The sequence below is a fragment of the Ambystoma mexicanum genome, chromosome 9 (assembly GCF_040938575.1).
Source record: "Ambystoma mexicanum isolate Mex_15411 chromosome 9, UKY_AmexF1_1, whole genome shotgun sequence".
Classification (NCBI taxonomy): Eukaryota; Metazoa; Chordata; class Amphibia; order Caudata; family Ambystomatidae; genus Ambystoma; species Ambystoma mexicanum.
Window position 1 is genome coordinate 1,529,890,832 of NC_090931.1, and position 288,358 is coordinate 1,530,179,189.

The 288,358-nt window shown below is 47.2% G+C and overlaps 1 protein-coding gene across 1 annotated transcript; it reads left to right on the forward strand.

Moving 5' to 3' along the window:
• Positions 1-312: 312 nt before the first annotated feature.
• Positions 313-170,925, forward strand: LOC138487563 (zinc finger protein 62 homolog). The gene is made up of 9 exons (XM_069614041.1): positions 313-476; positions 71,243-72,643; positions 78,830-78,966; positions 114,200-114,266; positions 114,360-114,426; positions 114,643-114,678; positions 118,023-118,598; positions 143,900-144,609; positions 166,217-170,925. Exons 2-9 carry the CDS (start codon positions 71,246-71,248, stop codon positions 167,021-167,023), a joined length of 3,798 nt encoding a protein of 1,265 aa, XP_069470142.1. The 5' UTR covers positions 313-476; positions 71,243-71,245; the 3' UTR covers positions 167,024-170,925.
• Positions 170,926-288,358: the final 117,433 nt, after the last annotated feature.

The window sequence follows — 288,358 nt, forward strand, 5'->3', positions numbered from 1 at the left end:
GTCTCCGCTTCTGGAGATTAGTGTCCTCGGTCCTGTAATGGCGGCTGTCCCGGCGAGTAGCGTCTCCTCTTCTGGAGATTAGTGTCCTCGGTCCTGTAATGGCGGCTGTCCCGGCGAGTAGCGTCTCCGCTTCTGGAGATTAGTGTCCCAGGCAAAGAAAGTCCGTTCAGGGGACAACTTCTGCCGGGGAAATGTGGTCACGTGCTTAGGAAGAGAATCGAATCACGGAGGAGAGAACTGGTGCTACGTTTGGGCGGGAGGGGCACGTTGCTAGGTCCGTTCCTCGAATGGGAATTAGTCGCATCTGTTGCAGGGGAGAGGAGACAATCAGAGGGAATTCTTGCCTGGGTTCGCTGGATGGGTTCGCCTGGATCCGGAAATGTAATGAAAGCTGCAGCTGCAGAGGCCGGTGTTTCCCGCCTCTGGACCATCCCCTATAAAGGGTATTCTCTCCTAACAGCAGTGCTTTAAGTGGGGTAAGAAATTGAGGGGCTTGATGTTCAAGATGGAGTGACAGGTTGACATGTCTCGTAGAGGAATGGGGACTAGACGCTGAAGTGCGGCTGGCATGTTTCGGGAATGTGGTTGGGCTGTTGAGAGGTGTTGCGCGGATGGCGGATACGTTTGGAAGTGACGGGTAGTTGGCGGAGCTGGGGACGGGGTGTGAGTTGGTGGGGGCATTTGTTTGCGGTTGGGTGGCAGGTGGTGTTGAATTGGGGGTAGTGGTTGTTTGTGGTTTGGTGGCTGGAGGTTCGTGTGGAAGTGTGGGTGTCGCTCGGGTTGGTCGCAGTGGATGGGCGGCAGCGCGCGGTGCCTCGCCTGAAGCGCATGTGTAGGCGAACGGGCTGGGGTGTCGTGGGTCTGCGTGCCGGTCTCCGGGCTTGCTGGGTGGTGTGAGTTTGGGGTGTTGTGACTGTTGGTGTGGATTGGTGGGGTGTGGTTGTTTGCGGTAGGGTGGCTGCTCGTGTTGAATTGGGGGTAGTGGTTGCTTGTGGTTTGGTGGCTGGGGGTTCGTGTGGAAGTGTGGGTGTCGCTCGGGTTGGTCGCGGTGGGTGGGTGGCGGCGCGTGGTGCCTCGTCTGAAGCGCATGTGTAGGCGTACGGGCCGGGGTCTCGTGGGTCTGCGCGCCTGTCTCTGGGGCTCACTGGGTGGTGTTTTGAGTGGTGGGGGGTGTGTTTGCAGTGGGGTGGCTGGTGGTGTTGGATTGGGGGGTGTGGTTGTTTGTGGTTGGGTAGCTGGTGGTTTGTGTGGAAGTGTGGCCTGTGTGTTGATTGGTTGGGTTGGTGCACATCATCCTTTAGGATGGGGAAGTGCCTGCGTGGGTCCGCTCATGCGTGGGTCCGCCCATGCGTTCGATAATTAAGAAGAAGAAGAAGACAATCAGAGAAGGCGGACCCAGGCAGGGCGGAGCAGTGACTGGGTGGAGGGTGCTGGGCTCGAGGAGGAGGAGCGGTCTCTGGAGATGGATGCAAGGAGTGAGAGTGCTCAGAGGAGGTGGTAAGAATGGGTAAGGGGAAAGGGAAGGTTGGAAAAAAAGGGGGGTGGAGGAGGAGGAGGCAAAGAGGGGGAGGACGCTGACTGTTAAATCTATTCCTGTGGAGGGGGGGAGGGGGGGAAGGAGGGAAGTAAGGAACAGTATCGCAGCAGGTCTCCACAGAGGGATGATGGAGGGGGGGTGGACCGGGGCAACTCTGGGTCGGGGATCCAGGGAAAGTGCACTTTGGAGGGGCTGGAAGTCAAAGGGAGCGGTGTGTCTGGGGAAGAGAAGTGTGTGGAAGGTGGTGATGAAGCCTGAGAGTCGAGAGAAGACGTTTCTGGGGGTGAATCCGTTGGAAATTGCTAGATGGGTGGAGGCGGCTGTGGGGGAAGTGACTCGGGTGCTAGTGGTGGCTGGGGGCCGGTTGTTGGTGGAGGGGACGGATGCTGGTAGCAAAGCTAAGATTTTGGAGGTGCGTTGTCTGGGTAGGCATGCGGTGCGAGTGATTGATCAAAGTGGTGTGTCGTGTAAGGGGGTGCTGTATGGAGTGCTGGTGTCTGTGAATATGTTGGATGTGGAAAAGGAATTGGCCGATGTGGGGGTGGTGGAAGCATGGAGGTTGGGGAGGAGAGAGATGCACATGGGGATGTGGAGTCTACGACTGTGGCAGTGAGGTTTGCGAGGACGGAGTGTCCGGAAGAGGTGAAGTTGGGATATCAGAGGTTCCGTGTGAAAGTTTATGTAGCGTTGCCTTTGAGATGTTATAAATGTCAACAGTTTGGACATGTGGCGAGAGTGTGCAGGAATGAGAGACACTGTGGGAGGTGTGGTGGAGATCATGATATTAAGGAATGCAAGATGGAGACCCCAGAGAAGTGTGTGAATTGTGGAGGGGGACATTCTACCGCGTATAGGGGGTGTGAGAGTCACAGGGTGGCGAGAGAGGTTGTGCAGGTGAGGGCAGCGGAAGGTTTGTCTTATGCGGAGGCTGTAGCAAAGGTGAAACCGACACAGATAGGGAGTGAGGTGAATGCAAAAGAGCCGGTGGTGGATGAGGCTGTGGGAAGGAAGAAAGTGGTGGGTAAGGTGAAAGGCGTAGAAATGGTGATTGTACCGAAAAACGAGTTTATGTGCTTCATAGTGAGTGTGCTGGAGATGGTCCAGGGGAATGTATCTATTAGTGTGTCGGATCTTACGAAAGGAGTGGTGGAAGCGGGGAGGAGGTTTTTGAGTGTTGTGGATGTGATGGAAGAGGATGTGTTTAAGATGGTTGCTAAAGTGCGGAAGCAGAGTGGGGTGCCGGCATGAGGATTTTGCAGTGGAACGCGAGGAGTTTGTTGAGGAATGGACAGGAGTTGAAAGCGGTGTTGTGTGAGGAATTGAATGTTGACGTGGTTTGTATCCAGGAGACATGGTTGAGGGGTGATTTGAGATTTGTGATTCCGGGGTTTTGAGTTGTTTCGTAAGGATAGGTTGGAGGGGAGGGCGGGGGTGGCACTAGCAGTTCGAAAGGGGTTGATTGCAAGGGAGATTGTGGTGGACGGAGCAGTAGAGGCGATTGGGGCGGGGATTCGGGTAGGAGGATCGGAAATATTGGTGCTGAATTATTATAATCCGTGTGAGGTGGTGGAAGTGGGTGTGCTGTCTGGAGTGATAAGGGGACATGTGGGACCTTGTGTTTTGTGTGGCGATTTTAACAGTGCCAACACGTTGTGGGGTAGTGATCGGACAGATACGAATGGGGAACTGTTGGAAGACATGGCGGATGAATTGAGTCTGGTATTGCTGATTGATGGTTCGGGTACGTGGTTGGATGTGAGGACTGGGAAGCTGTCGTGCTTGGATTTGACCTGGGTGACTGCTGCAATTGCGGGTGAATGCGATTGGGAGGTGCGTGAGGATGGGGACATGGGGAGCGATCATTCTGCTATTTTGGTGACTGCGAGGGGTGAGGTAGGGATCAGGCGACGTATGTCTGGGAGTCGGTTGAATTTTAGGAAGGCTGATTGGGAGGTGTATAAGGGAGTGTGTCGGGATTTGATTGTTCCATGGGGAGGAGATGGGGGGGGGGGTGGATGAATGGAATGAGCATCTGGTGCAGGGAATGAGAGCAGCGTCTGGCAGCAATTCCAGAGATTGAGAAGGGGAAGGGTGGGAAGATCGAGGTCCCTTGGTGGTCGGTGGAATGTTCAAGAGCAGTGGCGGCACGGAAGAAGGCTAGAACAAGGGCGGTGAGAACGGGAATGTTGGTGGATCTGGTGGCATATAAGAAGGCTAAGGCGGTGGTGCAGAGGGTGATTAGGGAAAGAAAGCGAGGATATTGGAGGGGCTATTGTGGGTCCCTGGGGAGTGATTCTGGTGTGTGTGAGGTTTGGAAACAGTTCAAGCGGATGTCCGGATTAATGAGGTCGCGGGGTGGTATGTCTGTGTTATTGAAAGGAGAAGAGGTGATTAGTGAGGATGGGGATAAGGCGAATATGTTGGGGGAATATTTTGCGGGGGTACATAGTTCGGGGAACGTCCCAGAAGCGGTGAGGCTACGAATGGGTGTGGTAGAGGAGGAAACGCGAGAGGTGTTGGCGAATGTTGGGTCTTGGGAGGAGCAATATGAGGTTCCATTTTCGATGGTGGAGTTGGATGGAGCGATTCGGAAGGGGAAGTAGTCTAGCCCAGGGGTGGATGGAGTTATGTATGTATTTTTGGAGAAGTTGATTGTGGAATGTAAGTTAGAGGTATTAGCGCTGTTCAATAAGATCTGGAAGAGTGGAGTTTTGCCGAAGTTGTGGAAAAGAGAGATTGTGGTGGCGATTTTGAAGGGAGGCAAGGATCCTACAGAGTGTAAGTCGTTTAGGCCGATTGTGTTGACTGTTGTGTTGTGTAAGGTTATGGAACGGATGGTGGTTGAGCGATTGTGGTTTTATTTGGAGTCGAATGGGGGTTTGAGTGACTTTCAGAGTGGGTTCAGGAGGAATCGGTCGGTGGCTGATCCATTAGTGCGATTAGTGACTGGGGTAGAGGAGGCATTATGTGATGAAGAGTTGGTGGGAGCGTTCTTTTTGGATTTGGAGAAGGCGTATGATATGGTGTGGAAGAGTGGGTTGTTGGTGAGACTGTTGGAGATGGGTGTGAAGGGGAGGATGTTTCGGTGGATTAGGGCATTTCTGGTGGATAGAACCTTTCAGGTGAGAGTGAGGGGGGTGCTATCTGAAGTTTGGAAGATGGAGAATGGGACGCCGCAGGGAAGTGTGATTAGTGCAATGTTGTTTAATGCGATGGTGGATGGGTTGATTCGGGCTTTGGAGGGAACCGGGTGTCAGGTGGATTTCTTCACGGATGATGGTGTGTTATGGGTAAGAGGACGGAGTTTGTTGTTGGTACAGAGTCGGTTGCAAGCTGCGATAGTACCCATGGAGGAGTGGTGTGGGAAATGGGGCTTTTCGGTGTCTCTGGATAAAAGCATGAGTATGGTGTTCTCGAGGAGAAGAGTGCAGCAGGCGTTGAATTTGGTTTTGAAAGGTGTGAGGGTGAAGAGCGTGGAGGAGTTTCGGTACTTGGGGGTGATTCTGGATAGAAAGTTGAATTGGAATGTGCATGTGGATGGTGTGGTGGATAAGTGTAAACGCAGGCTGAATTTGTTGCGGGCGGTGACTGGGAAAGAGTGGGGTGTGCAAGAGAAGTGTTTACGAATGTTATATAAGGGGTTGATTTTGAGTGTGTTAGATTTTGGATGTCAAGTGGCAGTGGGTTTCACAGTGAGTCAGAAGTTGCGGTTGGATAGGGTGTAGGCGAGGGCATTGAGGGTGTGTTCGGGTGTGATGAGGTCCTCTCCAGTGAATGTGGTTCAGATACTTGTTGGGAGATGCCATTGGGGTTGAGGAGGGATGTGTTGAATAGGAGGTGGTGGGTGAAGTGCAGTGCGAAGAGTGTGGCTCATCCGGTGCGTGAATGTTTGATGTATAATTGGAGGTTTGACTATTATGGGGACCGGTGGAGGAGGAAAGGGGGCATTTTGAGGTTTCACATGTGGGAGAAGGGGTTACAATGGGGAGTGGGCGAGTTGATGGCTGTGATGGATATGGATTTGGTGAGGTGTCCGATGTGGATGATGGGGTCTCCTAAGGTGTGTTTGGAGTTGGCGAGTGTGGTGTCAAAGAAGCAGGGATTGCGGGGTGAGATCAAAGCTTTGGGTCAGGCGTATGTGGCAGGAAAGGAAGGATGCAGGGTGTTCACGGATGGTTCAAAGGACCCATTGTCTGGGAGAGTGGGTATGGCGTATTATTTGGAAAGCACTGGGGAGTATAAAGTGGGGCGTCTGACGAACGATGTGTCAATTTGTACGGCTGAGTTGGTGGCGATTGCATTGGCGATTGATAAGGTGTGCGAGTTGAGGTTTGACAAGGTAGTGGTGTTTTCAGATTCATTGAGTGAATTGCAGGCGATTGTGGCAGGGGATGGTGATAGGAAGTTTGTGATTTTGGATATAAGGAGAAAGATTGATCGGTGTGTGCGTGGGGGGATGAATCTGGAGTTGGCGTGGGTCCCCAGTCACAGCTGCATTTTGGGTAATGAGTTGGTGGATCAGGCGGCGGGTGAGGGTATGAGAAGGGAAGCGGTTGATGTGAGGTTGTCTTTGAGTGTGGACGAGGTGAAGGCTGTGATGGTGAGACGGGTCATGGATGAGTGGCAGGAGAGGTGGGTGAGTGGGGTGAAGGGCAGATGGATGTTTGGTGTTTGTGGGAAAGTGTCGAAGAAGGTGGGTGCGGGAAGTCTGGAATGGAGGAGGGGGAGGAGGTGATGTTGAACCGATTGAGGGTAAGGCATGTGGGGCTGAATGACTGTCTGTTTCGAGTGGGGAAGCGAGAGTCGAGGGATTGTGTGGGGTGCCTGAGACTGTGGGACATTTCCTACTTAGATGTGAGAGACATATTGCAGAGAGAATTGATGAGGGTTCGGTTGTCTGCGCTGGGTGTGGCTGAGTTGAGTGGGAAGGCTTTGTTGGGAGGTGACTGGGTGAGTGGCAGGAAGAGCAGTGTGTTGTTGGATTATGTGAGACAGACGGGAAGGTGGGAGGAACTGTGAGTTTATGTGAGCTAAATAATGATTGGTGGTTTAGGTGCGCATCATCCTTTAGGATGGGGAAGCGCCTGCGTGGGTCCGCCCACGCTTTCGATAATTTAGAAGAAGAAGAAGATTAGTGTCCCAGGTCCTGTGATGGCGCCTGTCCCGGCGAGTAGCGTCTCCTTTCCCGGGAGTTGTGTCCCCTGTTCTGCACAGTCGCAGTGCGGCGCTGGGACCCGCAGGCCTCTCACAGAGCAGAGTGCGCTAGTTGTCTCTGTGGATCTTCAGCTTGTTCCTCACTAAGAGATTCTGGGGAGCAGAATCCTCCAGCAAAGCCCTCGGAGGAGCGGGGAATCCTCCCGAGGTCCCCGGGGGACGCCTGGGCGAGTTTGGGACGAGGTGAGTTTCCTGCATTGCTGGTTTCTTGATGCTACAGCATTTACCATTAGCGCGTTGGATTCTGGGAGTTTTGGTTCGGCTTGTCCCGGTAACTGTAGTAAGGGCTGTAATTCCCAGCATGCAACTTCCCGAGGTTTGATCATCTGGATTGGCTGAAGGGGGCTCAATGACACGGGGCTAGCTAGCAGCTGTGCAGCAGTTTGTTTTGGAAAAGCTGGATGTTTCTATCAGAGGCATTATGTAGAAAGCTCTTTAGAGTGGAACCAGGCACTATCTCATGTGCCTCACAGTGGGCAGGAAGTGCTGGAGGGGATTCACGTGGAGGCCTGGACCAGAGACACCACTGATGGACAGGGCAGCATTTACACTTAAGGGTGGGGGCTGGAGGGGGCGGCTGATGGGAACGAAGACCACCCATATCACCAAGGAGCTGTGCCATCAACTTTACGATCATTTTAAGCAGAAATTTAAGCATCCATAGAAAATGTAAAAACATTTCCAGGGTCTCCTGTTTTCCTCCAACATTAATTTATTCAATATATTCATCCTTTAAGTCTTATTTATTATTTTAAAGCTTGTACTTCCAACTTTGGCTTAGGAAGCTTACATTTGATTGGGGACATTGCACTCACACTTGCAATTTGCACTCAGGGCCCTCTGGTGTCGAAAGGCAGGTTCAATGTGAGCAAATATTGAAATGCATTGGAGATGGTTTGACAAGGTCAGTAATCTAACCTTGTCAAGAGGGAATGGGAACTCTTCCTGGCCTGTTATGGGATGCCTACCAAGGTGGAAACCAGATGCTGTCCTACACCAGAGGTGTTGAGGTGGCAGCTGAGAGTGCCCCAGTTCCACTCCCCTTCCCGAGTGCCTGCACATATATGAACAGTACCACTTTAAATCACCCATACCACTTCAACCAAATACTTCCAAGTTTATTTTGATTCTAGGCAGCAACAGGCAGCCAAAGCTTGAGTGAACCACTCACACGATTGCAGCTAACCAGTGCCTCTAGATCGACATTCCACGCATCAGATTCCTCTGACCAGCAGTAAAAGATAAGGCTGCTTAGCGGAGCAGCAGAGAGTCTGCATGGTCGTGAGGAACACTGCGCACCACCAGATTTTATTTGCACATACAAAACTCCCACAGCCTCAACAGAACTCCACGATAAAGATATTTACAAGTGTGCCGCGGAGTGGCTCATAGAAAACCTCAAGGCCTTAGCTGAGCCTTGGCCCTTTGACATGAACTGGAACTCTTCTCAACACAGGCCTCCATCTGTCCAGCACAGCAGACCCGTATGGCAAAAAGGGGAAGGAATGAGCACCCTTTCGATGAACTCTGGCATTTGTAACTCCTCCAAGTAGAGGAAGTCTGTGCAAGACTATCTAGGGGAAGAAGTCCAATGGGAGGAGTTGGAAGGGGAGTATAAAAAAGGGCACAAGAAACAGGAAGGTGTGACTGGTTTGAGTGAGGTAAGAGAAGCAGCAGGTGGCGGCTGAAGAGACCAGAAGGAGCAAGTACAGTGGACTGGAATGTGGAAGCATTTTGGAGAGGAGTCGGGTGAGGAGCATCAGAAGATGGAAGTACCAGGAGAAAAGGTGGGTGGAGCTGGAAGAAGGAGGGTAGCGGCAGGAGGATAGAACGGTCAGAGTTGGGGAGAGGAACATCAGGAGGGGAAGGAGACAGAGTGGGGCTTTCATGTCTGCAAGGCAGAACCCTACAACCTCTTAAAACTAACCTTGACGGTAGTGTAGGTCCAATCTATAATGTTCCGGAGAGAGACAATACATATAAAGTGATTACTTCTACGCCCTCACTGACAGCAAGGAAAAACATAGACACTATGGGGTCAATAAGCTCTAGAAACTAACTTGGGGAGTAGGAATGCCTGGCCTAGGGAGGAAATGGCTTCATTTAGACAAGGGAGCGAGGGGCGGCCCTTAGCAACCTACCAAGAAAGTTTCATTAAAAAAAAAGGTTGAACCATCTCTGGGAGTTGGTGTTTTTAAGGCCATCTGTGACATGTGGTGTCAATGTGGGATCCATCAGACCCTGATACAGAGGTCGCCCACAGCCACACAGAATGTTAAGGGTAGTAAGGCTAACTAAAATCACTCGAGCTCCCACCAGGGTTACCTGGGATGCCCACAGCCCCACAGAGTGCGATCAATAATTCCCCCAAGGGACGAGGCCTTGGTCCGGACTGGTTTACAAGTAGAGATACTGAAGGAGACCTATGAAAGAATGACCTCCAAAGTCTGGATTGGCCCATAAGCATTCCCTAGAGGCTCTATATAGTTGATAGAGATTACTGCAGAGAAGTGAAGGTAATCCTTTTCAACTTGGGAACCCGTCTCGCATTGGTCCAACCCATGCCACAACTGATATGCAAAAAGATCCTCATTGCAGAGATCGTGGCGGTGGAAACCTTGCAGATGACCGAACAAGCAGAAGCCAAGTTCGGAGAGAAGACTCACAAGAAGAGATAGCTCAGCTCAAAGGAATCCCAGGTCCTCTATCCGTGGAGTTTGCAGAAGCACAAAGGATGGATCTGCTTTTAGAACAGGTTCAGAAGAACAGAGTGTTCGAAGCTGAGAGCTGAACTTTAAAGACACCACATTTCAATGACAGGCAGGGGCTTTTATATCGAGTCAGTGTAAATCCATGAGGTGAAGAGGCCAACTATCACCAACTGTTGGTACCAAAGCAATTCCAGAAGGCATGTTGGGAGTTGTCTCTTCACTAACCTGACAGTGGGGCACCTGAGGTTCTAAAACACAGAAAACACTCCTTAGTACATTCTGCTGGCCCAAGGTGTACGCTGAGGTCAAGCATTTGTGAGACAGCTGTTGAATCTACCAGAAGACATCCTGAATGATGCAGCTGCCATCAACAACAATAGAAGTGCCCTTCTTCAGCATTGGCATGGACATGGACGGACCCCTGGACTACTCATAATCTGGCAACTGGGACCTCTCAGTAACTATGTGACCTGATATCCCCAAGCCTTGCCCTTGAGAAGTAACACCAGTAAAGCAACCCTCAAGATCCTCTTACCTTAATTCACCTGAGTGGGCTTCCCAGCTGAAATCCGTACCAATCAGGGAAGCAGATTAATGATGAAACTAGTTGGGCACATGGAGACACTGATGAACCTACAAAAACCCTTGCAACCTCGATATGCCACCCCCATGACCTTATGGTACAGTTTAATGAAACCTTGAAATGTATTTTAGGAAACCTGTTAGCCGAAGATGAATGAAACTGGGGCAACCTTATCCCTTGGGCTCTGTTCACCATCCAGAAGACACCACAATCTTGTACGGGTTTCCCTCCCTTCGAGATGGCGTACTACCAAAATCACTGCAATGTGCTGGACATCATGTGGGAGGAATGGGAAGGGCCGGGTAGCCAACAGACCTATATGAGGGGGTCAGAAATGTGAGCGGACAACTTTGTAAAGGTGGTTCATAAGATGCCGTTTTATTAACTTAAACGGATTTGACAAATGCCTCACTATCCCAACCCTGCCGATGATTTCCCTGCCTACCAAAGTTACTAAAGGAAACACTGCAACAAAAGGAATCTGCCCTTCACACTTTTTCATACAATCAACTTAACAAGGTAGTACATCTGCTAACTGTTTTTCCTTGTAATATGGATGAAATCCCCTTCCCAGATTCAACAAGATTTTCTTCACAGTCCCAAAAGAGGATAATTCCTTCTTGCAACAAAAGTTCAAATGATAAAGTTCCTCTTGTTCTGCCAAAGTCTCTCACTCAGACTTGAATCAGCAGTTCTAAACGCGGATAATTCCTTTCAACAAATGTTCAAATTATCAATCAATCATGAAGCTTTATTTCGGTCATAAAAGCGGTAAAGAATACAAATGTATTAAACATTTACAATAATCACTTGTAATAAAATAAAAGCGATAAAACACCACAATATTATACGATTGTTAATAACGCATTATAAGGAGATCACAGCTTGCAACCTTAATAGAAGGGGGATAGAATCAGTCATGCCTTGCTTTAACAGATGGAAGTTGCAACATCTCAAACTATTTTCACCCCTTACATGTTTTGAGGGCTTTCGCTCTCAGTAACCAAGCTCGGTGTAAACATCAGATGTTGTGAATACAACGCAGACATTTCTGGATTACTTAAAAATAACAGTGCCACCCTTGCACTGCAAATCCCCACATTAATTAGAATTGGTCTCAAATATCTCAGTCTTAACCTCAAGGTCTTGGGGCAAATCAACAAAAAATGCATTATATCTTCATTTTTTAACACGCATAGTGGACATAAAGCAGACTCCTGCGGTTCCCACAGAGATGTGAAGCGCGCCACAGCCAGCGTACCTAATCTGAAGCGATTTCTCGTAGGCCTTACTAATTAAATCGAAATATGCTATTCCAGACTTGAGAAGTCCATTGTCAGTATAGTCAGGGCCAGTAGCCAAATTCAGTGCATCATGGGTTAACTAATTTATCACCTGATTATTAATTACTACGGTTTCTGTCTCTCTTCCGACCGTATGACAGGAGGTTGGATCTGTCCAAAGATTGATCAAATTCAACTTGGATACGCACTTGTTCACATGACTTGGCCATTTTCGATCCTCTGCCACTCTCTATGTTTAGAGGATGTAATAGTGCATCCCGATAGGATATTAAACCTTTCTTGTACCAGAGTCTAATCCAATATCTGACTGGGTCATAACTCACTTTTGTCATCACAGGTAAGACACCTAATTCCAAATATAATATGGAGGATGGCTTGATCGGAGACAAGAGTAGCAATTTTTTTTAGAAACTTGCTTTCACATGATTGTGAGTTATGTAAGTGCATGTAGCCCCATAATTCGCCCCCATTTTTGGCTGCTCGACAAGATTGTTTCTGAAACAGGTTAAGGGCAGGGGAGACTGCCTCCCTGCTATTCCTCACCAAAAAAGAATGTATGGCCCCATTGTAATTGTCCATACTTGTTATTGATTTAACTATTTGCGGCTCCCAACTTCCTACTTCATGGAATCTAATCCTCAAGTAATTAAAAAAGTCTGCCCGCCCAAGAAAAACCTTCACAATTCTAAAAGAGACTAGTGCTTTTTTTGATGAGCTAGGCCGGAAAACCTTAATCTTTGATTTTTAGACATGTAGTCCCAGTTTTAGCTCTGTACATTTACACACAAAGATTGATGAATCTTTTTTTAGACTCACTGGTGTTGTGGAAATTATTGCCGCATCATCAGCATAAAAGCACCAGATAATTAACTAAACCCATTTTTTAGTAATCCTGATGCTCTTTTAGCAAAATATTGATTATTTCTTGTATGTATATATTAAAAAGCTGGGGTGCAAGGGCACATCCTTGCCTCACTCCCCTGCTCACCTTGAGCTCCTCTGTGCACCCCCGCACCGATACTAAAGCAAGCCTTCACCAGGTTTTGAGAATACAATGAAGAAAATGTATAGATTAACTTCTGGGGAGCTTTACGTGCTTCAAGTATACGCCACAAAATAGCCCTTGACAGAGTCAAAAGCAGTTTTAAGATCTAAAAATGGGATATATAAATTCATCTTAAATAAAATTACATATTTTTGAATTAAATGAAACAAGAAATTATCATCAGACCACAGCTGCAAGTGGCCGAGTATTGACTTTGCAACGATTTCCCCAGACACATTTAACGGAGAAATAAGCTGATAGTTCAGAGGTGAGTCCCTACAACTCTTTTTAAATAGGAGAATGATTACCGCCTGGTGCCAAGAAGGCGGAATATTGCTTGTAGCGAGAATAATATTAAAAACTCGACATAAAACCAGAACCCACACAGTCATCTCTTCATGGAGCCTAGGGCTGCTCTGAATTCAAACATGCACAATTGTACATCACATTCTAACTCCTCATCAGTTAAAGCTTCTTACACGCACACAGTTTTTTTCCCCAGATGCAACTTGGACAAATGAGCATAATGGGACTCCCACTCATTAGATCGAATTCCACATTACAGCTCCTGGGAACCTTTCCTCTTCTTACCTTCCACATCCTCTAAAAAAGGTATCATCCCCCTGATCGAAGGCCCTATACATATCTGACCATTTTTCACACAAGACAGCTCTTTTATTTTTTATTTTTTAGGCTGTTAGTTCCCTATAGCCTACTCTCAAGTCTCGCAATTCACCTTTTGCGATGCTTGTTATGAATTTAGCCCTCGTTGTAATTCTTCGCTGTGTGACACTCACTGTAATACCATGATGACACTGCAGTACACCTTCTTCTGTTCGTAGCTGGTAATACCGGTACAAAGGATAGACTTAATATTATCGAAATTGGTCATCACAGAGGAAATGGGGAGCTCTCAATGGCACAGATCGATTTTTAAATCCTTCATTATACCCTCTTATATAACAGAGTGTTGACCTCGGTCAATTACCGTTGTCCATCTTAGTTGCTTTAGTATGTTTACAGAGGTCATGGTCATCTGTAAGGTTTCCCTCCATGACACCAGACTGTTCACCGGGCAGTCTAAAGAGGAGCAGAAAGGCAGCAATGAGTCGACCCGCCGAGAGAGAGCCAAGCACAGCCCAAGCACAGCCCGCAAAGAGGGAACCCCGAGGCAGCCCACACTACACCACAGGCGGACCAAGCAGATGCTTCCTGCAGGAGACATTGGAACAGACAAGTGCGTTTCCGTTCACTTCCCAAAGACCTTCTTGTTGACGTGTGTCATGATCCTGCTATGTTCACAGCGGGATTTGTGTAAATCCAGGCAGATTTCCGGCCACTACGGGATGAAGGAAATAACTCTAGTTAACAGCAGCTGCAGCACAGACTGCAGAGACTGCCCTTGTCCGCCCTGGTGAAAGCTACCATAATCAACAAGGGAATGTTAAATGTGAGTCTTTAAATATTAACAGCTCAGATTCTGAAAACCCTAATTCCCCTGTAAAAACCACTCAGTAAAACATTATTATACTCCTTTAGAAAAGGTAATAAAGTATAGAAATGAATTTGATAATAGTATTTCCATTAAAAGAAGTACATTGAACAATGTGTACTTCAAGTCCCACAATGCCCAAAGTACTGGGATGCAGAAGAGGGACGCAGAGGCACTCAGAGGCACTGGACTGCAAGTTGCAGCCTAATAGAGTTAATGACCCACACATGAGGGTGACTGGGAAGCTTAAAAGGCACCCTCGAGTGCAGGCCATGGAGAGTACCTGTCTCAGTAGAATCATTGTGCATTTCACTTTGTGGACTAATTGTGGACCCCTGACTCCACTCATCTCTTCTGAGACTTACCCTGGACCACTCTTCCACACTTACCTTGATTGGTTTGGTTAAACTCCCAGAGTTCTCCTGTTCACTATAACTAGGTCAGCCTCCTAAAATGGGTCCACCAGGCCAGATTTGAGAAATTCATCATAACAAATGAGTGTTACAGCGGTGAGAATATGGTCTTGGGTACTATGAGGATATCAGGAAACAAGACACAGACAACAGATTCATTTTTCTTAAAATCGAGAGTTTATTTCTTATTTCTCAGGATGGTGGAAGGCCTAACTTGCCCTACGCTAAGGTGGGATCTCCCTACCTAAAGAAGCTAAGGAAAGTCTGTGTCCTTGAGTTCAACTTAAAGGTCTGTCTATGTCCAGACCCTATCCTTGCCCTCCAAACTAATATATACAACGTGTAGGGATGCCAGCAGCCAAAGAAACTGTGTTAAAAAATAACCTTCTAGCCTTCTCCCCGCTCCCAGCTCCTTTTCTCAAATGTAAACCAGTTCCAGATGTCTCAAGGTTACCTTTCTTAAATTCAGGGTTACACAGTTTAAACAGTCCTTGGGCTCCCTTACCCAAGTTTCAAGCAACACAGTTCAAACACAACAGGGTCGTGAGGCTCGTCCTCAAGACAACAAATGTAGCTCCTCAAGTGTCAGGGTCCCTATCTCCAAGTCTTTCATCTCATTATCACAAGCATGTGGGCCTCTTGGCTACTTTCTCTATTTCCTTGGCCCATAAACATTATTTCCTTTCTTCGTGGAATAGGATTAACCTCAGCATTTTCTTTAATTCAGCTTGTCAATGTATAATCATGCGTTTGAAGCTTTCAGTTAATTTGATATTCACAGTGCCTTTCTTTTTTGCTCCTTTCTAAATTCAGTCAATTCAATTTTCCTTAAGTTTGAAGTTCCATTGAATTCAGGATTCAGTAGGTAATGGTTTTGGTTAATTTTTAAAGTTCTATTCACTTCAAAATTCAGCATGCAGTAATTTTGTTTAATTCTAAAGTTCCCCTCACTTTGGAATTGAACATGCTTTAGTTTTGCTTAATTGTTACGTTTATATTCAGTTCGGTATTTAATAGGTATTGGTTTGGCTTAAGATTCAGTTTCAATCGGGCCCCTATTTAATATTTGTTTGTTTCACTTTAATTGACATGCCCTGCACCCAGAAACTTTCAAAAACGTTCTTTTTAAGACACATGACCGCTCTGATACAATGTATTCCTTGCGCTTCAACTTTCAACAGTGTAATTTACTTTAAAGCGGAGACCTTAAAAAATGCTCTCTTCTGAGACACGCAACCACTCCGATGCAAAGCATTCTGTAACAATGGCAATGTCCAATCATTCGCACACTGGTTTGTCATCAGATACCAAGATAGTCAAAAGTATCGACCTGCTCGATAGGTGACACCCCGATCGTCACGCTCAGCTTTGGGCACTTTTTGCTGTTAGCCAGCCTGAATACCATGGCTTTGGTCTTTGAGATGTTGATTATAAGTAAAGCTTTCGGTTTTATGGTATTTATTTTTCTGCCCTTTCCATCGGTATTTATCCATATTCCTTTTTGGGCATTTTTTCTGTATTAATCCACATTCGTTTTTTGCTATATGAAAAGATAATTTGCAACCAGTATTTCCCTGCATTTATTCTAATGAAAAAATGCATTTATTAAAGCACACATGCAGCCATATAGGAAAGACATTCTAGGTAAATCTTTTCCATAACAACAAACGGTTGCTCCTGTGACTGCTGCTGCTTTAAGCTATATGCTGTCAGCAATTCTAGGGACTTTAATGCTATTTTTATATAACATTTACACTCTCCATGCTGCCAATCTGAAATGCGAATGACCTGTGATGTGTGAGCGACATCATAGAGAACCAGAAAGAATGACCTGTTTTTGCGTTTTCTTCCTTTTCTATAAATCAATATAGACAGAAAACAGATTGATTTCCATCTATTTATGTTTAAAAATCAGTAAATCGGAAAACTGGAAGCCTTACTTATAAGAAACTATGAATGCAGCCTTTGTGCAAGGTTTCAATGCAGCCTTTTTAGACCTACCGGGATTTGGAAATCAGAATGGCATCGTCAGCGAAGAGCAAGAGGGGTATAAGGTCAGAACTATTCTTGGTGTATCCGTTTCTGCATGGGATAGGCCCAAAAGCATATGGAGAATAATGTGGGCGCAAGTACTCAGCCTTGGTGTATGCCAAGATTAATATCAATGGGTCGAGTCATGTTGCCTGCCAAATTCCACCTTCCCTTTCCCGTGTTACCCGTGTAGAGGCCCGTGATGGGACAAAGAGGCCTGCTGGTATGCCGTCATCTGCTAGGTCCCTCCAAAGGTTGTGGCGTGGAATGCAGCTGTGAGGTCAATAAAGATGGTATAAAGATGACATTTACTCAGGGCAGGCCTGGTCCACTGTGCTCAGGCTGGGGTGGCTAATTGCAGATGACACCTTTGCCCGTGCTGCCAAGTGTGACAAAAGTGTGCATGCAAATATCTTTCCAGCGGCATTAAGCAGTGGTATTAGCCTATCATTTGCAGGGTTATCTCTCCCCCCCCTTTCTTATACACCAGGATTATACTTTGCTTGTGTCCATGATTTGGGTGCTTTGCCAGATTCAATCACCGCATTGTAGATAGCACATAATGCGGGGACGCAGATGTCAAATTCCTTCTTAAAAAGATTGACAGGTATTAGGTCCCTGTGCTTTGCTCGCCTTCTGGGCTAAGATAGCCTCTTTTACTATACAAAGGGTAAGGCATAGATCAACTAAGGGGGCACCAGGGGAAATCATCAGAAATGGTCGATAGCAAGGTACATGGATGAGCAACATCAGATGCATAGAGATCTGTGACATGGTTTACCCGCACCTCTTCAGGGACACTCCTGTATTAGATTGCTCTGTGTTTTCTCCCGCAACCTTTTGCCAGAATATTGTGCTGCCTCTGCTATTAACATCGACCAAGAGCTCCTACTCCTTCTGCATGAAATCAGCCTTTTTCTTGTTCACCAGCTTCTCATAGGATGATCTTATTTCTCTCAGCCTGTTATTATCTGGGACAGTGACATTTTTCACTCTTCTAATATGTTCGGCTTTGGTGTGGCGACATTCACCATTCGCCATTGTGGGCCGCTTTGCTGGGTTTGGTGACAGAGGGTACTATTTTAGTCATCATAAGTTCATGGGTGCTTATCAACTCACTGCTGTTCAGCGTATTGTTGAGCACCTGCTCTAGCTGTGGCAGCAGAGGGTTGTATATCTGCTCCTCCGTCCCCTTAATTAGGACATCGACCCATTTAATTTGCTTTCTGGAGTTACCAGTAATGACCACGTGGTTAGTATTACAGTCATCAATAGCCCTCGGTGCAATTTTACCTCTGGCTGCCAGTGGTCATTCTCTGTGTAATCCATTACAAGCATATCCCCTATGCAATACCAGTCGTTGGCAGAGATAAGGATGTAATCGATGTGGGATTGGTGTGACCCAGAAAAGAAGGTCGATCGAGCTGGTTGGTCGACCTACATCTGCCCATTAGCTGCCCTGTGCTCTAAGTTCGCTAGGACACATGCCATCCTTGTGGCAGACTTGTGAGGTTTGCTGGGGTAACTCGCAACCAAATCTGGAATGTCCCAGGCCATGTCCTCTTCCACAAACAGCCCTCTTCTGTCATTCAGGGGTCTGAACTGTGCGTTAAAGTCCCCTGGCAGTATGACCACTGCCTCGTCCCTCACAGTCTTTGGTGAAGAGTCTACTCTGTCATACACCATATGGAGCAGATTTACGCTGTCTGGACTATTCACTCTGTTATAGATGTTAAAGAGAATCATATGTTTAGGTTGACTGTACACATGTACTTCCTAGACATCTGGGGTATTTAAGAAGATTGGTCTGCTTCACTGTAATAGTGAGAGTCTATCCAGGTGGTTAAGCCACCGGATGGGCGGTCTTTGGTGCCTTTGTGTTCCTGGGCTGTGTATGTGGCAAACCCAGATGCTGGCTAGGGGCATATCCCCATGTTTCCTGCAGGCAGATACATTAGCGCGCTCTGATGAAACCACGCCATTCCCTGTCATGTAGGTTCTTTTCTAGACCCACAATGTTCCATGAGAGCAGGTTAGGAGACTCAACGGGAGAGCCAAAAGGAGTGACCCCCACCTGCGGTCATCAGTCAAGCACCAGAAGTTAGAACAGGCAAAACGGCAGGCACCAGTGGAGCCGATGGCTGTAATTAGCTACTGAGTGACCTCATTCCCTGCAGGGAAATATTTCAAATTGTCGCCTAGTTATCTATATAGCGAGAGATTTCAGAGCAAATTGGGTCAATCCGAGGTGTCCTGGCTCTGAGTTCTATATTGGAGGACACAGGGTGAAAGAATCTTTACTCCACAGGTAGCAATCTGCAGGCTGAGGAGGAGTGTACTAACTGTAGTGTAATATAATCTGTACTTACCATGGTCCCAGTCTGACTTATTGTAGGCTACCAGGCCATCCCTGATCACTGATTTACACCCTCTCACAAAGCAAATCTAGTGTGTGCACTTGTTAGTAAGGCCATGCGCTCTCATATACTGGCCACGACCAAGCTTAGGGTCTTTGTGCAGGTGTGTGGTCCTATAATCACTGGGGCACAAGTCATGCTTCCCTATCCGGGGTGGCCATGTGCTAAAAACATCCTGACCCGCACTTGGTCAGGACACATCAATTTGGGGCTTGTTTTTGGGGGTGCTCGGCCAGTTACTCTATGTATTCTCGATGGATCAATGTCATCAGCTTGGGTAACAGAGTATTGCCAGTATGGTTAAAACTGGTCCTCTGGCTGCTGCCCCTACCAAGTGGACTCTCATGTGTCATATGCTGACCACCCTCCAATGGACTCTCATGTGTCATATGCTGGCCACCCTTGCATGGACTCTCATGTGTCATATGCTGGCCGGCCTCGCATGGACCCTCATGTGTCATATGCTGGCCACCCTCGCATGGACTCTCATGTGTGATATGCTGGCCACCCTCGCAAGCCCCCTTTGGGTTCCCTGCAGCTTGCACAGCCCCTGGGTCATGCACTACCCCAGCACTTGCAGTAAAGTCCTGGCGCTTGCCGAGAGTAACACATTTAGCTTTTAGGGCTCCCAGCTCATCCATCTTAGACCCCATCTGCTCTCTCAACCCATCTAATTGCTGCAGAAGATCTAGCATCTCCACTGCCTGGCCCTGAACCTGTTGTACAATCCTCCCCACCTCCTCCACTGGGGGCGGACCAGTAGCCGTGGGAGGTTCTGGGTTTGGGCTGGCTGTAAGGCCATTATAATTGTGGGAAATAGGGGAAATAGGAGACTTTGTGAGGGTGTTTCTAAAGATCGCAGTTCCACCAATGGTTCCCTCCCGAATAGCACCCAAAACGGCACAGCTGTTAGAAGGAACAACTCCATATTCCAGGTGAAACTGTGGGTCCCTGACTCGCCCTCGACCGGGGAAACATCGGCCAAGGGGGCCCACTGCACGGAGATCATTGGTTGGAATTGGCCCTAGGGTTATCTCGGCTGTTATGATATCGTCGTTCCCCTCCAATTGTTCTGCATGTCTGATTGTTTCATATCTAGCAAGTGGATGTTCATGCCAGGCCTTCCTTTTGGTCAGAGTACCCTTATCCTGAAAAATTGCATAGGATTGGGCTGGTTTGGAAGTGCTTGATGTGCTTGTTGTATAGCCCGCTACTAGTGCGTCTAGTGAATGCAGGCTTATCCCTGGTAACCGGCACACCAATGCAGCTATTTCTTGGTGGACATCTAATAACATTACCATCAACATTTCCAACAGTGCTATCTGTGACAAATGGGAGTGGGTGTTTCTCCAGTTCTACCAGGAGGTCTTCAATTTCTCCTATAAGCTTATTAGCCTCCATTACCGGTTTTAGCATATCCACAGTTTTCTTCTTTGCCATGCCATGCCATGTGCTGAAAGGCCAGTTGTGGCTTTACGCTTAACCATTTTGGGGGCCTACATGCCTAAAGCCCTTGAGAGATGGTGTAGGCATGTGCAATATATAAGAACAAACAGCAATAACCAGACCTTAGTGGGTTTTGACATCATATGCCTCCAGGCAACCTGGCTGACCGAGAAACCTTTCCTGGACAGTTACGAGATTGAACTTTTATCCGCGAAACAAGGCCTATTTGGGCGTCCATCATCCGGCCTCCTGCTCACAGTGAGAATTGGATCAGGCATCAAGATCCAGAAAAAGTTATCAGAGAGCTACGGAACATTGGCAGTCCTCACGGCATGGTCATCCGAGGATCCAAAGTCCAAAAAAAACAATATCACTAATCTGGCTATACTAAACTTGTATTGGAATCCGCAACAAACTTCGATCACATCTTTTTGTAACAAAGTGACAGAAGCGATAGACAACATCAGAATCGACTCAAACACAGATCACGTAATTATTTGTGGAGATCTCAATGCACTATGTGTACAAGAAACTGTCAATCGGCAAAAAAACAAACCCAAACTGTCGTCAGAAGAGAGAGGAAAAGCTTGGATGATCTCTATGAATTCAAGACACTTTCACAATTTGGCCTGACTAAAAACCTCGGAAAACATCTTACCTACGTGGGGACGGGAAAATTCTAAGGCCACACTGGACTATATCTTTGTATCTGAAAATCTACTGCCTCTGATTAATTCATTCAAAGTCATACGGACAAAAGAAAGTGATCACAATTTGCTCGCAATAACCTGGTCATCATTACATCACAAAAACAAGCTTCCTCTTCCTACATTAGAAGCCAACACTCAGCGAACCAGACTTCGCTTAACAGCTACAAACATCAAAACCATTACTGATAACTATGGCAAAACTATCGCAGAAAATTCAAACAAGTGTGAAAGACCAGACTACCTCTCCTTCCTACTGCAGTTTAGAACTGATCCCAAGAACAACAAAGGCCCTAGCCGAAAGCACTTGCATGTGTTTGATCAGGATCTAGTGGACAGAAGAAAACGAATGAGGAAAGCCAAAAGACGAGCAGCAACTGAACAAACTGATTTGGCCAAGAAGGATTGCTTAGCAGAAGTCAATAGCTACAAATCTTGGCTATTGAATCGGAAGAGGTTAATGTACCAAAACAATGCAGAAGAAATGCTCAGGATACTGAGCACCAAGAAATCGAGTGACTTCTGGGCCCTTATTAAATCGGCAACGACCAGACAGGAAAGCAAACTGGTAAACTCGATTACCGAGGAAAATTGGACAATCTTCTTCAAAAATTTGTTCGCACCTCCAAAGGGCCAGCTCGAAAGCCAGCTAGAAAAGCCCAGCGAAAGATGGTCCATCCTCTCAGACGAAGAAGACATTATCAACGTCATCAAACACCTGAAATCCTCGAGAGCCCCGGGTCCCGACGGCCTGAGCAACATTGATCTCAAGCAACACCCGGAAGCCTGGGCCAGATTCATAAGCATAATTATTATTAAGCATAAGCATAATTATTATTATTATCATATTCCAGCACTGTGAACTGCTCAGAACCATTCCAACATCTTGGACCCACTCGATCATTGTCCCGCTATTCAAACGCGGTAACAGGGAAGATCCACAGAATTACAGGCCAATAGCCCTGCTAGGCATTATTGGCAAAATTTTCGCAACTCTTCTGTTAAAAAAGTTCCAAACTTGGGCAAAGGCATCCTCAGCTCATGACCCTTTTCAGATGGGCTTTCTCAAAAACGGCGGAACCTTGGCAAACATCTTGATGCTAGACCTAATTAAAGCCAAGGTAAAGCAGGGCTCTCCCCCGGTGTTCCTGGCCTTCATAGACCTTTCTCAGGCCTTTGATAGAGTGGATAGGAGTCTGCTTTGATCGAAACTGCATAAATGTAAATGCCCTACTGAAATATTAGATCCAATCAAAGCACTTCACACAGCTATCAAACTTTTGAGTAAGACTCAACAACCAAGGAACGTTATCTGAAGAGATTCCAGCAGAGAGGGGGGTGAAACAAGGATGCCCCTTAGCCCCGGCACTTTTCCTCAGCTTCCTCTGTGACTTCAAGGACACTGAAATTTCAGTTCGAGCCTTCCCACCGAAAATAGGCAACACATACATATCTCGCCTCCTATACGCAGATGATCTAATTTTGTTAGACCAAACAGAAATTGGACTACAGCGCCAACTGACCAACTTGTCAAAATACATAAAAGCAAAACAACTTGGAAATTAACAAATCTAAAACAAAAATCATGATCCTGACGAAAAACCATTCCGTGAAGAGCCGCAACAAAGGATGGTTTTTGGAGAACACCAAGATTGAAATTGTCGAACACTACAAATACCTGGGGGTAATGATGGACAGCTCAGCACAAGAAACATGCATGCAATCTACTCTCTGGTGCAAAACCAGGAACTTAGCAGCCCAGATGAGATCCATCGACAAGAGATATGGCAAATTTTCGTTGGAGCCTGTAATTCAATTCTATAGAGTTGTCCCGGCGCTAACTTATGGAATGGGCGCGACCCTGTCAATGCCAACCTCAATCTGGGCCAAACTCGAAGGCTTGCTATGGCGCTCAGTTTTGGGCTTACCAAACCCGCCGGCCATTGCAAATATCAGGCGGGATTTGGGCCTTCAATCTTTACTGGCATCTGTCAAACAGAATTCTATGCAAATTTACAGAAAAATCATCCTTCCGGACACTCTTCCAATATACAAACTGATAGCCGCAGAAATTTCAACCAGCCGCACCAGTATTTTAAAAAAATGGTCGCTAAAGCAAAAAACTAAATTGGAAGAAATAGCCTCCCCCGAAGGTGAATTGGTCGGTAATCTGCAAAGAATCAAAAGAAAAATTCACCTAATGGACTGGATTGGCACACTCGAAAAGGCCCAAGCTAACAAATTGACCACACACCTGCCTCCAACATTTAATCAGCTAAAAGTTCCTCTGCCATATTGTTCAAAATTTCCGGATAAAAAACTAATGAGGACATTTCTGAGAGCCCGTTTGAACTTAATGCCCACACGCGAAATTCTATGCATTAGACTCCAGTCGGTATCTAAAGAATGCAGATTGTGTCGATCAGCAGAGGAACCTGAAAATCTGAAGCACCTGTTGCTGCACTGCAAGGGGCTCAGTCACGAAAGAAGTGCCTATCTCTGACCTCTTGGGATGCCAGTTTCAGGTTTAGACGAAGAGGTGTGGTGGAACAGATTAATGTCGGGAGAAAAGACAAATTGGACTATTGCGACAACAAAACTTCTGACAATCACTTTTGACAAAATGAAAGCACATGATTCTTGAATCATAGAGACGTAAAAAGCTGGATGGAACTGAAATTACTACGGCAATTTATTTATTATTTCTCCGCGAAGACAGTCTTCAGTCTCCAGAAATCTTCAGAAATTTCTCAAATTCATAGAAATCAAAGCAGCTTTGTAAAAATCAAAATTTGATTATATACAATAAAAATTAATAAATAAATATATAAGAATGTGCAAAGGAGCAAAAATGCAAAAGTGCAACTAATGTGCTACGTGCTATGTGTGAAGAATCCTGCAGATCCCTCACTGAAACCCTGCCTAAAGTCTCCTACCAGGTGGCCAGGGCAAGGCAGGCGCTTCCTGATCCTAACCCTGGGGTGGTATACTGCGGGAGGATCTCCAGGCTGGAGATCGGGCCAAAGGTGGTGAGGAGATTCCGTGGGATGAGACACAGTATTTTTCCTCTAATAGAGAGACTCTTGACACTGTGCCAAAAGAGATTATGGCTTATTGTCATTTCAATGGTTCAAAGGTTGTAACAACAAAGTATACTTTACCAAAAGAAAGACTCTTTGGTTTCTAAAATGAAATGCCCTTCTCAATTCCAAGGATTGCAAGGGTACATTACAAAGGATTGTGAAAATGTTGTCTTCTCTAAACCATCTTGCTCTATACAAGTTAAAACCTACAACTCATTTTTCAAAATTACTAAGGGAATTAAATCTACCCTTAAAAGTACTCGAAGTAGAAAAACATAACTTTAAAGAAACAAACTACATGTCCCAGAATCCTAGAGGGACTGAGACAAGGAGGAGGACTGAAGGAGTATCCAGATGTAGTAGTCGGGCAATTAGTCCTAATAGTAATTGTAGGAGTCAGGCAATTGAGATGAATTGCTCATCACCTGAAGCAAAATGCCAAACCTGTGAAGCATAAAAGGCAGGAGCAGGAAAGGAGAGGAGGAAGGAGCTGGAGCAGGAGTTGGAAGGCTGGTAGTATTAGTAGCAGAGGAGAAACACAAGGCTGGCAGTTCATGAGGAAGTGGGGGCACAGAAGAGACACTAGAACATGGAGACAGCAGATTTCACCTGCAAGTTCTGAGATGGTCCTGTGTTCTCAAAACCTGTGTGGCCGTGGCTTCACTGAGGAAGACATGCTGAGAGTAAAGTTTTCCCCATGTGCGCCGAGTTGCTGTGATTGCAGAGCCGTGACTGTGCTAGAGCCAAGGCCAGAGGCAGAAGGAAAGCCGAGGGACTGGGGAGTAATGGAGACCCCCAATCAACGTGGCCGGACCGGAGATAACTGTGCTGGAGAAGGGTGTGGGTCCCAAGTGAGCCTAAAGTGGTAGTAGATGTCAGGAAAGCAAAGCAGCTGCAACCGCAGTGTTCCTTCAGCATTCAGGTTCACTCAGCAAGGTAACTGTAACCAGCTCTTAAATAGTAGCTGTAAAAGTTGTTTCTTGCTTTAAAACCAATTCTTATCAATGGAAATGTAGCATGCGCACGAATTGTGAAACGTTGCAGTGTTCGCGTGAGAAGGAAGGAACATTTCATCAATTATTGAACCCTCTTTCTATTACCAGAGTGGTGGCATATCCATAATTGTAAAAGAAACGCTTGCTAAAACCATTCCCGAGCACTAACATTGACTTGTTATAAGTGAATACAGCCTCAAACGAAGGTCGCGTGTGTCCATTTGTGTTTCCCAAGACAAGTACAAAATCATCTCTGTGATAATATATGGGAATAATATATGGGAATACAATTTTCTTTTGTTTTTGTTTTATTGGTCAAACACATACAAAAAAAAAGTCAACCGTTAACAAACATACAAAAGTTCTGATTGCCAATTTCCAGTTTCTTTAGGCCACTTAGACCTCTTAAAAGTCCTCCTAATTGGCCAAGTCTTTACAGGACTGATCATTGTTCTCCAATAGAGATGAGCAAATCCGCTCCACCAGTTTTAAGGCCTCAGTGTCTGCCCAAGTTTCTCAACCCTCATTAGACGTTCCCACCATTCCTCCTCTACTCCCACGTCCAGTGGCTCGGAGGCATTCTTCAAATAGAGAGTCTAATGCCTCAGAGTTTCCAGAATTTTGGGAGTTCTACAGAAGCGGCAGCATGCCTCTTGGATTGTAATCGGCTTTCTAAGGTACTCTACTTCTCTTGACAGCAGAAGGTTTAATCTGCAATGCATCAATAAGTTCCTGTAGTGGGAAGATGGAAATCTTGTAAGACACGGGGGTGGGGGGCATTTAATTTTTTTCTTTTCCCAAATGATAGTGTGACAGTAGATATCTGCCCATGACAAAATTAGGCAGGTCTCTGCTCCATGGGTCAGTATAGGCACAACCTTTTGCTTATAGAAGGAGATAATCGGTATCATAGAGTAGGTGCTGTATCTCCGATGAAGCACTCTCCCTTGGTTTGTTCATTTTTCTAGTCGTTCCCTGATGATATTGATTTGAGCCTGTTTTTCAATTCTCCACGTAAAGGCACTACTATTCTTCCTTGCCCCTACGGCAGACTGCATTACCAAGTTCATTGACTTATCAACATTAGTTTTCATTTGATTTACATCAAGATACGCCTTGAATTCTACTAGTTGGCGCTGGAGTCCTAGTGCCGTCTGGTCAATGAAGACGTTATCGTCTGCGTAGGTGATCCAGGGGAGTTCAGTCCCTTTGAACTTTGGGGGAAAGGCTCAGATTTTATCCTGGGATGCTATTAAATCCGCCAGGTACAAGACAAATAAGAAGGGCGCTAGCGCACAACCCTGTTTGATGCCCTTAAACATCCAGATTTTCTCTGTTGTATCCCCTCCTTTGAGACAATTATTTTGATCGCTGTATCTGTGTAGAGCGTTTTTATTGCTTCCAAAAGGTCCTCGGTGCATTGCCATTATTCAAGTTTGGCCCATAGATGTTCTCTGCTCACTGCATATAGGGCCTGTTCGAGGTCCATAAAACCCAAGTAGATGGTTCCTTTTGTTTCAAGCGCTCATAGTTCTAACAAATTCAATAGAAATAGGTTCAGCGAAGAGCCCACTCCGGTCATAAAAGCCGTTTGGCGTTTGTTCAGGATTTCTGCCTTAATTGCCCAATTTTTCAGGTCTCTTAGAAGGATCGAGGAACATATCTTTCCTATTGAGTCTAAAAGGGAATAGGCCTGTAATTCCTCGGGTTGGTACGGTCTCCTTTCTTGAAAATCGGGCCGATCAGGGCTTCGTTCCAGGATTCCGGGATAGTTCTAGTTTTCGTTATCTGTTGAAACAGTGTCAGAATGAAATCTGCCCATGCCTCCCCCTTTTCTTTTAGCATATAGTTTGAAATGCCACCGGGGCCGGCCGCTCTAGAAGAGTGTAGTGCTTCACCCACTCTTCCTTTGGTACTTGGTTCATAGTAAGGGCCGGCTGGAAGTCTTTGCCCTTATTTATAATATCCCATAGGATATATTGCCAGTAGTGATCGCTGCTAGCATCTGTTCTGCGTCTCCCTGGGCTCTCCAGATCTTTGTGGATTTTAGCCAGTTTGTGTACCGTTGTTTACATTGCTTTAGTCTTATCTCAATGTTAGGCGAGTTTGTTTGACGGATTCTTCTGAGATCTGCAGAGAGTTCCCTTCGCCTTTTGACCAGTTCCATGTTATAGGCATGTTTTCTTACGATTGTTGTAATATTATTCTTGTCTCTCTTGATTTCGAATTCCTCCAGCAGCCATCTGTATTCCACTGCATTTTTGGACCTTTTGATGTTGTCATCTAGTTGCATCGCAAGTTTTGGGATGGCAGATGCTTTGATTCTAAGTCTATTCGTGCCCCATGATAGTTCGATTGGGCCTATATTTAGAAGGTATGCCTCTTTGGATTTCCAACAAAGTTCCACTTCCAAAAGTGCATGGTCACTAGTCAGCTGTTTTTTTACAGAGAATGATTCAATCCACTCGAGTGTATTTCTTGCCACAAAGCAGTAGTCCAGGCAAACACTACTTTGGTTACAAAACCAGGTATCTGCGCCTGGGATATCGCCCTTTGTCCGTTTAGCATTAGCATTTCTCTGATGTTCATATCGTGATCCATCTGTTTGCCCACAGTTCCAGAAGTGCTCTTTGCTTCAGTTGGCCTCTTTTATCAAGGAGCTTTAGATTCAAATCCCCGCAAATTAGGATTAGCTGGTTTGGATCTTCGAGCATGGTCTCGTCAATAATTTCCATTATATCTGAGAGGTACTTTTCAGTTTCACAGTCTAAGCTGCTACGATATGTATTGATTAAGAGGAGTCTGATCTCATCGCTCCCTCTGTTTTTTTACCAATTTCAACATCTGACTGAATGGATTAGGTGTTTGATGGGCTCGGACCTGTAGGTTGCAATCCTCTTTTATTAGAGTCAAAAGCCCTGCACAGGGTCTTCCCAAAGATCCTTTCAGTGCAGGGTTGATGAAAATGTGGTAGCTCTCACATAACAGTGTAGACCTTAGCCATGACTCATGCAGGCATGTTATTTCAAAATCACTCAAGAAGTCACATTCCCCAGAATAGAGATGACCAAAGCCCCTAGTGTTCTATGAGGCCAGGAGAGGTCTTGTTTCCATCCCAACAACGGGTTCTATTGCTTCTTTTTTTCCCATCGGGTGTCAGGCTTTACTGATGTCTTCTCTACTTGAGCTTGTTTAGTGTCACTTGTTCCCGGATGAGTCCCCTTTGGTCTCGAATTATCGACAGTAAACCTTAACTTAGTCAAGGTGCTGTCAGTAGGTTTCTGATGATCAGTTCTCTCAGAGTTTGTACCAGACCTAACACTGCAGGGATGTTCCATATGGTGAGTTTTATTAAAGGGCAGGTTTGATGATTGCCTTGATCGATACTTCAGTGAATTATTCGTCGGGGATCGGATTTCAGAGGCGGTCTGGAATCGCCTAGGGTGAGAGTTATCCCTGTTCCGGTGTTTTCCCTCTCCAACCTCCAAGATATTAAGCCTAAATCCCAGGTCCCACAGCTTCCCCTTTGTATTCAGCACCATGTCCATGATTTTCTGTGATCTAAAATGAATGGGGATGAGATCCGTTCTGCATTCTTCTGGAAATTCAATGATAGCTATGTCATCAGGTTCTAGGTTCCCTGCAGCCATCACTTGGTTGAGCAGAAATAGTGTATGTTTCCGTTCAGGAGGGTCTTCTTATGATCTTTTGTGAGCCTTTCCAGTTTTACTTGAAAGGTTTTTACGATTTTTTTCCTCAGGGGGTCTGGTCGATTCAACCGATCTCTGACCCTTTTCACAGACTTCTCTGGCTCTTTCTCCTTCACCTTCTCCGTCCTGTTGGTCAACCTGGTGGTAGTATTCCCCTCCAATCGTCTTTGTTGTCTTCGGTCTTCCAAACATCTTAGGAGATCCTGGGTTTTTAGGGACTAATAATCCTTGATTTTTAAATGAGTCTCAGTTTCCTTCTGATTTGGTGGTCTAAATGTATGAGGTTGGTGCTAGGTTCGCAGTGTTCTTTTATCCTCCAGTTCTCGCAGTAAGTCGTTCGGTTTACCCTTCTTTAATGGGTATCTTTTGCCCGAGACTTGCTTCTTACTCTCAGACCTTTTTTTCTCATTTTTGTCCGGTCGGTCGGTCCTTCTTGTCTGCCTGGGTTGAACATTTGTCTATTACTTGCCAGTCCGTCATGCTGATGTTCTTCCAGGATTCTTCCTCCTGATGAGTTTTGATTATCTCTATCAGGTCACTCAAGCAATCCGAAGAGTCCAGGTCCACGACTGATCCTTGACAACCTTTTGATGTCCGCCCTTGGGCCTGGTCCAGATGCCGGTGATCATGCATTTTTTGGTTAAATTTTATTTCTCTTCTCGTCTTTTTTGTTAGTGGAATCATTTCGTCTCGGGACGGAGTATGTATATTCCTTAAAAATACTCGAGAGCCACTTGCTTTTCGTTTTATGGCTTATTTGTTAGTTTTCTTTTGAGAAGGCGTCGGGAGGACTAACGGTGGAGTGCAGTCAGCAGTCACCATCACAGGATGAATCATTAGGTTTGAGTCTTGGAACAGCGAGTAGCTTGGTTTAGTCTCGTTTGCACTCACTTTCACATTGCATGCTTTCTTTTCCATCCCTGAACCAACTTGTCCTTTAGTTAAAATCATAGGACTCTTGCTTTGTTTCGGGTCGGTATTGATTGCCGGAGATTTAAGCAGAGGGTTCCTGTGTTGGTCATTTAATGGAGTAGTGCGCAGGGAGCTCTTTGACTCTGTGGTTTTACTAATCCACTTATGGTTCTCCAAAATAGCCTCCATGAGTAGTTGTTTATCGTTTGAGTCCTGGCCCCCAGGGCACATAGGCGATTTTGCCACTTGCAAGTGTTTTCAGATTCCTTTTCTGTTCTTACATCCCGTTTGTTCACAAAGCTGATCAGGTCATGTACCTACTCCTTCACGTGCAGGTTTGATGCATGGACCGAGTTCAATGAATCATTGATGTTCCCGTATAGTTTTAGGAATGGAGCAATTGCAATGTTGAGTGCCACCATCACTACGTTTTGGGTATGAATGAAGTCGTTCATCCGTCCTTTACTACAAAGTTTGCTGATTTTCGTCAGAGAGATTTCATCAATCATCAAACAAGGAGGGTCTTTGGCCCCACTAGATACAGGTTGACTTTCTAGATCCCCCCATTCGCTCACTTCAACATCTGGTTGTTTTTCCTCTAGGGTAGTTGCTGTCGAGGAGTGGAGGTTCTATGGTGTTTCTTCATCGAAGGCCGCGATTTTCTCCATGATGAAGGATAGGCTTCTCCTTTTTTCAGACATAATTCTCCCCGTGAGATTCGAGATGTCTTGAATCAATTTATTGGCCAGACATGCATTTGACGGTAGAGGTATTCCTAGCCCCGGTGGCCCCTTCGGGGAGCCAGGGAATAAAGAGACCACCTCTATCGGGACTAGGGTCTCCGTGTGAGTTGTTATTTGGAGATCCTTCTGGCAGGCAGCCTTAGATGTACCATGTTGAGCATTAGGGAGCTCCAATGGTGTCTTAAATTGTTCCTTGGTCAAATCGATACACGGATGGAATCTAGGAAGGTCAAACGAGTTTTCCCAAATTTCATCCTCCCAATCAAGTGCCTTGTTGGGTTCAGAGTAGTCCTTACATTCTTCCACAGTAATGCTTTCAGTATAAATGCCACCTTGATCCAATTGGGCGTTCAGATGGAGTTGGCAGGCTCCTGATTGTTCTGCACCCAAGGTGGAAGGGATCTGCAGGGGCGTGTAACCCAATACTGCTAGTTTAGGGCAGTTTGCCTGGTCATCTATGATTTGGCAGCTCAGGGTTGCCTCTTGTGGGGTTATAATTTGAGATGATCCAAAGGGAGGGGAGTCAGTAGTAGCAGTTAAATCTGTCATCCCCTCGAGACTGATTTTCCTCAAAGATGTTTCTGCCAAATGAGTCATTCCGTCTCTCTCTAACCTGATCCCAGGGCTTTTGGATGGGGTTATCAATCTCGGTCGATGGAGTCCCCATGTCCTCCGGTTGATCTGCGGGGGGAGGCAACTGACTCGCTGCCCCATCGATGTCCTGCGCGGCTTAGAGACTGCTGCTTGTCTGTGAGTTTGGGCACCTCACCTTGGTTAGGCATCCGTGTTGGATCAAGTGGAGGGGGATCTCCCCGGGACCGGACCTCCTCCCTAGCCTTTGGAGTATCCGGTGAGTTTAATTTGTCCAGTTCCCCCACAGAGATGGAAGGCCTGTCCATCCCGTCCTTCTCTAGGATTTTGCTAGCGAAAGGTAAATGGGACTGACTTAAATACAAGGGAGGTTTCAAATTAGGCCTAGAAGCAGGTGATAACATAGTCTGAGGAGCAGGGCATGAGGCTAGGCGCTGCCTTACCTGTTGTCTGGTCTTGATCCTGACAATCACCTCTGGAACCATAGAGTTGCTCATCTCGCTTGGACCTGACTGCGTAGTGCAGCTCCTCAGGATGATGGAACTAGCGCAAAATGGAGAAAGGCGTCACTGTCAACACTATGTGCCCCAAGCATGCAGCATGCAGCACAAACAGCAAAAACAGTGTCAGTGATGCAGCGCCCTTGACTCCACTATCGGGCTTCACGCCACAAGGCTGGACGTTGCGCAGTTTGAATCCTATGCTTCCTGGTAGGCGTGTCCACACAGCAGGGCAATCCTTAAAGGAACCTTACACAGTGTGCCTCGGGAGAAAAGCAAAAGGAAAGCAGCTGCCTTAGACTATTACCACGCTCCTCCTCCTTCAGCAGCAAAAACAGTGTCAGTGATGCAGCGCCCTTGACTCCACTATTGGGCTTCACAATTACCTAAAGAGTGGTCGTGTGTGCCTAATTATGTTTGTCCTTTGAAGACCTAGTAGTATCCTGAATTGTCTTTCTTTATTAATACTGACGAGGAGAACAAGCATTACCCAAGTCAAGAGGCAAACCCTTCCTATAGTGAAAGAAGTCCTGTTTAAACCCATCCATCTAATCTGGGAAGTGGCTAATGGCCCAATGGTCTCTGATACAAGTGTGGCATTGTTACCTGAAGTTGAAAGAGGGGCCCTGCAGCTACTGGGTAGTGACTTGAACAGAGAAGGTGTGGGTAAAGCTGGGGAAGGGAGCTGGGTGCTTGTAAAGAATATTATGGAAGTAGCCTGTAATGCTGAAGACTGTTGAATTACAATTATAACAATTAAAAGTTGTGATATTAACTTCCTGAACCTCCAATGTACCAATCCTAGGCTGGATAGCAAAGTTCTCATATTCTATGCTTTCGGTAGTTCTAGGAGAGGGTACCGTACATTGACAGCATGACATTAGCTATTTAGGGTTAAGGGGAATTTCATCCTCAAAGGAGGATGAATACCACGTCCCTCCTTGCGGAGCCACCACTTTGAATGGATTGTGCCCTCCCACGTATTCTTCATCTTTGATATTCAAGTATGCTTGCAGCTTGCTTCAGAATTTATTTTCATAGGGTCGTGCGGCGTCGAATCTTGGTCCTCAATGGCCTCTGTAGCGTCCCTCATGATGTTGAACGCTGGTATATGAAGCATGCACGCTGACCGTTACCTCATTTCTGTTTTTTCTGCATTGCTATGTGCTTTCGAGCTACTTGTATCAGCAATTTCGATTACGTTTGTTTCATAATCTTTGAATTTGTCCTCGACACCAAAGACAGGCTTCGAGCGATGTTCAGGCTGTGGAGCCAAGATGTCTATCACAGACCCTCACCGCATCTGTCTGTGGTGCTTGGGGTCGGGTCACAAAGTCGACGACTGTGGCTCATGTCAATCCATGACTGTCAAGGCGTTGCAGGAAAGGAAGGGGAAACTCGATGCAGGTAAGCCCTCCCCGAAATCCCCGGCTGTTACCACATCTAAAAGAAAATCATCCTCCGAATAGGGAGATTCTCCTCCCGTTAGAAAGCGTCTTAAACATTGAAGACGTTCAAGTTCCAGTTCGCGATACTCGACGTCCTCTTCTCATAAGAAGAGTCAAAACAGCATCACAGATCCTGGTTGTTGTCGTCTTCCTCTCCCGAAAAAGCTTCATTTCCAAAAAAGAACTGGGGGAATTAGAAAACTTTAGTTTGGAAATGATTGATGTTTTCCAGAGGTAAGCTCCTCCGAGTCACCCTCTAAAGGAGTCTGAGAAAAGAAGCCCCCCCATTGGTGTCTGATAAGACCAGTAGGGAGGCTTGTGTGTCTCCTTCTCGCGTGCCTCAAGGCCCGGAAAGAGATACTCCTCGACACAAGTCGAAGGAGTTTTCCTTGACACATGACAAAGAGCCTGTGTTTGTCCCCCTCGAAGCTGACATCTTTGGTATCGAAGCCGGTATGTTCATCGCATGATGCTTCGAGGCATGTAATCCATCTACAGCCATCGAAGCATACTAAGTTGTTGGCTCATTCACTGACTGCTGCAAGGAAGTAGTCAAAGCCTTCAACGCCTTCAACTGCGTCCAAGCATTCAGTGCTCTCAAAGACTGTTAAACCTATGGCTGAAATGTCTAAGTGTTTTAAACTCATTCCTCGACCTGATTTCTTAAGGCAACTTGGATCAATCTTTGAAGAAAATGAAGAGGAAGATCAGCCCCCTTTTGAGTACGAGTGTGGGACACCAAATGTTCCAGAAGAGTTGATCTCTGAAGAATCCGAGATGCAAAATCTTTTGGTAACCCAGAAATGGCTGGTCAGGCTGATCACTCATACAAAGGTGTGATATGTAAAGTGGCTAAATACCTGGGGGGGCGTCCACACCCACGGCTACTATGGAGACTGATGACCTCACTGATATTTTAGACAGTGGTCCGGTTAGGGAGGCTGTGTTACCATTTCACTTAAGAGTAAGGGTTATGGAAAACTGGCTAAAACCAGATTCTGTTCCATCGGTTAACAAACTGTTAACAATAAAATACAGAACTGTTTCTGTGGATCCTCTTTTTTTGAACAGGCACCCTACACCTGAGAGCCTGGTGGTTCAAGCAGCAATAGTTTCTTCAAAAGCTGCAGCTTACCCGTCTGCTCTGGCAGATAAGGAGGATAGGAGTATTGACTCTTTGGGAAAGAGAGTATTTAGTGCAGGAAGCATGGCATTAAAATCAGCTAATGCTACCAGTGCCTTAGCAAAGTACACTCGCACCCTTTGGAGTGTGGCTGCTCTTGCAGCAGAACACATTTCAGACAAGGAGGAAAGAGAAGGTTTCTTAAGCCTAATGCAGGATTGAAAAGATGCCATGAGGCAATCTTTACAGTCCAGCCTGGATACAGTGTATTCAGTTAGCAGGTCCTAGGCTGCCAGTATGGTATTACCCAATTTGCTCCCAGAGATTGCCTGTGGCCAATTTCTTTTAGGCCGTTTTGACCGCAATAATATGTGGAGGGTGGGTTTGGGTTAATAAATCATATAGGGGGTTTTGGAGGGTCTCCCCCGCATATATTTGTGGTAAAAACAGCTATAAAAAAAACAGTAAAATCGCCCGCAGGCAAAACAATTTGACCAGATGACACAGATCCACCAGTACAGTTCTTAGGCGCATATCTTGGCTAAGAAAATCAGGATTTTCTGCAGACATCCAGGCACGCTTACTTAACATGCCATTTGAGGGGACTTCCATGTTTGGTGAGAAGTCTGATAGTAGCCTGGAAAAACTGCAAGCATCTCGAGCTGCAGCAAAGTCATTAGAGGCGGCAATCGGAAAACCTCAATCTTCAAGTCAAGGATGGAGAGGACATTATTTTCGTTTTTTTTTCTCCGTCTCTAGAGGAAGAGGTCAATTCTCACAAAGGTACCAAAGAAGAGCCCCTCGTAGAGGTAATGGAGGAAGAGCTCCCCGTTCAACACCCGTAGAGTTACCCTCAGCGGCAGCTGTACAGCAAAAGGACTCCCTCACCCACAAGTCTGTGGTAGGAGGCAGACTGTCATATCATCTCTGCAGTTGGCGAAGCATAACTTCAGATGCATGGGTGCTACAAACCAAAGCAGATGGTTACTGTCTTCCATTTCTAAAGAGACCTCCCGATTGCCCCCAAAATCCAGATCAACCTTCATTCCATAGTCTCATCCTGTTGGAGAAAGGTGCAATATAATTGCTACCTGCAGCTGAGAGTAACCAGGGTTGGTACTCTCCCTACCTCCTGATACCCAAGAATGACAGAGGAGTGCGACCCATCTTGGACTTGAGATGCTTGAATAAGTTCCTCAGGAAGGACAAGTTAATCTTTCGCAGCTCCTTCAGGCCTTTTATCTCCAGGATTGGTTGGTATCATTGTATCTTCAGGATGCTTATTTTCATGTGCTAATAGATCGGAAGCTCAGAAAGTACCTGAGGTTCGCATTTGGCAGCTCTCATTATCAGTTTAGGGTTCTGCCATTCAAGCTCACCTCAGCCCCGAGGGTCTTCACCAAGCTCATGGCAGTGGTGGCAGCAAGTCTAAGGAGGGAAGGGATTCACATCTACCCCCTACCTAGACGACTGGTTGATCAGGGCTGTTTCTCTGGAACAGTCTCAGAATCGTCTCACTCACAACTGCCACTTCCTCCACGAGCTGGGCTTCACCCTGAACTTCAAGAAGTCCCACTTGACACCTTCACAGAAGCTTCAATTCATTGGGGCAGTCCTGGATTCAGCTTTGGGAAAAGCTTCGCCACCCGCATTAAGGACTCAACATCTCTTCTTGTAGATGGTCCAAAGAGTGCTCAACGTCTTCTGGCCTACGTCTTCCTATAGTTGCTTGGCCTCATGGCATCCTGAATTTTTCTGGTGCCAGAAGCCTGTCTGAGAATGAGATCCTCCAGTGGGCTCTCAGATCCCAGTGGTCTAAATTCTCTGGCAGGGTGACAGACCTTCTCCAGGTCCTGAAAAAGGTCACCCAGGATCTCCTGTGGTGGGCCAACCGGGAGAATGTCATGAGAGAAAGAACACTTTTGGGAACCATGGCCGCAGATGACAGTTGTGACAGATGCCTCCCTTACAGGATGAGGAGCACACATGAGAGATCTTTCAATAAGTGGGCACTGGTCTCAAATGGAGTCCAGACTCCATATCAACCTTTTGGAGCTGCATGCAATCAGGCTAGCGCTGATGTCCTTCCTGCCCTCAATATGGAGGTAGAGTGTCCTGATAATGATGGACAACACAGTGGCCATGCACTATCTCAACAAGAGAGGGGGCTTAATGTCACCCCCCCTGTGCAGATAGGCAATGCAGCTCTGGTTCTGGGCACTAAGAAAAGGAATCACTCTTCTGGCAGTTCATCTAGCCGGAGAGGAGAAGACAGCGGCGGACGCTCTGAGCAGGCAGAGCATGATCTCCCACAAATGGGAACTAGCTCAAGAAGTCTTTCTGTAGATCTTCGCCCTTTGGAGGACCCCTCAATTGGATCTGTTCATGACCAGTGTCAACCGGAAGTGCAAGCTGTTCAGCTGCAGGGAATTCTCCCAAAGACAAGCTTTAGGCGATGTGTTCGTGGTGGACCGGGAGTTTCAACATTTGTACGCGTTTCCGCCAGTCTCTATCATTCCTCATGTCATCAGGAGGTTGAAGAAGTTTGGGAAAACCATGTTCCTGATTGCTCCGCATTGGACCAGTAGAACGTGGTACCCGGACCTTCTAGGAATGTCCATCTGCCCTCCAATACGTCTTCCCCAAAGAAAGGATCTACTCTTGCAGGACTCTCAATTTTCATGCCTAGTGTCTGAAAGGGTAATACATAAGGATTGGGACCTTCCGGAAGATGTAATGGAAGTATTGCTTTCAGCAAAGAGACTAGCAACTAAATCCCTGTACCTCTGCCGTTGGAATAGATTTCGCAATCGGTGCAGGGAAAAGAAACTAGATCCTTTCACAGGCACAGGTAAACTTCCCCATGTTCTGTCTTTCTTGCTCCACCTACTTTGTGGCACTTTCAGTGTTCGAAAGATCTCCAGATGAGGGGTCATACTTCAAAGTGCTGATTGTGGTAGAATTTCTGAAGGGCTAAACAAATCTTTTTCCGCCCACTCCCTTCATCGTGCCATCCTGGGATTTAAATTGTGTATTAAGTATTCTTATGGGAGCTCCATTTGAGCTCTTACATTCGTGCCCTTTGAGGATGCTCACTATGAAAACAGCCTTTCTAGTAGCGATCACGTCTGCTCGTAGGGTAAGAGAGCTACAGGCCTTATCTTCCAAACCACCTTTTACATCCTTTTCAAAGGATGAAGTAATCTTAAGAGTTAGGTCATCTTTCCTTCGAAAGTTGTGTCAGAGTTTTATTTAGCACAATGTATTGTATTGTCATCTTTTTACCCTCCTCATCCATCAAAACAGGAGGAGAGACCCCATCGTCTAGACCCGAAAAGGGCACTAACCTACTACATTACAAGGACTGCAAGTATTCACCAAGATAATGAGCTTTTCCTCGGTTATACTGGTCAAAGATTGGGCATGGCAGTCACAAAACAAACAATCTCTAGATGGATTGTAAAGCACATAACAGACTGTTACTCATTAACAGTCGAATATTTGCCCGTAAGTTTGAGGGTGCATACCACTAGAGGGGTGGCTGCTTTCTCAGCTCTAGAAAGAGGAGTGCCAGTGCAGGACATCTGCAGAGTGGCAACATGGTCGTCCGTTCATACTGTCAGTAAATTACACTGCGTAGATTATTTTTCAGGAGAGAAAGCCACATTTGGCAAGGCTGTCCCCCATAATGTTAACAAATAAGAACATTCTTGGCACCCACCACCTAACTCCAACTGCTTTGGAAGTCTCTCAAAGATGAGGAATACGTGGGAGGACACAATCCATGCGAAGAACAAATTACTTAACCGTAGTAATGTTCTTTCGAATGGATGTTCCTAGCATGTATTCCTCATCGCCCTCCAATCCATCCCCTCTGGCCTGCTGAGAATTTCCATATCTTATACCTTCCTTTCTCGCAACGTCAGATTGTCTCCTCCTATGACACAGCATGCAAGTTAAAGGAGGGAAGAAACGAAAAACAGAGGTAACAGTCAGCGTGCGTGCTTCATATACCAGCATCGACATCACAAGGGACGCTACGGAGGCCAAGACTCGAGGCCGCCCGACACTCAAACCTATGAAAACATTTCCTGAAGCAAACTGCAAGCGGACTTGAAAATCAAAGATGAGGAATGCGTGGGAGGAACATCCAGTCGAAAGAACCTTACCACTGGTAAGTAACTTGTTCTTCCCTCTGACAGCCGTCTCCTCCCATGCGATCTTCCCTCATGTTACTACCCCCAGGGCTAGGATCAGGTAGCAGCTGCCTTCCACCAGCCACACAGGAGGAGACTTTAGGCTGGGGTTCAGTGATGACACGACAGGATTCATCACAAATGTCATCTACATAGACGACAACATAAACATCCAATATGTCCCGAAAGATTTAATTTAGGAAAAACTGAAAAACTGCAGGGGCTTTGCACAGCCCGAAGGGCATGACCAAGTGCTTGAAGTGACCGTATCCGTTTCTAGAGGCGGTCTTCTACTCATCACCTTCAGCCATTTGGATCAAGTTGTATGCTCCCTTGAGGTTAAGCTTGGTGTATGTTTTGCTGTCCCTGGCTTCATCGTTCAATACTTGAATTAAGGTAAGCGGAGAGCGTTTTTTAATGGTGATTTTGTTCAATTGGCGATAGTCCACACAGGGGCTTAATTCCAGGTGCTTATTGGGAATGAAGAAAATCTGAGCTCTTGCAGGAGAATGTTCTTTTTTGGATAAGGCATAGGTCCGCCCATAGGGAATCTTAGCTCTGGGTATCAGATCAATCCTACAGTCGTAATCTTGATGGGCGATGGGGGGGGGTAATGTAACTGCTTCTTTGGGATTCAATACATCCTCGTAGTCTTGATATTCACTGGGCAACTCTTCTTGTCGTAACAGGATTTGTCTTAGACATGAGGGAGCCGGCATAATGTCTTTTAGTTCTCTTCCATCAATCCGTTCAAGAGGGCGCAGACAGGTGGGAGGACAATGTTCTTGTAGGAAGGTGAGTTTTCAATGCTTCCAATCGATGGTGGGCTTATGGTAGTTCAGCCAGTGGATAACAAGGATAACTTGGAAATGCGGAGCTGCAACTGCATCAAAAGAGATTATCTTGTGGTGAAACTGGGTGCAAATCATGACCCAGAGGGAAGTCTGCAAGGAAAGGGGTCCTGAAGTAAGGGATGAGCCATCCGCAGAGTAAATGAGTTCTGGATGTTATTTTGTTTGTAAGGTGTTAGCATTCCAGTTAACAAAGTCTATTTATATATGTATGAAGTTCCCGGTGGCACCACTGTCAACCCCATTCTATATTAGATCCAGAAAAAAGAATTTGACCAAGATAAACAAGTGTGTGGAATGGTTGGGACAGTTGGACATAGACTTGATTTGGAGTAAGGAATATTCACACTTGCCCTCAAACTCCCTATTAGGGATGAGACAGTCATTTTCCATGGAAGAAGGCTTACAAGGAGACATACAGACAGAGTCACCCTTGTCTCCACAATAGAACCAGCGATTGTTTCTTCTCTGTCCTGTTTCTTTGGGTAGGACGGGTCCTCAGATGTTTCCGGAAGCTCAGTATCAGAAGGAATACTGGGAAAATCCTGTTCGGGCCAAGGCCAAGTTCTCCAGAATTCCAATCTTCTTCTCTGACCAATCTCACTGTGTTACTTTGATCCAACCTAACCACCAAGGCTATATATTCATTTAATGTCTAAGGGGGGGTTGAATATTTGGCTAATTCGGTCTTTTAAGTTTTCTTCTAAACCTCTGTAGAAAATAGTCAATTGTACGTCTTCCAGCCATGTGTTTTAGTCTACCAGTACTTGAAAGTGAGCGATATAGGAAAACAGATCTTTGGAACCTTGACGGATCTCTACCAATTCATTTTTAACTAACTGGTCAGCATATTGATGGTCAAATATAGCTCTGAATGCCGTGTAGAACCAGAATCAGACAAGACCGGACTACTGTTTTCAATGTACAGAGTGTCCCATGGTAGAGAAGTTTTATCCAGATTAAATCGGATAAATGGCATACTAGTCTGGGCAGAAACATACAGTTGGTCTTATTCATAAAATGTATTCTACAATGAGTGATACATGCTTTAAATTCTTTGGAATCCGCCCCCTCCCCACCCTGTATTTGGATGGCCTAGGTGGGGTGGGTGTGCTGTGTGCGGCTCCAGGGGTGGAAAGGGTTCCTGGGGTAATTATAGACCTCAAATCATAGTGAGGAGTTGTTCCTGTAGCACTAGTAGTGGGTGTGGTCCCTGTCAGTGCTTCCCAGGGTGTACTAGAAACAGAGAGTTACTTGCCCATTGCTCCACTGCCCCTTGAGGGGTCGACATGGACTGGAACAAGACCGCATTTTCTTGATGTGATGTGTCCAATTCTACTTCCAGTTTATAGACTGCTGATGCCAAAACTTTTAATGCGTTCACCATGGTTCAGGAGGGATCTTGTAGTCTGTCAGAACAAGGAAAGCCTGAGCCTCCAGGGAACCAGGAAGAAAGGCACACTCCAACCCAAATGGAGCACCATCACAATCAAGATAAAAACGACTGCGGTACAGTTCCCCCGAGGCAGGAGCACTACAGGACACACCCCCTCGGGGTGGTTGGTGATTTCCCCGGGGCTACTTGTGAAAGAACAGGAAAATAAATAGTAACAGTAACTGAGAAGCATAGATGACAATCCTCCCCTATCCCACCTAACGAAAGGCTTACCTGTTTAGATGGGGAATTCAGCTTGGGATAGAACATCCCCTGCCCCAGAACTAGGGAGGCATGAAGATGCAATCAGGAATCTGAAGGATCTTCCAGATTAAAGGGAAAACCCCAATTAGGGTCTAAGACTGGGTGTAAAACAGGGTTTGGATAACCATATCCGGTAAACGAGCCAAAAATAAACAAATACTCATAACTAGAAGAAATACGGCAGGCTCTCTGGGATGAAAACGTTACAGGAAATAACTTTGTTTCAAGAATGCATTGCAATGCATCTCGTATCTGCTTATGGGCTCCCTTTGCTCGGATCCGTCATCCCCATGCAGTGTGCTGGATGCTGCCGTCAGATCCGGAGAAAGGACTTATCATGCCTCGCAGCAACCAGCTGCTGCGTTCCCTTGGCCGACCCTCTGGAGGAGCCACCTGGGAGTTTCACCCAACTGCCAAGGTAAGAGGTGTGGGTGGGATTGTCTCCCAGGCTAGGGCCTAACAAGGGGCATGCAGCTGTTCTCTGTTTCCTTCTGGCCTCCCAATATCCAGGGAAGCAGGAAAACCCGTGGGCACATCGTTTTGCAGCTTCACGGACAGTGCAGGATCTGTGATTCTGACAGTTTGTGCTGTGGCTCCTGCACTGTCAAATGCAACTCTGGTTGTCCCTAGACCCGCGTTGACTTGACATCTTTGCGGGATGCCTTCTGGCATATTGCTCAGCTCAGCCTCACCCACAATCATAATTAAGCACATGAAACCACTTCTTCATGTGTTTTACAAAGTTTAAAGTTTAACAATTGTTTAATCCCCACACGAGTGAAAGAGAGAAGTTGTGCGGAGAAAGAAACTCAGAAGCCAGTGAGTTAACGGCAACAGTAATAATCACTTGTGTAAGAGTAGAATTGATGCAAAGTTGTTTGTGAGTCTTTAACAATGGGGCACTTGAAATGTAGCCCTCGTGTGTGATCGGGTATTCTCTCTTTCACTCGTGTGGAGATTAAACATTACGGAAAGTAATTGTTAAACTTTAAACTTTGTAAAACACATGAAGAAGTGGTTGCATGTGCCTAATCATGATTCTGAGGAAGAGTGACCTCTGAATCTTTATGAAAGCAGTCAACAATTGCTAGCAAAGAGAAGGCAAGTGTTTAAACATTGTTATTATCAGTTGGAGGGAGCAAGCATTGCCCAAGCCAAGTGTGAGCAAGGTATTTCCCCAATTGAGACTGAAACCAGCATTTCCCAAAGCCAGAGAATAGTCTAAACAATACTGTGAGCCAAATAGAACTTCAGCATCGCCTAACATACAAGGTGTGAAAGCATGCAACCCTCCCTTAAGCTCCTTGTCTGGCAACTGCTATTCGAAAATCTGGGCACCTAAACTCTTCCACTGCAGCAGCGCCATGCTGCCACCGGATCAGGCCGCCCTCCACCCTGCCATCGAAGAGCGCATCACAGCTCCATATTCCCAACCAAGCGCTTTGACGACACACCTTATTCACTAAGATTGGCTCCCCCAGCTGATATCGGTAAGCCTGCAAACGTATTAAATAAATTGCCATTTGGAACAACATCTTGCGACCAGGCTCACTTGACTTAAATAGCTGCTCAGCTACTATCTCTACATGCGTGTTTTGTGAAGGACGGCCCTTGGTTTCACCTTCCATCGTGACATTGATTGCATTACTCTGACTGTGGATCTGATACGAACGCGATTTGTTATAGTATGCACATATTGTTTGATTAATCATGCTTAGCCTTCTTGCTTCTTACTTGCTTCTTACTCTTGTCCTGCACTGCTTGACTGAAGTCTCTCCTATCACATCTCTTTAACCCTACTCAGCTACACATATGCTAGCAGGTGCTCCATCAGTCTCCCCTGTGCCCGTGGTTAACTGGAACGTATATCATCTACTTCCTGGGCAATGCCCCAGTGAAGTCCCGGACAGTCCACTATTCTTTCAATGGCTCTTTTGACTAGAAACACCTGTGTACAGGCAAGTTATAAATTACTTATTTCACATCATATATAGTGATTAAACAGCAGCCATGTCTCAAAGTTTCATTTGTTATTCTTTGGGCCTTCGCGCACCTTACCGCTTTGCCCAAGCCCAGTAACGTCCCTCAGTCACCCAACAAGGGATGGTTTACACCACTGCGGGGCCTTCCATACTGTGATGAATCCTGCAGGTCCCTCACTGAAGCCCTGCCAAAACAGGTAATGGCTTATTGTCATTATGATGCATCCACCTATAAGATCAGTGGCTCTGGGCACAAATGCCATAAAACCTAAACAGACCTTAACAACAGAAAGACCATTCAAGGTACTTCAGGATACAAATCCTCCTTACTCCCAAAGGTATAATGGAAAGGGCTCTAGAAATATTGCCTTAAATAAACTGTCTTCCTCTGTAACAGCGAATCCTAATGGTTTATCCTTAAATTATTCTAAGGGAAATAAATATACCCTTAAAACCAAGAGGTTATTGAAAAGAATTTAGTTGTTGAGGACTACAAGTCCCATAATCCCATAAGCGCTGGGACGAGGAAGAGAGCTGAAAAGTCACGCTGTAGTAGTCGGGCAATTAAGCCTGATAGCCCACACCTGAGGGAAGTTGAGAGGGTTTAAAGGCCCCCTCAGTGCAGGAAATTGGAAGGAGCTGGAACTGTGACTGGAGTGTGTACAGTAGTAGCAGAAGCAGAAGGAAGAAGGCTCTGTGTTGGCAATCCAGGTAGAGGTCAGAGAACCGAAGGGACGCTGAGACTCTGATTCAGCAGATTTCACCTGCTTGTCCTGAGAGTTTCTTGTTCCCCCAAACTCTGAGGTCCATAGGCTATGCAACGGAAGGTGGGCAGGAAGGCTGCCTTTCCCCATGTGAGCCTAATTGCAGAGATTGCGCAGCAGGAAGAGTGTCGGAGACCGTGGTGAGCAGCTGTCATGAAGCCGTGAGTATCTGGAGTGAGAGGGGTTCCTTAAATGAGTGGCCGGACTGGAGACACCTTCAGCGAGGAAGGGTGTGGGTCCCAAGTAAAGCCAGAAGCTGTAGAAGTTGTGCGGAGAAAGAAACTCAGAAGCCAGTGAGTTAAACCTTGACGGCAACAGTAACCAGCTTAATAATCACTTGCGTAAGAGTAGAATTGATGCAAAGTTGTTTGTTGAGTCTAACAATGGGCCACTTGAAATGTAGCACTCGTGTGTGATCGGGTATTCTCTCTTTCACTCATGTGGAGATTAAACATTACGGAAAGTAATTGTTAAACTTTAAACTTTGTAAAACACATGAAGAAGTGGTTGCATGTTCCTAATCATGATTCTGAGGACGAGTGACCTCTGAATCTTTATGAAAGCAGTCAACAATTGCTAGCAAAGAGAAGTCAAGTGTTTAAACATTGTTATCATCAGTTGGAGGGATCAAGCATTGCCCAAACCAAGCGTGAGCAAGGTATTTCCCCAATTAAGACAGAAACCAGCATTTCCCAAAGCCAGAGAATAGTCTAAACAATACTGTGAGCCAAATAGAACTTCAGCATCGCCTAACATACAAGGTGTGAAAGCATGCAACCCTCCCTTAAGCTCCTTATCTGGCACCTACTATTTGTAAATCTGGGCACCTAAACTCTTCCACTGCAGTGCCACCATGCTGCCACCGGATCAGGCCGCCCTCCACCCCGCCATCGAAGAGCCCATCACAGCTCCATATTCCCAACCAAGCACTTTGACAACACACCTGATTCACTAACATTGGCTCCCACAGCTGATATTGGTAAGCCTGCAAATGTATTAAATAAATTGCCATTTGGAACAACATCTTGCGACCAGACTCACTTGACTTAAATAGCTGCTAAGCTACTATCTCTACATGCATGTTTTGTAAAGCATGGCCCTTGGTTTCACCTTCCATCGTGACATTGATTGCATTACTCTCACTGTGGACCTGCTACGAACGTGATTTGTTATACTATACACATACTGTTTGATTAATCATGCTTAGCCTTCTTGCTTCTTACTCTTGTCCTGCACTGCTTGACTGAAATCTCTCCTATCACATCTCTTTAACCCTACTCAGCTACACATATGCTAGCCATACATTGTTTTCCAGTGGCATCTTGGAATACTGACAATGCTTCAACAAACTTATAAACGAGCACCTGCAGCCAACTTATACAGACCCCCGTGCTCAATTACTTACTTGGAGCCCATGCCGGTTGGTATGTCCAAACTTAAGCCTAGATCCTCCCTTCACCTTGCTCACCATTCCTGCACTAACACACTTACCATGTCACCTAACCTTCCCGACTCCTCTACCATTCCCCCTACTCACTTCCTACCCTCTGCCAACATATACGATCTGAGTCCATCACAACAGCAAGGGGACCTTGTGGCTCGCCTCAATGAGCTGACTGACGTGACTCAGTAGTCCACCACCTGGCCTAAACTGAGCCAAGTCACTCCATGCCTACCAGCTACCAAAAACAGCAGACTGGCAACTAGGACAGATAAGAACCTAGGGGTCCATGTCTAAACCACCACCACCCCTCAACCCTCTGGAGAATCACACACGTGAACTCCAGATTCCCCCCATACACCTTTGCGACCACCAAAAAACCCATGTGTAGCTCCAAAGCCACTTACCCATGGATCACAGCACACCTTACCCTCGATTGACATCCGTCTAAGACGAACAACAGCGGACCTCAAACCTTACCCCAACAGCTAAACACAGATACTACTTGCACTTCTAACCATAAAGCTAAGGCAAAAGCTACCTCAATCCAGGGTGCCCTCATCAATGCCAGGTCCCTTCCAGCACACACATTAGATATTGCTGACCTGATCAGTGCCAATGAACTCGCCTTCCTGGACATTACTGAAACATGGCTTCATGCTGCGGCAGGTCCAGCTCTCCTGCTCGATGTTCCAGAGAACTACTCCATATATAGGACTGACAGACTTACAACGAAAGTGGGGGGGGGGGGAGTAGCGATTATAGCTAAAAAGAACTTGAATATCTGGGAAACTCACTATCCTTCCTTCCAAGTTGATGAACTACTTTCCATTTAAATGACCACCCCCCCATCTGCCACGCTGAATATTCACCTCAACTTCAGACCCCTGGGTCCTATCTCCTCTTAAAAGGATGATGTAGCACAACCCCTCTTTACCAATACCAAGCCGAGCTCCCATACCTTACTACTAGGTGACTTTAACCTGTGTTTCAATGACCACACCACACCCTTGCCCTGGCCAATACCATATCAGCATTAGGTTACAGTAACCAGATCTAGGACCTGACACATACCAAAGGCCGTACTCTTGACTGGCTACTGGACATCAACTGCAATACAAGCATAAACTCCAACTCACATTGCCCATGGTCCAACCATCACACCATCATGTTCAACATAGCCAAGAACTCAGGAGCTGAATCCATCCCTCTCATGGCTTCTGCTGCATTATCTAGAAACTCACGCAGTATGCCAGTAAACATCCTACCCCTGCTCCACCCATCTCTACACACTATAACCCTCAAACAAATGATCCATCAGACATGGTGGACCTTCATAACCAAACTCTCCAAGCAGCTATTGACAAAATAGCACATCTATTCCTGCGCAAAGCTAAACCATTAGCCTGAACACGTGGTACACTCCCAACTTGAAAACTGCGCAACACTAAAAGAGTTGCGGAATCCTACTGGAAACAATTACCCTCTGACCTGAACAAAGCAGCCTTCTCGGTAGCTTCAAAAAACTACCAACAGGCAATCATTCAAACTAAAAGTGGCTTGTTCAATGAAAGAATCTCTAAAGCCAAATCCAAGGAACTCTTTGCCATCTTGAGAGAACTCTAGTCCCCTGTGACATCCCCTAAAATATGCATCAAAGACTAGAGCTGGTGCTCTGGTATTCAAAAAGCTTTACTTGACAAAATAGCCCTTCTCTAAACCAAAATAGAACCTAAAAAAATCACCCTGAAACCTATCCATTCTCAACTGACCCCTAGGCCTGCCATCAATAATACAGATGCACCCTTTAAATTCTCACCTGTTTCCAACATGGAAACCACCAAAATCATCTCTAGCCTCAAACCTTCAAGATGTCAGGGAGATATCTGTCCGGCCTCACTTATTAAAGACTGTGCGACCGAACTGACACATCACTAAATTAATCAATGCTTCCTTCGAAAGCGGCACTGTCCCATCCAATCTCAAAGATGCTTGGGTCCTGCAACTCCTCAGAAAATCCACACCAGACCTCAACATACCGACTAACTACCGTCCAGTAACCACAGTGCCATTCCTACTCAAAATTCTGGACATAGCAGCTTATCTCCAGATTCAAAACCATCTGGAAACCAACAATTTACTCGGTATTCAGCAATCTGGCTTCCGTCCTAGACACAGGACGGAAACAGCACTACTTGATCTTAAAATACAAATGGACGAGCTGAAAGACAACAGCAATATAGTACTCCTCCTACTGTTAGACCTCTCATAAGCATTCCTAGTCAATCATAACTTACTATGCAAACACCTAGCCTCAGCAGCCCACTTCTCACCTAAAGCTATCCAATGGATACAGTCCTTCCTCTTGGATAGAATTATGAGACTCTTCCCACCACTTTCCGCAGCTGCACCAGACCCGGTCACATGTGTTGTACCCCAAGGCTCATGTGTCTCACCCACACTATACAACATATTTATAAATCCTCTATTTGACCGGCTTGACGACTTGGGTGTCACCTTCAGGAATTATGCAGACGACACCCATATCCTCATACCCATATCTGGCTCCTACGACACTGACACCGATTCACTCAACATTATCTATCAAACCATCCAGACATGGATAGCACAACACGAGTTGTGCCTGAATGATGATAAAACTGATCTCCTCCTCATGGGATCTCAAAACCGTCTCAACAAACGCTCCAAATCCTTCAAATCATTCAACATAGACAGCAACATTGTCAAGGTTTCGAAAGAAGTAAAAACCCTAGGTATTTATTTGGACTCTATCCTAACCCTAACTCGACAAGTTAATGCCACGGCCTCGGCCGAAGCTTATCCATCCAAGCTCATCAGTGCATGTGGGCCCTTCCGTTCATCCGACAGATGCATCACCCTGGCGAGAGCACTCATCCTCTCTAGACGCAATGCCCTTTATGCAGCCACCAGATCCATAATATCAAAAAACTGCAGGAAATCCAAAATAATGCCCTGAGAGCAGCTCTCGACATACCAAAAAAGACCCACATCTCATCGATCAGACAAAACACTCACTTGCTACCTATACAGGAGCGAATCCGCTTTAAAACACTCTCACTGAACTATAAATGCCTACATAAGCTAGCACCCAAATACCTCACAGATAAACTCATGGCCAAGCATTCTAACAGACCCACCCGATCAGTTTACGAGCACTGCCTCATCACCCCATGATCAAGTTGCAGAATGCCAGCGGCAGTAGCTTCCCAGTGGTAGCGACCAAACAATGGAATAAGCTACCAGCACCTCTAAGGTTGGAAACCTCCTACTGGACCTTCCGAAAACACCTAAAAACATGGCTATTCACACAGGAACTACAGAAATAACCCACAGCATCTGCACAAACATACTCCTCTCCTGAATTCACAATCTCCTGGGCACCACCTGATGTATATAAGTAACCTGAAACTACTGTATTTAACGTCTTTCACCTCTGCAACTCTGTAACCTTGCAAATTGTGTAACTTTGCAACCATGTAACAATATCAATAACCTGAACTAATGTATTAATAGCGATAACAATTCTGCTATTTTGCAAACTTGTAACCTTACCTTTAGTTTAATGCCAAGAACAGCGTCTATATGCCCTTGGGCTTGGTGCGCTATATACATTGCAAAATAAATAAATTAATTAATAAAATAAATAGATTAATCCTTGATAGAAGAAACAAAATCAATTAATTATCATATGCGGAGACTTGAATCTAAAGCTGCTTGATAAAAGTGGAAAACTAAAACCAAACCAGCTGGAAGGAAACGAAAAACGATGGTCAGAAGAAATGGAAATACGAGAGATGAAAATCTTAAATGGGCGGACAAAAGGAGACCTCGAAGGAACAATCACATGGTCAAACAACACAAGTAGCATGGTCCTAGTTTACTGTTTCGTAGCTGGAAACACGCCAAGGTGGATTAACACATTCAGCGTGAAGAAACAGAAGGCTAGCGACCACGCTCTGTTAGAGATCGAATTCAATTGGGAGTTATGTTATGTTATGTTATTTTGCATTTATATAGCGCCTTATATACCATTGATATGGTCTGAAGGCGCTGGTAGGTTGAACGCCCTTGGGAACCGAAGTTCAGGTCAGTCGAGAGAGTAGGGAGAGTCAACAGGGCGTGTGTGCACCGGGTATGTGTGCTGCTGGTGCGGTATTCGTGAAATAGCTGCTTCTTAGCGGTAGGTGTGATGGTTGAGATCAGGGGTATGTGTTCGTTCTAGCAGGATTTATCCAGACTGACTGTGGCTGCGTTAGGCCTGAGGAGAACGCCTGGCTGGGGGGGAGGGGGGGTGAAACCAGCAATGATTACTTAGAATGATGGGGAGTGAGCGGGAGATGTTAGTATGAGAACAGTTATACCTAATGGTGTCATAGTATCTCTGTGTTCTAGTTGAGTGGTGGTGTAAAGAAGAGAGTAAGCGTGGGGTGTGATCTGATGGATTACATGCTCTTCCAAACGTTCCCTGCAGTCCAGAACATACTATGTACGTTGCGCAGTTCTATGCACTCCAGTCCGTTCTATGTACTTTTGTTCATTCCATGCGTCCCCATGTGTGCTAGACACTCCGGTCTGCTCGACGCACTCATGCACTGCAGACTGCCCCGCGCCCTCAGGTCTGCCCCGCGTGCTCAGGTCCGCCATGCACGCTCCATTCTGTCCCATGCATGCACTCCTGTCTGCCCCACGCATGCAGTGCTGTCTGCTCCTGTATTTCGTATTCACCCACCCTGCGCAGTCGCCCGATCCCCGCATTCATCCGCTCTCGCACTCACGCGTTCCAGGCACTCATCTGCTCTCCGCACCTATCCGTTCCCCACACTCACCAGCTCTCCTCACTCACCAGCTCCCCGCACTCATCCGCTCCCCGCACTCATCCGCTCCCCGCACTCATCCGCTCCCCGCACTCATCCGCTCCCCGCACTCATCCACTCCCCTGCACTCATCTGTTACCTCACTCCTCAGCTCTCCTCACTTCTCCGCTCTATGCATTCATCCGCTCTATGTACTCATCTGCTCAATGCACTCGTGCTTTCCATGCATTCAACTCATCCGCTCCACGCACTCATTCGCTCACTTCATTCATCCGCTCCTGGCGCTCATCAGTTCCCATATTCATCCGCTCCCCGTACTCATCTGCTCCCCATACTCAACCGCTCCCGTACTCCTCCACTCCCCGTACTCGTCCATTCCCTGTACTCATCCACTCCCTGTACTGATCTACCCTCCGTACTCATCCGCTCAATACATCCGTGTTTTCCATGCATTCAGCTCATCTGCTCGCCGTACATCCGCTCTGCACACTCATCCGCTCTATGCACTCATCCGCTCTATGCACTCGTGCTTTCCCCGCGTTCAACAATAATATGCACTCATCACCCCCTTAGGGTCATTCGGTAATCCGCAATAATCCTGGTCTGTAACCTCGTCCGCCCTGTGACCTCGTCCGCCCTGTGACCTCGTCCGCCCTGTGACCTCGTCCGCCCTGTGACCTCGTCCGCCCTGTGACCTCGTCCGCCCTGCGACCTCGTACGCTCTGCGACCTCGTACGCTCTGCGACCTCATCCTCCCTGCGACCTCATCCTCTATACCCTCATCCGTTCTATGTACTATCGGCTTTATACACTCGTCATCCGCTCTTATACGATCATCATCCGCTCTTATACGATCATCCGCTCTTATACGATCATCCGCTCTTATACGATCGTCCGCTCATATACGATCATCTGCTCTTATACGATCATCCGCTCTATACGCTCACTCGCATTTCCATACTCTTCCGCTCTACACGCTTCCCCACTCTACACGCTCCCCCACTCTACACGCTCCCCCACTCTACACGCTCCCCCACTCTACACGTTCCCCCGCTCTAGACGCTCCCCCACTCTACACGCTCCATCACTCTACATGCTCATACGTTCTATACATTCATCAGTTCTACATTTGCTTTTCTGTATTTATGCACTTATCCGCCATACACGCTCGTCCGCTCCACACAAACAACCACTCCAGATTCTCATCCGCTTAACATGTTCATCCATTCTATACCTTCATCCGATCTACATACTCATTCAGTTACACACTCATTTGATCTATGTAGTCATCTGTTCTTCCATTCATGCATTCTTCTACACCGTGCATTCAACTGTTTATAATCAGCCACTCTACACACTCAAACGCTTAACAAGTTCATCCATTCTATACACTTATCTGATGTACATACTCATTCAAATTACACACTTATTCAATCTATATAGTCATCAGTTCTTCCACTCATGCATTCTTTCACTCAGTGCCTTCATCTGTTCAACACGCTTCATCTATTCTAACTGTTTCATCAACGCCATTCATTTCGTTCCTTCTTCATGCATATGCGCGTTTCAGCAGTTTACATCTCATTACAGTTTCCCTATGATTTATTCTTAATATCCGCTTCACTTTTTTGATCTGCTTTACTTGTTTAATTCTGTTTGTCTTTCTAGTTTATATTCGGGGTTATTAGCTGTCAATTTTTGCCTCAGGTAGTTTGTTGGGCTGGTGTCATTGAGATGCTGATTTTTTGTTTGGGTTAGTTTGGTTACCAGTTGGTTTTAGGGGAAGAGCCAGGTTTTCAGCAGTTTGCGGAAAGATGTTAATTCCTCAGTTTTGGCGGATGTGGGGTGGGAGTGAGTTCCACAGGGTGGGGGACAAGGCTGAGAATGCTGATCCGCCTAATCTGACTGAGTTTGTTTTAGGAATGACTAGGAGGCCGGCTGAGCTTGATCTTAGGGTGCGAGGGGGGGGATAGGGTTTTAGTTTGTCTTGAAGATATTGAGGTCCGGTTTTATGCAGTGCTCGATGGGAGATGCAAAAGGTTTTGAAAGTCACCCTTCGGGCTACTGGAAGCCAGTGCAGAGTCTTAAGGGCTGGGGAGATGTGGTCTCTTGGGCCGAGCAAGTAGCAATTTGGCTGCTGCGTTTTGTGCCCTTTGGAGATTATTCAGTTGGTACTCGTGGATTCCGAGGTATAGGGGGTTTGCATAGTCCAGTCTTGACATAACGATTGATTGGACCGTGGAGAGTCTGTTAGGAAAGGAGAGATATGGAAAGATGCGCCTAAGGGTTTTAAGGTGGTAGTGGCATGATTTTGAGACGTTGTTGACTTGGCGCGAGAGTGTTAGGTCAGAGTCAAGGATGCACCCAAGATTTTTCACTCAGTTGCAGGGGTTCGGTGAGCTGCCGATGGCGGATGGCCAGGGTAGTGGTTGGGGAAGAAGCTCGGAGTTGCCGCATACTATGATTTTCATTTTGGAAGGGTTTAACAAGAGGTGACTTTGGGTCATCCAGAGCTCTATGTCGAGGAGGCAGGAGGCCAGGTCAGGTCGGGAGTTAGGATTTGAGTTCATTAGTTTTAGAATTAGTGGAGTGTCATCGGCGTAGTTGTAACACAGGATGTTGTGTGTACAAACTATTTGAGGGAGGGTGGTCAAGTAGAGATTGAACAGGAGGGCAGATAGGCATGCTCCTTGTGGGACTCCCATGTCGATTGGTCGGGCTTGGGAGGTATAGTTGGAGAGTATCGTTATTTGGTACCTATCTTTGAGGAATGAAGCTATGCATCTAAGAGCGGTTCCACAAATTCCTAGGGAGTGGAGGCGGTCTAGGAGGATTGAGTGATTAATTGTGTCAAGGGCAGCAGATAGGTCAAGAAGGATTAGTGCAGCGCATCCCGCGGGGCCTCCCGTCATTTTAAGATCATCCCAGATTGAGGTTAAGGTGGTTTTGGTTCTGTGACGGGCTCTGAAACCGGATTGTGCGGGGTCTAGGAGATTGTTGGCTTCGACAAAGGCATTTAGTTGGGAGTAGGCGGTTCGGTCAATGAGTTTGGCAAGGAATCTGGTGTTCGAGATGGGGCAGTAGTTTTTGGGCTATAGAGGGTCAAGGGTCGGTTTTTTAATTAGCGGTTTGACATGAACCGTTTTGAATGCTTCGGGAAAGATACCAGAGGAAAGGGAGGCATTTATGATGGATCTTGCGTGTTCTCCTGTGCAGGTGGAAGCGAAAAATTTCTTTGAGGGTTGTGGCTGGGCAAGGTCCAGCGGGGAGCCAGATGGTTTGCGGCCAGATAGAAGTTTGAGAAATTGCTCTGGTGATATTGGACTAAAGGTTTCGAACGTTGGTTGCAGCTGGTGGGCTGGCCGCTATGGGGGGAGTATTCCCTGGTGGATGTAAGAGAGCCAGTTTGGTGGCTAGAGTGTTTGTTCTTTTGAGGGCCGTGGTGTAAAAGTGGAGGGAGAATGAGTCGCACAGTGATTGTGAGGGGGTTGGGACGGTTGTGGTGCAAACCGGTTTAGCGAATTCACAGATCATTTTGTGGGGTTCCTTGCTTGGGTTTTTGCAGTTTAGTATTCAGGAGTTGTAGTGGGCTTTTTTTGCTTTCCGGATTTCGGCCTTGTACTGATAGAGGTGTTGGGCCAAGGTGGCCCTGTTCTCTTTGGTTTTGTCTTTCTGCCATTTGCGTTCTAGGTAACTATATAGTTGTTTAGTGGTCTTCAACTCGGGAGTGAACCATCTGGGGAAAAGGCCACGGCGTGTTGATGGTTTGCAAGGGGGTGTGAGCCGCATCAGAGATTCGTTGAGCCATGAGTCAAAGGCATCAGGGGTTAGTTGTTTCATGAGATGGCTGGTAGGTGGTGGAGATTGGAGGAGTGCGTCGGCTAGGTCTGCGATTATTAGTTTTTTCCAGCATTTGCGTAGATTAGGTGGTTCAGATTCGAGTACGGGGGTGGGGTCGGGTGAGGCAATGACGAAAGAGAGAATGAAGTGATCGGACTAGATGATGGTGGTGGGGGGTTTTAAGTGAATCAGGGTGTTTGAGCTAAAGATAGAATCAAGAGTGTGTCCTTTATAGTGAGTCGGACCATTTATGTGGGGTTGGAAGTTAATTGCGTCTAAACCGTCAACCAGAGAGTGTGTCATAGGGTTGGTGGGGATGTCGAGCCATATGTTGAAATCTCAAAGAAGGGTGAGGTTGAGATGGTTTAGTTGAAGGGTGGCAATTGAGTCGCAGAGGTTGTTTGCGAATTGTCTATCGTAGCTTGGGGGACTGTCGATTATTAAGAAGCTGTGCAAGAGCGACGGGGAGAGGGATAGTTTAACGAGGAGTGATTCGCAGGAAGGAATGGAGGGTTGGTTGTCGATGATTGAGGCGTGGAAGAGAGACTTGAAGACGAATGCTACTCCCCCTCCACTAGAGGGACGGTTCAGTGGTTTGAGGGAGTAGTCAGGGGGAAAGGCTTCACTGGCGATTGGAGCGAAGTCGTCAGAGAACCAAGTTTCGGTGATGAAGACCAGGTCTGGTTTTTCAGAGGCGAGGAGGTCAAAGATGGAGAATCTGGTTTTTGCTATGGATCGGGCATTAAATAGGATGCAGTTCACATCGACAGGCGAAGTTGGTCTCGGGGCTGGAGCGGGAGGGGGAAGTGGCGGAGAGAGAGGAAGCTGGAGAGGGAGAGGGTGGGTGGGGATCGATGGGAATAGTGGGCGAGGAGAGGAAATGGCAGGCTTCGGGCGGGATTGGGTGGCTGCGTGTGTTCGGATGATTGGGTTTGGCTCGGGGGATTTGAGGGTGGGGTGTGGGCGGTTAGGAGTTTCAATTTCAGTTGATGAGAAGTCAAGGGAGATGGGTTTCAGAAAAGGTGAAGCTACGGGGGACTGGGGAGAGTGGAGGTGGGTCGAGACAAGGGAGGCAAGGAGTGCTGAGAGATTGAGGGGGACCAGGTGCGATTCCTTTTTAGTTTCTTTTCTTTTGCGATTGGAGTGTGAGAGAGGGAGGGTGGGTCAGAGGGGGAGAGGGATGCAGTTTCGGTTCTTGCTAGGGTTAGACATGCAGTTTTTAGGGACGGGAAAGGGTGTGTTCCGGGAGAAGGTGGTGGAGGTTTGTGGGCAAGGCAGGGGGTGGATGCTTGCAAGACAAGGTGTGCTCGCTGTTATAGGGAGGGGAGCGTGCATGGTTAGCGTGGGCAGGCCGGTGGTGGGGTTCGGGGGAGGAGTGGTCTTAGGGTGTTTGGCTCGCCATCATGCCCCTCTGGCTTGGTGTTTGGAGAGGGGAATGGTAGGGAGTGCAAAGGAGGGTGGAGTGATTTGGGAAGGGGGGTACGGGACGGATGGCACACCGGGAAATGAGGGTGGTGCACAGTGGTCATTTTCGACAGACTCTGTTGGAGTGGGTTCACTCATGCTTAGTAAGAGCTGTTAGGTGTGTTCTGAGTTGAAACTTAAGTTTATTGGACTTTATATGTTAGACTATATCACTAGCTGTGAGTAGTCTTGGTTTCAGGGTTGTAGTAGTTTGCAGATATTAGGCCGTTTTGAGGTGTAGCTAGACCCTAGGATATGCTAGTTAGGCAGTCTATTTAGTTGTAGCTACAGCACTGCTATGTTGTTGGTAGACTTTCTTCTAGTAAGCTGGAAGATAGGTAAGCTATTTAAGGAGAAGTTGAATGTAGCAACTAATTGTAGTTCTAAATTTAGTAGAAGCCCGCAATTAGGCACACTTCCAAGTTCAATTTGCACAGAGATGATATTAGACTATTAGGTGCACTTCTAGCTTCAGCTGTATACAGAGATAATATTAAGGTATTAATACACTTCTAGGGTATTTGGTACTATTAGGCACACTTCTAGATTTGACTGTACACGGGAGGTGGTATTCGAGGTGGTATTAGGTCTACATCTAGATTCAGTTTTGTATAGAAGGGATTTTAGACTATTAGGCACAGTTCTAGATTCTACATTATACAGATGATATTACACTATTAGGATTTTGGGTTACAATTTTAAATTCAACTTTTCTCAGAGAGGCTATTGGGCACACTTCTAAATGCAGCTTTTCTCAGAGAGACTATTGGGCACAACTTCTAAATGCAACTTTTCACAGAGAGGCTATTGGGCACACTTCTAAATGCAGCTTTTCTCAGAGAGACTATTGGGCACAACTTCTAAATTCAACTTTTCTCAGAGAGGCTATTGGGCACACTTCTAAATGCAGCTTTTCTCAGAGAGACTATTGGGCACAACTTCTAAATGCAACTTTTCACAGAGAGGCTATCGGGACACTTCTGAATGCACTTCTAAATGCAACTTTTCTCTGAGAGGCTATTGGGCTACAGATGATATTAGACTATTAGGATATTGGGTACAATTCTAGATTCAACTTTTCTCAGAGAGGCTATTGGGCACACTTCTAAATGCAGCTTTTCTAGGAGAGGCTACTGGGCACAACATCTAAAAGCAACTTTTCTCAGAAAGGCTATCGGGACACTTCAAAATGCAACTTTATTCTGAGAAGCTATTGGGCACAACTTCTAAATACACACATAGGCTATTGGGTACACTTCTAAGTGCAACTTTTCTAAGAGAGGCAATTGGGCGTAACTTCTAAATCAAACTTTTAGAGAGGCTATTGGGAACAACTTCTAAATGCAGCTTTTCTCAGAGAGGCTATTGGGCACAACTTCTAAATGCAACTATTCTCAGAGAGGCTATCGGGCCACTTCTAAATGCACCTCCAAATGCAACTTTTCTCAGATAGGCTATTGGGCACACTTCTAAATGCAGCTTTTCTCAGAGAGGTTATTGGGCACAACTTCTAAATACACGCATAGGCTATTGGGCACAACTTCTAAATGCAGATTTTCGCAGAGAGGCTATTGGGCACAACCTCTAAATACACATATAGGCTATTGGGCACAACTTCTAAATACACATAAAGGCTATTGGGCACAACTTCTAAATGCAGCTTTTCTCAGAGAGGCAATTGGGCACAACTTCTAAATACACATATAGGTTATTGGGCACACTTCTAAATGCAGCTTTTCTCAGAGAGGTTATTGGGCACAACTTCTAAATACACACATAGGTTATTGGGTATACTTTTAAATGCAACTTTTCTCAGAGAGGCTATTGGGCATAACTTCTAAATACATGCATAGGCTATTGGGCACAACTTCTAAATGCAGCTTTTCGCAGAGAGGCTATTGGGCATAACTTCTAAATACACACATAGGCTATTGGCCACAACTTCTAAATGCAGCTTTTCTCAGAGAGGCTATTGGGCACAACTTCTAAATACACAGATATGCTATTGGGTACACTTTTAGATGCAACTTTTCTCAGAGAGGCTATTGGGCACAACTTCTAAATACACATAAAGGCTATTGGGCACAACTTCTTAATGCAGCTTTTCCCAGAGAGGCTATTGGGCACAACTTCTAAATACACATATGGGCTATTGGGCACAACTTCTAAATGCAGCTTTTCTCAGAGAGGCTATTGGGCACAACTTCTAAATACACATATAGGCTATTGGGCACAACTTCTAAATGCAGCTTTTCTCAGAGATGCTATTGGGCACAACTTCTAAATACACAGATAGGCTATTGGGTACACTTGTAGATGCAGCTTTTCTCAGAGAGACTATTGGGCACACAATCTAAATACGCATATAGGCTATTGGGTACACTTTTATATGCAACTTTTCTCAGAGAGGCTATTAGGCACAACTTCTAAATACACATAAAGGCTATTGGGCACAACTTCTAAATGCAGCTTTTCCCAGAGAGGCTATTGGGCACAACTTCTAAATACACATATAGGCTATTGGGCACAACTTCTAAATGCAGCTTTTCTCAGAGAGGCTATTGGGCACAACTTCTAAATACACATATAGGCTATTGGGCACAACTTCTAAATGCAGCTTTTCTCAGAGATGCTATTGGGCACAACTTCTAAATACACAGATAGGCTATTGGGTACACTTTTAGATGCAACCTTTTCTCAGAGAGGCTATTGAGCACAACTTCTAAATACACAGATAGGCTATTGGGTACACTTTTATATGCAACTTTTCTCAGAGAGGCTATTGGGCACAACTTCTAAATGCAACTTTTTCTCAGAGAGGCTATTGGGCACAACTTCTAAATGCAACTTTTCTCAGAGAGGCTATGGGGCACAACTTCTAAATACACACATAGGCTATTGGGTACACTTTTAGATGCAACTTTTCTCAGAGAGGCTATTGGGCACAACTTCTAATACACAGATAGGCTATTGGGTACACTTTTAAATGCAACATTTCTCAGAGAGGCTATTGGGCACAACTTCTAAATACACACATAGGCTATTGGGTACACTTTTAAGTGCAACCTTTACATGTATAGAACAGAGCTTCCTAATGCAAATATACTGCAGATATAATGAATTCACATGTTTTGTTAGATGAGTGGTCGGGTAGTATGGCCTGAAGTAGTTGCTTCTGGCCCCGCCCTTGCCACACTTACTTGTTGTTGGCTTCTTGCTTCTCCTGTGGATACCTGGTCACCAGAGTCTGGTGGTGCAATAAATCATGCCCTCCCCGTACTAGACGTCTTGTGGGGAAGAAACCGGCTCAGAATAAAAACTCAGGCAATCGCTAAATTAGTGGATGGGTTCAATAGCCAGGTAAAAAGAAGTCCAAAAGAAGTAGAATGCAAATGGCTACTAAAGGAGTTCGTAGTGCAATGTGATGGAAACAAAAATCGATCTATCACAAGGAAACACGCATACAATGTTGACCTGGTGACCAGACGAAAGACCTACCGCGCAGAATTAAGAAACATAAGAAAAAACTCAATGCCTAATAAAGAACAACTAATGCAGAAGTACAAACAATCTTACAAAAATTGGCTAATTTCATCGAAGGCCTGGAGAGCTCAATGCGATGCTGAGAAGATGCTAGCCGCAATTCAAACGGCAAATGCGTGTAGCCTTTGGGAGATCATTAATAAAGGCGACGACTTCCAACCGCCCCTAACCATCTCCCAAGTCTCAAAAGACCTATGGGTTAAGCACTATACTACCCTGTTCCAGCAAACATCAACTGTAGAAATGATCACACACCCAAGGAGAAAAACACCATGGCACATAGAATGTGATTATGATGACATTCTGGGGAGAATAAAGAAATTAAGCTCTTCAAGAGCGGCCGGGCCAGATGGCATATCAAATCAAATGCTCAAATAAAATGGAGAAGCCTGGGCCAACTTCATTCTGCTGCTCTTCAATCAAATAAAGAAGACACAAACCATCCCATTGTCATGGAAAGAGGCACTGATTTGTCCCAATAAACAAAAAAAGGGGATTCTAGAGACCCCAAGAACTATAGACCTATAGCTCTTCTGGACTCCATTGGAAACATTTTCTCCTCCATCCTTTTAAGGGACTTAAAAAAATGGGCCATAAAGGAGGGCTTCTTGGATAAACGGCAAACAGCTTTTGTATAAGGAGTCGGCACTTCCTTGAATTTATTCATTTTGAATTTATTAAAGCTCCGGGCAATAGAAACAAAAACAACCGTGTACCTGGGCTTTATCGACCTAGAGCAAGTCTTCGACGGAGTCAGCAGAGAACTTCTCTGGGAAAAATTGAAGAAACGGAACTGCCTAGTAGACCTCATGGAAGCCATTCAAGAACTGTATACCGATACCTCGATTCAAATTATAACTACGAAAGGAGGGGCCACCACCGAAAAGATACTGACATTCAAAGGAATTAAACAAGGTTGTGCTTTGGCGCCTTTCATGTTCATTCTATACCTGGTGGATATGGTTGAGTCACAGAGAAAGATCTTAGCCTTTCCACCTACAATTGAAGGGGAGGAGCTGTCCTGGATCTTATACGCGGACGACGTGGTCTTCATTGACCAGACGGCTATAGGGCTTCAGCGACGTATCAGGGAGTTCAAGAGTTACCTGGATAGAAATCAAATGAAGATTAACATAAAGAAATCAGTTATCTTAATAATGAAGTCAGCTCGAGGACACCAATTAAAAAAAAAAAGAACTTCGTATGGTCAATTGAAAACCAAAAACTGGACGTCGTAGATGAACAAGGTCAATACACTTGTCACAAGTCTCTCCCCTTCTCACCTGTTTTTGTTGTGTGCTTGCGACCTTCTGGGATTTCTTCTTTCTCACGGTCCTGGATTTGTATAGACCCGAACGCTGGTCATCGGCGTCCAGCATGAGGCTAGCAGTACTGTTCCCGGGAGCGTTCAGAAGTCCAGGGTAAATACCAGGATGTAATAAAAGGTACGCTCGGAGGCACGGAAGTCTGTGACTCAAGCGTGGAAGGATTCCAGTAAGGTAGGAGAGGAATTGGGGGGCAGGACGGGGATTCAAGGAACTGGAAACAAGGATTCATGCTACACACGTCCGACTACAGGTAGCGGTAGCGTTGAGACGCGCAGAGCCACGGGGGCGTGTCTCTTTTGTAAGGCGTGCAGCGTGGAACGCAGAGACTGACCAGGAGCGTTCCGTTCCGAGCGGCCATGTTGGAAGGATCACTGCATTCAATCCCCTATGAGTCAGGGAACAGGAGGTCCAGAAGGGACGCAGATGATGTTTCATGACAGTATGCCTCCTCTGAAACCCAGCTCCTCCGGGTTTGCCCGGATGGATGAGATGAAATCGTCGAACCAGCCTGGGGGCATTCATGTTTGACACGGGTTCCCAGGTACGCTCACTGGAAGGGTAACCTTTCCACTCAACCAAATATTGTAGTTGACCACGTCGGTATCTTGAGTCACAAATCCTGGAAACCTTGTATGCTAGTTGATCATTTACAATCACAGGGGTAGATCTAGGAGCTGTTCGAGATGACTGAATGTATGGTTTTAACAGAGAAGTGTGAAATACTGAATGGATTCTTTTCCAGGATTCTGGTAACCGAAGCTGAAAGGCCACTGGGTTGACGATTTCTTGCATAGAAAAGGGACCTTAATACCTGGGAGCCAGTTCATTAGGGCGTAGATGCTGAGGAAGGAGCTCCGCGGATAACCAAACTTTATCACCTACTGAGTAGGAAGGTCCAGGTCTTCTTTTGGAGTCAGCATAACGTTTGACATCTTTTCGGACCCTTTCTAGATATTCCTTAATCTCCTTGTGTACTGTGATGAGGTTTCCGATCCAGGAATCTACCGCAAGCACTGGGGTAGGGTGTGGGAGTACGGAGGGTAGACAGATGGATGGAATCCTTGACTACAGAAGAAGGGACTGGTCTTGATAGCTGAATGATCTGAATTGTTATAAGTGAACTCGGCCATAGGTATTAGGAGTGACCAATCATCCTGAACTTTGGTGGCGAAACAACAAAGGTATTGTTCGAGAGTTTGGTTTACACGTTTGGTAGCCCCATTGGTTTGTGGGTGGTAGCCTGAAGATAAGGCACGTTGGATTCCCAGAATACGACATAATTGCTTCCAGAACTGAGATATGTACTGGGGTCCTCAGTCTGAAATGATCTTGGAAGGTAGCCCATGAAGTCGGAATGTGTGTTCCAGGAAGATTCCGGCAAGGCCAGATGAGGACGGCAGTTTGGATAAAGGTGTAAAATGAGCCATATGAGTAAACAAGTCAATAGTGACCATGATTGTCGTGTAGCCTCTGGAGGGGGGTAATTCCACAATAAAATCTGTGGCAATGATTTCCCAGGGTCTTATTGGTATTGCTTGTTGGAGTAGGAGTCCTGCCGGCTTTTTATTGTCATGTTTGTTCTGATTGCAAACTGCGCATGTTTGGATATGGATCCTAATGTCATCCTTCATCTTCGGCCACCAAAACTGTCTTTGTACTAGATGGAGAGTGTTGGTAATCCCACGATGTCCCGAATGTAAGGTATCATGACATAGGCTTGTGATCCTTTGTCTCAGTCCAGGAGTGGGAATGACTAAGCGATTGTCCTTGAATAGATACCCGTCCCTTGCTGTGAGATTCCATTTATTATTTCTCTTATGCTCCTTCCAGCTATCCGAAGATCGAGTTTGACTATGGATATTCTCCAGGAGAGTGAGTGCTTGGGCAACAAAGATTGTGTGGGGAAACATCTTTGGGAAGGTCCGATCCTCAGGGTTTTTGTAGTCTGGACGTCTGGATAAGGCATCGGCAATTATGTTATGTGTTCCGGGAATGTGATGGATTTGGAACTGGTATTGAGCAAAAAAGAAAGCCCAACAGGTTTGACGACTGTTTCTGTATTCCAGGGATTGTAGAACTTAAAGATTTCGATGATCTGTGCGGATTTGCACTGGGTGTTTGGCTCCCAGGAGGAGATGGCGCCAGTCAGTAAAGGCTTGAAGAATGGCTAGCAATTCCTTTTCCAAAACGGAGTAATGGGTTTCACTGGGAGTTAGAGTGTGAGAAAGATAGGCGATGGGGTGTTCTAACTTGTCGTCCAATTCTTGTTTTAGGACAGCCCCAATGGCGTAGTTGGAAGCATCAGTCTCAACAAGAAAGGGTCGATCTATGTCAGGTTGTGCTAGGATGGGGGCTTGTGTGAACTCCGACTTCAGGCGGTAAAAGGCCGCGTCTTGGGTTGAGGTCCACAAGAAGGGGGTATCTTTCTTTAACAGTGAGAAGATAGGGTGCACAATCTCCAAAAAGGTTGGTATAAATTTCCGATAAATATGTGCAAGTCCTGGGAAGGATTGTATCTGTTTCACAGTAGTTGGAGTAGGCCAGGACAAAATGGAGTCTACCTTTTGAGGAATCCATACCAATTCCATTAGGACTAAGGAGAAATCCGAGATAGTGAACAGTTGAAACGTGAAAAAGGCACTTCTCGGGCTTGGCCAGGAGCTTATGTTCTCATAGACGTTGCAAGACTGCCTTCACATGCTCTTTATGTCTTTGATGGTCCTTTGAATATATCAGTATATCGTCTAGATATACGATGACGAAGATGAACAACATATCAGAGAACACTCGATCCATGAAACGTTGGAAGACTGCTGGGGCATTAGCAAGTCCGAAGGGCATGACCAGGTATTCAAAATGGCCAAAGGGGGTTCTAAAAGCTGTTTTCCATTCGTCACCCTCCTTTATGCGAATGAGATGGTAGGCACCCCTTAGGTCTTATTTTGTAAAGATGACTGCACCTCTGACTGCTTCCCGGATATCCGAGATGAGGGGCAAGGGATAGCGGTCCTTGAGAGTGCACTGATTTAGACCACGGTAGTCCAAACATGGTCTGAACTCCTTGGTATCTTTCTTGGGAACAAAGAACAATGAAGCACCCGCTGGGGATTTACATGGTCGTATGGTGCCATTTTCCAGGTTAGTATCCAGGTATTCCCGGAGAGCCCTCTTTTCAGGTTCTGATAATATAACCATCCTGCCGAAAGGAATCACTGCTGAGGGTTCGGTATCAATGGCACAATCCTCTGGCCTGTGAGGAGGGAGAGCTTGAACTATAGCGGTCGAAAACACATCAGAAAAGGCTTGGTAGGCCCTGGGAATCTGGATGATGTTAGAAACAGTGACTGGATTTTGTTGGCTCTCTAGGGAGTCTTCAGAAGGCTTCGGTAAGGTATCCAGGGATAAGCAGTGAGACATACAATGTTCAGATGCAAGGAACAGGGGGCCTGCTGCCCAATTGATGTAGTGATTATGCCTTTGTAGCCAGGGCATCCCAAGAACCATCGGATAATGGGCTGATTTAATGATGTCGAATTTGATCCTTTCTCGATGGTGATTTATAGAGCGTAGAAGCTCTTTAGTCTGAAGGGTTATGGGTCCTGAAGAAAGGGGTCTCCCATCAATAGCCTCTGATGGTTGTATTGTTACTCGGCTTTCATGTGGGATGTTGTGAGCAGTGAACCAATCTTGATCTAGAAACACGCCTATAGCTCTGCAGTCTACTAATGCCAGTATGGGGTAGGATTCTGTCTTGGAAGGCAATAGAAAGGCCTGAAGAACCACAAGATTATTTTGTCCAGGAGAGTTCAAGGATGGAATTGATTTGGAGAAAACATCTCTCTCCCGACACTATGCCCCATCTAGGATCGGGAGCTGGTGTTTTCCGAACGCCGTGGAGGAGCAATAGGACATTCTCTCACAAGGTGTTTATCGGAGGCACAATACATGCACAGACCAGTGTGGATCCATCGCATCCTTTCTTGAGGGGTAATGGGTCCACTTAAGGCTCCTAGTTGCATGGGTTCTGGGCCCGGGGTAGAAGAAACAGTAGGCTCTGATCTAGGCGCATGTTCTGTGGTGGTCTTTTGGAAACCCGATTTAGACTTTTTTTTCTCTGCTCTTCTTTCTTGGATTCGGAAATCTATTTGTAAGGAAAGGTCCATAAGAACCTGGAAGGGTGGGCTTGGGCGGGCAACCCTTGCTAACTCATCTTTTATTTCTTCGTTCAGTCCCCTTCGGAAGAGAGTAAAGCTAGCTTCTGGAGACCAATCTGCTTCCTTCACGAGTTGTTTGAAACGAGTAACATAGGTGAGCATATCCTGGGACCCTTATTGAAACTCGAGCAGTCTCTCTTGAGAACTGTACACCTGTTTGGGGCGATCAAACATTTCCTTAAGAGCACTCACGAAGCCATCATAGTCATCCAGGAGGGCGTCGCCTGAATTAACTACGGGGGTTGCCCAAGTCAATGCATTTCCAGTGAGGTGTGAGATCATAAAGCCCACCTTTGCTATAGGAGTGGAGAAATAGTAGGGCTTGAAGGTGAGGTGTACTAAACATGAATCAAGGAAGGCAGGGGGCGTCTTGGAGGAACCGTCATACTTGTCCACTATTCCTCCCAGTATCACACTTTCTTTGGTTGCGGAGTCACCTGACAAAACTAGCTGTTTTAATGCAGTGTTCTCTGCCTTGAGGTTCTGTACCTCTGTAGTTAATTCCTGCATGCCTCGCATGAGGTCTTGAACAGCGGCTTCCATCTCTGTGTCTGTATCGTTTTTAAGGCGTCTCAATCTGTCACAAGTCTCTCCCCTTCTCACCTGTTTTTGTTGTGTGCTTGCGACCTTCTGGGATTTCTTCTTTCTCACGGTCCGGGATTTGTATAGACCCGAACGCTGGTCCTCAGCGTCCAGCGTGAGGCTAGCAGTACTGTTCCCGGGAGCGTTCAGAAGTCCAGGGTTAATACCAGGATGTAATAAAAGGTACGATCGGAGGCACGGACGTCCGTGACTTGAGCGCGGAAGGATTCCAGGAAGGTAGGAGATGAATTGTGGGGCAGGACAGGGATTCACGGAACTGGAAACAAGGATTCAAGCGAGAGCCCCGAACGAACTCCGGCTACACACGTCCGACTACAGGTAGCGGCAGCGTTGAGACTCGCAGAGCCACGGGGGCGTGTCTCTTTTGTAAGGCGTGCAGCGTGGAACACATAGACTGGTCCGGAGCATTCCGTGCTGAGCGGCCATGTTGGAAGGATCACTGCATGCAATACCCTGCGAGTCAGGGACCAGGAGGTCCAGAAGGGACGCAGACGACGGTTCATGACAACACTCTAATCAGACAAAAACTAAAAAAGCTAACAAATCAAGGTCGAGCTCTCCATCGAAGATATGGGGCATACTCAATGATGCCAGTATTAACCTTTGTCAAGCAAAAAGTAGTGGCGGTGCTGACTTACGGAGCAGAGTGTCTGCTAAACTTGCGATGGGAAACTTGGGACATAGTCGAAGCCTTCTTCTGGCAGAAAATCCTAAGACTCCCTGTCCATTTCAACAATAAGGCATGAACTCAGACTCTAGTCAATGAGATCTATAGTCCTGTGGAAAACAATTTCTTTCTATAGGAAATATACACTTGACTCGCCCCGACCCCAATTTGAGATTCTAGCAAAAACAATGGTGGGGAAGCTAGACCTAACTCTCCAATTGTGGAAAACGAAATGTCAGGAGATTCTACTGCACTATAACATCAAGGGAGAGATATTAAGAACAAACCCTAACACGGCAAAGAGAACCATGCGAAAAAATGACTGGGATGAAATGAGTATGTTAAAACAAGCGAACAACCTATGCTACAATATTATCTGGGAGCGGAAGGCAGTAATGACCCACCTCCATATTTGAGGACATTTCCTTCTTCCCGGCTCAGGGACCTGTTGATGCGATGTAGGTTAAACATTCTTCCTACCAAAGAAGTACAACTTCAAAGAAAACAGATCACATATATTGAATGAAGCTGGATGCAGACATTGCGGAAATGCCGACAAAATAGAAACAACTAGGCATTTGTTATTGTCTTGCCCAAAACTTTCAGCTCAAAGGAGCAAATACTTAGGAAACTATGTCTGTTTAATTAATCAAAACACGGAGGAGGAATACTGGGAAAGGTTGTTAACAGTGGAAAAAATTAGAAAAACACTTGATGCTCTCAACTTCATAGATCAAGTCCTACGGCTGAACATTGAGTAAAAACTAGACCATGGCCACTAACCTGATGCCGGGGACTTAATTGTTGATGTGCTTACTGGCTGTGATGTTCAGAGGCTGGAAACTATGTTAAAGGTTTAAATTTCTTTGTAACCAATACATCTAAAACAAAAAAAACAACAAAAAAATAATAAATTACCTGTGGCTAATAGAGTGGCAACAAAGCTTCTGGGTAGTTATTCTGGCTAACAGTTAGCAGAGCGATGAAGGTAAGGTTTGGGGAAAGACTGATAAAGATTCTTTGAAGTTGACGCAACCTACATTGCAAAATACTGTAGGAGGAAGAGTGAAGTATGTCCCAAAGACAATGCTGGGCTTTCTTTGGTTGCAGACAGACAAGTAAGGCAAAGAGGATGTCCCTCTGAAAAGGAAAGGTTCACAGGAAGAGTACCTTGTCTACTTAAAGGTGTTGAAGTACCAGAAAGTGAATCTTGTTCTATGTGATGACTGTTTCAAGTTACAAAATACTGAAGTTGTGGTGACGCATTGTTGTAGACAGACAAGAGAGGCAAAGAGGCTGCCCCTCTGTTCAGAGGAAGAGTGCCTTGCCTACTGGAAGGTATTAAAGTATCCGAAGGTAAATCTTGTCATAATCCAAACCTGTGCAAAGTCACAAGGTACTGAAGTAGCAGTGGTGTATTTGGTTGTCAGTAGATTTGAAACTTCAGTAGCACAAATGAAGGTGGACTACTATGAGGCAAAGGAGTAGGTCCTCACGGTGAACTCTGGTAGAAGTTGTTGAAGTGGATGTGGAAGTAGAAGTTCTGTGAAGTCATCCTGACCAAGATACCTACTGTAACACTTAATCTTTTGACGAGAGACCTAATAACTGTTAACCAAGAACTGTGTTTCACTAATATTTACAGAAGTTGTGCGCCCTGATGCCCCGGGGCATGTGGCATGTTAAAAAAAATTAAAATCAATAAATAAGTTGTATTTCCTTTCAACTGCAATAATTCTTCTTGGCCAACTGGAAGTTGTGGCAAAGCATCTTGGCTGGGAATGACGTTGATGCTATTTTGGGGAAGTGGAAAGTCTTATAACAAAGAGGAGAAGCTTTTCTGTTATTGGAACTTTGGTTAACAAAACTTCACTTTGACATTGAAGACAACAAAGAACCAAATTGAGACTGTATTACCTGCATGGATTTCCTTGTTTCTTTTTGTTGAACATTGGAACTGAGTTTACCGTGAATCCTGGGGGAGGGGATCTTACCCAGGTTACTGAGAGGGTATCAAAAGAGACAGTGAATATCATTTTGATATTATATGAATTAATATTTTTTTTAATTTGTTGTATATTTGATGTTTAAGTGTGAGGGCCGGACATCCTGGGTTAGTGTTTCCCTTTTTTGATAGGCAGGGAAATCCTCACTGGAGTAGGAATAGTGAACGTTTAATAACATTTATAATTTAATAAAATGGCATATATTGAACAATCATCCAACTGTTGTTCGCCTCGCATTGCTGACCCCTCACAATACCTATTACAATACTCCTTCATTCAGGTATTCCTTATCTTCTGTGTTGTCCCTATTCTTTTTGTGACAATACTTTTATTTAAAAAGTCTGGATCTATTCCCACGCACTCTTCTATTCAGTTTCCTTCCCCTTCTACCCATGCTCATAAGATTCGCCCTCTAATACCATCTCTGCCGATGCTCTGTCTACATCCGTCTCAAAGTTCACTCATTTGCATGCATCCCCCATGTCCCACTGGTCGTGGTGGAGGTACTATGATTCTTTCTCATTTCTCTTGGTCTCTTTCTTCTCCCTGCTCTGATCTACCATCCTTTGCTAGTTGAATACAATTTAAATTCCTTTGTTATTTATCGCCCTCATGGACCCCCTTATATCCTTTTGCGAGGATATTGATGTTCTTGTTACCTACTCCTGTGCCCGTCTATTTCTCCAACTCTTTTACTTGATGATTTGAATCTCCATCTCGCTTTCAACTATTGATTCCTATCATCTGTTTCAATTGTCTACTCCTGCTGCTCATGGCTCATGTTCCTCTTTGGATCTCATTTTCTCTTCTGTTCCCTCTTTCTGTTATTCCTCTGACCTTTTGTGATAATTTCTTACTTTTCTTTTCACTTTTCTTGCCTGAATCATTCCCCCTCCTCCTTTGACCTTCTTCCGACATGATCTGACAGCTTGTAACGCAACATTACTATTCTGACCTTCTGCATCCTTGAAGATTGTTTCAATAACTTAATAGTCTCTGTGCACCACCTTCAACCTGATCTTCTTTAACTTATTCACTATCTTCTGATGAATTTGCCTCTTACTTCACCTCTAAAGTAGCCCCTCTTCATGCATCTTGTTTGCAAAATCCTCTAGAGCCTCCAGCACCTGCTCATTCTCGCTCTGTCGCTTATTCAGTATCTTCTTTCTCTTTGCTTACTAATATGGACACGAACTGACCAATCCGAGAGCAACTCCCTTCCACTCCTGCACGCCTATCCTATACCTTCCTCTTATATTCCTCAGGTTTTCCCCATTTTAATTATCTACTTAAATCTTTCATTTAACAATTATCTTTCTTCTGCTGTCTTCCCTTTTTCTTTCAAACACACTACCATTATTCCTATTTTGAAACAGCCCTCCCTCGACCCTTGTATCACATTCTAATTTTGGCCCCATCTCCCGTTTGCCTTGACTTTCTAAAATGCTTGAAAGAATAATTAATCCCCAGGTGTCTTCATAGTTAAATGTTCACTCTTTCCTTCCACCCCTGCAATCTGGCTTCCATCTCTTCCACTCTTTGGAAACTGCCTGACTCTTTGTAACTGATTCTCTGTTTCCTGCACACTATGACAAGCACTTGTCTGTTCTTATCTCCTCATGTTGACACTGTTGGCCACGCTAGTGCCTGTTCAAGGCTTCTGTCAATGAGTATTTCTGGTACTGTTCACAAATAGTTCCTTTTCTATTTGGCTAATCGCACCTATTCTGTTTCTTGGTATGGTTGCTGATCTTATCACTTCAATGTGGGGTTCCTCAAGGTTCTGTTCTTAGCCCTCTTCTGTTCTTACTATACACTATTGAATCCTCTCTGCTATTATTTCTTCTTTGAACTTTTCCTACAATCTCTATACAGACAAACCACACATTTTCTTGTCTTTCTCATCTTTCTGTGAATCCCTGCATTTAATCTCTCTTCTTGTCTCTGCTCAATTCAGTCTTGGATCTCATCAAATATTCTCCTTCTCAACTCTTCCAAGACTTACATTTAGTTTTTCCTTCATTTGAAATCCCATTCCACCTTCTTCTATTCTTTTCCCTCTGACTCCTCTATCCCTCTCAACTACTGTTTGTAATCTCAGTGTTATACTTGAGTCTTTGCTCTCCTATTCTTCTCGGTTCTTATGTACTGCGGGTGTCTGTTGCTTTCAGTTATTTAATGTTCGTGAGGGCTGCTCATCTCTAACTTTTGGCACAATTAAACTCTTGGTTTCCGAGCATTATTCTCTCACGGATTTATTATTGCTCCTCTATAATTCTTCTATTTGCCTTCTCTGTCATTTGTCTCCTCAGGATTCTATTTCTCAGGCACTCTGTTCACTCCACTGGCCAGTCTTGGAACTCTGTCTTCAATATCACTTCCTCTGTATTGTATTAAAATGTGTGTATGGGATCACACCTCTCTGTCTTTCTTCTATTTATTTTATCCTGGTACCAACTATCATATCCTCACTGTTCCAAATCACTACTTCTCTTATCAGTCCCCTGTCCTCATTCACGCTTTTGTTCATTTTCTCTCTTAGCTCCTAAACGTTGGAATTCTCTCAATACGGTCCCTTACTTCATTTTCTTCCTTTTGCTCGCATCTGAAAATGCATTTTCTATCTTCTTCAAAAATGGATTATAGGTTTTATGTAGCGTTATATGGGCAATACTCTGCCTTTGACAGCACAGAAGCCACAGCTCTTACAAACGGCCTTGTGGCTTTTGCACTGTCAAAGTCGTGCCAGGAGGGAGGTGGTGTCTACAGTGAGGGATTCTGAGATGGGTTTCAGGACGCCATTTCACTGCATGCGGGAGGTCGTCAACTTTTTGTATGCTGTATATATGTGCCTCTTGGCTTTTCAGACCACCAGAGGCAATGTTCTTTCTTTATTTATTAAGCACACATGTATATCACCAGCCAGGGCGCCAAGGCATTAACTGAGCAGCAGGACAGCTCACTCAGGGTTGCTTCAAATCTGAATAGAGATCTTTTCAAGGACCTGCCAGCCCACCTTTCCTAAAATGTCCGTGGGGACAGCACAACGGTTGGAGAAGGTACACTGGGGGGGTGTAGAAAAGACACAGGCATGTATGGGTCAGTATCAATTACAGGTTCTTTTGCACCCCAGGATTCAGAGTGACCTCCTCATTGTCTATCAGATGTCACTCTGAACCCCTAGATGGAATATGTCCTTGTATTTTATAGGTGGCCATCAATAGTTCTTAATTTCTCAAATAAATGTTCTGCATTAGAAACACAACTTCAAACGGTGGAAGATGGTGTATATAGAAGATGTGTAAATCATAGTTAACACGTTTATTGTATGTATTATATGCATGAGTATTATGATGATGAATTAGGTTATGTAATAATGTTACGTATATGTAAATAAAGTGCAAAAAGTTAAATTAGCCGCAACACAATAAATACGTTAAAGTGTTATTTCTGCAAGGGGAAGAGACCCCTTCTACTAGATTTATGCGCAAGCAAATCAGGGTAGCACTGTCCCAGAAAGTTTATTTTGTGAATGTCTATCTACTGATTGCTGATGGCCAAAAAAGATTTATTTCGTTATATTTATTGAGAATTGGAGAGTGCTGAGGCTTCAAGCTCCTGTTTCATCATGCCTAAAATTGACCTGAGGCAAGACACAAATGGCTTTATTTAGGATCACCCAGTGATTTAGTGAATGGGAAGTAAAACGATAATGAATAGCTCTGCAGTAAGTGTATTACAATAACGTGAAATAATGCGTGGGACCTCTGCTTCTTTCAACAGAAAATGAGTCCCCATCAGAAGATCCATGCTCGAAAGAAGGCGCACAAGTGCACGGAATGTGACAAACACTTTACTTGCGCCTCACACCTGTGTGTGCATCAGAGATCCCACACAGGGGAGAGACCGTTCAAGTGCTCGGAATGTGATAAAAGCTTCACTTGTAGCGCAAACCTGTCCCTGCATCTGAAGACCCATACTGGGGAGCGACCGCACCAGTGCACAGAATGTGAGAAAAGCTTCAGTCACTCCTCCGCTCTGAAAATCCATCAAAGGACCCATACAGGGGAGAGGCCCTGTAGATGCATTGAGTGTGGTAAGCACTTTAATCAGGTATCAACCCTGAGGTTTCATCAGAGATCCCACACCGGAGAGAAACCACACCAGTGTACGGAGTGTGAGAAAAGCTTCAGTAAGAGCTGGAATCTGAATGAGCACCAGAAGATCCACACTGGAGAGAAAACATACCAGTGTACAGAGTGTGAAAAAAGCTTCACTTGTAGCTCAAGTCTGTCCAAGCATCAGAGGATCCATACGGGGATGAAGCCCTATGAATGCACAGAGTGCAAGAAAAGATTCACTCAGTCCTCGGCTCTGATAGAGCATCAAAGGATTCATACAGGGGAGAAACCATATAAATGCACAAGGTGCAAGAAAAGCTTCATTCAGAGTTCCTCCCTGATCTTGCATCAAAGGATTCATACAGGAGAGAAACCGTATGGATGTACAGAGTGCAAGAAAAGCTTCAGTAACAGCTCATCCCTCAGGAGGCATCAGAGGATCCATACAGGAGAGAAGCCCTATCAATGCACAGAATGCAAGAAAAGCTTCATTGAATTCTCAGCTCTGATCTTGCATCAAAGGATTCATACAGGAGAGAAGCCCCATCAATGCACACAGTGCACAAGAAGCTTCAGTCGATCCTGGGCTCTGATCCTCCATCAAAGAAGCACCCATAAAGGGGAGAAACCGCATATATGCACAGAGTGTAAGAAAAGATTCATTCAGAGTTCCTCTCTGATCTTGCATCTAAGGATTCATACAGGTGAGAAGCCGTATGGATGTACAGAATGCAGCAAAAGCTTCATTAACAGCACATCCCTCAGGAGGCATCGAAGTATCCATACAGGTGTAAAGCCCTATGCATGTACAGAGTGCAAGAAAAGCTTCAATCAGTCCTCAGACCTGACGGTGCATCAAAGAATTCATACTGGGGAGAAACCCCATCAATGCACAGAGTGCAAGAAAAGCTTCAATCAGCTCTCAGCTCTGAGAACTCATCAAAGAATTCATACAGGGGAGAAACCGCATGAATGCACAGAGTGCAGAATAAGCTTCCGTTGGGCCTCTGCTCTGGACCACCATCGAAAGCGGGTGCATGCTTTGGAGAGAGGCCCTGTGAATTAACACTTCGGAACCCTCTTCTGTGATCACCCGTCACACAAACCATGAAGGGGAGGAGCCTCATTAATGCACCGAGTGCAAGAAAAGCTTAATTAATTTCTCAGCTCTGAGGACAAATCCGAGAATTCATACTGGGGAGAAACTGTATGAACGCAGAGAGTGCAAGATAAGCTTCAGTGGGGCCTCTGCTCTGTGCTCTGGACCACCACTGAAGAAGGATCCATGCTGGGGAGAAACTGTATGAATGCACAGAGTGCAAGATAAGCTTCAGTGGGGCCTCTGCGCTGGACCACCACTGAAGAAGGAGCCATGCTGGGGAGACGACCCATGAACTAACAGAGAAACACTTGAGTAACTCTGTATTGTTTTATATTTTTATTTTATTGTTCATTTATAATGCTCTTAATATCAGTGAGTGTTTCTTAGCATGGGATCGGAATTTGAACCTGTGTTGCCCCTAAGCTATCTTTCCTCCCCTCACACAATCTATGCTGGGGAGAAGCTGTGCGGGTGAAAAGTGTGGTGTGGTAAGCACTTCAGTCTTTTGTAATTCCTAAAATGACGCATCAAAATCACAAACAAGATGTTTGGACCAAGTGCTGAACCTTTACAAATCAACATTGTACATGCTTTGTTGCTAGTTCTCTACGAACAGTGGTTAGTGACCGACAATAACAGCTAGAAACGAAGGATTGGATCAGCACAGGGAGCTTAAAAGAAGATTTTCTCACCCACAGACCTGCATGCAAAGCTCAGGATACTTACAGTCTGCTCGCATAAACACAACATCTTGCATTGTAGCCCTCTCTCCCCACTATATGATATATTTTATTTGTATCGCGCTAGTACACAAGTGTTTCAGAGCGCGACTAGGCAAGGGAGGGGAACTGGGGCAAACACAGAAACAACAACGATCTTACTAGGCCCAGTGACATTGAGAACGTGCAAGTGCATGGGAAAGGGAAAAAGGGAAAAAGTGCATGGAAGGGGGAGAGTGGAAGTGCAGATAAGATAAATAAATAAATAATAAATAAAAATAAATAGAAAATGGAGGCAATATCCTAGCTATGACCCCCCACCCACCTTGAGATCTGCCAGAGTGCCCAGGTTAATATGTCAGTGGTTTGTATATAACCCAATTGCATACCATTAAAGCCTGATTTTTGGTTCCTTCCCCTCATTGAATATATGAAAACATGCTCTGAACTTGGCAATGCCAACCCCATCAGAAAAATACAAAAAATGGGAAGCCAAAATAAAATAAAGCAAAAAACAGCAGAGGCGGCAAAACTATACGGCCTGTAATCTCTTTGGTTACTTAGCGGTACTGACCCTAGTCACTAATAGGTGCCTTTTTGTGTTTCCACAATTTGGAATTCTAATATGTATTAGACATTCTACATGTTGCACATTTCTTACTTCTACAAGGCATCACGTGTGTCGGTCTGATATTACTCTAAACGTGCTCTTTTGCAATGTTCTACACATTACTGATACTGGATGTACAAACAGTTATCTAAAACTAAAATAGACTAGGTTTACCATGCTGTTATCCTCACACTTTATCTGTATTACTCATCAGAATCCTGTGACTGCTATTCTAATGCCTCAGGCATGAACGTGACAAGAATATCATCTCTATCCCGTTGTACAGCATCTGTGTCGCTTTCTGGGATTCCCTATCCCCTTGACTACGAAAAGGATACAACTAGGGTCCTTGACATTACACTCAAATCAACAACATTGACAGTGTGGACAGTGTTGGATGTACAAGCTAGACTGGCATATGTATTTTGGGTTCCACGTGATAATATCCCTGCAAAAATGTCTCCATACAAGAATATCGCAGTTTTTTTTGTGGCGATATTACCTATGGAACCTGCGGGGGACACCCCTGCAAACCCCATTTTTCTTTTTTAAATGGTGGTGGACACACCCACATCTCTTGCTTCCATTTACCCCAAATATTATCCCCCTAAATAATGTCACCAATGCTGTTTCCCGGCGACTATATGTATGGTGATATTATTTATGGGGCTAATGTTACCTGATACCGTGTTTTGTTGCTCAAGCTCGATGTATTCTTCCTTGTTTTCAATCTGGCTTTCTTTCCCTTCATTCTACTGAGACTGCTTCTCTTTCAGTTTTTGATTCGTTACTTCCACCTTGTTATTCTACATGCTCGTCCCTATTTATTTTACTTGGCTTATCTGAAGCGTTTGATAATGTTGGAAGTACTGCTGGAAGGTGCGATTGGATGAGTACGAATGAAACCAAGAGAGAACAGAACCGGAAAGCCCAACGGAGGAAAGAGAAGAGAGAAGCAAAGCATGATCAATAGGAAGAATAGAGTTAGCAGAAATAAAAGCCGAGACTTGAGTAAACCAGATTGTCATGATCACAGGCAAGGGATCCAGCATAAACTCTCAGAAGAATTGGACTTCAGCCTATCACAATCGAGTTTTTCATAAGAAAAGGCTGGGTGTTAAGTAATTTCAATGAACAGTATGGAATTGTTGAATACCTAAGATGGCCGCCAGGGGAAAAGTTCAGAAAGCTTTTGTGTTGTTCTATTCATCCTGTTCTGTTATGTATATAAGCCCCGCCTACCTTGAAATCTACGCTTTGCATTGACTCTGCCTAACAGCAGTGCAACGTTTACCGCGGTTCCATTGGAAATCCAGAAGTCTTCACAGAAAACCTTGCTCTGCCCAGTTTCCACAGTTTTCTCTTACTCTTTCCTTTCCTCTTCGTTTTCCTCTGTTGCCCGTCCAAAAATCCTAATTCCCTGTCCCCTTTTTCTCTGAAGCAGTTTTCAGTCACTCGCTCGTACCTTGATACGCTCTTTCATTCCATAGCGTATTGATTGTACTTGAAGCTGAGTTTTCCTGCTACAAAAACGCAAGTATTGCCGAATGCAAAAATATTGTATAAAGTTTGTAACAACCTTTAATTGTATCCATTCGGATACCACCGCTCAGTTGTGTGAACTAGTTTTCTCTCAAGACTCCGCCGTTCTGGCTAATGCAAGTTAAGTTACAATTAAACGCGCATGTACGCAAATTGGTACGGCGCGGTTGCTGGAATTACATTCTACCTTTGAAAATTCTGCTAAGTCAATTGTTTGTTAACGCCTAATAGTGGAAAACATTTTTCTAAATGGTTCATTATAATTTCACAAGCATTTATGATATGATATGATATGATATGGTATTTGTAACGCGCCTATACACAGGTGTTTCAAGGCGCGACGAGGCAGAGAGGGGAGGAACAAGGGGAGACAAAACAAACGATCCTACTAGGCCAGGTGTCATTCAGATCGCGCAAGTGCAGGGGTGGGGGAGGGGGGAAAAGTGCAAGGGGAAGGGGAGGGGGGAAGTGCAGTAAAGGTAAGTGGCGTAAGTAATAAATAAAAAAGGGCCAGCTAGTGGCAAGTGCAAGGTAAGTGCAGAACAAGTGCTGGGGAAGGGGGGGGGCTGTAGGGATACAGAGACAGTCCCGTAGTGCAGAGGGGTTCCAGGGGATCAGTGACTGGGACCAGGACCGAAGGCAGTTTAGAGTGGTCCAGTTGCAGGATCAGTGCAGTTTAGTGAAGAATTAATTAGCTGTTCAGCAGGGGAGAGGGAGAGAGAAAGCAGAAGCAAAGAGGAAGGTTTTGAGGTGCTTCCGGAACCGGAGGTGGTTCTCCTCAAGTTTCAGGGAGGCAGGAAGGCTGTTCCAGAGGGAGGCCCCTGCTGCGGAGAGAGATCTACCCCCAGCTCGTTGCTTCGAGAAGCGGCTGACCATGAGGGAGTTGGAGGCGGATGAGCGAAGGGCTCGGGAGGAAGATATTTGGGAAGAGAGAGTTGAAGGTATTTAGGACCCAGGCCCCAGAAGGCCTTGTGGACAATGCAGAGGGTTTTGAACTTTATCCTCGCAGCCACTGGGAGCCAGTGTAGAGATTTCAGTCCTGGAGAGATACGGTCCCTGGGCTTGAAGCCAAGGACAAGTCTCGCAGTTCTGTTCTGGATGAGTTGCAGAGGGCGGAGAGTGGAGGCAGGCAGATTAAGATAGAGGCTGTTACAGTAATCCAGCTTCGAGAGAACCAGGGCTCGGGAGACAGTGAGCTTCTGGGGGAAGGAGAGGAAGGGAAGAATACCTCTGAGGAGGTGCAGCTGGTAGTGTGACCTCTTGGTTCAGTCAGGAGAATTTCCGTTGCTTTTTCTCTTCAGAACTATTCCTATGCAGCATAAAACAACTTATGTTTTCCATTTCTTCATTCAACCCTACAAGAACACCAGTGAGGAAAAGTAATCCATAGGTCTTTTTCCAATTTCTTCTTCCGCTTGCTATCACTTCACCTAGTGCCAGCTTTAGTCATTCATCAGTAAAAGACATCATCAGTACAGATAATCATCCAGTATTCATCTCTTCAGGCATGCACCCCTGCACTCCGCAGGATGGAAAGCTCATTAAAAATTCAGCAGTGGTAAGGATCAAGAGAAGGATTCTTCAAGATAGGAAGAATGGTAGCATGCTTGAATGAAGATGGAAAAGTCAAAGAGGAAAGGGAAATGTCAAAAAGAGAAGTATGATAAGACTCCAAAGAAGGACAGACCGTAGGAATACGTGAAGAATTAATAGGATCAGAAGGAGCAGTGGTAGGATGTGCTCGGGCCAACAGAAGTGTCAAATCAGGAGTGGAAATAGGGGGGAAAGTTGATAAAACAGCATAGTAGGAAACAGAAGAGATAGAAGAAGGAGCGATAGAAGAGCGCAGAGGGACATTTTTGAAGGAAAATAAGAGGCATAATCAGCTGCCGAAAAAGAAGAGACATGAGTGCAACCAGGAGAAGGAGGAGAAAGTAAACGAGACAAGGTTTGAAAAAGACGACAGGATGAGAGGACTGAGAGTTTAGAAGAACAGAATAATAAGAGCATTTAACCAAGAGAAGTGCTTCATCATGAAGAGAGTCAAACGATGAACGAAAAGAAGAATCAGCATCCAGTTGCAATTTACACCAGAAACGCTCCAAGTGGCGAAGAGTTTGTCGCATGTAATGAAGCTGTGACGTAAGCCAGGGTTATGATGGCTTTTGAATAGGAGAAAAGGAAGAAGCAGGATAAAGATAATTGAGAGAAGAGGAGTGAGAGGAAAAGAATAGGGAAGAAGTGACGTCCGCAGAAAGAGCAGCAAACAATGAGTGGGATGGAAGACCAGAAATCCAAGAAGAAACAAAAAAAGGAGTATTAAAGGCACAAAGACTGTGCCGGGTCTAAGTGCGATGTTGAGAAGATGTGGCTAAGGCGGTGGACAGGCAAGTAGGAGAAGGAATAGAAAAAGAAGAAAGTAATCAGAAGAATAACTAAATAAAAAAAATAAACAGGAACAGCAGAAACTGACAAAGTAGATAGATATGTGGCTGCAGAAATGTCAATGTCCACTTTTTAATCTGGCACTGAACCTCCTGTATACATTGGCTCATTCTGGTCTTCAAGTCCTTCATCTCTACTCTGGTCAATTAGTTAATTAACAGGCTGGCGTATGTCTTGGGCACCAGCCATTTCTTCTGGCATCTCCCTTTGAGCTTCCAGGGTGTCTGGTCTCATTCGATGGGCATATAGTCGCTCCCCATGGTGGAATTGAGTGTGGAGGTCCAGCTGATCGTTCCACTTGTTTCTCCTTTGTGCCCGATCCTTTCATGTTACAGTGGAACAGTTCGGAAGTCCGGCCAACAGGATTACTTTGGGGGGGGGGCACATATCACAAATCCTCACACCCACAAGTTCCCTTGAATATCTGCCACGTTGCAAGCCCAGGGTGTATTCAGTGCCTATCCTATGGCAAATATCACAGTCTAACTCTGCATTGAATCTTCTCCCGCTTATTGACTTCAGGCCTGAAATAAAAGGATAACGTGGAGCGGCTTTGTGCATTTCAAACTTGGATTGTGCAGGACTGATAAAACGCTCCTTTGTCAGAGCAAATTAAAAAGAGGGGGCCTTTTTATTTGTTTTGAAATGTAGGCCTCAATCGAAATTGTCCACATGTCAATTTCTTGCTGTCGAAACAATCTTACTTTAGCTTTGCCGAAAAGAAGGGCTGACGCTTATGGGTGATGTCACTTTCAGAAGCGATACAGGCTTGAGGTCAGGAAGCTGCTCTCTGCAATCAACAGGAATGATGTTCCTGTTTCCCATGCACAGGAGGCAGGCGGAAACTGCACAAGTCACCTCACAGTTGTGGCAACGAGGGGCAGCTTCTTCACGAAGGAGGCAGATGCGATGCGCTGCGCTGCAATGGATGGCGATGCTTGCTTTGCCACAGTGACTTTGGCTTCTAGGTACTGTCCTTAGCCTGAGGCTATAGGCAATAAATATCACTAATCTGGTCTGGGGATGCTCATGCATGGCTGGCAGGTGAAGTCGCCCTGGAGCAAGGCAGATTTCTTGCTTCTTCTAGAGATCAGAGTGGTGCAAAATACCAAATGTAAGTTTTCTACGTTTGACATTTTGCTGGTACATCATTACACAGTACTCGTTTGTATTCTTTCTCGGATTACTACACTCTATAATGCTATTTTAAAGCATTGTCTCCTGTATCGGTTGGAGTTGTTTCCCCAGGACCATTGCTTGCAGGTTGTTCTAAGCTACTACCTTGGCGGTTAGAGATGTTTCGCTCTTATCTGCTGCTGCATTAGTAAACATTGGGCCTCATTACAAGGACGGCGGTTACCCGCTGGTGTTACAGGCAGGTTGCAGCCATCCCCGTAACACTGAATCCGCTGCCTGACTTCCCGGAGCCACCGGGACATTACAAGTCCCGACAGAGTGGGAAGTCAGGCGGCGGATTTGGTAAATCCCCATTCCCGCACGAGAACGGGAACTCAGAAGCACTGACACCGTGGCTAACAGTGCCGGTGCTTCTGTGTCAATGCTGCTTTCCGGGGCCGTTACACCCGGCGGGTTAGACCTGCCGGGCGCAACGGCCCTGGCAGGCAGAGTTGTAGTTTGTCGGTCCGGAAAGGGAGCCGGTAATTTGCTACCGGCACCCTTATTTCCGGTCCGGAAAACTCAGAATGAGGCCCATTGACTCTGAGTTAAAACATACTAGCATTCTTCTAGCTTGTTTTGGCTTGTGGATAGGCTTGTCCTTTTTAACACTTCTGTACATTGCTGTTTTTGACAACATAACTATTCAATAATCTATCATATAGGGATGGTTTCATTCACGGCTAGTTGCATTCATACTTGCATTCTGTGACTATGAACTGTACAGATGGAAAAAGGGCCAAACAAGGCCCGCTTACCTCCTCTTGGCTGTTTACATTCCAATGCTTACTTCACCTTTATTTTGGATGGCTGTAGGAATGGCTAGGCTCTGTGTTGGTTGCAGGTGATGTAATTTACTGTCTCCCTTTGACATGGGCTCAGAGATGGAGCAAATTCATAAAGATACGATCATTACCATATGCACGTTTTAAATACATCTTATTTATTTATTGTGCATTTGTAAACCGTTTATACATCAAGTAAATTGTGTTTCAAAATGCCCACTGGGCAACAGGGAAGGAACATGGGAGCAAAAGGCAAATATACTAACCATGAAGAGAAAGAAAGAAAGAGGCGTACCTACTAGGCCTTGTGAGCATTCAGAACGTGCAAGTGCAGAGAGGGAGAAGCGGGCGAGGCAAGGGAGTAAGTGTTAGGTGTTGCACTGGGTAAGGGCTAGGAGGTAAGTTGCAAGCAGTTAAGTGCCTGGCAGAGATCTCTTGGTGAGAGTGGTCAACTGCCAATAATAAGTGCATGCTTGTGAGACAGCACAGGCCGGTGGGTGCCCAAGGTAAGTGCTGGGAGCGGGCAGAGGCTGGAGGCCATTGGGGGGGGTAGGACCCAGAAGGATACACAAGGGCCCTGGTCACCAATCTCAGCGACTCTGGTATTTAGCAAGGGAGGGAGAGGGGGAAGGAGGAGGTAAAAGGAAAGTCTTGAGGAGCCGCTGGAATTTGAGGAGACCCGGCTCAAGAAGGAGAGGAAAGGGGAGGCTGTTCCAGAGGAGGGAGCCAGACGAGGAAAATGATTGACTACCAGCTTGCTGTTTTGAGAAGCACTTGACATGCAGAGTTGGCGCCAGAGGAGTGTAAAGATCTGGAGGGAGAGTATTTGGTGAGAGCCAGTTGTAGATATCGTGGCCCCAGACCGCCTTGTGGATGATACAGATGAATTTGATCCTTGCAGCAACCGGGAGCCAGTAGAGAGATTTTGGGGGTAGGAAGATGCAGGGTGTCCAGTCATTTGGTCGACTACAAACTGGTCGACTGCAATTTGGTCGACGTCATTTGGTCGAAAACCAAATGGTCTAATTTTTTTTTTTTTATTTATATATGTGTTTTGTGGGTTTTCGTGTTAAAAAAAAAAAAAGAAAGAAAAAAAAGGGGGTTGGGGGGGGACCCCCCCAAAAAAAAAAAAAAAGGGGTAAAAAAAAAAAAAAAAATTCGACCATTTGGTTTTCGACCAAATTGATTCGACCAGTTGTCCAGTCGACCAATTGATTTCGACCAAATGACTGGCAACCAAGATGCAGTCCCTGGGCTTGAGGCTAACGAGAGGTCTTGCAGCCCTATTCTGGATACGGAGGGGGTGTAGAGAGGAGGAGGGTAGGTTAGGGTGTCGATCTGGAAAAATTAATTCTTTTCATTTAGGACGGCAGACGTATTTTGGTGGCCGAAGGCCAACCGTCTTATGCACAGAATAATAGATATACTGATTGCTATACTTAACCAACGAGCGGCCATTTTTAAACGTAGCAAGAATCGCCATTTTGCTTGTTAACCATTGCTCATTGCTTTTCTGTCTAAACTGCTTTGCAGCTTGCAATTCTTGCGAATTCTGCCTATGCTACTCGACTGTTAACATTGTTGTCTGAATATGAAAGGGCAAGGCCACGAGACTGAGGAGTTCGTTGAAACTCCTCGCAAGTAGCCCAGAAAGGAATGCCGGCGCTCCCACTCTGTAGCCTTGAAGACAAGCCACAGGACATTTAATCATTTCACAAGCTGCCAGCCAGTCTCGTATTATGGTAGAATATGTTAGAATAAAGCAGCTAAAGGCTTGAATTATGCTCTTCTTACGGCCCCCCTTCACTGAGCCCTTTAGAGCATGTCGGCTCCCAGCACACGAATAGTACCTCATAGATAGCGAGGGCCAGAATGTGACTCTTCCCCCGTATGCAGCTTGCTTCTAAGAACAGAAACGCTGTGTTCTATTCAACAACTAGAAGATGCCTCCGCACACTTGCGAAATTGCATATTGTTATTAGAAACGATATTGAAGGTGTCATAATTGCCGCGAATGTCCATCATCACTCCAAGTTCAGAGAAACTATACAGGCGACTTGATTTATCAGGTGAGTCATTCCCCAGTAAAAGGGGGTTTTAAACGTGTCACAGCTGATTATATGATATGTATTTTGTATATATGTAACTGATGTACGTAATTCGCTCTCTTGCGTCCCTCGAGGTGTAGAGATACACGTCGCGGGGCGTGAGACCCAAGTTGGCCAACTGAGACTATTTGCTTGCAATAAACCCTAGCGTTGGGAATTCAACCTTGTGTCTGGCGGGTTATTGCCTTGTTTCCATAACGCGAGGGACCCCTAAGGGCCCCCTTCAAGATGGCGCCCGAATAGGGACCCTCCCCCACTTGCCCCATCGTAGACGTTGTAACGAAGTAAAGGCGGAGAATGGCGAGGACGGGACAATCGAGCCGGGATCAAGAGGTGTAAGGGGCGCCCTGTAGAAGTGAGGAGAGATTCCTTCGCAGATCTGCACACATCTGATCCCTGATCGACGTACCGGGCCAGAGGGCAAGGAGGCGAGGGTCCCGAAACGAGGCAGAAGCCAAAGGACGCAGACACGACGTTATAGGGTGCGTCAGTATACAGGCGACTTGATTTATCAGGTGAGTCATTCCCCGATTCAAAAGTAATCCTGATTTTTGGTTGAGTGTTGATTTTGCAAATTCAAACATCCAGAGTAAGGTTGGTTAGCCAAGGGGAAGGTTAAAAACATGCCTGGAGTACTTTTCACTTTAGCGGGGCTTTTCCGCTGAGGTAGACAGTCCTTGGAATATGGCCAAAGTGCACCGCCTGGGGGAACGCCGGCTTATGACATGTATGCGAAATATGGTGTGGGTGCGATAATATTTTGTGAAATTTGGCATAGGCAAACTAGAAAGCAACAGGATCATCAGTGGCCGATTAATGGTAGTTTTGAGATTGCGAGGATAGATAACCTGGAAAGGGTATTGATAAGAAAACAAGCGCGACCCGCAGCTTTTGAAACTATTAAAGATTGGAGGAGGGAAGCAATGCTTTGACTTAAAAGTAGAGAGAAGCATGCGCGTAGGCACAAATCGAAGCTTGAGGTAGCGGAAGAAAAGGAGGAGGAAGAGTGGACGGCAAGTCTAAGAAGGGAAGGGAGACGTGAACAAATGAACACAGAGGGAATATACCCGCAGCGGGAACTACACATAGCAGATGAATTCATGGAACATGTGTTAACCAATACGGGCCAAGGCCCAAAACCAGGATCAAAGCCAAACACGCCAGTAGTGGTCGTACAGGCCCCATCAGTAGCTCTCATGCCCCCTCCCGCAGCCCAAGCACCTCCTTCCACCCAAGCATTGACTCAGGCCCCACCCGTAGCTCGATCCCTCCCACAGACACAGACCGCGCACGCAGAAATTCCCAGTACTCAGCAAGGCCCATCACAGATGTCACCTGCCCCGCTTACCCCATCTGCACCTCCTGCTCTGGAGATAGATTCAGCACCGTCCGCCCATCCCGGAGTTGAAATTGAGACCCGAGAGGCGGGGCTGAAGAAACAGGATCCGCACGGGTAACTCGCAGCGCGATCAGCAAAGAAAGGAAGGTTGAATTGCAGCAAGAGGCAGAAATGTACATAGAAGGAAATGGCGGGACGGCAGCATTGGCCTCATTGTATAGTTATCGAAGAAGAAACGAGAGACAGGTAGTGTTGGAATGCATGGGGGAAATTTTAGTGAGAAAATGGAAACAGTTACTTGGGAATTTACCACCGCAACAATTGTTAGATTTGAATAAGTTAGCACGCAGGTGAGCAAGAAGATGAAGATGTAAGGGAACATGTGTATAAACTTATTGAGCTTAAAAATGAAATGGATGATAATTATGCTGAAATGTTTGCTACACCTGAATACAGTCGTGAGTGCATCAAGAAAGGTAGGGAGGAGGCGTCGAGGTTGTATATGCAGAAATCGTGGCCAACAGTTTTGACGGGTGGCGCAAAGTGTTTGCCGCCCCCTGGACAGATAGGTGATAAACGAAGATTGCAGGCATGGGTGGGGGAAACAATGCGATGGATGTCAAACAAAAAAACGTCAGTGGAGGAAGTAAGTGAGATATGTAATGGGTACCCCTTGCAAATGAGAAAAGAAGCTATAAGAACGATAGTAGGGGTACTACTGCAGCAGGTAGCCGGACACAAAAGAGGGAAAGGAAACGCACAAGGCGGGGAAAATTCGAATAATAACATGCATGGGGTATCAGTGGGGTTAAATCAATGTGCGTACTGTAAAGAGGAAGGACACTGGCGAGCGCAATGCCCGCATCTACAGAATAGAGGTGGGTTCGGACAGAGGAGGCATAAAAGAGGGCATCAAGGGTCGAATGGCCCAAATAGAAATAGCATGCAGCAGTATTATAGCAATGGAGGTAATAGAGACCAATCCTATGTTCAAAACCAATCCCAACAAAATGAGGCCCAACACCAAAGTGCTCCGAATCAAAATCAGGGCGGGCAGGGCCAACAGAGAAATGATCAGAGTGGAGGACACCGAGGGGGAAATGGGAATATTTTTGATATGCAGCCAAACATGTATAATAGCAGCAGCGGTGACTACACATCGGATGATGTGTTGTTTCCGCAATAGGACAGCCCACGACAGGGGTCGGAACCAGTGACTATTCCCGTGAATCAGAGAGGACCCTACGTAGAAATGAGAATCGGGAATAAAGAGCACCGCTTCCTTGTAGATACAGGGGCGCAAAAGTGTTCGATAGACCACCACTTGGTTCCGGAGATACCCCTGTCGGGGCAGAATAATGTCTCAGTAGGGTTTGCAGGCACACCAGTCATTAACCCAGTATCAAAATCTGTCCCAGTTACAATAGGACCATTCACGGAGCAGTGTCCATTCCTTCTGACAGAAAATTGTTGTGAGAACTTGTTAGGATTAAATTTGTTGAGAAAGTTGGGGGCAGTTATACATTGTACGGCAGACGGGGTGTTTCTCACGATTTGGCCACATGATGCACCGGTGACGGAATTCATGTCCGAAGCATTACCAGAAGAGCTAAGTGGGGTACCAACCTGTCTGTGGGCAATGCATGATAACGATGTAAGATGCTTAAAGATAGAACCAGCAAAAATAATTTTGAAAGAAGGTATTACATTGCCACGAATTCCCCAGTATAATATTTCTGCTGAAGGTGAGAAAGGATTGAAAAGTATTGTTACCGATCTGGTGAGATTGGGGGTGGTTGAAGAAATTACCGGCAGCACGTGCAACAGCCCGATTCTTCCAGTTTATAAGAAGGGAGGCAATGAAGTACCCTACTGTTTCATAATTGATTTGCGCGCATTAAACAAAGGGGTAGACCCACAATTTCCTTTAGTCCCAGATGTCACAACAATATTGACAATGATACCTGCTACAGCAAAATACTTTAGTGTAGTTGATTTAAAGAATGCGTTCTTTAGCATTCCAGTGGACAAGAGCAGTAGATATTTGTTTGCGTTCACTCTAGGTGGACGATCATTCACTTTCACGCGCCTTCCACAGGGATACACAGAAAGCCCGAGTATTTACAGTAGGGCACTAAAAGAGCAGCTAGATATGCTAGAATTACCTACAGGTTGCGCACTCTTGCAGTATATAGACGATCTATTGTTAGCTGCTGACACAAAGGAGATATGTAAGGAGAGTACTGTATTACTATTGACACACCTAGCAGCACATGCTCACAAGGCTAGTTTGAAGAAATTCCAGTATAATCGAAAGGAGGTGACTTATTTGGGTTACCTACTTTCGAAAGAAGGGAGAAGGCTAATGCCAGAGCGAATAGAAAGTATTTCTAGTATGCCTATTCCAAAAACCCAAAAAGGAGTGAGAGCTGTAATAGGCATGGCCTCTTATTGTCGGCAGTGGATCAGTAATTTTGCGTTGATTGAGAAGCCGATGATAAGACTAACAAAAAAGGATGCAGTGATGCCTTTACAGTGGGATGAGGAATGTCAGAAAGTGTTTGACCAATTGAAAGTTGCATTGTGTTCCGCGCCAATTTTAGGCACCCCGAACTATAAGAAAGTTTTTAGACTGTTTATAAGCGAAAGTGAAGGATGTGCATTGGCAGTTTTGACACAGGAACAAGGTGGAAGAAATAGGCCATGCGGCTATTATTCTTCTGCGCTGGACCCTGTAGCGCGCGCACTACCCCGATGTTTGCGATCTGTTGCAGTGGCTGCTGCGTCAGTGAAACAAATTGAAGGAATGGTATTGGGGCACACTTTAATTCTGATGGTGCCACATGCCATAGACGTTCTATTAAATAGAACCCAGACGCAACACCTCACTTCTGCGAGACTAATAAGATATGAACTCATCTTGTTTGCACCCCACATCCAAATTATGAGTTGTAGCGCATTGAATCCTGCAGAATTAATGCCACTGCCCATAGCAGAAATTGGTGACAATGAATCACCACCCCATGATTGTCTAATGGCCACTGAAGAAGAGACCACGGGAAGAGTTGATTTGAGCGACACCCCACAGAAAGAGCCAGATGGGGAGTTGTTTTGTGATGGCTCCTGTTTTAAATTACCTGATGGCAGAACAACTGCCGCGTATGCTATCACCACTCTAGAAAGGGTTGTAGAAAGTAACAGAATCCCCTATAATTCAGCACAAGCCGCGGAAATTATAGCGCTGACTAGAGCCTGTGAACTTTCTGAAAATTTGAACGTAAACATATATACTGACAGTCAGTATGCCTTTGGGGTGGTTCATAACGTTGGTCGACTCTGGGCTGAAAGGGGTTTCTTGACATCACATGGGGAAGGATTCAGCATGGCCCCCTGATTGTGCGATTGTTGTCTGCACTCACGTTTCCCAAGCGCCTGGCAAAGTGAAATGCGAGGCGCATAAAAAAGTAACATGTAAAGTAGGAGAGGGAAACGCATTTGCAGACAGGATTGTGAAGCAAACTGCCACTGATTTACATAGTAAAATGATGACAGTACAAACAGAGGAAGTACAGTGTATGATAGAAGATGGAGTTGAAACTGTCAAAGAAATGCAGGCCGAAGAGATTCAAGGGTAGGCTCGGGGCTCTGCTGAGTTAGATTTGGAGGGTTGTTGGGTGGACAAAGAAACAAAGAACTGGATGTTGGCAAATTGTTACGTGACTGCAATGGTCACAATGGCGCATAGCCCTACTCACATCTGTGCGAAGAAAATAGCACAACATTTATCCACAGTATGGAAGAATGAGCACATAAAAAGGAATGCTGAGAGATTGATGCAGAACTGTATTATGTGCCTACAACACAATGTAGGGAAGGGAACTGTGACTCTAACAGGCAGCTTTGGCCTGCCCTCTATGCCATTCGAGGTGATCCATTTTGATTTCATAGAAATGGAAAGGTGCCAGAACTACAAATATGTGTTAGTGGTAATTTGTGCATTCAGCAAGTGGGTGGAGGCATATCCACTAAAAGATTGCACTGCCATAAGCACGGCAAAAGTAATGCTTAAGGAATACTTCTCCAGGTTTGGGCTGCCCCGTGTCCTGTGGTCAGACAATGGCCCACATTTTGTGGGCGCAGTAGTATTACAGATCTGTGCAGGTCTACAAATAGACAAACGATTCCACAGTTCCAGGCATCCCAGTTCCGCCGGGCTTGTTGAGAGACATAACGGTATTCTAAAATCAAAAATAGCAAAAATATGTGCTGGGAGCAAGTTGAGTTGGGTAGATGCATTGCCTCTAGCGCTATTATGCATGCGTACGTCTGTACAGGCGAACACTGGGCTCTCCCCTTATGAAATTATCATGGGAAGACCAGCAAATGTATGGTGTGCACCTCAGCCCAAAAGACTATGCGAGGTAGAGCATCCTGTGTTAAGTACATACTGTGGCCTTTTAATGCAGAAGTTGCGTTTGATTCATCAGCAGGTGCAGGAGGCGTTACCAGCTCGATACACCGGACCGGGGCATGCGCTGGAGCCAGGAGACTGGGTGCTAATCAAAAATTTTGAGCGGAAAGACATCATTAGCACCTAGGTGGCGCGGCCCCTACCAAGTACTTTTAGCGACACAGACGGCTATTCGTGTGGACGGCCGAAAGACATGGATCCATGCCACACATGCCAAAAAGATCCCAGCATCGCTGAAAACTGACCCAGACGACCGGAAAGAGACTACTGGTCTGGAAACGAAAGAAACTGTTGCCAGTAGACTGCCATAAAAATTACCCAAACAAGAAGTGAAAATCGAAGCAAAGCCTGGGGAAACTGCCGAAAAGGGGAAAGGGCAAAAAGTGCCCCAACGTTGCCCAGCAGAAAGGACATCACTGTTGAGCGACACAAAAACTGCATTGCAACCACCAGCAGAGACGGAGCGTGTACCCCTTTGGCGCTCCCAGATCTTGTAATTGCACCAGAGCCAAAGACAGAATCTGCATCACTGCTGCGGCATCGCTCGCCATCTGCCATTGCTCCACAGGCTGAAATTAGGCCTGACATTGGAAGTGCATCGGCACTGTTTGCAGATCACACAATACCAGGAGTGAAACGGTATAATCTCCGACCTCGGAAGGCAAAGTGATCCGCTGAATCTTTGGTGTTTTTGCCTCTGGTTCCGCTCACAGATGGAGAAGGAACCAGGGGTGTAGAGGAGAGAGGTGTGAGAGTTGTGCAATCGGACAATTCAAGACTCACGGCTCCTCGGTGCGTTATGACAGAGTACATGTGTCCTAAGCCAGAGTGGGACAAGCTGGATGCACATTGTACTCTGTGACTAAAGAACTGTTCAAAAAGAATCTTCTGAGCAGTGGGAAGGAAAAGGATACTACTAATTTCGCTCAAACAAATGGTAAAGGCTGCAAAGGTTGGCAGACTGAACTATGACCATTTTTTTAATTGAACTTCTGGCATCAGAACAAGTGTAACAACGAGAAATATCCGCGACAAACTTTTCCAGTAAGAAGAAGGACGATGAAGAGCAAATCGAAACTAGTTTCAGCCCTCTCCTGCACCGCTGCTGAGAAAACGATAGTTATAGAGACTGTAAATTCAGGGAAAAGGCATGGTAAAAAAATTGGTGTGTTGACTTGGCCACTGATCCTGTGTTTCGTGAGTATGGTAGTACCAATGACAATAGCCATTGTATTATGGTACATGGAGTCGAAACACCCATTAGTAACACGCTTACCAGAAATAAATGTGTCCACTACTGAGAGCCCGGTTCATGTGATCACTAGTACATTGTCCCCAATGGAAGAGAGACATAGAGAAGGGTATGGCAACAATACGTTGTTGCTAACAATGAATATGACCCATGCAGTTTTAAAGAAAAGAAACTGTTGGGTGTGTGCACATTTACCGCAGCATGGTGGGAAAGGGATAGGATGGTATGTACAACCGTTGCCATTAAGTTCTGCATTCAGAGCATCTGTAGGTGCAATGTTTTTTGGGAAATGGAACAGAAGCAGTACTGGTCAATTAGATAAAACAAATATAAATGAATTCGAGGAAATTGTCATGAGACCTGTGGGCTGCTCCATATTCCATAAAACACGTGTAATAATCCCAAACCCTACACCAAAGGGTACACGAAAAATAACAAGACAATATAGGCAGGATAGATTGTCCCTGCCAGAAAAACATCAGTAATGACGTTCCGCATGAGAGATGAATGGAACAAAGACGCTGTGCCCCCTTCCTATACAGTGAATTACAGCCCAAGAACTGTCCCGTTATGTCTGAAGAAAAAAGGTACCTACTTAGTAGGTACGTCCTCTGGGTGCATGAATACAGTGGTCCTAAAACATGAAGTAGAGCCAGTATACGTAGGAGAACCTGTTTATTTCATATGTGGGGAAAGTGCATATCCGTGGTTACCTAGAAACTGGGGAGGTACATGTTACCTGGGTCTGATGTTTCCGGGAGTATTTCTCTTGGAAACAGCAGGAGTAGCCAGGCGATCAAGAGACAGGACCCGAAGGGATAGTGAGGATGGTATGATAGCATTAGACACAGCTAAAGCTTTCGTACCATTCCTGGCCGAGGTAGTAAATTCCTACAACATAAGGAAACTGTCCAGAATACTAAAAAATACTATAGGTTCAACAACGGATATTTTATACGATATGACGTTAGAAGAAAAAGGAATCAGGCTAATGGCACTACAAAACAGAATGGCTCTTGACATAATATTAGTTGATCGTGGGGGAGTTTGCGAACTTGTGAAAACTGCATGCTGTGTGTTTATAGATGATTACTCCCCTACAATATTTAGTGCAATCAGGAAATTGCATATCCTAAGTTCCACACTCTCTACGGAAGAAGGGGGGTGAGGGATAGGATCCTGGTTTTGGGGGCTGTTGCGGTCCTGGGGATGGAAGCTGATTTCAATACTAGTGGTGATGCTGGGAATATTCATAACATGTTGTTGTTGCATACAATGCCTACCAATAGTTTGCACTGAGATAACTCAGGAATGTACTAAGGGATGTATGCACAAGTTGTCAAGAGGAAAACAAACGCATGACCGAAATGACAAAGACACTAATGAGGTACAAACAGTAAAACAATTCATGGCTATAGACATTAATAATAAAGCGATGCTAGTAATAGCATGGAAGAATCAGACATAGATACTCCAGACTTATCCTCAACAGAAGATGACACAATGAATGAATAAGACGCTTGGCATACGGCCAAAAGGAGGGTTTGTCGATCTGGAAAAATGAATTCTTTTCATTTAGGACGGCAGACGTATTTTGGTGGCCGAAGGCCAACCGTCTTATGCACAGAATAATAGAAATACTGATTGCTATACTTAACCAACGAGTGGCCATTTTTAAACATAGCAAGAATCGCCATTTTGCTTGTTAACCATTGCTCATTGCTTTTCTGTCTAAACTGCTTTGCAGCTTGCAATTCTTGCGAATTCTGCCTACGCTGCTCGACTGTTAACATTGTTGTCTGAATATGAAAGGGCAAGGCCGCGAGACTGAGGAGTTCGTTGAAACTCCTCGCAAGTAGCCCAGAAAGGAATGCCCACGCTCTCACTCTGTAGCCTTGAAGACAAGCCACAGGACATTTAATCATTTCACAAGCTGCCAGCCAGTCTCGTATTATGGTAGAATATGTTAGAATAAAGCAGCTAAAGGCTTGAATTATGCTCTTCTTACGGCCCCCCTTCACTGAGCCCTTTAGAGCGTGTCGGCTCCCAGGACGCGAATAGTACCTCCTAGATAGCGAGGGCCGGAATGTGACTCTTCCCCGTATGCAGCTTGCTTCTAAGAACAGAAACGCTGTGTTCTATTCAACAACTAGAAGATGCCTCCGCACTTGCGAAATTGCATATTGTTATTAGAAACGATATTGAAGGTGTCATAATTGCCGCGAATGTCCATCATCACTCCAAGTTCAGAGAAATACAGTAAAAGGGGGTGTTAAACGTGTCACAGCTGATTATATTATATGTATTTTGTATATATGTAACTGATGTACGTAATTCGCTCTCTTGCGTCCCTCGAGGTCTAGAGATACACGTCACGGGCGTGAGACCCGAGTTGGCCAACTGAGACTATTTGCTTGCAATAAACCCTAGCATTGGGAATTCAACCTCGTGTCTGGTGTATCCTTTCGTGTGTGGTTATTGCCTTGTTTCCATAACGCGAGGGACCCCTAAGGGCCCCCTTCAAGAGGCTGTTGCAATAGTCGAGCCTAGAGATTACCAGAGCTCTAGAGATGTTGATCTTCTGTGGGAAAGTGAGGAAAGGAAGGATTCCTTTGAGGAGGTGGAGTTGAAGTGGGCCTTCTTGGCAAGGTCCTGGATGTGAGTGAGGAAGGAAAGAGGAGTTAAAGATGACTCCAAGGTTTCTGGCTTTGGATGAAGGAGAAGGGGAGAGCCCATAGAGGGAGGCCAGAGTGTAGGGAAGAAAGAGGGAGCAGGAGTCCTAATGGGAAGGATCTCAGTCTTTCTAGCATTGAGGCAGAGATCATTGAAGGCACACCAGGACTGGATGGCAGAAAGGCAGTTGGGAATGATGGAGGAAGTAAGGAGAGGATCAGAGGGAAGTTTGAAAAAGAGTTGTGTGTCATCTGCATAACACTGGAACTTAGGGGAGAAAGTGGAAATGAGGTGTGCAAGTGGAGCAAGATAGATGTTAAAGATCCAGGCAGGTTGGAGCCCTGGGGAATGCCACGGGTGGTGGAAGCTGTGGAAGAGGAGAAAGAGGAAGGAGGTCAGCCAGTCCAGTTCCCGCTGCGAGATAGCTAGGTATTTATGAGGATGGAGTGGTTGACCAAATCAAATGCAGAGGAGAGATCAAGTAGAATGAGAACAGCTGGGGAGTTAGAATCAAGAGATGCAAGCAGTTCTTCAAAGGTGTTCAGAAGAGCAGTTTCTGTGCCTCTGGATGCTTGGAATCCAGATTGATGGTCGTGTAGGCAACCACCAAGCTCAGTATGCTGGGCCAGTTGGGGGTAGACCAGCTTCTCCAACAGTTTCCCAAGGAAGGGGGTGATGGAGATCGGACGGTAGTAAGCTGGACACGAGGGGTCGACAAACGTTTTTTTCAGGAGGGGGCGCACAAGAGACTACTCGGCGGAAGAGGGGAAAGACCCAGTAGCAAGAGAGTGCTTGCAGAAAACAGCAAGTGCAGGGGCAAGGGAGCAGATATTGGGCCTCATTCCGAGTTTGGAGGCAACCATGGAGCTATTAGCTCCATGGTTGCCTCCAAACTAGTCCCAAATCCAGCCTGGTGAATGGAGTAATTACCGGTCCATTCCAAGGTTGGAGGGACTGGTAATTCCCCATTCACCAGGGCCCTTCCCCATTCCCATTTTTGCCCCCATAGGGCTCAATGGGAATGGGGAAGGCGGTAATTACGGTACCGTAAATTACGGTACTGTAATTACCTCCAAAGTCCCTTTGCAGGTTTGTTTTTTAACGCCTGCTAAAAGCAGGCGTTAAATTACCAACCCGCAAAGGGAACTCGGAATATGGCGGTAAGGGTTTAACGGTACCGGTCTCGTTACCGGTGACCGTTAACCCTTACCGCCATACTCAGAATGACTCCCATTGTCCTGAATAGTTCTGCAAGAACAGGGGAAGATCTGTTTGGAGGAGACCTTCATAGAGCGGACAACTCTAGTGACCTTGTCGAATGGGATAGGAGAGAAAGAGGGAGAGAAAGCCAGAGGGAAGATGGGAGGCCATAGCTGGCAGGGGTTGGGAGGGTGGGAGGGGGAGAAGGAAGCAAGAGTGATCAGGATGTCCTGGGTTTTTGCAGTGAAGTGAGTGGCCAATGCATTGCAGAGGGTCTGAGAGGGAAGAGGCGAGGTGGAGACTGCAGAAGGGTTGGCTAGTTCATTGCAGATTTTAAATAGTTCAGCTGTGTTGTTGGAGGCACCAGAGATGCAATCCTGGATGTGGGCCCTTTTCTTGGAACAGATGGAAAGTCGATATTGTCTTTGGAGAAGTTGACAGGCCAGTTTGTCAGATGGTGAGTCTGAGCTTTGACACTTCCGTTCTGCAGCTCTGCACTTGCGTATCAGGGCGTATCAGGGCAGAGTCATACCAGGTGTTATGCTTGTGGCATGTTTAAGGCGGATCCTCATGACTGGGTCAAGAACATCAAGAGTGTTAGTGATGGCAAGATGGAGGTTTCTGAGAGCGGGGTCAGAGGTAGAGTCTGCAGTGGGGGAGAGGGGAGATGAAGGTCGATGCGAAGGCAGAAGCTGACACTTGCTTCATTGGATGGATGAACAAGGTTGGCAGAGCTGGGGGAGGTGCATTTGGGTGGCAGAGAGTATTCAGGTGAGAGGAGAGGAGGGAGAGGTCTGACCAAGAGAGTGGGGTGGTGAGTGGGACAGAGAGCAAAAGGCATTGAGAGTGTGTCTAGACGAGTGGGTAGGACCAGAGGGGAGAATGTAGTGGGAGATGGGGTTGCAGAGGTCACGGAAGAGAGTGGATGCCGTGAATGATGAGTCAAGATGGATGTTGAAGTCACTCAGGACAAGGACTATAGAGGTGGATGTGAGGAGAGAGGAGGAGAAATCAGCCCATTCTAAAAGTAACATGGTGATAGAGCCAGGTGGCGTGTTGATAGTGGCAATGGTCAGGGAGGAAGTGGGAGAGATGACCAGCTTGCAGACCAAGCTCTCAAAGAAGGTGTATGGCTGGGTGGAAATGTGGGAAGAAGGGACCCACTCAGGGAAGATCAGGGCAACCCCACTGCCAGCACGGTATGGGCGAGGCTTGAAGATGATTTTGTAGCCGTCAGGGAGCAGGGAGTCAAAAGCAGTGACTGAGCTGGCCTTGAACCACATCTTGGTGAGAGCAAGGATATTGCCTTGGGTCTTTAAGAAAGAGGCAGATGTCAGCAGTTTGTTTGATAGCAAAGCAAGCATTAGGCGTAGCTAGATGCAGCCGGTTACTGCCTTTGAAGGTTTTCCGATGAGGGGTTCAGGGGAGTGGTACACCAGATGCATGAGGGGGGGCAGAGAGAGAGAGAGAGAGGAAGAAGGAGAGTAGCAGGTGCAGGAAGGAGGTTGAGGGACGGTAAGCACCAGTTGAAGAGGAGGAGGTTGGGTAGAGGACCCTGAGCCATGATAGTGCCATTTCGATAGACATCAATGATACACCTGGATGATGAGAAGCCTGCCAAGAGTACTTCCCATCTAGTGCCACCATTAATGGGTGAAGATGTGTGAGGCAAGAGAGTAGAGATAAGATCCGGAGTCCAAAGATATGGAGAGGGGACAGAAAAGATGATATCAGTGACATTCTGTCTGGAAGTTGAGCAGACATAGGTTCCTGCAATGGGTAGACCAGGGTTGGTGGTCATGATGTATATTTTTTAAACTTTTTTCTTCCAGACTTTGTGAGGGAGGGAGGACAGGTGATAGTGGAGATGGTGAGTGCCATATGGGTGGTAGATTGAAGCTAGAGGGACTGCACAGCACAAACTCACCAGGCGGCCTAGTAGTCAAAAGCGAGAAAAAAGATGCAATAGAAACACTAGAGCACCAAGAATGAGGGTGTAAGGTTGTTCAACACTGTCACAACTGATCGCTGGTCGGTATGGCATCACTGGAAACATGGGTGACACTAGTTCCATCACGCACATCCCTTTGCCTAGAGTTACGGTCTAGTTTATTTTCAAGATGGTGGCTCCCCGACCCGTGAGCTGTTCATTACTCAAACACTGGTGGAGCAAGCAGCGTTGCAACCCTTATAATGCCTGTGGCTCTCTTTGGGTAAGACGCTAGTCTTCCTATCCTCCTTTGATGTACCCTACCCTTCTGTCTGGACTTGGTTCTTACCTGCTTTCTTCCCCTTATTCTTTACTGGCTCTTTTCCTCTGCCACTGTGTCCATTCCCTCTCACCTGTTTGTGCCCCATACCTGTACTTGCTTCATAGAGGTTCGCCTTGTACTACTACTGCTTTCCTGACACCCGTAAGCCAATTTTGAAGACGCCACCTGGAACATCTTTCTCCTGTCACTACTCCTTTAAACAACAGAGGGTTTTTGATGCCTTCCGACATTTCACCTCCCCAGAGACTGGTAGGGAAGGAATTGTGGCAGTAGGTCAGGAGGGTCCTTTTCTCTACAAGGACAACCTTCGAGAGATGTCGCATGGAAAGGAAAAGTGCAAGAAGGACACCTCTTGAGCAGCGGATGACAGTTCATCAGATGAGAGCCTCGAACATCTTGAGAGCTTGCAACGCCCGCAAAACATAGTGGAAATGGAACAGCTACAGGAACTCTTGAACGCTGTACAGGGGTTGTCAGCGGAGGTCCAGTCTCTAAAGACAAAATACCACTCTTAGACATATGGTGGCCACTCGAGACGTACTTACTGCAGAGGCCCCTGTGGGGATTTTGCCATCTGGAAATTTTGACAGAACCCTGAGCCGTTGGAAGGAGTTCCTGAATGCCTGTACTGTCTACTTCACTTTTAGGGATACCACTTTTGCGTAGGCTTTATGGTTGCCAACTTGACTGGAAATGCCCTGCCTTGGGCAACACCATTGGTCATCACAGCCAGTCCTTTGGTGGCCTCCCATGCAGCATTCATACAAGCACTAAAGGATATGTTTGAACATCAGAAAACTACTTTTTCCGATTACAAAACTTTGCTTGACCGCAAACAAGATAATTTGGACGTTCTAGCATATGTCACTCGATTTAAGAAACTTAGAGCAGAAGCTGCATGGCCCGAGATGGCACAATTTACCGTATTCAGGAGGGGCTCATCCAAGGACGTAAACGATGAGTTGGTCTGTAGCCCTTGGCCAGCTTCCTTAGCAGAACTTATATTGTTCCTTCTCACAATGAAAGAAGGGAAGAAAGGAAGAAGACAAAAGAAAGTTCCTGGATACCACAACCAAATCTTACTGGCCCTCCTAAGGAACGTATATCTTCTGAAGAACCTATGCAAATAGGGACTGGCCAAAGTCCCCTTACACCTACAGAGCAACAACAGAGACGTGATCAAGGGCTCTGTTTATATTGTGGAACCAAAGGACATTACTTCATGACTGCCCAGAGGTACCTCCCAGAAGAAGGCTTCCTAAGTACTCTCCTTCTAGAGTCCACTGCTCGTCCTCCAACTCCTTGCGGGAGAACTGTTTTTCCAAGCAGAGATTTGGGGGAGATCCTTATCCTCTGCAGGTGCTTCCCTCTTGGGCAGCCTCTCTGCCTCTTTTCGCCTTGAGCCGGAGCTCCTCAAGTTCCCAAAAACTCCTCAAAACCTTCCTCTTCTCTTCCTCTTTCTCTCTCCTGCTAACCTACTCTTTTTTTTCTCTCCTGCCTCACTTCGACTTCTCTTCCTTAACTCTTCAGTTTTTGCTGACTGGTCGCCTGACTCACCTCCAGAGCCTCACAGGTCCCAGGCTCCACCGCCAGGGACTCTGCACTATGTTCAGCACTACTGCACTTTCTGCATATATTCCATGAGAGGGGTAATCTCTGCACTTAACCCAGGGCCCTGCTGGATTGGGCGCACTTGTCCCCCTCACCCTTGCACATCTGTCTGTACACTGGCATGACCTTAATTTACGAGGCTAGTAAGCTCTACCTGTCCCCCTTTTGTCTCCCCTACCTAGTTTGTGTTGCGCCTGAATCACTTCATGCACTTGAACTAGGAGAAATGCTGTCAGACCTAGTACGCTAGTTGCTTTTTTGTTAGATCATTCGGAAAATTCAAGGCCCAAGAATGACTACTGTATCCCCTTGCTCCCTTCCTGCCTTGAAACACTTTGCTTGTGTATAAGCGCTGTACCAATAAAGAATTACAATTACAAGACAGGGAAACTTCAAACCCCGATCTTAGATGGGGCTGGAGACCGGGGTACTCTTGTCAGTCCCTGCATATATCTTACTTCGACTATTGATACCACGGATGAATGTTTAATGGTACTGCGTGCCACCTTGCAATGGTCTATTTGACGGCCTTTGGAGAACCTGGCTATGATTGATTGTGGAGCAGCCGGCCTTTTCATGGACATAGAATGGTCCGAGAAGCAAGAGATGTCCATACTGAAGAAATCTAAAAATCAAATGGTCGAAGGAGTGGATGGCCGACCGCTTTGTTCAAGACCTATTACTCAGAACACCATTCTGTTGCAGATGGTGATCAGTCAGCATACTGAAATGGTTGAATTTGACCTAATCTGTGCAGCCCTTTTTCCGCTTATACTGGGAATTCCAATGTTACGGATACATAACTCTGCTATAGATTGGGCCGAAAAGCCAGTGAGGTTCTCATCTACCCATTGTAGAGAAAGATGTTATGCTTCCACTGATCATGAGGCTTCTAAGACAGCCTCTGTATTGGGTCCTGTTCTTTCTCAACCAAGCATATGTGAAATAAGTGTGATCCCTCAGGATTACAAGGAATCCACAGATGCGTTTGAGGACTGGGTTGCATGTGAACTTCCACTGCATCGTCCAGAAGATTGTTCGATTGATTTGTTACCCGGCTCGGTGGTATCATTCTGGCGCATGTACCCCTTGTCCCTAAATGAAAAAGGAGCCTTGAGGAAGTATCTGGATGAAAACCTAGCCAACAGATTAATCTGACAGTCCCGATCCCCGGCCGGGGCTTCCCTCTTTTTTATCCCAAAAAAGGATACATTAGAGCTCAGACATTGCATCGACTATATGGGTGTTAAATCAGATAACTGTGATGGACAGTTACCCGATGGCCCTCATCAATGATGTATTGGAGGCTGTTCAAGAGGCTGTGATATTCACTAAGCTAGATCTGCGAGGAGCATACCATTGACTGTGAATAACAGATGGAGACCAATGGAAGACCAGATTTAGGACTCCTTTTGGCCTTTCTCCTGACTCCTGGTCTTTCAGAGAGTCATAGAATATGTGTTTGCCGATATACTATTTCATTATGTGATAGTGTATTTGGACAATATCCTGGTGTTCTCCCCTTCCGTGTCCAATCACAAACAACATCTTTCATAGGTCCTATTCTGTCTTGAGACAGAAGCTTCCCAAGCAGCGATTGGAGCAGTCATAAAACAAGACGGGTAGGATGGAACACAACATCCAGAGGCATCCTATTTGTGTACCTTAACTGGAAGTGAATATCAGTATTCTGTCATAGAAAAGCAGCTGTTAGCCATCTGGGCAGCTTGTAAGAAGTGGATACATCTTCTCCTAGGTGCCAAATACGAGTTTGAAGTACGTACAGACCAAAAGAACTTACGAGTATTACAACAGACCGAATGCCGTGATAGCCGACAGGCGCGATGGGCTGTTTTTTCTCACACTACGACTTCAGGATTACTCGCATCCCATGCAGTCAAAACCTTATAGCTGACGCTTATCCACAAGGAATGCTTCAGACAATCTGGCTACGCCCAAGGAGGAAATGATCCTAGGAAACAAGACATTTATTTACACTGTAACCTCTTTTCTGCAACAATTAAGGGAAGCATATGCTGACGCTAACTTTTCAGTCTCTTGTCCGGGACCACCCCACATCCAACGCAAGAATGGCCTGTACTTCTATAAAGATCATTTAGCGATACCTACAACTGTGTAACAAAGCAAAGCTCTTTCCTGGTGTCATGATGGTCCCCCTGCTGGTCACAGAGGAGTAGCCTCAACTACTGAACTGGGCTGTGAATAGAGTGCTGCTTATGAGTGTGTATGCATCGTATATGTCAGAACATATTTGATATAAAAAGTGTGTAAAGGTGGTCAGAAATACGTAATTGTGGTACGGTTACGGTAAGTGTGACCAGGAGAAATATCAGAAAGAAGAGTGTAATGTGGTAAAGTGAGTGTTCATTTCTTTTGATCTGCTGGGTTCAATTGTCACAGTTATTGATGGTTTGCTCTTGTACGTTCCCCCTAAAGAGTATAGAATAGAGGCTGTGCGCAGCCATTCTCATACTGTACAGGTGGCGGGAAAACACGCCCATGCGCAATAAGGCATAAGTACGAGATTTCATATGGTGACACGTCCATAGTAAGAGACAGACATACATAGAGAGGTACACTAGCATCCAGCAAGTACGAAGTATGGGGGCAGAAACACCCTTATCACATATTTGTAAGAGCCTTCCTGGGTACGCAGAACGGGTTAAGAAATATCATGACCAGTGGATCACAGAGTTGAAGGGAGAAGGGTTACCTCAGATATGGCCAGAAGGGGGGTCATTTGACAAAAGCGTCTTAGATATGGTAGCCACATGCATTTGTTTGAAATATAAGGGGAAGCAACTACACAATAGGAGGGAAATATTAGACATATGGAGACTGTTTGAAGAAATACCCCCTCCTAGGAAAAGGGAATCCGATACTGACCTACCATCTACTACTGACAACCCATTGCTGATACCAAAAGATGACACAAGGTACTTTCAGAAGAGAAGCCCCCGATTGAGGTAACTACGTTGTACCCAATGCTAAATAAGCCAGTGCCCGCAGAAGGATATAGCGACCCAATTTACGTACCCCCAACGACAACCACTACCACTCAAGGGCCAACTGCACCACCACCATATGAGAGTCATAGAGAACGAGAGCAGGTGAGTACACCAAGGGTGGATATAGAGAAATTGACAGGGGACCTAGAATCCAGACTCTCTATAGCCAAAGATGAGCTCTCGAGAATTAAAAGTATATGTGAGTGGACTGCAATCAGCACCGCTAGATCAGAGCCTGCATCAGGAGCGCAGAGTGAGAATAGGACATTTGGAGAAGGATGGAAAAAAGGAGAGATACTGTTTAGGATAGAAGAAGAACCAACACGGATAATTGAACTAGAGGGAAGAGAGGGGTGTACTGGTGATGAGGTAAGGACCACAGGAGGCAGAGAGGAGCTATTGTGTGATATAGGGGATGACTTAGAAGAAGGTGAAAGGCTAAGTGTGGCAATGGGAGGGGGAAGCGAGGAGTTGGATGGCGCATGCTCAATGAGAACGATGGACGAGGAGTGACAGGGCGACTAAGGAACAGATTGGGAAAAATGGCGCCATTAGGAAAATCAGGAGTAAAGATGAGTGCAGATACAACGACAAAGGGGAAGCTACAACTCCCATTGATACATAGAGGAGGAGGGAGGCCGAATTACATACCCTGGGCTCAGATGGATAAGGCCAATTTGTTAAAATTATTGCCCCCGCTATCAGGAGGGGCAAGCAAGTGGATATATGCCTTTGAGAAACACACAGCCGGGGTACCCCTAGCAATAGGTGACGTGAAGAGTTTGCTAGTATCAGCAGTTGGGGATCAAGCTGACAGAGTGTGGGTAAAAGCTGGCTTCCCGGGAGTAACGTTAGATTGCGATCGTCATGATGGTGCCTCTTTCAATACAGTACGTGTGGGATGCCTTGCGGGAAACGTTCCCAGATACCCCAGATGTACAGTCGGTAATGCAATGTACAATGAATGATGGGGAAGATGCTATGGATTACATTTTTCGAGTCCAAGAGATGTGGAGAACCAAAACGGGCACGCCCTGGTATCAGTCAACATCATTATTCTATTTTATAATAAAGAGGGGGCTCCCAAAAGAGGTGCAAAAAGCACTTGACAAAATAGCAGGTATTGAAGCAAAAGGTTGGCCCGAAATTCAGAGCATAATAGTTCACCACTGTAAACGAATAAAAGAAAGGGAAAAGGAGGTGGCGCAGAGAAGATTGGCAGACGAAGCGAAACTAGCACAGACAAAGCTGGTGAAGTTTGCCGCGCCAGTAGCCGTGCTCCCACACAGCAGGGAGGGAGATGAAGAGGAGGAGGGGCTGGTAGCAATACAGGGGAGGATGGCAACAAATTGGGCAGGAGTAGGATCACGGCATTGGAACGAGCAGGAGCAGAGTGGAGGTCCGCAGTGGCAAGAGTGGGCCCCTCGAGGGGGACGAGGTGGGTACAGGGGTCGAAGAAGGGGTGGACAAGGGTATGGGGGAATGGGAGGAAACGGATGGCAGGGTCCCAGGGGTGCACAAGGAAGTTGTTGGAACTGCGGGAGGTGGGGGCACTTTTCAAGAGAGTGCAGGAGTAGACCAAACAACGGGTTCCTGGAGGTAGACACTATGGCCATCCTCATCCGGGGAGCCCATATGGTCTCCCAATGGGACAACAACAAAGGGACCCGGGGCAGGGGTACCCTGAGCAACGGCAGGGACACCAATACAGAACACAGAATCACCCACAGAACAATGACACCATGCACTACACTCCAGGCAACCCTTTCGCGACAACAGCAAATGGAGCCCCAGCACCAGCCCCCTATAGTGGGGTATCAGTAGTTTCAGGGAGCGTGTTCAACCAGGGGGGGGGGGAAATGAGACACCCTGCATAGGACAGCCCACAGAGAACACTTGCGGGTCCTGTCTTATCTACCACCTACGATGCAGCAGAGGAACCATTGGTAGGGGCGCAGATAGGACACAAGCAGTTCATATTCATGGTGGATTCGGGAGCGGAGAAATCATGTATTAGGTAGGGCCGGTTTCTGTTATCTAATCGGAAGTTAGAGACGCAGGGGTTCTCTGGGACTGTAATTGAAGTTCCTTATACAGAAGCTTTGGATGTGACAGTGGGGGGTAAAACTGTAAAAACACCCTTACTGTATTACGAACAATCGCCAATAAACCTGCTAGGGAGGGACCTTCTTAGCAAGCTTAACATGATAATACCCTTCAAAGAAAGAGGAATAGTGTGTTCAACACCAGGAATCTGCCCATTACATGTAATACTGGTAGTACAGGCTCAAACAATTGCTCCGGAAATACGTGGCCTGCCAGTGGATATAGGAATGTTTATTGAAGGTTTGAAAACACTGGCCCAAGTAGTTCCTGAGCTAAAAAAGCTGGATTGGAGAATACCCGCGGAATTCATCTTCCGCCCCATTGTGCCCCCAGACATAACACCAGGGTCAGTGGTATCATTAGACTTGCATGCTGTACAGGTGTCAGCGAAAAGGATTGCAGTAATTGGGATGGACATAGATGGATGTGAATGGCGCACTGTACTGTGCGTCAACGCCAATATTGCCCTACGAGACTTATCTGATGAGGATCTTTTCTCGGATTCAGACAATGATGGTGAAATAATAATGGAAATAGCAATGCCCTGTGACATTTTGATTGAAGCTAGGCAAATTCCCGTTCAGTTGATGGCAGTAGTGGGAACACCACCGCCATTTTTTGATGATGACATGCGACTGGTGCCAAAAAATTTGTGGACCACGGGCCCCCATGATGTGGGGTTGTTGCATGGAATGACGCCAGTGGTCATAAAACTTAAACAAGGGGCAATCCTGCCCCGAGTAAAGCAATATCCATTGTCCCGTGAGGCGGAGGAAGGAATAACAGAGACAATAAATGCATTATTAGCTCAGGGAATAATAGTGCCCTCAAACTCACCATGCAACACCTGCATCTACCTGATTAAAAAAGCAAAGGGAGGGGCTTGGAGGATGATCCAGGATTTACGCCCCTTAAATGACGTCATACAGAAAGAGTTCCCTTTGGTCCCGAACCCTGCTTCAATATTATGCAGTATCCCAAAAACGGCATCACATTTCACAGTGGTCGATTTGAAAAACGCATTCTTTTCCATCCCCTTGGCAGAAGAAAGCAGATACCTGACAGCATTCACATTTGGGGGAAAGAGATTCGAACATTGCAGACTACCACAGGGGTACTGTGAGAGCCCAAGCATATTCAACCGCATTCTACACGAAGACCTCTGTAATTTATCGGTTGAAAGCACCATCATTCAGTATGTAGACGATCGGCTCATCTGTGCACAGAATGCAGAAACATGTAGGGAAGACTCAGTAACACTCCTGTCACTGCTGGCAAACAAGGGATACAAAGTGGACAAGGAAAAGCTACAATACTGTCAGGAAGAGGTCTTATACTCAGGGCAGCTGATATCGAAAGACGGAAAGAGAATAATCCCTGACAGGGTAGAAGCAATAAGATCAGTAAGAGAACCCACAACAGTGAAGGAGATGCAGAAATTCTTGGGAATGTGCAATTATTGCAGAGCATGGATATTAGATTATGCAGCCTACACGAGACCATTACTGCAAGCACTCAAGGAGGCACAACACGAGAACAGGAAAATAGAATGGTCAGAAGAGATGAGAGACTCATTCAAGTCACTAAAAGAATTGATTTCGAGTGCTCCGGTGCTCGCCAACCCTGATTATGAACGCAAGTTTTTCCTATTTTCACATTGTAAGGGAACACTCATGACGGCTGTACTGACACAAAAGACTTCTCTAGGACACTAACCATTGGCTTACTATAGTGGCACCTTGGATGCGGTGATGCAAGGACACTACGCGTGCGAGCAATCTCTCGCCGCCGCCGCGTTCGCCATTGAAAAAAGTGCCACAATAGTAATGGGATGCCCTGTCACATTGTTTGTGGAACACTCATTATTTGCAATACTTGAGAGGTCAAAAAGTACACTGACCACACAGCGAGCAACTGCCTATGAGATAACATTGTCGAGCGCCAATATCAATGTGGTACGATGCAGAACAGTGAATCCGGCAACATTCATTACAGAAGCATGCACACTGGAGGACATGCAGGAACACAACTGTGCAACTTACACAGGGCAAACAGGGGAGGACACGGTGGTGTGCGAGAATGCCCTGAGCGAGGGGGAGGTGTACTTTGTGGATGGGTCAGCATCAATTGACATGGACACGGGAGAGAAACATGTGGGGATGGCGGTGGTGAGATTAGAAGATGGTGAGTATGAGACACTAGTGCAGTACCACCTTCCATCCCATTTCTCAGCACAGGCAGCGGAACTCATTGCATTAATAGAAGCACTACATGCAGCTAAAGGGTGTGCAGTAACAATATACACAGATTCAGCTTACATGACGACAACAGTACATGGGGGTCTGGCAAGATGGGGGCGGAGGGGGTTTCGAAGAGCAGATGGGACTCCAGTGCAGCATGCAGAATTGCTGAAGGAGTTAATTGAGGCCCTAAAAGACCCAACAGTGGTAGCAATAGTGAAGTGCCAAGCACACACGTCCCACACAGACGTTGTGTCTTTGGGGAACGCGGCAGCGGACGCTGCTGCCAAGGAAGCTTCATACTTTGAAAAACATGAAACAGGTGAGTACATGCTGCAGCACAAGACAAACGAAGAGCTCCCAGAAGGATACAATGCGATGCCTATATCACATATACTAGAGTTACAGGAAGGAGCAAGTGGCGAGGAAAAGATTATGTGGGTAAAACGAGGGTGCAGCCAATCAGCAACAGACTTACTCTGGCGACAAAATAACTCAGGAAAAGTGGTAATGCCAGTAAAACTATTAGAAATAGCATTTCAACAATTACACTTCCCAGCACACAACACGAAACAACACATTGCAGCAGAGATACAAGAGGAGTGGTTTGTGCCCTGTCTTCAGGAGCACATATCTAGATTGACAATGGAGTGCACAACATGCCAGATATACAACTCTGGAATGACATTACGTACACTCGGGGGAACAATTCCAAAACCAATTGGGCCATTCAGAGAGCTACACATTGACTACGCAGACATGGGAGAAAGGTGTAATGGGGCACGCTACATGATTGTGGTGGTATGCCCATTTTCGAGGTGGGTGGAAGCAGGCCCATGTGCACAACCTGATGCTAAAAGCGCTGCAAAGTTCCTAGTAAGGGAAGTATTCCCACGCTGGGGAATTTGTGACGTAGTTCGCTCAGACAACGGCACTCACTTTGTGAACGAGCTCTTCAAAGAAGTAACAACACTATTGGGAATAAAACATAAGTTGTGCTCGATTTATCATCCTCAAAGTAATGGCGTGGTAGAAAAGATGAACGGCCTGTTAAAAGGAAGATTATCAAAATTATGCTTCTCATTAAAGAAGAACTGGATTTACTGTTTGCCCCTTGCGCTGTTTGAGCTAAGAAATCAGCCAAGCAAGGACCACCATTTGTCCCCGCACGAAATAGTGACCGGGAGACGAATGCACACAGCACACTCCCCACTGCGCCAACACTCAGACGCGCACAGAAGCGCTGCGATATTGGGAGATGAGTTCACAGACTACCTGAAAAAGCTAACTAGGGCAGCGCGCGCAATATCAAAGCAGCTCTCCCCACCATTCACAAGGGAAGAAGGGAACACAACAGAGTCCCTTACAGAACCTGAAACACCGGTACAACTGATGCCGGGAGAGTTAATTTATGTACGGAGCTTTGTGCGCCGGTGGAATGCACCACGGTTCCACGGACCATACGAAGTGGTATTTTGTACTCCTACGGCTGTAAAAGTGAAGGGCCTTAAGTACTGGATACATTTGACGGATGTACGAAGGGCATATAATAGTGCGCGGGAGGAGATGGATGAGGGGGCACAGACAACAGCAAACAATACAAATGAAAATAATGAGTGAATGTGAACATGTGTGTGACGGAAATGCACCTGATTGAGAAAGTTGATGACGAGAACAATTACATTTAAGGGTATCTATAAAAATGAAAAAAAAAAAAATGTGTGGACTTATGTGTAAATAATAATGTGATAAAAATGTATAGTGTCTGCTCCCTTGTCTGTACATCCCCAACCCCACTCCCCAACACCTCTCCCCTACCCACTTCCATTCCCCTTCCATGATATCTTGGCACTGGTAGTGCCAACAAAATGTTTACATGCATGCACTTAATGCACTTTTATATCTCAAACAGGAAATACCATGGGAACTAACGGGCAGCCTGCAAAGGATAGATTTATTAGGTATAGAGAATTGTTAGCTGAGAGATGTAGATATTCGTATGAGTGTGGATTGTCGATATGCATTACATTATTTTTTACAATGTTTGGCCTGGTTACGTATTGGTTCATAGCGTTCATCTCTATCGAGATGAACGAGGGGGGAGGGATTAACGGGACTAATGTGACAAATGAAACAGCAATTGTAAATACTAAAGAAGGTGATTTTTTGGTATGGGATGGAACTAAACTGGTATGGGGATATTACACGACACCATCCAATGTTGCTATCTTGCATAATGAAGGTCTGCAGGGAAAAATGCAAAACAGCACAATTTCCCCGCCAAATTACAATGCCCGCAGTCTAAATGATCGTAACCCCTCTGCTATATCCTGGTTATATAACACCCCCATCAGCAGGCCCACTCCCGTAACAAAAAACACACTGCCAGATAGCATAAAGAAGGAGAATGAAGAAATGACAGCGAATTATGAAATACTATATGATAATTGGGCAAAGGGGGGGAGAGGGAGAAAGGGGGGCCCACACTGTCCATCGCCCATGAGGCCGGGAGATACCTCAGAAAAAGGAATAACAGACAGAGAAGGGAGGCGGGGAGGAGGAAATATGATGAATATTATGGGTTAGGATTGCGTGCAAACAACAAATGAGAGCTGTTATGTCTGCTCCCTCATTCCCCATGCTTCAGGTACACCCAAAGTATTGTTACCGAAGGAGTTGCCTATTGTCGATGCCCAGTGTCTCCTTCATCTCACGTTGTGCAGAATTAAGAACACCTTCCAGGCACATGAGGTAACTTTCAGGATGCTGCAGAACGAAAAGACCTGTTACCCAAAGGCAGTAGGAGTGGTCTGTTTGGAGGAGCCATTTTTTATAATACAAGGGACACTTTTTTCGGACAACAAGTGGAAGGACGAAGAAATAATGTGCAAGGCTGAAGCACTGAGGGGTGTGGCACCAGAGAAACTGCAATGGATAGAAGAGACATGCACACCCATATGGAAGGAGCACATCTCAAAATTGACTTGGGTAACGGCCATCGAGAAACCCTTCAAGCTGCAGAAAGAAATAAACTATGAACTGTGTTTCAAGGGGGACGGGAGAACCTCCATGGGGGCAAACAAGAACTGTAACAAGACCCTCACCATCCCAGATATGAGAAAAGGGACAGCGGCCCTGATGGATACCTATTGGGTATGTGGCAACCAAGCATACCTGCACCTCCCACAATCCTGGGGAGGCAGCTGTTCATTGGCCACCCTGCACTCCGCGCTAATGGTAGTACCGGAAAGCCACATTGATGGGGGCAAGGAGATGCGAGGAAAATCTCAGCAGAGTGGGGCCCCACCAACTGCAGAATCACAAGTATATGTCCTGTCCTCCGGAAACAAGGAAGGGGTGCTGTCCCGAAACAGACGATCATCGAACTACATATCAAAAGCATCATCAGAACTGCTGGCACAGATCCCGGATAGATATCGATTATTCAGCTCTGCAGAAACGTTCTTCGCCTCACTCATCCCAAGCATCCAGGCGCGAGCAAACGCAAAGTGGCTCCAAATCACACATTGGGAACTGATCCAATTGGCAAATGATACTGAAGAAGGGTTTAACGTAATAAAAGTAGAACTACGAGCACTGCGGCTAATGACCATGCAGAACAGGTATGTCTTGGACCTGTTGACAGCAATAGATGGAGGTGTTTGCCGAAAAATTGGAAGTGCCTGCTGCACTTTCGTACCTTCTGAAGACGCAGATAATGGCTCCCTGTCCCATGTGATCGAAGTAGTACATAGCCTAGTAGAAAGAATGAGAATGGAAGGTGGAGCAGAAAGTACATGGTTCGACAATATCTTCTCCTGGGTCCCATCATGGCTGGGAATGACTGTCAAGTTTTTGATGCCGGCTGTAGTGTTCCTCCTTTTCATTTTCTGCCTATGCCAGGTGGGTCTTCGATGTTGTGCCAACGCAGTACCGAATGGTGCAATGATGATGGTGACAATGGGCAACGCCCGCGGTACAATACAAACTATGCAGGAAGCACAAGTACAAACGGGCACAGATTACACGTCAAGATGCCAGATGGTGCCCATGTACCACGACAAGGACATAGTAGATAAGCTATGGCACACTACAATCAAAGAGCCCCGGGTACTGGAATGGTATGAGGAAGTGTGGGTGGACCTAGAAGGGGATAGCGGTTGTATATACCTGACCTGTACCCCAGATGAATATGCTAGGAGAGGTGAAAGCCTGCGAGGGGTGTGCAGGGCATGGGTGCCCATAAAAGGCACCCCTGCATGGGATGACGCTATATCTGACGAGGAAGAGTGCAGGAGGTTGGAGGATTTAAAGTATTCGTTACCTAAGTAACGAAAGGGGGGAAATGTATGGGAGGACTGGTCCAGGAGACCCCCCTCCCATGCCTCTTCTCCCCCGGTGAGGTTCATGGCTCACCGGGTGTCCTTCCTGCCACCAGGGCCCAGGTGGTGGGTGGGGCACTGGCTGAAGACATTGGGCCTCATTACACGGAAGGCGGTAATCCAGGGTGCTATTAGCACCCTGGACCATGCCGGTAAATTACCGGCACCGCCTTGGCGGAAAGGGGATTTACCGCCCCATTCCAAGGTTGGAGGGGCGGTAAATCCCCTTTCCGCCATTGCCCTTCCCCATTCCCATTTCTGCCCCATAGGGCTCTATGGGAATGGGGAAGGCGCTAATTACGGCACCGCAATTTTGCGGTGCCGTAATTAGCTCCGAGGTCCCTTAGCGGGTTGGTCTTTAACGCCTGCAAGAAGCAGGCGTTAATTCCTCCAACCCGCAAAGGGACCTCGTAGTACGGCGGTAAGGGTTAACGGTCACCGTTGCCATTAACGGTGACCGTTAACCCTTACCGACGTCCGTGTAATGAGGCCCATTGACCAAACCTGTTCAATTTAGCTAGGCCCTGGAAACCATTTTGTATAATAAAAATGGCTTGAGCCCTGCGCACCGCCGCACGGCCCCCACCCTTGGAGAGTATCACTCATCCCTGTGGCCACAGCTCCCTGGCAGATCCGCTAAGAGCCCGTTCCCACGAACAGATGGACATGAGCTAGTGTTAGATACCAACACTGTAACATTTCACCTTCCGCAGTGTATCGCTGTTTCCAGCATGACCCGGCCAGCAGGGCCTGGTTGGAAAAGAACTGTACAATGGTCCCCTGACAAAAGCAAAGCCCCCAAATACTAATGAGCAAACCACCTGCGATGAAAGCGTTCTCTCCACAACCGCTCTGACTAAAAAACCTGTAAAATATATGAAAATGGCAGGATGGGTGCTCATATGACATTAGGGATAAAGCACCCACATCCCTGTAGCTATGCGCAAATGGTAAAAGCGTCCCGGTGGTTTTTCATGTTATGTGTGTTATCGAGAAAACTGCACCCCACGGCCCCGCGCCAAAACTGAACTAATGCTGCTAGAGTGCAAAGGAAGACAAATGCAACCATACTGAGGGCTCATGTAAGGGGTGCACGAAAATGCACCATATGTGTGTCCGAGCCCACTATGTGCCACTGCCGCCAGTCTTAGTGGCGGGTTGTTCCTGCGTGCTCCACCAACCTTACTACTACCTCACTTACCGCGCATGTATAAACATATAACAAAATGTTGTAGTTGTTAAAAATGTAGTGTACAAGTAATGTGCTCAAATTGGCCATATGGATGGCACTAGCAATGTCAAAAACGTGAGCTTTGGAAAGACTTAATGAGTACTGTATATTATATGAATGTTTGTCTCTTCCACCTAAAGTCTGCAACACACGAGGAAAATACCTTTGTGAGCACATGCAAGGCCATTCCCCCTTCCTCCCAGTGAAGCCTGCTAGACGAAAAAGCAGAGGCCTGTGCCGCGCTGCTCCACCTCCCCCAATTTGGCTGGAGCCGCTTCAAGCATTCGCATTCCCCCGCAGCACCCAAGGCCACGGCCTGCCACCTGACTTATTTACAACCCAGCAGTAAGCCCCGGCCTTAAAACACAGATCCAAAGGCGCCCTTTCTTAGACTCCACGACCCGCCGGCTCACCTTAGGGTAATTGCCCCTGTAAAATTAGGACACCCAATATTATGGCAACATTACAGGAACACATCCATAATGACTTCTAACAAGACATGATGACACAGATCGCCTGTCCCATGCCCCGAGACCTAACCCCACGACCTCTGCTACCCGGTCAATAGGATGGCGGTAACCATGTATTGACGAATCGCCAACAGACCCCACTCCAGGTGCATTCCTCCTGTGTTGCATTAACCTGTAGAGTAACCTATTGGAAGATTTACCAGGGAAGATAATATTGCAATGCTGAATGACTGCGGTGTGCGTGGCCCTAGGGCAGGAAGTCATGAAAGACATTAATCTCTGACACTGATCACGGTTGGCACAACAACACCGTCCGGATGAGCCCAGCTGACCTGCCAGGCCCAGCCCAACCCACGAGGGTAACCAGTGACATCCTCCAGCCGCGGCAAACCACATCGCAGCAGCACCTATAGCTAGTCGTCGCCACCCAATCCCCACAAACTTGTGCCCCCTATAGCATGTAGGTTCTTATGACGTTTTTTGTAAATATATACGCCTGTCTTTGCTATTGTCAGACAGAGCGCTCTCGTAGTTTGCAGAGTTCTTTGCATGCCCTATTTTGATTGATAAACTCCCATTTAAGCTCACCCGCACTTTGTCCTGGCCTTATTCCCATCCAGGGGAGAGTCCATTATTGTCTCTCATTGCGGGGAGCATCGTGCTATCTGGGGACGCTCGCCTTCACTACACAGTATCATCATGGCCAGGTATATCTGTTTGTGCATAGAGTTCATTTCTATGGTGTTTATTCTGCCTGTTACAGATAGTGTCTCCCATTTTAGTAGGTCAGCGCGAATATGTTCCACCGTATGGGGGTAGTTAAGGTCCTGGAGGTTCCCTATATGTGCACTAATTTTGACCCCAAGGTATGTGATGTGGTGTAGTTGTAACCAAAAGGGAGCCACCCCTCCCGAATCCCAGGGCATGTCCTGTCTCAATGGGAGTATTTCGGATTTAGTCCAGCCTACTTGGTATCCTGCCATCAGGCCGTATTTCTGTAGGAGATACTGTATCCGTGGGAGAGAGGTGTGCATCTTGCAAATATACAGCAAGAGATCACCAGCATAGAGGGAGACCCGATGTTCCTCCTCCCCCTGCCAAAGACCTTCCCACTGCGGGTCCGTACGCAATTTTACTGCCACTGGTTCTATGGAAAGAGCGTAAAGTAGGCGTAGTAACGAGCAACCTTGGCGTGTGCCGAGTGGAGGTCAAAGGGTGCTGATGTCATACCATTAGTGGTCACCGTAGCCATCAGGTCAGTATAGAGTAAGCAGATCAAGTCGATAAGAGTAGGAGGGAGGCCATGCTCGGCAAGGGCGAGAAACATAAAGTCCCATTGGACCTTGTCGAAAGCCTTCTCGGCGTCGATTGTAAGGATTGCGTCCCCCTGTTTCGAGTCCCCGCCGATGACATGTAGTAGTCTGAGCATGTTATCTCCCGAATGCCTCTTACAGATGAAGCCGGTTTGATCTTTGTGTACGAGATGTGGCAGGACTGAATGTATTTTCTGGGCAAGGCATTTTTCTAGAATTTTTGCATGTTCCTTTCTTGTGAAATACCACTATGTTTGCGACCAGCATTGATTGTGGCAACTGACCTCTACGCACTGCTTCGGCGAAAATTTCTTCTAGTTTGGGGACAATATCATCGGTCATACTTTTATAGAAATCGATCAGGATTTCATCAGGCCCGGAGGCCTTGCCCGGTGATAGGGCATGAATAGCGCGGTCTACATCTGCCGATGTAATGGGGGTGTCAAGAGCTTCAGGTTGGGCCAGGGTGACTTTGGGAAGAACAATGGAGCCCAGGAATTCCTGCACCTTGTGAGATGGTATTGTCTCCGGGGCTGCGTATAGATTTGCATAGTACTCCACAAACTGGGCATTAATGTCTTTATCCCCCACTAATGAGTCCCCCCCCCATCCCGAATGGTGGTGATCGTCTGGGCCACCACCTGTTGTCTCAGCGCGAGCACCATCAGGTGCAGTGGTCTGTCATTTTCAAGGTAATATTTTTGGGACTAGCCTGAAATGATTTTTGGACTCTAGTGGTCATTATATCTTTAATGTTTGACCTAATTGTGCATATGCGTGCAAGCCAGAGGTGTAGCCAGGATTGTCTAACAAATGGGATCTGAAGCTAATGTAGTTGGGCCCACCGGAGTGACATTAAAACCTGTTAATGCCCACACATAACTGCTGAGTGGGCATTTACAGATTTTGGGTGGGCCTTGCCCGCTCAGGCCGCATCCTGTCTACGCCTCTGGTGCAAGCGCTTGTTGGTCGGGTGAGTGTTTGTGCAGTTTCTCGAGAGCTTTTATGTCCAAAATAAGTTTACTTTCTTTGTCTTTCCATTGTTTGAGTTTGTATGCCCGTCTGGATATGCACTGGCCCCTCAGTAAGGCCTTGAATGTGTCCCAGCACGTGCAAGTGTCATATGAAGAGTTTAGGTTCGTGCTCCAGAACCCTGCCATGTCTTCTTTGGTGTGGTCTATAATGTCTGGGTACGTCAGTGCCCTCATTTTAAGACGCCAGAGCGGGGCCTTCCGGGGAGTATCTGGGAGAACCACCCAGAGCTTCACAGGGGCATGATCCGAAATAGTGATGGGCAGTATTGAGCAGTCGTCCACCATATGTAGCGCAACGGCTGGGGCCAGCCAGTAGTCTATCCTGGAGTAACTATGATGACTATGTGAATAAAATGTATAGTCCCTGCGCGCCCCATGCATGTGTCTCCAAGCATCCCCCAATCCCAGGTCTTCCAGAAGTCTGCAGAGTGTGGTTTGTTTTTTCCATTTCACCGGGCTCACGGTGCTCGTGCTCTAGCGATCGAATGTGGGATCAATCGTGACGATGAAGTCCCCACCCATGAATGTTAATCTCCCCCTGTAGGGTGCGCAGGTAGCAAAGGTATGGGTGAAAAAGGCCGGGGTGTCTGTCGTGGGGGTGTATATGTGAAGGAGTGTGATAGGATGGTGGTTCAACTGCCCTTTCATAAGTACGTTTCTGCCCTCTCTATTGGAGATGGTGCTCTGTAGCACAAATGGGATCCATCTGTGGATCAGTATGGATACCCCTCGTTTGCCCTGGTACGGGGCATGAGCCGCTGCACCGACCCATCCCTGTTCCAACTTTTTCAATTCTACCTCATTCAGGTGGGTTTCTTGAAGAAACACTATGTTATATCTGTGATAATACATATACCATTTGTAACCGAATAAAAACCAAAAAGTGACTAACCTAAATCACCCTTGTATAACCGAAGTACTGTAAGAACCCCCCTGCGAGAACTGGGTCCTCTCCACTGATTAACAGTGTAGGAATGCTCAGGTCCCACAGGTAAACCCTCTGGGGGAAAAAAGCCTGATCTGTCGTGGTCTTCGGTAATTCTTGCTGCAGGCTGTTCAATGACTCAGCTGTATTTCTTATTCTTGACGGCTATCTGGAGATGTAACGCTCACCTGGTCTCCACAAGGGCGCCGAACGAAGCTGGACTGCAGCGGTCTCCACCAGCGTGACTCGTAGCGAAGTGATGAGTGACTGCACTTGCCCACTTAGTTTCGTCTTTCTGGCACGAAGGAAGATTTTCCTAAAATGTTGAAATGATATGTTAACTAGCTGTAAGGTGGAGGACCGACTTCCACCTCCCGCAACCTCCTTCTGCCCCCTTCCACTATGTCTCACCCAGGGGTGCGTCGAGATTCAGGGATCCAGTTAACTTCACTGATCCTGTAGCTTTATGGCAGAGTTCCAGACAACAATGACTCTGAGGTAACTTTTATGCCAATCCTAAATAGCATGAATTGCTTTAGAGTTCAGGTTGCCCAAAATTCACTCCTGTGCCTTTTCTTTGCAGGTTCCCCTTTGAGATACACCCGATGAAAGGCGACTCCCCTACGGAAAAAGGTGAGGTAAATGCCAAGGTAAGTTTCTATACTTGCACAATGCGAAAATGTCTAAACATGCAATATTGTTCTTCTATGCAACTAATCTGCTGTCCCTTTTCTATTCTGCAGGTGCGGTGCCTCCGAAGCGAAGATCGTGTGATGGTGACTCATGGAACCGCAGCGAATACAGCTTCCAGTGAGTATTTATGCTGCGCGAGATTGAATGTCTTTAGAGAGCCGCAGCTCACCTGATGTGTTCTTTTCCTTTCAGCAGGTGCAGCTGCTCCGGGACGGCGATCGCGTGCGTGTGCCTCATTGGATCGCAAGGAAGAACAGCGTACAGGTGAGAATCTCGCAGCGCAATGCTAATTGTCTTTAAAGTAGTTCTTAACCAGTGTTCCTTTTTTTGCAGATGTGGAGACTCCGGACGATCGAGATGGAGAATCAGGTATGGGTCTTGTCCTAATCTTTACTGTCTCCTTCCTTTGCAGGAACGGATCGCGATGACCAGGACGGGCGTGACTGAAGACAGGATTGGAGCTTGCAGACACAGTCAGCGTTACGCTGCAGGAGTGCAGAATAATGTAAAGCGTGTTCTGTTCTGCGGGCGTGGTTTAAATAGCTTCCCAGAAGTAGTTCCCAGGTAAAGTAGTCCCTTCACCACACCCTATCAAATAGTCCCCAGATTAAGTAGTCCCTTCAACCAGCCTCAGACTGGGCTGCACGTGGTTCTGTCACTCGGTAACTTGTCTTGCCTGAGAAGGCAGTATGAGCCTGGCGCCAAAGGCACCAGGACTGAGTCCAGGAAGCGCTTAGGCAATCCTTTGGGCTCTTAAAGGTCCCCAAGTGTGCCAGTACCCTGGGCAGGCTGGTTTGCTCCTGATGTCTGGGGGCAAGCACCGTGACAGAAGAGTAGAAATATAAGCTTAATGTGTGGGTTTGTAAGAGGAGGAGTTCAGGAATTGAAAGTACCCAGGTAGTCTTCAGATAAGTTTGCTGTGCAATCCATTTAAACAAGTGAGAGGAATCTGATCTATTCAAAAGGAAACTGAATTTAAGAAACAGAGCTCTAATCAGTATTATGTGATGAAGCAAGAAGCTTCCTACCTTTGTATTTTGAGTACACGTGTCAAAGGCTGATTTTCTCTGCTGCGGTGTGTTGGTTCGGAAGGGATTGATTTGTGGTCTGTGAGGCTAGATAGAGAGATCTATGTTAGTACCGGCAAGCGCCTCTGAATGTTGGCGGGTTTAGTGTATGCAACTTCAGACCGTTTCCAAGTGGAAGTCTGAGAATCGAAACAGCTAATGTTTCCTTCTTTATTCCGGAATCATACATGGGAGAGTCACGGCTCCAATCTGTAATGAGAGGTATACATAAATATATATCTTTTTGCCTAAAGCGTAGCAATGACTGTTTATGCGAGAAAAGTGCTGCACTGTTGCCGGGTAACGGCGTGGCATTCCCGGAAGACTAAGCCTTACAAGCCACCTTGCTAAGAGAGGATCGAGAAGCGGTGCAGGCTTTCTGCATGTAAGAAAAGGGTAATGTAAGTACATAGATTTGGATATGAATAGCAGGACAGAAGAAGAAAGCCTAGTTATCGTACTCACGAAGCGTCTGTGTTGAGAAGTGACGCTGGGACAACGGGTCTCCCAAGGCTGATAACAGGATTCCTCCTTAGCTGTGGGCGGAGTCACACACGGAAGGTAGTCTGAGACTAGTACGTTGATGACAATAAAGGGTGCCATCTTGGAGGAATGACAATAAGACACACCAATCCGGCTCCAGCGCCTCCAGCGCTGCCAAAGGGAACAAGACATCTTTGGATTCCTAGCAATGTCCCCTTGAAGATCCCTCATATGATTCAATACCCGCCTTCTTTTGATGGGCTGCCTCAAACCTTGCACATTAAGGGTTAGCAGCGTGATCATAGCCATCTACGTATGGGGGGGTTCAGCCTCCCGATGTCTGGGGTTTAGCTGCATAGCCTCCCTCTGCCTTAGGATTTGGCTTAGAAGCACATTTTGTTTATTCAGTCTCCATTTCCCCCAACCCGGTCCCAGAACTACCCCAACAACAATAACAGAAACAATTGTGAGCAACATTCCCCTTATAACATTGAGAGCGATCCAATCTCTCCCAATACAAGGCAATATAGCCCATGCATTGATCTTTTGGGTGCAAGCCCATATGTCCGCACCTGTTCCCATGCTTACCAAGAACCCTCTGTCAGAGGGTATGGGAACACAGTGATCATCTAGAATGCTTGACCCATACAACAGCGCTCATGGAGTCTGCCCAGAGGCTAGGTGTCGGGCTACTTATCGCATTCTGAACCATGATTGCGGCAATCTTGAAGTCAATGGGCCTCATTACGAGGTTGGAGGTAAAAAACAGTTTTTAGGTAATACCGTGTCCGTGTAGGAAAGAGGCTGCTAACAGTGGCGTATTAGGATTTTGCGTGCACGAGTGTAGCAGCACGCCGGTAACGACAGTATCAGCATGTTGTTAAAGTCCCAAAAAAGCCCCTTAGCGGCATCATTGGAAGCGCAGATAGCACTACCGTCGCCGTCTACCTCTAAACAACGGGCCTAGCATCAATGGATATGGCATTAGCGGGCGCCGCTATTAAGCGGAACCGGAAGTAACGTCATCGTGCCAGAACGGGAAAGGGCACGGTGGCCAGGGGAGTTGCTAGGTCTGGAAAAGACCCGGGGCTAAGTTGATGTCGGAACGGTTGGGGTTGGGGGCTAGCTAGTCTTTTGGCTGTAGCTCCTGAGATTCTATCCGGGGCTACAACCAAAAGATCAGAGGCTATAGCCCCCTTACCCCCCCCCTAGCAACGCCCATGACGGTGGCCATATTTAAAAACACAATCCATTGCCATCCTCACTACACAGCACCTGGAGATTCATTCCAATAGCAGAAAAACATCATCACCACCAGCATCATGCCAAAGGCATTGAAAAAAGGGGCATCCCGTCAGCGTAACGAGCGCTTCACGGAGAACGAGCTCACAATGCTAGCAGACACGCTGGCAGAAAATGCTGAGGTTGTCTTTGCGAATAACCTCAAGAGAGAAGCTCAGATCAAGAAAAAAGAGATCTGGTAACTAGTTGCCCAGAAAGCTCGTTCTGTTGGGAACACACCCCGCACAGTGAAGGATGTGCTCAAAAGATGAGACGACCTGCGCCTGGCGGTGGGCCTAGCTCCCCAATCGAACTAAGCTGCTGGGAGGAAACCTGCGCCAGCACTATTGGCATTGAGGCGATTGAAGGTGTGGGCGACATGGAACGTGGCGCAACCTTATTGGCAGATGGAGGCGAGTGTCCTAAGAAAACACTGTAATGCAAAGTATGATGATAGTCCAGCAATTTGACCGTGCCATGAGGCAATGCATGGCCCATTACAGACAGGACACATCCCTGCCTAGATGCCATCCTCAGCACTGACACATCCACATACATGCAGCATGCCAATGCCATACCTGAGACACACCCCACAAACATGGAAATGGCATTAGTCACACTGCACGCAGTCCAGAACAGAAATGCATGTCACACAGCATACACCACCTCAAACAAGTGTGACCCTGATGTATGCCTGCATGCTCCCCCATATAGCAAGCAACTTGATTGTCAAAACTCCAATACCTAATCCCCTCTAATGTGTAGAACAGCAATAATACCAATGTATGCATGATGCTTGTAGAACCATCACTGATGCCGTCCCTCTCTCGGTCCCCCACAGGCTCAGATCCTGACAGCGAGGCCCGGGACTCACTGCCACAGGCAACAACTCCCCGGAAGATGGTCAGGGGCAGGGAAGAAGGCAACAGGCCTTCAACATCAAATGGGCCAGGAAAGCCACGACTGCCACTGAAGGGGAAAGCACCACAGGATGCCACGTCACTGGTGCGGCCAGGGCCACAGCTACAGCAACAGTCCCCACAACATCTGTGTCCCCTGCGCAGGAGCCAGTGGCCGATGGAGCCCTTTCAGCTGCCAACAGCTCTGTTGGGGAGGCAGCAGCCACGGCACCCCAGATCAACGAGGATGTGCAGACCCAAGGCCAGGTGTGTGTCCCTGTGGAGGATGACTCATCTGACTTACCTGCCACACCCAGTCCACCACCATCACCCCAGATCACACCATTGTACTCCAATGACAGCACACAGGAGCAGTCTGGAGGGGAGCCAGGGCAAGGGAGCATGAGCCCCGCAGAGGAGCCACAAGATTTTGGTAATTTACCACATGCAGCATCCACCTCCTCTGGTGTCATGGATTTGGTGCAGCAAATGGCACATACGGTGCAGCGCCAGGAGGAGCTGACAAGCCTAGTCAGACGTGGCCCAGGCAAGGCAGGAGGTGCGGGACAACACTGCGTCCCTGAGACAGGCCATTGAGGCCAGCACTACTCGTATCTGCGAGGAGGTGTCTGCTCTGAGGCAGGTCCTTTCCCGCATAGCGGATATCTTGGAGGCAGAGCGTCCTGCCCCGAGACACGAGCAAGCGGGCACGGCATCATCATCGAGCTCCACTCAGACCAGCCCCCTTCACAGGTCTGCATGCACCTTGCGGCATTCAGACATGCCGCCACCAGATGCGGGAAGTGGACAAAAGTAGATGGGGCAGCCTAATAATGGCAATTGACGCAGAAACCTACAGCATTTGCTTGGACGCCATGTGTGGGGGAGTTGTGGGGCGAGGGGGAGGGGGAAGAGGGTGTGTGGGGGAGTTGTGGGGGGAGGAGGGAGATGTTGTGTGGGGGAGTTGTGGTGGGAGGGGGAGCGGTGAGAGGGTGTGTTTGTGGTGGAGGGCATGAGGCCTGTTCACTATTTTACTGTTTAATACACCCATTGTGTACCAGAAAAAATACTTGAGTGGACATTCATTATTGTATATGTGTCATTTATTGGTCTATGCCATTGTGAAGCTGCTTGTTACTTTGTTATTGACTTTGGTATTGACTACGTGTTGAAACCAAAAGTGAAATTGAAATTAGACACTCAGTCACCTAGGGATATTAGCACCTATAAACAGCAGAGTGTATTTTGAATTGTTAAACTGGGTAACTGAAACCACGAAGACCTGAATGAACGTTAGCATTCTATTTAAGTATAGACTGAATTGAGTTGCAATTGAATTGAATTTGTTTAAAGTTTATCTTGTTTCAGCTGCCACTGAAGTCACTGTATGTGATCTGACTTTTGCATCAAGTGGACACTTAATTCTTGAATCTTGTTGTGCATTCCGGGATCTTCTGCCGACTCGGGCACACAGGCACGCAGACAGGAACTACAGTTCCCATTGTACTTGCCCGTCGCTTTAAGGAAACGTCAGGCCCTTCAGCGCCGGCGCTTCCGCGACGAAGCCGGTCTACGCCGGTCCACGGCGTCCGACGGCACACAGCACGAAACTCTGCTAGATTTAGCTTGCATAATCTCAGCGCCTAATTTACAGGTATGGGGTATCTTAAACTCTGTGAATTGTTGACCCATGCAACCATATTACAGAACCAAGGGTTAGTCCAGGACTACATTAGCTCCAGACTAGATCCCCTTATACCCAACACATTATCGAATGAATGTACCTTACCAACACCAGTCCATCATGCAAAACAGGTACCGGAGACCCATAAGCTAAATGAACCAGAATCTCCCAAACTTAAAATTGCATTACTTATCACCAGGTCACTGACCAAACACGCCCAGGAGATCCATGATTTTATTGTAGATGACAAGATGGACATTTTATGTCTAACTGAGACATGGTTACAAGAACCAATGGGCCCCACCATAGATATTGCAGTGCCAACCAACTACAATATTTATTTCAAAAACATAGAAACCGGAAAAGGTGGAGGAGTGGCGATAATCGCCAGACAAAACCTCAAATTCTTTGCCGCCCCCATACAGTGTACCGGCTGTGAGATCATCCATCTCAAACTGACACCTACCCATAATGACTGCATGAACATACTAGTCATCTATAGGCCCCCGTCCCTAATCTCTGAATTCAATGATGAATTAATCACTATCCTCAACAACCTTAAAACACCCAACACTGAGACTATTCTCCTCGGTGATATTAACAGATGGAGGGGTAACCACAATAACCCTGAGGCTATTAATCTAGAGGAGGAACTAGAGAACTGTGCTTTCACAGTAATCAATAAAGGCCCCACTGCTGTCATGGGGAACCAGCTCGACTGGATAATCAGCTCGATCAGAAAAACAGCACTACCATAGCCAGAGCCACAATACTCTCTAGACTCGACTATGGCAACTGCTTGCTCCTTGGAGCAAATAGCAAATGCCTGAAGCAATGCCAGGTGATTCAGAATAATGCTATTAGGACTATCACGGGCAAGTCAAGAAGGGAACACATTACAAGCGACAGAAGAGACCTTCACTGGCTGGCCATTGAGGAGAGAATTATATTCAAGTCCCTCACTATGGTCCATCGATGCCTATATGGCAAAGCCCCAGCATACCTAAAAAAGCAGTTCAAATGGCACGAACCAATCAGAAATGTAAGATCTTCTAACAAAGGTCTTCTCCAAACTATTCCAGCTAAAAAGCTGAATGGTCTTGGCAAGGCCTTCTCGGGCAGAAGTATCCTTAAATGGAACAAACTACCCGTGACCCTGAAGTTGGAAACAAACTATACACACTTCAGAAAGAAACTAAAGACTTCACTATTCAAATAAACTCCTGACTAGACAACAAACCCTAGTATACAGCGGAACTGAATTATATATGTGGTTATTCCATTGTCCCGTTTCTGTCTCTACATGTCATGTCTTATTGGAATGCGCTCTGATGCCTGCGGGCTTTAGCGCTATACAGATAAATAAATAAATAAATAAATAAATAAATAAATAAAATAGTGTACATGTGCTCCCACAACCAGTGCCCTCAATCTCACTTTCATGGCACCCTCTGCGCCCATGTGTCTTAGAAATATTGGTAAATCACAGACTGGCGCACAGCACGTCCCTCCGCGATGATGTGCGCCCACATCTTCTTCCTCTTCATCATCACCTGGTGGTTGCAGTGCAATGTTAGGGGGCAGGGGCTCATTCCGTCGGATACACATGTTGTGCAGCATGACACATGCCATGATGATGTTGGCCACCTTCTTGTGCCTGTAGAGGAGTGCCCCACCCAACCGGCTGAGGCAGCGAAAACGTGCCTTCATCAGGCCAAAGGTCTGCTCGATGACCACACGGGTACGGGTATGGGAACGATTGTAGTCCTCTTCGTGCCTGTTCTGCGGGTTCTGGAAGGGGTGAGGAGCCACGTCTTCAAGGGCTAGCCACTATCACCTTCATGGGTGCAAAATAAGGTATGTGTTAGTCAATTCATGATGGACTGCTGTAGTTATCACACATGCCTGCAGATATTTGTTGGTCACATGCACATGTCCCTGGTTGTATGCACACATTTTACCTTGCCTCAATGTGTGCGGTGCCATGGTCTTATGGTGTGGATTGCGTCTTCAAGATGATACACGATGTACACTAACTTGATGTTGCTCATGCATTGTGGATGCATACCACAGTGTTTGTGTTATATATGTGATGTGTAGTGTTCTGTGTGATTTTCTTACTGGCAGCATTGGCAGTAGTCTCTGCATTATTTAGCATTCAGCGCTGATTATTCCCATGGTGACATGCTGCACTACTGTGGTGGTAGCCCTGTGACCAGCAGTGGATTCCCTTGGTGATTTTGATTTGTGCACTCTCATGGATGCTTGTCCTGTGTAGTGATTTGATGCTGACATTTACACTGTGTATACTCACAGCATGTTGCTGGATTGTGTTACGGAGGGTGAGGTCTGATGATGGGTGGTGCACGTGTTGTTGGATGTGGGGTGGTTGAAAGTTTGCCATGTTGTGATTGATGTGCAGCTTCCTTCATTGCTATTAGAATTGGTTGTCAGGTTCAGTTTGGGATGGTGTTCTGACTTGAGTGTCGTGTAGACCGATGAGACCTCCGTCCCCAAGTGACGCACAGAGGAACAAATAGAAACCCGCTGTGCGACCCTTGAGGCCACAGGTGAGAGATGTCTTCCCAGATCCACGGAGCCTCTGGAACACCGATGCTGCTGTCAAGAAGGAATGCGGTTAAGCACCAGGCAATCACAATACTGGCAGGTAAACAAAAGAATCTAAAGTGTCTTACCTATCTGGTGTATTGGAGACCCAGGTAACCTAGTAGGGAGGTTCGAGGCTCAGAAAGATACAGCGGTCCCTGGAGTGGTAGAACCGCAGGTGAGCGTGGATACGGGTAGGCCACCTGTAAGATAGGGCTTGACTCGGGCGTAGAAGTACAGCAGGATACACAGGGAAGATCCAAAGACAAGTCGATGTGCAGTCCAAGAATCCGGCAACAGGTAAACAGTTCCAAGCAGAGGTACAAAGGGGTGTCCAAGAGAGTCCGAGGTAGAGTTCCGTGATCGAGGTAGCAAGGAGCAAGTGGTAACGCCAAACAGGGTCCGAAGCCAGCTGAGAAGCAATGATCGTTCTGCCTCCCAGGTCTTTATACTGTGTATCCCTGGGTCATGTGACGTCTCTGGGTCATGTGACGTCCACCAAGGTCACGTGAGGAACGTCGCACTGTATCACGTGATCGACGTGATGACGTGACGCCGCCCCTTCTGCGATATATCCTCCAAGGCAGTTGCCAATGTAGAAAAGGTTGTAATCGAGTCCGTACACCACAGAAGGTACGGTGTTTTCGGTTCTGTGGGTTCACCGAATCCCTTGAGCCTCGAAGCTGGGGTGGAGATGTTGGGGGAATGTGAGCAGTGTTCTGATGTGGGGAGGCCTGATGTGCTGGGGGTCGCCTAACATAGCCCCTCCGCAACGGCCCACGACCCCGTGGGCAGGACGGATGGTCTAAATGGAAACGGGCTACCAGGCGAGGGGCGTTCAGGTCAGAGGCGGAAACCCATGAACGTTCCTCCGGGCCATAACCCTTCCAATCCACCAGATACTGGATCCTACCCCTAAACCATCTGGAGCCCAAAATGGCCGACACCTCGAAAACGTCAGGAGAGGTCAAGGACACTGGGGCAACAGGGGCACGAAGACGGACAGAGTCGGGACAAGGTTTGAGGAGGGAGACATGAAACACATGGTGGATGCGCCAAGAGCTGGGAAGCACTAGACGGAAGGCCACCGGATTCACAACCTTAGATATCACATAAGGACCGACAAAGCGAGGTAGCAACTTCCGACAACCCTCTAGGCGAAGATGACGTGAAGACAACCAGACCTTGGAACCCACCACCAGAGGGGGAGCAGCCCGACGTTTGCCATCCACACGGGCCTTCATAGCAGCTTTTGCTTCAGTGAGATGAACCACTGTACTAGCGTGTAAGGCAGAAAGATCCCTAAGACATGTCGTGGCCGCAGGGTTCGCAGAACCAGAAGCATCAGGGACCGGCAAGACCTTGGGATGCTGGCCATAGAGGGCGTAAAAAGGAGAATAACCAGTGGCCGAATGAGCCGCATTATTATATGCGAACTCCGCAAGCCGTAAAGCGGCCAACCAAGAGGTTTGGTGTTGATGTATAAGGCAACGAAGGTATTGTTCCATAGATTGATTCGTCCTTTCGGTCTGTCCATCGGTCTCAGGATGATAGGCCGAAGAATACCTGGTATCAATGCCCAATAGCCTAGTCAGGGATCTCCAAAACCGAGAGGTGAACTGTGACCCTCTATCAGATATAATGACCGAAGGAAGGCCGAATAGCATGAACACATGTTCAAAAAACAAATCCGCTAACACAGGAGCCGAAGGGATACCTTTGCAAGGAACAAAACGGGCCATTTTAGTGAACGTGTCCACCACCACCCAGATGGAGTCAAAGCCCTTCGACTTGGGGAGATCAGTAACGAAATCCATCGTCAAGGTATGCCAGGGCCTAGGAGGTACCGGAAGCGGAAGCAACAACCCAATCGGTCGACCCCTTTGATGTTTAGCCTGAGCACAAACTGCGCATGATCTAACATAACATTCAACATCGCGCTTCATAGAAGGCCACCAACACCAACGTTTGAGAAGATCCAAAGTGCGGTCTTGTCCGGGGTGAGCATTAAAGGGAGCGTCATGAGACCACTCAAGGGCCAGATTGCGTGTGTCAGGTGTGGGAAGGAACAGGCGCTCATGTACGAAGGGTAGTCCATCAGAATACACTGGGTCCCATTCTCGCAACTGATCGGAATGGTTGCTAGTCCAGGATCGAACCGAGTCTATCAGTGATAATGAGGGAGTACAGAGACAAATCACATGACTCTTTCCGAGTACAGTGTCGGGGAACGTAGGCAATTGGACCCCCCCCGGAGAACGTGACAAGGCATCCGCCTTCCCATGCGCCGTACCAGGACGGTGCATAATACGGAAGTCAAAAGAGGAAAAGAAAAGATGCCACCGGACTTGTCTGCTATTAATGCATTTCAGAGAGGCCAAATCTTGTAGATTCCGATGATCGGAGTATACTGTGACGGGATGTTTAGCCCCTAGAAGATGATGGCGCCAAACACGGAAAGCGTCCATGACAGCCAAGAGTTCTTTCTCCGTGACGGTATAATGAGACTCAGTACTGGAAAACTTACGGGAGTGGTATGCCACTGGATGTAATTTGCCTGTATTAGGACATGTTTGTGACAGTACAGCCCCGAGGGCAAAGGAAGAGGCATCTGCCTCGACTATGAACGGAAGATCAGGATTGGGATGTTGGAGTACCGGTGCGGTAACAAAGGCGGTTTTCAATGACTCAAAAGCCTCCTGTTGTTCTCTCTGCCACTGATATGGTACCCGGGGACTAGTCAGGGCCGTGAGTGGGGCTACAATCGTAGAAAAGGAAGAAATGAAACGCCTATAAAAGTTGGCGAATCCTAAAAAGGCCTGTAAGGACTTGAGTGTTTGAGGTACTGGCCAATCTAAGACTGCTTTGACCTTGGAATCGTTCATGGATAATGCCCCAGGGGTGATATGGAAACCCAAAAACTCAACAGAGGTCTTATGGAACTGGCATTTCTCAGGTTTGGCAAATAAGGAATGTTTTCTTAAACGGGTTAATACTTCTCGGACGTGTTTTACATGGTCATCAAGATCACGAGAGAAGACTAGGATGTCATCCAAATACACAACCATGTACACATCCAGAATATCCCTGAAAATGTCATTCATGAATCGTTGGAACGTGGCCGGGGCGTTACATAAGCCAAAGGGCATGACAAGATACTCGTACAAGCCGTAACGAGTACAGAAAGCCGTTTTCCACTCGTCTCCCTCGCGAACGCGTACTAAATTGTATGCGCCGCGTAGATCGAGTTTGGTAAAAATGGAAGCATGTGTTAAATGATCTAAGAGTGGAGTAATTAACGGGATGGGATATCTATCCTTCTTGGTAATCGCGTTAAGACGCCTATAATCCACACAAGGACGTAAATCCCCCTCCTTCTTGGGTACAAAGAAGATAGGACTTGCCGCCGGCGAAGTGGAGGGGCGGATGTGTCCTAGACGCAGGGCATTCTGTACATATTCTTTTAGCACCTGTTCCTCCGAAGGAGACAAAGAGTAGATCCTGCCCGAAGGAACAGTGGAATCAGGAAGCAATTCGATTGGGCAGTCATAAGTTCTATGTGGAGGAAGTACCTCAGATGAGCCTCGATCGAAAACTGATTCAAAAGCCCGATATTCTGGCGGAATCCCAGACACCAACCCCCCAACAGTATGGGACTGTATGACTTCTGGATCGTCAACGGTCAGTGTGAGTTGTGCTAAGGCTCCCAAGACCCGAGAGGGTGTGTCAGGGGCTTGACGGACCGGGAGACAATAATCCTGACAAATATCGGACTCAAAGAGTACAGTGCCTGTTTGCCAATTGATCAGCGGATTATGTTCACGTAACCAGGGAATGCCTAGTATGATACCGAATTGAGGTGCGGTGATCAAATCAAAACTTAAGGTTTCTGTGTGTATGTCTTGTATGTTCAACAAGAGGGGTGCAGTTTGATGTCTAACAGGACCAGAAACCAATGCGGAGCCGTCTACGGCTTGGACATGTTCTGGTCGTGTTTTTACCACTAAGGGTAGATTCAGGGAATGGGCCAAATCAATATCTATGTAATTACCAGTGGCACCGGAATCAATAATGATGTTGACTGCATGAAGAAGGCCCGTAGAGGGACATAGAGTAGCCTTTACGGAGATGGGCTGAACACGAGCAAAGGCAAGAGGGGTACCCGGAGAAGATGATGGGACACTCGACCTGTTCTCCGGTTCTAAGGTCGAGCCATCCGAAAAACCTGATTCTTCTTGGGACGTCGAGGACACTCTTTCACGAAATGTCCAATGGTGCCACAATAAAAGCATGCATTATCTACCCTTCTACGTTCCCTCTCAGATGTTGTAATAGGACTGCGTAACCCTCCCACTTGCATAGGTTCTTCGGTACTGGAAGCGGGAGTACTAACAAGAGTAGGAGAGGAAGAGGCCCCCAATTCAGCTCTACGCTCCGATCGTCGTGCGTCTACCTGCAGGACAAGATCAACCAATTCCTGATACTGAGTAGGCATAGAAGGGATCACTGCTAAGGCGTCTTTCATGGTGTTACTCAACCCCCTATAAAAGACCACCGCCCGCTTGTTTTCTGGCCATGATGTTTCCGCAACTAGCTGGTTAAACCGGGTGATGTAATCTATCAGAGTCCTTTTGCCCTGAGTTAATTCCAGCAATTCCAAATCCCTAGACTGTGCCTTGTGTCGGGTATCGAATACTCGGGACATTTCCAGGACCAACAAATCAAAGTCATAAAGAACTGGGCTGTTGTTCTCTAACAGGGGATTAGCCCAAGCAGCAGCTGTTCCAGCTAAGTGGGAAAGGGCGAAGGCGGCCTTAGCAGTGGACGTGGAAAAAGCCAAAGGCCTGCATAAGAAATGTAACTTGCACTGGTTAACAAAGGTTCTGAATTTCTTGGGATCGCCTTGGTAGCGTTCAGGAGCAGCCAGAGGGGTAGGAGTCGGGAGGATTATTGGAGTCGGGACTGTAGCCACAGGAGGGGGTGTAGTGGAGGAGCTGCCATCTCCGAACTCAGGGTCTGCAGGAAGGGAATGCTGGACGCTCTGTATGGTATCCAACCTTTGATGGATCACCGTGTTCGCGGCGGCCATACCTGCCCTTAATATTGTAATTGCCTGAACTAAAGCAGTTATGGGTTCGTCCGTGGATCCCTGCATCGTCTAACACGACTATACGGCTTCTCAGTCTGTTCTGGCTTGAGTGTCGTGTAGACCGATGAGACCTCCGTCCCCAAGTGACGCACAGAGGAACAAATAGAAACCCGCTGTGCGACCCTTGAGGCCACAGGTGAGAGATGTCTTCCCAGATCCACGGAGCCTCTGGAACACCGATGCTGCTGTCAAGAAGGAATGCGGTTAAGCACCAGGCAATCACAATACTGGCAGGTAAACAAAAGAATCTAAAGTGTCTTACCTATCTGGTGTATTGGAGACCCAGGTAACCTAGTAGGGAGGTTCGAGGCTCAGAAAGATACAGCGGTCCCTGGAGTGGTAGAACCGCAGGTGAGCGTGGATACGGGTAGGCCACCTGTAAGATAGGGCTTGACTCGGGCGTAGAAGTACAGCAGGATACACAGGGAAGATCCAAAGACAAGTCGATGTGCAGTCCAAGAATCCGGCAACAGGTAAACAGTTCCAAGCAGAGGTACAAAGGGGTGTCCAAGAGAGTCCGAGGTAGAGTTCCGTGATCGAGGTAGCAAGGAGCAAGTGGTAACGCCAAACAGGGTCCGAAGCCAGCTGAGAAGCAATGATCGTTCTGCCTCCCAGGTCTTTATACTGTGTATCCCTGGGTCATGTGACGTCTCTGGGTCATGTGACGTCCACCAAGGTCACGTGAGGAACGTCGCACTGTATCACGTGATCGACGTGATGACGTGACGCCGCCCCTTCTGCGATATATCCTCCAAGGCAGTTGCCAATGTAGAAAAGGTTGTAATCGAGTCCGTACACCACAGAAGGTACGGTGTTTTCGGTTCTGTGGGTTCACCGAATCCCTTGAGCCTCGAAGCTGGGGTGGAGATGTTGGGGGAATGTGAGCAGTGTTCTGATGTGGGGAGGCCTGATGTGCTGGGGGTCGCCTAACAGATGGTTTGGGGCACAGTGTTGTGGGATGTGGACATAGTGCAGTCACCACAACAATGACACCATGATGGTGTGTGCATCTCTCCCCCCATTTCACTTCCATGTACCTGTCATGCAACGTACCAAGCAGCTAGGCACGTCGTCATGCATGTCGCTCCATGTAACATGGTAGCGTGGAGTTCCGCAGGGCCATTGAGTCATGAGTTGATCTGGGGAATCGGGCACAACAATGTGTGATGATCTTGCTGGAGTCACATACCATCTGTACATAGATGGAGTGATATAGCTTACGGTTGCGGTATACCACCTCTGTTGCATGCGGGACCACCAATTCCACATGGGTGCAGTCAAGTGCACCAATACAATTTGGCATGTCTGCCAGTGCATGGAAGCCAACTTTCGTGTCAAATATCTCCAGGGCAGTCTGTGGTAGGGATATGTAGTTCCTTGAGTGCTTTGGGACCACATCCAGCACTTGGTTCATCATTCGAGAAAATAAGGGTTGTGATCTGCCATGCATCTGCCCCACTGTGTGCTGGTAGGTGCCTGTGGCCAGGAGGCGGAGCACAGACACTACCTTCAGTAGAGGGGGGATGGCGGTGCGTATTTCAATAAGGCTGACAATGTTGTTGTGTATCATGTCCGCAATGGTGGTGATGGTGTCCTGGTCCTGACGGTACAGGGTGTGGATCTGCTCTGGGGTTAGGTTGAATGGACTGGCTCTGATGTGAGGAATTGGGGGCTGCCTGCGTGGTACCACTGGCTGCACTGGGGCTTGCTGGGCCTATCTCACCCTCCTTCTCCTCCTGTTTCTCCTCTGTGGTGCCTGCTGTTGTTGGTGTTGTTGCTGGTGTAGTGATGCAAGCATGTCCTCCAGCCCCAGTATTGCTACTACAAGTGGAATCATTTTGGTGTGGAAAGGGGTGTGGGTGTGCTCCTTTTGTGCTGGGTCAGGCTCCATTGCCTCCACCTGTGCGGATTGTGTGCACCTGTGGCAGTTGGGAACACTGCACATAGCTGTTTGCGGGTGGTTCGCTATGCTGGTATTGCCGGCATCCCGGTATCCCTTATTAACGCCTTCATGATGCCGGTTTTGCATGTCCGCCTGACTTGTGATGTCCTCCTGTTAGCAGCATCCCGGTATTGCCGGCTCGAAGGGCTGCGTGCCCGCGGGTATGCTGGTATGGGGGAGCACGGTATCAGTGGTGCCGCTTATGCCGGGTTCTTGAGTCGGAATAGCCCGGAGCGGTATGCAGTGCTGGTAATTCCTTACCGGCATCGTTTTTCCATTACCTCCAACCTCGTAATGAGGCCCAATAACTTTGTCTGTGTCAGTGTTAACGGAAGTATCAAAGCAAGGAAGGCCATTGGGCCGCACGTGCCTGAAGCTGCCGACATATCTGTATATTCAAGTCTCCCCCAATGAGTCTGTGGCATGCAGTATCTGCTCAGGTCCTGTAGCAGCACCACAGGCCATATCCGACCTGATATCATGGTGCCGAGGAGCGGTCTCTGGTCCCGGGGGCACTCTTTACCTTTTCCCTCTGTTCGACATGCAGATCGGAAGGTACAGCTGTGGATAGGGAGTTCATTTTGTTGCCCCCTTCCTCATGTGATTTGGGCCCCTGAGGCCCCTCCTGGGTTTTGGTCGTCTACCCTTGTTCCGGGGAAACCGATGATCAGACGATGTCGTAGACAATGTCGTAGATGGAAGCAATTGTGAGCTGCATTGTGCAGGAACTCTATTGTGATTATGTTTTGCCGTTGCAAAAATCACCATGCATCTTCTGGGTCTTCAAATGAGTGCCATTGGCGATCTACCTGTATGCACCACACCACCAGGAACTTTAGGTAGTCTTGCCTATAGTCTTGCCCTTTGAGTGCTTTGAAGAGGGGATTAAATCCTTTCCGGAGTCGGGAGACCTCTGCTGAATAGTCATTAAACAGTCTTATGGGAACTTCCCCGATTTTCACCTGGCCGACAGTTCTGTATGCCTTCAAAATAGCCATCTTATGCTGAAAATTCAGAGGTCAGAGTGTGATCGCTCTTGGGCATTCCCCTGACGCCGGCTTAGGGACCGGTGCCCGATGGATTCTCTCGATGTTAAAGCCGCAGGGGTTTTCTATGTGGAGCACATCCTGCAGGAAGTTATACATGAATGTTTCGAGGTCCGGGCCTTCTGCATTCTCTGGGAGGCTGACCATCCTGAGGTTGTTGCATCTGGACCTGTTTTCCTGGTCTTCCAGCTTGGCTCCGGGGCGCTGTACCTCCCTAATGACCCCATCAAGTTCTGTTGTCATGGTCTCGTGGTTGTCCTCGAGCGAGTTGATGCGCTGATCATTGTCGGTCGTCCTCTCAGCCTGAGCATTCAGTCTAGTTTGGACGTCTTGCAGGTCGCGTTTCATGTGCTGAACCGTGGTGTTAGTTTCTTGGGTCCGCTGGCCGATGATTTTAATTTCCGCTAGAATGGCTTGTAGTTGTGCTGGGACGCCCATCATCGCCTTATGCCTTGTGGAGCGACGCATGGTCGGGTCAGCTTCGTCGAGGTCTTCCATTGGTTTAGTGGGCTTGTAAAACTTTACCTGTGAAATAGCCCTCTGGCTTCCCCCTTTATCAGTCCTATAAGTCGGCTGCGTTTATGTCCCAGGTCAATTGAGCTCAGGGGCAGGAGGCCGCCGGGTGTCCCCGTGAATTTGCCCAATGTTATCGAGGCCACGGAGGTGTAGGCCGGTCTGGGTTTGATTCTGTAGTGCCCAGTTATCTAGCGATGAGAGCTTTAGTGAAGGTGCTGGTTGAGACCTCCGTGGAGCAACCAAGGTGTATACTGGTAGTTCAGCCACGGTCTGGTGGCCCAGGAGTGGCGCCGGTTTCACTGACCCAATGCAAATTGTCTGCTCCCAAAAGCTTTGCGTGATGTAGAGCGGGTGTGTGGTTCTTCGGCCTAAGGGATTGAGTGCTCTTGATGGCCCTGCAGGCACTCTAGGTCTATGAGGGCCGTCCCGTCGGGGTTATGTAGGTAGCCCAGGGCCAGTTTGGTGATTGCTCAGCTCTTTGTCCTTCTGTGCCTGGTGACGACACCCCTCGCAATTGATCCTTACCTCGGGGCCGGTCTGGCAATGCTCCGTCTAGGGGCCCAGGGTGGATTTACCTCTCATCAGCTTCATAGTTGCAGTGTGGCTGGGATGCAAGGGCCACTGTGGATCAGTGGGACAACCCGTTCACAATGGCGTCACACGGTCTCAGGTAGGCATATCCGCAGTTAAATCACGATGCAGGGGTGGCGATTGTCTTGCCTGGGGCTGCAATGTAGGTGTCTTTGGAGCTCCTCCACATGGACGGCAATCTCTGACCATGTGGGAGGGGGGATCTGGCCGAGGGGACCGTAACTCGATTGGGGTAGGTGTGGGCGAGGTATGGCATTGGAAGCTGCACCTTGGTGGCGTCCCTCAATGCAGGGGCCTCGCTGCACTCCCTGGGGGTAGGGGTGGCGGGTATCCCATCTCACCTCGATGTGGATGTGTGTTGCTGGTCAAGCGGGTGGGGAGAGCCAGGCAGATGGGTCGCTCCAGCATGAGTCGCCCTCTCTCAGTGGCGTTCCTCGGACTCTGAGTAAGCAAGTCTGCTTTTATCCCGCACTGCTTATCCCTCACTGCAGGGGCAGCATTAATCCTGCCTGGGATTGTGACATAGGTATATGTAGGGTGCCACCACATGGGTGGATGCCTCCGACCATGTGGAAGGGGGGTCTGGCCGGCGGGACTGCACTCTGTTGGTGTGAGCGTATGCAGGATATGGCGCCGGGTCCTGTGCGCCTATGTTGTCCCTCAGTCCGATGGCATGGGTGTGTGTTTCTGGCAAAGCGGGTGGCGATATCCAGGGATGGAGACCGCTAAAACGGCACCGACACTAAGCGTTAGCAAGCGGGAGGCTGCCTTTCACAGCCAAAACTGCAGTCTAGTGGTCGAGGACCCTTAACGCTGCTAAGGTATAATTTTCAGCTGCATTCCGGGGCTCAAAGCGGGAGAAAGTTGCCGATTCACGGCAAGCTCCGCCAAAGCCTCAGCAACCCACAGCCATCTTTACTCGGGTGCCCCCGTGATGTGAGGTTTCTAAATGGAAATTACACAACCTACATAAACGTTCATCTCTAGGCATTCCCCTGCAAGCACCAGTATTTATCAAGAGTGGAAAGATCTCCAACCTTAAATAGAGAATGAAGCGTGTGAGTACAGGGTAACAAGTCACTCTGCTGAGAATAACTTAAGAATTTCCGTGTGCCAGCCAAGTGTGCTATAGATTGTATTCTGTCACATAGCCTAGTATTCTCGACATACCCACACAGAAGAAAGACTTGCTCTGACGTTGGGAGTACACTCAGGCCAATCTCAGCAAAGTGTTGGGGGGCAACAGACTCCATATCTCTGAACCATACACTACGCATACATCTCTGCGCATGGGGAATCAACTGTCCAATCAAAGAGGGGCTCCGATTTGTTCCAAATCTTATACTGGCCGACAGACCGACACCTTCCGAAGCGAGATTAAGGATTGGAGACCCAACTCCATTCTAATTGTTTTGACAGGGACCACCCCCGGAAGGCCCAGTAAGGACCGCAGGATTCTTGCTTCCAACTTTCTTAACCAAGACACAGCACTTTCTGGATATATTTCCAGGGCATACAATGTAACCAGGATTACAGAAAGCTTATAGGCCCGCACTTTAGCCTCATCAATCCACTCCCCCCATGGTTGTCAATATTCTGACAGGTAAGTTAAAACCAAGGGGCCTCATTACAAGTAGGGCGCAAAGGGATACCGAGCACCGGTAATGACACCGGTGCCGGTAATCCCTTTGCGCCCTACTACGAGTTCCATTTGCGGGTCCTTCCTTAACGCCTGCTTTTAGCAGGCGTTAAGGACGGGACCCGCAAAGGGACACCGGGGTCAATAACGGTACTGCAATTTGCGGTACCGTTATTGCCGCCTTCCCATTGAACCCTTTGGGGGCTCACATGGGAATGGGGAATGGCCCTGGTGAATGGGGAATTACCGGTCCCTCCGACCTCGGAATGGACCGGTAATTACTCCATTCACCAGGCCGGAGTTTGGACGAGTTTGGAGGCAGCCATGCCGAAAATAGCGGCGTGGTTACCTCCAAACTCGGAATGAGGCCCAAGGTGTTCCTAATATAAATACCCAAGCATTTATATTCATTAACCTGCTCAGTGTGAAGGTCCCGAGCCTACATGAGAAGGAGGGCTGTCCATGAGCTTTTTTTCCATTGGACATGATTTTAGTTTTTTGGGCATTTATCCGGAGCCATTTCACCCTAGCATACTGGCCCAACGCATCCAGAGATCATTGCAGGCCAATTGGTGTGCAATCCAAGATCACTGTATCGTCTGCGTATACTAGGGAATGAATAGGGCATTACCAAACCAAGGCAGGATATTCTTTACCATTGTCAAAGTAGGGGCAAAATCTGAGACATATAGGTTATAAAGTATGGGAGCAAGAGCACATCCTTGTTTTAAGCTTCGATTAGTAGGTAGAGTATCGGTTAAATCTCCCTTTTGGGATAAGCCGACCCTGACATGAGTGTCACTGTACAAAAGCTTAAGGAAATAAAGGGCCCTTACAAAAATCTCTAGATCCCATTCGCATTCAGTCAGTGGGTCCCTCCCTGATTTTTCCAAAGTGGCAAAAGCATTGTTGAACGTAGATGTATTGGCCACTGACCATCTCAAACGGTTACCCGGGATGTTAACAGTCAGGTTAAAGGTTAGTTTTTCCTTAGCCAGAGGTTTAGTAAACAGGCATTCCAATTCAAGATTAGCATAATCACTCAAGTTAATCGGAACTATTGCGAGTTCCGGCAGGAATTTCTTAATTGCAGGATTCACCAAACTGAAATCAATAAAGCTATTAGAAATCCCATTTGACCAAGTGAACATCGTGTCAGGGACGTCATTTGGGGGTCACCAGGAGGTCGCAAGTGCGACCTCTGAGGTCTCCCTTGCGACCTCGGTGGTCTCCCTTGCGACCTCTAAAAAAAAAAATATATATATTTATTTATTTTATTTTATTGTTTTTGCAATGCAAGCTCCTGGGCTGTGGCCAGCACCATGTGGCTCTTTAATTCTGGAGTGGCTAGCTTTCTTATTCAGGCCCCTTAAAAAAAGAAGAAAAATAAGAACATGAGGGCCACAAGTCCAATGGCCTCATTACACGGAGGGCGGTAAGGATTTACCGGTACCGGTAAAATACCGGTACCGGTAAATCCTTACCGCCTTACTACGAGGTCCCTTTGAGGGTTGGGGGATTTAACGCCTGCTTTTTGCAGGCGTTAAAAACCAACCCGCGAAGGGACCCAGGGAGCTAATTACGGTACCACAATTTGCGGTACCGTAATTAGCGCCTTCCCCATTCCCATTGAGCCCTATGGGGCAAAAATGGGAATGGGGAAGGGCAATGGTGGAAGGGGGAATTACCGCCCCGCCAACCTTGGAATGGGGCGGTAATTCCCCTTTCCGCCAAGGCGGTGCCGGTATTTTACCGGTATGAACCATGGCGCTAATAGCGCCATGGTTCTCCGCCATCCGTGTAATGAGGCCCTAACACTTTCAGCACTGAACCTAAATAAGAAAGAATAGGAATGCCAAAAAATGTGTCTTTCTGGAATTCTAAACAATAATTGCTAGACTCATTAAATTTTATTTCAGGCACAATTCAGGCGGTGAGTCACTGAATTAGTCTGTTCTCAAAAGCCTCAACTCAGCCTTTCATCCTTCTGAGGTCGATAAATGGGTACCAACACAGGTTGGATGATATTGGGTGTACATTTCTTCTATGTAAAGTGCTTAAGCTTAAGTTCTATATAATAACACATCATTATCATTTGGTCATGGACGTCTGCTTGCAATCACAGTAATTTGGTAATATGGGCCAATACACACTGATCTTAACAATACATATACATATGGCGATCCATTCAGGTATGAAATGTACATCACATTATAGTGATATCGTAACCATATTTTTCGTAGTGTACAATGCTATGTGATGCCACTTCCTGTTTTGTCAACGGATGAAAGGTCGTGTTCCATCGCTTCCCGTGATATCACTTTGGGGTGGGGTTAAATGACATCACTTCCTGTGATGTCATCAGGGGTCAAGGGTCGTGTGATGTCACTTCCGCTACCCCTGGCATTTTGGTGAAATGACGCCCCTGCATCGCGTCCTCTTTATTTCACAGAACCGAGGACAACTCAAATTCAGCCAGTGCCTCACACCATCTTTCACCTCTGGGAACCCCCCGTGCCCTAGGCCCCAATTTAAGAGCACCCGAATAGTCACCACAATCTGCATTAAAATCGCCAGTTACAATAATCCCTTCCTTTGGGTATTGCAAGTGCCAAGGTCTGATAGTATCACACAAAATAGCAGTCAAGCAAGAAGAACCCGGAGGGTCATAGAGAGCAAGAACCAGGATTGAGCCGCTGCCAAACGCAGGGTTAATCAGTTCAGTACACAACACATTGTTATTCGTTTTGGTGTCTATCATTTTCTTCAAGTTTAAAGTATTCCTTGACCCGATAAAAAGGCCCCCCTTGGGGCGGCCTACCTTTGGTATCAGCGAGAGGAATAATGTAAAGACATTGAGCGAAAAAGGAGCAGTCAACCGAGTTTCTTGGAGTAAATAAAACATGGGCATTCTTCTGTTTTTCCAATGCCTTTACCTTTTAGACAAAGGACCAGTGCCCACGAGTATTCTAAGAGATGATCCGAAAAGGACTTTCCGTATTTGGACATATGTGTCATTGTGGGGTTCTGTGTAGCTTTAACCAAGACTCTGGAACTCTCTGACCCTCCGACCAATAGACTGTCTCCCCACTTTTAATTGCCTTGTGTAGGCCTGGCAAGGGTCTCTTCCCTACATTTGCTTCCCTCTCTGCATAATCCGCAGGATGAAAAGCAGCAAATTTGAAGCCCAAGGCAGAGAAGGGAGGAGCATGTTTGCAAATGCACTCCACCAAAATAGGGGAGACAAATGAAGCTACCACCCAGTTCGTAGAGCTATAAAACCTGGGCAATTCCAAGGTCTGGATATCATTAGTAGTAATATCAGACACATCAGGGATGAAATGAAGCAAGTCTAACAACCAGGTTTGGTTGAGAAAGGGGCTAAAGGCTGACGGATTCTTCTCAACAATCTTGTTATATTTGGTATCGGCATACAATGTAGGGTCAATGGGTAGCTGTTCCCTTTTTGAGTTTTGTATAGAGTCTACATGGGTTAACCAATGTTCATACAACAGAGATGGCAACTCAACAGGAATCCTTCTCCCCAACTAGGACTGTGTGGCCCATTTGGCGTCCTTGAAATACATTTTGATTGATGCTCCGATCAGGGATTACCCTGTCGCCTGCATGGTTAACCTCCTCCCCTCTTTCACTCGCAGCACCAACATTAATCCCCAAATTCGCTTGGTAGAGATTCTGGAGCCTCGATATCTTTCTTTGGGACTTCTTAGACTTTAATGAAGGTAGGCGATTAAGACTCAATCTGAACCCCCATGTCAGAATTTCTATCGCAATCAGGACCAATGTCAGTCATATCAGAGGGTTACCAGGCTCCAACCATCCATCAAGCAGGCCATGTAGAAGGACTTGCCTGGTAGTACCATCAGCCAACTTGATGAAGGGGCTTTAAGGGATTCGCCATTAGGTATGGGTTTCCGAACGGGAGCTTTCCTGCCTCTCCTACCCCGAGTGAGATGCTTCGCTATTCTAGGGTGCTCTTGCCTTTTCTCCCTTAGATTGGAGGGAAAGATGACTATTAAGCATGTACTCTTCATCATAAAGAGCTTCTATGGCATGTGCCTCCGTAGATCCCTCAATATTGGTTTCATCCAAGGCTTCCTCTACCGCCTCATTAGCTGTGGAGGAGAGTTCATAACTACCTGACTCCTTTGGAGGAGCAGCCTGGACCATAACAGAACCTTCATGTTGATATAGATGTTGTGAATCTTGAAGAGTAATTTGGCCTACTTTCGGCAGAGGAACTTCACACACTGCCGACTCCTTCCTAGGAGAATTAGCCAATACAACATGATATGATATGGCATGTATAACGCGTCTATAAACAAGTGCAAAAATGCTCTTAAAATCCAATTGTTCAGAGGCCAAATTTGTACATAAAAGAAGTAAGGCCTTCAGCTTGGATTCAATCAAGTTCATTTTTGCCAACATTATGTCCGCTGATTTGACAACATTCATGGAAACGGGCTTGCTATAGTCTCTGCCTCTTCCTCTGAGTCCCTTTCGCTTGACGAGTTATCCTGCAAAAAAACGCCCTTAGCAAGGTCTGGAGATGCAGACAGATTTATGTCAACAGATTGTCCCTCAACAAAGTTCATGGGTCGCAAAGATAGCCGCTTCAAATTCAAATCAGTGGTTCAGAAGTGAACCGTTGTTAGCAATCTCAAACAAGTTGCCTGGTGAAACAACGTTAGCAGCGGGGCTCGTGGCTGCACAATGAATGACATCCTCTGCCACAGGGGCATGGCTCTCAACCATTTGTATCGCAAAGGCGGGTGAAAACACCCGATTTTATTTTTGGCGGGTGAGACGCCCATTTAAATGAATGGGCGGCTGGAGGCTTGGCGGGTGAATCGGCTGTTTACAAGGCGGGTGACACCCGCCAAAAGCGTGTGAGTTGAGAGCTATGCAGGGGTCACCAGGTCACCGTGTTCAGTATCAGGGAGACTACACCCAGCCACCCCAGCTGTATTCCGAGTGCCAAGATAGGCTCAAATGGAGGGCTGAGCACTTTTAGTCCCAGTCGTATGATCGTATTTGCCTTTCTTTTGAGCACCAAGTACTCTCTTAGCACATGCACTTAATAACGGGCTCCTGCCACGTTTCCCACATAAAGACGGGCATGGAAAGGCAGGAGCACAGAAAGACAGGGGCACAGAAAGACGGGCACAGAAAGGCAGGGGCACAGAAAGGCAGGAACACCTAATGACAGGGGCACAGAAAGGCAGGAGCAACTAAAGACAGGTGCACAGAAAGACAGTGGCATATCTACAGAAATATATAGAGAGAGGGACAGAGTGGGAAATGTTGACACCCATCCAGTTACATATTTTATAACCGGCACATGAGTACTTGAGTTTTTGCAACATAAAATGTCCAGTTCTCGTCCAGTTATACATATTGACTAACTTTTCATTTAATATGAATGAATCATTCAGAGGAATATTTACTTTATTGCATATGATTAGATGTATTTCCTGTACATTTGACCATTTGTCCATAATGTGTGTGTGTAAAGTGGATGGTCTGTCTAGAATGGATATAGTGGCTGTTCAGAATTTGGCTCAGTGACAGTTGGGCACCCACCCTGACTTGGTCCCTGGGCAGAAATCAAGCAGTAAAGCTCCTGCCTTGGGGTTTATTGTGTAAATAAAGTAACCTGACAAATATTTCTGTATCAAAATATGCTAACAAAAAGATTAAACCCAAGGAGTACAAGTGTCCCTTTATTTTGCCAAATTTGGATGGGACACAAGTGACACAATGCAATGTGAGCCTACACATGCTGTCTGGGATATGTATTTTCAAGACTTAGGGCCTCATTACACGGTAGGCGGTAAACCATGGCGCTATTAGCGCCATGGTTCATGCCAGTAATTTACTGGTACCGCCTTGGAGGAAAGGGGAATTACCGCCCTATTCCAAGGTTGGCGGGGCGGTAATTCCCCCATTGCCCTTCCCCATTCCCATTTTTGCCCCATAGGGGATATTGGGAATGGGGAAGGCGCTAATTACGGTACCGCAAGTTGCGGTACCGTAATTAGCACCCTGGTCCCTTTGCGGGTTGGATTTTTAACGCCTGCAAAAAGCACGCGTTAAAATCCCCAACCCGCAAAGGGACCTCGTAGTAAGGCGGTAAGGATTTACCGGTACCGGTAAAATACCAGTACCGGTAAACCGTTACCGCCTACCGTGTAATGAGGCCCTTAGACACACAGCAAAAGCTAATGGGCCTCATTACACGGATGGCGGTAAGGATTTACTGGTACATTCAGGTATCTGAATTTATGTTAGAAAATGAAACTAAATTTCAAGAATACTTGGGAAGGTATTGCTAGATCTGCTTTCATCAAGAGTTGGAACCTGAATTAGTTCTATATGTATGTGAAAATTACAGATGTAACTATCTTTTCTATGTGTAACACAAAAATTTTGTTTACTGTTTTATTTGTAAAGGTTTTTGTTAAACCATATACAATTAAAAAAAGTGTGATAATTGTTTCTTATTGTTTAAAAAACAACATTGGGCCTCATTACAATGTTGCCGGTCCGGTAACAACGGTACCGGGAAGCTTGCCGGTATCGTTGTTACCGGACCAGCAAGCTACGAAGTCTGCTTGCGGGTGCTGTTCTGCCCGCCAGGTCAGACCTGCCGCCCTGACTGGCCGGCACCCGCGAACAGACCTACACAGTAGCGCCGGCACCATTATTAACGATGCTGGCGCTACCGGCCTACCCATTCCCATTGAGTTCTATGGGACTCAAATTGGAATGGGGAGTAATTTTTACCGGCACCTGGCAAAGGGGAATTACTGGGTCCGGCGGGGCCAGAATGCCCTAATACATCCCCAGTGCCGGGTGCTGGTAAAAAACGGACTCCGGCGGCACAGCTACTGCCACCCTTATAATGAGGCCCAGCCATTGAATCTGGTTGCCTGTCATTCATTTGGGCTATATTTTGGCCTATTGAGATATAAGCATGTCTGACAGCTTTGTTGATTGAACGCAAGAGAGGGACACACATTCCAGGAATGATGGTGCACTAGGATAGTAAACATATTATTGAAGGAGAAGCATAGCTCTCAACACACACACACACACGCTTTTGGCGGGTGTCACCCGCCTTGTAAAGGGCTGACACTCCCGCCAAGCCTCCTGCACGCCCATTCATTCCAATGGGCGTCTCACCCGCCAAAAACAAAATCGGGTGATTTCACCCGCCTTTGCGACACAAATGGTTGAGAGCTATGGGAGAGGAGGTAGACACTGGTACCCAGGGTGAGCTGCCCAATGACTGGACTGTGAAAGCGGTTGAAATCGCTCTCAGACTAATGGGGTTCCCCCCCCCCCCCGGTTTTCCACGAGCGCCTCTCGCTGTAGATTCTCAGAGTTTAAGCGCATCGAGCTGACAGCACTAAAAATGTGTTCTAAGACCATCCCCACGCATGCTCACGTGGTGCGTTCTCTCATTCTGCACAGCCGCAGTTGAGAATTGCACCTTCCGTTCATCGTGTCCCATGCTCTGCGCAGCCGCAGTTAAGATCTGCCCTCGTGATCAGGGATCTGTTGTGCGCATGTTCTCGTAACCCGTTTCTCGTGTTGTACCGCCGGCGCAGTGTTGCCAGGTCGGAAGGAAAAAATAAGCTGAATGCCCTTCAAAAACAAGCCCAAAACAAGCTGACTCCCATCCAAATGAGCAGAAAAAACAAGCGTGCACCTAAAAAGTTGTGGAAAGGTCTCAAAAGTAAGAAACATAACACAACAAGAAAAACATAAATAGACAGAACACTGACATAGTGTGTTAGAACAACAATATTGTATTGCATGGTGACTAGAAGTCCCAGATTGCAAAATAATACGGCCCTGAAATATTTGTATTTATTGTTTTATATAGCGCCTTAATCCAAGGCGCTATATAATATTGTAACATGGCCAATTGGAAGCTGAAAAGAAACATGGCCTTCCTGAATACATCTTTCTGAGAAAATGTTATGTATAGATTCCAATAATCATCTAACCTAGTCTTGCAAAAAAAGTTTTAAAAAAATAAATAAATAAAGGATGTTAGTGGATAATGCGTTAGCACTGGGGATATCACCAGGATAATATTGCTATAGAGTGACGCCTGCTAAACTAAACCAATCCCCTTCTTTACATCTTTACATGCCAGTGTGTCTGCCTGCATGACAAAACTTTTAAAGTGCGCTTTTTTTGCATATGTTTAGGCATTTGGCATTGATGGGCCACCTGGTGGGCAAGTAACGATCCCATCAGTGCCAAATGCGGAAGCACATGCAAAACACAGGGCGCACCCGAGAGCAAGACAAAGCAGCAATTGCCGTCAAGTGCTGCCAGCAGCCCAGTGCAGGACCCTCTGTGCGACGTGTAATGGGCTTAACAGCAATATAAACAGGCCCAATTACACGCGCACAGACGGTCCCACAAGCGGACAAAAACCGCGACAAGCGACCTCCAAATATTATAAGCGACTTTGGGCAAAAACAAGCCCAAAGTCGCTTATAATAAGCGGACCTGGCATGATCCTTTTCCCGTCTTCTGCGCAGCCGCAGTCCAGTGCTGAACTCTCTGACCAGAGATCATCTATGCGCATGCTCCGATCTGGAGAGTGTCTCCATGTTCTGCGCAGCCGCACTTCAGCGCTGGGTCTCTGATCGCTCACCTGTGAGAGGAGGGGACTGCTCTGAAGGCTTCTTATTTCTTGCCTAGTGGGTGTTGCACCGAATGCTGTAGAGGTCCTTAATGATTACCACCCATCCCCCAATCACTGGAGAGAAATCCACGAGAAGTGACCGGGAAACGTCCAAATGCGGTGAGTTGCCCGCAGGTCACTGCTGCAGACTAGACCCACGCCCTGAGGCTCACCCTCAGCCAGCCCTGACCTTCTAGAGAACACTGCTTTTGAGTGTGGGGGTTGCAGTTTTAGGTGTTCCATTAAATATAACCCTGTAAGGTCTATAATTCCCAGAATGCAGTGTGCTGTTGTCTAAAGAAACACACATGGATAAAAGTGTACTTTTTGACTTTAGGTTAGTGGCCAGCTATGCAGCAACTGTATTTATATGTTTTGAAGCCACAGGTGCTGCCACCGCGCAAAACTCTCAGGCTCTGGCGTGTTCCACCCGCCGCAGTCACTGCCATCCCTCAGCACACTCCCAGGGCCTTAGCTCTGCATTCAGTCTCCATCCAGATGTTGGGCATGGGCTTCAAGTCACCTGCAGTACCCACGGATACCCCAGGCTCTTACAGCATGCACATGTTATTGCGCTTCCTGAGCGCATGCACATGCACGCCCAGTTCAGTGCTTTAAATGGATAAAAAGAAGTGCAGGTACTCACCACCCTAGGCTTAAAGTGGGCCGGGTCTCAGCCTGGAATAGTTTGAAAGTCAGATTTACGCATGAGCCCTGCCGAGTCTCATTGACCCATTTCACTTAATTGTACACTCTATTTTTGCAGTTCTCCACTTGTCTCATTGTCAAAGTGCGTCTCACTCTTCGTATCTCCTTCTCTCGTGTCCATTACTCTGTGTCTCTCTCCCCATACTCCCACTTCCATCATATTGTCACACTCTCTTTAACTCTTTGTGTAAGTCTGTATTTCTTTGGCCTTTAGAGCATGCTCTACTGAAACATCTCAGTGATTCCAAACAACATCTCAGTGTGATGGACTAGTAACTTGAGCAGGGCTGCTCACATTGGTGGCAGCTAGACCCCCACTTTTCGTTGTCGGAAGCGGCCTCCTCCTTGTGTGCCTCTGCGTATCACTGCGTTGTTGCGTGTGCTACTGTGGGTGGAGGTGTGGCTTGACACGCCCACAATCACTGTTCGTTGCTGGTAATCGGCGTATCAGCGAGTTGCCGCTGCCTGTCGCCTGCTGCCTGCAGCCCGCAGTTTGCGGCTCTAAACGCAGAGCTTCTCCCGTCGTTTCCCTCGAATCTTGGAGCGTTGGAACGTCGGAGCGGAAGAATCCCGCTGCCCGACTCTCTGATTCCCGACACAGCCTTGGACTGGAGTGTCGAGGCGAGTATGCCACCGGCGGAGCAGTATTGGTGAGAGAGGGGCTGAGTTGGGAAGCATGCGTCTTGTGCAGCTGGCGGTGAGCGGTGCCGTGCTTTGCTGAGCGGCTAATGCTGAGTGGGACTGCAGGGCTGCTGACATTATTATCAATTGAACAGCAGCCTGCAGGGCCCTGGGGGCGTGCTGAGGGGGCGCCACTCTGATTGCCTGTCGCTGGCCATTATTGTGTAGTGTTTAACACTGCATAACACTGCCTTTGATGGGGGCTCCAGGGCCAAACTGTTGCTAATCAGTTCCTAATAACGCCCATCCTCATCTCCCCTACTGGTGTTTGCTCCTCTTTTTGAATCTGGTTGGGAGTGAATGTTTGAGCTTGTTTAGGCACTCTTTAAGTGCCATTTTAGGAAGCGAGTTGGCTGTAAAACTGCAGGGCGCTACTTGGAGTTGTGGCCAGCCACACCGCCTCCCTTCATAAAGAACAGACATACTGTGAATAGTTGTGGTTATGAGACTGTTGGGACTTGATCCCTTTGATCCTGACCACTGATACTGCGAGGAAACTGCAGGGATTTATTCCCACTGTTATTACACTGTGATATAATCTAACTGCGGAGGCTTATATTTGGTGAAAGCCCGTATGCCTCCAATGAAGAGATCTACACAGCTTAAGTATAACCTTAGAAGAACTAAGGGAATGGAGACAGTCAAGAGTCCTCTGAGTAATGTTACAGCACGGGCAAAGCCTAGGAAGAAAGCTAAGAATGCCATACCTGCGGACCAGGGCATGATTACTGAGTTCTTCCCACAAAACCCACTCTCTGAAACTAACTCCACTACTATTGAGGAAGCCACTGCTCCAGCGCCTTATAATGCTGGTTCATTATGTGCCTCAAACTACGACGACATTGACAGCAATTTGCTACTGGAACTATGTCTTAATATCCAAAGAAATATGACCCCCGCCCCAGGTTCAATGCCCATCAACACTGACTGCACCCAAGCAAATAAGCAGGGAAATACTCCATATGCCTCTCCTACTCCAGTGGAATCTACGGGCAGATTATCAGTGTCACCGAACCTGGCGATGGCTTCTATGGAAGACAGCCCTGAAGCTGAAAACGAATGCCTGGCTAACACCTACCTGGGGGTGACGGAGATTACAGAGATTCAGTCTTCAGTGGCATCCCTGCAATTCGCTCTTAAAATCTTATTGAAAATGGCGGGGAAAATACTGGACAACTCAAATGCCCTAACCCTAGGCATGATCCAGAGGGAGAAAGCGGATGGAATCGCTGATGTTGACCCTTCAGCAGAATCCAACCTCTCGGAAGCCATACAATTGGTCGATGAAATTTAAGAACATCAATTTGAGGATCCACAAAGCCCGGGGTTGGAGGCTGACAAGGAAAACAATGAACCATTCTTCTCGCGCAAACAACGTAGAATGGCGAGGAGGGCGGCTGAAATCAAAAGAGCCAAAGCTATGGCTCTGTCCAAGCCCGACAAGCAATCCTCTGGGCATCCCTCAAAGAAAGCTTAAAAAAAAGGGCGGCCAGAGCCAAGAAAAGGAAGAACAGTGGAGAGGGCCGTTTGACTACCTGGTTAATACCTGAAAGAGAAAAGATGACTGAGCCTGATGAGGTGGAGGACTTACTCGAGGGGGACAATCAGAGTGAAGAGCTAGTGAATGTGGACGAGGAGAGCCCTGGGAGTATACCAGAGCCACTAGCATTAATGTCTAATACAACTCTTCCGACTGAAGCTAAAACTGCCACGGAGGGTAATCGCAAATGTCTGATAAAGAACTTATACTTAAGCGAAGAACCAAAATGTCTCTCTCGCTCAGAACTGTTAACTAGACTGAGCTATGTACATCAATTGAGGGTCCTTAAGTCAGACGACTTCCAATTTGTGGAACCACTAAAAGGCCCAAATCTTCAGGTTTCAGCACTGCATTGTAAGATCCTATCAACCGCACAACTGCTAAGGAACTATAATATCGAATTGAAAGCGGTTGAAGTGGAGGTCGATGTCGATTTGGATGAAGTCGACTTAAGACAATTGCCCAGAAAGATAGACTTGCCAGCTGAGGCCAGTCCCTGTCCCTATCTCCCTCAAGGGAAGAATGTGGACGTCTCGGACATTCAACAAGTATTAAAATGGCTGGCGGATTCGCTACCTGGTGTGTTGTTAAAACAATGAGATATGACTATTTTGTCATGGAACTGCAGGGGTTTTGCTCATTTGTTGTCAACAGAGGGTTCTACCAAGATCTTGGATAACCATAGTTGTTTCTGTCTCCAAGAAACCTGGGCAATGGATCCATTGATTCTGGATGGCTTTGTCACTTATCAAATGGCAGCAAAAAAAGGCGCAAAGGGTAGACCCTATGGTGGCCTTATTACGGGGGTAGCCAACACTCTTGGTTCTAAACAAGTGAAAACCGAATGTGCTAGCAACATGATTGCAGTTGAAGTCTATTATGACAACCAGGCAGGAAAGGATCATTTCCTATTAGTCTGCCTATATAACCCCCCTGGTGCATTAAGACAACTCCAGGAGGCCCTACATGACTTAATGGCTACCTGGCTGCTAAAACTTGGAAACACGGGGGTAATGGTGGTTAGCGACTTCAACTGCCACATGATTGGTAATAGAGGGAAGTCTCATAACCCTAAGTTAAAAGCTAAAAATTATATGCAACATACCAAAAAAAGTGATCCTGAAGGCCGAGGGTGGGAACACTTGTTTGATTTATGGGACTTCGAAATGGTTAACGGCAAAACCGTTAGTGATTATCCTGGTTGCCACACTTGGTCTAATGGTATTTCTTGTAGTACCTTAGATTACATCTTTGTCTGCCCTAGACTGTATGAGATGGTGGATGATATGCAAGTGATCCCTAATGAGTGGAGTGACCATGCTACACTCGCATGCAAATAGAAAATCAGGGTAAATGACTCCCCTGCTATTAACATGGGTAACATTAAGCTAAATAAAGCAGGCACAAGGATCAGTTAGTCTGACAAAAATGTGGCCCACGCCGTGGCAACTTTGGCTAGTGACAACTTACACCTTCTATCGAATTTTGGGGAGATGACGAGCAATTCCATCGAAAACTGGATCTGCTCCTTTGTTGAGAATCACGCCGTTTGTCGCATATGGACCATGACCAGCTGGGGCAAAAAAAAGCCACTCTTTGACAAAATAATTAGAGATGTGAAGAGAGAGTGTAGAGCAGAACTTCGGCTTGCCAAGAGGCAAACCTATCCCCCAGACCAATATTTTATCAAGGTTAGGAGTGTCAAAAATAAATATAGAGCTATTATTAAGGCCAAAAGGAAATCCGACAAAATCTTAGCCTGGCAAAGGCTAGTAAATACGATTTGTACAGGTAAAACCCGTAACATCTGGTCTTTGCTGGGCGAAGCGCGAGGCACTGTACAAGGCATGTTAGTTAACCCTATTAAGGCTGAAACATGGATAGCTTTCCTTGAACATCGGAATGATAAGGTAGATACGGAGGAATCCTATACATTGGTCAATAGGCCATTAACTCCTCCTATTAATGCATCCTATGAAATGGTGATGAACATAATTATGGAATTAAAATCATCTCGTGCCCCTGGCCCGAATGGACTAGCAAACATTATGATGAAGTCTCATCCTGAATTCTGGGCATCTCTACTAGTTATCATGTTTAAAAAAATCTTAAATGAGCGGAAAATACCCCGATCCTGGCAAACGGCGGTGCTTATACCGGTATTTAAAAAGGGTAATCGAGCGGACCCCAGTAATTACAGACTCCTCTCAATGTTGGATGCCACAGGGAAGATATTTGCCTCACTCTTATTAAAGGAGTTACAACTTTGGGTAGAGCAATCTGACATACTCTGTAAATTCCAGAGTGGCTTTAGGCAGGGCTATTCCACGGCACACAACATCATGGTTTTGGACCTCTTGAGGACACCAGCTAGATTAGGGGGGCAGCCCCCACTATATGCCCTCTATATAGACTTCTCGGCGGCATTTGATTCTATTCCCCAAGACTGCCTTTGGCAGAAGTTAAAATCAATGGGTTGCCCTGAGGGCCTGACTTACTATCTCAGATTGCTCCACCAGAATACATCTGTAAAAGTAAAACTGGATCAGGAAGGTCATACTACTAGAAGTGTGCTCCAAAATAGGGGGGTTAAACAAGGTTGTGTTATGGCCCCTCTAATATATAATCTATATGTACATTACATCCCCGTGGCCATTGGGGCGGCGATCAATTGTCCACCGAAAATAGGAGACTCCATCTGTCCTGTTCTTGCCTATGCGGACGACCTTGTAATACTTGACCACACTATTAGTGGGCTACGTAGGTCGGCCTTTGCCTTGTGGGAATATGCTGAGAGGAATGGCCTTAAAATTAATCTGGAAAAAAATAAGGCCATGAGATTCACCAACAAGAACACCACTCGTGTGCAGCTTAGAGTAGGCCTTGACATCATCGCCTATACGCCTCACTATCGCTACTTAGGGATTGAATTTGAGAACGTTGGCGACTATGGAATATGCAAACAGTCACGCATTGCAAGAGCGGCACAATTGACCGCACTGTTCCATAGATTCACAGTAAATCAGGGCGGTTTTACTATCTGGGGCACACGTCAACTCTATGTACAAGTATTGTCCCCTATGATCACATATGGCCTGGAAGCTCTCCTTAACACTGACCTGAAATGGTTACAGGTGATTGAAGGTAAATTTTGGCTCTCTATCTTGGGCCTACCACCAGGAATTCCTATGGCAATAATAAGATTAGAACTGGGGCTGACTTCATTGAAAGCTCTAGTACTAAAAAAGCGAGCCATACACTATGTGAAAATAAGTGGTGAGACTAAGAACGGGCTACTAAAAGCTGTCCATCAAGATATTTCTAAGGTTCACTCCCCGTGCCCCTGTAAGGAGCAAATGTCCAAACTTCTAACGGCCATTGGGTGGCAAATCCGGGTGGGTAGAGTCACAGAAGAAGTACAAAGGGCCTTGGGTAAATGTATAGATCTCTGGGATTGGCTAGAGAATTACGCTCATCTCCGGAAGCTGAAAAGCTATCAGTTTGTCCAATATAGACTGTACAACTTCAAAAAACCTCAGAGTTACCTTAATCTGTGCCCGGATGTGAGAATTAGACGCTTCATTTTACTTTTAAGGCTCGAACAATTACCTACGCTAATGATCACTGGCAGAAGTGTCATGATCGCTCCAGAGCTACGTCTTTGCCGGCTATGCAACGAAGTGAATCAGCCAGAGACGGCCAGACATTTGCTGACTGAATGCCACAAAATGATAAGTGCCATAAACCTCGGTCTGGGTTGTTTTGTGCACAATCACGGCCACATCAAAGAGGAGATATTTTGGCATCACTGCATTAATTCTAATAGCATGAGAATCCTGATGGCTTTGTACAATATTTGGCTGAAGGTGGAAACAACCCTTAACATAACTTTATAGGAAGACACAAAGATGAGTTACTGAATAGTAACTGCTGTAGCCTAAGTGATTTTGCTACTTACCTCAAGTTTGCATTTATACAGGAACTGCTGTAACATCGAGCCCTTTTCATTATGTTATCAAATGCTGAAAGTCTCCCCCCCCAAAATTAGCTAGCATTATGAGGCAATGTATGGTTCTGAACTATTACTTAAACTGAGACTATTGTTATCCTAAATCTTAATGATGATGATTTGATGGTTTGTTTGCCTAGGGAATATGTTTTCCCTTTCCTTGTAATTTTGTATCTAATTGTCTTGTGTTCTTTTTTTTTATGATCATTTTTATTCTTTTTATGTTTTCTTATATAAAAGCTATTATATGTGTAAAGTTTCAATGTAAACTAAATCACAATAAATTATTATTATTATTAGTGTGATGGTTTACTGTTAAGTCATCAACTTTAAATTTGATTCTTTCGGCCTGAGGCAACCATCTCCCAAAGACGCCCACCAGTCAAATGCTGATTCTTGCCCTGTTTTGTGATGTACAAATGATGGCATGATTTGAGAACTCCCAATTTTAGTTGGCAATGCACAGTTAAATTGTTTGCTGAGGAGCACATACTTTGGTTAAGCAGTGAATCTGAGATTCTTTCATGCAAACCTCCAGTTTGTTCTTATGCATTTTGTTAGGAAAATTTGAATAGCCATATAAAAAGGGACTTTCTTTTCTGTATCAAACTAGCAGACGACATGGGTGTAAATTAAGATTTAAAATGAGAGTTGTATTATTGCTTGCTTTCATTGTTGAATTATAATGAATTTGGTAGGAAATAGTGATGTGTGTAGGTTTTTTTGTCTGAAACGTTTTTCACAATTACAAATTCGTAAACGTTTACATAATATAAAAGTCACTGCTAATAACAAAGTAAAGTGTTTATGAAGTAATTGCTCAGGCTTTCCAAACGAGTCCGTGCTCCATATGAAAACTCTCAAATTCTACGGTTAATAGGTATAGCCAAATGGTGTTCCGTGCCTGATTTGCTGGAAGCTCTCGTGCTGAATGTTTCTGTCAGATCTCTGCCATTCCAATCTGGTAGCGGGGAAAGAAAGCATGGTGTCGCCAGCTGAACACTGACGCATCCGCGATCAAAACGGGCTTCAGCAAAAAACAGGTGTACCGAATCAGACAAATACTTTGCTTACCCAGGATGCAGCGTGGTGCCTGGAAGGTAGCCTGGCAACGCTGGCGTCCTCTACTCTGCAGGAGCACTCGCCCTGCTCTGACAGCATCACGCAAACCAAGTCACATGATACCGTCTTCATAAGCTCCTCCCTGTGGTTCCACCGGCGCTTCTGAACTTTCTTCGGTGGCGTTACGGATTCTGTTATCCTGTTCCTGATACTTTGATTCCCGTATTCCTGAACCCCGTTTCCTTATCATTGTCCTCCCTGTTATGACCTCGGACTGCTTCTGTTTTGCTTTTTGGAAATCGCCTTGGATCTGGTTGCCTTCTCCCTCCTGACCACGGACCGCTCCCGTTTTTGCCTTGGATACTGATTTTGTCTGCACTGCCCGCTCCCTGCTCGACCTCGGACCGAATTTGGATTTTGCCTTGGAATACCTTGAACTCTGTTGCCCATAACCTTAAAGACATTGGACCACTTCGGATCACTTTGGGATTTTGTTTCATCTTCGTTCCTCACAGAACTTTGAACTGCCTTGCTTTCGTTATTCACAAGTACACGGACTAGAGACTTTCAGGTGTACGTTGTGGGTTTCTTTGCTTTTCTTCTGGAATCCAACGAGGGATCTTACCACAAACTGTCTAGTGCCCATCCGAACTCCATGATACCATTGGACAGGAGTCCAACACGGTAAGACTGCTAATATTATTAGGGCTACACTGTTAGTGATAGTGATTCATTGCCGTATTTTCTTTGCCTAGACATCAGATGCCTGCATTACCAGCTGTTTCAACCTGTCTTACTTGAATTAGCAGGTTAGTGGTATTCTGTGCATGGTATGTTGTATTGGTTTACTTGTCTACGCATATTCTGATACTTGCCTTGTTTTCTGGTGGTGTGTCCTCTTGTATATCATATTTACTCTTCAACGGCGCCTGGGTCATCGGTCTCCTGTCTTTCCAGTAATGGACCATTCTGGTTGTTTATTCTAATAGCCAGACAGGTACATTATTTGGAAGACTTCGTCATCTACACGACGATGCAAGTCGCTCCATTCCAAGTGATTCCTTGATCTGATAGATTCAGAAGCCTTATTCTCATGGACGCAAATGAGACCTTGGCCACTATCTTAAAATTAGTGGCAGACCTTCGTAATGATATGACTGCTGCCCATTCCGTCACCCAACGTCGGATTGATGAGCTACAAGTGGGTATGCAACCCCCTGGCGCACAACCACCACCATCTGACATGTCAGGTTTAGGACCGCCGGCACCGGGGGCTGGGCCAGTGTACTTGACGGCTCAGTACCCATTGGCCCCCCCAGAACGATTCAATGGGGATCCTAAATCTTACAGGACCTTTCTGAATCAATGCAGGTTGCATTTTCTTTGTAGACCTGCTTCCTTCCCTGACTCAATGACTAAGGCCGCCTTTTTGCTGTTCCATTTGGGTGGTACAGCGGCCGCCTGGGCTAATCCATTGCTAGAGGATGGCAGTCATTTACTGTACAATTGTGACGCCTTGATCGATGCAATGAGTCGTGTGTTTGATACACGTTATGCTACTCAAGCAACAGACCTAGAGTTACTCGGCCTCAAACAAGGGGATATGTCCCTTCTTGCATATTTGGCCAAGTTCAATCAGCTTGTGGCAGAGACTGGATGGCCCGAAGATAAAAAGGCATCATTGTTTTACAAAGGCCTCTCTGAACCCCTGAAAGATACCCTGGCCACTGTCCCGGTTGTACCAAATACCTTCCCTGAACTTCTCGATTTAGTGTTACAAATCGATTCAAGACGAGCGGAAAGGAAAGGGGAAAAGCGAACTGTTCCTCCCACGCCCTTTTCACCTCCCGCCTCCTACGTCTGGTCCTTCGGAACCTATGCAAATAGGGTTATTACGGGGCCCTCTCTCCGCTGAGACGAGAGAACACAGGCGGAAGAATGGATTGTGTTTCTATTGCGGGGCCTCAGATCATCTTCTGCGTGTATGTCCCAAGAAACCAGCTAAGAAGCAGGGAAACGCCAAAGCTCGGCAGTAGAAGGGGTCCAGCTGCCGGGCATTTCCTCCATGGATTCTAAATCGTCCACCCCGTATTACCTTTCGGTTACCCTTTCTTCTGACACAGGTGGTTTAAAAGAGGTCTTGGCTGTCCTAGACTCGGGAGCCACCGGCTGTTATGTGGACGAGACTTATGCTCGAGAGTTGGGATTGCCTATCGTAACTAAGCCTTTTCCAGAAACCGTGAGTGCGGTTGATGGATCCTCTCTGGTTTCAGGCCCTGTAACAGAGTGTACTGCCACGTTGGTAATGACCACTAGCTGTGGGCATAAAGAAAGCATAACGTTTGATCTCATTGCTGCTCCACAGTTTAGGTGCATATTGGGACTGTCTTGGTTACGGCTACATAATCCCGTAATAGAATGGCAATCTGGGGAGGTGTTGTTCCTCTCTGATCACTGTGAAAATAAATGCTTGGAAAGCAGCCCAGACACATCGAAACCAAGTCATGCCTTGCTTGATACTGCTCCCATTGTGGGGGCTGTTATCAGCACAATATTGCCAAAGGAATATCAAGGGTACAAGGACGTTTTTGATGCAGGTGGAGCAGACAATTTGCCACCCCATAGGACTTATGATTGTCCGATAGAATTGGTACCTCTGGCAAAGATACCATCAGGGCATATATACTCTCTGACACCCAAAGAAGACTTAGGGCCTCATTACACGGAAGGCGGTGAACCATGGCGCTATTAGCGCCATGGTTCATGCCGGTAAAATACCGGCACCGCCTTGGTGGAAAGGGGAATTACTGCCCCATTCCAAGGTTGGCGGGGCGGTAATTCCCCCTTCCACCATTGCCCTTCCCCATTCCCATTTTTGCCCCATAGGGCTCCATGGGAATGGGGAAGGCGCTAATTACGGTACCGCAAATTGCGGTACCGTAATTAGCTCCACTGGTCCCTTTGCGGGTTGGTTTTTAACGCCTGCAAAAAGCAGGCGTTAAATTCCCCAACCCGCAAAGGGACCTCGTAGTAAGGCGGTAAGGATTTACCGGTACCGGTAAAATACTGGTACCGGTAAACCCTTACCGCCTACCGTGTAATGAGGCCCTCAATCTTGAAGCAGTATATTGAGAAGTCAATAAAAAACGGCTTCATTCGCCCTTCAAAGTCCCCTTCAGCCTCTCCCTTATTTTTGTCCCGAAAAGGGAGGGGGACCTACGCCCATGTATTGATTATCGGGCTCTGAATGCGGTTACCATAAGAAATCAATATCCGCTCCTGCTGATCTCCGTTTTGTTGGATCAACTCGGATGTTCAGTGGTGTTCACTAAACTGGACTTGCGAGGAGCATACAACCTGGTAAGAATACGAAAGGGAGATGAATGGAAGACCGCGTTCAAAACCAAATATGGGCTCTTTGAGTATTGTGTGATGCCTTTCGGGCTGTGCAACGCCCCGGCTACCTTTCAGTACTTCATCAATGAAGTGTTCCACGATATGCTTGACAGTTATCTAGTGGTTTATCTGGATGACATCCTGATCTACTCACCCTCTCTGGAAACACACATTACACATGTATCCAGTGTATTGCAGCGATTGAGAGAAAACCAATTATTCGCCAAATTGGAGAAGTGTACATTTCATGTACAGGTGGTGGAGTTCCTCGGTTACAATATCACCAACCATGGGGTGCAAATGAGTTCCTCCAAGGTATCCGCAGTATTACAATGGCCAACCCCTGTGACCTTGAAAGAGCTACAGTCCTTTTTGTGGTTCTCTAATTTCTACCGACGCTTCATAAAGGATTTCTCAGCCATTGCTGCCCCCCTCACGGTTTTGACCAGTTCCAAGAGACCTTTTCGCTGGAATGGGAAAGCTCAAAAGGCATTTGAAAGTCTTAAGACCGCATTTACCTCTGTGCCTACTCCAGCACCCCAACCCGGCAAGGCCTTACATTGTGGAAGCAGATGCGTCCGATATTGCCCTTGGGGCGATATTGTCGCAACTATGCCCTGAAACCAACAGTCTTCACCCGGTTGCATATAATTCCAGGAAACTCACCTCATATGAAAGGAATTACACTATCACGGAACGGGATTTGTTAGCAGTAAGAGATGGCTTCATGGTATGGAGGCACCATTTGCTGGGTACCCCAGAACCTGTCCAGGTTTTTACCGACCACAGAAACCTGCTTGCGCTCCAGTCCGTTAAGTGTACCACAGCTCGACATGCCCGCTGGCACGAGTTTTTCTCAATGTTTAATTTTGTTATCTCGTATCGCCCAGAACCCCTCCTTTATAAAGCTGATTCACTTTCTCGTAATCACGGTAACCCTGAGCCCATTAACATGGATGGGGTTCTGCTTTTACCTAACCAAGTGGTATGTGGCTATACCCTCCAACCGTTTCTCAAAGACAAGCTACGAGACTGGGTGGAAACGTCTCCCACGGAAATAGTCAATCTGGGGTTGGAGGTAGTGCAGTCTCTCCCTTAGACCTTCCCATGTTTATATCTACACGATATTTCTACGAGACAACAGGCGATGCAATGGTGCCACGACTCCTCCATTGCCGCTCATCCAGGTATCCGGAAGACTCTGGACTTATTGAAACGTTGGTGTTGGTGGCCCTGTATGGCGAAAGATGTTGCGGACCATTTGTCAACCTGTGCAGTTTGCACTCAGTGTAAAACCCTTCATGGCAAACCAGTGGGGTTGTTACGACCTATGCCCATACCCGAACTACCCTGGACTATGATTTCCATGGTCTTTGTTGTTGATCTACCACTGGTGGAAGGATATGACACGATATGGGTTGTCATTGACTATCTCACAAAGATGGCCTTATTCATTCCTTGCAAAGGAATTCCTACAGCTCCTATTCGTTTCTGAAGTACGTATTCAGGCGTTTTGGTCTTCCGTCAATCATCGTTACTTACCGGGGTTCGCAATTCACCTCACTTTTTTGGCAAGCACTAACCTCTACCCTGGATATTGATGGTAGATACTCCAGTGCTTATCACCCACAGACCGATGGGCAGACTGAACGCGTAAACGCGACTATGGAACAATACCTACGCTGCCTTATCAGTCAGCATCAAGGTTCTTGGGTCTCGCTTCTGTCTTTTGCCGAATATGCATATAACGATTCTCTGCATACTGCGACAGGTGTTTCTCCGTTCTTTGCTATGTATGGGATGAATCCAAGAGCTCTTCCTATACAGTTTGAACTTCTACTGAATAATCCCGCAGCCCTGGCTTGTGTGAGGGATTTATCTGAAACACGCAGAATGGTTCGACAACATCTACTTCAAGCTCATGCGAAAATGAAAGAAACTGCGGACACTCATAGGTCTCCGGCTCCGAAATACAAACCAGGTGCCAAGGTGTGGCTGTCTACACGTAACCTGCGAAAACCTGGTCGCAAGGCTTGAATACCTAAATTCATAGGGCCATACGTCATTTCGGAGGTCATTAATCCGGTGGCTGTCCGGTTGAAACTCTGTCTACCTGGAAAATCCATCCGTCCGGTGTTTCATGTTTCTCTTGTTAAACCTTGACATCCTTTTACTAGGCTCCCGTCTCGCCCGCTTCCCATTAGAGTTCACGGTTCTGACGAATATGAAGTGAACTCTATTTTGGGCACACGGATACGCAAAGGTAGACGGTTTTACCTAGTAGATTGGAAGGGGTACGGTCCGGAGGATCGTACTTGGGAGCCTGCATGTAACATTCATGCTCCTGCTCTGGTGTCCCAGTTGTGGTCTGCCCGAAGGGTGAGGACATCTTTGGGGGAGGATACTGTCAGATCTCTCTGCCATTCCAATCTGGTAGCGGGGAAAGAAAGCACAGTGTCGCCAGCTGAACACCGACGCATCCGCAATCAAAACAGGCTTCAGCACAAAACAGGTGTACCGAAGCAGACAAATACTTTGCTCACCCAGGAAGCAGCGTGGTGCCTGGAAGGTAGCCTGGCAATGCTGGCGTCCTCTACACTGCAGGAGCACTCGCCCTGCTCTGACGGCATCACGCAAACCAAGTCACATGATACTGTCTTCATAAGCTTCTCCCTGTGGTTCCACCGGCGCTTCTGAACTTTCTTCGGTGGCGTTACGGATTCTGTTATCCTGTTCCTGATACTTTGATTCCCATATTCCTGAACCCTATTCCCCTATCATTGTCCTCCCTGTTATGACCTCGGACTGCTTCTGTTTTGCTTTTGGGAAATCTGCCTTGGATCTGGTTGCCGTCTCCCTCCTGACCGTGGACTGCTCCTGTTTTTGCCTTGGATACTGATTTTGTCTGCACTGCCCGCTCCCTGTTCGACCTCGGACCGAATTTGGATTTTGCCTTGGAATACCTTGAACTCTGTTGCCCATAACCTTAAAGACATTGGACCACTTTGGATCACTTTGGGATTTTGTTTCATCTTCGTTCCTCACAGAACTTTGAACTGCCTTGCTTTCGTTATTCACAAGTACATGGACTAAAGACTTTCAGGGGTATGTTGTGGGTTTCTTTGCTTTTCTTCTGGAATCCAACGAAGGATCTTACCACGAACTGTCTAGTGCCCATCCGAACTCCATGTTACCATTGGACAGGAGTCCAACACGGTAAGACTGCTAATATTATTAGGGACTCCTAGCTACACTGTTAGTGATCGTTTATAAGTGATTCATTGCCGTATTTTCTTTGCCTAGACATCAGATGCCTGCATTACCAGCCGTTTCAACCTGTCTTACTTGAATTAGCAGGTTAGTGGTATTCTGTGCATGGTATGTTGTATTGGTTTACTTGTCTACGCGTATTCTGATACTTGCCTTGTTTTCAGCTGGTGGTGTGTCCTCTCGTATATCGTATCTACTCTTCAACGGCGCCTGGATCATCGGTCTCCTGTCTTTCCAGTAATGGACCATTCTGGTTGTTTATTCTAATAGCCAGACAGGTACATTATTTGGAAGACTTTGTCATCTACACGACGAGGCAAGTCGCTCCTTTTCAAGTGCTTCCTTGATCTGATAGTTTCTCTATCAGTGTTTTACAGGGTGGGCCCTGAAGGACAGATTATGGACAGTGCAGGTGGGGAGAGAGAGGAGGAGGGAGCAAACACATCCTGTAACAGCAAAGGCTGTAGGAGCTTAGTATTTTATTGCAATCCAGTTGAATGAAATGTATAGGTGAGTACCAGTACTCTTAAAGCATGTACATTACACCTCATTATTACCAATTCAATGTTAACAGGTAAAGCTTTGCTGAGCAAGATAAGTCATTCTGAAGATATATAAAGGATAATGTTACCAACTAAACCAAACCTTTGGGCATATCAAGGGGGCTCTGCATCGGGCTTTAGCGCATCAAACTCAACGGGAAAAGAATGAACGATTTGTGAATTTGTGATTGTAGAGTGCACATATTGGGGCCGATTCATGGAACAAACGTGCGCTGAAAAAAGGTGCTCAGGCTGGCGCAAGCAGGCGCAAGCGTGAAAAAGGAAGTGCACGTGCACGCGTGTGATTCATGGAAGTCCCTGCGCGTGTTTCCCTCAGAATGTGCGCCAAACCCGTACGTGGCGCACACGGGTGCACATGTCACAGCAACATCCCGAATGGCATGCGCGACGCGCACAGGGAAAGCGCACAACCTCGGCGCACACACCAAAAATGGGGTGGAACACGGGGCGTAACACACGGAATGGGGAACAACACGTGAAAATAAGGGCGTAACTGGGATGTACTGCTGGGAAGGACACGGAATGCCCACACGCATGCGAACCACACGTATTCATGGAATCGAATAGGGCAAACCCGCGCACGGCCAAAGACACGCACAGGCCTAAACATGTCTGCCACACGAAGGCAGGTGGTAGCGTCCCTGCGCATTACAAAAGTGTGCGCAAACAAAAAGCACGTATATACAGCAATGATGATTGTCCCATACTGTGGCCCCCTAGGAGAAATGATGTGCACGCAACACACAGGCACTCCATAAAAGGAAGAAAAAGAGACAAGTGCCCCCAGTAGCCCACGTGCATGCAAAAATGACACACGCACTGGCAGCCAGGAGGCCAAAAATAATGTACGCGAACAACACGCAGGCCAGTATGACCGTAAAAAAAAAAAAGGGGAACGTGACAAACACAGACACCCGCTGTGTGAAAAATAGTGTGTCTGTGTATTTTGGGGGTGCGCAGGAAGTTTCACATGCGATTGGCCCTGTGCGAGTGGGGTACATGTATTTCGGGGGTACGCTGGAAGATTCACACGCGATTGGCCCTGTGCGAGCGGGGTACGTGTATTTCGGGTGTACGCGGGAAAATTCACACGCGATTGGCCCTGTGCAAGTAGGGTATGTGTATTTCTGGGGTACGCGGGAAGATTCACACGCGATTGGCCCTGTGCGAGCAGGGTACATGTATTTTGGGGGTGCGCGGGAAGATTCACACGCGATTGGCCCTGTACCACTCACTGTCTGCCTTGCGTGTAGAAGAAGAACGTGTAGCCAACACCCACCCGCTATGAAGTAATAATGTGTGAACCCCAACGCCTGGAAAACACACGCACCGCACCCCACGAAAAGCACGTACAGAGCAATGGAAACCCACATGGGATCTCAACCCGTGCCAGGGCAAAGCCCATGCGCGATACGTCACAGATGCGCTTACGCGCTAAGGGCCTTTCCTCGAATTCCACGCTGACGTGCACTTTTTTCATGTGCCAAATCACTCCGTATCAAGCTGGCCACGCGAAAACACACGGAAGACCACGCTCCTGCCCCCAAGAGCCCAGAGCATGCTCCCACCAGCCTTCTGCTGCTGCCTGCCTGCTGCCCACGTGCCCTGCTATTTGGTGCCTGCACGTCAGCCATCTCCAGGGATCCAGTTGCTGTGTCCACCCCTGCTGGAACAGAAGACTCCCGACTGGGATACCATCGCTGCCCAGCCCCAGGACCCAGTTGCCCACCCATGCCGGCCTCGGGGGTCGCCATGTCGGGGTAAACACCATATGAGACCACTGGCGACCCCCAGCCAGAGGGAGAGGGCCAACAGCTTCAGTGAGAAGGAAGTTGGTGTCCTGGTGGGGCATGTCCTGGGGCATTATGATGCCCTCTTCGGAACATCACGTGCCAACAAGGAAGGACGGGAGAGGATCTGGGAGGATGCAGTGGTTGCCATCAACGCGGAGGGCGTGGCAACCCATGACATCAAGCACGTCCGGAAGCGCTGGGAGGACTTCAGGTACAAGGCCCGGCGCCTCGGAAGAGGGGTCGGGTCAGCATGAGCAACATCCAGATGAGGGTCCTTGAATGCGTAGGCCCAGCGCTCCACACCCAGATCCTTCGAAGGCAGACCCGTCTGGAGTTGAGCGGTAAGTGGCCAAGCATTGCTGTGTGAGACAGGGCATGTTGCAGTGTGCTGGTAGTCTGATACTTGCCTGTATGTGTGACATAGGCCATGTATGGATGTGTGTGTGCAGGGACATCATGGTCATGCATGTGAGACCAGTAATGTGTGAACCACATGGATGGTGCATGTGTTCCAATGCAACAATGGGAGTGTATGCGGAATGCACGCATGAATGCATGCCAGTCTCTGTTCTTGGACATGGAGGGGGGGGTGAGGGATGGGTGCTGCTCTCATGTACATGTGTGGTGCACGTGTGTGTGTGTCTGAGAAGTGTGTGTGACTTTGAAACGCCATGGATGCATGACACATGTCCATGATGATGTGTAGATTCACTCATGCAGTGCGGTCACCGTTGTATCCACTGTGTCTATACACTGTGTCTGTGGTGTACAAGCCATGATGCATGACCCTCCGGTGATGTGTGTGCATGGGATCAGTGTGAGCCATGTGTGTTGCATGCATTCACCCATGTGTTGTGGAGGGACAGGATGGAAGTGACATTTGACAGTGCCACTCATGTGTTATTGCTTCCTGTCTAGGGGAATATTGTACTGTACCCTGATGCTTGTGTTCTATGTCTCCCTCTACGCAGCGTCAAGTGAAGAAGAGGGCGGAGACGGCGCTGTGGAGCCAAGCGGCGGGGATGCCTCCACTGGGCGGCGACGCAAGACCCAGCCACCCTCCCAGGAATTGCCATCATCCGGGAGCGAGGGGGCTGGTGCCGCGTCTGCCACTATGGCTGTAGCGGAAGGGCCGGGTGAGCCCCCACAGGGGCTTCCAATGGCAGAAGATGGTGCAGAGACATCCAGGTTGGTAGTCTCCACAGAGGAGGAGGAGCCTGCTACTGAGCCGCACATGGGGCCTGGTGGGAGTAGTACCACTGGTGCAAGTGGTGCAGTCCAGGGTCAGGAGGCAGCACAGGTCACCGCGAAGGGGCCTGTGCATGTCGCTGTCCTTGACTCTGTGACTGCACCACCACGCACCAGCATGGATGCCCCGTCCCAGGCCCGTCCGCAGGTAGGGGGGAGTGCCACGTCATCTGCCTCTCCACTACCTGCAGACGAGGGGTCCCACGACCGTATGGGCTCCGTCCTGGTTGGTGTCGCGTTGCGCACGCATAACATTCGTGATGACGTGCGTGCTCCCTGGGCGGAGCACGCACGCCATCACGAACAGCAGCGTCGTGACGTGGCACTGTTGGGAGGGGTCCTGGTCGGTGGGTTCCTACATGTGTCGCGCACTCTGGCGGACCTCTCCTCCTCTGTGGAGACTATGCGCCAGTCATTCTCCCTGCCGTCTTCCAGCCCAGATTCCACCAGGGCCCCCTGTCGACCTGGCTTGACCAACACAGCCAGCTTGGTGGAGATCCCATCCCTGCCACAGTCGGGAGTCAGCGGTCCAGCAGGAGTGGACACCCCAACAACTGGAGACCGGATGATGGAGGATGTGCAGGCATCGGACAGGGCACATGGACAGCAGCAACAGCAGCAGATTCTAGGTGGGAGCAATGACGGCTCGGGGCCATCGACATCAGAGGGGCAGGCATCGGCCAGAGGGCAGGAGGACCCTGGAATGGGTGTGTCTTCCGTGTGGCTGCGGTTGGGCCAGCGTATAGATGCGGAGAGGCGGCGGGCGGAAGAGGCGCGGCTCACCATGGTCAGGGCGGAGTAATCCATGCGTCGGGCGTTGAGGCGGGCAGAGTGCCTTGAGGCAACTCACAGGGAGTTGGAACAGGCCATGAGTGCATCCCTGCGAGACCTCAGGGCCAGGGCAGAGTCCCACCTCTGGGACATCGACATGGAGTTCGATGATGCCCTGGCCCGGGACATCACAGAGTGAGCCGCAGGACTTGCCCGCCGCCATTGTATATAGTTAGATAGTGTTAGGTTTCCTTTGTTTTTCTTTTAATTTGGAGTTAATGGACATTGCTCCACTTCATGTGTATATAGTTTTTTCTTCATAGGACTTTTTTGTAGGTTTCCTTTTGTTTGTGGATCATGGACCATTTGGACTTACATTGTATATAGTTGCAGACTTGTACATACTTTCTTTTTCTATATTCCCATGGAACAATGTTTTTTTTATTTTTTATTTGGATTATGTTTTTATTATGGACATTGACAATGGACCACTTTTTTATTCTACATGATTTTTCTTTTTTTTTTTACTTCATTAGATTTTCAATATTTTTTTCTAAATCAGTCATTGTACATTCATTATCATATTCCTACAAGTCAGTTCATTATGTTTTTAATACATTTTTTATTACTTCTGAATTGGTGTTGTGTTCTGTCATTGGTTTTGTGCATGTCTCATTGAACATTTCCTCAGTCACGTGTTGCCACTGTGTGCCTACGTTGTGCATTCCTGCATGGGCATGGTGGTTCATTTAGACTTTCATGGCATGGGTAATTTGGGAGTGGGTTCTGTGGATGGTTGCATGCTTGGATTGGGGGGTAAGGGGTTTAGGGTTGGCTTCAGGGACATGGGTCTGTTTTGTTAGGACATGTTGTTTGTTGGGACATGAGTCGGGGCCTGCTGGCAGGTGCCCCTCACTGCTGAGTGGGTGGGGGTGCTGGGGGACATGAGTCGGGGCCTGCTGGCAGGTGCCCCTCACTGCTGGGGGTGCTGGGGGACATGAGTCGGGGCCTGCTGGCAGGTGCCCCTCACTGCTGGGGGGTGGGGGTGCTGGGGACATGAGTTGGTGATCACTAGTGGAAGGTGACATGTGGGCTGGCTGGGGGGCATGCCCATGGTGGATGGGCTGCCTGCGGGACATGACCAGGGGTGCAGGGTAGTCCCCTGTGGTGTGGGTTGCCTGCAGGGGCCGTGGAGGGGGTAGAGGCCACACCTGGGAGGACCCACACTGTCAATTCACGTGTGGGACTCCCCGCGCACCCCACTGGATACACGTACCCCGCTCTGACAGTGAAATCGCGTGTGAAACTTCCTGCACACCCCTGAAATACATGTACCCTACTCGCACAGAGCCAATCGCGTGTGTTACTTCCCACGTACCCCCAAAATACACGTACCCTGCTCGCACAGGGCCAATCGCGTGTGAAACTTCCCACATACCCCCGAAATACACGTACCCCACTCGCACAGGGCCAATCGCGTGTGAATCTTCCTGCGTACCCCAGTAATACACGTACCCCGCTCGCACAGGCCCAATCGCGTGTGAAACTTCCCACGTACCCCCGAAATACACGTACCCTGCTCGCACAGGGCCAATCGCGTGTGAAACTCCCTGCGCAGCGGGGTACGTGTATTCGGAGGGGTGCTCAGGGATTTTTACAGGCGATTTCATGGTTGGGGGCCTGTGCGTGATGTACAGGATTTGTGCGCTATTCATGGCGTTGGGGGTGTAACTGGCGCTGCTGCAGGGTCGCTGCGCCACTCTGCGCCACGGCTGGTAATGGATGTTAAAATCCATGAATACGCTGTGCGGGGAAATGGATTTTGGCGCACGCTGCACGCGCACACTGTGCGCCAGCCGCGTGCACCACTTGTGCGCTGAATTCTATGAATTACCCCCAGTATCTCTAGGCATTAGGGCGCTATAGTATTAGTATCAAAGACACACATGGCAGGATGGTTCCCTGAGTAGCCAAGTCTTGAGGGCTTTCTGGAAAGTCAAGAGATTTCTTTCAGCCCGCAACTGTAGTGGTAGTGGATTCCAAGTGATCGAGACCTGAGGACAGGGTGTTAATGGGGGAGGGGGGGAATAATGGGGTACTTTTAGATATCACAGAAATGGGGAACCACAGATAAGAACAGCATTATGGAAAATGAAAATGGGATGTTGGAATAAGATCCTGCACACAATGACACTGCAAAGGAATGTCTCTGCAGCAGAACATGCGCCCTGATGCCCCAGGGTCTGGTGCGCTTTATAAATAAATAAACATAAACAGGAGTTTAAAATTGGAGCTTGGCTGGGGCCCAAAGGCCAGAGTTTGAGGTAGATTGTAAAAAAGTGTAAACATCTGGCATGGAATAGAGGATTGAGATTCCAAGCAGAGCATCATCCAGGTTCAGTGGAAGGGGTCTCGCTATATAACATTTGGTATTATTGGTGCTGGTAGAACTTTGCCACTGATTATTCAATAAAGAAACTTTTTACTGGATTCCAGTTAGAACAGACACATCTTCTCTTTTTAATTCTCTTGAATATCTTTCTTGTGATTGGTACTCAGCATTGGGATAGGAATGGATTATTTTGGGTTGGGATTTAAATTGTATTTTTCCATACTTGAATTCTCAGAATTAAAAAGCCTTTGCATCTGTTGTCAATAATCCCTCACAGCAAAGAGGTTGCTCTATTTTTATGAAGAACTGGCAATTTGTCATTTTTTAAATTGTAACACATTTGGGGACTTCCTAGGTGGACCTACTTGGCGAAGAGGGAATCTTACAAGTTCAATAGATTACATTTGTGTAGCTTCTGCTACTTTCCCAAAAGTGAAATTCCTTAACATGGAAGTAACCACGAGAAGTGATCATGCACGCATATTATATAGCGTTGCTGTAGCATGCACTTATAATCACTCAACCTTGGGTTTTACGACCCTTGTAAATAGAGCAGGGAATAAAATGAAGTGGCCCCTATGCATACAATCAAGTCTAAATACAACTCTCTTGTGGCTTGTATCTCGTCATGCAATGCTTTTTATTGTCAAATCCTATAATTTGACCAGCTTGTATCTAGGCTTCTGCCTACGGTCGCTAACTGTAATCGAATGAATTTCCTCAGACACCATGCACCTAAATATAGGAAATCCATCTTAACCATAAGAAAAGAATTTAAAGTAAATGATCCCCAATTCAGAATAAAAAGTCTACACCAAACATTTTAAAATGGATGAAAGTAACACAAATTTGTAATGCACATGAGAGAAAGTGAACTAACGTCATGATACATTTGTAGAAAAGTTGCAAAAAAATGTTTGCCTATATATTATGAAAATAAGCTATAGTCAATAGGAAAAACAAATCAATCCTTCGTGAGAAGAAAATTGAATAGTTTTCATGGAAAATAAATGTGCTCATGCCACCTCTAAACTCCTTTTCTACTTCAACAATCTATTCTGTTGGGAAGGAAACTTTTGGCCTTGATGATAATGAATATAATATTAATAAAATGAAAATCTCAAAGACTATGGGTCCTTATGAAATATTAAGGAAGATGCTTGTATTTGGGCAAGCATTCTTCCTCTGTTCATGGAAATATGACGTAGATCTATAATTCCCACATCTTGGCCCAATAGTTATATATTGTACCTATCTTTTAAGAAGGACTCAGAGATAATCCCGAAAACTATCATCCAATAGCTCTACTGGACTCTACCAGTAAAATGTTTGCTTCCCTTGTCCTACAACATATAGAACAATGGGCCAAACACTGCAGGGTACCACTGAAGTTCCAAATGGGGTTCAGAAGAGGGTTAGGTTGTTCCCTAAATGGTCTAATAGTAAAACGTATAAAAGCACAATCTTGGGTAAAAGGCAATCCACCATGATATGTGTCTTGTGTGGATTTAACATCTGTCTTTGATCAGGTAGATAGAAATCAATTATGGAACAAGTAATGGCAATGGAATATCTCACATGGTTTATGAAAGATACTCATTATTTTGCATGAAAATACAGGTGTGTATCAACTCCTCTGGAACGTATTCCAAATCCATCGATACACAAGTGGGTTTAAGACAGGGTTGCGCTTGTGCTCCCTGCCTCTTCAATCTTTATGCTTCAGATCTATCTGATCAACTAAGTGAGGTAAAATGCTTGCTTCCTAAATTTGGCTGTTTGCATTGGGTTTCCCTTGCAATTGAAGATGATTTCATGGTCTTTGCAAGACCCCCAAAGGGTTGTAATGCCTACTGGGGCCATTAGAGGAGTATATGAGTGACACAACTATATAATACACCTGAAAAAATATTAGTGATATGAAAATAGTGAAACATAGATGCTTCATTGGTGGGAAACTGTTAAGTGAACCAGAGCATATCATGTATTTAGGCTAGCCCTTGTTTGGTAAATTAAAGTCAAAAGATATCATTTTCAGGCTCAGGACGAAGTTATCACCATTGGCAGTATAGATGAAAACGTTAGTGGCCAAGAGAGGGCACCAAGCCCTAAATGAAAAGCAGGACATCTCACGCAAGCTCCCTTAAGGTCTGAAAAGCGATGCTTTGAAGAACCTGCCACCCTATCCTTAAAATCACATGTTTTAGGTCCATGGGGACAGCACAGGTGGGTGTACAAGGGACACAGGGGGTATAGACAATATACATGTATGTACAGATATCTATAAACTATGGTGTGTAGTACACATAAGGATTCCAAGTGAGCACAACTTGACCTCCACTCTCGTTGTCTGTCAGATTTCACTCTGAACCCCCAGATGGAATATACCACAGCAAGGTGGCAGCTACCCATCAATGCGTCTATATGTCTCCAATTAATTTCATACATTAATTAGTGAAAGTTAAATTCATACTTATTCACGCATAGAGGTGTGGGGCCCATTCTCCTGGATATACGCTACAATACTGTACATGTAAGCCAGTGTTGTATTCTACCAGCAAGTATTCTGTGTCCATTTCTTTCTTCTGATTGATGAAGACTCAGAAGGATTTATATTTATTTATTGACGATTATAAAACTGCTGAGGTGTCAAGCTCCTGCTTTTTACTCCTAAAATTGATTAATCTAAGGCAAAACACAAATGGCTTTGCTGTGCAACACACACAGTAAGTTTATAAATACGAAGTAAAATGTTAATGAACTGCTCTGCACTAGGTCTACTGATTTTTAGTCTGTGCGATGACATAAAATAACATTTGCAACATGTGCTTTTTTTCAATAGAAAATGAGCTGCCACTGGCGGATCCATGCTAGGGAGAAGCCCTATGAGTGCACGGAATGTGAAAAACACTTTAATTGGGCTTCAGATCTGAGGGTACACCAGAGAACCCACACAGGTGAAAGACCATTCAAGTGCTTGGAATGTGAGAAAAGCTTCACCCTAAGTTCAACTCTGCATCGGCATCAGAAGAGCCATAATGGAGAGCGACCATATCAGTGCTCGGAGTGTGAGAAAAGCTTTACCAGGATCTCAACTCTGCAGCAACATCAGAAGAGCCATACCGGAGAGCGACCATACCAGTGTACAGAGTGTGAGAAAAGCTTCAGTCAGATCACAAATCTGTACGACCATCAGAGGATCCATACTGGGGAACGACCATACCAGTGCACTCAGTGTAAGAAAAGCTACCGTCAGAGATCACATCTCTATGAGCATCAGAAGATCCATACTGGGGCGAAGCCCCATCAGTGTACAGAGTGCAAGAAAAGCTTCATTCAGCCATCTGCTCTGATTCTTCATCAAAGGGTTCATACAGGGGAGAAACCGTACGAATGTACAGAGTGCAAGAAAAGTTTCATTCGCACTGCGGCTCTGATCTTGCATCAAAGGATTCATACAGGTGAGAAGCCACATCAGTGTCCTGAGTGCAAGAAAAGCTTCATTGTTTTCTCAGCTCTGAGGACCCATCAAAGGATTCATACAGGAGAGAAACCATATGACTGTACAGAGTGCGAAAAAAGCTTCAGTCGTTCATCAAGCCTGTGGCGGCATCGAAGGGCCCATTCAGGGGAGAAGCCCCGTCAATGAACAGAGTGCAAGAATTGCTTATTTTCGAACTCGTCTCTGATCAAGCATCAGAGGATTCACACAGGAGAGAAGCCCTATTAATGTACAAAGCGCAAGAAAAGCTTTAGTGGCTTCTCAAGCCTGAGGCAGCATCAAAGCTCCCACACAGGGGCCACACCCCATCAATGCATTAAATGAAAGAACTGCTTCAGTCATACCTCAGATCTAAACATTCATCAAAGTACCGATACAGGGGGGGAAGCCCTGTGAATAAACAGAGTACAAGAAACATTTCAGTTTTCTGCCCTAAGCACCCATCACACCTGACCTCAAATCATTTGTGGAGAAGCCGCACAGGTGCCCAAAGTGTGGTAAGCACTTTAACGTGGTATAAATCTTGAGAAAATGACCAATGATCACAAAAGTTGACACAAGCCGATGCAACAGTGTAGATCCTTCATACCTCACCAAGGTACCTGCTATGGTGTTAGTTTAATATCCACCACAAAAGCTAGCTGTAAATAACCTGACAAAACCTGCTGCTTTGGACACTGTGCGCAGGGTTAAAAGAAGCTGGTTTACTGCTACTTCTAGTGCAACATTACCCCACAAACTCACATGCTGAGCTCAGAGTACTTTTGGTTTGCATGCATCAACACAACAGCAAAGCTATCTTGCATTTTTGCTTACTCCCAAACTAACCTACCTTGAGTGCTTGGAGACCATGAAAAAGGCAGCTGTTCCTGGTGTAAATCCCAAAGGCACAACAGTAAAGCCTCATTCTAGGTTGCTCCCCATCATGGACTACTTGGAAATGCCCTGAAGTAGGAGGTGCTAATGCCAGGCGAACAATAGAAAATAATGGCAAACAAAAATAAAATAAAGAAATAACCCAGCAGAGGCATCAGAACAAAAAAACTGTGTAAAATGTGAAACCCACGGAAATGACGCTAAGTGGGACCCTCACTACAGTGAAATATACATGAATCTACTTAAGAAACAGCGTGATGATGAGGAATTAGTACACGACAGGCAACAAAAGTATAAACTGAAACCTACAGATGAGATCAATGATTACAGGAAGGGATGGTGAACACGACATGCAAGGCATAGAGAGAACGGAAAATGAGATATTGTAAATTCTGCTAATCTCATACCACTAAATCTATAGTCATGAATGCATACTATGGTCATAAGTGTAAAGGCAGAGCTAGAGAGCAAGTCACCATTATGCCTTTTGCAATTAAATGCCACATATACATTATTTCAATTGCTCAATGCAAGTGTGCAACTGTGCTAGAAAAGATGTGCATCTGATGACATGAAATGATCACACGCACTAAGACTGTTACCCCTGAAGACACATGTGGAAGGCTCCGAAATGGGATATTGGGAATTCCGCGGGCTGGGGATCACCGCCGGATTTGTGAAGTTGATCCTGGAGGCGGCTACATGGTTTTGCACAGGGCTCCTCTCCAGTTTGCTTATTTGTCCCAAATCAATAGGGTAAAGGAGTAAAAGAGAGGGGACAGACAAATAAAGAAGCTAAAGATAAAGGCAGTCCACAAAGTGGGACTGCAAGCATACAGAAGATCATGAAGGTGCAATCAGAGCGCAGCATCTCCCAAACACTCACTGCATTAGCCGATCTGACAGGCAGAAGGGAGAGCCCACATGCAAGCTTCTGAATGGCAATGGCAAGAGATCAAAACAGACTCTGCGAAACACAAGGGAGCCATGGCTGAGTCAGGCAGACGCCATAACATTGCTGCCTGACTCCAAGACGACAAAACCCTCTATATAGCTTCAGCCCACAGAGCAGCGGAGCAGATGAAAACTCAAAAGAATCATGCAGTGTACCTAGGGAGGAGGTTCCAACCACACTTAACCAATCATACATGCATGCCACATACTGGCCCGAGGTGTTTTCAATAACTCCATAGTGCTATATTAGTCCCACAGCCCAGAGTGTTAATGGGGGTTGAACTTGGCCTGAGTTGAGGGAGTTTGGCAGGTGGTTGGAGGCAAAGGTGTGCAGAGTGAGCAGAGCAAGCCAGGACTGCAGGACCAAGGAGAACGGAAAAGGACTGCAGGAGGAGTAGAACAAGAACATTAGGAAAAGGTTGTAGTGGGAGAGAGGAGGAGAAAATATTTAGAAGTCCAGAGCTGGAGAGAGAGAATAATCTAGAATCTGAGCAAGATCGCAGCATCTCTCGGTTGACAAGGACTGTGCCTGCCCTACGGCTTAGAGAGGGTTTAGCCGTGATGCAGGTCCATGCAAAGGGCTAAAGCTGGGACAGAAAGATGAGACTTACTTGAGCATGGTTACCAGACCCAGGGCAGTGCATTAAGCCCACAGAGGTTTTGTTGGAGACAGGGGCGGGGGCGATGGATAGAAAGAAAATGCCCATATCTGGTGTATAAAGCCTGTCAGTGTTGAACATTGGCTGGGGACAACTGAAGGCCTTAACCTAAGCCTACGCTAAGATAGCCGCGAAACCCGAGCCTACTTGAGGGCTCCTTAGTTTGTGGAGGCCACCTGATAATTCTGAACCTGTAGTAGTTATCAGCTAGTGTGAAGCATGCATCTCTAGTGTGCTCCTAAAATCCCTGAGCCTATGGTGTGCGGCTGAGCTTGTAGTGGTTCTTGGCTAGTAAGGACCATGTGCCTGTTTTGGGCTCCTGAACTCCCTGAGCTTGTGGTGGACTCCTGAGAACCCTGAACCTCGAGTTGACTCTGAACCCTACATACAGCCCTCAGCTGGGTGTCATGCGCACAATGACTGCACCCTGAAAATCAACCCAATGTAGACTAGAAGAATTAGACAGTCGCTGCTTACGCCCAAAGAATCAGAGTTGGTAGACATCACCCTCGTTTTTGAGCTAAGAGCCCAAGAGGGACACCATTGTTACAGATGCTGAAAGAAGGGTTCTTGGGAACTATGCATGACTCTGTGTGAATCTTGCACAGTGATAAAACCCTGTCTATGAACTATTATAGAACAGGCACCCTGGACTGAGGTCCTTGGTCGTACATTACTCTAGGGTTTGATCGCCCCGTCCATGTGATTGTGCTTTCCCTGGACCTTTGCTCTGTTATACTTGAGACATCCTTCCTTTGTTGAGCATCTCCCTGTTACGTCACTATGGATCCAACCTCTGTTTTTGACCTCAGTGACCCTGTGCTGTTTACCACCCATTGACCTTGAGTTTTCTGTTGATCCCTCGGTGGTCACAGGGAAAGCGAAATAAGGACTGTGAGCCCGTTCTTCAGAGCACCATACTTGTATGGCAACGTACCGAAGGACAGGTGAATTGGGTAGCAATAGTTTAATAGTGTGACAATGCATTGTAATATATTGTCTGAGAGGGGTGTTGCTGCACAGACCTGGAGGACCCCTTAGCCACAAATAGCCAGTTTATAGAAAAGATAAGTAGGAGTAGGTGAGGGCACTTCCATTGTAGTTTGGCTGTACGTATTTAGGTTTCAGATATAGAGTAACCAAAATTTACCTGTGATGCATGCGGGCAGATGGCAAGGTGCTTCAAACAGAAATGAGATCAGGTGAGCAAAGCCTCCGAGGGGCCGCTGGCAACATATGTGGAATAGATTCATAATGCAACAGAATCAATGATGGACTCTTCGGGCTGAGAGCCCGGCTGCCCAGATCCCAGCCAAAAAAGAAGACACTGTGATCGACCTCCCTGTGTTAAGATCACTTGAAGGGTAGTAATTCTCTGTAGTACACCACCCAGATACACTTGATCTTTTGGAATTTAAGAAACTCAGTGAATGAAACTATTCTTCTTCTAGTTTCCACCTGTAGACACAGCCAGTTAAATTGTTCCGCTCGTCCTAAATTGGTTGAGAATCTCATTAAAAAAAATGTTCATTTAAATGTTGATATTAAAATCATGATACGCCCCAATGGGTACTTATTTCTTACTTTCTTGGTAAAGTTTGCTGCAACTGCTAATGAACTTGGTTTGTGGGGATCTGTGTGATGGAATTGTATCCATTACTGCGAATACAATTTCATCAAATTTTGTATTTGCAGTAATGGTGTGCGATGTGATCTACCAATACCGTTTGTTGAGGTAATAATTGCACTTTTGCTTATCAGTCCCTCACAGGTGTCCAATGCTCTCACAAAAAACATACTGTTTAAATAAATGTTACTAACTTTAAACCAAATTATTCAGCTCACATTCTACCCAAAATCTGACATCTTCTCATAATTAAGTTTCCGTTCCAGTAATTTGAGTGTAGGATTAATGCTAGGTGAACATTTGGGGCATCTCGCAATAGTCTTATAAAAATGAGTTGACTCTGAAGAAGACTAGGGAAAATTGACAACCCCTTCACTGGAAACAAGTCACATCTCGGTGGTAGCAAGGACAGAATTTAAAATTAAATTGGACTGCAACGGTTACTAAAGCAAAATATTCATTAGAAAACAAAATGTACTCTTCCGTCGTTGCCTATGGAGAGGAGAGGAAGTCCGGTCTGTAGACCTGTGTCCTGCTGGGTCGCATGGAAAAGCACCTTGTTGATGCCCTGCGCAGCGCTCCAGTATCCCGCTAAGTCCTAATTGGGCCCCTACAATGGGACACTGAATGCAGGAAGACATGGCAGTTTGTGCTCCTTTGGGATGGTAGGACCTCACACCGAAGCTGAGAGTATGGGAGCCTAAACGGTCGACCATGACAGTGAATGTGGAATGATATAGAGGCCCCAGATTCTAAGATAGGCTGTGACATGTAGGGAACAGGAGGGCATTATTGGACCGCAAAGTAACTGTGTAGAATTTCTTTCCTCTCCACTCTCGCTCGCCCCCCCCTAATCTCCTGATGACCCTGGTCCTGCATCACGCTGCCTATTGCATTCTGAAAGAAAAAGTGTCCTGGTTTCTGAGAGCTACTGTATAAGGGAGTTAAACGACCTTGGCACCTACAAGCAAATAGCTTTCCCCAGTGACTTAATTTCTGTGGCCATCTCTTCATTGGCTACCTTTTTATAATTGTGAGTTCCAAGTGAGGGCGGGAAATTGACTAAGGCACCCCCCAAGCCTGTCAGGTGTTCCCCCTCACATTCACTGTTTAGCTGTTAAGCAAACTGTCTTTTATCTCACCATTATTACATTTGTGCAGTGCTTATTTTCTCTGGAAAATCTTTAGTGGCGTTTAATACCCAGTACATATTTTGTATATGTAATTATGTGCAATCTGTATGTTTTATTCATATCGTGATGCTGTGATAGAGCTGTTATTTACTTTATTCAATTTCTAACGCACAGTCATGAACCCTAAGGCGTGAGGGCGCGAGACATGACAAACAGACGCAAAAGGTGACATAAAAGCAGAAAATCAGGCCTCCAATATAAGAGGGCCAGGCCAGGATAGAGTGAGAGAGTAAATGATCAGTAGAAAAGAAGGGTCTTGAGGGTCTTCTTGAAATCAGTGATCGAGGATTGCTGTCGGAGCATGGAAGGAAGAGAGTTCCAGCGTTTGGGTGCAGCAGAGTTGAAGGCCCCATTCTCCACCTTCTTTAGTTTGCAGCGTGGATGAGATAGCAGATTCTGGTTACTTGACCTGAGAGCCCTTGGGTTGGCTTTATCTTGGATTTGATCTTGCAGGTATTTGGGCATTGTGCCAAGTATGCATTTAAGGACTATCAATAAAAGTCTGAATTTAACGCAAGCTTCCATCGGCAACCGATGTCAGGAACGCTGAGCAGCTGAGACATCATCACGTCGAGCCAGACCAGTATCTACACGGACGGCTCCATTCTAGACTACTTGAAGTCTATTGGAGTCAGCTTTTCCCAAGCCGGCCAAGAGACTGCCACAATAGTCGATCTTTGCACCAACTATGGCTCTCGCGATGGTCTCGGCATTTGCCTGCAAGATAAAAGGTCTTAAGTGGGACAGTAGTTTAACAGAGTAGGTGGAAACGGAGATGACACTACTAACGTGAGCTCTCATATTAAGGGACTGATCCAAAACAACACCAAGTATTTTTGGTTGACGATAAATATCCACTAGGCCTAGCCTAAATGATTTATAGGTGGCTAGGTAATTGCTGTTACCCACGATCATGAGCTCAGTCTTGCTTTTATTCAAAGCAAGGTTGTTGGCCATCATCCAGTTTTCAGGTAGGGAAAATGCTCTATTTAGCTCTTGTTCGTCCTGGGAGTGTAATCCGGAGAGTTGAACTAGAACCTGAGTATCACTGGCGCAGTTTGAGAATGTTATGTTATGGTATGTTATGGGTGCTTATAAAGCGCCGGCAGCCCGCAGGCATCAGGGCGCTGATAACAAACCACATGTAATGGTCACTTTTGGAATTAACGTCTTTCTCACCGGGTTCTTATTTTGCTAAGCATTAAAGTTTACTTGAAGAGGCCAGTCTTCAAGCTCTTCCTAAACGTTTGATAGTTCTTTTCTAATTTAGGAGGTAGTTTGTTCCACTGTTGCGCCACGCAAACAGTGAAGGATCTGCCCATGCCTGCTTTGAGCTTGTATCTTGGCACGTTTAGCAGTCCTTTATCCGCTGAGCGTAGTTGTCTCAAGGGGCTATATCTTGTAAATTGTTCCTTGAAGTATAGTGGGGCCTCTCCAAAGATACACCTGTGAATGATTGTCATTGACTTGAAGTTCACTCCGTCTTCAACTCTTAGCCAATGCAATGATTTCCTTGCCTCTGTTGTGTGCTCACTAGTTTTTAGTTTCTTCTCTAGATGGACCGCGTCATTTTCCTTGACTTGATATCTGGCAGTGTCTTTTTTTGTTGCTCCCAAAACAATGCATTTCCATAGTCTAGTCTGGATAGTACTATTGCTCTAGCTATAGTTGCAGAATTCTCTTCGCTCAGATAGGGTCTATTGGCTTTAATGAGGCGTATATAGTATGAATTGTTTTTGTGTAAATAGTAGACCTGAGCCTCTGAGCTCACCTGGGCATCTACCATCATGCCCAGGGTCTTAACCTTGCCCGAGACTTGGATTTTGGCCTCTTTGATAGAGAAGAAATTATACTCCTCTCCCAGTTTGGCTCTGGCTGCACTAGTTCCAAAGATCAAGAGCTTTGGCTTTGTGTTATTTAGGCACATCCAGAATGAGATGCCGTCTTCCTCGAGCACCTTAAAAAAGGGAGCTGTGTAGATGTTATAGAGGCAGGGGGAAGAGCACCAGGATTGGTGTCGCTTCAGAGTCCCTAAGGCAAACTCTGCTCTGTCTATTAACAAAAAAGGAATCGATCCATGATGCTGCAGAGGGGGAGAAATTGGCTACCTCGGCCATTCTGGCTACCAGGATAGGATGGTCAACCAAATCGAATGCCGTGGATAAGTCCAGTGACGCAAGAAGAGTTGCTAGGCCTTTATCCATTCTTGCAAGGAGACGTGACTTGAGGTCCAAAAGGGAGGTCTCGGTGCCATAGCCCTGACTAAAACCTGATTGGTAAATATTCAGGATAGGATGCTGGTTCAAGTGGGAGGCTATTTGAGAATAGGCAATACGATCAAGTATTTTCAGAAGGAATTGAGTGTTAGTAATTGGGTGGAAGTTAAGCGGGTTGTCAGGAGCGAGGCCAGGCTTCTTAAAAATAGGGGTGATCCATGCAGATTTAAGGTTGTCAGGTATACAACCCTCTTGTAGAGAGGCGTTAACAAAATTACAAATAGCTTTTAGCAGTGAAGGGGGACAAGATTTTATAATAAGGGAAGAGCAAGGATCGCCCTTACACTTAGTGGGCTTACGTTGTTCGATGATGGATTTTTGTTCAGCCTCTGAAATTGAGTGAAATTATGGTGGAATTTAGGTTGTTTCAAGTTCAAGTTAGCTACGGTCATATGAACAGCAAACTTTTTCATTACGGTCAAACAACCTATAGTCTACACTCCCCCTTCCCCTACCCTCTTACCTACCTTTTGCCGGCACACCTCGTTGGGTGCCGCCGACTCCCTGCGACACCGAATCACTTCACGTATGTGCTTGGGAACCAGCGCTGCATGGGCCCTTTTCTATTTTATTTTTTACTTTATTCCTGTATGTGGGGGACAGCCCTGCATCACCCATTCCCATTATAGCGAACAAGTGGCGCAGGGGATACCCCCGCAACCCCTCTTCCCCTTGTTCGCTATAGTGGGTTTGTATGGCATATTTGTCGGAAATCTTAGGCTATTCAAGATTTTCGTACAGACTAAATTCGGTCAAATATGGCATACCTTTTTTTATATTCCTTCTTTTGCTGTATTTCCGTTATAGTGACCAAAGGTTTTTAGGAATCCACTACCACTTTGCATGTTGCACATTTGTCCGAGGTATATGGCTAACTACTTCCTAGGCTCTCAATCTCTCACACTTTTCACATCTCCTAAGGCAGTGTGTCCAAACACGCAACCTTAAGTAGGGCTTCCCCCTGACCAAGAGCCAAAAAAGAAAACAGCACACACCTTTTCTTCTTTAAAGGAGGTAAATATTCTCATCAATCTAATTGAGGCATTGTTGGATGATTACCATGTGGACAAGTTAGGCCTAACGTCTAAAAATGTGGGAGTTACCAGCCCAACTGCCCCTCCATCTGGATCCACAGGGAAAGTCAAGCAAAGTAAATGAATCTCCCTGAGAGCTGGCTCCAATCCATAGTGGTTCCTGTTTTCAAAAAGGACGACAAAGCTTTTCCATTGAATTACAGATCGTTGGCCATGCTCAACGTCAGCCAGGAGATCTTCGCGACCACTCTGCTAAGACGTTTCACAGCATGGGCTGCGAGAAATAACATCTTAACAAAGTTTCAGACTGGCTTTAGGAAAAAGCATGGCACAGTTGACAACCTATCTGTGATACACTATCTTGTGGCACAAGCTTCAAACTATCTGAAAAGTAATCTGTATTGCTGCTTTGTAGACTTTAGCAAAGCTTTTGATCTGGTCAATCGTGATCTTCTGTGGGCAAAGCTAAGGCGTTGGGGTATAGAGCCTGACCTTCTGTACTATTTTGAGTTGCCCCATTCTAACACTGCAGTCTCAATACGTTAACCTACTCGGGCACCTTTTGATACCAACCAAGGATTAAAGCAGGGCTGCGTTCTTGATATCACGCTCTATAACCTGTTTGTAGCTGACATGGCAGATGCTCTTAGTTGTGTAAGAAATGCTCCCCTAAAAAGTAATGAGATCCTCTGCTATGTATGACCTATGCCGACAGCACTGTTATCTTTGACAGGACTCCAGTGGGCCTGCAGAGATCATTAGATGCATTGGCAGTATGTGCAAAGGCAAATGGCATGGATTATGGGCCTCATTCTGAGTCCGGCGATAACCCTGCCAGTGCTCCCGGCGGTTGCCACCGGACTCAGAAGAATTTACTGGTACCTGACCTCCCGGTGCCACCGGCTCATTTCGAGTCCGGCGGCCGGGAAGTCAGGCACAGATAAATTCTTAATACCCATTGCCATAGAGTCCTATGGGACTCTATGGAGGTGGGACACGTGAGCATCGGCACTGTTAGCAACGGTGCCGGTGCTCCCATGAGGAGTCTGCCTACCGTGGCCACTACACCCGGCTGGGTCAGACCTGTTGGGTCTAGCAGTTCCGGAAGGCAGACTCGTAGTTTGCCGGTCTGGAAACAAAGGTGCCGGTGAGCTTACTGGGAAACTCCTAATGAGGCCCTATGTGTCTAACAGGCACATTTCCCCAAAAACCTTCCTTTCAATGGCATCTAAATGAAGAGACACTGGAGACAGTAGATCAGTAATTATTTGGGATTTCCCAGTAATTCTAAACCACCAGCCCACTTCTATGGCTCCAATTCCACTCTAAAAATCTGGAAACAATGGCTGGCAGTCAAACACTACATTGCCAGGCAAGGGAGCTTGAACACTGTAGGCTTACTAGAGATCTATCGAGTAAGCATGGTCCCTAGCCTACTATATGGGCTGGCAGTTCCTCCCTTCAAATCTGTCCTACGGCTTTACAAGATTGAGGGCAGAATACTCTGCAGTATTATCAAAGTACCATCATCTGTCCCAGTTGCAACCCTGAAACCGGAATATGGGCTTACTTCTCAAGACCACATGGCTTTTGCAAAGGTTGCTATTGTATTGCAAATTAACATCATGTTATGTAAACCCCAACCATGTAATGCAACTGCTAGGAAAGCATTCTGTGGAGATAAAGGGAAAAAATAATATGTTCATAGATGAATTGCGGCAATGCTTGGTAGCTAGCGTTAACGATCTGAATATACTATTATCACACTTCTCCGACGGCCCCGATATAGAGAATATACATAAGAAAAAGATCAAGATCTGGGCCCGGATCCTGGGTATTGACGATCTTGCCAGGAAAGGTAGATACAATGAGTATTTGCATTAAGCGTTTAACACTAACTGCCCTTGCGATTATCTAAAATGCCATGTTTTGAAGATCTGAGGCACTTCATATTGTATCTCAGGCTACATATTCTGCCAACCAGAGAATCCCACGGTTCCTGGCACGGCATCCCACTGACAGACCGATTATGCAGATGGTGTAAATCTGAAATCGAGACTTGCCGGCATGCGCTGACTAGGGGCCCATCCGTAAAACCACAATACATAAGAGGCTACAGCTCATTGGCAAATAGACTCGAGAACATTGACTTGTATCCATTCCGGGCACCCTTATTTGGGGCAAACTCTGTGGTCATAACTGCTGCAGCACACCGTGTCTGGAAGGCGGCATTGAATTTACTGGAAGAGATGCAACAGAATATTTGATAGATTGGGTGTTATACTTTTAATTGATTATTTTTATTGTTGACTACATGCTATGGTGAATTTTAATATTTAAAGTTTTCTTCTCTTACTTTTTAATTCTTTTAAATGTTTTGTAATTATCTTCGTGCTTAAGGTTTGTAAAAACTAACCAAATGCACAATAAAAGGAAAATAAATGTTTTAAAAAGAATTAACCTTTCAACCCACTAACAAGGGCTAGCAAAAAGGGGAAGCATTACTACTGCAACCCCCTAGTTTTACCTAGACCTCCAGAGCACCAGGGAGGGGGGGGGGGGGGGTCAACATGTGTCCTTTTCTGTAAAAAAAGCAGAAAGGATCTTCTACACAATTGTCAACCCACACCACTGGGCTGGTTTGCATGGGTGGCAGGGATGACCAATTCACTAGTAAAGGAAACGTTCACCTATCTGGTGGTGCAAGTCATGATGTGAAGCTGACCAATCGATTTGCACCACTAATGAATGAAGGGAAAGTGCCTATTAACTGGCCCAGAGAAGGCTGTGTTAATACCCAAACCTGTAACTAGAGATCTGGGGCAACGTACACTCCTGGGCCTCCCTCTCCCCACTTTAGGAAGCCCATAACTCTGGAAGCTAGATTAGCACATCCTAGTCTTGGTGGAAATTGTGCCACATTAGTTCTCAAAGTTAAATCATTATGTGAGCAGATTGGAAATCTCACCATAGTAGTAAGTGAAACTTACTGATGAACGGAGACTCTCGAAAGAAGGGCTATCAAACTCGAACATGGATTATGCATTGGACTCAGCAAGAAAGGAATAGATAATCCAAATCTGCATGACAACTTGGTAGTATACAAGGAGTGATTGGAGACTTCCTTAGAAACCATCCACGCCCTGCAGGCATCCTAAGCACTGGTATTACTCTTTGCGCTTAATCCTTTTTTTTTTTTTAATTTCTTTATTGGTTTTGAACAACAACAAGACAACAAAAACAAAACATACAATCTGACATGACACAGCATCACTGGCGCATTAGTATGTTTCTCGGACCCTGCTGTACTTCCGCAGCTTCGGGGTTCTCAGGCGACCGTACCCTTCATGTCCATCACCTTTGTTGGGTCTACCGCAGAGTTCTTTACAGAGGTGTCTCGCCACGGAGCTCATGCCGGGTAGCCTCATTCTTACTCGTTAGACTGCTGTTCCCATGGGGCCATCACTGTCTCTCTCTTCTCTCGTGTCGAATAGGTCCTGCATCAAGGAGTTCCATGCGGTCAATTTGTGTGCTGTTTCCCCTTCCCCTCTTTTCACCGCTCTTATCCACACTGCAGTCTCTGTCTGTGCCCACTTTTGGAGATCTGACCACCATGCATCTATGTTCGGACCCCCCCTTAACTTCCATGACATTGCTATTCTTCTTTTAGCCAATATGCATATTAAGTCCTTCATTTCTGCTTGGTGCTATTCATGTCTGCTTCCTCTTGGGAAGAGGCCTAGTAGGTATCTCTCTGGATGCTCTGCTTGTAGTTGGAGTCCGCCTTGTGCTATCTTGGTTCTGATTCTGTCCCAGAAGGTCTGTATCACTGGGCATGTCCAGAACATGTGGAGCACGTCGGCGTCCTCAGCCAGGCAGCGTGGGCACCTGTTTTGATTTTCCGTCCGCATGTTGTGCATCCTCTTGGGTGTGAGGTATGCTCGGTGTATAATGTAGCTGTGCCTGCCTGAACCGTGCATTCCTTGAGACCTTTTTTGGGTATCTTAGCGCCCTGGCCCATTCTTGATCGCTAAATGGCCTCTGGAGTTCCTCCTCCCAACGTCGCCTCGTGTTTGATCCTTGCGGGTCTACTGTTTTTAACAATTGTTCATATAACCTGGAGGTTGTGTGGGTTCCCTCTGAAATATCATACCATACGTCTAACTCTGGCATCTCCTCCTCCTCCGGGTCTATCCATTCTGGCCATCGTTTTTTGATATTTCGTATTATGCAATTGTAAAGGATGAATTGGCCTTCGTGTATCTCGTGGTCATCCACTATTTCTTGAAAGTCTGCCCACCTCTCCCCTTTTCTCAGGTCTCCAATTTGTGCTACACCTTTGGCCTCCCAGTGCACTTGGTACATCGCTAGCATGTTCGTGTTCCCCCCTAGGAGGCACGCCAGAGGGATCTGCGTCGAGCACGGGTCTTTCATACCCTGGAGTTTCCATGCCCTTTTCCATAGCCCCACTGCGATCTTAAGCATGTTCGGCAGGGTCTTGAGCTGGGGCGTGTTAAGCCACAAGATCTCCCTCAAATTGTATCCTTTCAGTGCTGGCTGAAAGACAATTGTGTCTATTGTTTCATCCTCTCCCAGCCACTTGACTGCGAACTGCAGCTGTCCTGCTAGGTAATATTTTTCGAAGTCCGGTAGCCTGATACCGCCGTCCTCGTAGTCTTTCTGGAGAGTCTCCATAGCAATTCTGTTCCTCCCTCCTCCCCATGGGAAATTCCGTGTTATCATATTTAATCTGTTGAAGAAGGCTCTGGGAATGGCGTATGGGATGTTTGTGAAGTAATATGGCAGGCGCGGCAGCACCACCATTTTCAGGAGGGCCGCCCTCCCTATCATCCCCAGCGGGAGTGTTCCCCAGAAGACCATTGATTTCTTTGTTTTTTCCAGTGCCGCCAGTGTGTTTTTCCTATGGGTGTCAGCAGTGTCGTGGTGTATTTCTATTCCGAGGTATCTAAAGGAGTTCCGTGCCCATGTCAGGTCCAGGTCCGGGAGGCTGCCCGGGGGGATCCGCCTTAGCCCCGCCAGAGGGAGTATCAGGGATTTGTCCTTGTTAATTGCTATGCCCGATAATCTGGTGTATGCCCCGATCGCCTCTAGGAGGCATGGTAGATTGGTGGCTGGATTCTCTACGAATAACAGCATGTCATCCGCGTATAGCGAGATTTGATGGAGCACCCCGTCTAGGTTTATCCCGGTGTCCCCATATTGCGCTCTAAGGAAGGCCGCGAGCGGCTCTAGGGCCAGAATGTATAGTAATGGCGAGTGGGCATCCCTGCTTGGTTCCCCTATGTATTCTCCACTCGCCCTGTCTTCACCCTTGCTCTAGGATCGTTGTATAGTAGTTTGATCCACCAGAGGAATCCCTCACCAATGCCGAAGTGGGCGAGTACGCTCACCAGCCACTCCCAACGCAACGAATCAAACGCTTTGACAGCGTCCAGGGACACTATTGCGCTCTCGCCTTGTCTTTGATTTGTCTCTTCTAGTACATGGTGCAGTCTGCGAAGATTCCACGACGTGTTCCTCCCCGGGACATACCCCGTTTGGTCCGAATGGATCAAGGTGGGCACAACTTGTTTCAGGCGGTTGGCTAACACCGCCGTCAGAATTTTAGCATCCTGATTGATAAGGGAGACTGGCCTATAGGAGGCACATTGCTTGGGCGGCTTCCCCGGTTTTAGGATCGGGACTATCGTCGATTCGGACATGCTGGGTGGCAGCCGATTGCTCTCGTATGAGCCTTGATACGCGTCAAGTAGCTTCTGGGAGATGGTACTCTTGAATGTTTTATAAAACTCCCCCGGGATTCCATCCGGACCCGGGGTCTTCCCGGTGGGGAGCTCCATAATCACGCCCTCTATTTCCTCTACCGTGATAGGTGCGTCCAACGACTGAGCCTGTTCTTCTGCCAGTTTTGGTAATCTAATTTCTGCCAGTGCATCCACTATGTCCTCTGAATCTATCTCTGGGTTCGGGGCGTATAGTCGCTCGTAGAATTGGGCAAATAGGTTGTTAATATGTTCCTGGTTTCTGATCTCTTTCCCTGTATGATCTTCTAACACTGTTATGGGGTCTCTTTTGTTTTCCTGTCTAGTAAGCCACGCTAAAAGTCTACTGGGTTTATCCCCTTCCACATGTAGGCGTTGTAGATACCTCCCGTAGTTCAGCCTCCCCAGTTTTTCCCAGAGTACCATACAGTCTGACCTCAATTCCACTAGCTCTCGGGGCTCACTCCGTCCCGTTCCCGCTCGTCGCTCTTCCGTTTCTATCACCTTCTCAAGTTCACTGAGCTCTTTCATAGCTGCCCCCGTTAATCCCCCTGTCCTGCCTATTGCTGCCCCTCTTATCACCACTTTGAACGCGTCCCATAGTGTGGAACTACTTTCCACGCTACCCTCATTCTGCTCAAAGTAATCCTCTATGGACTCCTGGAGGTATTCCTCCAGCTCTCACTGTCTTAGGGCCTCTGCCCGGAGCCGCCAGGTTGGTATCGGGGCTTTCCTGTGGGTGTGTGCCCATGTCGCTAATACTGGGGCATGATCGGAGAGTGTGCGTGCTTTGATAGTGATTTCTGTGAAATCATTTAGTGATTCCCTGCCTGTGAATATGTAGTCTAACCATGTAAATGTCCCATGCGGTGCACTGTAGTGTGTGTACCCCCTCCCCTCTCCATGTACGTGTGTCCAGATGTCGACCAGTTGTAATCCCTCTAAGGTCCTGTGCAGTTCCTTTGCCGGGGGCACTGGCTTCCTGTGCCTGTCGTCCGACCTGTCCAGCAACGGGTTCAAGGTGCAGTTCAAGTCGCCGGCCCAGATGAACGTCGCTTCCCTGTACTGGGCCAGCCTGGGCACCAACCTTTTAAAGACGTCTGCTGCGTCACAATTCGGGGCATAGGTTTTGATCAGGCACACTTCCCTATGTTCCAGCATTCCGTGAACCAGCACCAGCCTTCCCTCCGAGTCCGACTCCTGCCGGAGCATTTGAAACGGGACCCCCGGAGCAATCCATATCAGTACTCCCCGTGCATAGTTCGAATACGTGGCGCTGTATGTTTGTCCTCCCCATTTCTTGTTCACCTTGGCCTGCTTTTGTGAGGTTAGGTGTGTTTCCTGGAGCATCGCTATCTTGACCTTCATTCGGTTTAGCCATGCATAGACCCTAAGTCTCTTGACATACGCATTAAGGCCTCGCACGTTCCAGGTGACTATTGTCGCGCTATCTAGCCCCATTGTTCTTCTTGTGGCCTGGCTTCCTCGTCCCACAGCCGTGTCTCCGTGTCCTGCCCTCTAGTCTCCCTGTATGGGAGTCTCCTACGGTTCCTGTTGCGGGGCCCCCCGTCTGGTGCGGCCATGTTTGTCATCTTTTGCCACTAGCTGTATATAATTCTGGTTACCTTCTACTCGTATCTCCCCTTCATCCTTTGCGGTCGTTTCCCTGTTGCCTGCGCCATATGCTGTCCATTCACCACACTCAACGTCTTTAACCCAAACGAAAACTAATGAACAAACGCCCAGCCACCCTTCCCCTGCTCGGGCTCCACCGCTTCCCTCATCGTACTCCCTTGGAAGGGGCCGACTTGAAGCGGCGTGATGCCTTAAAACTGGCATCTAAACTTGTTCATCGCTCTCACTGTGCGTGGGCGTCGCCTTTCTCAGCCAACCTTGACTGAAGTGAGGTTGATCGCTCCTTCATACTTGTCTTCCGGCTTAGTTGTTTATCAGTTGTTTGGTATCATTGCGCGTGACTGCGTTTTCTCTCTCTCGTTTCACCTTATCAGGGTCTGTTTGCATTATTGTTGGCGTTTCTCTGCCTCAGCTGGGGGATGCCCTGCGCGTCCATCCACCTGTGGGCCTCCTCCGTCGAATCGAAGAAGCATGTTTTATCCTGGTGTATCACCTTAAGTTTGGTGGGGAACAACAGCATGTATCTCACCCCTGCACACCTAAGTCGTTCTTTCGTTGGGCCGAACTGTGCTCTCTGTTTTTGGACCAAGGCTGTATAGTCCGGGTACATTGTGATCTTAGAGGAGTGTCTGACGATCTCCCCCCCACCCTTGAGAATGCCAGTATTTTGTCTGTCTTTGAAGTTCATGATCCTGGCAATTATCGGTCTCGGAGGGGCACCCAGTTGGGGTCTTTTTGTCAGTGCTCTGTGTGCCCTCTCCACCACAAAGCCCCGAGACAACTCCCCCACCCCTACCTCCTGGAGGAGCATGTTTTCTATGTACTCCGTAAGGTTGTTACCTTCTTCGCCTTCTGGAAGTCCAATTACACGGATGTTGTTCCTCCTAGCTCTGCCCTCCGCATCCTCCGATCTCCGTTCCAGGGACTTGACTCTTTGCAATACTTCCGTTAATTGCGTCCGTGTTGTGGCGACCCCTGCCGTGTTTTGCTGCACCTGTTGCTCCGTTGCCCCCACCCTCTCGGTCAGGTTCCTCGTATCCTGACGAAGGAGGCCCACATCCACCATCACCGCATCCAGTTTGTTTTCTAGCGACACCTTCAGGGCCCCTATTGCAGCGTCCATTTTGTTTTAAAGAGATGCCTTCATGGCAGCTATTGCTCCTATGATTGTGCCCTCGTTTGCGTCTTCTGTCGGTTGAGGTGCACTAGCTGCAGCCATTTCCATGTCTGTTGACGTTGTCTGTTTTTGCCCTGGTGTCTTGGTGTAGGTGTCCATGGTACTCTGCTTGGCCTTACCCTTCAATTTTCTTATTTGGCATTGTGCCCCTGTGTGTTTTATCCCCTTTCGATCCCGTGGACAGCTGGGCCAAAGGTGGGGGGTGGCGTTTCCAAGGCGGAATGCTAGTACCAAGTCTTGATATCTGCCTCTAGATGTACCACATGAGGTGGTCCCCGAGTTTCCCGACCCGGCTCCTCCTCTGCCTTCTACAGGTCGTGCACTGTAGCCCTTCACTTTATTGCGTGGGCGCCATGTTGGTCTCTGGGGGCCCGGACTTTGCCTTGTCTTGGGGGTGATGTAATGGCCGCAGTTAGTCCTGCTTGGTGTGCTTGTTGGTGTCCAGGGAAGCGGGCCGCCTCCCCCTCGCTCCGTGGCCTCTCCGCCGGCACCGGGAGGCCTTTCCCCTATGCCGCTCAGTCAGCGACCTGGAGCTGGAGGTCCTGCCGCTTCGTCCGGCATGCGCTGCCCGGTGTCTTCTCCACGGGCCCTGGCTTGTCCACCGTCGGGAATCCGCTGCGCGGCGACCTCTCTTTCGCTGTCCGTGCCCGTCAGCCTCTCCACGGGGTCTGTCTCCTCCGGGGCCGCTCCTTCCCCCGCTGAGGCGCCCGCATCCTTTTCCTGCCGTGCCTGTTTTCCTGCAGTTGGCTTCTGTTTTCTGTTTTACTCCCCACGAGGGGGGGTCGGTTGCCGCGGGATTGCTGGCTGGTCTGCTCCTTGGCCAAGTCGTATCACCGCGGGGATCTTCCCTCTACTTCGAGGTCGTGGCTCCGTCCGCCATCTTGGATTTTCGCCGGGCTTTCTTACAATCCGGCGTTTTACTATGTAAACACTCTGTTTTTGCTCGGGATTTCGCTCAGCCGCTGTAGGATTACTTCTTCCTCCTTACCCTGCACTCAGGCCGCTGCAGCGTGCGCCAGGATGTCTCTAAGTCGGATATGTGCACAGATCGTAACGGGAGCTCTGTCTCAAGACGACCTCACTCCATGGGCTCAGGCCACGCCCCCTTGCACTTAATCCTTTATGCTCTTTGTCAAATAAGGGACACTCTAGTGAGCCCAGAGGCCCATATAGTGCTAGAAAGGACTTAAAGAGTTTCCTATATATGGTGCAGGTCCCCAAAGTGGCCAATAGGTTAATTGAAGGCCCAGATTCACTAGAAATCAAGTCCACTCACTGGATTAGATCTAAAAAGGGCTGTTACTCCATGATTAGAGAGGATTTCGAGGCTCCACGCCACCAAGACCCTGTAGTGAAGTCTAATTAGCATTGTGGAATAGTGCAGGTCTTGCAAAACATCTAGACGATCACAAGTGGACTGATTATATCACCTCCAATGGATATTATGTACTTACAAGAAACTTGGGTTTGCAGCCCAGTCTCAATGGTAGGTTATGGATGTTTGTTTTAATTAAATCATCTTATCATCAAAAGCAGTACAATACAATATGAAACCTTTCATCGGGAATCGATGTAAGGCGTTTATATAGGCACCGGTCAATAACTACCATACACCTCATGAAGTTCATAAGACCTATTCTCAGTGAGCATGAATACAACCTAACCAGAATGAATAAACAACTTAGAACCCTAGGGGCCTTCACACCCAACCCATGTGCCCCCCCTGCAACCACAAAACACAACTGTAAAAGAACCCATAAGTCATTATGTATAATTCATTAAGATGAACAAGTTCAAACGATCTTCAAAAATATCTCTTAAACACCCCGCCCCCTAGTTCAACAGTAGACCATATCCAACTCAATGAACATATAACCAGCGACAGAATATATTGGTACATTCCATCTAGGTAGTTCTTGACCTATCACAACCCATCCCCTTCAAATTCTCTGCATAACACGAAAGAGAGAAAAAGACATGAGTAAATGAAAAAAAAGCGGGGAAGGATCAACATAAAAATGAGATGACTTAACAAAACTAAACAATGAAAGGACAAACTAGCGAACAAACAACCACAAAGAACAGGGCGTATAATAGAACGTGTGTTAAAATTCTCGCACAATCTCAACTGTCGAGGTTTGGTGCTAGCCTGGTCCTCCTCATGCACTCCCTGACAGACAAGATTAAGGAGTCACCCAAAACCCTGTGGAGCCACCCACCTTCCCATGCTGACATATTCCTTCAGCACCAGCCAATGTGATATCTTCTCACCAAAACCCTGCGAGTTCTTTGCTCTACACATTTCCATCCCATGTGTATACGCCACCTGATGCCACCATGCCCGAGCCGATAGCTGATAGAGCTCTTACCAGCATGAGGTAATTACCTTGAACGCAGCAGAATTTAAGGCATCGAAAAGCTTCCCTTGAGAATCCTTAATCCTAAAGACAGGATGACTGCTCCAAAGAAAAACTACAGGACAAAATTCTCCCCATATAGTGTTCCCAATGGTAGTCTTGCAATTCCTTTCCCATGCCAGCTCTATTTTCCTATTGGAGTAGGTGCCTTCTGACTGCATTAGAGCTCTATATATAACAGCCGCTTTGTGGGGCGTCACCAGCCCTCCTTCATCCCTCCTCCCCCTAGCCTTCTCTAAACATTACGATATTTGCATGTATCATAGGAATTCACCCGATGGAAGTCCAAACCTTTCTTGCAACGTTGCTAACGAGAGAATTCCTCTGGGCAACTGAATCTGATATAAATATAAGATACCCTGGCTGTCATGACCCTTGCCCCTGGCCTTCACTGGTAAGTCAGCCTTCCAGTTAGGGCCAGGTCAAAGGCCTTAAAACCTCATCCAAGACTCTCTTGGAGTCAGTCCTGGCGCCAGGCTCATAACCATCATGAAGACCAACATTAGAATGGGACTATTTACTTGGGACTATTTAATTTGGGGGGGGGGGGTTCACCCAACATGGAGGTACACACATAGCTCAGTTACAAGGAACTGAGCTATGCAGTCTAGTCTTTTGGGTGTGGCAGGCCTGGGACTACTTTACCTGGACTACTTTGGGTGTGGCAGGCTTTGGACTATTTTACCTGGTCTACTTTATCTGAGACTATTTAAACCACACCCAAACAGCAGAATATGCTTTGCGTTATTCTGCTGTGGGCAGCGTAACGCTCACTGTGTCTCTGGAAAGAGGAGAAAGAAAGACCGCATTAGTAAGCGTTTACTCACGTTTCTGTCCGAATGAAGAAAGCCAAACAGTTCTTACCTGGGTAGTCCTCTCCTGGTCAGTATCATTGCCGGAACATTATGGCGCTTGGCGAGGAACATCTCAACCTGCAAAGAGAGAAAAGACACAGGTTAGCAATATAAAAGACGAAACAGCGCCGCGCATCGCGCATTACTCATCCGACAGCATCGCGCACACCGCACTTTCACCTACCAGCCCATGCTCATCTTCAAACTGCATGACAACTCCAAAATACCTTTCCATACCTAAAAGGAAAGCAGCAAGACATTATTATTTGAACTAAGAGGAACATAAGAACTGCATATAAAGACTGTAAAGCAGCAAACCTACGGAGTCGCAGCAGGCCTGGATTCCCACCGGGGGGGCTTGCACCAGTGAAGTAACCTGGTCGCTGCTCGCCCCCCACAACTACGCGCCCCTGTCACGAGGAGCAGGACAGAGAATCCACCTTCTACAATATTAAGGTGAGGAGGGGGCCCAAGGTGGAGGAAGGAGTTGGTGCCAAAGGAGGTGGGAAAACAGACAATCTGGTATTGAATCCAGCTCTCCTATATTGCAGACCCATCTTTAACCAGAGGCCTTACCAAGGTACCGGGAGAGGCTTCGAGAGTGCAAATCATCCAACCAGGGCTGGGTGGCATCCCCGTGGATACCAGGTAAGCGTAACACTGTTCCCTCCAAGTCTGCCAGTACAGGGGTTTATTCCACAGTTTTATGAAAGAATCAACCTGGGTGTGTAGGACGCCCCATCGTCTACGCTCCCCCTCACCTGCAGGGCCATACATGTGAAAGATATCTGTTGCAAAGCGGGCCCAGTGCAGATAAACTGGATGTCTTGCGTATCATATGGGAACACCAAGGAAGCTTCCAAATCCAACCAAACCGGATGCGTGACCTGATCCACCCTTGAAAGCCATTCCATTCCCTGACCTATCCCAAAGGCCAGTAAGTACCTTCTAAAGTCCATGAACTTCACACCCCCTTGATACAGAAGACGCTGGAGCCTACTAAGAGAAACCTGGGTCCCTTACCCCATACAAATGTGGTTAAACCCTTATATATGTCTCCAAAGAAAGTCTTTGGCCATTGCAGAGGCAGCATCACCAGTGGGTACATTATTACTGGAGGCAAACACATGTTAATAGTCACGAACCACCCCCACCACGTTAAGAGGAACAACAACAGTTTGCCTAACAGTGCCTCCATTTTGGTCTTCACCATTGTGTTCACACTAGGAGAGACGCCTATTCCCAGCTAGGTGATGCTCTGCTTCTGCCATCTCAATCCACTAGAATGCGAACGGAAACAGACTGCTAAATGGCATCACAGCCGCCTTACTCCTCTTGAGTTTATATCCAGACACCCTGGAAGAAGCTTCAATTTCCTGCAAAAAGGAAAGGAGTGATTCCACAGGATCTTCCGTATATGCTAGGATGTCGTCTGCATATGCCGAGACTTTGACCCTGAACCTCTGAATACCCACCCCATTAATCTCATCATTCAGGCGTATATGCTGATGCAAGGGTTCAAGGGAGAGAACAAAAAGTAGCAGAGATAGGTAGGGAGATAGGTAGCGGAGAAAGGGGACTTTTCCTGTTTTGTCACCCTACGCAGGGGAAAAAACCTCCAAAAAGACCTTGTTGACGAAAACTGTTGCACACGGGTTCTTATACAGTATCCCGCAGGGGAACGGGGGGTCGGAGAGGCACAATAAGGGAATGGGAGATGAACACCCCATAGTATGTTTTTATTTTTTAAAGAAATACATTGTAAAGTTCTCAAGAGAAAAAGACATTTACAATGCTGTTTTTACGATCAAAAGAGAATCGGGCATTGTAAATCGGTCTTTATCCAAAGATCTTGCGGGCCTAGATTCAACCGTGATCACCATTCTGGTGGGCGCTAGCAATTCGTACCTCAACCCCCTGCACAGGCATTCTGTGTGAAGTTCAATAAATCTTTTCCTCATGTTCGCTGTGTGCTTAGAGAAATCCTGAGGGATAAAAACCAGATGACCCTCATATGCCGTTTTGACTGTTCTCTTCCGCACCGGTTAAGGATCTGAGGCAAGTGGGTGAATCGGAGCAGGCAAGCAATCAGGAGTCTAGGATTCTTGTTGCCTGCTGCACTGCCCTTTGGAGTTCAAGACAGGCGTAACGCTGAGTTGTGGTGCTTGAGGTAACTTTGATGGAATCAGCACCCTTTTTCAGGGATACCAAACATGCTGATATTGTTTCTATGGTTTCTATCTTCCAGCTGAGACACTGCAGCCTCTAACTCTCCTACATGCCCCTGTAAGTGCTCCATCCCCTCCATTCTTTCCTTCAGACTGGAAATCATCTCTTTTGCATGGTCCATACGCTGTCCAAACGCTCCCATCTCCTTCCTAAAGGATCTCATTTCATCTTGAACATCCTGAGTGCGCTTATGAATAGTAGTTTGTTTTCTGAATAGATGTCAGCTCCGTCATAATTTTCTCCAAATCACCTTGCAGTGGCTCCATGGGAAGTTCCTGGTATGGCAGGGATTTCTTTTGGGCATCAATTTTCAGGGCCTTCTTATAGGCTATCCGGCTACTTCCGCAACTTTGGGTCCCTCATTGATGTTAGGCCAAGAGCCCTCCTGCCTGTTTCTGACACATGCCTATATTTTATACAGTGTACCCATAGACCGTCCAACCGGATCCAGCGTCCAGTCCAGCAATGTGGGGCGAGTACTCCAAACAGAGAGAAAGAAAAAGCCCTCCGGGCACAATCACTAACTTAAGGTGTGTCCTCACAGGAGTACCACCCTGACAGAATCCACGATAGGTGACTCCCAGCGGGTGCTGCATACACAGTCTGCCCGCAAGCACAAATCACGTCCTCCGGCAGGCGGCCTCACAGGTAGAATCCAACATCATGGTATCTTCCACTGCACTGTGTCTGCTTGCTGTATGAGAAATGAAGGTCCCGGGGTACAGAGCTCCAAACGATGTGGTCATTCTGTGGGCTGCTTGGCCGCGCTCCAATCAGTTATGCAAATTATGAAATTCTGGCAGTTAAATATAGGGGTTATACTTTACTTTAAAATATTTGTAACATGCACCACAGGGACCGGGGGCTTAAGGGCGCAGACAACATGTAACACTGAAGACAGTCAGACATGCCTAAGGCTCAAACATATCACACTTAGCATGCAGGGCGGCAGTCATACTACAGTCCAACCATTACATTAGCATTATCTAAACAGCAATGTCTTCAATATTTTCCTAAACACCACTGTCGTGTTTATCTCCATGAGATGGAGCGGAATAGCATTCCAGGCTCTCGGAGCTCCCATGAAGAAAGCACGTTTCATCACATGGGTCAGTCTGCAGGCTGGGATTTTGAGTTGGTTGGCGCTGTTTGATCTTAACGTCCTGCTACTATATTTACTCACCAATGCCTCATTCAGATACAAAGGGCTAGAGCCATTGAGACATTTATGGGTAATGACCAGCAGGCGAACGTTGATTCTTGCCTCTATGGGCAGCCAGTGTTAATGACGCCTGGCATCGGTTATATGATCCCTCCTCTGCAAACAAGGGATTACTCTCACTGCACTATTCTGAATGATTAGCAGTTGAGCACATTCTTTTTTTTGGCTATTCCCACACGCAAGCTACAACAATAGTACAGTTTTGACCCAATTATGGGCTTACCACAGTTTCACAATTGACTTTTGAGATAAATGGATGAAGCTGCACTAGCAGCTTAGTTTAGTATGCAGTAAAAGGGACCAGGCTACTCACCTGGGCCCTCATATTCACTTCCTGGTCCAAGTACAACCCCCCAAGTATTTATGTCGAGATACTGCATCCTACCACTTGGAAATAAGTGTAGTCTGTATCCTATGTGCAAATCTCCCACTCAGTGCCAACCACCATAAGCTCTGTTTTGTCCTTATTCAGTGCCAAGCCATTGTTGATCATCCACACCTGGATGAGTCCATATATTTTATGAATGGATTCCTCATCCTCTTTATGTTTACCGGTCAATGGGAGGACACATTGCATGTCATCCACATGATTTGTAAAGGCAACCTTATTTTTCATCAGTAGGCTTAAAAGAGGCACAGTAGAAATATTATAAGAGGAGGACGAGCAAGTGGGGGGGCTGAGTACTTGGGTAAAGACTACTCTCAATGCATAATTTGAAGTAATCGCTGCACATACTATAGATTGACTTTGCCTTAGACTAGAGATACCATCACAGCAGTATTATTCAATGTTATTGGCTCACGAAACAACGTTAGCAAGATGGCAATACTTATATACAGGAAGGGGCTTGGCTTGATAGTGGGTGACCTAAACCTACAGTCAAGCCCCAGCTGACTGAATTCCTTGAAGAAGAGGATCAGGTATGGGACATCCCCACACGACAGTTAGAAAACCCCCCCTATGTTTATGAACATCTGCTCAAAACAGCGCAAATCCTTTTTCGGATGGGCGTCGGGGCATTCAATGGTCGTTTGGCTGGTGATGTCTCGCCCATTGCCACATTCCATAGAGGCCTCTTCATAGCCACATAGACCACATTCTTGTAGATATAATGTATTGGAATGCTGCCAAGGAACTGATAGTTCATCCAAGAACTGAAAGTGATAATGTCTCGATATCACTGGCAAAAGCGCACATCCCACCCAACCAATGTGCAACTGGGAAGCATAGACCTGGATGTTAAGATCCCACAAATTCCTATAGATTCTGCCCCTTTTTGAGGTAGTCTCTGATCAAGAGAATATCAGCGATGAGACCCTTCTGTTAACAAACGAGAAGGTATCACAGCAACTGTTCCAAGACCAGCCTGAACACTAGGGGCAAGCATACTCCACATTGGGCTGGTAGGATCAGGAATGTAGATGGGGGAAACACAATAATTGTTGACTATGTTAAAGTCTCATAATCCCTGTGATCAGAGTTTGGTTCCTATCACTGAGGAAGAATAGAAGGAATTTGTAAAAAGCAAAATCATGTGGGAGAGTCTAATGTATGCAATTCACAATAAAGATCAGAAAGGTTTTTGGCAGCTCGCCTGTGTGGGTGAGTGCGAGGAGGGTAACCCGTTCGAATTTGCTATTACGGAGCAGGCCTGGTACACACAGGTCTCCAGTCTTTATAATGAGGATAGACTTTTCTCACAGGGATTAGGTGATGGAAACTGATATCCCCCATCGAATCTTGCCGTACCCTTTTTTGAGTATTCAGAGTTTACCCTTAAGGAAGTGGGAAATGCTATCAATTCTCAGTGTGGGCGCAAGGCACCCAGATGGAACAAAATCCTGGTAGACATTTTTAAATTCGAACACAGTCTCTGGTCTGCCTATCTCCTGCATGTTTTTAATTTGTTCGCCAGGACCAATCGATTTCTCCCCACCTGGGCACAAGCTGAGATTGTCCCCATAAATAGGAAAGAGGCAGAAATGAACGGGGTAATCACTGAGCAATCTCCCTCCTCGATCGACTCCACAGTGAAATTGTATGGCAAGCTTGTCCTTACTAGACTGGGGGAATGAGCAGAAGAGTTAGGCTGGATTTGTGTCCGTACCATCGACCAAGCCTTCAGATTGGCTGTCCTAACTGAAAAATATGATGTCCTGGTAGAGTGTATGTTGTATTTTCTTTTGTTATTTGAAGATGGCCTTGGATAGTATTCCTGTAACGCTCACCTGATTCCCACGGAGGCGCTGGTCTTGGCAGGAAGGTGTCTGTGAGTTTCTGGACATCTTTTTAGTCCTTTTAGTCTTTAGGTGCGTGGGCACGTTAATATAGAACAGGACTCTGTATAATGCTTTTTCCTATTTGTCTTGCAGGGTTCTTGAGATAGGAGATGGTGTGAAGAGAGCCGAAGTTGGAGCCAGAGCCTTGGAATGAAGCGCTTGGAAATGCGTAAGTAAATGCAAGCGCTCTAACTGTCTCTTTTCCCTTGCAGCTGTGAGTTCGTGCTGAAGAGATGCTGGAAAACGCCGGAGTATTTGCAGGCGTTCTACTGTGGCGAGCGCGATGGACGTGAGTAAATACCTGTCTAATGTCTCTTCGTTTGTCTTTCAGATGCTGGGTTGCAGCGTTGAAGAAATCCGGAATTCGCGGAGTGCCGGTAAGTAATAACAATGCTTTTGTCTTCACAGGCAGAGGTGACGTGAAGAAATGTTCGCTGCTGATGGATCAGGTGAGGAAAGCGCTGCGTGTAAAGGTTGCAGTGCTAACCTGTTGTTTCTTGTCTTTGCAGGTGCTGCTGAATACTGGATACAGGAGTGGTAAGTATTGTTCTTGCAGGTTCAGGATCCGAAGGAAGAAAGGCTGGAACGGACTCAGTGAGCGTTCTGCTGCAGATGCAGAATAACGCGAAGCACGTTTGTTCAATCGGGTGTAGTTTAAATAGCCTTGGAGTGATGAGGCGTCATCCTCCACGGCCCCGCCTAGGTAAGAAAAGAGTTCCAGTTCCAGAAGAGTTCCCGTGTTGTATCCAGGGAGTGGAGCTTGCCCCACCCAGGTAAGAAAGTAGTTCCTGTTCACAGAGGATTCCTATGTGGCTGGTAAGTAAGCAGCATGGTCTGCTGCAGGTAAGTCCACCCAAGCATCTTCATACATATTATGAGCCCGGCGCTTCCAGTGCCGGGACCGATGGCTTTGGATGTTCTTTACTTCGAACTCAAGTTCTCCATCTACTAAAACAGGTTCCGGGAGTTCGGTCAATCGGGTTCCTGGTTGCACTGGTTTTAGTAAGGAGACATGGAATACTGGATGTATTTTCATATGCGAAGGCAATTCCAATTTAACAGCCACCGGATTAATTATGGTAGAGATAAGATAGGGTCCAAGGTATCTCGGGATGAAAGTGCGGGGTCCTTTTAGAGGTAGGTGCTTAGTGGATAACCAGACCTGATCTCCCACTGCGTAGTGTGGGGCCTCTTTACGGTGCTGATCTGCTCCTTTCTTAAATTGAGCTTTAGCTCTTTGCAGATGGGCAGTGGCTTCCTTAAAAGCACGAGTGATCTCCGAGTGCAAGTGATCCACAGCAGGTGTTTCGAATTCTTGGGGAGGATCCAGGTTAGAGGTTCTAGGATGGTGACCGTATAATAGGAAGAAGGGAGTCTTCCCGGTTCCAGAATGAGTCGAATTGTTATAGGCGTATTCAGCGATCCAAAGAATGTCCTTCCAAGGGTTTTCAGTTTGTTGGAGCATGCAATGTAGATATTGCTCTAGAGTTTGATTTGTCCTCTCGGTTTGTCCTTCAGTTTGGGGATGGTCTCACATCAATTTGGGCTAAACGACAGCAACTTCGCCAAAAGTGAGAGATGAATTGACTTCCCCTATCGGAGACCAAAACCGAGGGGAAACCGTGTAACCGAACGATGTTTTCTAAGAATTCTCGGGCTAATACTGAAGCTGAAGGTAGGCCCTTTAGAGGAATGAAGTGAGCCATCTTGGAGAATAGATCCACGACTACTAAAATGGTATTATACCCTGAGCATGGAGGTAAGTCTGTGATGAAATCCATGGACAGGGTATGCCATGGACAGGGAGGGATGTCTAGTGGTTGTAAGAGACCGGCTGGTTTCTCCTTCTGACTCTTATTCTGGGCACACACACCGCAGGAGATTACAAAGTCTCTAATGTCCTTCTTCCATGATGGCCACCAGAAATGTCTTTTGACCTTTTCCATGGTTTTGGTTATGCCAGGGTGACCCTCCATTAGTGAATCGTGATAACAGGAGATTACCTGTTTTTGTATTTTCTCACTGGGCAAGTACAATCGTCCTCGGAAATATGGTAGGTCTCGATCCACTGAGAATTCTTTTCCTTTTAATTGCCAGTCCTGTAAGTCGACCGGAGTTAAAAGTGATTTGACTGTAGTCTTAATGTCTTCAAAGGATTGAGCGTTGACCAAGCCCAAAATCCTTTGTTCTGGGATTATGGGTATTGGTTCTGGATTGGTCAAATGTTCATCTATTCCCATCCGGGAGAGGGCATCTGCTTTTCCATTTTTACTGCCTGGTCGATAAGTAATTATAAAATCAAATCTGAAGACTGAGCTTTGGCTGTCTTCAGATACTGTAAGTTGCGGTGATCAGTCATTACGGTGACTGTGTGTCTGGCTCCCAAAAGATAATGCCGCCAGGCTTTAAAGGCCGATCTGATAGCTAAAAGTTCCTTGTCTGTAATTGAATAGTTGATCTCGGGAGCTGAGAATTTGCGGGACCAAAAGGCTACAGGATGTAATTGGTGTGTGACCGGATCCCTTTGTGATAAAACTGCCCCCATAGCAAGACTAGAAGCATCTGTTTCTACGATGTAGGGGAGTTCTGGGCGAGGATGTTTTAGAACAGGTGTAGAAATGAATTTGTCTTTAAGTCCTGAAAAGCTTGTTCTGCCTCGGTAGACCACTCAAAACGTTTGTTTTTCTTTAACAGAGCGGTGATGGGCTGGACTATTCGAGAGAATTCAGGGATGAATCTGCGGTAAAAGTTAGCAAAGCCTAACATGCTTTGGACTCCTTTTACAGAGGTTGGTGAAGGCCACTTGATGATTGCATCGACTTTCTTTGAATCCATATGGACTCCGTTAGGTCACAATATGAATCCCAGGAACTCAACTTCAGTTACGTTGAAAACGCATTTTTCGAGCTTAGCAAAAAGGTTATGTTGGCGTAATCTCTCGAGGACCTCTCTAACGTGTTTCCGATGTTCTTCTTCAGATGATGAATAGACGAGGATGTCATCAATGTAGACAACAACACACACATCAATGAGTTCTCTAAGGACATCATTCATAAAATACTGGAAGGCGGCAGGAACGTTGCAAAGTCCAAAGGGCATAACTTGATATTCAAACAGCCCATACATGGTGCGGAAGGCCGTCTTCCATTCATCGCCCTCTTTTATTCGTACCAAATGGTAGGCTCCTCTGAGATCCAACTTTGTATATATACATGCGTCTTTGACTTGGTCCAGGAGTTCAGGGATCAAAGGTAACGGGTATCTGTTCTTAATGGTGATTTGATTCAGGGCGCGGTAATCTATACAAGTCCTAAGGTCTCCTTCCTTTTTCGGAACGAAGAACAAAGCAGAGGAAGCTGGAGATTTTGAAGGCCGGATAAACCCGTTAGCTAGGTATTGGTCCAGATATTGTCTGAGGTGAAGATTCTCTGGCTCGGTGAGGGCATAAATCCTACTGCAAGGAGGAGTTGTTCCGGGTATCAGATCTATTTGACAGTCGTAAGACCTATGAGGAGGCAGGGTGTTAGCTTGGTCCTTCCGAAAGACGTCTTGGAATTCCTGGTATTCGGGAGGTAATTTGGGAACCTCAGAAGAGATTGCCGCCAGTGAAACATCAGGCCGAGGATAACAAGTGGTAAAACATTCTGGAAACTGAACCGTCTTTGCTCGCCAATCGATCTGGCGATTGTGCTTCTCTAACCAAGGGATTCCCAGAATGATCTGGAACTGAGGGACCTTGATCACATCGAACACTATTGTCTCCCGGTGTCCATCTTGGCTCACTAACGTCACTTCTTGGGTGGCGTGCGTTACTGGTCCGGAGGCTATCTCCGTGCCATCCACTGTAGTAATGACGTCTTTTACTGCCTTAGGGACAAGAGGTAGATTCATCCTTGATACCAGTTCACGGTCCACATAATTAACGATTGCTCCGCTGTCGATGTAAGCTTCAATTGCATGCAAACGATCCGGACGTTCAGGACTAATGAGGACCATAGGCACCATGAAATGCGAGGTCACGGGACAGATTTTAATGCTCGGCAAGAGGACCTCTACACTTGTCGGGCTAGGTCGTTTCCCTGCTCAGAATTTGTGGTACAGGTATCTGCGGCTCCTACAGCCTTCTTAGCTGGTTTCACTGGACAGTCTCGAAGAAAGTGCCCCGAGTTTCCGCAATAGAGGCATAATTGCAGCTGTCTTCTTCTTTCCCGCTCCTTTTGGGTTAAAGGTCCTTTCATGCCCCCTATTTGCATGGGTTCCACAGTGTCAGCTCCCCTAGTAGAGGTCTGTGGTTTAGAAAACATTCGGGTATCAAATTTGGAACGATCAGCCTTCCTGTTCTGTAATCTGTGGTCCAATTGGACAACTAAGTCAATATAGTCTGAGCATTCTTGTGGAGGATTCACGACTTGAGCTAACACATCCTTGAGCTCTCCACACAGGCCTCTGTAGAAGAGCATTATTCTCTTATCCTCAGGCCATTGAGTTTCCACTAAAAGTCTGTTGAATGAGGCTATATAAGTCAAGAGGCCTTGATTACCCTGTCGTAACGAAAGAAGTTCATTGTCCAAGGCCTGCTCATGTGCATGTCTTGCGAACAGTTTCTCCATGCTGGACTGGAAGGCCTGGAAATCATGCAGAACCGGATCATTCTGAGTGACTAAAGGGGGTGGACAGTCATAATGTCGAAACAAAAATGTCGACAGACAAAAATGTCGACAAAAAAATGTCGAAAAAAAAAATGTCGACTTTCTCTTTTTTTAATTATATATTTATTTTAGGGGTTTGGGAGTTAAAAAAAAGGGAAAAATTAAAAAAAAATTAAAAAAGGGGGGTTGACTGTCGACATTATGACTATAAACCACTAAAGGGATCGACCAATCTGCGGCGCTGCCACTGAGATAAGAAAGCACGAAAGCCACCTTGGGTCTTATCTGTTGGGAAGGCAGCTGGTCGACATAAGAAGTGTAGGCGGCACTGGTTAATGAACACTGCGAATTTCTTTGGGTCACCAGAAAAGCGTTCGGGCGGAGCCAAGGGCACATTGCCGGGTAGATTGATTTGCACTGGATTTAAGGATGATGCAGAAGGATAACTTCCTCCTGGAGCGGGCAAAGGTGTCTGTCCTGCCTGCGTTTGTAGCAATTGCCTAGCGAGGTCCTCTGTTCGCTCCTTGGAAATTATCAGCTCTCTTCTTAGAGAGTTTGTTTCCTGACGAGCTGCATGTACTTCTGCTCTTAGTTCCCCAAGCAACTGGGCTAATTGATCAGTGTCTGAGGTTTCCATTGCGCCTGGGTAGGAGTTTTGCGGTGGGCTTCGCGTTCTGTAACGCTCACCTGATTCCCACGGAGGCGCTGGTCTTGGCAGGAAGGTGTCTGTGACCCGAAAAGTGATGTGCAGGACTCGATTTGCTTCTGGGGCCGAACCTCTTCGCGCTGTGTGTCGAACTCGAAGAGTGAGATTTCTGCAGGTGAAAGAATATGGGGGTTAATGATCTGGGTTATTGAATGTCCCTCTCTCTCTCTTCTTAGCTTCTCCGTAGAGCCCCCAGGTCAACGTGCTCACCTTAGATAGGTGAATGCTGGACTCCCCATCTGCGTCTGGTGCAGGGTGCCGTTGCCAGTTCCTTCACTGGTGAAACATAGGCCTCTTGACATCAGAGGATCGCTACCGTCGTTAACTGCACGAGCGGCGAGTTTCTGGACACCTTTTTAGTCCTTTTAGTCTTTAGGTGCCTGGGCACGTTAATATAGAACAGGACTCTGTATAATGCTTTTTCCTATTTGTCTTGCAGGGCTCTTAAGATAGGAGATGGTGTGAAGAGAGCTGAAGTTGGAGCCAGAGCCTTGGAATGAAGCGCTTGGAAATGCGTAAGTAAATGCAAGCGCTCTAACTGTCTCTTTTCCCTTGCAGCTGTGAGTTCGTGCTGAAGAGATGCTGGAAAACGCCGGAGTATTTGCAGGCGTTCTACTGTGGCGAGCGCGATGGACGTGAGTAAATACCTGTCTAATGTCTCTTCGTTTGTCTTTCAGATGCTGGGTTGCAGCGTTGAAGAAATCCGGAATTCGCGGAGTGCCGGTAAGTAATAACAATGCTTTTGTCTTCACAGGCGGAGGTGACGTGAAGAAATGTTCGTTGCCGATGGATCAGGTGAGGAAAGCGCTGCGTGTAAAGGTTGCAGTGCTAACCTGTTGTTTCTTGTCTTTGCAGGTGCTGCTGAATACTGGATACAGGAGTGGTAAGTATTGTTCTTGCAGGTTCAGGATCGGAAGGAAGGCACGGACTCGGTGAGCGTTCTGCTGCAGATGCAGAATAACACGAAGCACGTTTGTTCAATCAGGTGTAGTTTAAATAGCCTTGGAGTGATGAGGCGTCTTCCTCCACGGCCCCGCCTAGGTAAGAAAAGAGTTCCAGTTCCAGAAGAGTCCCCGTGTTGTATCCAGGGAGTGGAGCTTGCCCCACCCAGGTAAGAAAGTAGTTCCTGTTCACAGAGGATTCCTATGTGGCTGGTAAGTAAGCAGCATGGTCTGCTGCAGGTAAGTCCACCCAAGCATCTTCATACATATTAAGAGCCCAGCGCTTCCAGTGCCGGGACCGATGGCTTAGATGAGCCTGGTGCCACTGGCGCCAGGACAAGGTCCAAAAGGTCCCAGTGGGGACCGGCTGGTGCCTAAGATAACGGTTAGGGGCCTGCTTCCAAGGACGTTGGGCTGTTCCTGACTCCTTGGAAGCAGTGATCATGACAATTCCCCACATTTAACTATGGAATCCACTCCAAATCAGGGTAATCCATCAGTTGTACACTAACAGCATGGCCAAAGTCATGTTTGGGAGTGGTGGGGAGTGCTCGAGAGACTACCCCGTTGAGAAGTGTGTGAGGTAGGGCTGTGTCCCTGTGCCCACACTCAACTCCATTTATTTGAATCATAATGTAGGTTCTATCTTTACTGACCCTGTGGATTTGCCAAATCTAGGCCAGCCAAAATAAGTATTCTCATGTTTGCAGGCGATGTGGGTCTGATTTCCTCTATACCAAGTGGACTAAAAAGACTTTCCTGCCAGATTGTAACATTCTGTGACCTGAAGGGCTTATCTGTTAACCCTTCTAAACCTAAACTGATACTCTGTGACAGGCAGATGAGAACATATTCTTACTTCTCTATCTGCATTAATGGCCAAAGACAGAGGAGGTCAAGGTGTTCAGTTGCCTGGGATTTAGATTTTCCAATAATGGCAAATGGGGCCACCAAATCAAAAAAGCTAATTTGCTACTAAACCCTCAATGAACAGCAATTACAAAATTCTGGAACAATATTGTAAATTAGTATTCAAAAGAACTAGGAGAAAAAAAGCCCAAAGAACTAGAGCAGCAGGAAAGATTGCATTACTTCCAGAAGACACACAGATCTGAAAATACTTAATTTTCAATTTAAGATGGTGATTAATTCCACCATACATGGCTTTCCCAAGCAAAGCAATAGAGAGGACTGTGAACCAACAACTTCAACCATTATTCAAATCCCATAAGATCTCGCCACAGAGAGCTTCAAATCCTATAAGCTCTCGCCACAGAGAGCTGGAAATACATTTTTGTAACGGGCCCTATGACTGAACTTCTGTGAGGGTGGCTGTTGAATAGTTGGTCACCAGCGACTTCAATAGGCTGGTTTTAAGTTGTTTCCGGTGCAATGCTTTCTCTTCTATTTAGTCTCAGGTGTAGTCTTGTTGCAGTAAGCATTCAGGCATTCCTTAGTAAGACTATTTGCATAGCCTATCCTAGATAATACCAAGGAGATGATCGTGAGGGTCGTGTGTGCGAAATTGACATAGGGGATGATCCCTCTTATTAATCGGAGGTCGAAACTTTTTTTGCGATTGCTTTGACTAGTGGTTCCAAGGTGAGACCATTGTCAGTGAGGATTCCGAGATGTATTAATGCTGCCAGAGTCCAGCAGGGCCCAAAGCACCTTCCTGTGTACTCAAACTGTTATCCGGAAAGCCTTTTCTAGGATACCTCCTTGGACGTATAGCTGCTGGTGCAGAGAACACCCCTGGGCCTGCCTTCCTTTACCCTTATTTGGCAATATCTACTTCTTCACTGGTTGAATACTATACTGCATTTCCAGAGACAGGTTACTGATTAATGACTGGGCCCCTTTCCTACTCAATCGGACCTAACCCGTCTCCTATTTCAGTTTCATGTCCCTCTGGTAGATAGTCCAGGTGTTCTAGGCGACTGCTAGATAAAGTTAATCTACTGCTGTCTTATTTATTCCGGAGGGGGACCTTCTTCCTCGTCCGAGCAATCTTCCAAACTGGTAAGGTGCTCCTACCTCCTCCTTCCTATTTTTCTGTGTGTGAATCTTTTCTGTAAGACCCAAGTCCCTTCTACCATCTTGTGCTTCTTCTGGCAAGGACCTTTTGGCTTCTGGTTCTCTTTGCAAACCCATCCAGTCAACTGTCAGTTCCTGGGCATCAGGATTCTGCGGTTATTGCCTCTGTCCTTTTCTGACTTCTGGTATACATCTGCAGTCCCAGCCGAGATTCCAAGCAGGCCCTCTCTTTTAGGCTCGTTCAATTGTGTTACATCGGGACCTCTGGGTACACAGGCTCTCTGAACTGGGATTGGGCTTCACTGGTGGTGCCAATTGGTCTCCAAAGGTATCACCTCTCCCTTCTCAATGGGCGTTCCTCTACATTACCAGGGTCATCCTGCAAGGAGAAGAAAACACATGTTCAAAATTTTGGCTCACAGGCATGGAGTTGTGCACAGAGATCCTGCTACCATGAAACTTTGCACGTGGGGAGGGGAAAATAATAGGGCCTCTCTTTTTTACCAACACACCTCTTTTGGATATGATGGACATGGGGTTCTTCCCAAAAAGAGTCTCCACCACCTGTCTGAGAGGGATCTATATCCCATCCCGACATCCTTCTCCAATAGCATGCAAGCAGGAGGACTGAATTGCCGGTGATATTGAGAGCTTGGTGGATGCGGACTCCATTGTGGTTCTAATTTTATTACATCTGCTGGTGGTGTTTGACACCATCAGTGATGCCGTCCCCCTGTGCCGTCTACAAGACAAGGCATTAGCACAGGCAACATCCTTTCTGTCTGATTTATCTCTGTCAGTGGTATATTAACAGGGTCCATCCCCTGCCCATTGTGTTTTTCTGTCTATATCTCTACCACGTGCAGGGCTAGCGTACTACTTTGGTCTGCCCTTCTTTTTGTATTTGGTCAGTACACAGATCCTGCTTAAACTTGGGGTGGTCTGGATGAAAAAGCATCAAACTCTTTGATCTTCAGGATTGAGGTTGTGAACGGGATGAATAGAAACCATCTAAAATCTAATGCCACCAAGACTAACATGATCACATTTAACCTCGGATCATTGTCCCGGGATTAACCCCCCACCCCCGCCCCTGGCCACTGGCCTAAGATTCCTTGCATTCATTATACATATGACTGAGGGTTTGAACCGGATGAACAGAAACCATCTAAAGTCTAATCCCACCAAGACCAACATCATCACATTCAACCTCGGATCATCGTCCTGTGATTCTCCCACCTAGCCTAAGATTCCTGACACTGCACAAATATTTCTGCTGGGGTCATCCTCTGGGGGCACACATCTTCTGATTTCTTGCATTTTGCTATTGCCATCTGAGGTATTTCACATTTTTTCTTGAATGCCCCCCGGCACATCACACCCCACCACTGAAAGCGGAGAATGATTTAGACCAAATCACTTCTGCTCTGCCCAGGTACCCTCACAATTTTCAATAATTGTCACTCATACCCACTAGAAGTTGACCTCTTCCTCGTGATGCAATGCAATTCCCTCCCAGGTGTATTTCTGTCCAGCCCAGGCCTACTTGGATCTTCAAGAGCCCACCAAGGCTTAGTTCTAGTTGGTTAATGCTGACTTATCCCACCACTTCACACAAAAGGATAACAGCACAGTAAGGCTGGGGGACCCAGGCACAGAAAGGCAGGTGCATGGAAAGATATGGGTACATAAACAAGGTTAGGAAGGCAGTGGTCTATACAGACAGAGAGAGGTGCCGAAAGACATAGCACACACACATAAAGACTGGTGTACGGAAAGACAGGGACAAAGAAAGAAAGGGACATAGTAATATAGAGACCGAGTCACAGAAATACTCTGGGACCCAAAATACACAAAGGCAGTGGAACACATACTCAGTAGACAGAGACTAACAAACACAGAGGGACATAGATTTAGAAAGCTTGAGTCTGGGAACTACATGGGGACATAGCGGAAGACAGGGGAACAGAAATGCAGGGCACCAGACACAGTAAGATAGGACGCAAACAAAGGGGGGTCTGGGAATCTCTCTACCAGCACGAACACAGCCCAATGACCTGTTCTTGGGTGAATAACCCCTGGGAGAGACTCTACCAAGTCTTTAGCTCACTGTCCTTTTCACAGAGAAGAAATTTCCCTGCATATCAGCCTTTGTCCTGCCCAGGGGCAGTCCAGCGCCGAAATGCTAGGCAATTCTCCCCTGAACAAGAGTACCATCAGTAACCCCATACACGTGTTTCAGCCTTGTTGGGCATCATCAGTGAGGTGAAACTGTTGCCTCTCTAAGAACAGTGAGCAAGGGGTCCACGTCTGGATTGCCCTGTTAATTTAGGGTGAAACCCAAAGTTAATGTATGCAAACAAAGGGGGGTCTGGGAATCTCTCTACCAGCACGAACACAGCCCAATGACCTGTTCCTGGGTGAATAACCCCTGGGAGAGACTCTACCAAGTCTTTAGCTCACTGTCCTTTCACAGAGAAGAAATTTCCCTGCATATCAGCCTTTGTCCTGCCCAGGGGCAGTCCAGCGCCGAAATGCTAGGCAATTCTCCCCTGAACAAGAGTACCATCAGTAACCCCATACACGTGTTTCAGCCTTGTTGGGCATCATCAGTGAGGTGAAACTGTTGCCTCTCTAAGAACAGTGAGCAAGGGGTCCACGTCTGGATTGCCCTGTTAACTTAGGGTGAAACCCAAAGTTAATGTATGCAAACAAAGGGGGGTCTGGGAATCTCTCTACCAGCACGAACACAGCCCAATGACCTGTTCTTGGGTGAATAACCCCTGGGAGAGACTCTACCAAGTCTTTAGCTCACTGTCCTTTTCACAGAGAAGAAATTTCCCGCATATCAGCCTTTGTCCTGCCCAGGGGCAGTCCAGCGCCGAAATGCTAGGCAATTCTCCCCTGAACAAGAGTACCATCAGGAACCCCATACACGTGTTTCAGCCTTGTTGGGCATCATCAGTGAGGTGAAACTGTTGCCTCTCTAAGAACAGTGAGCAAGGGGTCCACGTCTGTATTGCCCTGTTAATTTAGGGTGAAACCCAAAGTTAATGTATGCAAACAAAGGGGGGTCTGGGAATCTCTCTACCAGCACGAACACAGCCCAATGACCTGTTCTTGGGTGAATAACCCCTGGGAGAGACTCTACCAAGTCTTTAGCTCACTGTCCTTTTCACAGAGAAGAAATTTCCCGCATATCAGCCTTTGTCCTGCCCAGGGGCAGTCCAGCGCCGAAATGCTAGGCAATTCTCCCCTGAACAAGAGTACCATCAGTAACCCCATACACGTGTTTCAGCCTTGTTGGGCATCATCAGTGAGGTGAAACTGTTGCCTCTGTAAGAACAGTGAGCAAGGGGTCCACGCCTGGATTGCCCTGTTAACTTAGGGTGAAACCCAAAGTTAATGTATGCAAACAAAGGGGGGTCTGGGAATCTCTCTACCAGCACGAACACAGCCCAATGACCTGTTCCTGGGTGAATAACCCCTGGGAGAGACTCTACCAAGTCTTTAGCTCACTGTCCTTTTCACAGAGAAGTAATTTCCCCGCATATCAGCCTTTGTCCTGCCCAGGGGCAGTCCAGCGCCGAAATGCTAGGCAATTCTCCCCTGAACAAGAGTACCATCAGGAACCCCATACACGTGTTTCAGCCTTGTTGGGCATCATCAGTGAGGTGAAACTGTTGCCTCTCTAAGAACAGTGAGCAAGGGGTCCACGTCTGTATTGCCCTGTTAACTTAGGGTGAAACCCAAAGTTAATGTATGCAAACAAAGGGGGGTCTGGGAATCTCTCTACCAGCACGAACACAGCCCAATGACCTGTTCTTGGGTGAATAACCCCTGGGAGAGACTCTACCAAGTCTTTAGCTCACTGTCCTTTTCACAGAGAAGAAATTTCCCGCATATCAGCCTTTGTCCTGCCCAGGGGCAGTCCAGCGCCGAAATGCTAGGCAATTCTCCCCTGAACAAGAGTACCATCAGTAACCCCATACACGTGTTTCAGCCTTGTTGGGCATCATCAGTGAGGTGAAACTGTTGCCTCTCTAAGAACAGTGTGCAAGGGGTCCACGCCTGGATTGCCCTGTTAACTTAGGGTGAAACCCAAAGTTAATGTATGCAAACAAAGGGGGGTCAGGGAATCTCTCTACCAGCACGAACACAGCCCAATGACCTGTTCTTGGGTGAATAACCCCTGGGAGAGACTCTACCAAGTCTTTAGCTCACTGTCCTTTTCACAGAGAAGAAATTTCCCCGCATATCAGCCTTTGTCCTGCCCAGGGGCAGTCCAGCGCCGAAATGCTAGGCAATTCTCCCCTGAACAAGAGTACCATCAGTAACCCCATACACGTGTTTCAGCCTTGTTGGGCATCATCAGTGAGGTGAAACTGTTGCCTCTCTAAGAACAGTGAGCAAGGATAGGACACATCTCTCCTCTCTCATGTCTTCCCTCTTCCTCTCCCTTGCTGAACACCTGCCTGTTTCATGCACTGGTCACCTGGTCACCCTCTGAATGTGGGCCCAGGTACGTGTCTGTCGAGCTTCAATCCTGCACTGCCTCTTGGCTCCCCTGCACTTGTGGTCTGTATCTGTAACCCTACAGTCCCCTCTCTAGCACTTATTTGGCACCCGTTGGCTGCACTTATGAGTACTCGCACTTGCCACCTGTTGGCTGCACCCTTGTTTTTTCTCCTTTGTCCTGCGCTTCCCCATCCTCCCCTTACCCTTAGCACTTCTCCCCTCCCCCTTCCCTGCTCTTGCACGATCTGAATGACACAAGGCCTAGTCAGATCGTTGTTTTGTCCTCCCTTTTGTTCCCCCTCCTTGTCTTGTCGCGCCTAGAAACACTTGTGTACAGGCACATTATAAATGCCATATCAAATCACACCACCCAAAAGAGGGTAAATATAGACATTAAGTGTATGGTCATCGAAAGATCAGGGCTCAGAAAGATAGTGGTACATAGATACATTAAGACCGGCACACACAAAGACAGACAGAAGGATGTTTTTTTTTTTGTTTTTTTTTTATTTGTATTTATATAGCGCACAACAGCCCGAGGACATTGTGGCACTTGTTACAGTACAAAGCTTAGTTACTTAGTTACATGGTCATTAGCAATATATATACAGGTTGCAATATAGTTACATAGTCATTAGCAGTAAATATACAGGTTACAATATAGTTATATTACATTTGTGTTATATTACAATATATATGGCAGAAGTGGAGGAGGCAGTCCTCCACTTGCTAGTTGAGGAGAGTGGCCTTGAGGTTGTTGCGGAAGACAGAGATGGAAGTTTCAGCTCTAAGGGTGGCAGGGAGTGAGTTCCAGAGTTTCGGTGCAATATAGGAGAAGCCTAGACCTCCCGCTGTGGCTCTCTTTATGCGTGGTATGTGTAGCTGGTTGGTGTACTGAGCTCTGTTGGGGCGAGTGGATGTGGTCCTTGATATTGCTTCAGATAGGTATGCTTGAGCGGTTTTATTGATGCACCTGTGAGTGATGGTGAGGATTTTCAGAGTAATACGGTCTTTGACCTGGAGCCACCGTGCTTCACGTCTGGCGTGGGATATATGGTCTCTTCTAGGGATGCTCATGGCGGCTCTGAGGGCATTGTTTTGTGTGGTTTGCAGTCTGTGAATGTTTTTGGCGGAGGTGCCAGCTAGAAGGGCGTTGCAATAATCGAGTTTGGCTCCTATAGTTGCTCTAGCTATGGCCAAGCGGTTGGGGGTGGATAAGTAGGGTTTAATGGCATTGATGAGGTTGGTGCTGAACGCTGATGCAGAGGCTATGGCGCTGACTTGTTTGTTCATCGATAGATTTGCATCAATGTGAACACCTAGAGTCTTGACAGAGGATGATATGGAGATGGTTGAGTTGTCTATGTTGAAGTTGTTGTATTGGGGGCTTAGTTTCGATAATGTGTTTGTCTGGCCCAGAATGAGAATTTGGGTCTTCTCCCCATTAAGACCGAGGCCATTGATTGCCATCCAAGCTTGGATAGTGGCATAGATGTTGTGAAGGGCTGTGGCGTCTTGGTGATAGAGTCCAGATAGGGGTCAAAGTACTTGAGTGTCGTCTGCATAGTTTGTATATGCAACACCCATAGAGTCAAGTAGGTCGAAGAGGGGTTTTGTGAAGAGGTTATTGAGGGTCGGGGCTGTACAAGATCCTTGGGGGACACCGCAGTTTATAGTGGTAGGATCTGCGTTAGCTGTGTCGGAGTAGACCTTCATGGCTCTTCCGTCAAGGAAGGAAGTGATCGAGGATGCTGCTTGATAAGAGAAATGGGCTGCATGGGTGAGGTGGGTGGTGAGGGTTTGGTGATCTACCAAGTCAAAAGCAGCTGATAGATCGAGGAGGAGGAGCAAGGCAGGTTTGCCTTTGTCCATGATCTGTGAGATTTGATTTTTTAGGTCTAATAAGGGGGATTCTGTTCCATGCCCGACACGGAAGCCAGATTGTCTTTTGCCTAGTATGGAGTTAGCTTCTATGTATGATTGGATCTGGATGTGAGCTTCTTTGTCCAGGATTTTTAGGAGGAACGGGACTGTCGTTATCGGTCTGTAGTTGTTGGGTTGCGCTGGGTCAAGTGTGGCCTTTTTTAGAAGTGGCCGCACCCAGGCTTCCTTGAGATTGCGTTAATGAGGGCAGTAATCAGGGGTGCTAGGTCATTGGCGCATTCCTTGATGATTTTGGGAGGGCAAACGTCTGCTTTGCAGGGGGATGGTTTGAGGTTTTTGATGAGATTAAGGACCTCTGGTTCAGTGACGTTTCTGAAGGAGAATAGAGCGTGATTGAGATTACTACGCTTGTCTTGTGTAGGGTGGTTGCTTTTTCGGTTTGGGAGGGCTTTGCAGTGGTTTTGGATTTTGTTCTGGAGGAGTTTTATTTTGTTGAGCATGGCAGACTGAATGCTGTCACACCAGACTTTGTCTTTAGTTATCTCGTCAGCGGTAGCCGGAGGAGTGACTAATTCATTAAAGATTGCGAATAGTTCTTTAGCTTGGGAGTTGGCCTTTGAGATCCTATCATTGAAGGAGTTGGATTTTGCTGCTAAAATGGCTTTTTTTATATTGGAGGGCTATTTGTTTGAAGAGCTCTTATTTAGATCACTCGGATCCGTTTGCCACTTTTTAAGCAACTGGCGCTTTTGAGCTCAGAGTGTTTGGAGTTCTTCCGACAACCAAGAGTTGCACTGAAATGATTTTTTTTCCTTCTTGCTTTCAAGTGGGGCTGTAGAGTTTATGGCATTGGTGAGAGTATCATTAAAGATAGCGGATAGTATATTTGGGTCCTGAGAGAAAGGTGGTGCTAGGCAGAGGCTTTTAAGGTGGGGAAGCAAGTTGTCTGCGTTGAGTTTTTTAGAACTTCTTATTGTGGCAGGTGGTGCGTGGGTGAGAGTCTTAGGTTTAGGGTTGGTGGGGATGAGGAATTCGATGCATGTGTGGTCCGTCCAAGTAAGGGCGGTGTTTGAGGTAATGTTGGATGCACAGTTGTGATCCATGACCCAGTCAAGGGTGCGGCCTTTGGAGTGAGTAGGGGTGAGGACTCTTTGGGAGAAAACTAAGTCTGCGAGTTCTTTAGCTAGGGTTGCGGCAGATTTATCCCTAGGATCATTGAATCCTAAATTTAAGTCTCCTAATAGAAGGATTTTGGAGGACTTTTTAATGTTGTTGCTGAGTCGATGGGAGAGGTGCTCTTGGAAGTCAGCTGGGAGTCCGGGAGGTCTGTATAGGATGTGGATGTTGATTAGATTGTTGGGGGAGAGCTTAAGCTTGGCTGATAGGATATCAGCATTACCACCCCATGTACTATGGTCTGCTAATCTGATGGATAGTGAGTCTTTGTGGATAAGGGTGACTCCCCCTCCAGTCTTATCACATCTATCTTGCCTTCGGATGGTGTAGCCTGTGGGTAGGGCTAGTGTGATGGCTGGGCAGGAGGCATCATTGAGCCAGGATTCCGTGATGCAAAGTAAGTCCAGATTAAGTGTGGATAGTAGATCATTTATCTCGAGGGCATGTGCAGGTAGGGAGCGTGCGTTCAGTAGTGCACATTTAAGAGGTGGGTGTTGTGTGCCTTTGATGTTTTTGTTTGTACTAGTATGGGGTGAGGTGTGATTGTTGCGGTGTGTGGTAGTGAGGAGCTTAGTGTGAAGTAGTGTAGAGGCATGTTGGGTGGTGGGGGGAGAGGGGAGAGGGGCAGTGCCTATGCTCATCTTAGTATGGGGTAGTGGTGCAGTGCGGGTGCCTAATCTGGTGTTTCTAGTCGTGATGGGTGTGGGTGAGCAGAGTAAATACATAGGAAGTGATCGATTTCTGCGATTGCGGAGTCTGGTGGCTAGGCTAGGCGGCAGAGGCAGGGCAGAATAGGTAGCAGTTCAACAAAATACAATGCCTAAATTCGATTTTCTAAGTGGGGCAAATACAGGGGCATATGAAGACAGCACTGCATACACACAAATACAAAGGTGCAGAAAGACATAGGAGCATAAACACATGAAGACAGGTAAAGCAAGACAGGGACATAGAAACACAGGGCTATATCTACAGAAATTGAGCACAGAGGCATGGAAAAACAGGGGGAGACCAGCGATACACAAATGTAGTGGAACAGATACTCAGGAAGACAGAAGGAAATAAATACAGGGGTGCAGAGACATAGAAAGATAGTCAGAAAAACATATGGGCACAAAGAGAAAGACAAGGGAACAGAAAGGCAGGGTAACAGACACATGAACTCTGGACACAGAAAAATCGGAGAACATATTTTATTGTTTAAAGCACGGACCTGGCTCTAGCGCAGCGGAGCGCTGTGCATAGTGTGGGTAGCCAGCATTGGGGACCTAGCTCTAGAGCAGCGGAGCGCTGTACATATTGTGGGCCAGCATTGAGGATCTAGCTCTAGAGCAGCGGAGCGCTGTACAGTGTGTGTGTAGCCAGCATTGGGGACCTAGCTCTAGAGCAGTGGAGCGCTGCGGAGAGTGTGGGTAGCCTGCATTTGGGCTAGCATCTTTTAACAGTAGCACAGTACTGTGAGGTCTGTGCAAAGATATGTGCTTCTATTGGAATTAGTCCTTGGTCAGGTGTTGTTGAAAGAGACAGGTTTTGAGAGATTATAGGAGGCAATCATTTTAGGAGATCTGGGGGAAAGAGAGGAGAGAATTCGGTCCAGAGGGGCAGTGTGGTGCCGACATGTAGGGAATGCTAATGCTGTGAGAGGTTGATTACATGGTCTCTCGGATTTTGTCTATTTTTTCAATAAAATATGTGTTGATTCTGTCGCAGTTTTTCCTGAGTTGCTGGTACCACGGGATCGGGTGAGGGTTTGGTGCAATGCTTTATTACTTCAAAGATGGATTTGCTCCTGTTGGAGGCTGCTGCAATGGTGGTGGAGTAGTAAGCAGCTTTGGCCTCAGTACTCAGAGTCCTACGGATGACTATAGTTAAGGTGACAACTATCATCCACATGAAAAGTGAAAATGATATGCCTAATATCTTTTGAGCCGTAGGACAGACCTGCACAAAGGATTACAAAAGTTATTAGAGGCCCAGTTCCCCAGAAATTGAACAATTTCATGCAAATGCACGCTACAGTCCAAAAGACGTAAAGTGTTTGAAAAAGGGTGTGATTTCACTTTCCTTTAGGGAAAATGTCACGTTTTCCTCAGACGCATTGCAGAAAATGCTGAGCAGACTTTTGCCAAATAACAAACAAGTTGGGTCAAAGCGCTCGAAGGAAATCCTTTGTGGGTTTGGCATAAATTGACCCAGTAGTTTTATTAAAATTTGGAATAGAGGCGGGTGCCGATGTACCCAAAATGTTAGTCACACTTCCCATGATGCATTGCTGGTGCCAAGGCTTTTCCTGTCTAAAAATCCACCATTACGTAGTGTGAGATTCAATGGATTGATTTGTTTTGGAAACTGTCTTAAATGATATAAGGGTGTAAGTTGGGTAGTTTTGAGGCTAGGGGGCACAAGGACAGGGTAAGAAAGGAGGATTTGTGAAGGTTTGGAACTAGGGGAAAGTGTCCAGTGAGGGGTTCCAAGCATTTTGCTGAGATTTAGATATGAATCTTGAGTGGCAAAAAAAGAAGAGTAAATATGTCAAACTACAATATATTGAGATGTGGGTGGCAATCACAGTGATTGCTAGTTAGGGGAAGAGGAGTATTTTAAGTTCATTTAAGAAGCAATCCATGTTTTTTAATACAGAAATAAAATACAGGGATTACTTCCTAAATTAATCAAAAAGTGTGGGAGGGGAGGTATTAGGGGACTATTAGTGTGCATTTCTTTAGAAAGCATTTATTTGTTTAATTATATGCAATGAACATAAGTGAAGAGTGAGTGGTGCCGATGTATGTTTACAATAGACTGTCTTTTGATGAGATACGCGTGTCACGTGATTTAATATTGAAGATTCAGATCTTCCCTTGACAGCAGCAGTGGAGATCTCTACATTACTGCACCTCATTCTTCCTCATCACATTACCAATTAGTAATCCTACCCTCAACCCTATATCCCTCTTCCTCGTCAAGGTACCTAATTAGTAATCCTACCTTCACCCACACATCCCTCTTTCTCATACGAGTACTCTAGAGTAATCTTACCTTTACCCTGACATCCCTCTTCCGCATCCCAGTACCCAATAGTAATCTCACATTTACCCCACATCACTCTTCCTCTGCCCAGTACCCAATAGTAATCTTACCTTTATCCCCACATCCCTCTACCTCGTCCCAGTACCAAATAGTAATTTTACCTTTATCCCCACATGTCTCTTCCTCATCTCAGTATGCAATGATAATCTTACCTTAACCCCCCACATTTCTGTTCCTCATCCCAGTACACAAAAGTAATCCTATCTTTATCCCTATATCACTCTTCCTCTTCATGGTCCCCGACTACCCTGACTCATTCTTCCTCATCACAGTCTCCAACTACCCCACCTCACTCTTCTTTGTCACAGTCGCCCACTACCCCACCTCACTCTTCCCTATCACAGACTCCCACTATCCACATCTCATTTTTCCTCATTACACATCCCCTCTACCCTCACCTCACTTTTCCTTGTCACAGTCCCCCACTATTCCAACCTCACCTTCCCTTGCCATAGACTGGCACTAACCCACCTCACTCTTCCTCGTTGCAGTCTCCCACTACCCTACCTCACTCTTAATTTTCTCAGTCCACCACTCCCCTCACCGTTCCTCATCACAGGCCCCCATGACCCCAACCTTACTCTTCCTCATCACAATCCCCCCACTCATTCTTCCTCGTCCAAGTTCACTCTACTCACCTCACTATTCCTCATCACAGATCTCCACTTCACAGCACCATACGACACACACAGCACTCTTCCTCGTCACAGTCTCCTACTACCCACAGTCTCCCACTACCCCTACACACACCTCCTTGTCACAGGCCCCAAGCAACCACACCTCACCCTTCCTCATCACAGACACCCACTATCTCCATCTCAGTCTTCGTCATCACAGTCCCCTCACTACTGCTGCCTCACTCTGCCTTGTCCCAGTCGTCCACTACCCCACTTCACTCTTCCTCCTCACCGTCCCCACTGCCCTCATCTGCATTTTCCTCATCACAGTCTAGAACTACTGTCAAGAACTGTATCTCCACAATGTTTAGTACCTTTTATCCATGATTGGTCAGAATGCTGAGAACCAGACTGTAGCCTCCTTGAGTGGGGGGGGGGGGGGGTCCGTATGGTAAGTCATGGCATGGCACCAACACCAGTGAAGGAAACTCAGGGACCGACTCCCTACATCATGGACCAGCTCCCCAGAATTGACATAGTGCAGGAACAGTGGTGGGTACTGAAACAGAGACGCGGACTGCTGCTGTTGTTGCTGGAGCAGCGGTGGTGGGTCTAGGGGCAGGATAGAAGGTTAGAATCACAGAGCTGTGAAAAGAGGGCACCAGAGAACCCTAATATGCCCACTGAGAATGGGAGGCTGACAAGCGCTGCAGGGAACAGGCAGAACACAGCAGGGAGCAGAAGAGAGGAGAACCAGATAGAGGGACTAGGTCAGTGCCAGAGCAAAGGAACTTGGAAGGAGGAACAAGGAGAGAGGCAGACTAGACCAGGCCAGGGAACAGCAGTCAGGGGTACAGAACGCATTATGACACTTCTGTCTCCTCCCGCACTGGGTTTAAATACTCCTTGTGCCACGGATACAAGGTTGGATCCTCAGGTGCTATCATTGCTATGGAAGCGCAGGACACTTGCCATAGAGTACAAGCTTGTAGATGTGGCGCTGGCTCATTGCGCATGCGCCGTTGCACATGATGGACATGCCCGTGGCACCAGGGACACACTCCCTGGTGACTGCGAGCCGGTGCTGCCCGGCCGGTTGGCTATCCACACCTGATCTTCCGTGGGAGCCTATGCGCGAGGCTGTCAGTTGCTCCCCTTACCTGAGTCGGCATCTGGGTCTGTTCAGGCAGCCACCTAGACCCCTGGATGAACAGGGGAAGAGAGATGCTGGACCTAGGGAGAGATCCAAGTCCAGGGCAAAGCACTCTGAATGGTAGAGTGGTACTCCGGCAAGGCAAATCAATGCAGTGAGGTTGAGCAGGACTAGAATGTGCAGCACTGCGGAGCACACGCAGGGCAAGTTGAAACAGCAAGGACGATCCAGTACCACAGGGAAGAGGCAATAGGAGCTGAAACGAAACTAAGGAAAGGTCAAAAGGAGGAGCAGAATGCCAGGGCTGGAGACAGGTAAGGAACAGCAAGTAGGGCGGGAAGGTAAAGGAGCATCATGCAATGGAGGAAGGAGAGTTGCAACGCAAGGTTTACCTGTTCAGCAGCATCTGGTATCTGCTGTGGCTTCTGAAACGCCCTTGGCGAGCCGCATTACGTTCCCCATGACGCTCTGTAATGGGAGCCATCTTGGGGAGGTCAAGGCAGAACAGTGCGTCTGCCATTTTGAAAAGGGCACTTTCCTCTGCCAACGCCACCACACCAATAGCCAAGGATGTATTCTGACATCATGGCCCCATCTAGCCGGCGAAGGACCAGGCTCCCAAGGGTGGCGAAGATGAAATTGTGAAACCAGAACAGGGGCTTGGACATGTGAGGCATCTTGCAAAGTCCTCTCACAACAGGAATACCCTTTCCAGTCAATGAAGTATTGGAGACCTCCACAATAGAATCTGGAATCACAAATCTGTTGCACTTTGTATTCCAGCTGCTGGTCTCATAGAACAGGAGGAGTAATCTTAGCACTTGCATGAAGCTGTGAAGATGGTTCAGAAGGCTTCAGTAATGAAGTTTGAAAAATTGTGTGGATCCGTTTTCAGGAGGGAGGCAGATATAAACGGAAGGCTACAGGATTAATAGATGGAAAAAGGACAAGTATTTGGGCAAGCATTTTCCTGGTTTTAAATGGGAAGGTAGATGACGTGTATATAACCATACTTAATCTCCTTTTGTGTATGGTATGTCCTTTTTGCACATACATCTTGGTATCCTCTATAGCCTTGTGAAGGTTGTTCATAGCCTGTTGATGTACCTTTTGATGATTGGCAAGATAGTCTAAGGATGGTACTTGGGAGCCAGAGGGCAGGTTGATGGGAACCCAGGTAGGGTGAAAACAAATGACACAGAAGAAGGGGCTCATACCGATTGCCGAGTGAAAGGAGTTGTTGTTGGATAACTCAGAGGTGGGCAATAGAGAAACCCAGTTGTCTTGCATTGCAGTAACAACACATCTGAAATATTGTTTGAGCATTCAGTCCAACCATTAGACTGTGGATGGTATCTAGAACACAAGTTCTTACGTTTCCCCAACTTCTGACAGAGTTCAGACCAGAATGTATAGGTGTACTGCGTCCCTCTGTCTGAAATCACTTATTCAGGTAAGCCGTGTAGGTGAAATATCTCACTGAAGATGTTATTCATCTGATAACCCGAATGGAGTTTTTCCAGGGGTGTAAAATGAGCCATCTTAGTAAATGTATCCATGGTTACCATGATGACTGTTTTACCTTCACATAGCGGAAGATCAGCAATGAAATCTATGGGTATTATTTACCATGGTTTAGAGGGTACCTAAGGGTGTAAAAATTTCCCCACGGGTTGTCTGGGACTCTTCGCTTGAGCACAGAGAGAACAAGTGATGACATGTTATTTAACATCCTTGTAGATACCTGGCCACCAAAACCGTTGTGTCAAGACTTCATATGTAGTAGCCACTCCTTGATGTCCACGATGGTTGAGTCATGGAACAAAGACAGAAGCCATGAGCAGAGTGTTATTATGGGAATACAAATCTGGAAATCCTTGAACAGCAATCCATCCTTGTACTTGAGAGTCAATTTGTCACAATAAACATGGGTTGGTGGGCTATTATGTAGTTCTGACTGGATTTGTTGTAAGGTAGAACCAATAGTCATGATAAACGTGGAGGAAGGGAGCATCTTTTCCCCTTAGTAAATTGCCTTGTTGTGTTCTTGGCCCCACTGTGACAACATATCAACCACCAGATATTTTGACACAGGAAGGTAGGTCAATATTGGGAGCATAAATTGGCCCATCGGACCTGTCTGCTGTTTCGAAGTCAAATGACTGTAATATTTGTAAATTCTGATGATCTGTTTTGATTTCAATGATTTCTGGTGCTCCCAACAATAGATGTCACCATTCAGTACAGGCTAACCTTCTGGCTAGCAGCTCTTTTCCAAGAAGAGAGTAGTTCCTTTTGGAATCTGTGAGGGTTTTTGAGAAGAAAGAAACAGTATGCTCCACAAGATCGTCCTGTAGCTGTTTAAAAACTACTTTGACTGTATTATCGGATGTGTCCAACTCTAGTATGAATGGCTTTCCCGTATCAGGTTGTACTAGAATGGGAACCTTTGCGAAACATTCTTTCAGAATAGCCAAGGCTTCTTCGGCTGACTTGTCCCAGCTAAAGCGATGCCACTTCTTCAATAGGTATGTTAAGGGAAATACTATTTTGGAAATGGCTGGGATACATTTATGATGAAAGTCTGCTAAGCCGAGTAACTGTTGGACTTCCTTCAGTTTGGAAAGAGCTTGCAAGTCCAAAACTTATTTCACATTCCTGGGGTCCATGGCTATGCCTTTTGGTGACAAGAAGTAGCCTAAGTATGGCACAGAGGTGGCATTGAATATACACTTCTCTGGTTTAGCTCTTAGATGATTAGAGCGTAACACTTCTTCGATATTGTGTTCTTCAGGAGTCTTGGAGTAGATCAATATATTGTCTAAGTAGACAATGATTGAATGGTGTAATAAGTCCAAGAACAAGTGCACTGTGAACTGTTGAAAGACGGAGCATTAGCAAGCCCGAAGGGCATTACACAGTAATTAAAGTGCCCGAAGGGCATTCAAAAAGCTGTCTTTCACTCATCACTGTTCTTGATCCTGACAAGATGATTGGCACCCCATAGGTCTAACTTTGTGAAAACTGACAGCTTCTAAAATGTCAGAAATCAAAGGTAACGGATACTTGTCCTTACGGGTCATTTGATTCAGTACTCTGTAATCGATACATGGCCGTAATTCTGTAATTTCATGTTTGGGGTAAAAAAACAAAGACGCTCCTTCAGAGGAAACCGATTCTGGAATTAGGCCATTCTCTACATTCTCTTTCAGATAAACCTTCAAGACTGTCTTCTCAGAGGGCAATAGTATGTACATTCTACTGAAGTGTAGAGTTGTATCTTGAAGAAGATCAATACTTCAGTATTCTGCCCAGTGTGGCGGTAGGATTTGGGATTCTTGATTCTGAAAAACCTCTTGATATCCAGCGTATTTCATGGGAATGGCACAAAGCAGGGATCCATGGCTGGCATCCGCCTCAGTAGCCCCATTACAGCTCACTTTAGGTGGATCAGACTCAGTATAACAGGTAGAAGAACATCATTTTTTGTTTACAAAATGGGTACAAGCTGTCCAGTTGATATTAGTGGTATGATGTGTGAGCCATGGTATGCCCAGTATAATCTGATAATGAGCTGCCTTGATTAAATCAAAGACCAAGATGTTGTGATGCTGGACAATCTGCATGTGGAGGTCGATTGTATTCTTTTTAATCGGGCCTCCTCCCAGAGACCTGCTATCACCTCCTTCTACAGGAAGAGCCACAGGTTTCTCTATATAACTAATTCCTATCTGTATAGCCCAGGAGTGGTCTCCGGCAGCACCTAAATCAACCATTGCTAGCACTTCCCAAGAAAAGGTGTCTGCATACCATAAAGAGATCTTAATTAACAACATGGGAGTCTGGTGAGACTCGGTAGGATGAACTGTAGAAAACAATGGTATTGGGGGACTCTTGGAACACTGCTGCACATCTGTCCCATTTAGGAGCGGGAGCTCGCATATCCTTGACGTCTAGGGGGAGCTAATGGACATTGTCGTAGCAGATGCGCTGATGACTCCCAATACATACTTAGCCCATTTTCTGTTGTGTTCTTTCCTTGTCAAAAAGGGGATCACTGGATGAGAGGCACTGCTGAGCAGCAGCAAAAATGGCTGCCTGATTTTGCAGCTCAACATCCAGTGGAACCCTTATTTAACAATATCCTGTCATTTGGCACTTTGGAACGAACTGAGGCTAGTGCAGGGTTGCTCAATGTGTCGGGGATCGACTGTTCACTACTCATCCTGATCTGTGCCTAAGAACTGAGCCGTGTCACGCTGGGGCCAGCGGCGAAGTGAGGACACTGAAGTCTCTGGGCCGCGTCTGTAGCATGAAGAAAGATAGGGTGCTGGGATAACTTGTGGGAACACAGCTCCTTGAGAGGGAGCAGCCGAATCTGTAGGGCTGCGCATACTGTGCTCCCCGATCGCGAGCTGTCATCGGCACCATTCATCCACGTGAGTAAAGACTAGGCCAATGCCTGCCCCAGTTGCCCGAAAGTAGGAGCAGTGTTTGCTGGCGCTGGAGTGGCTGCTGAAGAATGTGCGCCGCAGGGAGATGGTCGCCATTGCCGTGTCGGTCCAGGCTTTGATCCCATCTGAGCCCCTTTCCTAATAACTCAGCGGCTGCAGCAGCCGTTGAAGGCATCATACATGGTGCACTGCTCTCCTACGGCTAATAACAGAAATCATGCTCTGGCAATGCAGGGTACTGAAGCAGAGGATTGTATTGATGGTTGTTGCTCCGTGATATCTGGGAAGAAACTGCTTATTCCCCTGTCTGGTGAAGGTGGGTGTGTGTTGATATTGTGCATTCTGAGTATTGCGACATATACATTAAACCTCTTAAAGTGGTTCCATCATTGCACCGTGTGGTGGGCACATGGTTTCCGAATATTCTCTGCTGACTCCTTGTGGTCTGAATACAAGGGGAGTGGCCCTAGGCAATGCTGATAATGTGGCAATATTGACATACTGGAGTGCAGACGTTGAGTCATTTACAGATCTGTGATACAGCTATACTTATTTTGACACCTGCAATCATGACTGGTGGGACTGGAAAGTGCAAGAAAAGTGGATTCCTTTACCAGCACCCCAAAAAGAGAAACAGAGATGGACATGGCAATTGGAATCCTGGAGGAGGGTCCCCCTGGCAATGTCAACATGGATCCGTATATTTCCATGATGCAGGTGGGGTTTGCCTCGGTTAACTCAAAGCTAGACGACATTGTGGCTAATGTTAACTCTCTTGCACTAAACAAGATAAAGAAAGTGGCTGTATCATGGTGGTGGAAACATGGGTCTGTGACTTGGAATACACAGTGGACGCTCATGGCCATGACATCTAAGTCTTCAAGAAGGAGCTGCTAACGGTACATGCTAAATGCGACGATTTGGAATCTCGCTCTCGACGCAATAATGTCAGAATTGTGGGGATCCCTGGAGAAGGGTCCATGGACCATTTTGTGGAAGATCAATTAAAATCTTTCTTTCACAGTGCACAATTTTTCATGCATTTTCTTGTTTAGAGGGCGCACTGGGCACTGGCTCCACTGACCCCGCGCCCCCTGGCCTGGGGCATCGCCACGCAAATCATCGCTCCACTGTTGAATTACCGCAATCGGGATCTGATTCTAAAATTGGTGATGGCAAAGGGATCGCTTCAGTTCTCATATTTACTCAGACTTCTCTGCTGGGGTCCAGGCAAGCTACGACCAAGTAAAGCGACTTCTGCGTGAAAGACAAGTACGATACACCATTATATTTCCAGCAAAATTTGTGCATTGAACATGGAGGAAGGGCACACTTTTTCGAATCTCCTGAGGAAGCTGCGGCGTATATTAAAAGGTCAATACCGGTCCCTGTGAGACGGGGCCCGAATACGGGAAGGAAGGATTGAGCATTACCGACGGCACAGTCATCATCTGGTGTATGAACAATGACTACTGTATCTGGCAATCCTTATTTAATCTCTGCATTAAAATGTTCTGCTGTGCTTTTGTGGACTTTATGCTGGACGTTGTCATAAACCAAAAGTTGTTCCCATTGTGCTCCCTAGAGTTCTGATGGAGGCGTGTTATGGGATACACTATCTTGTTGGGGTGGGGGCGGGGGCGGAGGTGGGGGCGGAGGTGGGGGCGGGGGTGGGGGTGGGGGTACTTGGGTAAGGGGAGGGGTTGAAAAGTTAAAATGTTTGACAGCATGCAGACACTTATGAACACAGGGGACATGTGTGAGAAAACAAATGCACATGGCGGGGAACAGGATGTATAGTGGGGATGTGAGGGGTCAGAAATGTGAGGCAGATAACTTTGTGAAGATTTTTCAAAATATGCCATTTTATTAACTCAAAATGTTGGATAAACGCCTCACTATCTCTACCCTGACAAGGATTTCCCTGCCTAAAATAAACTAAAGGAAACACCCTAACAAAAGGTTTCTCTCCCTCACACTTGTGCATACAACACCTTAACAAGGTAATATATGGCAATTCAAATATAATACATATAACAGTTATGTTCAAAGTCTGACAGCTGTTTCTCCTTATAATCTGGGTGAATTCTGTGAGAAACCTGAAGGTGCCTCCCTAGCTAGTCCCTGGGGATCTGTCATCCAGGTGGCCAGGACACGGCCTCCGCTATTGGATGTAGTTCCTGGGGGTGGACCAGTGAGGGAGGATCACCTGGTTGGGTGGTCCTCAGGGAGTGGGAGTGGGACACTGACAGGTGAGATGCAGTATCCCCCTTCTTTCAACACCTTTTCCCCATCCTACCACATAGAACATTCAAAGCCACTGCCCCCACCCCCTTTTCCGACACAAACACTTTTGCACGACACACAAGAGAGCGGACTAACACCAGAGCCGTTTACCTAACATGTCCCAATACAAGGGTCAGGCAATGTCACGCAATTGATGAGAATCACACACACACACCTGATGGCCCTTTCCCTTCCCCCACAGGGATAAAAGGGGGAGCAAGAGAGCACAGTACGAGCAGGGCAGTCCAGAAAAGGACACAGCTATACAGACCTGGCAGTTCAAGAGGAGGAGTAAGGTGGCAAATGTCGAGGCTAACAAAGAGAGACGCGACTTTGCCCTTTTCGATGCAGTCCCCCGAATCCTCCACAGGAGGAAACGTAAGACCAAGGAAAATAGCCCAAGTGTGTTGCAGCAGATGTCAACAGTACACAGAGCGTATCAACGATGATAAGCCGGAGCGAGGGCGACTCCTGATTCCATGGTATCAGCCTTTACTCCAGCTACGAGGAAAGCCAAGCGGTTCATAACAGCCGGTGAGTCGAAGGGAGAGCCGATAAGAAACGGGCTGTGGTGAATGAAAGTGGCAAAGTGAGAGAAGTTCAAAGAACTGTAAAATTGTAAAGGGGGGAGACCAGCTGCAGAAGGGCCCTGGCATCACGTGGGTGATGCTCTGAGAAACTCTGGCCAATCCCCGTCTGAGTGAAACTACAGATACCAGAAGGCTGTAGCAAAGCCGCCAACATAAGTAAAAGTGACCATACAAGAGGTCAAGCAAAATCCCTGTACAGTCGAAAGCCTTTGACCTAAGGACTATAAGAAAGAAAGGGAAGTGAATCACGTAGACATTGAAAGTAAATGTGAAGGAGAAGTTTGCAAGAGTGAACCCGGAAGAGGGATGCTGACAAAGAGCGGCAAAGTCTAAAGTCCTGAGAAACAGTGTGTTGACAAAGGTGAACCCTGCAGAGGGATGTCCACTGGAACTGTTTAAACAGACATTAATATTGGTGAATAAAGGACAAGCCATAGTGAACCCGGAGGAGGGAGGCTGAAAGTAAACAGGGGTCAGCGTCTGGAAGAGGGGACACAGGGGTGAAGAATCCTTACCCGAAGTAAAACCAGGAAACCAACTTTCATTTTTGTTGAAGGAACATTTGTGTTGTTATTGAATACATCAGGCCCTCGAAGGCAAGAGACTTTCAAGAGAAACAAGACTTGGCCATAGTCGGCCCTGATAGCTGCAAGTGAAACTGTCATCTCATGCTGGGGAAGCTCGAGAGTGTACTGCACTTTGAGATCCCACTTTACTCTGTGCTCAAAATGTGGGGAAGGGAGTCCCAGGCTACCGCATCCTGACATATTATTTTTGAACACTTCTTTCTCTTCTTGAAAACCATCCCTCACCATTTTTGTATTAGTTGTAAGGTTTAACAATAGGTTTCTTAATATAAGTCCTTTTTATTTCACACAACGCCACTAGGACTGCCTTATTTTCATTCATTTATCTTAGATTTCGGTTTAGATTGGGTGTTTCACAACCTGCATACAGTTTAATAAACACCATTGAACTGTGATCAGTTGTGTCTGTCTTTATTGCTGCCACCATGAGTTCCTTACAGTTCAGCTCCCCCACATGCAAGCAGGATTCTGGTCAACAGTTCCAAAAGGATAGGACATTCCTGTCCTATAACAAGGTTGCAATACAGTTCTGTTTGTTCCAACTTGAATTCAACCAACAGTTCCAAACAACGAAGTTTTCCTCTTTTTCACTTGTGATAAATAGCTCAAAACAACTCTTTCTCATAAACCAAGAATACTTCCATAGTTCATTAAGATCAACTGGATTTGTCTTTGTCAGGATTATTCTGCAGCAGTTCACACAACACTAGCTTCAGTGATATAAGTGTGTCAGAGTGATTCTGTAACAATTCACAAAAACATCTTAGTGGTTCTGCCACTTCTTCTTCACAACATTTCACCACCACACCACAGTACTTCCTTGACTTCCACCTGGGCCACTCACCTGCCAGGCCTACTATTACAAGGTGAGGCAACTTGGAGTTTGGAGGAAGTGGTCCCCTGCACTATCTATTAGTTAGGTCAATCTGTTATGTCCTGCAGCCTGGTACAGGGTTTGCTTGGGAAACAGAACTCCAAAGTTCCCAATGGTATTATGTATTGGTGAGTATGCAAACCTTGTGTAGTAATGGCGCTGGTCAAGGGTGGAATACCCTATTTGCAATTGCCGCTTGAAAGAAGTCTGCAACACTTGATTCGTGTTCACGTACAGGGTTATTAGTAATTGTTGATTGTAGAGATTGAGTGTCCTGGCACAATTGTGCTGGGTGCATGTGAGAGAAGCCAACACGCTTTTTGACCAAAGGCTTTGTCAAGACAGAGGACGAGTATTGGGTGGTCCTTCTTAGGGATGTCTTGAGTCTGTCATGAGGTATATTACCAGATGTTGATGAGAGGCTGGATAGCCGCTGAGCGTTAGCTCACCGGCAAGCAATGGTCGTAATGAGTACTCAAGGACCACCCAATACTCGCCCTCTGCCTTGACAAAGACTTCAGTCGAAACACATGTTAGCTTCTCTCACATGCACCCAGCACAGTTGTGCGAGGGCACTCGATCTCTACTATCAACAAACAATTACTAATATACCCTGTACGTGAACACAAATCAAGTGTTGCAGACTTATTTCAAGCGGCAATCGCAAATAGGGTATTCCACCCTTGACCAGCGCCATTGCTACACAAGGTTTGCATACTCGCCAATACCCGCACCATTACTACTATTACAAGGTGTTCTGCCCTGGTGTACTCTATTGCCAGGACAGAATAAAACTACTAACTAGAAGTACTTTTGTGGTAACGGTTAGCTTCCACCAAGTTAGCAATGGGCCTCATTACGAGTTTGGAGGTAGCCATGCCGTCATTACCGGCATGGCTACCGCCAAACTCGTGTCCCGAAAAAAAGGGAATTACCGGGCCATTCCGACTTTTGCGGGGCCGGTAATTCCCATTTTCGGGACCCGGACCCGGTACACCCCCATTCCCATTTGAGCCCCCATAGGGCTCAATGGGAATGGGGAGGATGCAAACAACGTACCCGTTAATGACGGGTCCGTTTTTAGCAACCTGGTCTGCTCGCGGTTGCCGGTATGCACGTCTGGCCAGACCAGACCAGATGTGCATATTGCCACCCGCGAGCAAACTCTTAATGTGGCGGCCCGGTATGAACGGTGCCAGTACCTTACTGGCACCATTCATACCGCGGCCGCCAGGGTCGTAATGAGGCCCGATGCTTTTACTCCACAACATCAAGTTTAAGTATTCTTTCTGGGAAGACAAGAAACACATTGGTGCTATTCTTTACACTCTTATGTTTGCCACATGCAATGCAGGTTATGCGCCACACATCCTGCATATCTCCTGTCCGAAAGATAGCTCTTCTGCCACTCTTTGTTTTCCCACTTCTGGATTACCCAAAAGCTGACAATTGTTCTCTCCCACTTGTACACTTCTTTGGCTTTGGCAATGTGGGTTCAAGCCAGTTCCCTCCCTTGCACATGGCCAATATGTTTTACAAACACTTCCTCATCTTGGCTTTGGCAATTTTGTTTTTAAATTGCCTAAGTGTGATTCTCTTTGGGCTTTGGCAATAGTTGTTTGTTTTGGTTTCTTTGAGTATTGCCCGCTCTTGTTGCTGGCATTTATCCTGACCCACATAAATACAACCACACGTTTCTGGTCTGTTTGTCAAGTTCTTATTTTGCCTCCTCCTCCTCTTTACATCAGCCGGTTGTATTATTCAGCTTTACATCACTTCGGTATTCAAAATCAGAGTTAATTTACCCCTTCACTGTTTTTGTAATAGTTCTTTCTTTGATTAGGCCAGCCCGGCTTGGCCAGCGGGCAATCACGGAGTGCTCCGGGATAACAGCACAATAGTGAACTCACGGGATATGGCATGTGCGTCCGCTCGCTCTGCTGCCTCCAGGTCCTCTGCTTCTTAGCGCGTTCCGGCAACCTTCTTCCTTCGGTCCCCTGCGGCCTGCGCAACTCGAAAAAGAGCTGCCTCTGCTTCAAAGGCTCTCTGTTGCTCACCTGCCAGTGGAACCTGCCTTACTTCAGGGAAAGCTTACAAAGTTTACGCTTCCCGCCATGCGACCTGTGCAATGAAGGTTTAAAGAGGAAGAGACCCTCTCAGGACCAGCAACTGCTTGGCATATGACAGTGGTCCCGGTGTCTCTGTTTTCCTCCAGATTCTGCCACTGCTGCAAAGTGGAGAGACCACGACTACTCCACCTCCTGCTGCTACTCTTCTCTGTGGCCTGTACCTGAGGTGGCATTTTGTGCCTCTCAGTCTCCCTCAGGTGCGGTTCATTATCACTAATAGGCTGGAGCATGAAGTCTTGTGCCTCTGCAGCCCTATTCTTCATTCCACTACTTTGGGAATTGTGGGACTTGGAGTTCACAATGTAACGTGTTTTTCTAATGAAAGGATCAACACCAAGTTCATTTATGTCCTTATTTATATTCCCTAAAGGAGGATTGTAAGGATTTAATGAAGAGTTCCATTTTACTGGGGAACTATGGTTTTCAGAGTTTAAATTGGTTGTTTTTAAAGAATAATCTTTAATATTCCTCTGGAATTCATAGGAGCTTTCACCTCTGTGACTGTCTCTGATTTTACACAGAGTTTTCTTACTCCCAACACATAACTGGTTGGGATGGTTTTCACCCACATTGAGATAGTTAGCTTGGGAAAATAAAATCTTTCACTGACAGCAAGCCATTACATATTCCAGTACCCCCGATACCTCCTTCTTTAAAGAAGACAAATACTGTGCCTCACCCAACAGAATCCTCCTGTTCCCCCGGTGTCCTTCTCCTCCCAGGTGATCCTCCCAGGTAACACCACCCCAGGGTTGGGATCAGGAAGCACCGCCTTTCCCTGGCCACCTGGAAGGAAACTTTAGGTAGGGTCTTTGTGAGGACTTTGCAGGATTCATCACAGGGACTATCTGTTACGCTACTAAAGTGAAATATACAGGGTTTCATAAGCCTGTCAAGGTCCAGAAGAATCTTGGATATGTTGACAGGTAAGGGCCAAAGATCTTGTGCTCTGGAAGACACATGCCTTGGGTATTACACTGATTACTCATCACAGTCTCGGGGTGTCCTCACCCTAATTCATCTTTCTTTGGATTTTCAGGTTGCTGGGAGCAGGGCTGACCCACTGAGTCATTATGCTGTAGTCTGGGGTGCTCTGGCTGGTACGCCCGTAATACGATTCACCACGTATGGACCTAATGTTGATGAACCTGAGTTTTACCATCTGATTGCGGGCATATTGATACAGGCTGATGAGGCCTCGATAATTGGCGGGGGTATTTCAATACAATCCTTGATAATCTAATGGATAGATCATTGAGTGCCCCTTGGGTGCTTACCAGAGTGCCCCAGACACAGCATCAGTTGTTACTATACTTGCCACTATCCGTTGTATGGCGAGAAATGCATCCACATGCCAGGGAATACACTTTTTACTCATCAGTCCATGACTCTGGGTCGTGGATAGATTTCTAGCTCCTTGCCCCAGATTATTGACGTCAGCTCAAGACTGTAACATATACCCTCATACACTGTCCGACCACTCCCCTGTTGTGTTGACTCTGGTGTATAAGGAAAGTCCTAGGCCTCAACCTTTATGGAGAATGGCCCCAACTATGCTGAAAGTTGCTGATTTGGTGGAGAAGCTACACAGTCAAATAGTTGAATCTTTTTGTGTTTATGTATGCATTTAGCATTTATAGAGCGCATATCCATAAGGGAACGGGGCAAATATTTCATCTGGGCAGGGGGGGGTCGTGGCTAAAGAGCCATGTAGGTGGACGTGTCCTTGCTGAGGCTCCTGCTGATCCGGATATCATCCTGGCAAAAACCACGTGGGAACTGATGCATTTGTTCCACAATTAAAGGATGGTGCAGCTTATGCCTCAGGGGACATGAGGAGTCAGTGTGGCGGCGTAATCCGAGGTGATTACGACATTAGGAGCTTAGAAAATTTCGGGGACCCGACCGCCGTGAGAAGGAAGATGGCCGCCTCTTAACAACCAAGGAAAGTACGAGCGAAGGCAGTTCGGGTGCCCGACTGCAGATCTCATTACATTCTGTGGTAGCGTGCAGCATCGGCCCCGTGGACACAGGACTAGTCCTGTGACAATTGCTGGAGCACAGAGGATTCTATTTGGAGCAGAGGACTGACTGCATGGACAGTGGCACCAGTGCCTATACAACAATGAGGGCACGCAGAGGCGGCGACCTGGTGAAGGAAGAGCAGAAGCTGGACCCAAACGCGAGGTCAGGATGGCCCAGGGCTTCGGTGGCAATGCAAGCATATAAACAAAGGCGCTCTGAGCCCTGCAACTGACACGGGATTCGTGTCGGTATTAACTTTGTATCAAGCACTCCGTACACCGAGCGCGACCATGGACACAGTGTAACCTCGGCGCGAGTGCTCCTATTACACAAACAGCTGTGCCCGCGGGAAATTGATGGATGGCCTGATGCGACGTGAGGCCCTGAAGCATTTGCTGCACTAAATGATTACCGGCGAGCGCATGCGGCCCATTTATAGCAATATGATGTGCCTACTGGAAGGGTGATAGGAGTCACGAGACAGCCTTATGCATGGCAGCCCTCCATAAACTGGTGGAAACACTGGGATATGGCACTGCTGGTAGTTTTTGACCCAGCAGCTCCATGTAAAGTGAACTGTGTTTTAACCCTTAACAGGGAGTGATGACCTACAATAGAGATTAACACAAGGCTCCGCCTGGGTGTGTGGGTGCAATTGAACTCCCCTGCTGGTGAAGCAGGGTCCAAAAGGGGGCGGCCCTTACTCACCTATTGCTCTGTGGACGTTATTAGATGAGATTGGTTGCTGAGAGGCCAAGATGAGACTGTCCCAATAAACTGTGCAGTCCGTTGTGGAAGGTGTGCCAGGACTGCATTAACCAACAGGTCTTGGACATGACTGAGGGCAGGCAGAGGTGCAAACGTCTGACAGGGCATTAGTTACGGACCAAAGGGGTGCGCCCGGGAGCTAGCCATACCAACCAAGTACACTGCAGGATCATCTTTTGGCGGTATCTGAGCGAGTCAAGGGAAGCATGGCGTCTAAGACCAGTAAAGTCAAAGGCAAGCAGTCTACAATGGAAGAGTTCGCCAAGGTCCCCCCCACGCCGGATGGGGCTAAAGCCAATAAACAAGAACTACTAGCGGAAGGGACCTTGGCATGTGATGAACACCGGATTCTGGACACCATAGCAGAGCTGAAGACATCCTGGGCGATCAGGATGGACGCATCCATAGCCGAGCTAAAGACCTCACTAGAACAGAAAATAGATGCGGTCTGCATAGACGTCAATCTCCTGCGGCAAGATGTGAGGAAGCTATCCGAACACACCGGGGCGCTGGAAAAGGACATGGTGACCAATACAAGTACTAGCGCTGACAACGCTTGAGAAGTGGCGACACGTCGACAACAAGTGCATAACCTGGAGGCCAGGGCAGAGGAGGCGGAAGGACGGGCACGCAGAAACAATGTCTGCATCTTTGGCCTACCCGGGGGGATGGAGGGCGCAGACCCGACAGACTATGTGGAAACCATGTTGTTGCAGGAGGTTGGGGGCAGTGCACTCTCTCAGGCATTCACAGTGGAACGGGCACACAGGGCCCCGAACAGGAGGCCTAGACCAGGGGCTCCCCCCAGACCGCTTATTGCTAAAATCCTGAACTATAAGGACCGCGAGAGAATACTGGACCATTTTCGGAAAGGTGAATGATTTGCAGGGGATCAGCAACCATCACTGCCTATCCAGATTATACTTTCTTGGTTCAAAGACAACAGTTCGGCTATGTGTCTGTGAAATGGAGATTGGACGACACTGCGTACAAATACATGTTACTGTACCCGGCGAAGCTGAAAGTGATTTGTGCCGGCAAGACGCATTTCTTCGATACCCCTGAGGAGGCGACAGCGTGGATGGATATGCAGAATTGCCCAGCTGATGCGGACGACCAGACACAGAACACACAGGTGAGTGAACTTTAGTGGTCGCTGTGATACGCAGTAAATTGAGTCCTGATAAATATGCCACTTCTGGCCATGGTTCATTGTGGTGGGCCGACACTCTAAGGCCGCAGGGGCGATGTGGGACAGACTGTTGGAAGGATCCTCTGTAGGAGGAACATAGCGTTATAGGTGAATTAATGCAGGAAGTCAGAGGGAGCATGTCGCTACCCCCAGTAGCTTAGACTAATAGCTAGGATATTCGTAGAGTAGTATCACCCTGCTGTGCTCTGAGTATCGGTATGAACCGCAGAAAAGGGTTAGATGCGGGAGAGCCTGAGATCCAGAGATGGAGCTGGGCATTTGTTGGGGAAGTTTGGGGGAGAGAGGTAGGGGTAGTTTTGTTTGGGGTTTGGGGGGTGAGTGGGGAAGTTTGGTTGAGAGGGAGGGAGGGGGGTTGGGTGAGCTTGGTTGGGTGAGTGGGGGGATGGAAGGGAAGTTGGGGATGGGGAACGAGCTTACACACACACGCTACTGCACATGGGGCCGAAGAAAAGGGAGGACAGAGGTGGGACTGAGTATGGATGAGAGATGGGAGACCTTAAGATAGCAACCTGGAATGTCAGGGAACTCAATAGTTACTTGAAGAGGAATAAGATCATGATGTATCTAAGGAGGCAGAAGATAGATATCGCCCTATTACAAGAAACTCCCCTCACAAAAGAAAAACAGGATGTGATAAGCAAGAAGTGGAAGGGACCACTATAGGAGCAACATATTCTGCATACGCCCGAGGGGTGATTACTTGGATAGCACCACATGTCCCCTTTCAGTTATTACAGTCCACAGTGGATTCAGATAGGAGGATGGTGGTGATACAGGGATTAATAGAAAATGGAGAGCTGTGTGTCATGAATACATATGCCCCGAACCAAGATACTGTGGCCTATTTCAAGATCTTATATAGAAAAGTTAGCCTGTACCTTGAGGGTGCAGTGATGTGGGGAGGAGACTTTAATTGCACGTTGGACCCCAGGGTGGATAGATCAGACAGGAAGTTAGACAAACCTACCCCTGCAGCCAATACCTTGAGGACCCTGTTGGGAGACTTTCATCTGGAAGATGCATGGAGGCTACACCACCCACATCAAAGACTCATTTCTCGGCCCCACAAAACGTGTACACACGGCTAGATTATATGTTTGCTACTCAGGAGCTGACAGGGGAACTAGTGCGGTTGGAATACAAAGCGAGGGTCCTTTCAGACCACTTGTCACGGATCTTAACATGGCAATACTCCCCACCTAGAGCTAGAATCCCAACATGGTGGCTTAGAGCCGAAGCATTGAAAGACACAGGGCCTCATTACGACTTTGGAGGTAGCCATGCCCTTAATAAGGGCTTGGCTGCCTCCAAAATCGTGTCCGAGTTCCCAGAATGGGGAAATACCGGGCCATTCCGAGTATGGAGGGCCCGGTATTTCCTCATTCAGGGAACCTGGGCCCGGTCCTTCCCCATTCCCATTCGAGGCCGCATAGGGCTCAATGGGAATGGGGAGGAGCTAACAACGGGCTCATTACAAACGGGCCCGTTGTTAGCTTCCTGGTCCCCTCGCGGGACCCGCTCTGGATGTCTGGTAAAACCAGATGTCCATAGCGGGTCCCGCGAGGGGCCCTCGTAATAGTGCAGAGTGGGTTTAACGGCGCTGGCACCATTACCGGTGCCGTTAAACTCATTCCGCACTTGTTGTAATGAGGCCCACAGTGTTCAGGGAGGACCTGAGAAAGAAAATCGTAGAATATTTCTAAAATAACTCTGGAAACGTAGAATCGGTTGGCACTCTATGGGAGGCATTTAAGGTGGTGGCGAGGGGAGCAGCTATATCCGAATCCAAAGGGTTACAAGGGGGCATAACGCAGGAGTTGCAAAAGGCAGAGGCGAAATTAGAGGCAATTATGCAGAGAGGAGATAACTCCCCTGAGGATGCCGAAACCATAGGCCAATTGCAGCAAGAGTGTGGAGGGCACTGGGCGAGATTATGCAATTTAAATTACTAGAAATACATAGAGAGGCAGCACGCAGGAGGGGACAAGCCAGGGAGGTTGCTAGCATGGTTATATATAAATGAGACAACCAGACCAACGATCAGAGCAATAATGGGGAGAATAGACAAATACTTGATACCCAAGAGGGCTTGAACGGTGGGTTCCTGGAGTTTTACCAACAACTGTATGGAGACGTTGAAGGGGCTGAATGGAGCGAGATGATGGAAACATTAGAGGATATTGGCTTGCCTAAATTGGTAACTGAAGAGAGGGAGAACCTAGAGGCCCCAATCACATTAGAAGAACTAGAAGTAGTGATTAAGCTATTACCTACCAGCCAGGCACCCGGGAATGGACGGACTCCCCAGTGAGTTCTACAAAACGTATAAGACGGAAGTGCTCCCCCCGCTACTGGCAATGTTGAATGAAGCGTTAGAAATAGGGATACTACCGTAATCCCTGAGAGAGGCAACTATTATTCTGCTTCTCAAACCTAACAAGCTGAGCATGGACTGCGGGTCGTATAGACCGCTATCCATGCTAAACCTGAATAGCAAGATACTCACGGCTGTGTTGGCAAATAGACTGAGACAGGTTATTAACAAACTAATACATCCTGACCAGACCGGATATGTTCCACACAGAAGCATATCTGACAATCTCAGAAGGCTCCACCGTGTCATAGAGCAAACAAAAGGGGACTCGCAGGAAGTTGCAATTGTCTCATTAGATGCGGTGAAGGCCTTCAATTCTGTCAAATTGCCTTGGCTGGAGGCAGCCCTAAAAGAATATGGAATAGGGCCTGTGTACCTGAAGTGGGTGAAACTACTGTACAGTACGCCACTAGCCAGAGTCAAGACGGGAGCAATCATTTCAGAGAGGTGGTCACTCAGTAGGGGCACCAGACAGGGCTGCCTTTGGTCACCGATGCTGTTTATCCTCGCACTAGAACCCTTAGCGATAGATCTGAGACAACAATACGAGGAGGTGGGAATCTACACAAAAGGAGGGCCACAGTTACTATCAATGTATGCCGACGATATGCTGTTATACTTGAGGTATCCGGAGTAAAACCTGCAATATATCTTAGAAGTGATGGAGCGATTTGCGTTGCTCTCTGGCATCACTGTTAACCCTAAGAAGTCATGTATATTCCCCGTGGGGCGATATAAAGGGATTCCACAGGAAAATCTACCAGTATTACAAATCCCTTGGGAGACTAGAACCTTTAGATACCTGGGGATTGACATCTATCACACAGTGGAGGCTGAATATAAACATATAACAGAGAAGACCGTGGCAAACATCGAGAATAGCATGAGATCCTGGGCTAAGCTCCCTTTGGCCATGGTAGGGAGGGTGGCACTGTTGAATATTGTAGTTTTGCCGAGGTTGTTACATTTTTTTGGGAATATACCATACATGATACCCAAGCGATTCTTTGTCAAACTTCAGAGCATATGTAGAGGGCTCATATGGCATAATACCAGGAATAGAATAGCCTTGTGGAAACTGCAGAACATGTATGATCAAGGGGGCATAACATTGCCCTACTTTGAGGTCTGTTATGTGGCCAGCCAATTACAATAAGTGGCTAACAGAAGACTCAACATCGGAATCCAGATTGTTGAGGTCTGAATGTGTTCCGTTCTTTTTGAAAGAATGGATATGGCTGCCAAAACCAGTTCTAAAAGGGTGTACGGGGATGTAAGAACTGGGATGGAAGATGTGGCGTAAGGCTTGCCAGGCCATGGAGAACCCGACCCCGTGCTCTCTGCAAGTGACGCTAGTGGCATTGACCGGAGGGGATGAGCAACTGAGGAAGACGATTCGTACGCACTGGGAACCGGTGGGCATTGCAACGCTGGGAGATGTATGGCGAGATGGGAAGGTAATGGAATTTAACGTACTGGTAGAAGAAACGGGTCTACAATTAGGGCAGTGTAAAACCCACACCAGACTGGTACGGCGGGTTAAAGAGACATGGTCCGAAATAGTGCTGGAAGACCAACCCGACATTGCCATAGAAACCATTAATGATATCTCAGAGGGGGAGCACAAGGTCTTTCGAATCTATGAACTGCTGATGTCCAGGTTGGGAAAGGAAGTGACCCAGCTGAGATGGGACTGCGAAGAGGAAGCCGGGGTACCCATTAATGATGGGTTGTGGGAGAGGGTCCAGAGATACCATAAAAAACTGTCTAGGAATGTGAGGCTGCAACAGATCCTGCTAAATGTTACCCACAGAGTGTACATGATCCCCCAGAGGATTGCTCGATTCAAGAGAGCAGAAATACAAACATGTCACAAATGTGGGGAAGTGAACGCAGGGATGATAGATATGTTTTGGGCATGCCCGGAAATTGGAAAATTCTGGGGAGAAGTAGCCCACCGCTTAACCGAGAAGGGGATCACGCTAGATGTGGAATCTGTGTGGGCATGCATGGTAGGGTTTTTTTCTAGACCCCGCAAACTGAAACATGTAAGTAAACTCAAGGACTTGGCCTATATACTTGCCAAGCGCAGAATAGCCATGGGTTGGAAAGCAAATAATAGACCAAAGGTAAAGGTTTGGTGGCACGACCTCCAGAAATGGGCAGAAGTGGAAACGGCGGTATGGAATGAGGCGGCCAATGGGGGGGGGGGGGTGAGGAAGTGGAAACTCTGATGGCCTGGAGACACTTAGTGGCCACACTGTCTGGGTCCACCCAGGCCTGCCTAAGTGAACATGATTCCTCTGGAAATACAGAGGAGGAGGTACCCCAAGAGGAACCAACGGCGGAGGGCGAAGTGGAGTAGGCTCCAGCTAAGGGGGGGGGGTATGGGGAGGCAGTGGACATGGCACGATTCTGTATATGATGCTTGAAGTTACATGACATGCACTGTTGGGTTTGTTTTTTGTTGATAGAATGTTGTAAAAGTTAATAAAAATTGTTTTAAAAAAATATATATATATTTCATCTGGGCACAGATGGAGTAACAGGAAGGACCAAAAAGCCAGCATTATCTGCACATTTAATTGAAAAGATATGTTTTTAGTTTTTTCCTAAATTCTAAAAGACTCCATTTTCCTGAAATCATAGGGTAGAGAATTCCAAGATCTTGACTCCGCAAAAAACGTCTGTCACCCCATGTCACAGAACTTGATGAGGGAACCACCAGTAACTGTTGTCATGATGATCGAAAAACAGTGTTCCGAGTGATAAACAGAGATATTTGAGACAAGATATCTCAGGGCAGTTCCTTGGACGCACTTAAAAATCAAACAAAGGGTCTTAAACAACACCCTCTGTTGTATAGGCAACCAGTGAAGGTTCCTCTGGAACTGAGAGATGTGTGAGCGGCCTGGTAGTGAAAAAATCTGCCTAACGGCTGAATTCTGCACAACCTATCAACGCTGGATTTGCTTCTTTGGGATTCCCATTAGAAGAGCATTACAATAGTCTAGCCTACAATTAACCAGGGCACCGACAACCAAAGAGCGATCTTTAGGTGAAATCAACGGTAGCAAGGGTTTTACCAGTCTAAGTTGGTAATATACAGATTTTACCATATTGTTAACCTGCAGATTGCAGGTTAGGTTTGCCTGCCAAATACATCTGAGGTTCTTTACCTTTGTGGCAAATGATGTAGAAACCTCAAATAGTTCTGCGCAGGGCAAATATGTTAAAGTTTAGGACCAAACAAAATGAGATCCGTTTTAATTGGATTTAGCTGGAGCTTGTTGGCTACCATCCAGCTCTTAATTTTACTCACCCGTCCTAACACTCTTTGTCTAGCTCCATAGGTTCATTTAGCCGCACATACATCTGCGTGTCATCGTCATAGGAATGATAGAGTAATCCAAATTCCAAGAAAATATCCAACAGGGTGCGAATGTAAATGTTGAACAACAACGGCAAAAATGATGAGCCCTGGGGCACTCCATATTTGACTGATTAAGAATTGGAGATAAAAGTGCCCAATTTAACTTGCTGAGATTGGTTGTTTAGGAAGGAGGTGAACCATTGCAGTGATTCATTAGAGACCTGGGCTACTGCAAAAAGTCTTGAGATGAGAATCTCATAAACGACTGTATCGGAGGCAGCTGAGAGGTCCAGCATTAACAGCATGCTGATTTCACCCTCATTGGCCACCTTCAATATGGCGTCCCAAGCTGACAAAAGTGCTGTCTCGGTCCTGTGACCTGGTCTAAATCCAGATTGATGTAGATCCAAAATCCCCTGGTTTTCTAAAAAGTCTATTAGTTGTACAGTGACAATTTTCTCCAATATGTTAGATAACCAGGATAGACTGGGAATAGGGTGGTAATTAGCAAGTACCTTGTGATCCAATGTATTTTTCTTTAATAGGGGTGTAAGATAGGACTTTTTAAATTCCATTGGAAAGCAGCCCTGTGTTAGGGATGCATTTACAACAGCAAACACAGGTCCACTTAAAGCTGCCACATGACTTCTGACCAAATAAGCAGGAATCGGATCATAGTTGTGGTTAGTAGGTTTTAGCTTGGACATGAGATTAGAGATCGTCTCCAGGTCATTAAATTAATGAAGGGTCAGTGCAAATGTGTTCCACTGTTTGGGAGGCGTTCAAGGTGTGAATGAGAGGGGTGCTCCTATCGGCTTTTTTGGGAGCTCTTAGAGGTGAGGTGTCAGGAGGGAGCTGTGGGATGCTGAGAAACAATTGAGGGAGTTTGAGAATGAGCACAGTTTGACGTGTAATGGAGCTGTGTTGGGGTAGAATCAGGAAAATATGTCAAAGTTTCAGGAGCTGTATATGTTCATACTAGTCAGGGTCAGGCGGTATTGTGACGAAGATACGCCGGCAGATTGCTGGCTGGTGTGGCTAGGAGTCAGAGTGTTAGGCAGCCCATTGTTGGAATTTGGGGGTCAGGATGGCAGAGTTTTGACTAAATAGACTGATGCAAATGCTATATATTACGCAAAAAATATTCAGGTCTTTATGCAAATTCGAATACGATAACAGATGCAAATCTTGAACACTATGTGAGTGGTATCAAGCTCCTGGCGCTGTCAGAGGAGTCATGTCAGGCACTGAAGCAACCTCTGATGGATGCTAGCATCAGGTAAAGCAGAACGTTCCATTAGGCTGGGAATAAAACTGTATAAGAAATTCGAACAGACACTAGCACACAGACTGTTACAGGTATGGGAAGAATCACTCGATTGTGGTTGGCTTCCCTCTTCTCTCCAAGAGGCAATTATAACAGTATTATTTAAACCCAATGGACCATCCCACGACATGGCCTCATATCGACTGTTGTCTTTGTTCAACTCTGACGCGAAGGTGTTTGCCAAGATATTGACATTCCGTCTCATTTCACACATGCCGCTTTTACTACACCCGGACTAGTCGCGATTCATTCCCACCAGATCCACTGCATTAAACTTGCAATGGCGATTTTGCATCACAAATCAAGCCTCAGGCTAAGGTGGTTGCAGCGTCTTTGGATACCGAAAAAGCTTTTCACACAGTTTTGTGACGATACCGATTTCATGTTCTGAGTCGGTTTAAATTTGGCCCTTACTTTGCTCGATGTGTACGGTTACTCTACTCTACACTGACCCGACGGCAAGAGTTTGCACTAGTAATATGATATCTGCCCCGTTCTGTGTGGGCAGGGGAACACGTCAGGGGATAGTCTGGGCCCGGTTGCCGATATCCATGTATGGGCGTATCTCATTATTGAAGATGGTAGTGGTCCCAGAGCTGCTGTATTTATTTTGCTATATTCACATATGGCCAGGGAGGGTCTTTCTTAATAAAATTAAATAAATGGTGGTAGCATTTCTTTGGGGTGCGGCTTGGATAAGCTGGGACAAAATGGCGCCGCTGTACGGGCGTGGCAGTTTTGCAGCACCTGACTTTGAGCTATATTATCTAGCTGTGCGGGCACAATGTGCCGGACACTGGTACACCAATGGGTCAACAGTGGTGCATTTACCGCTGGAACCATATGGGGCGCCACCAACTGCCCTGAAATCAGGCATCTTCAGCGATCGATACGTTGACTCCAGCACTTTCGACCCGGACCGGAACCACGGTCAATGCTGGGTCATGAATTTTTCATACAATAGATATAAAAACTCCATACCACAGGACGGCTCCTTTGTGGAATTTCCCTGGAATACCTTCGTCATTCGACAAGGCGCTCAGGAGGTCCTGGGTCAAGTCTCGGCATCTGACAATGGGACACATGTTTCCTGAAGGGCTATTTGTGTCCCCTGAGGACTTTTCCCACAAGCTGGGTGGTAGCCCCCTCAGGGTGCTCCAGTACTATCGCATGAAGGCGTCATTTCATAGAAAATGGCCCTCTTTCCCGACTGCAATGGAAAAACATGAATGCATTGATGCTATAGTGATGGGACCAGGCGAATAGTGTCCAGGTTGTACAACCTACTCCAAGCTCATTCGATGACCAAAACCACTATATGGAGTCAGTGGGAAAAGAATTTGGGTCTAACACTGCAGGATGATAAATGGAGTAAATGTTGACAGTTGACTAAAGCAGTCTCTATGCATGCAGGTCACAGACTCATTCAGTTTTAGGTGCTTAACCAATTGCATTACACCCCGGCCAAACTGGCTAAATTCTCTCTGGGAATGAAGGGTGATTAGGGTAAATGTGGTAGGGCACAGGCAGATTCCTTTCATATGTCCTGGGAATGCCCTCCGATTCTTGCATTCTGGGAAAAGATTGCGACTATAGTGGATGATATTTTATATATCCCGCCATCGATAACGCCTCGTAAAATACTTATTAGGAGACATTGATAAAGTGTCTATTATCACACGTCGGTTTTTCGATATTGTATGTGCAGTAGCAAAGAAATGTATACTTAAGTATTGGAAATCCAAATATGCTCCTAGCAGTGAGGCGTGGCTAAGAGAACTGGTATATAGAAACAGAAGGGAGGAAGGCCATGTGCTCACAACATCAACTACTTGCAGACCCAAAGATATATGGAGCCCACTTAGAGTATTCTTGGCTGGTGCTCAACTGGATGGGGTCATGAGTCCGAGAGATCTGCGGCCTGAGCAGTACTGTAGACAATGTGTTGTACCTTACTGCTGTTATATGGTTGTGTCCTTTGATGTGAATTGAACTTCCATCCTACGTGTCAAAAATGGTCTACGCTGTCAAATGTGCAGCAGATTGGTGGCCATGTTTTGCATGTCTGTCTCAGAAATAAATATAAAAAAAGAAAGGAGACCTCTGGTTGCTCAGATATGCATGGGTTCAGAAGTGTCAGAGGAGGGACCAGCTGGTGGCCCTTCTCTCTTGCAGGCGGAAATCCATCTCTAATACCAACTGGACCAAGTCTTTGTTCAATACACGACGATAGAGCATGAAACAGGCATCATCAGGCCATCTGGCCTCTACCACCAAATGTTTAACGCGTGCAGTATATGTCAAGACGTTCTGACTACCTTGCTGGAAATCAAGGAGTTGATTGTGCGTGGAGTACACCAGAGCTGGTCTGTCCAAATACACTTCAAAAGCGGTTAGGAATGCATTATAATCGTTAAGCAAAGGATCGCTCCACGTAACAAGCAGAGTAGCCCAGGCTAAGGCACTGGAACCAAAGTGAGTTATTAATTGTGTAGGCTCCCCATGGTATTTATTAACTTGGGGACTCGCTGCAAGGGACCCTACAGGCAAAGCGTCTCTGGTGGCCAAAACATGATGCAAGACAACATTTTCATTCTTCAGTCGTTAGGTTCTGGATAGTGGGTACCAGTTCTTGTAACTGGGCTATACTGTTTTCTTTTTGGCATTGCAATCTGTCAGATGCTCGCCTTACCCGAGTCAGCCTCTCGGTCCATTCAGGGAAGTGAAAGGGTATGTCCCTTCGGGCAGGCACCTCAACCCCTGGATGAACAGGGGGAGAGAGAGAGGCTGGACCTAGGGACAGGTTGAAGCCCAGGGTAAAGAAATCCAACAATAGGGAAAACTCTGAATAGTAAAGTGGTACTGCGGCAATGCAGAGCGATACAGTGAAGCTGAGCCGGGCTGGAATATGTGGCAGCACGGAGGACACGCTGGGCAAGTGGAAACAGCAAGAAGGATCCAGTACCACGGGGAAGAGGCAATAGGAGCAGAACAGACACCAATGATAGGTCAAAAGGAGGAGCAGAATGCCAGGGCTGGAGACGGGGAAGGAACAGCAAGTAGGGCAGGTAGGAAATGGAGCGTCATGCAACAGAGGATGAACAGTTGCGATGTGAGGGCTTACCGGTTCAGCAGCATCCTGTATCTGCTGTGGCTCCTGATACGCCCTTGGCAAATCACATAATGTTCCCCTTGATGCCCCGTAATGGGAGTCATCTTGGGGAGGTCAAGGCAGAACAGCACAGCTGCCATGTTGGAATGGGCAACGCCACCACACTGATAGCCGAGAATGTATTCTGACATTGGTGAGTGTTAAGCCTCAATCGCGGCTACAACCGCCAGCCAGGTAAGTGGTGGTGGGCACACGGCATGGCAACTACCCACCTCACTTTTTCTTGTCACAGTCCCTCACTGCCCTACCTCACTGTTCCTCTGCACAGTCCCCTACTACCTCGACCTCACTCTTCCTCGTCACTTATCCTTGTTAGTCTCCCACCACCCCACCTTACTCTTCCTTGTAACAGACCCTCACTATCCCCACTTCACCACCACACTCTTCCTTGTCAAAGTCCACCACTACCCCACCTCATTGTTCCTCATCACAGTCCCCCACTAACAACATCTCACTGTTCCTTGTCACAATCCCTTAGTAACCCACCTGACTCTTCTTCATCACAGTCCCCCTGACGGGATTGTTATCACCCCTACCTCCAGTGCCTTCCTTCCACCCCCAGTGAAGTGCCCAAGACCACCCGAGGAGGGGCTGTGGTGGGAATGGGTGTAGGGGAAAGCATGTACCTGTCACTCTGCATCACAAAAGAGAGAAGGCAACAAGCCATGCAGTAGGCGGCTACTCTCTTTCATCTGCCCAGGAGGGGTTTACCAATGTCACATATAATTTATTGATAGTTCACTGCTCACACCATCCAGTAACCCTTCATATGTGTATTAAAATACATGTACCATATATAGCACACGATTACACAATGCATTTAAATAGATGCCCCACAAAATGTTCTTGTTCAAATACTTCTGACAAACTTCTCAGCGATGAACACTGAATTAATGCTTCTTAGACTCTCACGTATAAAATAACTCTTTTAATTATGAGAAACTAGCGGTACCCACCCGACATTGCATGGCTCTGTAGCTGACATGCACGTGGCGGTCGGCTTTAGCCTTGTGTCTATTTTATTGTGTCATAACTTCCTATTTTTTTTTTATTTGCAAAATCGGCAATCTCCCTAAATCACCTGTACTGATAGCACAGGGCCGGACCCCGCTCCACCCATGTGCAGGACGAATGGGTGGAGTTGGTCAAATTTCACTATCGCTAGTCCACCCCAGACTGGTATGCTGACCTTGGGTCCTAACTACCTATTATTGGAAAAGTCGCAACATCGGAAATCTCCTGAAATCACCTATACTGATAGCACAGGGCCGGGCCACACCCTGTGCAGGTGGAATGGGTGGGGCTGGCCAGATTTCTCTATCGCCAGTACACCCCAGACTGGTATGCTGACCTTGGGCCAACATTTCAGCCCACCAACTGTTGTGGGGCTGGAGCCAACAAACGCAAAATCGGCAATCTCCCAAAATCATCTATACTGATAGCACAGGGCCAGACCCCATCCTGTGCATGGCAAATGGGTAATGTTGGTCAAATTTCCCTATCGCAGGTGCACCTCAGACTGGTATGCAGACACTGGGCCACAACTTCAGCCCACCATCTGTTATGGATGTTGGAGTCAACCCTGAACATACAAACAAGTAACAAAGAAACATTGCTACCATTATAGTCAATAACAAAACACACGTAATATCTAAAAACTCATTAATTAGTAGGCAGCTATCACCGTCACTCACTCATGATCAATCAATCAATCCTCTCAGGGGCATCCTAGCCACTTCCAGTGTAACTGACTGCCTCACCTGATCCCACGAGACACCTCATAGAATGATCTGCCCTCTATACCTCTCCTCTTTCCCAATGTGTTATTAAAAATGGGTACAACATTCATACTCACTACTCCTTAGACGATTGAAGGTAGGAGACGAATGAAGGCAGGAGCCCAGAGGCCTGTAGTTTTCACAGTCCACAACATGTAGTGCTGCTCAAAACATTAATAGTAGAATCTGTCTTAGACTCAAGAAGCCCAATAATGCATTTTCAGGGGCTTCAAATTCCAGCCAGTCAAAATAATGCCCTCCCTCCTCCTGGATTGGTTTGCATGAAGGGAGCTTCGAGTCTACTTCAGTCCTCAAGCCCTCTTCTGCCAGTCTTCAGTTCTGCTTACAGGCTCAGCTCCTCTCCTTCCCCAAACCTCTGAACAGTCCTTAAATAGTGCTTGGGCATCTTCTTTACCAATCAGAGCCAGGTGGAGGGTCCTCGGAATTTGGGAGTGTGGTACCCTTAGGTGAGACATGGTATCCCCCTTTCCCTAATAATGACTAACCTAACCCTCCCAACCTTTATGGGCTCCTGCAAGATTGTTCCACTCATTTCCCCACATTTGACAATTAAAAGAACTGAGACGAGGAAGAGGAGACTGAGAGTAGTAAACACTATACCTTCCTTTTACCACTCCAGTACTGGGACAAGGAAGATGCCTGCAGAGAGTCAGGCATGTCCCTTTAATCAAGATCAGGCAAACCTACGTAAAGACACATACCTGCAACCTGTTAACTGGTTGCAGGTGTATAAAATGAGGGTCAGAGAACCAGCAAGGAGCACAACAGGGAGGCTGCGTGGGAGAGACCAGCTGAGGACCCTTTCATGTATGGAGGCAGCCGTGGTGGGACCAGAGCAGGAGCCTGGTCGCTACCAGACATCCCAGGAACTTGTGTGGCCCAAGACTGGTGGGCCGTACAGTGGCACAGGTGTGGGAGCCACCAGCGCAGTGTGTGAACAGCAGGAGCTGCGGGTGAAGCAGGAGAGAAAAGATGCCGGCTGCATCTGGAGAGAGGCTCTCCAACTGCCAGCGTGTAGGGAGGACTGCCTGGCAGGTGAGCAGGGCTCACAATAGAAAGTTGTTGGGGTGCCGGGAGGACTGACCGGCAGGCTAGCAGGGCTCACCCTACAAAACCTGCCGGGCCTGGCGGGCAGAGAGAAGCTGCAAGGGGCTGTCGGAGGGAACTGCAATCAGCCAGTGAGTGTCAGAGGGAACACTTGGGCACCAGGGTGCTTCGAACAGACGGGAATTTGTAACTGTCTTTGAAACAACTATAATACATGCCTATTGAACACTGAACTGAGCAGAAACCTGAAACTACTGTAAGGAACTCATGGTGGCAACAGTAAAGACAGACACAAGTGATCACAGTTCAAGGGTGTTTATTAAAGTGTATGCAGGTTGGAAAACGCCTAATCTAAATCTAAATCTAAGATGGGAGCAAGCATCGACCATCAGATGAAAATAAGGCAGTCCTAGTGGTGTTGTGTCAAATAAAATAGGGGCTATACTAAGAAACCTATTACCAAACATTACAACTTTTTTTTTTTTTTTAAACTTCTTTTCATTGACTTGACAGCAAAACAAGGAAAATTTTTTAGGCAATACAATTCGTATCAAAAAAGTGACCTTTTAGGAGAACAGTGAATACAGGTTATTAACATATACATTTTAAGATGACATTCACTATGGGGGACCGCCTGGGGAGGCAGTGGCGGAAGTTGATGGTGAGGCCAGGGCAGCAATGTAGTCTCGAAATTTCGGCCAGACATCCCTCGGCCTGGAGCGGGAGCACTGCATCGCACTCCAGGACTGCTCGGTATCGTGAGCCCATGTGACCGAATCAAGCCATTGTGTATAGGTAGGAGCTCTAGGACGAAGCCAACATAATAATATACAGCGAACTGCCAGCAGCATACAGAGACCTGCCAGTTTCCTAGAGTCACGAGACAACTGAGGGAAATCATGGAAAAAACAATGCAGTGGGGTAGGGGTTATCGGTTGTTCCAGAATGTCAGACAATGTAGAGCAAATATCTAGCCAAAATTGGGCTAACCGGGGACAGAGCCACAGCATGTGCATGTAGGATGCTTGGTCTGCGCCACACCTGGGACAGGAGGGGGGGTTAGTGTCGGAGATACGATGAAGTCTCATAGGTGTATAATGATATCTGTGCAGGATTTTGAATTGGATGAGTTTGAATTTAGTGTTGTAGGAAACCTCGTGAGTGCGGGCGCACATACGAGTCCACCTCTCATCGGTGATCTCCGAGCCGAGATCCCTCTCCCATTTGTGACGAAGCTCGGTGAAGTGGGGGGCCGCTCTGGACTGAAGTAGGGTGTAGAGCCTTGACACTTTACCTTTGAAGGAAAGGTAGGAGCAAAGCTCCTCTACTACCGGTTCATCGGGAGGCAAGGCGGGGAAGTCTGAATATCTGGCTTTAAGGTGTCCACGGTGTGAAGAGTACTGTAGCCACACCGAGGGTCGGCGCTTAAGTGAGGGGGGAAGGTCAGACCATTCTATAAAGATCCCCTGCTCAAAGGCATCGCGCAGAGTCAGGAAGCCTGCAGTAGCCCAGCGGTTGACGACTGAGAGTGGAACGTGCGGGACACCGGGCAGGAAGTTCCACAGTGGGAGGTCCCCGTGGAACGGGCTGGGAGTGTCAACCATGGTCCAGAGTTTGGAAAGGGCCAGGGATGTGCTGATCACTGGATTCGCAGAGTTCGGATCGGGAAGGATCGGTTGGAGGATCAAGGAGCCTATCACCCGGTCACAGACAGACAGCTTCTCAAGGCGAACATGTGGGGGGGGGGGTCGACAGTGTTGAACCAAAATGCCGCAAACTGTGACTGGGCCACCCCCCAGTATCTGACAAAATCAGGAGCGCCGAAACCACCTAACGCTTTAGGGGCGGATAGCGTGGAGAATTTGAGACGGACAGCTCCGGAGTGCCATAGGAAGGTGTTACATATGCTGCGAAGCATTCGGAAAAAATTATCCCCTGGCCAGAGGGGTAGATTAGTAAATCGGTACAGTAATTGGGGTAATACAATCATTTTGAGTATACCAATCCTACCCGCAAGTGAGAGGGGAAGTTTAGTCCAGCTGGTGGCCTTAGCCTGAAGGGTAGTTAGATAGGTGTGGAAGTTGTCATCACGCAGTTGGGGTGTATGCCGGGAGACCACCACACCTAGATAGGTGAAACTATTGGGACACCAGTTGAACCCATGCAGCTCGGGGGGAGCCTGTGTGGAGTCTGTGAGCGGAAACAATACAGATTTAGAACAGTTAATCCTCAGACCGGATATGTCACCGAAACGGGCCACATCACTCAGTATGGGCGGAAGGTTGGCTGCAGGGGATCGGACATACAGGAGGGTATCGTCTGCGTAGAGGGAGATTATGTCAGTCTGGCCAGACGTGCGCAACCCTCTGTGCGAATGCAACTGTCTAATCATGTCAGCAAAGGGCTCCATGGCAATTGCAAAAATAAGCGGGGAGAAGGGGCATCCCTGGCGTGTCCCTCTAAAAATCTGAAAAGGGGAGGAGCACCTGTCTTCTGTGCGGACTTTGGCGGACGGGTTAGTGTAAAGGAGCTTTATCCAGGTGCAAAAGTTAGGGCCGAAGTTACATTTCTCTAGGACACACCATAGGTATCTCCATGAGACCGAATCAAAAGCTTTTTGCATGTCCAATGCAGCCGCCACAGCCTGGGTGGCAGGGTCGATTCTAGTGATCACATTGAAAAGTCTCCTCAAATTTAGGGAGGTGGATCTGCCGGGGACGAAACCGGCCTGATCTGGATGAATAATGTGGGACATGTATGGGGCTAAGCGGTTAGCAAGTAGCTTGGCAAATATCTTAATGTCACTATTAATCAGAGAGAGGGGACGGTACGAGCCGCACTGCGTAGGGTCTTTTCCTGGTTTAAGAAGCACTGTAATCAATGCTTCCCGGAGGGACGGTGGGAGAATGCCCCTGTCGCATGATTCTTCCCAGAGCATTAGTAGGTGTGGCGCCAATTGGGTCTTGAATAGCTTATAGAAGTCCATCGGGATCCCATCGGGGCCAGGGGCTTTACCGGATGCCAGTGACTCAATGGCCTCTACAATTTCCTCTAAGGTGAACGGCCTCTCGAGGGAGGCGCTAGCGTCGTCCGACAGAACCGACAGAGGAAGACCCTCTAAAAAGGAGTTAATGTCGGAGACCTGGGAACTGTCTACCTCTGAGTACAGGGAGGTGTAGAATGCGAGGAACTCGGAATTGATGACTTGAGGGGAGGTGGCAAGTGTGCCATCTGGTCTGGAAATGGCCGGGATATGGGGGGCCCCGAACTCGCAGCGCAATAGTCTAGCCAGCATTCTGCCGGGTCGTTCACCCTCGCCATATTTTCTCGCTGATTGGGGGGAGTCTAGGAACCTGACCTCGCGCTCAGCAAGGCCACGAAACCTGTCCAACTCAGAGCCCAGGAGCGCAAGTGTGGCCGGAGAGTGGTTATCAGCGTATCGGGATTCATAGACGGAGAGGGCCGATTCGCAAACAGCGATATCGGCCCGAATGTCCCCGAGTATGCCACTGCACTTGGAGATGGCAACCCCTCTAGTGTGTGCTTTAAAGGCCTCCCATAGCACCGCGTATGTTGGAACAGAATGTAAGTTAAACTCGAAATATTCCTCGATAGAGGTCTCAAGCTCAGACACGAAAACTTGGTCAAGAAGCGAGTGGGGGCTCAGCCTCCACTGTCTAGTTTTGTTGGGGTCTAATCCCCAGTTCAAAGAGATTAGTACAGGTGAATGGTCTGATAGCGTCCTGGGGAGTATGGCTAAGTGGGTGATGCATCTAACGAGTATATCTGTGACGAGCCACCTATCTATCCTAGAGTGGGAGTCATGCACTGAGGAGTAGAAGGAGTATGTACGGTCATCGGGGTACATCAGGCGCCAGGCGTCTACCAACGCCAAGCGGGGGAGCGAGGTGAGGATAGAGTATGCTGCCCTAGAGAGTTGGCGGGGGCGAGAACCCGATCTATCCAGGTTGACATCTAGTATCGTGTTGAAGTCACCGCCCCATAAGATGGGAATTAGGGGGTAGCACTCGAGCAGAGTGGCCAGGTGGAGGTAGAAGTCAGGGTCGTCGACGTTGGGACCATATATGTTCAGAATGGCAATTTCCTGTTGCTGTAATATACCGGTGATGAGCACAAACCTACCGAGTGGGTCTATGTGAGAGTGCTGACATGTAAACTTCAGGCTTTTATGTATTAGGGTGAGGGTGCCCCGACTTTGGGTGGAGTAATTAGTATAATACCTCTGGGGGCCCCATTGCTTGGCGAAACGCTCACAGTGTTCAGACCGAGCGTGAGTTTCCTGCAGACACAGGATCTTCACTCCGTGGCGCTCAGCGTGAAGCTGAATCTGTCGCATCTTTTTATGATTGCCGAGACCCCTGACGTTCCAGCTCATAAAGGACAGAGTTGTATCAGCCATACTTGAAGGGGTGGTGGTGGGATAGACAGGAGTTGATTCCAGTAAGGTGAACGGTGTGTGCCCATGTAGTATGCGGTCCTCTGACCATATGTGTGGATTGATGGCACGTGGTGCCTGTGGTGCCTCTGAAAGCTGTCAAGAGTTTTATAAACCATAACATTCCCAAATTACCCCCACCCACATCCCTCCCCCAATCGGAAGGACGAGACCCAAACAAAACCACAGCAAACGTAAACTTATAGGCATCAACGCCAGGGGGTCTGCTTGTGGCCGGGCAATGGCGCGCCGGACCGGGAGAGCGTAAGGAGAGTTATGCTACGTGGTAGGATTAGGCAGGGCATTTAGAGTGTGTGCGGGTTACTTCGGGTCCAAATCTGTGAGAAAGTGGGCCCAGCAGAGGTTGGGGTGTCGCCGCGCGATAGGACGTGGTAACCACATAGTTGGGTGTGTATTTAGCTAGAAGGGACATGTGTCCCGTGGTCACAACGAGCAAAGTGAGTGGAATGAAATGTCGGGTGACTCCAGGAAGGGACCCCTGAGAGATTGTGATTACAGTGAGCGGGACAGTAGTAGGGTGCGAGATACGCCGAGACAGATAGGAGATGAAACGACATCAACAACATGAACCACTATAAAGTACGATGAATAGGGGCCATCGCGCGGGGGGGCGCCGTGGCGGCCCCACCCCGCGGGGCAACCACACCAGAATCACTGAGAAACCATACGACCCATATCAACACCGTCCACATCAACCCGGAAAGTGTTCATCTATAAATTTCGAGGCTTCTTCGGGGATAGTGAAAAAGTGTGTTTGACTAGAGTGTACAATCCTCAGTTTGGCGGGAAAGAGCATGGAGTATTTGACCCCTAGGTCCCGGAGTCTCCTCTTCACCGCAAGGAAGGTCTTACGTTCTTGCTGCACAGCCACAGAGTAATCCGGGTACAAGTGTATCCTTGCAGCCCCCAGATGGAGCTCGCCCTTGGCCCTGGCCGCCCGGAGCAGGGCATCGCGGTCACGGAAGTTAAGGATTCTGGCAATGATAGGGCGGGGTGGGGCACCAGGCCTGGGTCTAGGGGCCAAAGAGCGGTGAGCTCGCTCCACTGCAAATTGTGCCGAGAGGTTGGAGCTATCCAAGAGGGTCAAAAGGGTGCGTTCCACGTAGTCCTCCAGGGGCTCCCCGATATCATCCTCGGGAATGCCAACAATGCGGAGGTTATTCCGCCTAGAGCGGGATTCAAGGTCGTCGTTTTTCTTTTCGACCATAGAGATCCGGTTGGTCAGGGTGGACACAGCTGTGCGAAGGGAGACTGGGTCGTCCTCTGCGGTGCTGACCCTGGTCTCGATCTCAGCAACCCTGCTGTCTGTTTTTTCGATATGTGCCTTTATGGAAGAGATGGTCCCGTTCATATCGTCCAGCTTAGTGTGGAGTGCAGTAAAACCCTCTCGCATGTATTCCATCATTTTCTGCGAGTCGTCTGAGGTAGAGGGCGTTGTGATGACTGGTGCCTCATCAGCTAGCGGCTTGGAGGGAGTTTTGGCAAACATATTTAGCGAGGCCTGCCTCTTATTTGAGCCGGCTCCCTTGGTCATGGCGAAGGGGTGCGTCTGGTGTCCAGGATTAGGTACAGGTGTGGCAAGAGGGCTTCCAATAGGCGACCCGTTAAGCGGCCAGGTGGAGAGGAGGGAGGGTATGAAGAGCAGCTGAATGTGTTCGGGGGAGAACCAAGTGACCCCAATAGAGAATAGCGGGTGAGACCGCCGGGTCCAGGACCAGTGGGGTAGGTCTGAGGTGAGGCTGCCAATGGTGTGCAGGGGGAGCTCAGAAATTGTAGGGGGTTAGGGCCCCTCCTCTAGGAATGCTCCGGGTTATTGGCGGCCGCCAGCAGAAGCCTGGGAGTGTTGGGGAGCTAGTAGTGGGTCGGCTGGTAAGTAGGGCCAATTGTTCGTGGGCCAGAAGTAGCGTTGAGGGGGGCATTCAACGAGGGCCGCCCAGTGGGGTAATCAGATCCAGAGTTGGGGGGGTGGGGGGGCAGGTGAGATGGAGGCCGGAGAGAGCCTTGGAGTCTCAAAATAAGTGTCCGCCGGGGCCCAGGGACCAAGGTTGGTGCAGGTCGAGATCGCAGGAGCTGGCAGGGGGCAGCACCGTGGTAAGTGCAGTCCGAAGGCTTGGCTGCAGTCCAGGCCCGCAGCAGATGGGAGCAACACCAAGTGCCCCCCCCCGGACCCCCCTACCTTGCTCTGTCGCGGCTCAGAGAGGGCGCGCCCCGCCGGGGGGGGCGCCGCAGGTAAGTAGGTGTCTGGTGAGCAGGTGTCCGCGGCGGGGGGTCCGTTCCCCGCGGCTCGCGAGAGGGAGCAAGGCAGTACGGCGTCAAGGGCGCCGCAGGCAGGGGGGGGGCCGCAGGCAAGCGGAGCGGAGACGCGGGTGTCCGCCGTGAGGGGTCCGCTCCTCGCGGCCCGCGGCAGGGATCCAGGCAGCTCGGCTTCACGGGCGCCGCAGGAGCAGGAAACCCAGGTTACCACAGGTCCAGGCAGGGTGCGCGTAGTCCCCAGGAGAAGCGATGCGGCCGAGGATGAAGCGCGGGTACCGGCCAGCCCGGCCGGCGAGGAGTGCTCTGGCGCCCCTCCCCCACAGCGGCCCGCGGCGCCGCGTCCTGACGTGGATGGGAGAGCCGCAGCTGGTGGAGCCGCGGGCAGGCAGCCAGGCGTAGTAAGAGCCCGGCAAAGTGGAGGGCAGCAGTACAGTCCACAGAAGGGGCAGCAGGGGCCAGAAATCAGCGGGAGTGCAGCGGATGTGTTGCAGATGAAGCCCCGCACGCAGACGGGAGGACAACCAGCGTAGAGGAGCGCTTTTCAAGTGGTCGTACGCTCTCCCGGCTCGGAGCTCCGAAGTTAGGCGGCCATCTTGCTTCGGCGCAACAGCGTCCCCCCACCAAACATTACAACTAATACAAAAAGGGTGTGGGATGGTTTTCAAGAAAAGAAAGAAGTGTTTACAAATTCTATGTCAGGATGCGGTAGCATGGGTCTCCATTGCCCACGTTTTGAGCACGGGGTAAGGTGGGATCTTGGAGCACAGCACACTCAAGCTTCCCCAGCATGAGATGAAAGTTTCGCTTGCAGGTATCAGGGCTGTTGATGGTCAAGTCTTGTTTCTCTTGAAAGTCTCTTGTCTTCGAGGGCCTGACGTATTAAATAACAAAACAAATATTCCTTCAATAAAAATGAAAGTTTGTTTCCTGATTTAACTGCGGGTGAGTATTCTTCACCCCTGTGTCTCCCTCTTCCAGACACTGACCCCTCTTTACTTTCCACCTCCCTCCTCCGGGTTCACTATGGCTTGTCCATTTTTCACCAATCTTAATGTCTTTTTAAACAGTTCCAGTGGACCTCCCTCTGCAGGGTTCATCTTTGTCAACTCACTGTTTCTCAGGACTTTAGACTTAGCCTCTCTTTGTCAGCATCCCTCTTCCGGTTTCACTCTTGCCAACTGCACCTTCACATCTACTTTCAGTGTTTACGGGATTCACTTCCCTTGCTTTCTCATGTGGTGGGATTCACTTGCCTTGCTTTCTTTATAGTTCTTAAGTAAAAGGCTTTTGACTGTATGGGGATTTTGCTTCACCTCCTGTATGACCACTTTGACCTATCTTGGCAACTCTCCTATGGTCTTCTGGTATCTGTAGTTTTTCGACCAGTGTTTCTCGGAGCAAAACCCACGTGGTGCTGGTCCCCTTCTGCAGCTGGTCTCCCCTTTATAATGTTACAGTTCTTTGAACTTCTCTCACTTTGCAACTTTCATTCACCACAGCCTGGTTCTTATCGGTTCTCCCTTCGACTCACCAGCTGTGATGAACCGCTTGGCTTTCCTTGTAGTTGGAGTCAAGGCCGATACCATGGTAGCAGGAGTCTCACTTGCTCCAGTTTATCAGCGTCGATACACTGCATGTACCGTTGACATCTGCTGCAATACACTTGGGCTATTGTCCTCGGTCTTCTGATTCCTTCTGCAGAGGTTTCACAGGGTTTTGTGAGAGAGGGCAAGGTTGTGTCTGTCCTCGTCGGCCTCTCGATGTTTGGCGCCTTTCTTCTCCTCTTGAACTGCCGGGTCTGGATAGCTGTCTCGTCATTAGGTCTGCATTGCTTGTATGGTTCCATGTCATTTTATCGCCTGTAATTTCATCCCCTGTCATATTAACGTGCACATTCCATCGAAAAGGCTCATCATTTTCTTTTTTTGTGGGGGTTCCTCCCCCCAAACCACCCTCCCACACTTATGTTTGCTATTGCCTACCCACCCAAACCCTTATCTGCCCTTTCCCACCCCACTAAAGAATTTGATGAGCACATTCGATGGAATGTGCACTTTAAAATGCCTGGGGATGAACATGCAGACGATGAAAGGACGTTGTACCGCTCGTATTGTGCTCTCTTGCGCCGCCTTTTATTTCTGTGGCGAAGGGAAAGGCCATCAGGTGTGTATGATTCTGATCAATTGCCTGACTTTGCCTGACCCTTGTATTGGGACATGTCAGGTAAACGGCTCTGGTGTTAGTCCGTTCTCTTGTGTGTCGTGCAAAAGTGTTTGTGTCAGAAAAGGGGGGGAGGGGCAGTTGTTTTGAATGTTATACGTGATAGGATGGGGAAATAGTGTTGAAAGAAGAGGGATACCGTGTCTCACCCATCAGTGTCCCACTTCCACTCCCTGAGGACCCCCCATCCAGGTGATCCTCCCTCACTGGTCCACCCCCGGGAACTGGATCCAATAGCAATGGCCATGTCCTGGCCACTTGGATGACAGATCCCCAGGGACTAGCTAGGGAGACACCTTCAGGTTTCTCACACTACATATATCAAATACATTACGAACACCGAACTGCATGAAAACTTACCATTGGGCATAACGAATGCATCGTAATTAATGAACTGAATGGAAACTTCAAATTAAGCCTAATGAATGTATTATTGACACCGAACTGGATGAAAAGGTGTAATTAACCATATCAGAAATATATTGAATACCAAACTGAATGGAACCCTGAAGATAAATATATTGAACACTGAGTACACTAAAGACTTTATGAACACAGCAAATCTTGAAGGACAATTAAAGTGTCCATATGAAAATAAACTACAGAAAAAGGGCTTAAGTGTGAAAGAGTGCCACAGAAGTTGGGCAAGAAATAAAACCCCACAAATGTGAAAATGTATGAGTGAATGCAATACAGCGCAGCCACAGACTGGAACAAAGTGTGTGACACATGATGGCAGAATCACAAGGTTGACAAGGAGAAGCCAAGTATCAACTTGCACATAAAGCCAAGAGGCCAACAAAGTTCAATTAAGTGAAAGTGACTTGGTCCCCAGGTGCAGGAGCTGAAGAACCCCTGTGGCCCAGAACCTAGAGACCCTGGTTGCGTGACCTGTAATGGCTAGACTGCGTGCTCTGACAACTGCGCCTAGACCAGTGAGCTCTGAATGAGTTGTGAAATAAACCAAGGAGAAATATTGTGAACAAAGTGGTGAAGCAAACCAGAAGGAGCATCAAGTTGACCTCAAGCTTTTTTGCACTTTTGAAAAAACTGAAACCCAACTTTGCAGAGTCGAAGTGTTGCGGAAGGGCACCCCGAGGCTTGAGGAACTGCACATGTTGTCTTAAGGGCAGAGCCTCAAGACCCCTTTATTTTGTGAACTGTGTTGCTTGGAACTTTGGGAAGGGAACCCCAAGGATTATTTGCACCTCATTATTCCTCGTCACAGTCCTCGCAACTCACACCTGACTCTTCCTCATCACAGATCCCCACTACGTCAGCTCATTCTTCCTCATCACAGATCCCTACTACCCTCACCTCAGTCTACATCATCACAGCCACCCGCACCACCTCACTCTTCTTTGTCACAGTCCCCAAATAATCCCCACCTCCCTGTTGCTCATCAATCCCCCTCCGCCCCACCTCATTCGTCCTCATTACAGTTCCCCACTACCCCACCTGGTTGCCACAGTCTGTCTCGACCTCCACCTCACTCTTCCTCATCACAGTTCACCACTACGCCATCTCACTCTTCAGTATCCAGTCAATGGGCCTCATTACGACCTTGGCGGTACGGGGTTAATGGCGCCGTCAACCCCATACCGCCTCATTACGAGTTCCCCTTGCGGGACACGGTAAGCACGCCTGTGAAAACCAGGCACGCTTACCGGGTCCCGCGAGGGGAAGAGGGTGCAAACAACGGGCCAACTCGTAATGGCCCGTTGTTTGCTCCTTCTCCCATTCCCATTCAGCCCTATGGGGGCTCGAATGGGAATGGGGAAGGACCGGTTCTGGGTCCTTGGAGGGAGGAATTACCGGGCCTTTCGAACTCGGAATGGCCCAGTAATTCCTCATTCTGAGGACCCGGACCCAGACGCGATTTCGGCGGCAGCCATGCCGCCAATAGCGGCATGGCTACCGCCAAGGTCGTAATGAGGCCCAATATATCTAAAACATTACAGAGTGGTACATTTCAGAGTGGACCATAACACTAAAAAAACAGCAAACATCAATTAAATAAATAAAGGTTAGTGGGGTCAAAATAGTTTGAGATGGGGTTGGGCTGATATTTTAGGGGTTAAAAAAATGGGAGCCCCCCAAATAAAAAAAACAAAAATGTACCACTCTGTAATTGTGGTCGGTAAGATCACATATAACCCACTCTTCCTTATCAGTCTCGCAGTACCCCATCTCACTCTTCCTTGTCACAATCCCCCTCTAAACCCAACACACTATTCCTTATCACTGTCCCCCACTACTCCCTCCTCACTCTTCCTTGTCATTCTCCCACTAAACCCACATTGCTCTTCCTCGCCATAGACCCCACTAACCGCACATCACTATTCCTCATCACAGTCCCTCAATAGTCCCCTCTTGCTCTTTGTCACAGTTGCCCACTACCCCACCTCACTCTCCCTCATCACAGATCTCCACTGCCCCAACTTACTCTATATCATCACAGTCCCCCCACCCCACCTCACTCTTCCTCATCAAAGTCGCCAACTGCCCACACCTCACTCTTCCTCATCACTTTTCCACTACCCCTACCTTACTCTTCCTCATCACATTCCCTCATTAACCACACCTCACTTTTCGTTGCCCCATTCCCCAACTTCCCACACCTCACTCTTCATCATCACAGACCCTCCTACTCCACCTCACTCTTCCTTGTCTTCCTTGTCACAGGCACTTGATGCCCAACCTCACTCTTCCTCGTTACAGTTCCCCACTACCCCACCTCACTTTTTCTTGTCACAGTCTGCCACAATCCCCTCATCACTCTTCCTTGTCATAGACCCCACTGACCCCACCTCACTCTTCCTCATCACAGGCTTCTATGATCCCACCCCACTCTTCCTCATTAGTCTCCCACTACCCTACCCCACCCCACTCTTCCTCATCACAGTCCCCAATAGCCCCACCTAGCTCTTGATCGTCAGAGTCCCCCACTACCCCACCTCACTCTCCCTCGTCAGTGTCCCGCTAACCCCACATCACTCTTCCTTGTCATAGACCCCACTAACCCTATCTCACTCTTCTTCATCACAGTCCTCCATGACCCCAACCTGCTCTTCCACATTATTCTCCGACTACCCCACCTCACTGTTCCTCATTGCAGTCCCCCAATAACCCACCTCACTCTCCCTCGTCAAAGATCCCCACCTCATTTTTCCTTTTCCTAGACTCCCAATATCATGTTGATAAATTTTTTTATCATATCCACAGGAAGAGCCAGGCAAGGTGAGTTTGCCCCCAGATGCCCCTCCAACTCTTGCAAACACTGTAAAAGTGTTTGAAAAATGGTAGCTTGCGCGCTCAGCGCTCCAGTCCCCTTTCCTCCTCCCCCCCTCGTTCCCCAGCCCAATCCCGCCTCCCAACCCTCCCCCTGCACCATGATTGGTGTCTTGCCCACATATCAGGAACCCTCCCAGGGCAGCCCCCTGCCCGGCAGCCCCTGCGGCTAAAGGGCCCCAAGGCCAAGGGCGGCTCCGACATTGGCGGCTCCAAGATGTGTCTGCAGGTGTCCGCAGGGGAAGCCAAGGAAGCCAACTGACACCAACAAAACCGTGAGTGTGGCATGGGTGGGGTGTAGAGCAATTACTCTACTCCAGAAAACCACTGCCACTCTATCTTACCTCCCAATAACATAGAGTGCCATAATATTAGCATGTCCACACTTAGACAGAATTGTGAACATTAGCCTGCGTCGCATCTAGATGGAATTGCGAATGTTAGGATGTCCACACTTAGACAGAATTGTGAATGTTAGCATGTCCACACTTGGATGGAATTGTAAATATTGGCATGTCCACACTTAGACAGAATTGTGAATGTTAGCATGTCCACACTTAGACAGAATTGTGAACGTTAGCCTGTGTCGCATCTAGATGGAATTGCGAATGTTAGCATGTCCACACTTAGACAGAATTGTAAATATCAGCATGTCCACACTTAGACAGAATTGTGAACGTTAGCCTGCGTCGCACCTAGATGGAATTGTGAATGTTAGCATGTCCACACTTAGACAGAATTGTGAATGTTAGCATGTCCACACTTAGATGGAATTGTGAATGTTAGCATGTCCACACTTAGATAGAGTTGTAAATATTAGCATGTCCACACTTACATAGAATTGTGAACATTAGCCTGTGTCGCATCTAGATGGAATTGTAAATACTAGCATGTCCACACTAAGATAGAATTGTAAATATCAGCATGTCCACACTTAGATAGAATTGTAAATATTAGCATGTCCACACTTAGATGGAATTGTGAATGTTAGCAAATCCACACTTAGATGGAATTGTGAATGTTAGCATGTCCACACTTAGATAGAGTTGTAAATATTAGCATGTCCACACTTACATAGAATTGTGAACATTAGCCTGTGTCGCATCTAGATGGAATTGTAAATACTAGCATGTCCACACTAAGATAGAATTGTAAATATCAGCATGTCCACAATTAGATAGAATTGTAAATATTAGCATGTCCACACTTAGATAGAATTGTAAATATTAGCATGTCCACACTTAGATAGATTTGTAAATATTAGCATGTCCACACTTAGATAGAATTGTAAATATTAGCATGTCCACACTTAGATAGAATTGTAAATATTAGCATGTCCACACTTAGATAGATTTGTAAATATTAGCATGTCCACACTTAGATAGAATTGTAAATATTAGCATGTCCACACTTAGATAGATTTGTGAACATTAGCATAGAATGGGAACATTAGCCTGCATCGCATCTAGATAGGCCTTTGATTGAAGGATAGCATGCCCGCGCCCGGATGAAACTTGAAGGTTAGCATGTGCCACACTTAGAACTGTGAACACCAGCCTCTGCCGCTCCTAGATAAGATTATGAATGTTAGCATGCCCACACCTAGATAGAACTCTGAACATTGGCCTGCGCCGCTTCTAGATAAGACCGTGAAGGCCAACAAGTGCCACACTTAGAGAAAACTGTGAATGTTAGCATGCTAAAGGTGAGGTAACCCACTAACCAATATAACCTCAAACTCTGCATACCTATCTCACCCAAAAACTCACACAACCATCTCTCGCACCACAAGCCGCACGCACTTCACAACACTGCAACAACACATAAGCCGGAGCAACAGCACAAGCGGACTGACACCGATCCAATACCTGCACCAAAGCTCAGTATCTGGTGTATACCGAGCTGAAGCTGCCAACAGAACACCACTCCTCTCACTATCCTACTCCCTCTTCACATTACTAACCCATCCCACCTTATCGTTTACAGATCCGCCAGAGCGCCTGGGTACCAATTCCGTTGGTGACGGTGCGCGGTACAAATACCTTTAACATTTAACATATCGGAAAAAAGGCAGAATGACAAATTCTGGGAGTATTAGGATAACAAAAGCCTTAAAATTCAGTGGGAAAACTTAAGTTGATGCATTGTTAAGGTGAAACAAACCGATGCAATGGAACCCTTGATAGTCAGTGAAAAAAGCTTATGTTTAATTGATTTTAAAGTGCAGATTTAACCTAACAAAAACCCTGAAATTCAACAGATGTTGGACATTGCGCAGCTCTTAAGCACACTGATGACATCACAAGTGACGTCACTTATGGCATCATCAGTGACATTACTGATACAGCAGATCATGCGTGCAAGTGACAGAGATGCAATGTTTATAAAGGGGGAATTATTGTGCAAATATTTATCGGAGTTTGCTTTTATTAATACTGTCCTCTTACCCAAGGTATTCTTCCACACCAGAGCTACCCTGTATTGAATGAGCATTTAGCATGATGAGATACTCCAGTACAGAGGTTTGGGGGGTGCGGCCTCACTCCCGGGGGAAAGGGGGGGACAAGTCCCCAGCCTGAAATGTAAAAAATGGAGGAAATAAAAAGTGGGGCAGGGGATCCCTGGGCACGGGCGCCTCATCCATAATGGGTGAGGGGGCGTTGACCCAGTGGCTCCCTCACCCATTATAGAGGAGCCAGCCCAGTGAAACACTGAGCGCTCCCTTAGCTGCTTTTTCCAGCTGAGGGAGCACTCCTCAGCTGGCTCAACTGTCAAAGGGAAACAATGTTTCCCTTTGAGTGTTTGGTCCCCGGCTCTACATGCTCAATGAGCCATGCAAGGATGGGAGTCTTTTGCTTCGACAGCCTTGCATAACTCTTTGGAAATGCTGGCTGGGGAACTGCATGTCTGTATGTTCGAGGGAGAGCTCCTGCGCCTCCTCGTACATACAGATAGAGCAGGCTGGAGCAGGTGTTTCACCACCCACGCGCAGGCCTCTGCACTCATGTGCAGGAACCAGTAAGCTTTTGCTTCGTGATTCCTGCTCATGACGTAGGAGCTTGGGCACTGGGGAAGAAACGTCTGGACCGGGGATGAAGGTACTCTTATGTTCATTTATTTTGTATTTAAATATGTGTGTATGCTGGTGTTATGAGCAGGTGTATGGTGATGGGTGCTTGTGTGAGTGATTGCTGTGTGAATGTGTGTGTGTGTTTGATTATGTTGGTCCGTTGAGCTGATTTTGGCGAGTGGGAGGTAAGGGGGAAGGAGGGTTGTACAACAAAGGCATTTTAAAAATGCCTTTGTTGCACAATCCCCCTACCCAACTGCCAAAATCAGCTCTTCTTCTGAGGCGCTGTGAAGCCCAGAGGACAGGTGTCACAGATGTCCAGTCAAAAATACCATGCGTTCCCCCTGAGCCCCCCAGCACCTTGGATACACACATAATCACTTTGATTGTGTGAGTGTGTTAGGCGCTGTGGGCCCAGGGGACATTGATGGTATCTTTTTACTGGACATCTATTATAGATGTCCAGTAAAAAATACCATGCCTGCCCTCTAGCCCCCCAGCGCCAATTGCAAATTGTTTGGCTTTTTGCCCCATTTTATTTTTAAGCATGCTCTAAAATGCAACATTCGAACCCATTATTTTAAAATAATTCCCGGGTGGGGGGAACTCCCCCAAATCCCCCTTGATTGGTTCAGGCTCCCTCGCAGCGCTCGGTCGCTATGTCATATCTCGGGGAAATATTCCTGCCATTTAAAAAATTCACCACTGGCCCTGGGACTGTGCTGGGAGCAGGATGGGGGGCATGGGATAGAGGTGGGAGCAGGATGGGGAGAACCCAGGGACTTGGTAGGAGTGGGATGAGGAAGCCCAGAGACTGTGATGGGAGCAGGTGGGGGAGCCCAGGGACCGTGCTAGGAGCAGGATGGGCAGAAGCCATGGGATAGTGGTGGGAGCAGGGTTTGGAGAGCCCAGGGTCTGTGGTGGGGTGGGGCAGGGAGAGCCCAGGGACTGGGTAGGAGTGGGATGAGGAAGCCCAGAGACTGTGATGGGAGCAGGTGGGGGAGCCCAGGGACCGTGCTAGGAGCAGGATGGGCAGAAGCCATGGGATAGTGGTGGGAGCAGGGTTTGGAGAGCCCAGGGTCTGTGGTGGGGTGGGGCAGGGAGAGCCCAGGGACTTGGTAGGAGTGGGATGAGGAAGCCCAGAGACTGTGATGGGAGCAGGTGGGGGAGCCCAGGGACCGTGCTAGGAGCAGGATGGGCAGAAGCCATGGGATAGTGGTGGGAGCAGGGTTTGGAGAGCCCAGGGTCTGTGGTGGGGTGGGGCAGGGAGAGCCCAGGGACTGGGTAGGAGTGGGATGAGGAAGCCCAGAGACTGTGATGGGAGCAGGTGGGGGAGCCCAGGGACTATACTGGGAGTAGGGTGCGGTGACAGTGCAAGATAGTTCATAGCCATTTGGGCTTACTGTCCATTTGGCATTTTGGGGGCGGGGGGGGCTGGCCTGCCAACATTTTGCTCAGTGGGGGTCAGGCCAAAAAAGTTTGAAGACCACTGATCTAGTGCGGTTATCACTCTGTTCTAAAAACAGTCCCCCATGGAAAGAAGACATTTGGGTAGTACAGGTATTCCTTTGCACCAGAGCACCAAACAATACACCATACATTAGAAGGAACAGATTCTTAAATCATTGCATCTTCCTACATCAGATTACGTATGTATTTATTTTTTATGACATTCATAGCAGCGCACAAAACCCTGAGGCATCTAGATGCTACTTACAACGTGAGTGCAGTAATACGGTCCTAGTGTGTAGGAACGAACACGAAGGTTACAACATGAGAGTAGAGATCATGAATGAGCATTCTGACAAAGCCTCACCTCATGATGCGGGAGGCTACATCAGGTAGGCAAGTACAGGTAGGCCAAAGCACCATTTGTATGGATGCACAGTCTGGCAAAGCCTCACCTCATGATGCGGGGGGTACATCAGGCATGCAAGTACAGGTAGGCCAAAGCACCATTGATATGGGTGCACAGTCTGGCAAAGCCTCAGCTCATGATGTCGGGGGCTACATCAGGCATGCAAGTACAGGTAGGCCAAAGCACCATTGGTGTGGGTGCACAGTCTGGCAAAGCCACGCCTCATGATGCGGGGGCTACATCAGGCATGCAAGCACAGGTAGGCCCAAGCACCGTTGGTTCGGGTGCATAGTCTGGCAAAGCCTCAGCTCATGATGCGGGAGGCTACATCAGGTAGGCAAGTACAGGTAGGCCAAAGCACCATTTGTATGGATGCACAGTCTGGCAAAGCCTCACCTCATGATGCGGGGGGTACATCAGGCATGCAAGTACAGGTAGGCCAAAGCACCATTGATATGGGTGCACAGTCTGGCAAAGCCTCAGCTCATGATGTCGGGGGCTACAGCAGGCATGCAAGTACAGGTTGGCCAAAGCACCATTGGTGTGGGTGCACAGTCTGGCAAAGCCTCGCCTCATGATGCGGGGGCTACATCAGGCATGCAAGCACAGGTAGGCCCAAGCACCGTTGGTACGGGTGCATAGTCTGGCAAAGCCTCAGCTCATGATGCGGGAGGCTACATCAGGTAGGCAAGTACAGGTAGGCCAAAGCACCATTTGTATGGGTGCACAGTCTGGCAAAGCCTCACCTCATGATGCGGGGGCTACATCAGGCATGCAAGTATAGGTAGGTCAAAGCACCATTGATATGGGTGCACAGTCTGGCAAAGCCTCAGCTCATGATGTCGGGGGCTACAGCAGGCATGCAAGTACAGGTTGGCCAAAGCATCATTGGTATGGGTGCACAGACTGGCAAAGCCTCGCCTCATGATGCGGAGGGCTACATCAGGCATGCAAGTACAGGTAGGCCAAAGCACCATTGGTATGGGTGCACAGTCTGGCAAAGCCTCACCTCATGATGCGGGGGGGCTACATCAGGCATGCAAGTACAGGTAGGCCAAAGCACCATTAGTATGGGTGCACAGTCTGGCAAAGCCTCGCCTCATGATGCGGGGGCTACATCAGGCATGCAAGTACAGGTAGGCCCAAGCACCATTGGTATGGGTGCACAGTCTGGCAAAGCCTAACCTCATGATGCGGGGGGCTACATCAGGCATGCAAGTACAGGTAGGCCAAAGCACCATTGGTATGGGTGCACAGTCTGGCAAAGCCTCGCCTCATGATGCGGGGGGCTACATCAGGCATGCAAGTACAGGTAGGCCAAAGCACCATTGGTATGGATGCACAGTCTGGCAAAGCCTCACCTCATGATGCGGGGGGCTACATCAGGTATGCAAGTACAGGTAGGCCAAAGCACCATTGGTATGGGTGCACAGTCTGGCAAAGCCTAACCTCATGATGCGGGGGGCTACATCAGGCATGCAAGTACAGGTAGACCAAAGCACCATTGGTATCGGTGCACAGTCTAGCAAAGCTTCACCTCATGATGCGGGGGGCTACATCAGGCATGCAAGTACAGGTAGGTCAAAGCACCATTGGTATGGGTGCACAGTCTGGCAAAGCCTCACCTCATGATGCGGGGGCTACATCAGGCATGCAAGTACAGGTAGGCCAAAGCACCATTGGCATGGGTGCACAGTCTGGCAAAGCCTCACCTCATGATGCGGGGGGCTACATCAGGCATGCAAGTACAGGTAGGCTAAAGCACCATTGGTATGGGTGCACAGTCTGGCAAAGCCTCACCTCATGATGCGGGGGGCTACATCAGGCATGCAAGTACAGGTAGGTCAAAGCACTATTGGTATGGGTGCACAGTCTGGCAAAGCCTCACCTCATGATGCGGGGGGCTACATCAGGCATGCAAGTACAGGTAGGTCAAAGCACCATTGGTATGGGTGCACAGTCTGGCAAAGCCTCACCTCATGATGCGGGGGGCTACATCAGGCATGCAAGTACAGGTAGGTCAAAGCACCATTGGTATGGGTGCACAGTCTGGCAAAGCCTCACCTCATGATGCGGGGGGCTACATCAGGTATGCAAGTACAGGTAGGCCAAAGCACCATTGGTATGGGTGCACAGTCTGGCAAAGCCTAACCTCATGATGCGGGGGGCTACATCAGGCATGCAAGTACAGGTAGACCAAAGCACCATTGGTATCGGTGCACAGTCTAGCAAAGCTTCACCTCATGATGCGGGGGGCTACATCAGGCATGCAAGTACAGGTAGGTCAAAGCACCATTGGTATGGGTGCACAGTCTGGCAAAGCCTCACCTCATGATGCGGGGGCTACATCAGGCATGCAAGTACAGGTAGGCCAAAGCACCATTGGCATGGGTGCACAGTCGGGCAAAGCCTCACCTCATGATGCGGGGGGCTACATCAGGCATGCAAGTACAGGTAGGTTAAAGCACCATTGGTATGGGTGCACAGTCTGGCAAAGCCTCACCTCATGATGCGGGGGGCTACATCAGGCATGCAAGTACAGGTAGGTCAAAGCACGATTGGTATGGGTGCACAGTCTGGCAAAGCCTCACCTCATGATGCGGGGGGCTACATCAGGCATGCAAGTACAGGTAGGTCAAAGCACGATTGGTATGGGTGCACAGTCTGGCAAAGCCTCACCTCATGATGCGGGGGGCTACATCAGGCATGCAAGTACAGGTAGGTCAAAGCACGATTGGTATGGGTGCACAGTCTGGCAAAGCCTCACCTCACCTCAGTATAACAAATCGAAAGGTAGGCCTTGACCATGTCAAATGGTAAAGTTAAGGGCAGGTGGCCTGCAAAGGTCAACCACGTCAAAAACACAGTCTTTTTGTAAGGACACAGGGTTATCAGGACTAGAGTAGCTAATGTACTGGAAGGGTGAAAGTTGTTATCGTTTGATTGCCGGGATTTGAAGCCGGCATGCCACTACATCTTGATTCCTCACGATTGCCTATTCTGGGTAGGGCGAGTGAAAAACCTCTGGAAATCCAAAGGTTGCAGACTCTTGCTATGTTGCAGCTTAAATTGTAGATTTCTATCTGCAAGACCAACCTTCTCTAGTTCTTATACCATTATTTACAATGCTTGACAAATGTTTTTGAAACTTCATAAACTATCGATCATTAGAACTGCTGCCTTGAAACCACCACCAATCTCTCAGTGCATGTGGTAACTTGTTGAACACTTTAGTATTTCATCGGTTGATTCTGCACAAAGTATTGCCAATGACGCACTTACTGGTGATCACACCACAGATGGGCAGACCTAGTTACTCTAAATGTAAACTTAAAATGCATGCAGAGTTCTTTTGTCTGGGCATAATGTTATTTGGCAATGCAAATCGGGTTCTTGTTTGCTGCCACATTTGCCATTTCAGACGCTCCTGGCTTCACCTTGCATGCTTGGACTGGCCATTGAGTTCACCAGTTTGAATTCCACTAAACAAAATGTCTTGAGACTATTACTGGCACTCTGGAGCAAATCTCAAGTTGAATAAAAACCAAAATGTTCAAGTGTGGGCATTGGAAACTGTTATCTAGGAAAATTGGCCACATGCAGCGTTGAGCATGGGGTTCAGGTGTCCTTACAATTCTGCTCCCTGTTGTTGGCCTTCGCTCCCCAGGTCTTTGTGACTCGCTGTGCCACCTCTCGCTTCATGATAGCCTGTCTTCCTCCAGCAGACTTCACTCAGTCCTCCTCTACTGCCTGTTGGCTGGGGCCTGAGCCAGTGTTTGTTTATTATTTATAGTGCGCACCACACCCCACCCTGAGGTATCTGGGCGCATTACAAGAATATGCATGTTCATGGTTACAGAGAAAGGATGTAGCCTCTAAGCTGCAGGCACTGCTGGAGCTGTAGGAGGGGCTGCAAGGGTCACTGGAACTCTAATTACTGCTGGAGCTCATGCCAGTGCTGTAGCCAGGGCTGCAGTTGGTGGTGGTGGTGGCGAGTGCGTGAGAAGGGATCCTCATACCAGTTGCCTGCATAACCAAAATAAACGCTATTACTGGCACATATTGGCATAGACACAGGGCCTCATTGCAAGTGAGGCTATAAGGGGTTAACGGTGCCGGTAAAGGTGCCGGCGCCGTTAACCCCGTACCGCCTCATTACGAGGTCCCCTCGCGGGACCCGTTCTGGAAGTCTGACCAGACCAGACGTCCTTTGCGGGTCCCGTGAGGGGACTAGCATGCTAACAAGGGGCCCGTCATTAACGGGCCCGTTGTTAGCATGCGCCCCATTCCCATTGAGCCCTATGGGGGCTCAAATGGGAATGGGGATGGTCCGGGTCTGGGTTCCCTGAATGGGGAAATACCGGGCCCTCCAAAGTCGGAATGGCCCGGTATTTCCCCATTCAGGGATCACGGACCCGGACCCGAGTTTGGCGGCAGCCATGCCCTTATTAAGGGCATGGCTGCCTCCACACTCGTAATGAGGCCCATAATGGTAACACCTTCTTACAGTGCCCATATTGCATTATTGGACACAGACATCAGTTTGTTTTTGCATAGATAATACTAGCAAATTGGCACCCCCATCATGATAATGGGTCTCATTATAAAGTTGGCGGGAACGGTATGAACAGTGCTGGTAAGGCACCAGCACCGTTCATACCATCCCGCTGCATTACGAGTTCTGCTACCTGGCGGGCTGTGCAGCACCCGCGAGGAGAACTCGGGATTGCACCAGCACCGTTATCAACGGTGCCAGTGCAACCATGCTCCCCACGCCCATTCTGCCCTATGGGGCAGAATGGGGATCGGGAGTCCGGCAATACCACCACCCGTGAATGGGCAATTACTGGCCCATTCAACTCGTAATGGGCCGGTTATTGCCCAATCGCGGGTGGCAGGCCCCGGTAGCGAGCATGGTGGTTGCCGTGCCTGCCATACAGGCATGGCTACCGCCATGCTCGTAATGAGGCCCAATGTCTTCTTAAAGTGTGAATAGACCTTATCGGGCACAGCCAACGTGTGTGTTCTTGCAGTGGCTATACTGTGTGATTCATCCCTTCTCCCCAAGGGGGAGCCCCCCTTTGAGACTAGGGATGTGAGCCTGCTCACCGGGAGAGACTCCCCCTTTGGGGACAAGGACACTTGTTCCTGTGAGGAACTCCCCACAAAACCTTCCAACCAGACCTCTTCAAATCTATCTAATAAAGAAGAATGTGAAGAAATTACCCTCATCTGCCTTAGTCAGCAGTGGAGTAACTGTACTGAAAATGTTGGGGGGACATGACAATTGAAGGAAAGGGGCGGGGTGAAGGAAGGGTGGATGTGGCTCTGAGGGATAATGCTAAACTATGACACCACAAGAGTCCCTTGCCGACGCTCTGTTATAACTTGCATAAGACTGGTGCCGTATCTTTAAGATGTAATTCTAAAGACAAATCAGTCTTCTGAAAGTTATAACACCACAGTGTGTCTTTACAGTTCACTGCATTGACAACAGTAACACATGCCAGTCTAGCCAATTAATAACACATACCATGCTTGCTTTATCAAGATGCCCAGAATAAAGTCATTTCACAGTAAAAAAAAAGGCTAGACTGGCTCCCCAAAATCCCAGTGTTAAGGCAGAATCCTAGGCAGTACTCTATGGGACCACTGCGCAGGATTAAGCTCACAGGTGTTAGCACAAGTCACCTTTGGTACAAGCCCGTGCCACACAGGAAAGTGGTAGCGAGGTCGAGTGGCCAGACTTATCTCAAGAGTTAGATGAGCACTACAGGGGATTACACACAAGTACGTCAATTACAGTGATTTCAAATAGACCCTCCCAAGGCTACTTTGTATAAGAAGATATATTTATTTATTTCTGGCAAGTATTTTCGAACAGGTCACGAGAAAAGCAGTTAAAATCAGAATAGTCAACAATGTAACTCCGAAACACACTTCTAATGATTGCAGACAAGTCTATGGTCCCAAGCAAGGAGACCGATAAAAGGCACTCTACAATCCTATCTATGGAAGGGTTAAAACAGTATAAGACAACGCAAGATAAAACAAAAAGATCAGTCCTAATGGATCGAGGCAGCACAATCTAATAAGGGCATTAACCAACAGGGTAGATCTACAAACTGGCCTATGCCAAAGTCAATGGTAAAAGTCAATTTGCCCAAGATCACACGGTTCTCTGTAATAACGAATAAGTCTTTGTGCAGGCGAAAACGAATTGGACTGTAGCGGATAATGTTAGTCGAGGTGAAAGCAGCACACCAGCCTTTGGTCCCACCAGTTTAAGGGTTTGAAGATTCTGATGAAGAGCTTCTGTCGTTGGAGATCAGTAATTCGAACCTGCAGCAGGGCTCCACCGGTGTTGATGTCGTCTGCAGCTGTCCTCTCCGTCTCTCCTCGTCGGGTCCTAGGATCCAGTGGTGACTCTGTCTTCCAGCCCAAAGAGGTGGGTATTTAAGCTAAATTCCTCCATTCAGACAGCCTGGCTGTCAATCATGCAGCAGGGGGTCACTGTCCAGGCCAGACAGTGGCCCAACCAATCACACCAAAGTGCAACTTGGTTCCCAAGGGAACCAAGGGCAGGGGGTCTCAAACACCTCCCTGATACCCTGTCTACGCTAGACTTCCAGGCGCCTTTGGCAGGGGCTTCGGTTTGGAAGCCCGCCAAAAACGGTAAACAAAGAAAACCCAAAGGTGAGTGAAACTCATGAAGGAAGACTCGAGAAGGAACCCTTAGTAAAGAAAATGGTGAAAAACACGACCAGGGTCAAGTTATTACCAATATGACCCGGCAGGTTTTTGGGTTAGAGCTAACATGTAGCTTTTACCATTAACACGTAAAAAGGTAATACGGTAAAGAACGAAAAGTGTAGTAGTACCACTGCCACCAGCCAATTCTTGTAACTATAGGTGCCAACTGTAAGTCAAAAAGGACTTTCAGACAAAGGAGGCACAAAGTGACTCCTTCAGCACTCTATATAAGATAGGGTGTGCTGAGTCTGGTAATTTGGAAAAAAGCCTGATAACGTTAATGGCAACGTTACCTTTGCTGGGGGACGGTAGTAAGCCCCAGCAATGGAGTTTTGGGAAGTCGAAAAGACAACCCAGTGTCACTGCACGGAGGGTGCGGTGTGACACACTGAAAAAGATGATGCCCCCAGAGGTGGTTAGCCTTTGGGTCCACGAGACACATAAAAAGAACAACACTTATCACACAAATGCAGGTAAGAGTGGGAAATAAAAGGTTCACATTCTTAACATGAAAAATTAAACCCCTGAAATCCTGGAAAGGCTGCTGAGGGACTCACTAGGTGAGTGAAATTAGCCACTATGGAGAATTCCTCCCTAACACCCAGTCTGAGTCTAGCCATGTAATATTTCATATTTGCCTTCTCAGTGCCCATAAACAAGTTCTGCGCCTGCCAAGCACCTCTTGCGCATACATATACATACATACATACACATACACTAAATATTCCTACCCATTCACCATGGATGGCATCAGGGCATTTCAATCTTTTCAAATAAAAGCAGCCTGGAGCCTTAGGGGTGGCCCCAGCACTTGCCCCCGTGTTCCCAGTCAGCACTCAGAGGTCTTGTAACACAGCACTATATTAATTTCTCTCTTTTTTAGTTCTAGGGCTTAAAATGTGCACTTTGCAGCGCTCGCATTACCAACTGCGTTTTCTCTTCCCACGGGATACACCAAGGTGTTATCACCTCTTTGCCTTCTAACACTGGTTCCTCCACATCAGCCGCTTTCTGTCAAAGAAGGGTTTAGAGCTCTTCAGTGGGCATTTAGTTGGCTGGCCGCATCGAGATAATTGGCGGCTATTAACCTTATCTTTGTCACCGTTGTAAGGTATGCACCCAAAGGGTGCTTCAGACTGTTTTCGCTCTAAGCAGGGGGCCCCCAACCATCATGTTGAAAATGGATCCCCACACATCTTCATTCCTGCCTGCCACCCACCTAGTGACACAACCAAATAACATTCACAAAATTAATACCACCCAGAACAAACAAACCATGCATTATTTATCATTTATTCAGACACAAAGGTCCACACACATATGCTTGTACACACTCACCTACTGACACACACATGCACCCAGCATCTCCATTGCAATGCAGTGTGTGCCCACAACATTCATGTGCACATTAAATACACAATAACACATGCAAACAGTGGCTCGCAGCCATTGGACAGACCATGCTATAGCCCCCCCTGGCCCTGATAACCAAAATGTTGGGCAATGTTGACTTGACCTGGCAATCAGTGCTTGGGGGGAGGGGAGCACTTTTAACAAGTGGCAGGCAACTAGTCGTAATTTAGTGCATTTCATTGTTAGCACCTGAATTTGTATGCAATTGAAATCATGATGAGTGACTTGTTACTTCCATGTCAGGGGAGTGAGCAGGACATGGGAGACAGCAGGCAGCTCATTCTCAAAGTTCTTAAGCAAGTGTGTGTTTCTGACACAGAGTCAACAGCTTTTAACATTTAAGCTCACTAGAATAGTCTCATTTGAATACGCAGATGCACCCACAAAGTTTGCCCCTCTCCCGGCGACTCCCGCAATCTCTAAAAGGTAGCCCCTCACTACAGGATTAGCCCGCAGTCAGGGCCAGCCCTAGGATTTGCGAGGCCCTGGGCAGCAAATGATGTGTGGGTCCCCCCATAGAACATGATGTAAAAGAAAGTTGGCCCTCATTACAACACCGGCACTAAACCATGGCGCTATTAGCACCATGGTTGGTGCCGGTATTGTAACGAGTCCGCCATGGTGAAATGGGGAAGTTCCACCCCATTCCAAGGTTGGCGGGGCGGTACTTCCCCATTTCACCATGGCCCTTCCCCATTCCCATTTTTGCCCCATAGGGCATAATGGGAATGGGGAAGGCGGTAATTACGGTACCGCAAATTGTGGTACCGTAATTACCCCCAAGGTCCCTTTGCGGGTCCCTACTTTAACGGCTGGTCCAGACCAGCCGTTAAGGTCGGGTCCCGCAAAGGGACCTCGTAATTAGGCGCTAAAGGGTTCACGGCGCCGCATCCTTTTACGGCGTCGTTAACCACTTAGCGCCAGGGTCATAATGACCCCCAGTGTCATTACTATCCATAGGGATCAGATAAACTGACGCTCAATATCTGAATTTTAACTTCTAAATTTACGATTGTAGCAATATCAGGAGTGAGGCTTCTTTTGGAGTAGCCGACAGAGTGAGCTGAATCATTTGTAGAGATGGGGACCTCAAAAGAAAAAACTGTGACAAGGAAGAGCAGGGCAAAGAGTAATGAAGATCACTGGTAAGTAATCCAAACATACCCAAGGTGACTGCACGTTCCAAGGATGTGAGGGCAGGGATTGGTCCTGGGCCAGGCAGGTCAAAGTGCTTTTGCTGCAGGATAGTCCAATCGTAACAAAGCCTATTTAGCCGAAAGGTACTAAAGCAGTCGGATTAAGCAATTCTGCATGTCTTCAAATGTCATCAATAGGTGTCAAGTCCAGAAAGTGTGGGGGTATTGTGTGTACACAAGCATTCATGAACATGTGCCTGGCAGTGCTGATATGTTGTGGGTGCAGGCATCATGAAATGTGTTTAACAGTGGTAGTGCTGGGATATATTGCTGGCCCAGGCAAAATCAAGACATGTTATAATATTCACCTGTGTTACCTGACATCTGTTGGAATTGTTCATGTTTTACCTTACAGAACCAACTGTACATTTTATGGGTTTTTTAATCACATTTTTAACTTGAAGTGCACTGTAAAATGCAGACATTGAACCCATTATTTAATACTAATTCTCGGGTGGGGATCCTTGCATATCTGCCTTTCATTCGTTCCGGCTCACTCACTATGCCTGGTCGCTCACCTTGCATATCTGCCTTTCATTCGTTCCGGCTAACTCGCTATGCCCGGCCGCTCACCTTGCATATCTGCCTTTCATTAGTTCCGGCTCACTCGCTATGCCCGGTCGCTCACCTTGCATATCTGCCTTTCATTCATTCCGGCTCACTCGCTATGCCCGGCCGCTCACCTTGCATATCTGCCTTTCATTCGTTCCGGCTCACTCGCTATGCCCGGTCGCTCACCTTGCATATCTGCCTTTCATTCGTTCCGGCTCACTCGCTATGCCCGGTCGCTCACCTTGCATATCTGCCTTTCATTCATTCCGGCTCACTCGCTCTGTCCGGCCGCTCACCTTGCATATCTGCCTTTCATTCGTTCCGGCTCACTCGCTATGCCCGGTCGCTCACCTTGCATATCTGCCTTTCATTCGTTCCGGCTCACTCGCTATGCCCGGTCGCTCACTCTCAATACTGGGAAATATAAGACTTTCACCAGCCGGCACTTGACTGTTTGACTCATAACATGGCTAGTTCTTGTACAGTTCTAAATGTCAAGGAGCTTTTAATTCAACACAAATGAATGTGTGAGATCCATATTTATTTTGTTTGATATGATTAAAGATAATTTTTTGCTGGTGCGCTTTGTGCGGAATCTTCCCGTAAATCTGATCATTTGTCCACAAAGTCTGTGTTTGTAAATTAGATGGTTAGTCTAGAATTGTGATAGTGGCTGTTCAGAATTTGCAACAGTGCTAGGTGGGCACCCTCTCTAACTTGGTCGCTGCACTTAAATTCAGCAATACAGCACTACCTTAGGGCTTATTGTATGGCTAACTAACCTGACAAATATATAATACTTATTGAAATATGCTTTTAAAAAAAGAGGGTATGAGTGCAGATTTATTCTGCCCACCTTGTATGGGCCACACGTGTGGCAATGCACAGCAATGAGAGCCTACACATGCTGAGATATGATTTTCAAGATTTAGGGCCTCATTACGAGTTTGGAGGCAGCCGTGCCCTTAGTAAGGGCACGGCTGCCTCCAAACTCGGGTCCGGGTCCCTGAATGGGGAAATACCGGGCCATTCCGACTTTGGAGGGCCCGGTATTTCCCCATTCAGGGAACACGGACCCGGACCATCCCCATCCCATTTGAGCCCCCATAGGGCTCAATGATAATGGGGAGCATGCTAACAACGGGTCCGTTAATGACGGGCCCGTTGTTAGCATGCTGGTCCCCTCGCGGGACCCGCAAAGGACGTCTGGTCAGACCGCGAGGGAACCTCGTAATGAGGTGCTACAGGGTTAACGGCGCTGGCACCTTTACCGGCGCCGTTAACCCCTTACCACCTCACTTGTAATGAGGCCCAATGTGTGATTATTCTTTCATATTGTTTGGTACACAACATTGAATCTGTTTGGATAACATTAATCTGGCCTACATTTGGCCTTTATTTCAAGCTACTGAGTTATTCGTGGGTTTCCAATTCTGAGCCTTGTTGATTGAACGCCGGAGAGAGACATGTCATTCCAGGAACGTTGGTGCATTAGGAGAGGAGGCAGACACTAGTACCCAGGATGACCTGCCCAATGACTGACTGTGAATGGGGGCCTAAACTGCTATCAGGCTAATGGGGTAACATTGACATTCAGACACTCTTTGTTTTGTTTTATTCAAATTTATATAGCGCACAACAGCCCGAGGACATCGTGGCACTTGTTACAGTACAAAGCTTAGTTACTTAGTTACATGGTCATTAGCAATATATATATATATACAGGTTGCAATATAGTTACATAGTCATTAGCAGTATATATACAGGTTACAATATAGTTATATTACATTTGTGTTATATTGCAATATGCATGGCAGAAGTGGAGGAGGCAGTCCTCCACTTGCTAGTTGAGGAGAGTGGCCTTGAGGTTGTTGCGGAAGACAGAGATGGAAGTTTCAGCTCTAAGGGTGGCAGGGAGGGAGTTCCAGAGTTTCGGTGCAATATAGGAGAAGCCTAGACCTCCCGCTGTGGCTCTCTTTATGCGTGGTATGTGTAGATGGTTGGTGTACTGAGCTCTGTTGGGGCGAGTGGATGTGGTCCTTGATATTGCTTCAGATAGGTATGCTGGAGCGGTTTTGTTGATGCACCTGTGAGTGATGGTGAGGATTTTCAGAGTAATACGGTCTTTGACCTGGAGCCACCGTGCTTCACGTCTGGCGTGGGATATATGGTCTCTTCTAGGGATGCTCATGGCGGCTCTGAGGGCATTGTTTTGTGTGGTTTGCAGTCTGTGAATGTTTTTGGCGGAGGTGCCAGCTAGAAGGGCGTTGCAATAATCGAATTTGGCTCCTATAGTTGCTCTAGCTATGGCCAAGCGGTTGGGGGTGGATAAGTAGGGTTTAATGGCATTGATGAGGTTGGTGCTGAACGCTGATGCAGAGGCAATGGCGCTGACTTGTTTGTTCATCGATAGATTTGCATCAATGTGAACACCTAGAGTCTTGACAGAGGATGATACAGAGATGGTTGAGTTGTCTATGCTGAAGTTGTTGTATTGGGGGCTTAGTTTCGATAATGTATTTGTCTGGCCCAGGATGAGAATTCCGGTCTTCTCCCCATTAAGACAGAGGCCATTGATTGCCATCCAAGCTTGGATAGTGGCATAGATGTTGTGAAGGGCCGTGGCGTCTTGGTGATAGAGTCCAGATAGGGGTAAAAGTACTTGAGTGTTGTCTGCATAGTTTGTATATGCAACACCCATAGAGTCAAGTAGGTCGAAGAGGGGTTTTGTGAAGAGTTTATAGAGGGCCGGGGCTGTACAAGATCCTTGGGGGACACCGCAGTTTATAGTGGTAGGATCTGCGTTAGCTGTGTCGGAGTAGACCTTCATGGCTCTTCCTTCAAGGAAGGAAGTGATCCAGGATGCTGCTTGATAAGAGAAATGGGCTGCATGGGTGAGGTGGGTGGTGAGGGTTTGGTGATCTACCAAGTCAAAAGCAGCTGATAGATCGAGGAGGAGGAGCAAGGCAGGTTTGCCTTTGTCCATGATCTGTGAGATTTGATTTTTTAGGTCTAATAAGGCGGATTCTGTTCCATGCCCGACACAGAAGCCAGATTGTCTTTTGCCTAGTATGGAGTTAGCTTCTATGTATGATTGGATCTGGATGTGAGCTGCTTTGTCCAGGATTTTTAGGAGGAACGGGACTGTCGTTATCGGTCTGTAGTTGTTGGGTTGCGCTGGGTCAAGTGTGGCCTTTTTTAGAAGTGGCCGCAACCAGGCTTCCTTGAGATTGTTTGGGACAGTTCCTGTTTGGAAAGATGCGTTAATGAAGGCAGTAATCAGGGGTGCTAGGTCATTGGCGCATTCCTTGATGATTTTGGGAGGGCAAATGTCTGCTTTGCAGAGGGATGGTTTGAGGTTTTTGATGAGATTAAGGACCTCAGGTTCAGTGACGTTTCAGAAGGAGAATTGAGCGTGATTGAGATTACTACGCTTGTCTTGTGTAGGGTGGTTGGTTTTTTGGTTTGGGAGGGCTTTGCAGTGGTTTTGGATTTTGTTCTGGAGGAGTTTTATTTTGTTGAGCATGGCGGACTGAATGCTGGCACACCAGACGTTGTCTTTAGTTATCTTGTCAGCGGTAGCCGGAGGAGAGACTAATTCATTAAAGATTGCGAATAGTTCTTTAGCTTGAGAGTTGGCCTTTGAGATCCTATCATTGAAGGAGTTGGATTTTGCTGTTAAAATGGCTTTTTTATATTGGAGGGCTATTTGTTTGAAGAGGCTCTTATTTAGATCACTCGGATCCCTTTGCCAGTTTTTAAGCGACTGGCGCTTTTGAGCTTGGAGTGTTTGGAGCTCTTCCGAGAACCAAGAGTTGCAGTGAAATGATTTTTTTACTTCTTGCTTTCAAGTGGGGCTATAGAGTTTACTCTGTTGGGAAACACCTTCCTACGACGTGCCACAAGTTTCGCTCATTAAAGACACAAGTATTTCACGGCACACCCATTGTGGCTTGAACGGAACGCAGGTTTATTGCATTATTTTTAACAACATATCTTGATATGAACAATTTAAATTTTAAAAGCACAAGCGACCAGCTGAGCCATAACCGAAGGGTGACTTTATGCATATTCATGACTTGTTTCTTGACTTCCCCCCTTTTATTGGACTCTTGTTAAAAACCACAACTCCCCCGTCTGGTGCATCAGAGGACAGGCCCGACCTTGCACATTGTCCCAGGCTGGCTGGAGCGCCGTTCGTTAGTTGTGTCAGGGGAAGTTCAAGCTCTTTCAGTTCTTTGGGCACCTTGGCCGTCCAGCCTGCCGAGGATCCTGTCGTTACGGGAGCAAGGGTGCTATAAGCTCCCCTTTTTACATCATTGCCCTGGTTTTTTCTCTACTAGCAGAAGTACCCATTCGCCAAATGGTTTCTGTAGACAGACATGATAACTCTTTCTTTAACTGTTAAAAATGAATGATCATGTAGGTTGCTGTTCTGCCTAACCCTGGCATGGTGCAGTTCATTGCAATACAAATATCTTGGAAATTGTTAATCCTAGGGCCTTGAAATATGGTATTTGAGATGCCATAGGAACCTCAGGTTTTGTTCCTCGTGTCGGGACCGGTTGAGAAACAACATTTTTTGTTTCCCTGCCCGGTGAACATGGTTTATGGCTTTGCCGGCAGGCGCCATCTTGCAAAAATCCTCTGGAAAAGTAATTTCACCTGATGCAGAAAAAATGTGGAAACTTCTGGAATGCTACCTGCCTTCACCTTCGCCTATCAGGTCCATTCGCCTCATACATTTTTTGTTTCCCTGCCCGGTGAACATGGTTTATGGCTTTGCCGGCAGGCGCCATCTCGCAAAAATCCTCTGGAAAAGTAATTTCACCTGATGCAGAATAAATATGGAAACTTCTGGAATGCTACCTGCCTGCACCTTCGCCTATCAGGTCCATTCGCCTCATATATTTTTTGTTTCCCTTCCTGGTGAACATGGTTTACGGCTTTGTTGGCAGGCCACAAACAAACAGCATGGCTACCTCCAAACTCGTAATGAGGCACATTGACACTCTTGAATGTTACGTTTTGAGTGAAAGGCCGTAGTGAACCCAACTGAGAGAGGCTAACATTGAGAAGGATTGAAGCCCCGCTGAGGGGGTGCAATGGCGAAGAGTAGTCGCCCAATGTGAAGATTTATTGAAGACACTTTTTGTTTGATGTTTATAGTCCTTCAAGCCTTCTAAGGCAAGAGACTTGGCCCCAGAAGGTCCTGGTATCGTTGAATGGAACTGTAACCTTGTGCTAGCGAGGCCCAGGAGTGCGCTTTGCTTAAGAATCCTGCCTTGTCCCGTGTTAGAAACGTGTTAAAAACGTGGGGAAGGGAGACCCCGGCCATACCATCCTGACTTATTATTTGGTGAACACTTCTTTCTTTTCTGGTGAACATTATCCCACACTATTTTGTAATTTAGGAGTAAGAATTGACAATCGTTTCTTTTTTGTGTAGACACTTTTTATTTGACAAGACACCACTAGGACTGCCTTATTGAGCATCTGTTTATGTATTGTGATTATTTCGAGCAAAAAAGGCTCCTTTGTTTGGGTAAATTTCTGGGGTCCAACTCACTGCTTGAACGGAATTTTACCTGGTTACGTTGCATGTGGGGCCAGTCTACCGCAATAATATTGGCAACAGTAAGACTCGTAAATGTGATTGAGAATGATTTGGAATGTCGAAATGGTTCATGCTTCCAGCAAAAAGGTCCCTCTTGTATAGTGGGTGTTTAATACCATCTGTAAACCACTACTGGGGCACAAAACAAGGTCAAGTTTATTATGAGGCCGATGAAAGGTTTCTTGCTAATTCATATTCTTGTAAGGGTGATTTCATGAAATGATGTTGAGATGAATAATTTGGCTTATTTTAGCAAAATGTATGTATAAAATTGTCTTTTTTAGTATTTTTGGTATTCTGTATGATGAAATATGTTTTTAGAAGTATTAGTAATCAAGCAATGAAATGTACATGTCTGGAATGTTTTAATTAGAGGAATGACAACGAAAAGAAGCCCTTTTTGTAAAGGTGTAAATTAAACTTGCTTTTTTTTACTACCAAAAACAAAATAAAAAATAAAATAAAACGGCCTTATTATTATTTGATGGTTGTATCTTGCTCCCATCTTAGATTTAGGTTTAGATTGGGCGTTTTTCTCACCTATTTATACATTTTAATAAACACCTTTGAACTGTGATCACTTGTGTCTGTCTTTACTGTTGCCACCATGAGTTCCTTACATCAGCTAGAATGCAAAGCAAACCGGGCAATATTTGCTGTTGGGGACATAGTTTAATGCAATACTCGTGCCCTTGTCCAGCTGATCTGTTTTTGACCTCCTTAACCCAAGCGTTGCAGTGTTCCCTTCGATTCCTGTGTCAGTCTACTCTAGATGTCTTGAACCTCCTCCCATTTTCTTTTGGGCCACTAACTCGCTCACCCTAGTGCAAAAGCTGCTCTGAAAAGTGTTGTTTTGTACCCGTCTTTGCACATGTGTTTTAGTGAGTCCAGGAGTGACCTCAATTCGCCCAAGTCGATGGAGAGTATCTCGTCTTCCTTTTGCCCCTTCTATTCTAGCCAAGCCCTTTATTGCCATGCGTACTTAGTGTTCATTGGTGGGGACTTCCTTGCCTGCCAGGTTGTGGTAATGCGATACCGCTGCCATGTGGGTTGCCAACCAGCCCTTTGCTTTGTTGTTTGAAAAGGCCCAGTCGATAAAGGCTTTCACGGGTTCCCCTGTTTGCGAATCGCGCAGCCCTTGCATGAAGCCAGTGAACCGGTCCCAGTAGGCCATGTATTTCCTAGCCATGCTGGACACCAGAGTTTTTTATACACAGGCCCTCCCAGCCATGTCCCACAGCTCTGGGTTGAATGGAGTCATATGCTTGCACGCTCGAGGTACAGCCATCCTGAATTCCGCCCACTACAAAAGTCAGCTATGGTGTCCTTCATCCAGGAATATGAGTAGCCTTCACCTCTGTGTTTATGTTAAGGAGTGTGGCCGTGATCTGTCTTAACCCTAGCCGACTGTGGCAGGCTGACCAACCCACGTTTATTACATGTACCAAGCCTAGGTTGTCTGACCACAGATTAAAATCTTTGGAATGCAACTGCGATGGGAAAACAGCTCCAAAAGCTTTGAAGGTGAGCCCGTCCTTATGCCAGCTGCATAGCTCCCAACCTTTTTTGTCACCTAGGCGGGTGAAAACACCCGATTTTCTTTTTGGCGGGTGAGAGGCCCATTGAAGTGAATGGGCGCATGAGGGACTTGGCGGGTGATTCGTCTGCTTTGAAGGCGGGTGACACCCGCCAAAAGCGGGTGAGTTGAGAGCTATGCAGCTGTGTGTCCGTGGGTGCGCACACCACTCGCATCCCAACAGCGCTCCAAAACCTTCCCTCCCTGATGCACCAGTGAACAGTTCCAGGCTGGCACTGTGCACCCAGGGACACTTCCACATCTGCAGACCATTGAAATGTTCAAGGAACGAATTCCACATGTGCAGGTCTGCTTTGACTGCACATGGGGCCTCCTTCCGAGGTTGTAGGTAGCCATGGTGCTATTAGCACCATGGCTACCCCCTTACCCCATACCGGGTCCGGGTTCCCTGCATTGGGAATTACCGGGCCATTCCAACCCTGGAGGACCCGGTATTTCCCCATTCAGGGAACCCATGGCCATTCCCATTCGCGCCCCCATAGGGCTCAATGGGAATGGGGACCATGCTAACAACGGGCCTGTTAATAACGGGCACGTTGTTACCATGCTGTTCCTTTAGCGGCTCCCACTAAGGGCGCCTGGTAAAACCAGCCACCCTTAGCAGGACCCGCTAAAGGACCTCGTAATGCGGCGGTGAGGGGTTAACGGCACCGGCACCCTTACCGGCGCCGTTAACCCCTTACCGCCCACCTCGGAATGAGGCCCATGGTGTGTTGGACTCTGTAGTTCTGCTGTCCTTAGAGTTAGGTACCTAGCAAATACTCTTCCTTCTCGGATGGCCTTTCCTGTGAAGTATAGCTTCCCCGCTAATGTTTGAATCTCCACTAGTGTGGCTTTTTCCTTAGTTAGCATCTCTGATATGGGCCCTCCTTACAACCCTGGCGTTAAGGTTTTAACGGCGCCGTAAAGAGCGTCGGCGCCATTAAAACCTTAACGCCCTATTCACACTTTAACGCCTGCTTTTTGCAGGTGTTAAAGTCCAAGGCGCTAAGCGACCTTGGTGCGAATTACGGCACCATAATTTACGGTGCCGTAATTAACGCCTTTCCCCATTCCCATTATGCCCTATGGGGCAGAAAATGGGAATGGGGAAGGGCAAATGGTGAATGGGGAATTACCGCCCCACTCACCTTGTAATGGGGCGGTAATTCCGCCATCCACCATGGCGGAATTCTAACCTTAGCGGCATGGACCATGGTGCTAATAACACCATGGACCTCCGCCAAGGTTGTAATGAGGGCCATGGCCTGTTTGGGGGTCTCCACTTTTTCGGCAGGTATTTTAGTCCAACCTTGTGCTGTGTCTTCTGTTCCTAGAAATGTTAGCTTGATGGTCGGGTCTCGTGTTTTCTCTCTAGCAAGCGGCACCCGAGCTGCTTTGCTAAGGCATGGAAACCTTGCAGGAGAGCCATTCACTCATCCGTATTCCTCATACCAATGAATAGGAAGTTGTCTAAGTAACGCATGACCCCACCCTCGTGAAGCCTCTGTTTTAGGGCCCATTCCAGGAATTTTCTAAACCTCTTGAAAGTGTGTGCACGAAATGGCAAAACCCATAGGAAGTCACTTGTCTCTATAGCACTTGCCCTCAAATTTGGAACCCAGCAGGTGAAAGCTCTCTAGCTCCACCCATACCTGCCTACATTTGAAAATCAAAAACCCTGAGATGTATGCCCCGCCCACAGCCACACAAAACTCCACCCCTTTGAACACAGCTCCACCCACACACCCCGCCCACATGTCAAAATTAGCAGTGTGCACTTTACAGGGGAATGCAATACATTTAATTAAATTGGCTATTCATAACCACACAAATTGCATAGGACGAGTGGCATACGCCTTCCACAAAATCAATACACACACAAAACCAAGAGACAATGGGCCTCATTACAAATGTGGCGGTAAGGCAACAACGGTGCCGGTAGTGGTACCGGCGCCGTTGATACCATACCGCCACATTACGAGTTCTGCTCGCTGGTGCCGCTCTGCACGCCTGGTCAGACCAAGTGTGTAGAACGGCACCCACGAGCAGAACTCGTGATTGCACCGGCACCGTTATAAACGGTGCCAGTGCAACCATGCTCCCCACCCCCATTCTGCCCTTTGGGGCAGAATGGGGATCGGGAACCCGGCCATACCGGCACCCGCGAATGGGCAATTACCGGCCCATTCAACTCGTAATGGGCCGGTAATGGCCCCTTCACGGGTGCCGGTAGCGAGTTTGGCGGTAGCCGTGCCCGTTAAGGGCACGGCTACCGCCAAACTCGTAATGAAGCCCAATTTTTTCTTCAAATATTGTTTTTGAAAAAGTTAAAATGTGTGCATGTTTTAAACTCCAAGAACCAATACAAAGGTTTTCCCTGGAACTTGAAGTACTGAAATTGGACATTTCACCTTAGTTGTTTTTCATCAGGTTATATAGTGCAGTGGTGGCGTGTCCAGCCTGCAAACCTGATGGCTGTAGTTCAATCCCTGCAGTTTTTTATTCATGAATTCACTTTAGCTGGGGGTGGGGACAGAGTCCACCCTCTGAAAAAAGTGGGTGGACTCAGTCCACCCGCGTGTTCCCTCGACCTGAGCCCTGGCAAACTGGTCAAAAAGAATGAAAGCTGAAAAAATAAGAAACGCAGAATACTGTTTTCAATCCGGTGTCATTAATGACACTGGATTGAAAGCAGTATTACTGCATTTATTTTGCTTAAGCTTTCATTCTTTTTGGCCAGTTTGCCTTATGTTTTTGCTGCACGTCAATTTAGGGAGACTCAGGGCCTCATTTCGAGGTTGGCAGAATGGGTTTACCGGTACCAGTAATGGTGCCGGTAGACCCATTCCGCCATATTACGAGGTTCCCTTGCGGGACCCACACAGAACGTCTAGTCAGACCAGACGTCCTTAGCGGGTCCCGCAAGGGGACCAAGGAGCTAATAACGGGCCCGTTATTAGCTCCATCCCCATTCCCATTGAGTCCTATGGGGGCTCAAATGGGAATGGGGATTGGTTTTGTGAATGAGGAATTACCGGGTCCTCCAAGGTTGGAATGACCCGGTAATTCCTCATTCACCGGAGCTGGAACCCGGGCATGGCTGCCTCCATACTCGTAATGAGGCCCTAAAACATAAGGCAAACTGGCCAAAAAGAATCAAAGCTTAAGCAAAATAAACGCACTAATACTGCTTTCTACTTTCAAAAGCAGTATTCTGAGTTTATTTTGCTCAAGTCTGCCCCATTCTGCCTCCTTATTGGTCCCGCCCACACCTCCACCCAATTCACCCAATCGGATGGAGGATTGGATGGTACCGCAGCGAAAACCTGGAAACTCCAGGGTCATCCCCGGAGACAAGGCTAAAAACCGGAGGTCAGGCAGGTATGGCTCCACCGGCAGCAACCTGAATGCAGACTCAATAGGCCTCATAAGTGTGGCGGCCACAATATGAATGTTGCCGGTAAGGCACAGGCACTGTTCATACCGGGCCGCCCCATTACGAGTTCTGCTTGCGGGTTCCTGACAGGCTGCCAGGTCTTACCTTAGCGGGCTGTGCGGCACCTGCAAGCAGAACTCGTGATTGCATCAGCACTGTTATCAACGGTGCCGGTGCAACCATGCTCCCCTATGTGGCAGAATGGGGATCGGGAGCCCAGCATTACCGCCACCCGCGAATGAGCAATTACCGGCCCATTCATCTCATAATGGGCCGGTTACTGCCCAATCGCGGGAGGCGGTGCCGGTAGCGAGCATGGCCATGCTCATAATGAGGCCCAATGTCAGCTTTCACCGGCAATGTTCCCTTCCCTGCAAACCTTACTGGGCAGCGCTTCATCAAAGGATGCGTGATTTACCGTGCATTCAACCCGCCCGCCCAAACCCCTGTGTAGACCGGGCGCCACCATCTTTGCGGGACGCTTCTTTGGCGCGCTTGCTATCTGCTTTGGCGACACTCCCCCATCACCTTCCCTCACAGGCTTGCACCATTACGCTAGCGGCCTCCCTAATCCCCACATTTGGCCTCCTCGACCTCCGCCATTCCATCTGGTTTTCTCTGAGGTCCCAGGAAGTTTAAGCGCATCACACAGACGGCAGTGCGGTTGTTTTGCTAAGACCAGTGTTGCCAGGTCAGAAGGAAAAAATAAGCTGAATGCCCCTTCAAAACAAGCCCAAAACAAGCTTGCTCCCAACCAAATAAGCTGAAAAAACAAGCACACCTCTAAAACAATGTGGATAGGTCTTAGAAGTTGAAGAATAACTATAACGAGAACACAAACATAATATGTTAACAAAAAGCATTTATTAAAATTATTTTCTAACAATTGGTGTCTATTTTAAATTCTTGTATGTGTGCGATTTATAAAAGCGCATCATTGGCTTTTTGGATCCTTGGCTGCTCTGGTCCTTGATTCGTCGCTCACCTCTGTTACTTGGCTCCATTGATGGTACCTGCCAAGTAGCCCCATGTCCTTCATGACACTGAGTCCAGTTATTTCCTGTTAAATGCTAGGACTGGTATTTTACTTCTTCCCATTATAAATATAGGCCTACAAGGACCAGTATGCAAAGGGAAAATCCAGGACTGGCGCATGGCAACACGCATGACATAGCCCCCACCCCGTTGCCATCGTCCTTCTTTTCCTTCTGGTATTTGGCGTAATAAGAAAAAGAATAGCCATTTACAAAGTGTTGACTTGTACTCCCAAAGTGTACTCCCAGGTGCTGTGGCAGTACTGGTGAACGGACTCAGTCTTCCGGTTCATGCTAGAGTTGGCCTGTCAATGCACTGAGCAAAGAGGAAAAGTAAACCTACAGGAAAAATTATATATGAATAAAAGCACAAGCGGGAAGATAAGAATCATACCCGACCAGTAGCACCCAAAACACCTTCTCATAGGAACTCTTTGAGCTCTCTTTAATCAAGCCTTAACATCAAACTTTGCACTCGACAGTGACTTAATTTGAGCTGTAAATGCTACTGGTGTACAGTGGAGGAAATGGAAAAAATGTGGTGGGGGATCCCACAACACAAGGGCCAGGTGGGGGAGGAGTTTGGTGGGAGGCGGTGCCCGAGGGGGCGTGGTCTAGAGGGGGCAGGGCTCGTAGTGGACATCCTTTTTTTTTAAACACCCGCGACGGCAGCATTGCCTTTTACCGCACCTTTGGCACTGGTGTGTAATGCACAATGGTTGCTACATGTACAATCAGTTGTACATGTAGCAACCATTGTGCATTACTCACCAGTGCCAAAGCCGCAGTAAAAGGCACTGCTGCCGTCCAGGGCCGCCGGCCTTAGCAGCAGCAGCGCCCTGGCCGAATTGACGCACCTCCCCGCGCGCCCCTTTAGGAGCCTCACATGGTCTTTATATAGAGCAGTCTTCTATGCGCATTAACACATGCCATGCGGGCATGTTTTTTTTACCAGCCAGAGCGAGCTAATTGACTGGGTTCAAATCCCAGCTTCACATCCTCTTAATAAATCTTGACATTGGGCACAACATTTTCTTTTACTGCGCCCCATCTGCCAACATGCGGAGTTGGTAGAAGTGACTCAGTGTAGGCTTTGAAAACAAACCAGTCATAGTTGAAATGCGAACCAATCGAATGCACATCACACACTTTTTAGCTTCTTGTAATGCAGCCTCCCATGAAGAACCCGAGAATCAAAGGCTAACTTAACTCCTCGTTGCGTCCGGTGCGGTGATGTCCACACATATGCAAATTATGGCAGATATTTCACTGTTTAAGTTCAGACCTGCCCTGCATCCCATTGAGTGTGCGGAGGAGGGGCTCATGTGAGGCGGGTGAATTTAATAAGAAAAGGGCGCCTGCTGCCCCTTCTTCCAGCTTGGGGGAGCCTTTGAAAGACTCCCCAGAGCTGGCTCGCAGGGGGCTTTGCGACACGGTCAGTCACCTGGCCTGCCCTAAGGCCGGCCCTGCTGCCGTCGTGTGCGCTTTTTTTTTCTTTTTTAACTATTCCAGAGCAGTTCATGGTCTTGGGCTGCTGACTCTGGCCGGATCCCGAGATCCGGCTCCATATCTGGTGCCGGATCTCGGATCCGCCGAGAGCCGGCCCAATGACCAGCACTGCTGGTGCAATAAAAATGTCTTAACCTGGTCTGCCTTCAGCCAATCAATTTATAAGCACTGTGTGTGCCCTTCAGTGAAGTCCTGTTAACAGTGTTTGGCTTTTAAAAACATATCAGCCATTTGCCAGGCACTGCCATTAGATGCCCAGGTACTTGCACCTGCTACCGTTCATACCATTAAAAACAGCAGGGCCTACCAAGGGCCTTTCCCATGCCTACACAAAAACCTAAACTATTGGCATTGCCAATGCTAGTTTCCATCATGACTAAACTAAGTGTTGCCGTAAATACTCTGTAATTGTTTACCTCTTTGCTAGGTAATGTGTCTTCAAAGGGTCTCTAATATTGAAAGAGCCCATCAATGCAAAATGCCCCCACACAACCTGCAATGGGAGCACTGGGAGTCCTTGCAGGTCATTGAGGGGCTGCAGACAGCCTGTCCAGGACACTGCCTGTGGCTTTGAATTAGAATGGCAATCAGCCCGAGCCTCACAGCATGTGCCTAACTGCTTATGGGAGGACGGGATGTACGCCTTGTTTCATATGCATTTTTTTTCCCTTTTTCTTTTTTGTAAATGTGGCCAAGTCGAGCAGCGACTGGCAAACAAGTGGGAAAACACGCACACGATTAAGGAAAAACGCGGACAAAAACCGCGAAAAGCGACCTGCAAATATTATGAGTGACTTTGGACAAAAACAAGGCCAAAGTCGCTTATAATACGCGGACATGGCAACACTTGCTAAGACCATCCTTACGCACGTTCTGAAATTCCAGTATCTCTGGTTCTGCGCAGGCGCATTACAGCGCTTGGGCACGCTCACCACAGACCATCGTTGCGCACTCTCCCATACTCTGTGGTGTCTCTGTTTGTGCACAGGCGCAGTGCAGCGCTTGGGCACGCGGATCACAGACCATCCTTGCGCACTCTCCCACACTGAGTATCTGTAGTTCTGCACAGGCGCACTGCAGCACACGTGATCACAGACCGTCCATACGCATGCTCCATAGTACACGCTGCGTAGTAGTGACTCCTGTCCTGCGCAGCCGCAGTACAGCGCGATGACTCAGCTCACTCTCCGCGCGAGCAGCACGTGGCTGTACTCAAGCCGCCTCGTTTCTTAGTTACCAGGTGCTGCTAGAATCCTGCAAGAAGTGCTCGATGAGCAATGCACCCATGATCACTGTAGAGAAAGCCATCCAAGGTCGGATCTCTGAAGGATATCCTCTCAAGATTGGATTGGACAGAAATGGCTGAGGATGATCCAAATGAGGTGCGTTGTCTTGAGTGCTGTTTGCTCTGTGCTGCCACTGGACCCACGTACCTTCACCAGCACTGACCGTGGAGCCAACACTGGGTTTGATTTTGGAATCGATGCAGTTTCCAGACAATACTACACTGCACTAAGGTGACCAGATTAAAAAATAAAAAAAACGGGACAGCTCATAGACATAAATGTAGGACTAAAGTAAACACTCAAAAAATATTTAGTCCCACTTCTATGTCGCTGGCCAGTTGCAGAGGGGGCAGGGGTGCTCAAGGGCACACTCCTCTCATTGGAGGAGAGCAGCCAGTGAGGGGGAGAAGAGGGCAATGCAGAGCCATTCATGCACGGGAACAGTCGCGCCAGGCCCGATTTTGAAATCGGGTCCTGGGTGAAAACCGGTACCGTAGCCACCCACACTTTCAATCCCGGGGTTTATAAATTTAAAAAACTCCCGGGATCCCTGGACGGAGTGCAATTTCCTGGGAAAACTCGGACATCTGGTCACCCTACACTGCACTTAGCGTAAAACACTAGAATACACGGTAATGCACACCAGTGCTCCAGATAAGGTTTTGAAGTGGGAGTATAGTACTCCCTATTTTTCATAGTTGGTTGTAAAATTATTTTTTAGGGAGTAAAAACACGAGTGCCATTTCCAATGGGAGTTTTTTATAAAGGAGTAAAAATATGTTCAACTGTAAAACGGAATTCCTTTGTGCGAAATACTTCTTTGCACCAAGTTATTCATGTACATTAAAAGATACATTTGATCTCTTCTATAAGTATAGTCGTTTCTTCCTGTGGTACTAAGTGCACTACTGGTCCAAACCCATCCATGGATCTGTTTGGGTGAAAGCAGCGACACAAGGGCCTGTGTGTCCATTTTTTTCTTGGAGTATTTTTACTCCCTATTTTTATTGTTTGGGAGTATTTTCCTATTTTTAGGGAGTACAAGTAGTCAATACAGCCCTTATCTGTAGGGCTGCTACACACCCTTCAGTTTAAGAGGCCTATCAGTTTAGTGGTGTGCAGAGGCTGGGAGTATCGTTCAGTTTAAGCAGCCTATCAGCTTAGTGGTGTGCAGAGGATGGGAGTATCCTTCAGTTTAAGCTGCCTATCAGCTTAGTGGTGTGCAGAGGATGGAGTATCCTTCAGTTTAAGCGGCCTATCAGCTTAGTGGTGTGCAGAGGATGGGAGTATCCTTCAGTTTAAGCGGCCTATCAGCTTTGTGGTGTGCAGAGGATGGGAGTATCCTTCAGTTTAAGCTGCCTATCAGCTTAGTGGTGTGCAGAGGATGGAGTATCCTTCAGTTTAAGCGACCTATCAGCTTAGTGGTGTGCAGGGGATGGGAGCATCCTTCAGTTTAAGTTGCCCTCTTCTGGCTATTGTCATACAACCTTTGTGCCGGGGCTGTACTACCTCCCCAGCACCCTGAACAGCAGATCTGCTATGTCTCCCACATCTTACGGAGTCTCGAGCAACAAAAGGTCATCTTCCGTAATTGACTTCAACTCTAACTCAAAAATATTGCAGGGATATTCCTGGCATCCATTCTGTGTGGCAGCACTGAGGAGACTGGAAGAGGGGGCGGGGGGGGCGCGGGGTGTGTGTGTGTGTGTGTGTGTGTGTGTGTGTGAGAGAGCTGATACGAATAGGGAAAATAAATGTGATGCTTAAGTTGGTTTATAAGAAAGCTGTGGGGACGCATTTTGCATAGTTCTCAACCAAAATGTGTGTATTTGATGTACGTGTGCCTTTACAGGAAATAGAAAAGCTGTCCTAGTATCCTCCTTTTTTCCACCAGCATTTTGCCTCTTAGACCCTTTTCTGTATTCACTATTATTTTGAAGCTTGTACTTCCAGCTTACACTGGAGAAGCTTGCCTTTGAATGGAAACATTGCTCTCACCCTTAGACGTTGCAGTAGGTGTCGCCTGGTTTTGAAATGCTGGGTCAACTTGCATTCTATGACAAGACTGGAGGCGAGCATTATGCTTCAACTTCTTTAATTTACCACTCTTCAGCAGTTTCAACAAACTCAAAAACCATAACAAAAACACTGAAAACAGTCTAAACAGACTTTTCTTCTTTCGAACTACAACCCCCATAGTCTCTGTAGTCCATCTCACTCCTTGCTCAGCTATGACCACATCCTGTCCCTGAGCTCCTCCTCTCTTTTACTCGCTCTGAAAGTCACATTGAGAACTCCACACTAAGTCCTGCAACTGGCAACGACTTGAACCACTCCAAATGAATTTCGAACTTCCTAGACACAGGCGACTGCCTCTGCTAGTCTCCTACATCAATTGTTCTTCTGCTCCTCTCCTAGGAATAACAGAAAGCAGAAAAATCAGGGTGGTGTACATGTATTGACAATATCATCATATTATTACCACATACGATCATTCAATCTAATGCTCAATACATCCTTGGGTGGGAATTTAATGCTCGCCTCCTAGTCTTTAATAGAATTAATACTCCCTGCGCAGCTAGCAGGGGTAATCTTTATTCTATGACAAGACTGGAGGCGAGCATTATGCTTGTTCAAACTTCCCAACACTGCGACCGCTAAACTCTCGGTCGGCTTGAAATAAAACTCTTTAAAAGTTCGATCATTCGACCAGTCTGCTGTCAGCATAATATCTCTAAGGGATACCCCTGTCTTAAAGACCTTAGACGCCATAGCCCCTCTCACTGAGTGTGTCCCGTACTTCTCCACATCTATTCCTGCTGCCTGCATCACTTCCTTAACCTATCTGGCTATAGTAACCGTGGATACTCCTTTGAATGGCTTTCTGCACGCAATTAGCAATTGCTTCGTACCTGCTGCTCTGAACTCATCTGTTCTGCTCTCGTACTCTTTTACGCAGCTCGCTACGCACCATTTAGGTCTAGCTGGGAAATATGGGTAGTGAACCGAGGATGTCCCCGTCTTGGTTCTTCCCACTATTGTAAAAGTCACGCCCTCCGGCCCGAATGACTTCCTATCTACCTCCAGGGCTCTCACGTCTGATACGCGTTTACAAGAAACTAGGCACAAGAGCATCGCTAGCTTCCCTGATAACTGCTTCAGAGATAAATATCTGTTCCCGGGCCAACTCTCCACCAGTTTAAGAACCGTTAAGACATCCCAGACCGTCTTGTATCTAGGTTCAGGGGGCACTTTGAATTTGGCTCCTCTAATGAGCCTCACAACTGCTGGGTGTTCACCTGCCGGCACACCGTCGATAGGGAGATGTCCCGCGGATATGGCGGACCTGTACACTCCTATGGTGCGGAAAGCTTTACCACCTTGTAATAATTGAGCTAAAAAGTTCAAAATCATCACTACAGGAGCCGAAACGGGATGAACACCCGTTGCACCAGCTAGTCCACTTGGCCCAAGCCGTGTCGTAGCTCCTTCTTGTTGACGGAGCCCAGGAGCCGCAATGAGCTGTGCAGCTTGCAACGAAATGCCTGGCAGCGCCCAGCGTCTCCTGATATCCTGCACGCGATGAGCGGGAGAGTCCCCCTCACTCTCAGAGGGTGATACGACCCAGCTGGGTCCGTGAGCAGGTGCTCTCCTTCCGGGAGAAGCCTCGGGTAATCCACCGCCAGTTCCATGAGCGTCGGGAACCATACTTGTGATTTCCAGCATGGCGCTACTAATAGCAGCTCCGTTGTCTCCCTCTGACACTTCGCTAGAACTCTGCTCAGCATCATGAATGGCGGGAACGCATAGTGAGGTCCTCTGTTCCAATCTTGCAGGAACGCGTCCGTTCCTCGAGCTCCCGGATCCAGCCTCCAGCTGAAATACTCTGCTGTCTGGGCGTTCAACCGGGATGCGAAGAGGTCTATGTGCATCAGTCCCCATCTCTCGGTCATCCTCTGAAAGACTGCTCGATCCAGCTTCCAGTCGCTGGAGTCCGTGAGGTACCGAGAGTTACAGTCCGCTATGACGTTCAACATCCCGGGCAGGTATTCCACCATGACAGACGTCTCTGACTGCAGGCAGAAGTGCCAAAAGTCCTCCGCTAGTTCAGCTAGCATCCTGGATTTGGTGCCACCCAGGTGACTTATGTACCGCACTGCCGATATGTTGTCCATCTTCAGTAGGACACAAAATCTCATCTTCCCCTTGGTGAAGGCCCTGATCGCGAAGGATCCTGCCAGCAGCTCTACGCAATTTATTTGTAAGCGGAGCTCCTCCTTGCTCCATTTCCCTCCTGTCTGCAAGTTTCCGCACCTTGCGCCCTAGCCCAGCCGGCTGGCATCGGATTCTATGACTAGATCTGGTCTGTCTCCGAAAATGGCACGCCCATTCCAGGCGTCCATATTCTGTAACCACCATTCCAGCTCCGTTTTGGATTTGTGATCCAACGGCACTGTCTGGTGGTAGCGCAGTCCTTGCTGCAGATGCCGTATCTTTAACCTCCGCAGTGCTCGATTATGAAGTGGACCTGGGAAAAATGGCCTGAATATAAGCTGCAAGCCGCCCTAATATCCTTGCTAGGGTCCAGAGGGATACTAACTGCTTCTGCAGGCATCCTCTGAGTTCCCTCTTGATGTCGCAAATCTTCCGAGCTGGCAGCTCTGTGGTCGCTTTCCTGGTATCCATGATGAAACCTAGAAAGTCTAGCCTTTGCGCCGGTTCTGTATCTGACTTTTCCTTGTTCACTAGGAATCCTAGGGAAGATAACAGGTCTAGAACCCACTCTGTCTGATATCTGAGGGTCTCTCGATCCTCGGCTAGTAGCAGGAGATCATCTAGATAAATGATCATTCTTATGCCTTTCTTATGGCCGCCGCTACTGGCTTCATTACCTTGGTGAAGGCCCATGGTGCCAAAGCAAGTCCGGAGGGCA

What these genes read in the sequence shown, in the direction of transcription:
- LOC138487563 (XM_069614041.1), top strand. Translation starts at nt 71,246, where the DNA reads ATGAGTCCCCATCAGAAGATCCATGCTCGAAAGAAGGCGCACAAGTGC. An exon ending in CGCAGCGAATACAGCTTCCA is followed by an intron (nt 114,427 to 114,642) that starts GTGAGTATTTAT and finishes CTTTTTTTGCAG; the next exon opens with ATGTGGAGACTCCGGACGAT. An exon ending in CGATCGAGATGGAGAATCAG is followed by an intron (nt 114,679 to 118,022) that starts GTATGGGTCTTG and finishes TCACTGCCACAG; the next exon opens with GCAACAACTCCCCGGAAGAT.